General features: G+C 42.7%; 2 protein-coding genes across 2 annotated transcripts in view; both read right to left on the bottom strand.

The window, feature by feature from the left end:
* The window catches only part of LOC115144747 (receptor-type tyrosine-protein phosphatase T-like), a 184,927-nt gene extending 171,125 nt beyond the window's left edge, over nt 1-13,802 (bottom strand). Inside the window, exons 1-3 of the mRNA XM_065021624.1 lie at nt 13,682-13,802; nt 7,589-7,702; nt 4,086-4,221 (exon numbers count right to left, since the gene is read on the bottom strand). Of these exons, the coding sequence (XP_064877696.1) occupies nt 4,086-4,221; nt 7,589-7,702; nt 13,682-13,802 (371 nt within the window). The remainder of the gene's footprint in view (nt 1-4,085; nt 4,222-7,588; nt 7,703-13,681) is intronic.
* A 35,927-nt stretch (nt 13,803-49,729) lies between these two features.
* On the bottom strand, nt 49,730-251,006 carry LOC135572904 (receptor-type tyrosine-protein phosphatase T-like). The gene is made up of 12 exons (XM_065021620.1): nt 250,970-251,006; nt 250,448-250,573; nt 221,758-222,029; nt 192,469-192,525; nt 192,035-192,116; nt 191,086-191,201; nt 190,193-190,367; nt 147,066-147,359; nt 100,171-100,467; nt 85,910-86,019; nt 51,414-51,615; nt 49,730-49,896 (listed from the first exon to the last, which is right to left on the bottom strand). The coding sequence occupies exons 1-12, from the start codon at nt 251,004-251,006 to the stop codon at nt 49,730-49,732; spliced, it is 1,935 nt and encodes a 644-aa protein (XP_064877692.1).
* Nucleotides 251,007-288,358: the final 37,352 nt, after the last annotated feature.

Below are 288,358 nucleotides of genomic sequence, written 5' to 3'. Positions count from 1 at the left end.
TGACTATATCTTGCCATACCTAATGGCTATGATACATTGGTAGTCTAACATTAGGGATTTCAATTATCTCTGTCAGCCATGTCCACTGTGGTCCATTATCCTCCCCCATCACCCCACCATCCGTTTGTGCAAACACCCCAGCTCTCACATCTGTGTGTGGGAATGTCATTCTCTCTGCATGGCTATCCCAGCACACAGACTGGGGAGCAATGGTCAGGAACACATTACACGCACGTACACACACACACACACAAATGCACTCACACACACACAAATGCACGCACACACGCACACACACACACAGATAAGGCTGCCGAGACGCCCTGGAAGACAACAGCTGCTTGGCCTGAAGGCAGACAGTGTGTGTGTCATACATGTTTGTGTGTGTGTGTGTGTGTGTGTGTGTGTCCACTGACAACCAATAGCTGACACCACAGCCATGTGTGGACCATCATCAGATGTTTACCCTTCTGCCAGTCCATTATTTATAAAAAGGTCCACATGTCACAACTCAGGAAGGGGCTCAACCTTGTATCAGTAGACAAGGGCGAGATTCGCTGTTGCTACAAGAACACTGCATGAATGGGCAATGAGTGGCTAATGGACTGGGACTGGCTGCGACTGAATGGACACTTAACTCACTCAGCCCATGACTGGATGGACTTGCGGGGAGTTCAACATGTTAACAGCCTTTGCTGCACCAATAAATTACTAATTGTCTTTGGTTAACCGTTTTAATGTCTTCATGCTCTGAAAGGTACATTGTCTGAACTGAAGTGGTATTAAAGATAATTCGAAATCGGAACAAATGATTAATAGTAAAGCGATGGGATCTGCTAAAGGAAACGTGGCTGCTGAAGCTTGTTTTGGAAATGAGTTGGCATGGGGCTATTTTAAGATACATTTTGTTTATTGAGAGATATTACAGTAAGGAGCATTTTCTTACTTCTGTGATTTGGCAGGTGTTGCAAATGCTGTATATCATTTACTTTTTTGACATGATTCAATTGATAGCTTTAGATTATTAGAGGATAGACTCACTGTAACATACAGCTTCTAGTTGAACCACAAAGACACACACCATAGTTATGTGAATAGCATGTGTGTTTGTGTATAGCTTACAGTAATGAACACAACCCAATCAGCAAACAAACGTGCTGTGATGGTGAATGCTTAATTAATCTGAATTGGTGCACCACTCAAAAGAGGTAGTGGCATTTTTTGTGGAAAATAATGACTAATTTGACATGGAACTGAGTTTTAAGCCCTCCACTTGGTGGGTAAGTAGCAAAGAGTAGCTGTAAGAGCGGTTCATTGTTGCGCCAGGGGGATTTATGTAAATCAAACAATAAAAACCTTATTGAAAGGTGTACTTACAATGCAAGGCATACAATTCACTCTGATAATGAACATTTAATATGATAATGCAATCTCTAAGTTCATCCTATGGCTGGTCAATTTGATCCTTTTATGGAATATCTCATTGCAGATAATGTATCTAATACTCAACTGACAATGCATGAGGCAAGATACAAATAAATCAACGAATAAAACTGACATTAAGTGGTATTTTGTACAATCACAGTAACGCAGACAAAATATAGAAATCCCAAATGGTGCAACCGACAGTGACTGTTAGAGTATCCAAAAGTAATGGCCTCGTGAATTTTCGTGCATGTGTCGGAAATGAATTACATATCTGATCACAGATGGGTAAAAAAAACAATGGTGAGGCACGATCTTAAGATGCGTAGCTGAAAATAAACATACAATACCCCACACTCAGAGTTCTCCATGTGTGTATCTCTCTAGCAGGCGCAGGCCAAAAGAGGAAGAGGAAGAAGATAAGAGACATGGGCGTGAGACTAGTGTTAGAAAAAAGGGCAGACAACAGTGATGGATGTGAACATGTAGACTACTGGCACAGATTATGTTGAGACATTTTGTCATACGAACATTCAGTGGGGTCCGAAATTATTGACACCCTTGATAAAGATGAGCAAAAAATGACTGAAATCCTTGATATCCTTAGTCTTTACATTTACATTTATGTCATTTAGCAGACGCTCTTATCCAGAGCGACTTACAAATTGGTGCGTTCACCTTAAGACATCCAGTGGAACAGCCACTTTACAATAGTGCATCTAAATCTTTTAAGGGGGGTGAGAAGGATTACTTTATCCTATCCTAGGTATTCCTGAAAGAGGTGGGGTTTCAGGTGTCTCCGGAAGGTGGTGATTGACTGATTAGTCTTCGCTTATGGATTCCCTCTTCAATTCAAACCACAGTCCGGTGACTGAGATGATCGTTGCAAAATGTTTGTTTTGTGGATAATTAACCATTTCTTTGTCGATTTTGATATGTGCTTGGGGTTATTGTCTTGTTGAACGATCCACTTGCAGCAAAGTTTTAGCATCCTGGCAGAGGCAGACAGGTTTTTGACAAAAATGTACTGGGTCAACATGTGCACCTGTCCAAATGGAGATTAGGATTGTGCCCTAGCAGGGGTTGGTCTGGCTCTCAATCACTGATTGCACATGAAGGGTATCTGTATATGTGAGCATACACCATCACACCACTGCAATGTGCTGGTTTGATGGTGTATTTTATGATCCATCATTCTAATAAACCTCAACTTTATAATCCTAAATGCCTGATGTTCCTCAAGAAAAAAAGCTTGGGAGCAAAAAAACCCGCAATAAACGCCAAGAGAAAAAGCTTTCAGTTTCCATAATTCTCTGAAATACTGCTGAGAAGCACTGTGGAGTTCTCCAGCTCCAATCTTGTTACAGAACCAGTAGTCTTAGTCTGATAACAATTAAAATAGACAGTGACTCCCCCACTACCTTGCTAGTGGTATTCTCAGCTCAGATACAAAATGCTACAATTTTGTGAGTTTACCATGAATTATTTAAGGGTTTTTATCTGGGACTTTTTGAAAAGCACATTTGACAGTGCTGTAAGAGTCCTAAGGGCTGAAACTACAGGGCAGGAAAACATAAAATCACCATTAAGTATTTGCCTGTCCATTCAATTCATTCGTATGTTATTAGTAAAAAAAAACTAAGTCCATTTGGAAATCTCTAAAACATGTGTAACACAACTTTGGAAGATTAAATGGACAGTGTACTCGCTTCCAACAGGTTTTCTCCACAAATAATTGATAGTGGCTAAAAGCCATGTAAAACACTGCAATTTAAAAAACATTGCCCCCGAACTATCTAGGTTGCAAGAATGAAATATAGATGATCCAGCATGCCAGGCGTCTTAGGATATCGAAGCCTAGGCACTTCTTCTCCCTCTCCACAATCTATATCCTCCACGGGTGGCTTGGCTGCCTAGCGGTCTTAACTATTTATGGGAGTATTGGTTTCCAGTTGTCCATTTAGCATAGTTAGCCCAAGGCCCTGTAACACCCACGGTTTTGTCTCCAGATTGGTTGCCAATTCATATATGCCTTGTTTATAAATGTTAACAAATATTAAAATATGATGTATTTATGATTACATGTATTAATTGTTGATTGTTTATTCATTTTTATTCATGAAATTATCATAATTTATTTTCAAGAACAATGGTGATTGTGACATGCAATTTTGTCTCAACAGCATAGCCTACTCCTATATGACACAAATTAATGGTCATGAAGTACAGTAGTAAGATATTTCAAAGTTTAATTCCTCTCTGTATATGTGGAGTAATTAGGCGACACATTTTGGAATTATAGATTTTTTTTAACTGTGGGTCCTAGCATAGCAAAATGGCATGGGCAGTATGTGATTAGGGTAGTTTAGGAAAGCAAGAGACAGGAAGGAGACAGAGATGTGATGGAAGTAAGCCAGTGTGCATGTTAACAAGACATAGAAAGCTGTGTGTGTCCATAGCCCCCCTAAAAACATACCTTCCTCCTTCTGAGTTAGTCCCAATGGTACTTCAGCTCAACAGAGGCCTTAGAAGTATTCTAGTCATATTGCGGATGGGACATTGGGTCACACTATGGTGTGAGGCCACTAGTACTATAGTAGCTGACATATTTCCACTTGCAGCATCGGGGACACACTAGGAGTTTCTCGACCACTCTTTACCTGCGTTTAAAGGTGAGAACCACTCCTAGTAGGATGATGACGAACATGAGGATGCCTGCGATGACACCAGCCATCTTGACGTTGCTGTCCACCTGCTTTTCGGGCTCCACAGCGTCCGAGTCCTGGGTGGACGCGCCTACAAACAGGCACAGACACATCACAGAGAGGAGGGGGGAGTTTACCCTGGGGCAACCATCCTCCATACACACACAAACACATTCACAAAACGCACTCACACACACATATGCAATAATACACACACACATATGCACGTATACACACATCTGCACACACACATTTGCACACATGTTGTAGACAGTGCACACACACACGCGCACACTCTAACCACACACTTACACACATACACACTCACATATGTGTGTATGTGCACACAAAAACACTTATGCGAGTACACGCTTACACGCTCATACATACAGACGGACAAATAGATGCAAACACATAGAAACAAACATCCACAGTAAAGAGAGAACCTTTCTTTTGTTTAAATACAAGATCACAAAGTCATGCAAAGAAATGGCAGGGTCATTAATACTAATGCAAGGGAGACATTAATTTTCGTGAAAAGTGAAAAGATGATTAGGTATAGTGTTGCTGTTACGGGTATTGGCGGAAATGTTAGCTATATCCTGATCGATAAACTCCAAACGATTACAAGATAAATTAAGATTTAGCAAACTTGTGAAAGGGTGCTTCTCACACAGGACAGATGAATGGTGGAAATCAACGTGCAAATAAACGTCTGGAAATACACAAGTTAGAGTAAGGTCATTTTCTCTTGCATCAAAGTATTTGTGGTTGAGTTAATACGTATGAGTTGTTATTTTCAACAGGCTTTTCATCTTACAGAGCAGTTGCACCACACTAAAACACAGAGGACATACAGTGCACTAATGTTGAACAACCAATGATTTGAGAAAGACATGCAGGAAAATGGTAGCATGGGTTGTTGAAGTAGCTTGGACATACAGTGAACAGTGAGGGAGAGAATGGATAGGTTGAGCGAGTTTATAGTACTGCTAGCTATTCCCAGCTTCTTCCATAGCTTACAAAAGTAACCAGAACTCAAAATGCTTCCTTTGAACAATACAAAGACTACGGGAAGTACACGCTAGTATTGCTGTCTGTTTGGAGACATTGGGTACCACAACATGCTGCTTCTACTGTATGTTCAACCTCTATAGATGTTACTTTTACTCCAGGAAGTCTTTTCAGGAGGTGCATTGAGGTCTGATATAAATACATTTATTAGATTTTTTTTTAAACAAACAAACACCATAAATGAATGTTAAGGAGACCTAATTAATATACAGTACTAGTCAAAAGTTTGGACACACCTACTCATTCAAGGGATTTTCTTTATTTTTACTATTTTCCACATTGTAGAATAATATTGAAGACATCAAAACTATGAAATAACACATGGAAACATGTAGTAACCAAAAAAGTGTTAAACAATTCTAAATATATTTTAGATTCTTCAAAGTAGCCAACCTTTGCCTTGACAACAGCTTTGCACACTCTTGGCATTCTCTCAACGAGCTTACCAACAATGATGAGACGGCCTACAGGGAGGAGGTAAGGGCCCTCGGAGTGTGGTGTCAGGAAAATAACCTCTCACTCAAGATCAACAAAACAAAGAAGTGGTTGGGGACTTCAGGAAACAGCAGAGGGAGCACCCCCCTATTCACATCGACGGGACAGTAGTGGAGAAGGCGGAAAGTTTTAAGTTCCTCTGCGTACACATCACGGACAAACTGAAATGGTCCACCCACACAGACAGCGTGGTGAAGAAGGAGCAGCAGCGCCTCTTCAACCTCAGGAGGCTGAAGAAATTTGGCTTGTCGCCAAAAGCACTCACAAACTTTTACAGATGCACAATCGAGAGCATCCTGTCGGGCTGTATCACCGCCTGGTATGGCAACTGTTCCGCCCACAACCGTAAGGCTCTTCAGAGGGTAGTGAGGTCTGCACAACGCATCACCGGGGGCAAACTACCTGCCCTCCAGGACACCTACACCACCCGATGTCACAGGAAGGCCATAAAGATCATCAAGGACAACAACCACCCGAGCCACTGTCTGTTCACCCTGCTATCATCCAGAAGGTGAGGTCAGTACAGGTTCATCAAAGCTGGGACCAAGAGACTGAAAAACAGCTTATATCTCAAGACCATCAGACTGTTAAACAGCCATCACTAACATTGAGTGGCTGCGGCCAACATACCGACTCAAATCTCTAGCCAAAAAATTGGATGTAATAAATGTATCACTAGTCACTTTAAACAATGCCACTTTATATAATGTTTACATACCCTATATTACTCATCTCATATGTACAGTGGGGAGAACAAGTATTTGATACACTGCCGATTTTGCAAGTTTTTCTACTTACAAAGCATGTAGAGGTCTGTAATTTTTTTTATCATAGGTACACTTCAAATGTGAGAGACGGAATCTAAAACAAAAATCCAGAAAATCACATTGTATGATTTTTAAGTAATTAATTAGCATTTTATTGCATGACATAATAATTTGATACATCAGAAAAGCAAACTTAATATTTGGTACAGAAAGAAACCTTTGTTTGCAATTACGGAGATCATACGTTTCCTGTAGTTCTTGACCAGGTTTGCACACACTGCAGCAGGGATTTTGGCCCACACCTCCATACAGACCTTCTCCAGATCCTTCAGCTTTCGGGGCTGTCGCTGGGCAATACGGACTATCAGCTCCCTCCAAGATTTTCTATTGGGTTCAGGTCTGGAGACTGGCTAGGCCACTCCAGGACCTTGAGATGCTTCTTACGGAGCCACTCCTTAGTTGCCCTGGCTGTGTGTTTCGGGTCATTGTCATGCTGGAAGACCCAGCCACGACCTATCTTCAATGCTCTTACTGAGGGAAGGAGGTTGTTGGCCAAGATCTCACGATACATGGCCCAATACATCCTCCCCTCAATACGGTGCAGTCGTCCTGTCCCCTTTGCAGAAAAGCATCCCCAAAGAATGATGTTTCCACCTCCATGGTTCACGGTTTGGATGGTGTTCTTGGGGTTGTGCTCATCCTTCTTCTTCCTCCAAACACGGCGAGTGGAGTTTAGACCAAAAAGCTCTATTTTTGTCTCATCAGACCACATGACCTTCTCCCATTCCTCCTCTGGATCATCCAGATGGTCATTGGCAAACGTCAGATGGGCCTGGACATGCACTTGCTTGAGCAGGGGGACCTTGCGTGCGCTGCAGGATTTTAATCCATGACGGCGTAGTGTGTTACTAATGGTTTTCTTTGAGACTGTGGTCCCAGCTCTCTTCAGGTCATTGACCAGGTCCTGCTGTGTAGTTCTGGGCTGATCCCTCACCTTCCTCATGATCATTGATGCCCCACGAGCTGAGATCTTGCATGGAGCCCCAGACCGAGGGTGATTAACCGTCATCTTGAACTTCTTCCATTTTCTAATAATTGCGCCAACAGTTGTTGCCTTCTCACCAAGCTGCTTGCCTACTGTCCTGTAGCTCATCCCAGCCTTGTACAGGTCTACAATTTTATCCCTGATGTCCTTACACAGCTCTCTGGTCTTGGCCAGTGTGAAGAGGTTGGAGTCTGTTTGATTGAGTGTGTGGACAGGTGTCTTTTATACAGGTAATGAGTGGAGAACAGGAAGGATTCTTAAAGAAAAACTAACAGGTCTGTGAGAACTGGAATTCTTACTGGTTGGTAGGTGATCAAATATTTATGTCATGCAATAAATGCAAATTAATTATTTAAAGATCATACAATGTGATTTTCTGGATTTTGTTTTAGATTCCGTCTCTCACAGTTGAAGTGTACCTATGATAAAAATGACAGACCTCTACATGCTTTGTAAGTAGGAAAACTTGCAATTTGGGCAGTGTATCAAATACTTGTTCTCCTCACTGTATATATATCTTTTTTAAGTACATTGTTGGTTTGGGGCTCGTAGGTAAGCATTTCACTGTAAGGTCTGTAACCTGTTGTATTTGGCGAAAGGTGACTATTACAATATTATTTGATTTGAAAGGCTTTTGTAAACATGCCGAAATGAATTAGCAATCTTGATAAACAAATAAACAATTAAAGCACAGTAGTAGACTCATTCTAATGTGTGGGTGTCATATTTCTAGCCTCTCTTTTACATTATCCCTTTTTACAAAATATCCTTTGAACCAACAGATTAAGAATATAACCCTGGCATGTCTTGGACTTCAATTTACTGAACTATTGATTGAAAAAATGTCCGTTTGACACAAGTTTTAAACAGTTTGAGGTATATCTTTGCATATTTCTTTATTTCTACACACAGGTATACTGAACATTGTACTATCCAAAGATCAATGACTTACAGTAGCTCACATAAACCCTTAACTTTGCAGGATCTGGTGTTAGTAATTTAGGTTGTTCAGGTGTGGAAATGCTGGATTCAAAGGATAAAGCCAACCACGACTGTATTTTGAATGTTTATTAAAAACATTGTGCACACAAAGGGGTAGACAGCAACGTTCTCCACAGAGTCCGTAACACTCACCAAAGACTCAAGGTCTGAGGCCTCATTATATCGCCCAAACTCAGATCAGGCGTCACAGAGGTTGAGCATCCTTTTCTGACCGTTCTCTCAGTGCCAGGCCATAACATTACTCAAAGCTATAAACCATCTGTTTGGACTCTCTAAGCCCTACTGTAGCATTACCTTTCCGGACAAATATATTTACAGCCGGTGAACCTTAACCTCAGCAGAGTCACTTAAGTGGCTAAATTGTACATAAGGGGTACACTTACTAACATACATTTTAAATTACTTTGAATGTAAACTACATAGACTTAACCTAAAAATGGGAAAAGGGAAAAACACACAATTCAGTTTACTGTATACAATAAAGACACTATATTTGTGTGTATCGAACAGCTTTATGGCATATGGTATGCATCCTTCCTCAAGTGATTCTGTTAAAATGGCTATGTGTCTCTGTCATTTTACTCTGCAACCTGATTCGCCGTCAACCTGCCAAAAGCTGATTGGGTTCAAAAGGTCATAATGTAACATTAGTCCCCCTATCTGGCTGTTCTAGCCCAGTTTCTGATTAGATACCACCAGAGCTGTCCAACAATCAGACATACTTAACAGGGCTCTGACCGACCAATCATCTCCCTTATACTCATGGGAATATTATGTCATAGACATAGGTTGTATTTTTTCACATGAACAATATAAACAATATAAACAATATAGTGTATATCTAGGCCCATTATGCCTGCAGTTCCCAAGGACAAAACAAGAGATGCAGTGAAAATTATCACAACCTACAACGAAGCCCTTTTGATACCCATCTTGAGTTGTTTTTTTGAGGATATCTGTTGTTCTAAAGAATATTGCAAAACTGACTTCTTAATTGCAGGGTTCCCGTAAGACTTGAGTGATTTGGTACCTAATACAGAACCCCTTGATCCATCATCATCAAAATTGTAATCTTCCCCTGATTAAATTCTCCCTGTGCATTCCTGCACGCCCACAGACATGGATGTTTGGCTAAAAAGAAATATGTAAAGCTTTTTACTTTGGGCTGAGGTAAAAATTAGGTATCAAATAGGAATTATGACTAAAACCCATGATATTAAAACTTAAGCTCATCCATAGAGGGATAGATTGATTCCACAGCCTGCCACATTAATTGCTCACATTTCGTGAGATCCCCTGTAATGCATCAAAATGGAAAGAGGATATCAAACTTTATTAACAGCGCATCTGTGGGCTGATGGATTACGTAAGGGTGGCAGAGATGAGTGACACTGGTGGCAGCGGTGGGATTTCAGAGGAAACAGCACTGCATGGGGGGCTATTGTCTGGCAGAACATGCGGTAGCCCTGTGAGATTAGAGCAGCAATGCTGAGTGCCTCTAACGGAATTACAATCTGAGCACTACTGTGTTGTCAGATGGACTCAGATTAATGTGATTAATCGGCACTGTAAACAATGCACAATGCTATTGGTACCAAGACTAGGAGTCGGGAAACAAAATGTCAACACTAATGTTTAGGTCAGAAGGACACGCAGTAATTTAAAGGCTTTAAAAGCCATTATCTGACTTATTTATTTTCCAGTTTGGATAAAAAGAACATGCCCTACATTTATCTGCTTTGTTTACAATGTATACCACAAGTTATGATCAATGTTCCGTCCAGAACTGAGAACTTGTCCTCAACAAAGAGCATTTCAACTATGAAACAGGCTTCTTTAGGCATAAAACAGGATCATTTGAGTTGTCCTTGCCACGCATGTGTTGACAGAAACATGATATCTACTTGTTTTTTGATAAAAAATCTTTCACTTGCTACAGACCATACTAGACATAGGCCTGGTCAAATAGTGTGAAATAGACCAGATTATATCATTTTTTTGCGAATTCTGGAATTGTCAGGCCAAAATCTAACCCATTGCACCAAGAGGCTTGAGGCATTAAAATTCATAGTCAATCGATCAATAATATAATAATACTTTTAGCAAAAATATATATTTTTAATTTACAATCAATGACACTATGAGAACAGAAAAGTTCAGAACTTTTGTGAAACATCACAGCAAAGTTGAAAAATATATGGCAAGTAGAAATCCAATATGGAAGATGTTAAGAGATAGATGGGAGAGGTTGAGGGTAGAGGAAGGACAGGAGTAAAAACAAACAAAATATAACTATTGTAAAATAGGTTGTGTCCGTAAAATGCATATAGTATGTACTGTATAAGCTGGAAGTAGAAGCCTAACTATAGTCGTTCATTTAGTTTACTCCAATTAGGGGAAGGGTGGTAATGTTAGTGGAAAATAATAAAGGAAAATGTATATTTTTAAGAAATGTATATATACAGTTGTAGTCAGAAGTTTACATACTCACATGCTGACCAGAACGGACACTTCGCGTGTGCGAGCGTTGCAAAATACATTTAGAAATCCATGTTATTCAATTATTGCACCAACACTGCTCGCACGCGCCAACGAGCGTCTGTGACGCCAAGGGCTAAAATAGAACTCATTCCTATTTCTGACCCAAATCGCGCTGAAAATCCTGCCTCTCCCATCTCCTCATTGGTTTATAGAAGCAGGTACCCACGTGCCATCTCCTCATTGGTTATACCCAAGTGCGTGACTGAAAGACTAACTGTTTTGCCGGTAGTCGTGGTAATACATTGAAAGTTTAGATGCGATCATCATATAAGTTACGATGAAAAAGCCTGGAAGGAGGAGATATGACTAGAAACGATTCGGTTGGCCGTTTAATGTGTGGATTAATTGTCGGAGTAGAGGTCCTTGTGCATTTCAAAATAACAACTCAATGTTAATATCCCAGGGCAAATTAGCTAGCAACAGCAAGCTAGCTAAATCAGACAAATTAACGTTAGCTAGCAAGTGCAAGCTAACTAGCTAAATTGCCATACATGTTTAATGATTTTCGACCTGTCCCCAAAATGAATGTCAATGGTTCAGAGTTTGTTTTGACATTTTAACCTGCGTGTCGCGATCACGTTTGGTGTGGGTTGGGAAATAATGTCCGGGTAAATCTCAACCAAAATATCCGGTCGGATACCTGAAGAAATGGCTTGTCTCTTCTTCGTTTGACCAAGAAACAAATCGTAGGCAAATGACAAGACTGTTGACATCGTGTGGAAGCTGTAGGTATTGCAACCTCTACCTCATTTAATCTGGGTCACCTTTAACAATTGGTTGATGAGGCGCATGGATATTTTTTTTCCATTTTCAGTGATCAGATTTGCCTGCACTTTTCGATGAAACGCACGTTCTGTTATAGTCACAGCCGTGATTCAACCAGTTTTAGAAACGTCTGAGTGTTTCCTATCCACACATACTAATCATATGCATATACTATATTCCTGGCATGAGTAGCAGGGCGCTGAAATGTTGCGCGATTTTTAACAAAAAGCTGCGAAAATTCGCAGCCTCCCTAATTAACAAACTGTAGTTTTGACATGTGGGTTAGGGCATCTACTTTGTGCATGGCATAAGTAATTTATCCAACAATTGTTTACAGACAGATTATTATTATTTCACTTATAATTCACTGTATTACAATTCCAGTGTGTCAGATGTTTACACACACCAAGTTGACTGCCTTTAAACAGATTTGAAAGCTCCAGAAAATGTCATGGATTTAGACACTTCTGATAGGCTAATTGACATCATTTGTGTCAATTGGAGGTGTACCTGTGGATGTATTTCAAGGCCTACCTTCAAACTTAGTGCCTCTTCGCTTGACATCATGGGAAAAAATCCAAAGAAATCAGCCAAGACCTCAGAATTTTTTTTTAGACCTCCACAAGTCTGGTTCTTCCTTGGGAGCAATTTCCAAACGCCTGAAGGTACCACGCTCATCTGTACAAACAATAGTATGCAAGTAAAAACCATGGGACAACGTATCCGTTATACCGCTCAGGAAGGAGATGTGTTCTGTATCCTAGAGATGAACGTACTTTCGTGCGAAAAGTGTAAATCAATCCCAGAGCAACAGCAAAGGACCTTGTGAAGATGCTGGAGGAAACAGGTACAAAAGCATTTATATCCACAGTAAAAACAAGTCTTATATCGACATAACCTGAAAGGCTGCTCAGCAAGGAAGAAGTCACTGCTTCAAAACCGCCATATAAAAGCCAGACTACGGTTTGCAACTGCACATGGGGACAAAGATCGTACTTTTTGGAGAAATGTCCTCTGGTCTGATGAAAAAATTGAACTGTTTGGCCATTATGACATGGCATCATGAGGCAGGAAAATAACGTGGATATATTGAAGCAACATCTCAAGGCATCAGTCAGGAAGTTAAAGCTCAGTCGCAAATGGGTCTTCCAAATGGACAATGACCCCAAGCATACTTCCAAAGTTGTGGCAAAATGGCTTAAGAAGAACAAAGTCAAGGTATTGTAGTGGCCATCACAAAGCCCTGACCTCAATCCCATAGAAAATGTGTGGGCAGAACTGAAAAGGTGTGTACGAGCTAGGAGGCCTACAAACCTGACTCAGTTACACCAGCTCTGTCAGGAGGAATGGGCCTCACACAACTTATGTGGGAAGCTTGTGGAAGGCTACCCGAAATGTTTGACCCAAGTTTAAGAATTTAAAGGCAATGCTACCAAATACTAATTAAGTGTATGTAAACTTCTGACCCCCTGGGAATGTGATGAAAGAAAGAAAAGTTGAAATAAATCATTATCCATGTGGAAGACCCAGTGCACCAGTCCCTCCTGCAGCAAAGCACCCCCACAACATGATGCTGCCACCCCTGTGCTTCACGGTTGGGTATGGTTTTCTTCGGATTGCAAGCCTCCCCTTTTTCCTCCAAACATAACGATGTTCATTATGGCCAAACAGTTCTATTTTTGTTTCATCAGACCAGAGGACATTACTACAAAAAGTACAATCTTTGTCCCCATGTGTAGCTGCAAACCATAGTCTGGCTTTTTTATGGAGGTTTTGGAGCAGTGGCTTCTTCCTTGCTGAGTGGCCTTTCAGTTTATGTCAATATATAATATGTTTTACTGTGGATATAGATACTTTTGTACCTGTTTCCTTCAGCACCTTCACAGGGTCGTTTGCTGTTGTTTTGGGATTGATTTGCACCAAAGTACGTGCATCTTTAGGAGACAGAACGTGTCTCCTTCCTGAGCGGTATGACAGCTGCATGGTCCCATGGTGTTTATACTTACGTACTATTGTTTGTACAATAGATGAATGTGGTAGCTTCAGGCATTTAGAAATTCCTCCCAAGTAAGATCCCGACTTGTGGAGGTCTACAATTTTTTTTGGGGGGCTGATATCTTTTTTCTTTTTCTTGATTTTTCCATGATGTCAAGCAAAGAGGCACTGAGTTTGAAGGTTGGCCTTGAAATACATCCACAGGAACACCTCCCATTGACTCAAATGATGTTAATTAGCCTATCAGAAGCTTCTAAAGCCCTGACATCATTTTCTGGAATTTTCCAAGCTGTTTAAACCTGTTACGGTTAATTAAAGCTACACTTGTTGTTAATCCAGCCAACGTGTAAGATTTCAAAAAGGTTTTACGGCGAAAGCAAACCAATCGACTATCTGAGGATAGCACTCCACAAAACAAACACATGACATTCATATTTCAACCCGCCAGGCGCAACACAAAACGCAGAAATAACGATATAATTCATGCCTTACCTTTGAAGATCGTCTTTTGTTGGCACTCCAATACGTCCCATAAACTTCACAAATGGTCCATTTGTTCGATATATTCCGTCATTATTTCTCCAAAATGTCCATTTATTTGGCACGTTTGATCCAGAAAAACACTGGTTCCAACTCGCGCAACACGACTACAAAATATCTAATAAGTTACCTGTAAACTTATTCCAAACATTTCAAACAACTTTCCTAATACAACATTTGCTATTTTTTTACGTAAATAATCGATAAAGTTTAAGACGGGATAAACTGTGTTCAATACCGGACGAAAACAAAGTGGAGCAGGCTTTCAGTTCGCTCACCCCTAACAAACAGTACACTAGACTCGACCCTCGTTCTGAATAGCCCTACTTCTTCATTTCTCAAAGGAAAAACATCAACCAATTTCTAAAGACTGTTGACATCCAGTGGAAGCCATAGGAACTGCAAGCAAGTGCACTTAGAAATCTAGATCCACATAGAAATCCCATTGAAAACACTGTTACCTCTAACAAAAAAAATCCTGGATGGATTTTTCTCAGGTTTTCGCCTGCCATATCAGTTCTGTTATACTCACAGACATTATTCAAACCATTTTAGAAACGTTAGAGTGTTTTCTATCTACTCCACCATTTGCATGCATATCCTAGATTCTGGGCCTGAGTAGCAGGCAGTTTACTTTGGTCACGCTTTTCATCCGGATGTGAAAATACTGCCCCCTAGCCCGAAGAGGTTATTAAAGGCACAGTCAATTTAGTGCATGTAAACTTACTGTGAATTATAAGTGAAATAATCTGTCTATAAACAGTTGTTGGAAAAATTACTTCAACTGTATGTAGTTACGTCCTTGTGCTGTACTTCTCTATCAATGTTATGTATTATGTCATGCTTTATGTTTGTGTGGACCCCAGGAAGAGTAGCTGCTGCTTTAGCAGTAGCTAATAGGGATCCTAATAAAATACTAATGACTAGTAATATGAAAGTCCTGAGAACATCCTAAACAGGTCCTGACATGATGTCCTGATAACTTACATGGAACTAGCCAAATGTCCCCCAAGAACTTCCCTTGGGACCATCATGCGACTTCCCCTTGACCATCATGAAACATCCCCTTGTGGTCATTGAATGTCACATGGATGTCCCACATCTTATCAGAACCAAATAGGAACCTTTTCATAATGTTCCCTAATTGACATCAAAATACCTTATTATAATGTTATACTGCGACCAACTGGGACCTGTGCTGAACTTACTGTTATGGTCCCTAAGATAATGTAATTTCCCTAGAACATTCTTAGAATGTCAGTGGGATAACGTCTCGCCGAAACCCTTAAAGCGACCGAATGAGAACGTTGCCGAATGTCCTTAGGATGTCCCCTGTTTGCTGGGTGTGCTCAAAGGTAAATACCAAACAGATGTCAATAAAATGTATTCTGTACAATTAAAATTGTCTGTTCATTCTCCACACTGTCTTTATTGCCAACTTGTTCATCTAACCTGGATGTTCTTTTCCCTAGACACCAGAAAGTGATATCCAGCAACCGTTTTCGGATTTAAGTCACGGCCATTGAACATTTTGTCACTACACATTGAGGTAGATGGAAACTCATCGAAGTGTATAATGGCAAACTTAGCATAAGGCAACACCTCACAAAGTCTACCGACTAGATACCGGGTTGGGATGTCTGCATACACTATACACGGTCAGACTTTCCTGACCATGTTAAGTGTATGCAGTCAGATCTTCATGTACCAAAGCAAAGCTCCAATGCTAAGTAAAGCAACACCAAACACAGTGACACAAAGCAACACATATATACATGGGCACCAGCCCCATTGGAGAAAACAGCATTTCCTCTGAATCAAGAGCAAGCAAGCTGTACTCTGTGATAAGGTTTGGAGTTATGGAGAGGGGAGAGGTGGGGGAGGAGGTATTGTACCTCATCCTTTTGAAGTGCACACACATGGCAAGCAACTCATATTTCCTCACAACACAGCATGACACAAGAAGCAAAAACTCTACATACACAATCTCTATGTTAAATGTGTAAATCTGTATGGCACATCTAAATGGTAGTTGACATTCACAGACAATATATGGATGAACAAGGTTAGAACATGATTCCTTGTGGATTATGGCAAAGATGTGTAGAAATGGGGTGTATAGACATTGCAACCACAGGTCATTGGTCTATATCTAGCCAGACAGGAGAGTAGCTAACTGGTATGATTTTCCATTCAGGGAGCGCACCGGTGACAAACAGTGAGGGTGGAGCATAGGCAGATTGCACAACAGTTGTATGGAGGATGTTTGGGTGAGTAAATGCAGACTCAATTTGGAAAGGAAGGGAGGGGGTTGACATAATGTGTCAAGCTTTTGGATGTTTTGCTCAGAGACATACTAGAGCTTATCTTGACTCATCCCTATTGTAAACGCAATAATTACACTGTATGCGTTCCTTGTAGTAAGTCAGACCTAAATATTTGAAAATAAAGTTCAGACATTTGAGAATTTGGCATGATAACTGAATAACTTAATTTACCGTCTTGCTTTACAGTTATAGTGAACAATTTTTGCATATGGCACTTGGATGATAAAAAAGTACAAAATAATGTTCTTGCCACGAGAAAAGAAAAATGACAATCATAAAGAGATCGTGGTAGAAGCAAATAACCAAGTTTTTGTCAGATATTTGTGTTTAAGCCATGTCTATATCTGTTTTTCTACCAAATGTATAACGGAAAAATAGATACATATTCAAATCAGCCGAAAAGATTAATACATCCATGAGCAAAACTACAAGACAACTATGGGTCAAACAAATGTCAGGGATTTTTAAATAAACAAACAATGACAATAATAAGAGGGACGATAACCATACATACTTATGGCACCAATCTACATTAGTCTCAATGGAATCAATGACAGCCAGCTACACTTTTGTGGACCAGACATGCAAACAAATGCATTAAGATGAGGAAAGAGAGAAAATAAAAAATACAAACAGAAGAAGTAGGAGGGAACAACCAAAGTAATGTCTGTAAAATAACAGAAGAAAGAAATCTGTCTATCGAGCAATAATCACCTTCACTGGGGATGACAAGTATGTACGGCGTGGTATTTTGTCCCCTACCTATTACCACTAAGAACAAGGTTTATAATTCCCGGTCAGCATGCATGAGAGAAAAAAGAAACAAAGAAAAGGTTTCTAAAAAAGTCGCCTTCATCGTTTCAATTTCACATTTAGCACAGTAGTAGGAAAAAAATCAAGAAATATTGCTAAAACACCTTGAAGAAAACTATGGGCAGTATGATTATACAGTATATATAGATGGTTGAATATATTAATTTCAACAAACTTCTGATAGCTTCCATTAAAGGAAAAAGGCCAAGTAGTAGAAGTGCTTCTAATAGCATCTTCGGCTCTAAAAATCTACTTCAGAGGAATATTTTAGAGGTTTGATTCTCAGTGCATGTGAATGGGACATTGGAATGCAAACATTGGTATTAACTGTTGATTCTGACTGGAAGAAGGATAAAAGGAGATGGAGTAAAAAATGGAAAAGAACAAAAAATATGTTTGAACTTTAGTGGCAGTTTCGATCCAAAATTGGACCTCAACTTTTATGGTGTCCGTATTAGGACAGCCTCAATCTCAGCAACATTTCCTTGGTGTTAGCGAACAAGCAGCTCAAGAATCCCATGTTAACAATTATTATTATTCGATTCTATAAAGTATAAAACTATAAAATCCATTCATATTGAAATAATCAAGCCGTGTATTTGTACTTGAACAGATGAAGGGTCACAAGGTTTAAAATGCATGTATTTTCCAAAGCAGACACACAATCAGTGTGTCTACAAGTATAGACTCTAATCACTGTAAAGAGCTCAATTCATAACAGAAGGATGGTAAGAGAAAAGAAAGGAAAGAGCCCACTGATGAGGATAAATGTTTGACACAGACAAAAGAAAACAGGAAAATTGACAACTAAATAAGAAGATTATCGTCAATGCACAATTGTATGTATGTCTAAAAAAATAAGCAGCAACTTAAAAAGAAAATGGGAGGAAATCAAACATAATAATTAAATGGTGAAATGCGTGAACCCGTTTTTAGTTTTTGTCACCATCCATGACATTAATGGAGGTTGTCCTACGATACTACTGATCCTTAATGTGTTCTTTTATAAAGATGGTTCGGAGAAAAGAAAAGAAGTGGAATGGAGAGAAAAAGAAAAGCTGCACAGAATCTTGGACTGTATAGACCGAAACCATGCAGGTTCAACACTGAAAAGATTGTGGGGCTTGTGGTCACGTATGCCTTTAAAATAGGGAAAGTCTACCCCTATGCAGGTGTACATATACCACTCTCAATACAATTTGCATTCATTGGGCCGAGTCGTTGTTAAACATGTATATCTCTGATTTCATTGCATCAAGTAATTTACTTCCTACGCATGGAAAATATAAGAAGAGTTCTCATACCTTTAGTAGCCAGTCTCACACAGTTGATTTTGGTTTCCTGAGAAGACAGAGACAGACATAGTTGTTCAATTATATTGTCCAAAACAGTGATGTCCATCACTCTTGTCACGTTCCACTGGACTTGGGGCTGGAATACAACAAGACGGCACAAGAGAAGAATGGGAATGGGGAAAGGGTTCAGAAATACAGACATTTCAGTCATAATACTGTGTACACTTAAAAACTGCTGACCCCTAAAGCAGTAAAGGCATTTGTGCTCCAAATGGCATCCACAAGATCAGTTGAGGGTCTCAATCTTTTTGGGTTACCATACCCCGTAAGTACCCCCTCATGTGCATTTTACCAGTAGTCCTACTGTATGTTCTTATAGCACCATTATAGCATTTGATTAAATAAAGCTATTTCTCTCCATCAACTTTAAACTCGGATTTCACATGAAGTTAGGAAAACCTAGCCCTATATATAGGGTGGATGGATTTACGTCCCAGACTTCGTGTGGAGAAAAGCTATTAGCGAAACGCTAAACCAACCACTGAAACGACATCTATCATTGAGAGAAATAATTGTCCTATCTGTGTGTGTGCTGCACTCAGGGCTGGCTGTCAGTCTTTTATTAGCGAAAGGGTCCGTAAAAGGATCTTATACAGAGCCAACATGGTAGCTCAGGGCCTGTCACACAGCCACACAGATGCTGCAATCGTTCATCACCCTCTCTGCTTCTCTTGCTCCGTCCCTTTCTCTCTTTACCTGCCCTTATCTCAATATCCCCCCATCCCTTTATTTCCAGTCCTCAGCCATCTCTAAAATAGGTCCCCAAATGGACCTCAGAGTGAGGAGATTAGTTACCACGGCAACAACAATCTTGGTAAATAATTTTGAACTGCAAATGGTCATGTTAAATAAACTTTGATCAAACCATCCCAGCATACAGGGACGTCCTGAGGACATTCGGTGACGTTCCCATTAAGTCCCTTGAGAGTTTTGGCATGACATTATCCCTCTGACGTTCCGAGAACATCCAATAATGGTCCCAAGGGAACGTTCTCTAGGGGACCTTTGTCTAGTTCCCTGTAAGTTCCCAGGACGTCACTGAGGATCATGTCAGGACCTTTTTAGGACGTTCCAGGACTTTCATTTGACTAGTTCACAGGACGTCATGTGATGGTCCCTCTGGGAACGTTCTCAAAGGGACCTTGGAAGTTTTTGTCTAGTTCCCGGTTTGTCCCGGGGACGTCACGTGATGGTCTCAAAGAAACGTTCTCCCCAAGGCACGTGGTCCATCAAGGCCCTGATTGGTGAATCAATGATCAATTCACAGCTCTTGTCTTTTGGTAATGGTACAGTGGTTGCTCCACTAAAAGTTTTGCGATTATGCTGTGGTACTTTGTGGTTTAGTACGGTACCCTGCGTCAACACTTCAATGCTCCAGATCAGCACAGAGGGCGTTAGAGCACTGATTATGCTTTTGGGTCCTACTGTGTCTCTAACTGACAATGAGTGGGCGGCATAAACCTAAATATAATCTGATAATTGTGCACAACTTCAGTATTACTTACTAAAACTGTTGCTACACTAAGGTTTTTAGTATTTCATTTTGTTAGGATTATTTTGCTCTTACTGTAGTAGTGTAGCCCGCTCCAGACCGGTCACGTTGTACAGCGCCTGAGTTGCCCAATGTTCTGTTACTGCATAGCAGTGCAAGCTGTGTTGCTACAGATGCTGGTTCAATACCCATGCCCCCCTCAACTGGGCGACCCATGAGATGACTGTGGGTTTTTGGTTTATTGCCCTTTAAAAACAGAAATAAATCATTCTAAATAACAAATTGGCTTTTTTTACAAATTAGTAACAATGTCTCACCCCATGTTCAAGAATGGCCTTTTTCTCGCTCATTTTACGTTATTTGAAAACAAAATAATCGCCAAAATATTGTTATTTTTTAAACAAAGATATTATTATTATTATTCATTTAGAATTATATAAAAGCCCCTTGAATATTCTCACAGATATATTATTGACCCTGTTATTAGCAGGACAATATTTATTGGTCATATAGGTCATGGCTCCCGAGTGGCGCACATTGGGATTGCTTTGCAGTTCACCATCTGTATCCACTGAAATCGCACAAGGTTCAAGGCACGAGGGCAGAGGGCACAGGATGGGTCGCAGAGCCGTGCACAGAAGATGGCCCTAGCCCATGGGAAAGGGAGGAGGAGGAAGGGGGCAGCACTTTAAGGGACATTGCATTAATAATGGTGGTGACTAGGGAAACGTTCCCGTTGTTCTTAGTGCCAGTCTGCACATTCAAACTCAAACAATGTAACTAATAATGGCCTCTTTATGCTTTGTTAATAAAATAATAATAAAAATACTCTTTTAAAATGACAATGTTTATTTAGTTATGGATTCATGACGAATTACTATGGGAATAAATATCACTGAATTACAGAAATGTTGGAAACAAGTTGTCTAATGAAAGTAAACAAATTGTTGCTTACTGGAAAATACTCTTTCAAACACCGGTTTCAAACAATGATTACATTGTACAGCACTATTATGGCTATTAGCAGGTAGTTGGACAATGGGCTTGCCTAGAAGGAGGGCAGGGGGAGAATTCTATCGTCAAATGTATTTCTAATTTAGGTTGGCTGTATCATAACCGGCCCGTGATTGGTTGCAATTTCAGTTTAATCCACCAGAAAAGACAAAACAAGTAATACCCCAAAAAGTATTATTATGCATCACATCCGACCGTGGTTGGGAGTTCCACAGGGTGGCGCACAATTGGCCCAGTGTTTCTCTCCCTCGAAAACTTTATTCAGATTACAATCGCTCACTTATCGTTATATATTATCAAGTTGATGGCACAGTCATATAGCGGCACCTACACAAAGCTGAGTGACTCACTCATTCATGGCTTTGGATCCAAATAAATAAGTACCAACATTCTTTCTGATAGTCTTTAATAAAGAAATGTTTTGGTTATCCTCACCTGGACACCATATACAGTATTATAATAGCCCATTATGTGCAATTAGCAGGACAATATACCTTTACCAACACCTCTCTGTATTTTGATACAGGGCCTCCCCAGTGGCACAGCTGTCTAAGTCACGGCAATGCAAAATGCGTTGCTACAGATACCCATGCCGGCCGCCACCGGGAGACAAATGAGGCGGCTTTTGGTTTTCATTTAGAATCCTCCAACATGTAGTTATTGGCGGAGAATCACATCATATTTTTCGTTATATACTGTAGGCCTACCGTAGGTGGCATGAGTCTCACTAGAGTTGAGTAATGTGCTGTTAAAAGTGGTGTAGGTCTTATTTATTTAAAGAGCATATTGAAGATAGAAGCAATAGGATATGAAGCAATAGCCTACAATTATTTTAGCACCGTTTCGCACTGCTCTGAGACACTTCCGGCGCCGACAGAGATGGCCGCCTCGCTTCGCGTTCCTAGGAAACTATGCATTTTTTTTTTTGCGTGTTATTTCTTACATTGGTACCCCAGGTCATCTTAGGTTTCATTACATACAGCCGAGAAGAACTACTGAACATAAGAGCAGCGTCAACTCACCATCAGTACGACCAAGAATATGACTTTCGCGAAGCGGATCCTGCGTTCTGCCTTTCACACAGGACAACAGAATGGATCCCAGCCGGCGACCCCAAAAAACTACTTAGAAAAAGGGGAAAACGAAGCGGTCTTCTGGTCAGACTCCGGAGACGGGCACTCGTGCACCACTCCCTAGCATTCTCCTCGCCAATGTCCAGTCTCTTGATAACAAGGTTGATGAAATCCGAGCAAGGGTAGCATTCCAGAGGGACATCAGAGACTGTAACGTTCTTTGCTTCACGGAAACATGGCTCACTGGAGAGACGCTATCGGAGACGGTGCAGCCAGCTGATTTCTCCACGCATCGCGCCGACAGAAACAAACATCTTTCTGGTAAGAAGAGGGACGGGGGCGTATGCTTTATGGTTAACGTGACGTGGTGTGGCCACAACAACATACAGGAACTCAAGTCCTTCTGTTCACCTGATTTAGAATTCCTCACAATCAAATGTAGACCGCATTATCTACCAAGGGAATTCTCTTCGATTATAATCACAGCCGTATATATTACCCCCCAAGCAGACACATTGATGGCTCTGAACGAACTTTATTTGACTCTTTGCAAACTGGAATCCATATATCCGGAGGCTGCATTCATTGTAGCTGGGGATTTTAACAAGGCTAATCTGAAAACAAGACTCCCTAAATTTTATCAGCATATCGATTGCACAACCAGGGCTGGAAAAACCTTGGATCATTGCTATTCCAACTTCCGCGACGCATATAAGGCCCTGCCCCGCCCTCCTCTCGGAAAAGCTGACCACGACTCCATTTTGTTGATCCCTGCCTTCAGACAGAAACTAAAACAAGAAGCTCCCGCACTGAGGTCTGTTCAACGCTGGTCCGACCAATCTGATTCCACACTCCAAGACTGCTTCCATCACGTGGACTGGGATATGTTCCGTATTGCGTCAGACGACAACATTGACGAATACGCTGATTCGGTGTGCGAGTTCATTAGAACGTGTGTTGAAGATGTCGTTCCCATAGCAACGATTAAAACATTCCCAAACCAGAAACCGTGGATTGATGGCAGCATTCGCGTGAAACTGAAAGCGCGAACCACTGCTTTTAATCAGGGCAAGGTGACTGGAAACATGACCGAATACAAACAGTGTAACTATTCCCTCCGCAAGGCAATCAAACAAGCTAAGCGTCAGTATAGAGACAAAGTATAATCTCAATTCAACGGCTCAGACACAAGAGGTATGTGGCAGGGTCTACAGTCAATCACGGATTACAAAAAGAAAACCAGCACCATCACGGACCAGGATGTCTTGCTCCCTGGCAGACTAAATAACTTTTTTGCCCGCTTTGAGGACAATACAGTGCCACTGACACTGCCCGCAACTAAAACATGCGGAATCTCCTTCACTGCAGCCGACGTGAGGAAAACATTTAAACGTGTCAACCCTCGCAAGGCTGCAGGCCCAGACGGCTTCCCCAGCCGCGCCCTCAGAGCATGCGCAGACCAGCTGGCTGGTGTGTTTACGGACATATTCAATCAATCCCTATCCCAGTATGTTGTTCCCACATGCTTCAAGAGGGCCACCATTGTTCCTGTTCCCAAGAAAGCTAAGGTAACTGATAGGAGAGGGCCTAGAACAGAGCCCTGGGGGACACCAGTGGTGAGAGCTAGTACTCACTTCCGTCATCGACTAGTCAGGACCATCACCTCCACTACCTGACACCGTAGTACTCACTTCCACAGACAATGTCATCATGAAGTGCTTTGAGAATGCTGACTAGTCAAGGACCATATTCACCCACCTCCACCCTACCTGATACTAGGTATTCCTTAAAGACCCAGGTGTCTCCAATTTGTCTTCCACCATTGGGGGGCCCAAAGTTTTGACTGGGCTGAGCGGGGTCCACAGACAATGCAATCTCAACCACACTGCCCTAACCCATCTGGACAAGAGGAATACCTATGTCCAGACGGGAGAGTGCCTGGAGGATGCTGTTCATCGACTACAGCTCCGCATTTAACACCATAGTGCCCTCCAAAGCTGGCGAGTCATCAAGCTTCCCGAGACTCTGTGGTCTCGGACCCCACCTGGTCCTGTGCAACTGGGTACTGGACTTGGGGACACCAGTGGTGACGGGCCGCCCCCAGGTGGACCTGAGGTTAGGCAACAACATCTGATGGTTCCACCCCGCCGATCCTCAACACTGAATGGGCCCCACAATAGCGGGGGTGCGTTCTGAGCCCTCTCCTTGTACTCCCTGTTCAGCCAGCGGTCACGACTGCGTGGCCACGCACGCCTCCAACTCAATCATCAGTTTGTGGACGACACAACAGTGGTAACACCAAGTGCCCTCCAAGAGAGGGACTCTGGGTCTCGAGCCCGCCCTGTGCAACTGGGTACTGGACTTCCTGGAGCCGCCCCCAGGCTTGATTACCAACAACGACGAGGCGGCCTACAGGGAGGAGGTGAGGGGCCCTCGGAGTGTGGTGTCAGGAAAATAACCTCACACTCAACGTCAACAAAACTAAGGAGATGATTGTGGACTTCAGGAAACAGCAGAGAGGAACACCCCTATCCACATCGATGGAACAGTAGTGGAGAGGGTAGTAACTGGGTACTTTAAGTTCCTCGATCCTCAACACTGGGGTACACATCACAGACAAACTGAATTGGTCCACCCACACAGACAGCATTGTGAAGAAGGCGCAGCAGCGCCTCTTCAACCTCAGGATGCTGAAGAAATTCTGTTCACCCCGCTATCATCCAGAAGGCGAAGTCAGTACAGGTGCATCAAAGCTGGGACCGAGAGACTGAAAAACAGCTTCTATCTCAAGGCCATCAGACTGTTAAACAGCCACCACTAACATTGAGTGGCTGCTGCCAACACACTGACTCAACTCCAGCCACTTTAATAATGGTTTAATATAATGTTTACATACCCTACATTATTCATCTCATATGTATATGTATATACTGTACTCTATATCATCTACTGCATCCTTATGTAATACATGTATCACTAGCCACTTTAAACTATGCCACTTTGTTTACATACTCATCTCATATGTATATACTGCACTCAATACCATCTACTGTATCTTGCCTATGCCGCTCTGTACCATCACTCATTCATATATCTTTATGTACATATTCTTTATCCCCTTACACTTGTGTCTATAAGGTAGTAGTTTTGGAATTGTTAGCTAGATTACTTGTTGGTTATTACTGCATTGTCGGAACTAGAAGCACAAATATTTCGCTACACTCGCACTAACATCTGCTAACCATGTGTATGTGACAAATAAAATTTGATTTGATTTGATTTGAGCATGGGGACTGGTCTTGATAAATCAATGAGATTTTTTATTTTGACTGAATATCCGTTTGGGTATTGGTTAGACTACAATTATGGTGTAGAAATGTTATGCTCTTAGTATAACCTTTATTTAACTAGGCAAGTCAGTTTAAGAACAAATTCTTATTTACAAGGACAGCCTACTCCTTCCTCCCCATCGGGGAATTGAACCCTGTACTCCCGACTGTCATGTTGTACAGCACCATATTTTCCTACAGCGCCATAATTTCCTTTCCATCCTAACGAAACCCAGAGGGATTTTTGTTTTTCGTGGAATAGATACACCATAATATTTATCAAATTAATTAAGCAACATTTCTTAAAATCAGTCCCATATACTATGTTCTACAAAAAAAGGTTTTAAATTCTCTAGTACAGCCACTATTGAAGGCTATCAAATGCTTCTCAAAGATGCCCTTTGGTGGTCAAACTAGCACTAACTAGCATGGTACCAGAGGTTGGCACTTAAATAACATGCCATAGAATTCTGCGCACGACGTAAGCTGTGCTGCAGTAGGCTGCAACTTTTAAAGCATGAACCACTGTAGAGACACACACACAAACAAACAGAGCTTTTAACAATGTTTTCAACTTACATATTTGACACAATTTGCAGTGGTGTAAAATACTTAAGTAAACATAATTTAAAGTACAACTTAAGTCATTTTTTTGTTATCTGTACTTCACTGTACTATTTATATTTTTGACTACTTTTACTTCACTATATTCCTAAAGAATATAATGTACTTTTTGCTCCATAGATTAACTGATAATTAGTGCAGATTTAGTGCAGATGGCACTATTTTGTTAAGTGCAAATATGTATTATAGGTAATGAATGTGTAGTGGACTTCTGAAATTCTGCAGACTTTGTGGCACAGCAGAAAGAACAGAATACCCAAAATCCAGAGGTTGTACATTCAAATACCAGATGGGGTCATGTTGAAAAATGTGTACTAAGTGATCATGTCAAATATCATTGTCATTGTTTAGAGATTTTTACACTATTTTAGCTGAACAGTGTACCACTTACCTTAAAACCCCGATGCCACTTTACTTATAATGGTTTGGGACCTGGGACAATCAGGGGATCATGACGCAACGTCCAAATAACTTCCTAAATAAGTCCTTGGGGGAGTCCCTGGGACAAACTGGGAACTAGACAAAACCTCCAGGGTAATCATGACACTGACTGAGTATCCCAGGACAAGACACACCCAACATCAGACTGTCAATCATAACAATAACACTACTGAACTAACTTTTCCAAAGCTCATTTTCAATTTTTTACCTGTTTCTCATTTTCTTGCTCTGCAAAGAAAGCTCAACAGCGTCTTGGATAAACGAGCAGACAGACAGAAGAGTGGGGAGGTGACCAGTGCAAGGCTATATATATACTCCAAGCTTCATCAGGCAAGCTGACAAGGCTTAAATAACAGGAGTACATCACTTAAACAAAGTGACAGCTGAGCTTTGCCTTTTGCCCCTCTAGTACAATAAGGCAGTGACAAACTGTCAAGCACTTTTTTAGGATGATTCCGGGCTAGCAGAGGAGGAGGAAAAAATATGTCACTCCAGGCAGTAAAATCCATTATTTGACCAATTCACTGAGTTTGAGTGACAAGCCTTCGCTGGATTAGGGCAAATTATTAAACCAAATATGACAGGCATTAGACAATTTGCTTTTTCAAATAATCACATTGATTTAAAAAAAATCCTCTGTGAGTATTACATCTCGTTTTCACATTTTATCAGTCAGCTAAGGCTATGTGGAGTTGGAGGATTTATAAAAATATGTGTGAATTGAAAAGACTTTGTTATCCTTCATTACTACCAACATATTTTACATGCATGGATAACCAACTGGGGTCATATAAAACTATTGGAAAAAGCAACAATCATAGCAAAATATCAAATTAATTCTCATCAAAACATCATAAGACATTTAAACAATGTTATCTGAAAGACTTATTTTATCAAAATTACAGTTTATTACAGTTAAATAAAAATGTATGTCAAACCTACAAATCCCTTTGAAAACATTTATTCTAGTGTCAATTGACTACAAAGTGTAAATATGATAATTCTGGTACCTCAGTGCATCACAACGAGTAAATTAAGGTTGGGTTTGGATTAAAAATATGTCAACTATCCATGCCACCTTTTGCCCAAACACAGTATAAAGGCCAAGTTCCACATGCAAGTCTCTTTGAGACCGAGTGAACAGCCTTTTACGGATTTTCCATTAATTAGCATATTCAGTATCGTTTTAGTACTGGCATAGTATCCACTAGATTCGAGTTTGATTATTATTGGAGTTAGTGTAGTAGTAGTAGTAGCAGTAGCAGTATAATTAGTAGTAGTTGGCAGTGCATATCCTTTGCAAGGACCCTACCATATGCAATAGGTGATTGGAAATGTTCGGTCCCTGAGTCTGCACAAGTAACGCTAGCTTTGTTAGCTGTCTCCCAACTTCAACCTTGTGAAGATGTGCTCCATACTGCCAATGCAGTTCCCACAGTCTTGCTAGATGGTAAGATCGCATCCGACGCTACCACTTCTGCAGGCTGACAACGATCATACCCGCGACCAGTGGTTGTGAGTATAGCTAGAGACTGCTGATTATGTATCTGAGTATGTATATTTTGAAAGCTAATCATTATCACTATAATTCTAGCGAAGCAGGCTAGCTGAAGTTAGTTGGCTACCTCAATGCATCTTAGATTTGGCTTGAAAACACAGTAAGATTTCAAAATGAGGCAAATAATTAGTAGGAAAACCGTTTGTCATACGCTTCCAAGCCATAAGACTGCTGAACAACTAATAAACATGCCACCCTGACTATATACATTGACCCTCCTTGTTTTTACACTGCTGCTACTCGCTATTTATTATCTATGCAAAGTCACTTTACCCCTACCTACTGTACATGTACATATTACCTCGACTAACCTGTACCTCTGCACATTGACTCGGTACCAGTACCCCCTGTATATAGCCTCGTTATCGTTTTGATATTTTATTGTTATTTTATTTAGTAAACATTTTCTCAACTCTACTTCTTGAACTGCATTTTTGGTTACTTGGTTGTAAGTGTAACAGTTGTTAAAGTACCCTGTGAATTTCACCAGGTTCATATATGAATATGTCATGTTGATTTGTTATTATGCATGCCTGCATCCTGGGAGTAGGGGAGTGTGTACTTACGTTTTGCCCTGCGTGCTTGTGCTCAAATCATTTTGATGCACTATGAGAGGTAGGCACGCTTTTCTGTCATCTTCAGAAAAGTTTGATTATTTTAAGCACAAAGTCATACACACAGTGTTTTGTTCATGAATAATGTTGTATATTTAGAGGTTACTCATAAGTGGATGGTATTGTTAAGATGCACTTGTAATTGTACTTTTTAGGATGATATCAACATTCTGAATTCAACATGTGGTTATTAGCTAGCTAAGGTATTAGCAGGCTATTGTATGTGTGAACGATGGCTAGCTCCTCGAATGATCCCAGTCCCTCCTATTGTGCATCTGTTGTAGAAAGAGGAGACGATTCGTGGAACATATGTGCTCTACAAATGTTTCATTTCCTTTTGGATGCAGATGCAGGATCAGTAAAAAGTGAATAAGGAGAGGCTGATTTTTGTATTCAAAAATCATTTTGACACTCATTCCAAAGTCCACATGTTTTTATTTCCTTTTGGATGCAGATGCAGGATGCAGCCTAGTGGTTGATGAGCGTTGGATCTCCAAAGTCCACATCTAAAGGTTGCCTACCTCTCATAGTGCATCAAAAGTTTGAATCCCCGAGCTGACAAGGTACAAATTCTGCCCCTGAACAGGCAGTTAACCCACTGTTCCTAAGCCGTTATTGAAAATAAGAATTTGTTCTTAACTGACTTGCCTAGTAAAATAAAAAATCACACACAACACTGAGTTATAGCGGTGCAGCACCGGTTAAATAAGCATTTCACGAACACAAGCTTTTCACTAGACCCACAATAACATCTGTTAAATATGTGTATGCAATTCCCAGGCATTCTCCCATCCAAGTTCAGGGTGTTATGGCCACAAATCAAATTGTATTTGTCACATGCACCGAATACAACAAACTTGTGTATTCGGTGCATGTGACAAATACAATTTGATTTGTGGCCATAACACCCTGAACTTGGATGGGAGAATGCCTGGGAATTGCATACACATATTTAACAGATGTTATTGTGGGTCTAGTGAAAAGCTTGTGTTCCTAGCTCCAACAGTGCAGTAATATCTAACAATGCACAGGAATGAAGAAATATTAGGACAATCAATGTCGAAGTCCGGAGTATAATATATATATATATATAAGTTGCCTTGATGACAGCTTTGCACACTCTTGTCATTGTAAAGACTGTCCTGTGAGGATTCAGATGGGTCAGATCAGATCCTCTCTCACCCACAGAGGGGGTTGGGTTTGACAGTTCAAACCTTTTCAGCTATCTCCCTCTCCAAATTCACACAGGAATGTGCCTTTGTTTCACAGACGTTCTCCTGCCGAAACTCTAACACGTTCTAAAGCGAATACTGTAACAATGTTTCTAACGTAGTACGTGAGGAATGGTTAGAGCCGATCTAAAGAATAATAATGTAATTTCGGTTGTTATTTTGTTATGTCATTAAAAATGTTATAAAGGAAATACTGTAACTTGAAAAATATATATACTACATGTACGACATCTCCATCCTCTACGTTGTGTATGAAATATGAAAAATTATGAAAGTGTTTTTGTTAAGAGAGGCATGTGATTTTAGATACTATAAGATACATTTGTTTCTATAACTTTGTACAAGTGAGAAGTCACTGCCCCTTGAGTGAGATAAGAGAGCGTGTCAGCCTCACGAACCACCCCTTTTGAATGAGCTATATAAAACTGTGTGTTAAGAATTAACATATGAGACCAGGAAGGCGTGTAGCTACAGGTCATGTACAAAGTGGTTTGAATTCTGAAATCTCAACACAAGGTAGAGACGAGAAGCTCACCTCCCGGACAATCTAGAAAAGTGAATTGAAGTGGGACCATTCTACTACCCTGTTCTCCGGCCCATGTCTTTTCTTCACGCAAATGACAGGGATTTTATTCTTTTTTATTTATTTTACTAGGCAAGTCAGTTAAGAACAAATTCTTATTTTCAATGACGGCCTAGGAACAGTGGGTTTACTGCCTTGCACCGGGGCAGAACGACAGATTTTTACCTTGTCAGCTCGGGGATTCTATCTTGCAACCTTTCGATTACTAGTCCAACGCTCTAACCACTAGGTTAACCACGCTCTAACCAACTGCCACCGATTTGGACCACGTCTCGGAGAAAAGGTATATCCTTTGCGTCGGATTCATTAAAGAAAAAAACTTCAAGGTCGAGGTGAGTAATCGCTGTTCTGATATCTAGAAGCTCTTTTCGGGCATAAGAGACCGTAGCTACAACATTATGTACAAAATAAGTTACAAACAGTGGCGATTTCAGCATGTAAATAAATCTTGGTGGAGCAAACAAAATAGAAAACATGCCAGCAAAGCCAATACACAACACTAAACAATTCACGAATTGCACTATAATGGTGACAAATGGTGCCCACAAACTGTACATACTTATAAAGCCTACAAAAAGCTATCCCAACAGCAAAGTCCCAACAGCAGTACCAACACCTTACCACTGCTACATCTGGCTATCAGAGGCGCCTTGTCTGGCAGCGAAACAGTTGATTCAGCCTCATTTACTGCCTTTAAAAAAACATAGCTGATATGGCTGACTTGATTTAACAAATGTGGTTTCTACTGTAAATTGAGATGTACAAACTATAGCATAAGGGGACGATGAGCGGATCATACAAGTATATACGTTTAGCATCTCCTGGTCTTCCACACATAGCCTACAAGACACTGATGCTAACCTTTGTAACATCTACAATAACTACTTTTTGGGGGGAATACTCACCTACACAGCTTTCTGAGCATAGCTGAGTTCTGTATTGCAGTTTTATCAAGTATTTATACCCTTGGCAGATTTTAAAATGCACGAAAATAGGGTAATTTTGGTTTTGTACATAGCCATATGATACGTGATATAGAAAAGTACAATCTTAGGCGAGTACATGGAGAGCTATATCTCTGCTGGTGATCTGTCTATCTGTTCATAATTACTGGTACAGGTCCCCCTCCACCCTCTGGTAACGTGTCAGTATGTCTCCAGAGAAACCTAGATTCAAATAAAGGTCCTATTTAGGTGGAATTAGGTGTTTTTGGCTGGCATCCAAATTACCTCAAAGAACTAGATTTTTTTTTTAAGTCCATTTTGATACAGAAAAATTAAACAATGATTTAAATGTATTTGATTGACAAAGTCATGACACATTTGAAGAATTGAATTAACCACCCTTGGGCTATGATCAGAAATATGTCTCTAGGGTCAAAAGGACCCCAGTCAGTAGAATGAGGGGTTATTCAAAATACGTTGGATAGCCAAGTCTCAATAGTTTTTCTTTTCTTTTTTTCCCCCCATCAATCTGTTACAACGTTTACAGAGCTTACATCTGGTATTATCTGAGCACATAAATGGAATGAAAAATATGTTAAACACTGTAATGCCCTGACCTGAGTATTCTTTGTTATCTTTATTGTTTTTGTATTGTCTAGGGTTTTTTGTAGGTTTATGGGGTTGTTTATCAACTAGGTGTTTATATATGTTTATGGTTGCCTAGTTAGGTTCTCAATTAGAGGCAGGTGTTTATCGTTGTCTCTGATTGGGAACCATATTTAGGCAGCCATCTTCTTTGGGTATTTCGTGGGTTATTGTCTATGTCTAGTTGCCTGTGTCTGCACTGTTTATATATAGCGTCACGTTTGTTGTTTTGTAAGTTTGATTTAGTGTTCTTTCTTCATTAAATATAGAAGATGTATTCATATCACGCTGCGCCTTGGTCTCCTCTCTACGATGATCGTGACAGAATAACCCACCTTAGGGCGGCAGGGTAGCCTAGTGGTTAGAGTGTTGGACTAGTAACCGGAAGGTTGCAGGTTCAAACCCCCGAGCTGACAAGGTACAAATCTGTCGTTCTGCCCCTGAACAGGCAGTTAACCCACTGTTCCTAGGCTGTCATTGAAAATAAAAATTTGTTCTTAACTGACTTGCCTAGTTAAATAAAGGTCTGTTTTTTTTTTTTTTTTTTTTTAAAGGACCAAGCAGCGTGATTGGGAGGAACAGCTCTTAATGAAGAAATGGACCCGGGAGAAGGACGAATGGGTAACAACCTGGGAGGAGATTGAGAGTTGGTCGATCGAACCAGGGAGAGTGCCAGAGCCTGCATGGGATTCTTTGGAACAGTGCTAGGAGGGATACAGGAGAATGGAGGAACGGCAAACCTATAAGGGTACACGGCTAGCACGGAAGCCCGAGAGGCAGCCCCAATATTTTTTTGGGGGGGGAGGCACGAGGAGATAGGAGACCTGAGCCAACTCCTCGTGCTTACCGTGGGGAGCGTGTAACTGGTCAGGCACCATGTTATGCAGAGATGTGCACGGTGTCTCCAGTGAGCATAGAATGAGCATCCAGCCAGGACGGGTTGTGTCAGCTTTACACTCCAGACCTCCAGTACGCCTCCAAAGCCCAGTACGTCCTGTGTCTGCTCCCCGCACTCGCCCTGAGGTGTGTGTCCCCAGCCCAGTACAACAGTGCCAACACCACGCACAAGGCTTCCTGTGCGTCTCCAGAGCCCTGCATGCCCTGTTCCTCCTCCCCGCACTCACCCCGAGGTGCGTGTCTCCAGGCCGGTACCACCAGTGGCGGCACCACGTACCAGGCCACCAGTGCGCCTCCAGGATCCAGTACTCCCTGTTCCTGCTCCTCGCACGCCCTGAGGTGCGTGTCCCCAGCCCGGTACCTCCAGTGCCGGCACCACGCACCAGGCCTATAGTGCAACTCGGCAGTCCAGTACACACTGTTCCTCCTCCCCGCACTTGCCCTGAGGTGCGTGTCCTTGGCCCAGTACCACCAGTGCCGGCATCACACCCCAGGACTACAGTGTGCCTCGCCAGTCCAGAGCGTCCGGCAACAGTACCCAGTCCAGAGCGTCCGGCTACAGTACCCAGCCCAGAGCATCCGGCTACAGTACCCAGCCCAGAGCGTCCGGCTACAGTACCCAGCCCAGAGCGTCTGGCTACAGTACCCAGTCCAAAGCATCCGGCAACAGTACCCAGTCCAGAGCATCCGGCAACAGTCTACAGACCGGAACCTCCTACGACGGGCCGCAGATCGGAACCTCCTACAACGGGCCGCAGAACGGAACCTCCTACGACGGGTCGCAGTCCGGAACCTACCACGACTGGTCACAGTCTGGATCCGCCAGAGTCTCCCTCCAGTCCGGATCCGCCAGAGTCTCCCTCCAGTCCTGAGCCGCCAGAGTCTCCCTCCTGTCCTGAGTCGCCAGTCTCCCTCCTGTCCTGAGCCGCCAGAGTCTCCCTCCTGTCCGGAGCAATCAAAGCCGTCAGCCAGCCAGGAGCCGCCAGAGCTGTCAGCCAGCCAGGGGCCGCCAGAGCCGTCAGCCAGCCAGGAGCCACCAGAGCCGCTAGAGCCGTCAGTCAGCCAGGAGCCATCAGCCAGCCAGGAGCTGCCAGAGCCATCAGCCAACCAGGAGCTTGGCAATGCTGGAATCTCCCTCCTGTCCGGAGCTGCCAGAGCCGCTCCTCAGTCCAGTGACGCCCTCTACGATGATCTTCAGTCCGGGGTCCGCTGCGAGGGTCCCACTCCAGAGGCGCCACCTAAGTGGGCCATGACTGAGGTAGAGCGGGGTCCACGTCCTGCACCCGAACCACCGCCGTGAAAAAGGCCCACCCGGACCCTCCCCTTTATATTAGGTTTTGCGGCCGGAGTCCGCACCTTTTGTAGGGGGGTACTGTCACACCCTGACCTGAGTATTCTTTGTTTTCTTTATTGTTTTGGTTAGGTCAGGGTGTGACATGGGTGATGTATGTGTTATATGTACTGTCTAGGGGTTTTGTAGGTTTATGGGGTTGTTTATCATCGAGATGTTAATATATGTCTATGGTTGCCTAGATTTGTTCTCAATTAGAGGCAGGTGTTTATCGTTGTCTCTGTTTGGGAACCATATTTAGGCAGCCATCTTCTTTGGGTATTTCGTGGGTTATTGTCTATGTCTAGTTGCCTGTGTCTGCAATGTTTATATATTTATATATAGTGTCACATTTGTTGTTTTGTAAGTTTGTATTCATATCACGCTGCGCCTTGGTCTCCTCTCTACGAGGATCGTGACAAACACAGATACACTAAATGCTAAACTTGTCAATAAAGGGAATGAAACTGGTCAATATTAGTGCCAAATACAATTAACTACTGTAATCACCCTAGATTTTGAACCTACAAAATAATACAAAAAAAATATACCGTGACAGATTGATCAGGAGAAGGACATGGAGGTGAATTGGACACACACTCAAAAACACAATTAACGTAACAAAAAAGGCAAAGGACTACAACTCACAACGAAATAGAATGCAGGGAAGGCCAAAATACAACTGGAGATGTCCACTCTAAGAACTCAATGAAGTAAAAGCCCTTGCCCAGAGAAGAGTGTGGTGAAGAGCTATGGTGAACGCCCTAAACTCCAAAATAAACCAAAGGGACTAAGTCAAGTTAGTCAGTGACAGACGTCTGAGTGTAATAATGAGTGCACTTTAACATGTCTCTTTCTTGAGATAAAAGCATCTGCTGAGGTTCGAAGAGATTCACACTCCACACACAAGCACATACACTTCCAGCATATCATAGCCCAGACACATCCACTGAACTTCGGGGGGAATTGAAACCGCATATCAGCATCAGGCAAGCGTATAAAATAAAGGTGATAGAAATGAAAGAAACATGCAAAATAGAGGGTAATAATAATAGAGCTTGCCTATATCTCTGAGTTATTAGTACTCTTGTTCCATTTCTATGACCTGTACGTGAAAAGGGACAGGGTACAGAGAAAAAGAGAGTACATCTTTAAGATGATCCTGAGATAGAGCTCCTGATATGGCCTGTGTAAGAATCACTGTGAAATTAACTTTTTAAATAGGGATTGGAGAGTATTGAGGAGGAGCGGAGAGGAGGAAACAAGGATCGTCTAACTTCAATCGAGAGGCAAGTACTTCTACACCTGCATTGCTTGCTGTTTGGGGTTTTAGGCTGGGTTTCTGTACAGCACTTTGAGATATCAGCTGATGTACGAAGGGCTGTATAAATAAATTTGATTTGAAGTAGTCGTGGCACTACTGTAACCTATATAGAGTAACGTTGTAGTTGTGGCACTACTGTAATGTATATAGAGTAACGTTGTAGTTGTGGCACTACTGTAATGTATATAGAGTAACGTTGTAGTCGTGGCACTACTGTAATGTATATAAAGTAAAGTTGTAGTCGTGGCACTACTGTAATGTATATATAGTAAAGTTGTAGTCGTGGCACTACTGTAATGTATATAGAGTAACGTTGTAGTCGTGGCACTACTGTAATGTGTATAGAGTAAAGTTGTAGTCGTGGCACTACTGTAATGTATATAGAGTAAAGTTGTAGTCGTGGCACTACTGTAATGTATACAGAGTAACATTGTAGTCGTGGCACTACTGTAACGTATATAGAGTAACGATGTAGCCGTGGCACTACTGTAACGTATATTGAGTAAAGTTGTAGTCGTAGCACTACTGTAATGTATATAGAGTAATGTTGTAGTCGTGGCACTACTGTAATGTGTATAGAGTAACCTTGTAGTCGTGGAACTACTGTAACGTATATAGAGTAAAGTTGTAGTCGTGGCACTACTGTAATGTATATAGAGTAACGTTGTAGTCGTGGCACTACTGTAATGTATATAGAGTAACGTTGTAGTCGTGGCACTACTGTAACGTATATAGAGTAAAGTTGTAGTCGTGGCACTACTGTAATTTATATAGAGTGACGTTGTAGTCGTGGTACTACTGAAATGTATATAGAGTAAAGTTGTAGTCGTGGCACTACTGTAACGTATATAGAGTAACGTTGTAGTCGTGGCACTACTGTAACGTATATAGAGTAACGTTGTAGTCGTGGCACTACTGTAATATGTATTGAGTAAAGTTGTAGTCGTGGCACTACTGTAATGTATATAGAGTAAGGTGGCAGCTGTTTATGGAACACTATCATCCTCAAAAAAATAAAAGGTGCTTGTATCTTTCTTCCGTAACTTATTCCTACCCGTATTGAATATTTAACAGAGAGATGGGGCACGTTTTTCTCTTTTTACTATGACTCTCCATACACATCTACATTGATTCTGGTATCTTCTTGCTGTGTTTTTTTCCCTCTTTAATTTACAGTGGCTAATAAGTGCTCGTAAAAGTTTTTATGAACCACCTCCCTAGAGAGAGGGCTAGTTGGCCAAGGAACATGATAACTAGGGGCTTGATGAATGCAAACAAAGCATCACCGATGTCAACTGTGTTCATTGTTGATACACATGACCACTTCAAAGCACCTGGCATTCCATTGAAAAAACTTGTGAAAGCCAAAAGAGAATTCCCCATTCACCACCGCTCACCTGTTTCACAACACTGCTTATGCATGGACTCGACCTGAAAGGAGGTGGCCATTTGAAAAAGATTTTACAACAAGATGGTAATGAGCAAGCCTCAAAAGTATGAGCAGTAGACTTAATAAATGTAGGGTCAATTTATAGTCTTTCCGATAGTTAGAAAGTTATTTAAGGATTGTTGTTTATAAATCCTCTACGGGATCGCTGTCCCTATACCGGGACTGTTGAGCTAATGTGCGATAATATGATTAGCATGATGTTGTAAGTAACAGCAAACTTTCCAGGACATAGACATGTCTTCTATGGGCAGAAAGCTTAAATTCTTGTTAATTGAACTGCACTGTCCAATTTACAGTAGATATTACATTGAAAAAATACCATGCTATTGTTTGAGGAGAGTGTACAACAAAAAACATATATCACGGCAACTGGTTAGATACATTCATCTCTGAAGATAGATAATGTACTTACATTCAGTAATCTTGCTCTGATTTGTAATCCTGAGGGTCCCAGAGATAAAATGCAGCATAGTTTTGTTTGATAAAACCCATTTTTATATTCAAATGTAGGAACTGGGTTCTACAGTTTGAACCCCTCTGTCTCTGGCTCGACACCCACCCTGCCCAGCCATCTAGATGTGTGAAAGTTAGTGCATAAGCTAATGATCCATCATGTATGACAATCCTGGTAGTGTGTAAATGAAATGTTGTATTATCATATCATTTTGTATGTTCTCTATAGTTATGTACTTGAAAATGAATCAATTGACCAATTCGGCACATTTGGGCAGACTTGCAATATATTGTCCGGTATTGCAATGCCTCACTGGATCAATCTGAAACTTTGCACACACACTGTTGCCATCTAGTGGCCAACATCTAAATTGCGCATAAAATGTAATATTATTGTATGGCCTTTCTCTTGCATTTCAAAAATGATGAAACAAAAACAAAATAGAAAATGTATGTTTTATTGTTTGTATTATATTTCACCAGATTTAATGTGTTATATTCTCCTACATTAATTTCACATCTCCAGAAAATGGAAAGTGTTTCCTTTCAAATGGTATCAAGCATTTGCATATCCTTGCTGCAGGTTCTGAGCTACAGGCAGTTAGATTTGGGTTTGTCATTTTAGGCGAATTTAAAAAAAAAAAAAGTGTCTGATCCTTTAGAGGATTTATTAATGCTGCTTTTTTAAGGCTGAGTTGCAGATGCAGGTCTCTAGTTGGGAGTTGGTACACATCTTGTGGCTAACAGCGCTAGCCTGAGCTGAATACCAAGTCCCTGTGGTGCAGCTGGTGGAACCACTGTAGAAGACACAGACAGAGTCCTAACACGCTCACATCACCAGTCTAAACTGTGGTCTGACATGTCATGCGACTTTCCAGGAACTAACACTAAAGATAAGCATTGAAGCAAAATGTGGTACTTTTGTTCTTCTGAAATTATATGATAATTATGCCACTTAAGAACTGAACAAAAACAAGTAAAAGACAGAATAAAAGATACCTCCTTCTCCATCCCCCCCAAAACACTATGACTCAGAATATCTCATTAGTAAATAAATAAATAAACACGCAGACACGTTCACATAGCAAGAGACAATAATTTGGGCCTGACCCGAAAGGAAACGTACGTGACCGAAGAATTTGTAACAGGATCTTTGATAGGCTTGAAGGTGATTATCTTCAGATACAGTCAGAACTGAAACAGCCCAATACGTAAGTGTTAAAGAGGGGGCAAGGAGAGAAGAGCACATTTAATTTTGACTCACTTAAACTACCTTTGGTGACAGGCCAAAGCATTGACATCATTACTGAGTGTGAGAGTCTGGGTAGTCTCGGACGCAGTCTGTCTGTCTGCCACGGGACAATGGGGTAAGGCACTCTGGTTTTTACAGGGAGTGCTCCTTCTGATGGATGCGCTTCACGTTTTGTGCCGAGTACAGGGGAATCAAATCTGATTGACACCCACTGTCATACGAAAAATAACTCCTGCCCTCCACTTTGGGTGAACTGTGGTTAATTTGAGGCTGCATGGCCGACGTGAGCCTTTGTACCTGTCAAGGGGAAGGCTGCATTTGGAGGCCATTTTATCAAAGTGCCACCTGCTTTGTTCCATTTCTCTCCCATCTTTCTGTGTCACTGTTCAGGTTTAGCTCTTTGCTTTGTGCCACTTTGAAAGCACCTGAATACTGCTGCGTAAACGTATAGTTTCTCCATGTTCAAAATTCTAGATGTTGGGCAAAAGCACACGGAAAATGTTCTTAATTTGCTTCCGTCTGGTTGGTACTACAGGAAATGGAGAAGGTGTGTTGTGTCTTAATTGTCAAGCCTTAACATCATATCCTGGGGGGACCAAATCCTGACGCAAATATGACCAGTCTGTCAATATGGCCGCCCTCCTAGCCACTACTGTGTAGGACAAGCAGCCTGTACTCAAGAAAAAAGCCTGGGGGGACTTGAGAGGCCAGAGCGGGGGTTGTTTCGAGCGCAATTGGCAGTGCCAGGAGAGTTGGCGACTGTAGTTGGCACCCGCCCTGGCTGAGGAATCAGCAGACAGCTCGTCTGTATTGGGAGGAAAAGCCTCCCTCGACCCTCTTTTCTCTCACTATCTCTCTCTCTCTCTCCCTCCCTATTTCTCTTTCCAGACTTAAACTCTCCACCCTTAGGCAATGTATTGTCTTGTATTTTATGTCGGGGGACTTGGGTGGCATCGCATAGCTTCGGAAAAGCCTGCTCGGGCTCATTTGATGTGCATGCTTTCTAATTGGCACAATGAAAGGATGAAAGAATGGCATCTTAGGGATGCCACCCGTGAAAGGAGACTTGATGAGCAAACTAGGGATCCAAGCAGTGCTGCCATCATGAACAACTCAAATCACATGGTTATTTCATGCTGTAGTAGCGGGTAAGGGAATATGCACAGTACCGACAGTACGTACACTATGTAGTCTACTGAAAGATGGAGAGTATAAGTGAGTAGCGGCGGTTTACAATGAGCATTTACAAATCTGACAATAGCTAAATGGAAAAACCATTAGATTAAATAATAATGATGGGCTGGCATACTTTAAAGCCACGGAGAAATAGTTATGCCGCACATGATTTTACATTTCTGGTATCTAACCTGAATGTAATGGGGGACAATTTAAGTGAAAAGAGAAACAGATTAAGGAACGAGAGACGTGAAATAAATGCCTTATTCTTGATGGCAGGTCTAAACTACCAAGCTAAATCCATATTTTATGCAATAACTTTCTCAAAAAGACTCAAAAAGACTCACTGAGCCTAAAACTCACAGATTGAATTGACTGAGATACAATGAAATCATGAAGTCAATGTGACCACCGCTCAGGCACACTGAACCACATCATGGGAAAACTTGAGCGTTGGGAAGGCGCTGCTTATTACAGAGGTGGAAAATTATGGAACACCCTCTGGTTTTAAGCAATTTCGAAAAATATATTTTATAGTCTAACCTTTTACGAATAAGAAGAGCTAGACTGCCATACATTTGCATACTGTTTGCGATTTGGCAAACAAAGAAGAACAGGCAAATGCTAATGTACATCCTGTCACGTCTGCTCCCGCTCTACCTCCTCCTGGCGCTTGAGGGGGCCAGGCTGCCCTGCATCACATACTCCTGCCGTCTAATACGCACACCTGCGTTCCCTCGTCACACGCATCAGCGATATTGGACTCACCTAGACTCAATCATCACCTGTTTATTACCTCCCCTATATTTGTCAGTTCCCCAGCTCTGTTCCCTGCTCTGTTCCCCGCTGCTGCATTGATTGTTTACCAGTTTGCTGGCGCTGTTCCGGTCTCGTTCCATGTCCGTTCTTTATTAAATGTTTGACTCCCCGTACCTGCTTCGTCTCTCCAGCATGTGACACATCCCTTTTGCAATTTTACTGTACATTCAATTGGCTGATAGGTATGTATTACTAGATCATAAATCAACTTAGTTGTACTTCAAACCTGAAATAAGGGGAGCATGGACCCCGTAGTAAATTACACCTTCAAAAACTGAACTTGATATGATTCAAGATAGCGTGGGAAAAATGTGGTCTTTCATTATTCACTAAAAGGCTGAACAAAGACATTCCATTGCAAAAGAAAATCCCATCTGTATTAGGGTTGTCACAAAACCATTATCATGATACTACAATACTAAATGTGTTATGGCAAAGAGGATAACACAAAGCAGACTAAACTCTTTAGTCTTTTAAAAACCTGCTTTATGTAAATGTCTTATAGCTTGGAAAATGACTCCAAATGACAGTAAGGCTGTTTGTTCACAAAATGACTGTTTTTCTCTCAAAATTAAGTCTGCTTCATTTTGTTTGCTTGTCATGATACTTCTGAGTATGGTGATACTGGTAGCGTGACAACCGTAATCTGTATCTGGACAACATACAACAGCGATGGACATTGAACAGTGATGGATCTTAATTAAAAGGAGGTATGACAGCTCACCCCATTGGCTTTGCTCAGGGCTTGGAAGTAAATGCTGTAGCTCTTGGACGAAGAGAGGGGGGGGTTCCAGTAGCCGTTGTAGGTCTTGTTGTCGCCTACGGTGAAGGGCTGAACCACAGTCAGGTAGGTGGGCGGGAGCTCCGCCGCAAAGTAGTGGGGCGAATCCAAGATGGAGGCATTCTTGAAGCTGACGGGGACGGGGAAGCACTCCTGCGCGTCGGCTGCCCGCCGCACCTTCTGCTTGCGTTCCTCTTTCACCACCAGCTGGTAGACACTGGGGAGGAACATAGGGCAAAGGCCAAGGGTCATCATCAGAGGTCTGACCAGTGCCTTTAGAAAGTATTCACGCCGCTTGACTTTTTCCACATTTTGTTGTTTTACAAGGTGGGATTAACATTTATTTAATTGTAAATTTTTGACAACGATCTACACAAAATTCTATGTAATGTGAAAGTGGAAGCAAAATTCTAACATTTGAAAAAATGTAAGAAAAAAGAAAACAGTAATATATCTTGATTACATAGGTATTCAACCCCCTTAGCCAATACATGTTAGAATCACCTTGGCAGTGATTACAGCTGTGAGACTTTTTGGGGAAGTCTATAAGAGCTTTGCACACCTGAATTGTACAATATTTGCACATTATTCAGCCATTTTTAAGTCATGCCGTGGATTTTCAAGACATTTCTTTTTTTTTTTACAAAACTGTAGCTACGCCACTCAGGAACATTCAATGTCGTCTTGGTATGCAAGACCACCACATTCTTTTGGAGAGATTGGAAACCCAAATTGGTCTACACGGACAAGTTCTGGCCTGGTTTAGATCTTATCTGTCGGAAAGATATCAGTTTGTCTCTGAGAATGGTTTGTCCTCTGACAAATCAACTGTAAATTTCGGTGTTCCTCAAGGTTCCGTTTTAGGACCACTATTGTTTTCACTATATATTTTACCTCTTGGGATGTCATTCGAAAACATAATGTTAACTTTCACTGCTATGCGGATGACACACAGCTGTACATTTCAATGAAACATGGTGAAGCCCCAAAATTGCCCTTGCTAGAAGCATGTGTTTCAGACATAAGGAAGTGGATGGCTGCAAACTTTCTACTTTTAAACTCGGACAAAACAGAGATGCTTGTTCTAGGTCCCAAGAAACAAAGAGATCTTCTGTTGAATCTGACAATTAATCTTAATGGTTGTACAGTCGTCTCAAATAAAACTGTGTAGGACCTCGGCGTTACTCTGGACCCTGATCTCTCTTTTGAAGAACATATCAAGACCATTTCAAGGACAGCTTTTTTCCATCTACGTAACGTTGCAAAAATCAGAAACTTTCTGTCCAAAAATGATGCAGAAAAATTAATACATGCTTTTGTCACTTCTAGGTTAGACTACTGCAATGCTCTACTTTCCGGCTACCCGGATAAAGCACTAAATAAACTTCAGTTGGTGCTAAATACGGCTGCTAGAATCCTGACTAGAACCAAAACATTTGATCATATTACTCCAGTGCTAGCCTCTCTACACTGGCTTCCTGTCAAAGCAAGGGCTGATTTCAAGGTTTTACTGCTAACCTACAAAGCATTACATGGGCTTGCTCCTACCTATCTCTCTGATTTGGTCCTGCCGTACATACCTACACGTACGCTACGGTCACAAGACAATTTGTAAGTCGCTCTGGATAAGAGCGTCTGCTAAATGACTTAAATGTAAATGTAAGACGCAGGCCTCCTAATTGTCCCTAGAATTTCTAAGCAAACAGCTGGAGGCAGGGCTTTCTCCTATAGAGCTCCATTTTTATGGAACGGTCTGCCTACCCATGTCAGAGACGCAAACTCGGTCTCAACCTTTAAGTCTTTACTGAAGACTCATCTCTTCAGTGTGTCATATGATTGAGTGTAGTCTGGCCCAGGAGTGGGAAGGTGAACGGAAAGAATCTGGAGCAACGAACCACCCTTGCTGTCTCTGCCTGGCCGGTTCCCCTCTTTCCACTGTGATTCTCTGCCTCTAACCCTATTACAGGGGCTGAGTCACTGGCTTACTGGGGCTCTCATGCCGTCCCTGGAAGGGGTGCGTCACCTGAGTGGGTTGATTCACTGATGTGGTCATCCTGTCTGGGTTGGCGCCCCCCTTGGGTTGTGCCATGGCGGAGATCTTTGTGGGCTATACTCAGCCTTGTCTCAGGATGGTAAGTTGGTGGTTGAAGATATCCCTCTAGTGGTGTGGGGGCTGTGCTTTGGCAAAGTGGGTGGGGTTATATCCTTCCTGTTTGGCCCTGTCTGGGGGTGTCCTCGGATGGGGCCACAGTGTCTCCTGACCCCTCCTGTCTCAGCCTCCAGTATTTATGCTGCAGTAGTTTATGTGTCGGGGGGCTAGGGTCAGTTTGTTATATCTGGAGTACTTCTCCTGTCCTATTCGGTGTCCTGTGTGAATCTAAGTGTGCGTTCTCTAATTCTCTCCTTCTCTTTCTTTCTCTCTCTCGGAGGACCTGAGCCCTAGGACCATGCCCCAGGACTACCTGACATGATGACTCCTTGCTGTCCCCAGTCCACCTGGCCATGCTGCTGCTCCAGTTTCAACTGTTCTGCTTTATTATTATTCGACCATGCTGGTCATTTATGAACATTTGAACATCTTGGCCATGTTCTGTTATAATCTCCACCCGCCACAGCCAGAAGAGGACTGGCCACCCCACATAGCCTGGTTCCTCTCTAGGTTTCTTCCTAGGTTTGTGCCTTTCTAGGGAGTTTTTCCTAGCCAATGTGCTTCTACACCTGCATTGCTTGCTGTTTGGGGTTTTAGGCTGGGTTTCTGTACAGCACTTTGAGATATCAGCTGATGTACGAAGGGCTATATAAATAAATTTTATTTTATTTTATTTTATTTGCAACTCCAGTGTATATTTGGCATTGTGTTTCAGGTTATTGTCCTGCTGAAAGGGGAATTTCTCTCCCAGTGTCTGTTGGAAAGCAAACTGAACCAGGTTTTCTTCTGGGATTTTGCCTATGGTCTATTCCGTTTCTTTTTATCCTAAAAAAAACTAGTCCTTGCCGATGACGAGCATAGCAATATGATGCAGTCACAACCATGCTTGAAAATGTGAAGAGTGGTATTCAGTGATATGTGGTGTTGGATTTGCCCCAAATATAACACTTTGTATTCAGGACATAAAGTTAATTTCTTTGCCACATTTTTCCAGTGTTAATTTAGCGCCTTATTTCAAACATGATGAATTTTTTTGAATATTTAAAGGTTTAATTCTTTTCAGTATGTTATTTAGGTTAGTAATTGTGGAGTAACCACAATGTTTTTGATCCATTGTCTCCTATCACAGCCATTAAACTCTGAAACTGTTTTAAAGTGAAAACACTGAGCAGTTTCTGTCCTCTCCAGAAACTGAGTTAGGAAGGACATTTGTAGCTTTGTAGTAACTGGGTGTATTGATAGACCATCCAAAGTGTAATTAATAACTTCACCATAGCCTCATAGTGAAAACCCTGAGCGGTTTCCTTCCTCTCTGGTAACTGAGTTAGGAAGGACGCATGTAGCTTTGTAGTGATTGGGTGTATTGATACACCATCCAAAGTGTAATTGTCACCAAAGCCCCATATACTACCCACCATTGCGACCTGTACGCTCTCGTTGGCTGGCCCTCGCTTCATACTCGTCGCCATACCCACTGGCTCCATGTCATCTACAAGACCCTGCTAGGTAAAGTCCCCCCTTATCTCAGCTCGCTGGTCACCATAGCATCTCCCACCTGTTGCACACGCTCCAGCAGGTATATCTCTCTAGTCACCCCCAAAACCAATTCTTTCTTTGGCCGCCTCTCCTTCCAGTTCTCTGCTGCCAATGACTGGACCGAACTACAAAAATCTCTGAAACTGGAAACACTTATCTCCCTCACTAGCTTTAAGCACCAACTGTCAGAGCAGCTCACAGATTACTGCACCTGTACATAGCCCACCTATAATTTAGCCCAAACAACTACCTCTTTCCCAACTGTATTTAATTTATTTATTTATTTAGCTCCTTTGCACCCCATTATTTTTATTTCTACTTTGCACAATCTTCCATTGCAAAACTACCATTCCAGTGTTTTACTTGCTATATTGTATTTACTTTGCCACCATTGCCTTTTTCTGCCTTTACCTCCCTTCTCACCTCATTTGCTCACATTGTATATAGACTTGTTTATACTGTATTATTGACTGTATGTTTGTTTTACTCCATGTGTAACTCTGTGTCGTTGTATCTGTCGAACTGCTTTGCTTTATCTTGGCCAGGTCGCAATTGTAAATGAGAACTTGTTCTCAACTTGCCTACCTGGTTAAATAAAGGTGAAATAAAAAATAATAATAATAAAAATAACTTCACCATAGCCTCATAGTGAAAACCCTGAGCGGTTTCCTTCCTCTCTGGCAACTGAGTTAGGAAGGACGCTTGTAGCATTGTAGTGACTGGGTGTATTGATACTCCATCCAAAGTGTAATTAATAACTTCACCATGCTCAAACGGCTATTCAATGTCTGCTTTAAACATTTTTGTGAGGCATTGGAAAACCTCCCGGTTTTTTGTTGTTGAATCTGTGTTTGGAATTCACTGCTAGATTGAGGGACCTTAGAGCTAATTGTATGTGTGGGGTAGAGAGATGAGTCATTAAAAAACATCTTCTTAAACACTATTATTGCACACAGTGCACCATTCATCTTATCAAGGCTTGCAATAACAAAAGGCTTGAATACTTATTGACTCAAGACATTTCATCTTTTCATTTGAATTAATTTGTAAAAATTACAAAAAACATAATTCCAATTTGACATTGAAGGGTATTGTGTGTGTGTGACACAAAATCTCAATTTAATACATTTTAAATTCAGGCTGTAACACAACAAAATGTGGAAATGGTCAAGGGTGGTGGATACTTTCTGAAGGCACTGTATGAAGCGTCTCAGAGTAGTAGTGGTGATCTAGGATCAGTTTGGTCTTTTAGAACACAATGAGTAAGATTACATGGACATGGGGTACCTGATTCTGTGTTAGCACTCCTATCCTAAGACAATTGATACATACGGCCCTTAACTCGACCCCAGGTTCCATAAGAAATGAGTTAAATATTGATTTAAAAATTAATAAATAAAAACAATTGAATTTAATAAGGAACTACCTAATGTCTGAATATATACATAGTGTTTTACATTCAGAATGGGTTTGTTGTATGTGTCGGGTCAGTTTAAAACTATATACAAAGTTTATCTGAGCAGAGAGTCTTACTGCTGCTCTCTCTTAAGCTCCAATCAACTATTCATACCACTCCAAATTGACCACATTTCAAACTTTCAATTTGTTTTGCGATTAGTACGTTCATTTATCCAGTGTGAATTACATCACCTGCTGAAGATGTGGACTTTTAACCAAAAAATATATAATGTTTGGTGACCTTTTGGAAAATAAAGGTAACTCCGTGGAAAAGGATATGTTATTTACTTTAAATTTAGAATAGAAACCAACATATAAATACAGACTTGTCTGGGGGCAGCACTTCTATTGGGCAGTCATTTCTGTGAGGGACCAGTAGAGGGAAATCTACCCCTAATTAGAAGTGAGGAGCCAGAGGGAGTGGTCTTTAAACTGGCCTTTTTTGAAAGGCCCTGTCAATGGAGAGGAAGATAATGAGTGGAGGGTTTGTTTCTGCTCTGGGGTTCATGAATGGATAAGGACTTCTTTTGAGCCCTGGGGCGCTATAGTGGTTGTCCGCAATTATGTCCATCTATGCCAAGAACACACTTCACAATTATATGCAATTAGGGAAATGTATGTTTCAGTGAAGGACTAGGGCAAATTATCCTAGCCTCTAATTTGGCATCTTTCATATGGGATAATTGCTGATGACCAAAGGAGCGTGGACTTTTCTCTGACAGAAAATATCAATTTCAAACTAATGGCTTTCAGAGACCAAACAAGTGCATTAGAAAAAAGGCTTAGTTGCATCCGTATGTGCAGGATGGATGTAACAACAAGCCCGGCTGATCTTGTCATGAGCTTTTTTGGTAAACATTTTCATTAAAGCAAAGCTTTTATGTTCTAGAGACCATTATACTTTTTAAAGCATTATCTGTACAGTATGTGAAATGTAGGCTATCGTTATTTCCAAAGTAATGACTTGTTTTCAACATAAAACAACATTTATCTGCACTAACTCTATCTTGCACTGACTCTATGCACACTCACGAGACTATATATACACTCACTCACATACTCTTATTATTATTATTATTATCTATCCTGATGCCTAGTCACTTTACCCAGCCTTCATGTACATATCTACCTCAACTACCTTATTATTATCTATCCTGATGCCTAGTCACTTTACCCAGCCTTCATGTACATATCTACCTCAACTACCTTATTATTATCTATCCTGATGCCTAGTCACTTTACCCAGCCTTCATGTACATATCTACCTCAACTACCTTATTATTATCTATCCTGATGCCTAGTCACTTTACCCTGCCTTCATGTACATATCTACCTCAAATACCTTATTATTATCTATCCTGATGCCTTGTCACTTTACCCAGCCTTTATGTACATATCTACCTCAAATACCTTATTTTTATCTATCCTGATGCCTAGTCACTAACCTGCCTTCATGTACATATCTGCCTCAAATACCTCATACCTCTGCACATTGATCTGGTACTGGTACTCCCTGTATATAGCTCCATTCTTGTGTATTTTATTCCTCTTCTGTTACTATTTTTCTTTTAAGTATAATTTTTTTAACTCTGCATCGTTGTGAAGAGATCGTAAGCAAGTTAACACCCATTGAATTTGGTGTATGTGACAAATAAAATGTGATTTGAAATATGGCAATGAACCTTATGCACTTAGGGGCATATTTGAAGTGTTTTATGAAAGGATTTAGTAGTTGATGAATCAGAAAATGTAATATAGCATGTATATTATATTATAGAATACTGTAAATACCCACTTGGATTTAAGTTCCTATTTAGCAATTTCACAAGTGTATTATTCCCTTCAGATATTTCAATTCTATAATTCTACACAAGGCCTGAAAATATTGTTAGCCCAATAGCAAACATAAACATTTTCTTTCTGACCAAATGTTAGCCCGTAAGGGCAATTGAGGGATTCAGTTAACACTGGGAAATAGTTTCCTTCTTAGTTGTTAGGTTGAGCATAAAATGTCCTATTTCAATATGCACACACTAACCATATTTTCATGAATGTCAACAAACTGCTTGCGATTGATGTTCCTAAAGCGGTTAAGCTGTTGTTCCAAGCCAACGGCCAGTAGTGTTGAATTGGCATAAGTGAGGATGTCGTGTCTGTTTTGCCAAGGCTATGTTTTCAAAACTGGAACTAAATGCGATGAAACTTTTAAAAGAACTGTGTTGCTCTGCCAACTACAATACAAATTGAACTTGATCCCCTTAATGCATTTTGCATACAAATTGCACTTATATGAATGACTGCTTCTAATACCTCAAAACACCCACAGGAAGAACAATAATTCCGTTTTTAATTTAGGAGATTCTGTGGACTTCGGTGAACCATTTCAAGGTCGAGATAAATATGAATTGAATTCTGTGCTTATAACTTGTCTTTTTTGAGAAAGAAAGGGGTAACACTTTAGTAAAAACCTGTGCAATTAGGCCTAAGCGTTAACTGCACTGGCATGTGTTGTGTATGAACAAATTAATTTCTTAGTGTGCAGATAAGCAGTTAAAACAATCAATATATACTAGTTAATATAAATTCTTTCCACACACCATTATTTTGCAAATCTGACACCTCCATAATGCCATGCTAAAAAATGTGTGAGTTAGGCTTTATGCCAGAGTTTTCACATTTGAAGCAGACTAAGATGAAGTTAACACTTCAAAAATAGAGACACTTGGACATGTAACTTTTGACAGGAAGTGATGTCATAGTGTGGTACCTGACGGGAGCTCCTCTGGACTGGGCAGGCTTCAGCAGAACTGTGATGGTGGTGTCCGTCTCGTTCAGAGGGGGCGTGTCTGTCTCGTATTCCGGCATCGATGGGGCTGGTGGGGAAGGATTCAGAGGGGATGAGATCAAGTAAGTGTTCATTAGGGCAAGCCACGGAGCACTTTTTAAATGTTATGCCACAAAAGACTAATATGATTGAGTCTGTTTTAGTTACTCTTGTTTCTTAATGACAAAACCCTGTTGAATTCCTATCTTTAAAATGCACTTGGTCCCCTCACATCATGGCAATAATGGATTTAGCCCTGTGATTGCTGAAGCTAATCCAGAACGGAGTATGGCATACAGTAACAGTAAATAGACTATGGAATTGGCCTAAGTCAATATTGTCCATAAAGCCATTGCTAAAGATAGACCTTTTTAAAGATGTATCCTAACACATGCATGTTGGTGTGAAAGCCTTGCCCTATACACGTCACGATAGTGCCATCTCTTTAAAATGTCACGTCTTCATTATCTCCAAAACATTCATTGGACAACATTGATTAGATAAACCAAGTCTGGAATTAGAAATGCCAATTCGTTCAGGAATCAAAGAGAAAGGTGTTGATGCTCCAGGCCGTCAAGGCTCTAGTCTATTGGATGACTGACAACTGAGACAGGGAATGTTTACTTTCAGAGATAAGAAGACAAATCCTTCATGCTTGCGTTACACCATTTCTATCTATGAATGTCAGGAATGACATGGTTCAAATGAATGGTGCACAATGATGAACAATGTTTGATTGCTACATTCGGTTTACTGTATGTATGTGTACTGTATATCATTCCAGTGATATTTTGACTGTCAGCAACAGCATTAAATTGGTGTGTCAATAACATGCCAACCACGTGATTTTCTTCATCCCCAACTTTGTTTTATCTCAGCGTATAAATATATTATTCTACTCTAGTTTAATTTCTACAGTGAGACTCACACTACTTTATGAATCATTCCCAGCATGTAATCCCTATATAGACATTTGAAAGGTCACTGTTTTACTGAGGTGTAATCCATTTAAAAAAATGAACAATAATATACTGGCCTTACAAGTATTAGTCAGGTGTTCGAGCCTTGTTCTAAAAGTTTTTTTTTTTTAACTTAGCATTTTACAATGTCACAGCGTTTGTTTTTTACTTTCATACAACATACAAAAGGAAAAAGGAGAACAAAACTGCTACGGTACAATGGTGCACGTAATTTCTGTTGTAGTTGTCAACTGTGCTCCCTCTCCGGCCTCTAGGTCACCAGGCTGCTCGTTATGGCGCACACCTGGACTCCACCACCTCCTTGATTACCTGCCCTTTATATGTCACTCCCTTTTGTTTCCTCCCAAGTCATCATTGCTCCTGTTTCTGTTCCAGTGTCATGTCTGTGCATTGTTTGTGTTTCTTGTTTTGTATTTAGTTGCATTTATTTATGAAAACATTATTTATTTATTAAAACAAATTGAACTTGCTTCCCGGCTCTCAGCGTACATTGTTACAGTAGTGCTTGCTGTTGTATGTATGTGAACTCCTGATACCAACGTAACACCACTATTAAGACTATCTGCTCTGAACAGGTCTCACTCACCTGCTATCTTGGTGGCGATGCGGGTGGTAACAGGGGGTCCAAAACCTTTGTTGGTGCTGGCTTTGAGGGTGAAGAAGTAGGTGGTGCCTGGGTAGAGCCCCACAAACAGGTGATGGGTCTCGTTGCGTAGCTTGAACACCCTGCCGCGCTGGGTGGTCAGGTCTGCACTGGGGTCCAAGGAGCTCAGAGCCTTATAGGTGATCTGTAAGAGCAGAGAGAAAAAGGTAACACTATGGGTGCGTTGCAGCAACATGGAGTAACTCTTAAACTGGGTTAAATCAAGGGTTTATATATTAATCTTGTTGCACCAAATGTTAAACATAGTTTTAAATTAATCCTAGTTCAATTCAATTCAGTGGCGGAAAAAGTACCTCAATTTTCATACTTGAAAAAAGTAAAGATACCTTATTAGAAAATGACTCAAGTAAAAGTGAAAGTCACCCAGTAAAATACTACTTATGTAGAAGTTTAAAAGTATTTGGTTATAAATATACTTAAGTATCAAAAGTAAACGTAAAAGTACAAATAATTTAAAATAATTAAGCAAACCTGACGGTACAATTTTTGTTTTTTTTACGGATAGCCAGGGTCACACTCCAACACTCAGACACAATTTAAAAACAAAGCATTTGTGTTTAGTGAGTCCTCCAGATCAGAGGCAGTAGGGATGACCAGGGATGTTCTCTTTATAAGTGTGCGAATTAGACCATTTTCTGTCCTGCTAATCATTCAAAATGTAACAAGCACTTTTGTGGGTCAGGGAAAATGTATGGAGTAAAAAGCACATCATTTTCTTCAGGAATGTAGTGAAGTAAAAGTAGTCAAAAATATAAATAGTAAAGTACAGATACCCCTAAAAACAACTCCATTTAGGTTAGAGGATGGATTTAATCAGAGGTGTAAATTACTTAAGAAAAATACATTTATCTAAGTTTAGTTTTCACTTTAAACCTTTTTTATATAAACTTAGATTGGAGGTTAATTCTGAACTGCCACTTGAGGTGGTTTAACTGATAAATGGCAGCATATCTGTGGAGAAACCAAAACTACAGTTCCTCACAGAATAATTAGAGACTATTTGAATCCTAAGTTTTATGATAATGATGAGTTTTCAAGGAGATACCACTTCTCCAAAGACTCTGTAATGCAACTGGGAAGGAAGGTTGCACAAAACCATTAAGCTTTGGAGTGATAGGAACGTGGCTGTACCCCCACTACTTCAGCTCCTGTTGGCCCTACAGTTCTACGCAACTGGATGTTTCCAAATGGTGGATGGGGATCTTTTTGGACTCCACAAGTCAACCATCTGCAGGATTGTAGTCCGAGTGTCCAGTGGTATTGCTGGTCTGACGAATCAGTACATACGGTTGAATCCTACAGAGGAAACAGCAGCTGGATTTTACAGGAGAGCTAGATTCTTAGGTGTACAAGGGGCAATAGACTGCCTGCCTCTCCTCTGCCGCATCCTTTTTGGCTTTCTCTTTGAAATTTTTCCAGCACGCCTTCATCCGATTTGGGTCCCTCTTCTCTTAAATCCGTGTCAATCCATTAAATCTGTTGCATAATATGGCCATGGGGTCTTCCATCTTTTTGAAAGTCATGTTGAGTCTTTTTATCCTCTATCTTAGTAAATTCCCCCATCAGCTCCAACAAGATGTTTTTTTCATAAGCAGAGAAATTTGAACTTCTTTGACATGCAATGATCAGTTGGCTAGCGAACAAATAATAAAGGGCTAAATAACGTTAAATAATGACAATAACACATTATATTTTATGCTAACTAGCTTGGTTTATAAACTAGCTAGCTACAGTAGCTAACGTTAGCTAAAGAACGAGTTTTCTGTCTACTACTGGCAAATAACCGATTTTATTTCAAATCGGCCAACCCATAAGAACTTTTCACAATGGAGTTGCAGTAGTGCTACATTGCTATTATTTTATCAAGGAACAGCAACTTTGTGGCCTCATTTGTCAAATAGGCTAGCAACTTCGTTTCAACTCGTGAAATACCTCATATATTGGTGTAACATGTCACTAATCATAGTTTAAAACTGAAAATCATAGATTTACTGATCCAGATTCAAAATTAAGTGGTGCAACACATCTCTGATGAATTATAAACCTACATTTACAAAACCTAGATGAGCTCTAATCCTAGATTAATTTAAACCATGTTGGTGCAACCCACTCTATATCATATGAACAAAATGTATTTAAATGGCATTCTATCATGCAGTATAGTGCATTATAAAACATCCTATAAGCACTAATAACAGACCATTTCAATAATAGCCTTCAAAGGCATTAAACACAGTTGGTTCATACCAACGTTGTGTCCCTAGAATTTACATAAATGTTTCAGGCAGCTAGGCGTATGTCCCATGTCACAACTTCAAAAGGAGAGGCGTATTAATCAAAATGCATTTCTTGTCAGAAATGCCTTCTGGAGCATGTGAACTTTCATGTGCCTTAATAACAAACTTCTATTCCATCTGTAAATACGAATACAATTGTTCAATTTCGAGCCTAGTTGGTTTAGCCACGGAAAAAAACAGGAACTTTCTTGCTAGCCATGATTGGCTGAGATAATTGATGGACTGGACATGCCGAGAGATGAGTTCTGATTGGTTGGCCATGTACCACGCTTTTGTCTATAACATGAGCTGCTCAGTATGTGTAGATAATCCTTGCTACCGTGGCTTTTTTTTGAAAGATATAAGGTTAGCCATGAATAACTACAAAAGTGTTGCTACTGCTCTCAACAACATTGCTATCTTGAATTTAGCTGGCTCTATTGACAATCATCAGTGTGAAATAGTTCTGATGGACTACTTTATACACATGGTCAGTGTGAACCAGAGGGACTTGACACAACGGGCCAAACAAGCTGTAGCTACAAACAATGGAAAAAACATGCTGCCATGAAGCATTCACTCATGTAAGAGTCTAGCAAAATATTTAGACATGATATATTTCTAATTTTGTCAGAAATACATTTTCATTGCAAGTTAAAGCCTACTGTTCGCTAGCTAGTGAACGTTAGCTTGCTGGCTCGCTAGCTAACGTTACGTGTATGATTTGTCTAGTAATATTATTCATATCTCAGAAACCCATTTACATTGAACCTAGTTGGTTAGCTTTAGCTACTTGCATATGCATACTACATGACAATCAGTTTGTACTGTAGCTATGGGTTGGGATTATGGTTCATTGTTTAGCTGGCTAGCTACATGTCTAAACAAAAGACTCCACTTTGTCCGATGATTACATTACCCATCAAGTTAGCCAGATATGTCTGCAGTTGGTAATGGCCATCTATTGTAAACAACAGTAACCCATCCACTTTGCTAAATGTGGCTGGGGGGTAGCTATACTTTTAGACATACTTTTAGACATGTGTGTCTGGGTAAGCATCATCTAATAATTCTAAGATATTTAAATAATATTTTTTATCTGGACACATTCTTATTTTTGATATCGCTACTATGCAAATATGCAAGTAACCATTTCACTGTACCTGTGCATGTGACAAATAAACTTAGATTGTTTTTGATATGGTGTGGTTTTACCAGAGATGATAAAGTGAACAACAACATGACCTGGTTCCATGTTTGATTAGGATTTTGGCTAAGGTCTAGATAAAGTGTATTTCTACCTTCAGTTTTTCCATATAGTAGGCTATTACCTCTCCCATTTTTAGTCTTGAAATCTCTGGTTGTTTACTACACTACTTTACTCACTCTGTTTACCACATGGCCTGACATGTGAATCCTTAAATAGATGGGCGGGGATAAGGTTTTTGATTTGATTTGGTTTGATTTGAGGTTTAATAGGTTGTGAACTATGATGAATAGGTGTAGATAAACAAGAGCTCTCCAGTAGGTGTACCGAAAACATTCAAGGGCAATTTTCTCAAAAGTGGGGTTACAAGTTTATCAACTTTTAAAGCAGAATTACTTTCCCATTGTTCCTCAACAGCAGAGTATGATATACCATTTTGTAGCACTGACAATACTTTTATCCCACGTAAAAATCCCAATTTCAGAGTCACGACTTGCGAATGAATGCAAATGAATTACTTAAAAATCATACAATGTGATTTTCTGGATTTTTGTTTTAGATTCTGTCTCTCACGGTTGAAGTGCACCTATGATAAAAATGACAGACCTCTACATGCTTTGTAAGTAGGAAAACCTGCAAAATCGGCAGTGTATCAAATACTTGTTCTCCCCACTGTAATTTCTTCAGATGTCCCATCAATTTAGACAAGTTTATCTGGGTAAGCGTCATTTAATATTTATAAAATATTTTGAATCCTTAAAGAGATGGGTGCGGCTGGCTTAAGAGAGTGTGAACAATGCTGAAAGGGTGTAGACAAAGAAGAGCTCTCCAGTAGGTACCAAAATATTCAAAGGCCCTTTTCTAAAAAATGAGTTTATCAACTTTCAAAGCAGAATTACTTCACCATTGTTCCTCAAAAATGCAGTGTATGATATACCATTTGGTAGCTCTGAGTAATCAATGTAAAAAAAAAACATTTCAAATTTTGCTACATAAGACCAATTTGAGCCGGTCAGTCACAAATGTGGGCCTGCAAGCTTCTTTTTCCAATGCTTTCTGATACACCGTCATTCAGGATGACCAACATTGCAAACGTTATCTTAAATGGTTTGATAGTCCCTAGTGACAAGCTGTCCTACTGTAAGTAGAAAGGAAGAACAGAAATGCAGGATAGAAAGGTAAACATATTGCTATGTGTATGGGTTGTAAACACGGTGGTTGCCTAATTGGTACCAATCCCCAAAATAGTATGTGATTTAAGGAATTATTTCTATCAACAGCACACAATATTGTCATTTTCGGGCATATGCATTGTTTTGCAATAGTGAAGGAGAATATAATGGCAATGTCAGTTCTATTGGTCCTACCAGTGAGTTTCCGTTTCCATTTGAATTATCTCTACAGTGCTGTGTGTCACGGCAATGAAATACTGGCAATACATTACAACAGAAATATTGACGCCGTCAAAACAATCAGGCAGCGCTTCCATAACCACAAACATCCAAACACATGGCCTGTATTGTTTTTATTTTTTTACCGGTGGAGATTGATGTTTGTGTAAATTGATGTCTACAGGGTTGCGGGCAATAAAAACATTTTAGACTGATGTTTCACAGATCACAACTCCATTATACAATTCAAATCAAACCAATTGACAGCTCAGTGCCTGCTGGCAGCTAGGCCAGTCGCTGCTTGAAAGGCTTTCATGGTAAGTGCTGGATCCAGCGATGTCCCGAGACCGTGTTGCACTGACCACAGGCAAATAAGCAGTTGGGGCAAGACAAGCCCAGAAAGCAAAAACAGAAATGATAAGGAGTGTGTGTGTGTGTTTGTGTATGTGGGCGGGGTCATCCAGAGTTGTGTCCTATATAAGCCTTTTTGAAACATGTCATTGTGGACCTCCAGACAAAGCTGGGCCAAAAGTATGCAATATGAATATGGGTCTCTAGCCGTATAGACTTTGGGTGTGTGATTGGTGGTCCTTGGCTGTGTGAGACAGTGGGCTAGGGTGAGTCAGACTTCAGCATCTGTCAGACGTCATGGGGGTGTTTTAAAGGCTGCTGGCTAATCTAGACTGATTAGCATAAGTCCTCATCAAGCCACTAATGGCTTGCAGGATTTCCAAGCTCGATAAAGAGTCGTAAAGGAACTGAAACTGAAACAAATGGAGCCTTCCTGTAGACGTGGTTTCCTAATTCCTTTCCTAGCTATAATTTATGCAATAAAGTTTAGGTTAACTGGTTCACAACACTGAGCATTTATCTTCGCAAGGCATCCGTTTGAGTTGACAAGCATCCACTATTGAATGCATGGCAGCAATACATATTTCCTTGTTGTTGTGCTTCAATAGACTGTCCCCATTGCCATCAAGGTTCTATCTGCTGTCACCAGTCCTTGCATTAGATACAAATGTCAGTGAAAAATGTATATTTGTGATATACACTGCTCATAAAAATATAGGGAACACTAAAATAACACCTAGATCTGAATGAATGAAATATTCTTATTAAATACTTTTTTCTTTACATAGTTGAATGTGCTGACAACAAAATCACACAAAAATGATCAATGGAAATCAAATTTATCAACCCATGGAGGTCTGGATTTGGAGTCACACTCAAAATTAAACTTTGATGTAATGTCCTTAAAACAAGTCAAAATGAGGCTCAGTAGTGTGTGTGGCCACGTGCCTGTATGACCTCCCTACAATGCCTGGGCATGCTCCAGATGAGGTGGAGGATGGTCTCTTGAGGGATCTCCTCCCAGACCTGGACTAAAGCATCCTCCAACTCCTGGACAGTCTGTGGTGCAACGTGGCGTCGGGGGATGGAGTGAGACATGATGTCCCAGATGTGCTCAATTGGATTCAGGTCTGGGGAACGGGCGGGCCAGTCCATAGCATCAATGCCTTCCTCTTGCAGGAACTGCTGACACACTCAAGCCACATGAGGTCTTGCATTAGGAGGAACCCAGGGCCAACCGCACCAGCATATGGTCTCACATGGGTTCTGAGGATCTCATCTCGGTACCTAATGGCAGTCAGGCTATCTCTGGCGAGCACATGGAGGGCTGTGCGTCCCCCCAAAGAAATACCACCCCACACCATGACTGACTCACCGCCAAACCGGTCATGCTGGAGGATGTTGCAGGCAGCAGAACGTTCTCCACGGCGTCTCCAGACCGTCACGTCTGTCACATGTGCTCAGTGTGAACCTGCTTTCATCTGTGAAGAGCACAGGGCGCCAGTGGCGAATTTGCCAATCTTGGTGTTCTCTGACAAATGCCAAACGTCCTGCACAGTGTTGGGCTGTAAGCACAACCCCCACCTGTGGATGTCGGGCACTCATACCACCCTCGTGGAGTCTGTTTCTGACCGTTTGAGCAGACACATATACATTTGTGGCCTGCTGGAGGTAATTTTGCAGGACTCTGGCAGTGGTCCTCCTGCTCCTCCTTGCACAAAGGTGGAGGTAGCGGTCCTGCTTCTGGGTTGTTGCCCTCCTACGGCCTCCTCCACATCTCCTGATGTACTGGCCTGTTTCCTGGTCGCGCCTCCATGCTCTGGACACTACGCTGACAGACACAGCAAACCTTCTTGCCACATCTCGCATTGATGTTCCATCCTGGATGAGCTGCACTACCTGAGCCAGTTGTGTGGGTTGTAGACTCCGTCTCATGCTACCACTAGTGAAAGCACCGCCAGCATTCAAAAGTGACCAAAACATCAGCCAGGAAGCATAGGAACTGAGAAGTGGTCTGTGGTCCCAACCTGCAGAACCCCTCCTTTATTGGGGGTGTCTTGCTAAATGCCTATAATTTCCACCTGTTGTCTATTCCATTTGCACAACAGCATGTGAAATGTATTGTCAATCAGTGTTGCTTCCTACTGTAAGTGGACAGTTTGATTTCACAGAAGTGTGATTGACTTGGAGTTACATTGTGTTGTTTAAGTGTTCCCTTTATTTTTTTGAGCACTGTATTTATAGTGGAATTTCAGGTAGCAACGCAGCACATTGACTCAGGAAGTCCTGCTGCCATCAACACCCTTCCATTTTATACCCGCCAGGCCTGCAGTGAGACTGCATTGCTCATAATAAATACCTGAAATCAATATTTATTCATGGAGACTCTTACTCAGACCTGTAAAATATTATCCCCAAATATTTGTTGCTTTAGCTTGGGTGTGAATGCGTATTCCTCTGGCTCTCCTTCTCGTTGGTTGATATACTCAGCAGGGAGGCGTAATAAAGCAGAGGTAGTTTACTGCCCAATGAAACAGCAGAAGCCCACTGAGGCACTGCACTGTGGATAATGGAGAGACTACGTCTGTGGAATAACTCGTCGCCGATACGAGAGATGGATGCCAATAAATAAGGACGCTGTACCAAACAGCAGCACACATAAATAAAAGCAAAAGACACAGGGCAATGTGTCTTTTTGTTTAATGGCAGAGTTTGGGGAAAGTTTCCGTTACTGCTGTTGTTTGATGTTTGAGATTTCAATTGGTTCATAGTTCCTTACTCAACTTTAACTTTTGTTAGTGACAAGTTTGGTCTGAATAAAACATCTATATAATACAGTATGCCCTACAAATTGAAATGGGCTAAACCAAATAAATATTATTATTATTATTAATTTTTTAAAATAAGGACATTCAAGAACAGGATGGTTGCTTCAATTGTTGGGATATTAATATACTTGCTTCAAAACCCCCGCAATCAATGAAAAGCCTACAAAATGCCATAGCAACAATGGCCTCAATCGCAATATCAATCTATAAATGTTTCCACCTCGGGGACAAAGGAGAGGACAGTTTCAAAAGCTACAAGGCAATCAATGGTCTTCCATTATCCATTCATGTCCATTCAGTTATCTTGTATAGGAAGCCTTTTCAGTGTCACACTAGATACAAATCAAGAGGGAATGATGCTGATGCATTTGGCGAAAGAGAGGATACAATGTGGGGAGGAAATAATAGGTCTCTATAATATACAGATAATAAAATATACCATTTAAAAGACACATTTATCCAGAGTGACTCACAATACGTGAGTGCATACATTTTTAGGAAGTGTATGTGATCCCTGCAGGAATTTAACCTACGACCTTGGCGTTACCAGCACCATGGTCTAACCAACCACGCAGAACCACATTGTCTGCCTGGGCACGTTATCATTGGAGTTGGGGTGGCTGACTAGCTGCAGTAGGGGCAGGTGATACAGCTGCTATATGGCTACCAGCTCGGGGCAAGGTAGCAAATCCACTTCACTCAGGCCATTAGCGAACAGTTAAAAGGCAGGCCTGTAATTGAGTGGAGCAAGTGTGAAGTTGCTCAACTTGTCCATCCATCTCTCCGTTGTCACTAGGAAACAGGGGCAAATGGGGTGCTGTTTGTAGCATGCCATTTGTTGTGAAACAGATTAATTATGAGGCACAAACTGTTTACATTTTGTAGCATCTGTTACATAGCATTTAACATGTTACAAACGACATCCCATGAGGGTACAACTGGATGGTTGTGCTAACGAAATGCTTGTGCTTATAGTTCCGACAGTGCAGCAATATCTAACAAATACCTAATACACACAAAGTTATGTAAAGGAATTCAATTAAGAATATTTAAATATATGGACAAGCAACATCAGAGCGACATAGACTAATATACAGTAGATAGTATAGAATACAGTATACGTATACATATGAGATGAGTAATGCAAGATATGTAAACATTATTAAAGTGACATTATTAAGGTGACTAGTGTTCCATTTATTAAAGTGGCCAAAGATTTCAAGTAGGCAGCAGTCTCTCTGTGCTATTGATGGCTATTTAACAGTTTGATGGCCTTGAGATAGAAGCTGTTTTTCTGTTGCTCGGTATACTGGCCTCGCCTTCTGGATCATAACGGGGTGAACAAGCAGTGGCTCCGGTGGTTGTAGTCCTTGATGATCTTTTTGGCCTTCCTGTGACATTGGGTGCTGTAGGTGTCCTGGAGGGCTGTTGTGCCTTCTTCACCACACTGTCTGTGTGGGTGAACCATTTCAATTTGTCAGTGATATGTAAGTCGAAGAACTTAAAACATTCCACCTTCTCCACTTCGGTCCCGTTGATGTGGATAGGGGGGTGCTCCCTCTGCTGTTTCCTGAAGTCCACTATAATCTCCTTCACTTTGTTGACGTTGAGTGAGAGGTTATTTTCCGGATACCACACTCCCAGAGCCCTCACCTCCTCCCTGTAGGCTGTCTCGTCATTGTTAGTAATCAAGCCTACTACTGTTGTGTCATCTGCAAACTTGATGATTGAGTTGGAGGCGTGCATGGCCATGCAGTAATGGGTGAACAGGGAGTACAGGAGGGGGCTGAGCATGCACCCTTGTGGGGCCCCAGTGTTCAGGATCAGCGAAGTGGAGATGTTGTTTCCTACCTTCACCACCTGGGGGCAGCCCGTCAGGAAGTCCAGGACCCAGTTGCACAGGGCGGGGTCGAGACCCAGGGTCTCGATTTTAATGACGAGTTTGGAGGGTACTATGGTGTTGAATGCTATAGTCAATGAACAGCATTCTTACGTAGGTATTCCTCTTGTCCAGATGGGATAGGGCAAGTGTGCAGTGTGATGGCGATTTCATCGTCTTTTGACCAATTGGGGCGCTAAGCAAATTGAAGTGGGTCTAGGGTGACAGGTAAGGTAGAGGTGATATGATCCTTGACTAGTCTCTCAAAACACTTCATGATGACAGAAGTGAGTGCTACGTGGCTATAGTCATTTAGTTCAGTTACCTTTGCATTCTTGGGTAAAGGAACAATGGTGGCCATCTTGAAAGCATGTGGGGACAGCAGACTGGGATAGGGAGAGATTGAATATGTACGTAAACACACCATCTAGCTGGTCTGCGCATGCTCTGAGGATGCGGCTAGGGATGCCGTTTGGGCTGCCAGCCTTGCGAGGGTGAACACGTTTAAATGTCTTACCATGGAGAAGGAAAGCCCACAATCCTTGGTAGCTGGCCACCTCGGTGGCACTGTGTTATCCTCAAAGCAGGCAAATAACATGTTTAGCTTGTCCGGAAACAAGACGTCGGTGTCCGCGTTGTGGCTGGTTTTCCTTTTGTAGTCCATGATTGTCTGTAGATTGTCTGTAGTCATTGAATTACGACTCCACTTTGTCTCTATACTGATGTTTTTCCTGTTTAATTGCCTTGCAGAGGGAATGACTACTCTGTTTGTATTCTGCCATATTCCCAGTCACCTTGTCATGGTTAACTTCTTGGATATAGGGGGCGCTATTTTAATTTTTGGATGAAAAACGTTCCCGTTTTAAACAAGATATTTTGTCACGAAAAGATGCTCGACTATGCATATAATTGACAGCTTTGGAAAGAAAACACTCTGACGTTTCCAAAACTGCAAAGATATTGTCTGTGAGTGCCACAGAACTGATGCTACACGCGAAACCAAGATGAAATTTCAAACAGGATGTGCCCCAGATTTTGAAGGTGCTGTGTTCCAATGACTCCTGATATGGCTGTGAATGGCTCACGAATGAGCTTACACTTTCTGTCGTTTCCCCAAGGTGTCTGCAGCATTGTGACGTATTTGTAGGCATATCATTGGAAGATTGACCATAAGACACTACATTTACCAGGTGGTCGCTTGGTGTCCTCCGTCGCAATTATTGCGTAATCTCCAGCTGCAGTACTTTTTGGTTTGCTACTGAGGAGAAACCCAACTGCCACGAATGATTTATCATCGAATAGATATGTGAAAAACACCTTGAGGATTGATTCTAAACAACGTTTGCCATGTTTCTGTCGATATTATGGAGTTAATTTGGAAAATGTTTGGCGTTGTAATGACTGAATTTTCCGTTTTTTTTCTTAGCCAAACGTGATGAACAAAACGGAGCGATTTCTCCTACACAAATAATCTTTTGGGAAAAAATGAACATTTGCTATCTAACTGAGAGTCTCCTCATTGAAAACATCCAAAGTTCTTCAAAGGTAAATTATTTTATTTGAATGCTTTTCTTGTTTTTGTGAAAATGTTGCCTGCTGAATGCTAGGCTTAATGCTATGCTAGCTATCAATACTCTTACACAAATGCTTGTGTAGCTATGGTTGAAAAGCATATTTTGAAAATCTGAGATGTTGTTAACAAAAGGCTAAGCTTGTGAGTGAATATATTTCTTTCATTTCATTTGCGATTTTCATGAATAGTTAACGTTGCGTTATGGTAGTGAGCTTGAGGCTATGATTACGGTCCCGGATACGGGATTGCTCGACGCAAGAAGTTAAATGCAGTGGTTCGTGCTTTCAGTGTTGAGTAATTGCTGCCAACGGTTTCTGCACGGTTTCTGCTTAGGGTTTCTGCTTAGGGTAGGTTTTAATGGTCACAGTGGGTACAAAATCTCCTATACACTTCTTTATAAACTCAGTAACCATCTCAGTATATACATCAATATTATTTTCTGAAGCTCCCCGGAACATATCCCAGCCCACGTGATCAAAACAATCTTGAAACATGGATTCTGATTGGTCAGACCAGTGTTGAATAGTCCTTAGCACGGGTACATCCTGTTTGAGTTTCCGCCTATAGGAAGGGAGGAGCAAAAATTGAGTCGTGGTCAGATTTGCCAAAAGGAGGGCGGGGGAGGGCCTTGTATGCATGCCGGACGTTGGAATAACAATGGTTGAGTGTTGGGGGCAGTCAATATGCTGATCGAATTTAGGTAGCCTTTTCCTCAAACTTGCTTTGTTGAAGTCCCCAGATACAATAAATGCAGCCTCAGGATATATGGTTTCCAGTTGGCAAGTCCAGTGAAGTTCCTTGAGGGCAGTCGTGGTATTGGCTTTAGGGGGGATATACATGGCTGGGACAATAACCGAAGATAATTCTCTTGGGAGATAATACGGTCGGCATTTGATTGTGAGGTATTCTAGGTCGGGTGAACAAAAGAATTTGAGTTCCTGTATGTTATTAGAATTACACCATGAGTCGTTAGTCATGAAACATACACACCCCACCCTTCTTCTTCCCGGCGCGATGAACTGAGAATCCAGATGGCTGGACCAACTCCGACAGGGATATCCCGAGTGAACCATGTTCCCGTGAAACAGAGTATGTTACAATTCCTGATGTCTCTCGGGAAAGAAACCATTGCCCTGATCTCGCCAACTTTGTTACCCAGGGACTGAAAATTAGCGAGTAATATACTCAGAAGCGGTATTTGGTGTGTGCGCCTTCTAAGTCTGACCTGAAGACCGCTCAGAATCCCTCTACTTTGCCGGAGTTGTTTTGGGTCAGCCTCTGGAATAAGTTCAATTGCCCTGAGTACAAAGGATCCACTTCGGGAAAGTCATATTCCTGGTCGTAATGCTGGTAGTCTCGGTGAGTTGCCGCCGCTCTGATATTCAATAGTTCTTCCTGGCTGTATGTAATAACACATAAGATTTTTTGGGCTAATGATGTAAGAAATAATACAGAAAAAAAAACTAAATAATGCAATGTTTCCTAAGAATTACAAGAGAGGCAGCCCTCTCTGTCGATGCCATTTTTTTTCTTTTTAAAGACCACATAGACCAGACAAATTCTAATCTGGACATTGAAGCCATTTCCACTGGTGATTTTCATTCTACCCCTCTATCCAGGGAATGATTTAGACCATGGACACAAGGTGGGTGCAATTAGTTATCAAATAGAACAGAAAACCAGCAGTACTCCAGAACTCCAGGCTCAGATTTGAATAAACCTGATACAGGCTTGCCAGGGGTAAATTTACAGTACTGTTCTAAAAATGTACTTTTCACCAATACACACTACCATTCAAAAGTTTGAGGTCATATAGTAATGTCCTTGTTTTTGAAAGAAAAGCACATTTTTTGTCCTTTAAAATTACATCAAATTGATGAAAAATACATTGTAGATATTGTTAATGTTGTAAATGACTATTGTAGCTGGAAACGGCTGATTTTTTATGGAAAATCTACATAGGTGTACAGAGGCCCATTATCAGCAACCATCACTCCTGTGTTCCAATGGCACGTTGTGTTAGCTAATCCAAGATTATCATTTTAAAAGGCTAATTAATCATTAGAAAACTATTTTGCAATTATGTTAGCACAGCTGAAAACTGTTGTGCTGATTAAAGTAGTATCTGGAGTATCAGCATTTGTGGGATCGATTACAGGCTCAAAATGTCCAGAAACAAATAACTTTCTTCTGAAACTCTTCAATCTATTCTTGTTCAAAGAAATTAAGGCTATTCCATGTGATAAATTGCCAAGAAACTGAAGATCTCGTACAATGCTGTGTACTACTCCCTTCACAGAACAGCGCAAACAGGCTCTAACCAGAATAGAAAGAGGAGTGGGAGTACCCGGTGCAAAACTGAGCGAGAAGACAAGTACATTAGAGTGTCTAGTTTGAGAAACAGATGCCTCACAAATCCTGAACTGGCAGCTTCATTAAATAGTACCTGCAAAACACCATTCTCAACATCAAAAGTGAAGAGGCGACTCCGGGATGCTGGCCTTCTAGGCAGAGTTGCAAAGAAAAAGCCATATCTCAGACTGGCCAATAAAAATAAAAGGTTATATGGGCAAAAGAACACAGACACTGGACAGAGGAAGATTGGAAAAAAGTGTTATGGACAGACAAATCTAAATTTAAGCAGTTCGGATCCCAAAGAAGAACATCCGTGAGACGCAGAAAAAATTAAAATATGCTAGAGGAGTGCTTGACGCCATCTGTCATGGTGGAGGCAATGTGATGGTCTGGATGTGCTTTGGTGGTGGTAAAGTGGGAGCTATGTACAGGGAAAATGGAATCTTGAAGAAGGAAGGCTATCACTCCATTTTGCAACTCCATGCCATAGCCTGTGGACAGTGCTTAATTGGAACCAATTTCCTCCTACAACAGGACAATGACCCAAATCACAGCTCCAAACTATACAATAACTATTTAGGGAAGAAGCAGTCAGCTGGTATTCTGTCTATAATGGAGTGGCTAGCACAGTGACCGGATCTCAAACCTATTGACCTGTTGTGCTTGACCGTAGGGTACGTAAGAAGTGCCATCAAGCCAATCCAACTTGTGGGAGGTGCTTCAGGAAGCATGGGGTGAAATCTCTTCAGATTCACCTCAACAAATTGACAACTAGAATGCCAAAGGTCTGCAAGGCTGTAATTGCTGCAAATTGAAGATTATTTGACGAAAGCAAAGTTTGAAGGACACAATTATTATTTAAATTAAAAATCATTATTTATAACCTTGTGAATTTCTTGACTATATTTCCTATTAATTTTGCAACTCATTTCACGTTTGCTTTCATGGAAATAGAAAGGTATACTCACCTCCATATGTATTTGATAGTGAAGCTAACATTTTACATTTGTTTTTATACTCCAGCATTTTAGATTTCAGATAGAATGTTTCATATTAGGCGGCAGTACATCATTTCAGCTTTTATTTGAGTATATTTTCACACATATCTGTTACACTGTTTAGGAATTAAAGCATTTTATGTATTTGAAGAAACAAATATTTGGACAAATTCACTAAAGTGCTCAAAAGTGGATTACATCAAGTGTTTGACTTTATCAACTTGTTGGATGCATTTGCAGTTTATTTTGGTTGTGTTTTGGATTATGTTTTACCCAATAGGAACTGAATGGTGAATAATGACGGGAGTAATTTTCTTTCTAAGTGAGTAGATCAGATGTTTCTGAACATTTCAAAAATAATACTGACAATGCAATGGCTAAGAAATATCCTAAATGAATAATGAATTATGATTAGTGAGAAAGTTAGAGGCTACAACCAAACATGCTAACACCATTATCAATAGCAGGAGAGGTTAGCATTTTTAAGTTGTGTTTTGGATCATGTTTTGCACAATAGGAATTGAATGGTGAATAATGTGTTGTGCCACTTTGGAGTCACTTATATTGTAAGTAAGAATACAAAACGTTTCTGAACACTTCCACAGTACATCCATGTGGATGCTTCCATGATTATTGATAATCATGAATCAATGAATTAATGATGAATGAGAAGGTTACAGAGGCACAGTGATCATACACCCCCCAAACAAAAACTTCCCCCGTTAATGGTAATGTTGAGAAGTTAGCAAGTTTTGTTGTAGCCTCTAACTTTCTCACTCATCATTATTCATTAGGATAATTAATTAATTATTTAAAGTGTTCAGAAACATATTATCCACTTATAAATTACTCCAGTTAGCATTCACCATTCAGTTACTATTGGGTAAAACCTAACCCAAAACACAACCAAAATAAACTGCAAATGCATCCAACGAGTTTGTAGAGTAATAAGCTTGATGTAGTCACTGCAACCAAGGAATATGGGACTAAATACTAAACTTACTTTAATACTTTAATACCCTATAAGTGAAGTTGTCCTTTACATGGGGGGGACTACATACAAAAAGTGCTTTTGTTTCTAAATGGTAAAACAGATATCTATGAACACCCTCAAATAAAAGGGGAAACATTTGACCCCAAACAATACAAAAAGTGCTTTTGGAGAGTATGTTCTCCTATTCATCTGAATGGGAAAACAACTTTGGACTTCAAGCATCAGAGCAAAACCACATTCTCTGCCTCTGAATACAGGCTGTAACTTTGGTCCCTGGTTGTCAAAGGTAAGAAAAGGAGTTCTATTCACACAAAAACGACTTCTGCTTTCGTCAAATCCCTTCACACACCCAAAAGACTGACGAGGCTGACGAGGAGTGGGGACAGTGTCATCAAAACATTACAACAGTGTGTGCTACAAATTCAACAGAACAAAGATCAATGACTTACACAAAGCATTCAAGTGCTCAAGTATTTACACATCCCGCATTTGCATACAGATAATGTTAGGCAAAAAGTAAGGGGGTACACTACAGAAGAAAAGCCACCCCAAACAGACTCTTCAGCATTGATTAATGCAAAGTTATTATGTCTTCTTTGTTTCCCCTCAGTGCATCTTTCATATCTTCCCTTTCTCTTTTTTGTCAGCGAAGGCAATTCATTTCTGAAAACCCTTGATGACTCGATAGTACAAGAAAGGAGCTGTGATTGCGAAGTCTGTTTGTGTGTGTGTGTGTGTGTGTGTGTGTGTGTGTATGTGTGTGTGTGAGAGATCAAAAGGAACACATCCTCAACCTGACATCCGGTGACGGTCCTCTCAGTGGGGGGCCGTGTTTATGTACTCACACATTGATCTGTGTGTGTCCGTGTGTGTGTGTATGCACGTGAGTCTCTGTGTGTGTGTGTGTGTGTATGTGCGCAGGTGTGTTTGTGTGTGCAATTCAGAGCTTGAACCCTGCCATCACACTTTGCTTGAACCCGTCGTCACACCGCTGATGTTCTACCATTAACGTAGCTTAGAAGTCAATAGAGGTCACAGCAACTGATGGTTGCTTATTAATGAGGTTTTCGTCATGGTGCATGTATGTCTCTGTTTGACTACTAACCATGGTGAGCATGTCAGCTAGCTGGCTAACAATAGATCCCTCCTTGCTGAGAAAAGTCAGATGGTGTGTTTGTAAACTGAACTCAACATTGTATATGGTTCATTTGTCAATCAGCCACATGTTGCTGAATTTTTGGGGGGAGCACACAGCCATGCAATCTCCATAGACAAACATTGCAGTAGAATGGCCTTACTGAAGAGCTTGTTGACTTTCAACATGGTACCGTCATAGGATGCCACCTTTCCTACAAGTCAGTTTGACAAATGTCTGCCCTGCTAGAGCTGCCCCAGTCAACTGTAAGTGGAAACGTCTAGGAAGAAAAACATCTCAGCTGCAAAGTATTAGGCCACACAAGCTCACAGAACGGGACTGGCGAGTGCTGAAACGCATACAAATTGTCTGTCGACGGTTACAACACTCCATACCGAGTTCCAAACTGCCTTTGGAAGTAACGTCAGCACAAGAACTGTTTGACGGGAGCTTCAGGAAATTGGTTTCTATGGACGAGCAGTCACACACAAGCCTAAGATCAGCATGCGAAATGCCAAGAGTTGGCTGGAGTGCTGTAAAGCTCGACACCATTTGACTCTGGAGCAGTGGAAACGCATTTTCTGGAGTGATGAATCACGTTTCACCATCTGGCAGTCCGGTGGACAAATCTGGATTTGGCACCGCCAGGAGAATGCTAGTGTCAGCTGTAAAGTTTGGTGGAGGAGAAATAATGGTCTGGGGCTGTTTTTCATGGTTTGGCTAGGCCCCTTAGTTCCAGTGAAGGGAAATCTTAACTCTACAGCATACAATGATATTCTGTGCTTCCAACTTTGTGGCAACAGTTTGGGGAAGGCCCTTTCCTGTTTCAGCATGATAATTCCCCCGTGCACTTTGTGAGGATCATACAGAAATGGTTTGTCGAGATCGGTGTGGAAGAACTTGACTGACCTGCACAGAGCCCTGACCTCAAACCCATCGAACACCTTTGGGATGATCTGGATCGCCAACTGCGAGCCAGGCCTAATAGTCCAACATCAGTGCCGGACCTCACTAGTTCTCTTGTTGCTGAATGGAAAAAAGTTCCTGCAGCAATGTTCCAATGTACAGTGGAACACCTTCCCAGAAGAGTGGAGGCTGTTACTGCAGAAAAGGGGGGACCAAGTCCGTATTAATGTTGATGATTTTAGAATGAGATGTTCGACGAGCAGGTGTCCACATACTTTTGGTCATGAAGTGTATGTCACAACAGGTCTAAATATATGTGTCATGACAGTGTTATGGCCATATTAAGGCAGGTTATGACAAGATATGTCAGCTCTTATGACCATGTCATAAAGTCTTATGACGTTGGGCGTCAAGTAAAGTGTTATCAAAAGGGGTAAAAAAAAACAAAAAAACATGAGGGCCGGTTCCCCTCTGCCTGGCCGGTTCCCCTCTTTCCACTGGGATTCTCTGCCTCTAACCCTATTACAGGGGCTGAGTCACTGGCTTACTGGGGCTCTCTCGTGCCGTCCCTGGAGGGGGTGCGTCACCTGAGTGGGTTGATTCACTGATGTGGTCATCCTGTCTGGGTTGGCGCCCCCCCCTTGGGTTGTGCCATGGCGGAGATCTTTGTGGGCTATACTCAGCCTTGTCTCAGGATGGTAAGTTGGTGGTTGAAGATATCCCTCTAGTAGTGTGGGGGCTATGCTTTGGCAAAGTGGGTGGGGTTATATCCTTCCTGTTTGGCCCTGTCCGGGGGTGTCCTCGGATGGGGCCACAGTGTCTCCTGACCCCTCCTGTCTCAGCCTCCAGTATTTATGCTGCAGTAGTTTATGTGTCAGGGGGCTAGGGTCAGTTTGTTATATCTGGAGTGTCCTGTGTGAATCTTAGTGTGCGTTCTCTAATTCTCTCCTTCTCTCTTTCTCTCTCTCTCTCGGAGGACCTGAGCCCTAGGACCATGCCCCAGGACTACCTGACATGATGACTCCTTGCTGTCCCCAGTCCACCTGGCCGTGCTGCTGCTCCAGTTTCAACTGTTCTGCCTTATTATTATTATGACCATGCTGGTCATTTATGAACATTTGAACGTCTTGGCCATGTTCTGTTATAATCTCCACCCAGCACAGCCAGAAGAGGACTGGCCACCCCACATAGCCTGGTTCCTCTCTAGGTTTCATCCTAGGTTTTGGCCTTTCTAGGGAGTTTTTCCTAGCCACCGTGCTTCTACACCTGCATTGCTTGCTGTTTGGGGTTTTAGGCTGGGTTTCTGTACAGCACTTTGAGATATCAGCTGATGTACGAAGGGCTATATAAATACATTTGATTGGATTTGATTTGATTTGCTAATTGGCCGAGTTGAGATAGCACCTCCCTGTTTCACCCACTTTCAGAGCATTTGTTCCTGTTTCGTGCCTACTGAACACAAACCTGGTACTAGCATGGATTACAAACGTGTTGTGACCTCTCGGTGTGGCTGCTGTGCTTTGATTAAGTCAGAAGATATGTCTAGTGAGCAGGAATCAGAGCAAGAGGCAATGGTGCCGGAGGAGATGGCTGCCATTTGGGCTATTTTGTGTGTTTTTTTCACGTTGCTTTTAATGTATTTTGTACATAATGTTTCTGCCACCCTCACTTATGACTGAAAATAGCTTCTGGATATCATAACAGCAATTGTCAGCGAGTGGGTAACCCGCCTCTACCGTTCGTCCTATTGGCCAACGTGCAATCATTGGATCATAAACTGGATGAGCTCCGTTCAAGACTTACCTACCAACGAGACATTTAAAAACTGTAATATCTTATGTTTCACCGAGTCGGGGCTGAACGACGACATGGATAATAAACAGTTGGCAAGGGTTGGAGGACTGTGTCTATTTGTCAATAACAGCTGGTGAGCTTAATTTAATATCAAGGAAGTCTCAAGGCTTTGCTCGCCTGAGGTAGATGATCTCATAATAAGCTGTAGATCACACTATTTAGCAAGAGAGTTTTGATCTATATTTTTCGTATCTGTCTCTATAACACGACAAACCGATGCTAGCAGTAAGACAGCACTCAATGAGCTGTATAAGGCCATAAGCATACAAGAAAATGCTCATCCAGAGGCGGCACTCCTAGTGGCCGAGGACAAATTTGTTTACCTCATTTCTACCAGCATGTAGCAACCAGAAGAAAAAAATCTCTAGACCACTTTTACTCCTCACACAGAGATGAGTACAAAGCTCTCCCTCGCCTTCCATTTCGCAAATCTGACCATAATTCTCTCCTCCTGATTCCTGCTTACAAACAAAAACTAAAGGAGACTGAAAATATTTGGCATGGGTCCTCAGATCCTTAAAAAGGTCTACAGTTGCACCATCGAGAGTATGCTGACTGGTTGCATCACCACCTGTTATGGCAACTGCTTTGCCTCCGACCGTAAGGCGCTACAGAGCGTAATGCGTACGACCCAGTAAATCACTGAGGCAAAACTTCCTGCATCCAGGTTTCAGAGAAAGACCCTTAAAATTCACAAAGACTCCAGCCACGCTAGTCACAGACGGTTCTCTCTGCTACCGCACGGCAAGTCGTACCGGAGCTCTAGGTCCAAAAGGCTTCTTAACAGCTTCTACCCCCAAGCCCCCTCAATCAATCAAATGTATTTATAAAGCCCTTCTTACATAAGCTGATGTCACAAAGTGCAGTACAGAAATCCAGCCTAAAACCCCAAACAGCAAGCAATGCAGGTGTAGAAGCATAGTGGCTAGGAAAAACTCCCTAGAAAGGCCGGAATCTAGGATGAAACCTAGAGAGGAACCAGGCTATGAGGAGTGGCCAGTCCTCTTCTGGCTGTGCCGGGTGCAGATTATAACAGAACATGGCCAAGATGTTCAAATGTTCATCGATGACCAGCAGGGTCTGTTGAACAGCTAATCAAATGCTCCCTGGATTATTTGCATTGACCCCCCCCCCCCCCCCCCCCCGCATTGTTGGTTAACCTGTTGTATTCGGCGCATGTGATAAATAAAATGTGATTTGAAGGAGGGGGGATAATACTGCTGGAGATTGATATAGCGACGTGTGTTTTATTAATCAATTAGTAAGGGGCTGTCAAGGGCACAATCAGTGTCAGGTCTGTAAACCTCCCTTCATTAGTCTTTATTTCCTGTTAATATTAGAGGGCTGTGGGCTTACAGGAGCACTTTTTTGAGTACTTTTCACATCTTTATCAATGTCAATATCCAACCGTTGCGGACTTCCATGAGTAGTCTTTTGTTTTGTGCGCAGTTTAGTATAGTTACCGTTGCCTGTGACAGTAACCTTTAAGAACTTAGGGTTGTCGTGACCGTTGTGGAATCGTGTGAAGTCTGTCTGTTGGTTCATACTAGACTGCTACAGTACAGGCCTCTCTGAACAGTGTCACATCTCTATGCATATTAGTGTGTTTACCATCACCAAAGGGTTCCTCACCTGCGCCCTCCGCCCCTCGCCCACCTATCAACATCCTCCCCCGCCCCTCACTGCCTTCTCTATTCTCCCATTTTCGAGGATATTGTCCCTAGTCTAATTTGCCCAAGGCCTGAAAGCGAGAGAAGACTCTTCTGGATCCTCAGATCTCCCAGATGATGCCGTCGGAGGCTTTTAATCCAATCAATAGGGGTAATTATAGGCAATTACAGCAAATGGGAACGCATTGTACCAGACTCAATGTGTTTAACAAATTCTATCAATCCTGTTATGGATGAGATGGCGAGAGACTAATTTCATATTAATGATGTTGGCTCGGTAACAAAAGCTACCTGTAAATTGAAAGTCGCCCCCAGATTCAGACCCACTGAATAAAAGGTAGAACGGGGCTTTTGTTTGTCCTTCGCCGCTTCACCCACACAAACATGCATTTAAAGGACCAACATGGCCGATTATGTTAATTTAATTTTCAGATCTCATAAAGGAAAAATGTAAAGGCAGATCAATACCTCATTCACATGGACTGTCCATGGACTGCAGTCTACTTCAAGGTAAATACAGTCTACCTTTCAAAACAACGGTTCAGGAATGACTCCACTCAACCTAAGCCTTTATAGTGCTTCGATCCCTAAGCTTTTCCCTGCATATACTTAAAACCTTCTCAAGGCCTAGCTACTGTTACAGCACTGTGGTCCAGGGGAAAATACATGCAAATGTGCAAACCAATTATCTACCGCTCATCTCTGTCCGAAAGTAACTCTGGCTAGACCACAAGATTTACAAGTCTACCATTTTGGAGTCTTAATAACTGCCAGATTAATAATTATTGATTGGATTTATATAACGCTTTTTCTCCTAGGCGTTAAAAACTCTTTAAGTAAGGAGGGAAACTCCACTCTATGGACACCAATGTATAGCACCACCTTGGGTGATGCACAGCAACCATGTTTGTGCCAGAACACTCACCACACATCAGCTAGCATGGTGGAGAGGTGGGAGTGATATACAGTATGTCAATTAGAATTTAAGGGGGATGATTAGGTGGAAATGATGGAAATGGATGAGAATTTGTCCAGGACAACGGGGTTAACACACCTACCTAATGGATTTTATTGACCACAGAGAATCAGGAAATCTGTTTAACAATAGGAGAGCTGAGAGTTGACTCAAAACAAATGTACTTTTTACATTTTAGAGTGTGCAAAGCTGTCAAGGCAAAGGGTGGCTATTTGAAGAATCTCCGATATAAAATATATTTTGATTTGATTTGACTACATGATTCCATGTGTTATTTGATAGTTTTGATGTCTTCACTATTGTTCTACAATGTAGAAAACAGTCAAATAAAGAAAAACCCTTGAATGAGTAGGTGCTGTAAAACCTTTGGTAGCTGTGACTGTGTATAGCCCAAATCAAATCAAAATTTATTTGTCACATACACACTGTTAGCAGATGTTAATGGGAGTGTAGCGAAATGCTTGTGCTTCTAGTTCCGACAATGCAGTGATAACCAACAAGTAATCTAACTAACAATTCCAAAACTACTGTCTTATACACAGTGTAAGGGGATAAAGAATATGTACATAAGGATATATGAATGAGTGATGGTACAGAGCAGCATACAGTAGATGGTATCGAGTACAGTATATACATATGAGATGAGAATGTAGACAAAGTAACAAAGTGGCATAGTTAAAGTGGCTAGTGATACATGTATTACATAAGGATGCAGTCGATGATGTAGAGTACAGTATATACGTATGCATATGAGATGAATAATGTAGGGTAAGTAACATTATATAAGGTAGCATTGTTTAAAGTGGCTAGTGATATATTTACAACATTTCCCATCAATTCCCATTATTAAAGTGGCTGGAGTTGGGTCAGTGTCAATGACAGTGTGTTGGCAGCAGCCACTCAATGTTACTGGTGGCTGTTTAACAGTCTGATGGCCTTGAGATAGAAGCTGTTTTTCAGTCTCTCGGTCCCAGCTTTGATGCACCTGTACTGACCTCGCCTTCTGGATGATAGCGGGGTGAACAGGCAGTGGTTCGGGTGGTTGATGTCCTTGATGATCTTTATGGCCTTCCTGTAACATCGGGTGGTGTAGGTGTCCTGGAGGGCAGGTAGTTTGCCCCCGGTGATGCGTTGTGCAGACCTCACTACCCTCTGGAGAGCCTTACGGTTGAGGGCGGAGCAGTTGCTGTACCAGGCGGTGATACAGCCCGCCAGGATGCTCTCGATTGTGCATCTGTAGAAGTTTGTGAGTGCTTTTGGTGACAAGCCGAATTTCTTCAGCCTCCTGAGGTTGAAGAGGCGCTGCTGCGCCTTCTTCACGACGCTGTCAGTGTGAGTGGACCAATTCAGTTTGTCTGTGATGTGTATGCCGAGGAACTTAAAACTTGCTACCCTCTCCACTACTGTTCCATCGATGTGGATAGGGGGGGTGTTCCCTCTGCTGTTTCCTGAAGTCCACAATCATCTCCTTAGTTTTGTTGACGTTGAGTGTGAGGTTATTTTCCTGACACCACACTCCGAGGACCCTCACCTCCTCCCTGTAGGCCGTCTCGTCGTTGTTGGTAATCAAGCCTACCACTGTTGTGTCGTCCGCAAACTTGATGATTGAGTTGGAGGCGTGCGTGGCCACGCAGTCGTGGGTGGACAGGGAGTACAGGAGAGGGCTCAGAACGCACCCTTGTGGGGCCCCGTGTTGAGGATCAGCGGGAGGAGATGTTGTTGCCTACCCTCACCACCTGGGGGCGGCCCGTCAGGAAGTCAGTACCCAGTTGCACAGGGGGGGTCGAGACCCAGGGTCTCGAGCTTGATGACGAGCTTGGAGGGTACTATGGTGTTGAATGCCGAGCTGTAGTCGATGAACAGCATTCTCACATAGGTATTCCTCTTGTCCAGGTGGGTTAGGGCAGTGTGCAGTGTGGTTGAGATTGCATCGTCTGTGAACCTATTTGGGCGGTAAGCAAATTGGAGTGGGTCTAGGGTGTCAGGTAGGGTGGAGGTGATATGGTCCTTGACTAGTCTCTCAAAGCACTTCATGATGACGGAAGTGAGTGCTACAGGGCGGTAGTCGTTTAGCTCAGTTACCTTAGCTTTCTTGGGAACAGGAACAATGGTGGCCCTCTTGAAACATGTGGGAACAGCAGACTGGTATAGGGATTGATTGAATATGTCCGTAAACACACCGGCCAGCTGGTCTGCGCATGCTCTGAGGGCGCGGCTGGGGATGCCGTCTGGGCCTGCAGCCTTGCGAGGGTTAACACGTTTAAATGTCTTACTCACCTCGGCTGCAGTGAAGGAGAGACCGCATGTTTTCGTTGCAGGCCGTGTCAGTGGCACTGTATTGTCCTCAAAGCGGGCAAAAAAGTTATTTAGTCTGCCTGGGAGCAAGACATCCTGGTCCGTGACTGGGCTGGGTTTCTTCTTGTAGTCCGTGATTGACTGTACTCCCTGCCACATGCCTCTTGTGTCTGAGCCTTGAATTGAGATTCTACTTTGTCTCTGTACTGACGCTTAGCTTGTTTAATAGCCTTGCGGAGGGAATAGCTGCACTGTTTGTATTCGGTCATGTTGCCAGACACCTTGCCCTGATTAAAAGCAGTGGTTCGCGCTTTCAGTTTCACGCGAATGCTGCCATCAATCCACGGTTTCTGGTTAGGGAATGTTTTTATCGTTGCTATGGGAACGACATCTTCAACGCACGTTCTAATGAACTCGCACACCGAATCAGCATATTCGCCAATATTTTTATCTGACGCAATACGAAACATGTCCCAGTCCACAGGGATGGAAGCAGTCTTGGAGTGTGGAGTCAGCTTGGTCTGACCAGCGTTGGACAGACCTCAGTGTGGGAGCCTCTTGTTTAAGTTTCTGCCTGTAGGCAGGGATCAACAAAATGGAGTCTTGGTCAGCTTTTCCGAAAGGGGGGCGGGGCAGGGCCTTATATGCGTCGCGGGAAGTTAGAGTAACAATGATCCAAGGTTTTACCACCCCTGGTTGCGCAATCGATATGCTGATAAAATTTAGGGAGTCTTGTTTTCAGATTAGCTTTGTTAAAATCCCCAGCTACAATGAATGCAGTCTCCGGATAAATGGATTCCAGTTTGCAAAGAGTTAAATAAAGTTCGTTCAGAGCCATCAATGTGTCTGCTTGGGGGGGATATATACGGCTGTGATTATAATCGAAGAGAATTCTCTTGGAAGATAATGCGGTCTACATTTGATTGTGAGGAATTCTAAATCAGGTGAACAGAAGGATTTGAGTTCCTGTATGTTTCCTTCATCACACCATGTCTCGTTAGTCATGAGGCATACGCCCCCGCCACTCTTCTTACCAGAAAGATGTTTGTTTCTGTCGGCGCGATGCGTGGAGAAACCCGTTGGCTGCACCGCCCCGGATAGCGTCTTTCCAGTGAGCCATGTTTCCGTGAAGCAGAGAACGTTGCAGTCTCTGATGTCCCTCTGGAATGCTACCCTTGCTCGGATTTCATCAACCTTGTTGTCAAGAGACTGGACATTGGCAAGAAGAATGCTGGGGAGTGGTGCGCGATGTTACATTAACTAATTAAAATTATATTTTGTTCTTTGAAATACATTTTCTTTTCTATTCTAATGCTACTTAAGACCTTCATAAACACAACCAAATGATTATGTGTTGAGATAGCATATATGGGGGTGGCAGGTAGCCTAGTGGTTAGTATTGGACCAGTAACCGAAAGTTTGCTAGATCAAACCCCTGAGCTGACAAGGTAAAAATATGTCATTCTGCCCCTGAACAAGGCAGTTAAGCCACTGTTCCTAGCCTGTCATTGTAAATAAGAATTGTTTAATAAAAATTAAAAAATGAAATATATTTATTAGAATGTTGATGTCCAAAATAATCGTCACTGGCTCAAAGGTGGTTCCCTCGATGCCATGTGCTTCTAGTGTTAACATCCAATCCTAAGGACGGCATCCTACATCCCTGTGGAATTGGGATCTCCTTAGACCAGAGGCAAGTGCCATCTTCTGGCCCTCCAACACCACTTCCAGCAGTATGGTCTACAATCCAGGACCGACCCTGCTTCAGATGTAACCCAGCAGTTGGATGCAGGGTGGTATGCTGCAGATAAGGTGGGACTATAAATACCCTTGTTACACTTAGTTGTGAATTTGTGAAATTCATGAATTGAATTGAGAGCTGGCAAATATGAGTAAGACATGTAGTGTGAAATATGAGTAAAACCTGTAGTGTCGTGGGGGGTGAGGATAGAATTGTGAGCGTATTTGTGACCCGAAACAAGGTGTCAGCCGTTGGAACTTTAAAAAAATGTTTTAATCAAAATGCGTCTCGAACATGTGAACTTTCATGTGCACAATACAATGTTTTATGTCTTCTGTAAATACGAATAAAACTGTTAAATAACGAGCCTTGTTAGTTAAGCCACAGAAAAAGTGAGCAACCTTCCCACTATCCATGATTGGCTGAGATAATGAGTGGGTTGGACATGCCGGGAGATGAGTTCGGATTGGTCTGCCATATACAGTGGTTCCTTCTTTAAAGTTATACTGCGGCAGCAGCTTTCTGTGGCACGTCATTTAATTCTCAGCCATTTCTTCTGTTAGTGCTAGTTATTGCTAGTTTTATCACTAGAGGGCATCTTTGAGAAGCATTTGATAGTATTCCTTTTGGCATTACCAGAGAATTTGATTAAATTGTTTCCAGCAGTACATTTACAGTCACCACTCTGGTTAACACGAAAACTGCCTTACCAGCTCTGCTAGGGCGAGTAAAATGGTAAGAGTGGTCTCATTTGTGTCTGGAAGTAGGTGTTTCTACATCAGACCGTTTTGCTCTCGGAGGGCACACTGGACATTTGGGCCGAAGAGTAGGGTTGATTTGACTGTTCTGACCTTACAACGGTAGTCAAATACCCAAGCTAACGTTGGCTAGCTACTACCAGACACAAATGAGACCACTCTTACCATTTTACTCGCCCTAGCAGAGCTGGTAAGGCAGTTTTCATGTTAACCAGAGTGGTGACTGTAGATGTGCTGCTGGAAACAATTTAATTACGTTTTTTTCCTAACATTTACTGACACCAGACATATTCAACGGGTGTTGAGTGCTCGTAAAGTAATTATTCTGAGCTCTGGTACACTCAGACGAGATCCGTGTAGATAGTAGGCTGGACACATTACATTTTTAACAATGTTATTTTCTGATAAAAACTAGTTCATTGCATCCGCCGTGGAGCCCAGTTTCATAATATGACCATATTTCCCAGCTGCTTGCCGTTGTTTTGAAATAACTGGCCTTATTTTAGTGCATTTTTCACCCTGCCAGTTCCTATTGAGCACTCGCCTTCTGAATGTTCTATTCCCAGCTTATTGTTCAATGTCACAATGCCTGCTTCGCTATTGTTGGCAATGAGATCTGCTCATGTTGTTTTATAGTTAAAACATTTACAAAAATAATATTGGAACTCTGTGGTTTTCCCATTGTTTCCTATTGGGGAAAAATAGGCTGTCTATTTCGCCAAATACCTCACAATATGTATATTTAGATTGTTTTTCAAGTTTGGTGTAACCAGTGTGAAATGGCTAGCTAGTTAGCAGGGTGCCCGCTATTAGCGTTTCAATCGGTGACGTCACTCGCTCTGAGACCTTGAAGTAGTTGTTCCCCTTACTCTGCAAGGGCTTTCGTGGAGCGATGTGTAACGATGTCTATGTGTGCAGAGGGTCCCTGGTTCGAGCCTAGGTAGAGGAAAAGAGGAGACGGATGGAAGCAAGACTGTTACACGGGCACCATTTTAATATTTTGTAATTATGTAAGTCTGGGCAACAAACTTATTTGTCATCGATCACTAGACCAGAAATAGTCAGGAGTTTTTATTTGTTCCCTAGTTTTTCATTACGCAGACCTAAGCACAGTTGACACCATCGAGGTGCGGATGTTTACTTTCTACACAAGTTGTTTTTTTCAGTTTTGTCCGATGAACAGATAAATAAAAAGGGATACCTTTTTCATGGAGCATCAGTCCCGTCAAAACAGGCTCTGCGAACGTTCGATTCCATTAATTTGCTATGGTCTCGCACTAGTGTTCCAGTTTAGCCAACATTCTTAAGCCGTTTTTAAGCCTGTAGCTAGCTAGAACAAATTTACGAAGCACCTGAATGTCCATTGAGAAAGCACAATAACTATACCATTTAGCTAAGCTAAGAATGATGAGAATAATCAAGTCAATTAACGTTGGGTAGTTAGATAGCCTATAGTTAATATACTGTCAAGTTTGATGTATAACTACTAACGTTAGGTAGCTAGCTAACCGGTACATACTCCTGTAATGATATGCTATGTGGTTCGTAAGGACAGCGTAGCTTACTTATTTGAAAAGTAATTACTTTATTACATTGAGTAGCAAGCTACCCCTTGGTCATTAGGGCAAATCTGGTCTGTGATAGGAGGTGGGTTTTCACACCGAGCTCTGCTGCTTTAGATTGAACGGTCATATCTCCGTTATTGTTTTCATATCTATAAAAAATAAGCTGTTTTCTTCACTTTCAGAGAGCGAGCTGACCAAGGGGTCGAAAATGTCACATACAGTATCTTCTATTGTTTGTCCTCATGTGTCTGTTTTTCAGCATAAAGTACTCTGTAGCCACATAGTGTGGACACCAAGTGAGACCACACACACACAATAACAGTCTCTCTCCATCACTTCATCCCTCTCCCCCTTCTCCCCCTTCTCCCTAAATCCTCTAGGTTATATCAGCTGTTTTGGTGAACCCCTCCCCCATCTGATCTGGCTGACACAGAGGGCACAGCGTGATCAGATGTGAGATGTAGTATTATTAAATATTAATTATTAGGAAGTATTATTAAGAGATGCTTTGCATTGAAATACAGACAGAGATGTAGTAGTCCCAGAGGTAATGATCCAAGGTCAGTTTTACATTTGACCTCCTGATGATTATAATGACTGTTTTTTTTATTCGGACACAGTCAAAGGTTATTCATAATCTCTCTCTATCCATCTGTCTCTCGTCTGCAGGTATGTTTTGAAGTGAGAGAGGAAGCTAGTCCCATCATCGCCACCTCGCCCACTCTTAAGATAACCTTCAGGCCAACTGGGGGCCCAAGGCTAGTTAGGAGAAACCTCAATTGTGATGAACTGAGAGAATATTAGGGTAGCACTGTAATTCATGATTCATATGCTGTCTGCCACTGTACTCACCTCTTTCCCTTTCTGTCTTCTACACGTCTCTCCCCACCTCGTCTTTCTTCCTTGTTTTATAATGCACACCGTATGTGCACTGAAGTACAGATTGTACTTGTATTTATAATATTACAATTATCATAATTATAATGCATTTATGTATTTATAACACCTGGATAATGAACTTCTTTCAATAAAGCATTTCACTTCCTCCACTGGTTAAAATTAAGTATCTCATTGAAATACTATCCTGTGTCCACAGATTAATGCAGATGAAGGGAGTTAGATATGCATCGTTCTTTTTTCTGTATATATGAATTCTTATCAAATCAACCATGTTTCTAGTCTATTGCATAGTTATAATGTGTAATCATTGATGTCCCAGGAGCAGGAGTGGTAAACACTGTTGAAGTGTATAATTGTAATACAAACAGTTGAAGTTGTAAATTTACATACAGTGGGGCAAAAAACTATTTAGTCAGCAACCAATTGTGCAAGTTCTCCCACTTAAAAAGATGAGAGAGGCCTGTAATTTTCATCATAGGTACACTTCAACTATGACAGACAAAATGAGAGAAAAAATCTGTAAAATCACATCGTAGGATTTTTAATGAATTTATTTGCAAATTATGGTGGAAAATAAGTATTTGGTCAATAAATAAAAGTTTATCTCAGTACTTTGTTATATACCCTTTGTTGGCAATGACAGAGGTCAAACGTTTTCTGTAAGTCTTCACAAGGTTTTCACACACTGTTGTTGGTATTTTGGCTCATTCTGCCATGCAGATCTCCTCTAGAGCAGTGATGTTTTGGGGCTGTTACTGGGCAACACAGACTTTCAACTCCCTCCCAAAATTTTCTATGGGGTTGAGATCTGGAGACTGGCTAGGCCACTCCAGGACCTTGAAATGGTTTTTACGAAGCCACTCATTCACACTCAGTGTGTTTGGGATCATTGTCATGCTGAAAGACACAGCCACGTTTCATCTTCAATGCCCTTGCTGATGGAAGGAGGTTTTCACTCAAAATCTCACGATACAGTCATCCTGGTCCCTTTGCAGAAAAACAGTCCCAAAGCATGATGTTTCCACCCCCATGCTTCACAGTAGGTATGGTGTTCTTTGGATGCAACTCAGCATTCTTTGTCCTCCAAACACGACGAGTTGAGTTTTTACCAAATAGTTATATTTTGGTTCATCTGACCATATGACATTCTCCCAATCTTCTTCTGGATCATCCAAATGCTCTCTAGCAAACTTCAGACGGGCCTGGACATGTACTGGCTTAAGCAGGGGGACACGTCTGGCATTGCAGGATTTGAGTCCCTGGCGGCGTAGTGTGTTACTGATGGTAGGCTATGTTACTTTGGTCCCAGCTCTCTGCAGGTCATTCACTAGGTCCCCCCGTGTGGTTCTGGGATTTTTGCACACCGTTCTTGTGATAATTTTGACCCCACGGGGTGAGATCTTGCGTGGAGCCCCAGATCGAGGGAGATTATCAGTGGTCTTGTATGTCTTCCATTTCCTAATAATTGCTCCCACAGTTGATTTCTTCAAACCAAGTTGCTGACCTATTGCAGATTCAGTCTTCCCAGCCTGGTGCAGGTCTACAATTTTGTTTCTGGTGTCTTTGACAGCTCTTTGGTCTTGGCCATAGTGGAGTTTGGAGCGTGACTGTTTGAGGTTGTGGACAGGTGTGTTTTATACTGATAACAAGTTCAAACAGGTGCCATTAATACAGGTAACGAGTGGAGGACAGAGGAGCCTCTTAAAGAAGAAGTTACAGGTCTGTGAGAGCCAGAAATCTTGCTTGTTTGTAGGTGACCAAATACTTATTTTCCACCATAATTTGCAAATAAATAAATTAAAAATCCTACAATGTGATTTTTTTTCTTATTTTGTCTGTCATAGGTTGAAGTGTACCTATGATGAAAATTACAGGCCTCTCTCGTCTTTTTAAGTGGGAGAACTTGCACAATTGGTGGCTGATTAATACTTTTTTGCCCCACTGTACACACAGCCAAATACATTTAAAGTCAGTTTTTCACAATTCCTGGCATTTAATCCTAGTAAAAATTCCCTGTCTTAGGTCAGTTAGGATCACCACTTTATTTTAAGAATGTAAAATGTCAGAATAATAGTAGAGAAAATGATTTATTTCAGCTTTTATTTCTTTCACCGTATTCCCAGTGGGTCAGAGGGGTACATACACTCAATTAGTATTTTGTAGCTTTGCCTTTAAATTATTTAACTTGGGTCAAACGTTTTGGGCCTTCCACAAGTTTCCCACAATAAGTTGGGTGAATTTTGGCCAATTCTGCCTGACAGAGCTGATGTAACTGAATCAGGTTTGTAGGCCTCCTTGCTAGCACACGCTTTTTCAGTTCCGCCCACACATTTTCTATTGGAATGAGGTCAGGGATTTGTGATGGCCACTCCAATACGTTGACGTTGTTGTCCTTAAGCCATTTTGCCACAGCTTTGGAAGTATGCTTGGGGTCATTGTCCATTTGGAAGACCCATTTACTTCCTGACTGATGGCTTGAGATGTTGCTTCAATATATCCACATAATTGTCCTTCCTCATGAAGACATCTATTTTGTGAAGTGCACCAGTACCACTGGCAGAAAAGCACCCCCACAACATGATGCTGCCACCCCCGTGATTCACTGTTGGGATGGCGTTCTTTGGCTTGAAAGCCTCCCCCTTTTTCCTTCAAACACAACAATGGTCATTATGGCCAAACAGTTCTATTTTTGTTTCATCAGACCAGATGACATTTCTTCAAAAAGTACGATCTTTGTCCACGTGTGCAGTTGCAAACTGTATTCTGGCTTTTCTAATGGCGGTTTTGGAGCAGTGGCTTCTTCCTTGCTGAACGGCCTTTCAGGTTATGCCAATACAGGACTCGTTTTACTGTGGATATAGAAACTTTTGCACGTGATTCCTCCAGCATCTTCACAAGGTTCTTTGCTGTTGTTCTGGGATTGATTTGCACTTTTCACACCAGAAAGAAATTAATAAAAAATGTATAATTTTAGTGAATGATATCATAAATAGGACTGGTGGAGTTGTCACACATGCAGCTAACACAGACATGTGGAAATGCTCTACCCAAAATTACAACCATTTAATTGCAGCATTACCATATAAATGGAAGAGGCAAGTAGAAGGCGAAAAAAGTAAGGAACTTGTATGTCGGCCCTGTATTAAAGAACATAAATGCTTAAAGAAAAGTGTGATAAATAAAAACATACCAATTTCATTTAAGGACCAACAAACTGACAGCTGTGCCATATAAATTGCAAAATAGTTCTTTAGAGATTTTTGATGTACCCATTACATGGCACATGGTTTATGAATTGATACGCAAAACAACGCCGGATTCAAAGCTTCAAGTTTTTCAATTTAAATTACTATACAAATTCTTGCAACTAATAGAATAACAAGATAAAACTAATGGGATCTGTAAAATGTATATAGGACTTGCATCCTTGGCACAATAAAGTTATTATATTCTACTCAATTCATAGGCTTCATTAATGCCATTCAGACTTGAAGTTGATACAACAACTGTAACATCTTACATCTGGTTCCACCGTAATGTTTTGTCAGCCATCTTTGTTGAAGAACGCCACAAGGCATTGGAACCACTCGATATGATTGGTCATATAAAAACCTTGGGACCCAAATGCATAATGAGTGCTCTAACTCCCCCTCGTGGTGGTCTGGAGCAATGAAGCCGTGACGCTGGGTACCTTTAAGTCGCACCGTGCAAATTTTAAAGGAGGAACAACTGTCGAAGGCTTCTGTCTATTTCAGCTCGTCAGTCTGTTGGTAATCCTGTTGAACGTGGCTTTTTTATGTATTGTGTAGTGGAGCTCCAAAAGTGTTGATGTCCACTTTCTGCAGGATCAAGTTTTGAAATCAGTGGAATTAGAGTATGATAGCTAAAGAGATGGAGCAACCGTGGCATGGCATTCCTGACAGGGACATGCGTCCATCATACATGATAATCTATACAGGTAAGATAGCTAGTTACATTTTCAGATATTACACATTTCTATTTTGACAGAAAGGCATTTCATTTCAAGCTAAAGTGTACTGTTAGCTAGCTAGCTAATGTTAGCTTGCTGGCTCCCTAGCTGACGTTATTATTCGTATTCCAGGACCCAGAACAGAGTTTGCAATTCTAATTAGAGCCTAATGTTAGCTAGCTGACATTGAATCTGGTTGGTTAGCTCCCAGCACTGTGGCATCATTGGCAGTTTGTTCATTGTTGTTTAACTAGCTAACATTAGCTGGTTAGCTAATGTTACATGACGTGTGTACAACACCCATTGAATATGGCCAGTATCAGTAAACGTCTACAAAAAAGAGTACTGAAATTTTTGCCAACAGAGCTGGTTAGGCTGTTTTCATGTTATCCAGAGGTAAACAAATCATCGGCCAGAGCGTCAGGTGTGCGCCCCGAGGGCAGGGCTAAAGCATAAGAGGGTGTGAACGATGCTGAATGGGTGTAGACAAAGAAGAGCTCTTCACTAGATACCAAAACATTCAAAGACCATATTCTCAAAACTGAGTTTACAAGTTGATCAACTTTCAAAGCAGATTTACTTTCCCATTTCCCATTCTCAAATGCAGTGTCTGATGTACCATTTTGTAGCTCTGAGTCGTTCATTTTATCCTATGTAAAAAAAAAACTTTTCAAATGTTGCTACATAAGACCGAATCCAGGTGGTGAGTCACAATGTGTGTGTGCTGAGGAAGTGAGAAAATAACTCTGTTAGCAGCTGCCATGATAACACAGGTGACTGTGTTGATGTCACTCACCTCGTATAGCGTGATGACACCATTGGTCTCGTTAGGTGCCTTCCACTGCATGAAGATCTTCTCCTCGTATGGTCCGGTCTGGGTGGACTCCATTGGAACAGAGCCGGGAACTGGAGAAATGTAAAGACACAAAGGAGTGACGGCATGTTCAAGCAAAGCAGGCAAGCAGGTTTGAGCACTAAAGAACACACACACACATTGATTAGGCAGTACAGTTTCACAATGCCACGGTCTGATTGAGAACAATTGAACCATTCAACAACGTTGTATCTCAGACATTACAGCACACAACGGCCCACTCAAAATCATCAAAACAAAACACTTTGTTCCTTCTCAATCAAACTTATGATAACTGTACATATTATAAATATATCGACACATATACCGATACAGTGAATGAGTTTATCAGGAAGTGCACAGGAGATGTTGTACCCACTGTGACTATTAAAACCTACCCCGACCAGAAACCGTGGATAGATGGGAGCATTCGTGCCATATTGAAAGCGCGAACCACCACATTTAACCAGGACAAGAAGACTGGGAATATGGAAGAATACTAAGTGTATTTATTCCCTCTGCAAAGCAATCAAGCAGGCTAAACATCAGTATAGGGACAAAGTTGAGTCCCAGTTCAATGGCTCAGGGTCTACAGACAATCACTGAATATAAAAGGAAAAGCAGCCACGTCGCAGACACCGACGTCTTGCTTCCAGACAGACTGAACACCTTCTTCGCTCGCTTTGAAGATAATACAGTGCCACCAACGCAGCCCGATATCAAGGACTGAGGGCTCTCCTTTTCCGTGGCCGACATGATTAAGACATTATAGCGTGTTAACCCTCAAAAGGCTGCCGGCCCAGATGGTATTCCTAGCCGCATTCTCAGAGCATGCACAGACCAGCTGGCTGGTGTGATCACAGATATATTCAATCTCTCCCTATCCCAGTCTGTTGTCCCCACATGCTTCAAGATGGCCACCATTGTCCCTGTACCTGTTCGTAAGCATTTCACTGTAAGGTCTACACCTGTTGTATTCAGCGCACGTGACAAATAAACTTTGATTTGACCTAGGAAAGCAAAGGTAACCGAACTAAATGACTATCGCCACATAGCACTCACCTCGGTCATCATGAAGTGTTTTGAGAGACTAGTCAAGGATCATATCACCTCCACCTTACCTGCCACCCTAGACCCACTTCAATTTGCCTAACGCTCCAATAGATCGACAGATTATGCAATCGCCATCCAACTGCATACAAGAGGCATACCTATGTAAGAATGCTGTTCAATGCCTATAGCTCAGCATTCAACACCATAGTATCCTCCAAGCTCATCATTAAGCTTGGGGCCCTGGGTCTGAACCCCGCCCTGTGCAATTGGGCCCTGGACTTCCCAACGGGTCGCACCCAGGTGGTGAAGGTAGGAAACACAATTGAGAGCATCCTGTCAAGCTGTGTCACCGCCTGGTACGGCAACTGCACCGCTGCCCACAACCGCAATGCTTTCCAGAGGGTGGTGCGGTCTGCCCAACGCAATACTTGGGGCAAACTTCCCGCCCCCCTGGAAACCTACAGCACCGATTCCATAGGAAGGCCAAAAAGATCATCAAGGACATCAACCATCCGAGCTACTTCCTGTTCACCCCACTATCATCCAGAAGGCGAGGTCAGTACATGTTCATCAAAGCTGGGACCGAGAGACTGAAAAACAGCTTCTAGCTCAAGGCCATCAAACTGCTAAACAGCCATCATTAGCACATCAGAGGCGGCTGCTTACAGACATAGATTAGGAGTCACTGGCCACTTTTAGAAATGGATACAGACATAGATTAGCAATCACTGGAACTGCACTCCCACACTTCTACGGTATCTTGGTCAAATTTAAATGAAACACCAGCCACTTTAATAATGTATCCGTATCTTGCATTAATCATCTCATATGTGTAAAATGTACTCTATACCATGCCACTATCTAAGTTCAATGCCGCTCTGCAATACACAACCGTTCAAAAGTTTGGGGTCACTTGTTTTTGAAAGAAAAAAGCATTTTTTTCCCCATTAAAATTACATCAAATTGATCAGAAATACAGTGTAGACATTGTTAATGTTGTAAACTACTTTTGTAGCTGGAAATGGCAGATTTTTTATGGAATATCTACATAGGCGTACAGAGGCCCATTATCAGCAACCATCACTCCTGTGTTCCAATGGCACGTTGTGTTAGCTAAATACAAGTTTATCATTTTAAAAGGCTAACTGATCATTAGAGAACCCATTTGCAATGGGCTGATGTGTTGTGCTGATTAAAGAAGCAATAAAACTGTCCTTCTTTAGACCAGTTGAGTATCTGGAGCATCAACATTTTGTGGGTTCGATTACAGGCTCAAAATGGCCAGAAACAAATAACTTTCTTCTGAAACATGTCAGTCTATTCTTGTTTTGAGAAATGAAGGCTATTCAATGCGAAAAACTGCCAAGAAATTGAAGATCTCATACAATGCTGTGTACTACTCCCTTCACAGAACAGAGCAAACAGGCTCTAACCAGAATAGAAAAAGGAGTGGGAGGCCCCGGTGCACAACTGAGCAAGAGGACAAGTACATTAGAGTGTCTAGTTTGAGAAACAGACGCCTCACAAGTCCTCAACTGGCAGCTTCATTAAATAGTACCCGCAAAACACCAGTCTCAATGTCAACAGTGAAGAGGCGACTCCGGGATGCTGGTCTTCTAGGCAGAGTTGCAAAGAAAAAGCCAAAAAGAAAATATTAAGATTGGTAAAAGAACACAGACACTGGACAGAGGAAGATTGGAAAAAAGTGTTATGGACAGACATATCACATTTTCAGGTGTTCGGATCACAAGAAGAACATTTGTGAGACGCAGAAAAAAAAATATGCTGGAGGAGTGCTTGACGCCATCTGTCAAGCATGTTGGAGGCAATATGATGGTCTGGGAGTGCTTTGGTGGTGGTAAAGTGATTTGTACAGGGTAAAGGGGATCTTGAAGAAGGAAGGCTATCACTCCATTTTGCAACGCCATGCCATACTCTGTGGACAGCACTTAATTGGAGACAATTTCCTCCTTCAACAGGACAATGATCAAAAGCACAGCTCCAAACTATGCAAGAACTATTTAGGGAAGAAGCAGTCAGCTGGTATTCTGTCTATAATTGGGTGGCCAGCACAGTCATCTCAACCCTATTGAGCTGTTGTGGGAGCAGCTTGACCGTATGGTACGTAAGAAGTGCCCATCAAGCCAATACAACTTGTGGGAGGTGTTTCAGCAAACATGGGATGAAATCTTTGATTACCTAAACAAAATGACAACTAGAATGCCAAAGGTCGACAACAAGGCTGTAATTGCTGCAAACTGAGGATTCTTTGACTAAAGCATGGTTTGAAGGATACAATTATTATTTAAATTAAATATCATTATTCCTAACCTTGCCAATGTCTTGACTATATTTCCTATTAATTTTGCAACTCATTTCATGTATGTTTTCATGGAAAACAAGGACATTTCTAAGTGACCCCACATTTTTGAACGGTACTAAATATGTATATTCTTAATGCATTCCTTACTTAGATTTACATGTATTTTAGGTATATGTTGTGAAACTGTTAGATATCACTTCTTAGATATTACTGCACTTTCGGAGCTAGAAGCACAAGCATTTCACTACATCCGCAATAACATCTGCTGGACACTTGTATGTGATAAATACATTTGTTTTGATATAAACAATGTTACAATTACTTTTCAAGCATTAACTCATCTAAATGGGGGAAGTGGGAAGACAGCGCTGGTGGCTTAACCCCAGGACTAATGGAATGAGCAGCTGAGGTCAAGGGAAACATCCTCAGTGCTCAACCCTGACTCTTTGATTTGATATTAATTTATGCAGTCTGATGACTGGACGAAAGTCCTGATAATACCTTTGTTAAAAGGCCATTTAGTCCAACTTCACACTACCTTAATAATTGGCATGGCAGACGAGAAGAATGTGGCTGGTGTAATGTACACGATGGGAAATAGAAAGCTGGTTTCAAGTGCAGGGCGCAGCAGCTGTTTAATTGTAAAGGACCACCAGAGGAGGCAGGTAGCTGGGTCCAGGGGCAGGCAGAAGGTCATACACCGGTAGTCCATAAAGGCAACAGTACAGGCAGGGAAAAGGCTAGTAACGATCAGGCAATAGGTAGATAACTGCGCTGAAAGGTGTGTCACAGAACCAACAATACCTCACAAAGTGTGCAAAGAAGTGAACTAAATAGTGTGTGATAATGACATACAGGTGTGTGAACAGGTGATCAGAATTCAGGTTATTGGGATCTGGAGAGTGAGCTGCGTTCAGGGGATCTGTGTGTTTGAGAGTGTGAGCTGGAAAGTGAGCTGCGTTCATGGGATCTACGTGTTTGAGAGTGTGAGCTGGAAAGTGAGCTGCGTTCATGGGATCTACGTGTTTGAGAGTGTGAGTTGGAAGCAGATGTTACAGCTGGTCTTGAACAGTGTTGGCATTAGCTCCCTCAACAGGGCAGATGGAGGGATAGAGGAAGGGGAACTGGACTATTTTTGCACATTGCCAAGCTTTAAGGTAGAAAGAACAGTGAATCTCATTATCTTAAACTCCCTGCTAACAAGAAGCATATTAGATTTGGGAGTTTAGTGGTAAGATTTGAGTCACCCAGTTCATGCGAATTGTTTCCATTTACTTTAGATCACACATGTACACTTAGCCAAATGTATTTTACTGTAATGTTTTTTTGGTTTATTGTTGTCGACAATGATCAAGGCATTTATCGTTGATCCTAGTCTTAGATCAATATAGGATTATTCATGCAATAGAGTGCTTACTAGTTTGTTTAGTAATGTTCCATTTATAACCAGATTAGACAGCAGCGACGCCAGGGTTTAGTATTGTGTTGTCAACGATACATCGAATGTACTTGGCTGAAAGATATTTGTCATGTCCAGTCAGCATCCCAACCCAACACACAACCAAATAACCATGGTGATTCCACCAAAGAGACATTTTTACATGTTAGAAATCTTTGTTAGCTCTAATTATTCAAAAACAGAAGAGGGAGGAGAGCTCTCAATATATGTTGTTCCACATTTGACATAGTCAAATGATTTCATTCAATTCAGTTAACTGGATGGTTAAATAATATATTATTAGAAAATAAATTATGTCCTTGAGTAGTTTTAAAACAGTCATGATTATTAAACAATTATTTTACTGGCGATTTATCTTACTTTAGAGAGAGAGCTTTTATTTCAATCTTAAAAAATAACTATGAAACAAATGCTTTTTTCAGAGGTATTGTTGATTTCTGTTTGTAGACTTGCTACAATGGACATAAATAGCATTCCAATTTACACTTGGTAGCTAACCCTGCGTTACTGTAAACAATAGGCAACCAAGGTCAAACACATCAAGAAATTAATCTTAACATTTTGATTACACACAATGTAAGCATAAAATGACAAATTTTGTTAACAACAAACATAAAGTGAAAAACAAGCCCTGGAACAAAATAACAAAAATAGTAATCTCCATCTAATCTTAAAATCCCATTTGCGGTATTTTAGTTAAACTAAATCCAATTTAACATTATTGCTTGTCCACCCCAGCAAAATATAGTTTTTTCAGATCAGGGTATGATTGAATGCAAACTTTAATTCGATATTATACCCTCTAGGGTCTCTGAAATATACAAGATCCATCTACAATTAATTTCTTCCTGTTTTAATGCCTGATAAAAAGTGAAATTAACGCCTTACAAGGTTGACACCAATCGGTGTGCTCTAAGTGCTAACAAGCTATACGTAACCTCAAAACATAAGCTGAACAAAAATATAAACATAACATGTAAAGTGTTGGTCCCATGTTTCATGAGCTGAAATAAAAGATCCCAGAAATGTTCCATACACACAAAATGTGTATTTTTCTCAAAAGGTGAGCACACACTTGTTTACATCCTTGTTAGTGAGCATTTTTCATTTGCCAAGATAATCCATCCACCTGACAGGTGTGGCATGATCATTACATCTTGTGCTGGGGACAATAAAAGGACTCTAAAATGTGCAGTTTTGTCACACAACACAATACCACATATTTCTCAAGTTTTGAAGGAGTGTGCCATTGGCATTCTGACCGCAGGAAAGTCCACCAGAGCTGTTGGCAGATAATGAAATGTTAATTTATCTTACATAAGCCGCCTCTAACGTTGTCTTAGAGAATTTGGCAGTATGTCTAACCGGCCTCACAACCGCAGACCACGTGTAAGCAAGCCAGCTCAGGACCTCCACATCTGGCCCCAGTGATGTACTGGGCTGTACACTCTGAAGCGCTTTACGGGAGGATGTCGAGCAGTTGCCATACCAGGAGGTGATGCAACTGGTCAGGATGCTCTAGATGGTGCAGCTGTAGAACATTTTGAGGATAAGATATTTTCAGTCTCCTGAGGGGGAAAAGGCGTGGTTGTGCCCTCTTCATAACTTTCTTGGTGTGTTTGGGCCATGGTAGTTTGTTGGTACTGTCATGACTGGCCTGTGAGGATCAGGTTACAGTGGATCACAGTTCAACAGAGATATCTCTCCCTCCCGCAGAGGGGGAGAGGTATAGAGTGATTGATGGGGGGTTTATCACCTCACGCCCATTGTAAATTATAAGGCAGCATCCCAAGTCCATTCTGTTCTCTAATGTGAGGGATCGGAATGTCTGTGTGCCTTAGGAAGAGTTTACAGCCAAAAACTACAAAACATCAAATAAATGGACTTTGCGACAATATATTTCATCAGCCAAAATGGTGGTAACAATGATGGATGGAATATGACAATTAATGTCTATTTTATGAATTAAAGTTAAATGAGGATGTTATAATGAAAAAAATGTAACTTTAGGAGTTTTCATAATGGGTATGTGATGTTTACATACTTTATGTTGTGTAGGACCATGCCTCAGGATGATGACTCCTTGCCTGGCATGATGACTCCTTGCTGTCCCCAGTCCACCTGGCCGTGCTGACCTGTTGCACCCTCAACGACCACTGTGATTACTATTATTTGATCATGCTGGTCATTTATGATCATTGCAACATCTTGGCCATGTTCTGTTATAATCTCCACCCGCCCGGCACAGCCAGAAGAGGACTGGCCACCCCTCACAGGCTGTTTCCTCTCTAGGTTTCGGCCTTTCTGGGGTGTTTTTCCTAGCCACTGTGGTTCTACACCTGCATTGCTTGCTGTTTGGGGTTTTAGGCTGGGTTTCTGTACATTACTTTGAGATATCAGCTGATGTCAGAAGGGCTATATAAATACATTTGATTTGATTTTGATTTAGAGAATATCCAGATGAAAAATAATGTTTTGGTGATGATAAGAATGTGATTTTAGTTGTCCATAAGAGATCATAGTTAATTCTAATACATTGCCTTGTGACTAGCTTCGCCCCACGGAATCCAGAGAGTATGTCATAAAGACGGACACACCCTTTCTACTCTGGGGTATAAAACATGTGAGTTAAGAATTTACATACTTGACTAGAGGACCGCGAGCTGCAGCAAAGGTCCACAATTAGTCTCGACCCCAAAACAATGAGGTTCATGGTTGAGTAGTTCTTCTCAGTACTGTATCTAGGAAGGTGAATTTAAACAGGACCCTCTGGCATATCTTTTCAAGTCATCGATTGTCTACACGGCCCTCATACCCATGCTGGGTTCGTCGACATGGCTGATTAGCCTACTCAGAAGCTCACTCACAGAACGAGTGCAAGGAAACATACAACTAAGCGAAAGGACATTGTGACATCGTGTGGGCAATCAGAGACTTACACCTGAAGACGAAAGAACAAGGCGTCTGCCAAATATTTCCCACTAAGCAGAACTCAGCCCACAAAAAGATACCCAACGGAGACCTTCAACACGTAAATACATGCATTACACTTTTTAGCCATAAGAGCGGCAGTTCGGGGCAAGGTGTTAGGGCTGAAACTATAGTTTACAAATGTATCCAAGTGTTGAATTTTTCTATTGTACTTTCTCTCTCTCTCTCTGTAAATCTCCATCTTGTGTAACATGTGTCATATTGTGTTGGTCCGCTAGGGACCTGTTGCCATTGTATTAAGTTCTAACCAATAACCGAGAAGGTTTGTGTATGTGCATCTTATGTTGTCATTTAGCTTGTTAGTAAATAAATAATCAACTCATTTTGTGTGGCACGGAATGATTAGTGAGACACGGGTAGTGCAGATTTACGAATTATGCGACATTCAGAATGAGACTGATGAGGAAATGAATGAATTATGAAATTGCTATGAAATTGATTCTGATATTATTTGAGTGAATTTGGGAAACGGTAACTCATTAACAAACTTTCCCATGGTGCACCAGGTTACTGAGTTAATGGTTACAGGATTCATTTAATCACGTATAAACATAGTTAATTATTTAATAAATAGCATGTCATCACATTAACAACATCATGACAGTGATATGGATACCAAGGAACTTGAAACTTTCCACCCGCTCCACTACAGCCCCGTCGATGTGAATGGGGCTGTGTTCGACCCTATTTTTTTTAAATATATTTTTTTAACCTTTATTTAACCAGGCAAGTCAGTTAAGAACAAATTCTTATTTTCAATGATGGCCTAGGAACAGTAGGTTAACTGCCTGTTCAGGGGCAGAACGACAGATATGTACCTTGTCAGCTCGGGGGTTTGAACTTGCAACCTTCAAATCAAATCAAATCAAATTTATTTATATAGCCCTTCGTACACCAGCTGATATCTCAAAGTGCTGTACAGAAACCTAGCCTAAAACCCCAAACAGCAAGCAATGCAGGTGTAAAAGCATGGTGGCTAGGAAAAACTCCCTAGAAAGGCCAAAACCTAGGAAGAAACCTAGAGAGGAACCAGGCTATGTGGGGTGGCCAGTCCTCTTCTGGCTGTGCCGGGTAGAGATTATAACAGAACATGGCCAAGATGTTCAAATGTTCATAAATGACCAGCATGGTCGAATAATAATAAGGCAGAACAGTTGAAACTGGAGCAGCAGCACAGTCAGGTGGACTGGGGACAGCAGGGAGTCATCATGTCAGGTAGTCCTGGGGCACGGTCCTAGGGCTCAGGTCAGTTGAAACTGGAGCAACCTTCCGGTTACTAGTCCAACGCTCTAACCACTAGGCTACCCTGCCACCCCAATTTACCTGTAGTACATGATCATATGCTTTGTCTTGCTCACGTCCTTATCATTGTCGTTGATCAGATCTACCATCGTTGTGTCATTAGAAAACTTAATGATGGTATTGGAGCCATGCTTGGCCACGCAGTTGTGGGTGAATAGGGACCACACACCTTCATGGCTACCGACATGAGTGCTATGGGGCGGTAGTCAATTAGGGAGGTAGTCATTCTTTGGACACAGAGACTATGGTGGTCTGCTTGAAACATGTAGGTATTACAGACTCAGTCAGGGAGAGGTTGAAAATGTCAGTGAAGACACTTGACCGTTGGTCCAAGCATGATCTGGGTACACGTCCTGGTAATCCATCTGCCCTGCGGCCTTGTGAATGTTGACCTGTTTAACTTCTTGGTGACAGGGGGCAGTATTTTCACGTCCAGATGAAATGCATGCCCAAATTCAACTGCCTGCTAATCATCCCCAGAAGATAAAATATGCATATTATTAGTAGATTTGGATAGAAACCACTCTGCAGTTTCTAAAACTGTTTGAAATATGTCTGTGAGTATAACATAACTTATTTAGCAGGCCAAACCCCGAGGACAAACCATTCAGATTTTTGTATTTGAGGTCACTCTTTTCAATGGGTTTTCATTGGGAATCCAGATTTCTAAGGAACCTTCTTGCAGTTCCTATCGCTTCCACTGGATATCAGTCTTTAGAAATTGGTTCAGGTTATTCTTTGTGTAATGAAGAAGTACGGCCATCTTGAACGAGGGTCACTTGAAGTGTACTGTTAGATAGAGGCGCGTGACCAGAAAGCTTGTTTCAGTTTTATCGATTATTTACGTAAAAAAATACCTAAAGTTATATTACAAAAGTAGTTTGAAATGTTTTGGCAAAGTTTACAGGAAAATTTTGAGATATTTTGTAGTCACGTTGAGCAAGTTGGAACCGGTGTTTTTCTGGATCAAACGCGCCAAATAAATGGACATTTCGGATATATATCGACGGAATTAATTGAACAAAAGCACCATTTGTGATGTTTATGGGACATATTAGAGTGCCAACAAAAGAAGCTCATCAAAGGTAAGGCATTAATTATATTTTTATTTCTGCATTTCTGCAGGGTTGAAATATGTTTTCTCTTTGTTTACGGAGGTGCTATTCTCAGATAATAGCATCGTTTGCTTTCGCCGAAAAGCCTTTTTGAAATCTGACATTTTGGCTGGATTCACAACAAGTGAAGCTTTAATTTGCTATCTTGCATGTGTGATTTAATGAAAGTTTGATGTTTATTTATAATAATTTATTTGAATTTGGCTCTCTGCATTTTCCCTGGCTTTTGGTCAGGTGGGATGCTAGCGTCCCAGAGAGGTTAAAGGTCTTGCTCACATCGGTTACGGAGACCGTGATCACACAGTGGTCCGGAACAGCTGGTGCTCTCATGTATGTTTCATTGTTGATTGCCTCAAAGCGAGCATAAAATGCCTTTAGATCATCTGGTAGGCTCGTGTCACTGGGCAGCTCGTGGCTGGGTTTCCCTTTGTAGTCTGTAATAGTTTGGAAGCCCTGTCACATCCAACAAGAGTCAGAGCCGATGTAGTAGGATTCCATTTGAATCCTGTATTGATACTTTGCCTGTTTGTTTGATGGTTCATCTGAGGGCATAGCGAGATTTCTTATACATTTACGGATTAGTGTCCTGCTCCTTGAAAGTGGTAGCTTTAGCTCGGTACGGATGTTAACTGTAATCCATGGCTTCTGGTTGGGATATGTACATGTACATTAATGCCATTGGATGAATCCCGGAACATATTTCAGTCTGTGCTAGCAAAACAGTCCTGTAGGGTAGCATCCGCCTTATCTGACCACTGTATTGAACGAGTCACTGGTATTTTCTGCTTTAGTTTTTGCTTGTAAGCAGGAATCAGTACGATATAATTACGGTCAGATTTGCCAAATGGAGGGCGAGGGAGATCTTGTAGATATATCTGTGTGTGGAGTAAAGGTGGTCTAGAGTTTTATTCCCATCTGACATGCTGGTAGAAATGAGGTAAAATGGATTTAAGTTTGCCTGCAATAAAGTCTCCGGGCACTAGGAGTACCACTTCTGGATGAACATTTTCTTGTTTGCTTATGGCCTTATACAGTTTGTTGAGTGCGGTCTTAGAGCCAGCGTTCGTTTGTGGTGGCAATACCTCAAGACTACCTTAATATCAGACATTGCGCACCAGCTTTTATTGACAAATAGACACAGACTCCCAACCCTCGTCTTACCAGACGTAGCTGTTTTGTCCTGCCGTTGCACAGAAAACCCAGCCAACTGTTTAGCTCGAACGGAGCTCAACAACCAGTTTATTCTCCAGTGATTTGCACTTTGGCCAATAGAACGGAGGGTAGAGGCCGGTTACACACTCGCCGACAAATTTTCACAAAGCACCCCGACCTGCGCCCCCTGTATTTCCTTCTTTTATTCATGCGAATGATGGGAATTTGGGCCTTGTCTGGGAGCAATATTATATCCTTATAATATTATATTATTATATCTTCATCCAGTTTGAGGTGAGTAATCGCTGTTCTGATATCCAGAAGCTCTTTTCGGGCCAAAAGAGACGGTAGCATCAACATTATGCACAAAATAAGTTACAAACAATGTGAAAAAAATAGTACAATTGGTTAGGAGCCCATAGAACGGTAGCCATCCCCTCCGGCTCCATTCTCATCTGCGGGTGTTTCTGAAATAGCATAATCCACAAATTTGAAGGTGTGCCCACATACTTTTGTGCATGTAGTGTACTTCAGTTTCATCAGCGACGGGAAAGAGGAACCTTTTAAAAGGCCCAGTACAGTCGAACGGGATTTTCCTGTGTTTTATATAATGAACAAAAATATAAACGCAACATGCAACAATGTAAAAGATTTGACTGAGTTACAGTTCACATAAGGAAATCAGTCAATAGAAATTTGACATTTATTAGGCCTTAATCTATGGATGTCACATAACTGGGCAAGGGTGCAGCCATGGGTGGTCCTCCCCGCCCCATCCAGCCAATCAGAATTAGTTTTTCCCTGCAAAAAAAGGCTTTAATACACCTCAGCACCCCCTCAGATGAAGAACCAAATGTGGAGGTCCTGGGCTGGCATGGTTACATATGGTCTGCGGTTGTGAGGCCAGTTGGACATACTGTCAAATTCTCTAAAACTCCGTTGGAGGCGGTTTATGGTAGAGCAATGAACGTTAAATTCTCTGCCAATAGCTCTGGTGGACATTCCTGCTCTCAGCATGCCAATTGCACGCTACATCAAATTGGGACATCTGTGGCATTGTGTTGTGTGACAAAACGGCATATTTTAGAGTGGACCTTTATTGCCCCCAGCACAAGGTGCACCTGTGTAATGATAATAATTTTTAATCAGCTTCTTGATATGCCACACCTGTCAGATGGATGGATTATCTTTAAAAAAAATGCTTTCTAACAAATTTTGTAAACAAATGTGTGCTCTAAATTTGAGAGAAATAAGCTTTTTGTGCACATGTACAATTTCTGGGATATTTTATTTCAGCTCTTGAAACATGGGACAAACACTTTACCTGTTCTATTTATGTTTTTGTTCAGTATATATATTTCCACATTATGAGGTTGGAATAATACTGTGACATTGTGGAAATTAGAATAATGCCCTTTTAGTGTAAGATCTGTTTGAAAAGATCACCTGAAATATCAGCCTGTTTTGGTGGGATGGAGTTTTGGAATGCATGGTGACATCAGCAGGCAGTAAATATGTTTATAGACCAATAAGAAAGAGTTCTAAACCATCTCTGCCAGTAACAGCTAGTATTCAGTTTCCCCCTCCCCACTCAGACCACTTACAGACAGTCCTAGCAAAATACTTGCTTGAGACTTACAGACAGTCCTAGCAAAATACTTGCTTGAGAAGCTATTTTTGTAAATTGTTGAACATTTCGATTGGAAATAATTACAGTAAGGTACTTAATTGTTACCCAGAAATGATTTGATATTGAGATAAAAACGGCTACATTGGGCCTTTTAAAATTGAAATCATATTTGTGAGACGGTGCATAGCTCTATAAAACTTCAGTAATTTCCATAGAAGTGCAATTAGCACCGCTAAGAACAAAAATTACAACCCAGAGATGAAATATTATTAGCTAAAAACAATGAACACAGTGTTGCTACTCTCAACTAGTTTGGGACCCCGTTGGAGGTTGGGGCTGTTTTGATTAAAAAACATAATGCGCCCTCAATGATAAATGAAAAGATACCAAAGTCTTTATGGAATGAGGACATCATAGTGCATTGAAAATAGCAAGGTCTGCTGAGTTGTAGTTTATACATTACATCCAGTCATACACATACAATGTATTCATTTGTGCTCATTAATACATGCTGTGGTCATATTGGATTTTTAATAGTTGGATAACAGTGCTATAATCAGCGCTCATTATACAGTTATTACAAGTGTAACCAATCATAATTGTGGTATTAATTAGTGGAACAATTGAGGTCTTACTATATTTCCATTAGCATGCAGTTCTATCAAGCTAGTGCCTTTACTGCAAAACATTGTCTGCTTGAATACATGTAAATGGATTGAACAACATTAATATGGCAGCTATTTTTAAGCCATCTCATGATCTAGCCTAGTTTTAAAAATCAAAAACATGTATTTTGACATTTTGGCCTTGCTCAGAACAGGATGACAGTTTACTGAAATGAAAAGTGCCATATTTTTGGCATGTGCAGGGATGGAATTTGGGTGCTGGCTAGCCAGGCTAGTAGACCTCCATTTATAATATTAGCCCAGGTAACATTTGGGTCAACAATCTATGACATATGATACAATTTCAGTGGCCTGGCGGGCTAGTTTGGCACATGTTCAACTAGCTTGGTCAAAAAAGTACTAGCCTTGGGCTAGCAGACTAGTGTAATTTCCATCCCTATGTGTACAGGCAGCATGTCTACAGTACACCCCATGCATGTATTTGAACTAGGAACAGGACAAGACAGTGGAACCAGGACAATACCACTCTAAAGACAGAAACACTGACACTCACCATCCTCCTCCGTCTGCTTGACAATCTCCTCGCTCTCCTTGCTGCCCTCAGGATTGGCAAGGACCAGGCGAAGGCGAACGGTGACAAAGGGCCTCAGACCCCGCAGGGTGTAGTGGGACGACGTCTGGATCAGTTCCTCGGCCGCAAACTCCTGCTGGTTGAACACGTACTGGTACTGCACGGTCAGGTTGTAGCTGTGGCAGCGCGTCACGGCATAGCCAAACGTCTCCCACTGCAGGGTGAGCTGGCGGGCCCGGATGTCCACCACATTGACATTCTGAGGCCCGTTGACTGGGTCTGAAGGGAGAAGGCGAAAGAGAGGAACAGGGGTTAGAGTTTGTGAATCCAACCATTGGCAAACAAAGAAGAACTGCCTTAGTAATGGTATTAGTATTTGTCTTAGTATTCTTGGGATCCTGTAACTGATTGAACAGGAAGTTCAAGACTTGACACATGGATTTCACATGATGAGCCGATGTTGGGCAGCATTGAGTCACATGAAGAAAAAAACTTGAACTGCTGTTGATGTATTATAGAGTTAGTTATTTAGCAGTGATGATCAGAAACAGACACAATATATCATACACTTTGTTCAAGTTGTCTGCCTTCCGTAAATCTCCACTAACCACTAACCCCCACATGGGTGATCGTTGGGCTATCACAGCAGAATCTTCCATATGTTGCGAGTATCATGGTGAAGTCGATACTGTACATCATGCCTGAAAGCATGACAAAGCTCTTTAGCCTCAAGGTCAATCTAATTCCCTTAGATTGGCTAATAACAATCGCTAAATCACATAAGATGGTGGGAGACGAGTCTGCCTTTCCATTTGTGTTCTGTTTCAGTGCGTCTGGGTGGGAGTTGATATTTAAAGGCTTTGTCTAATTTTACAAGATGAAATCTGGTCGTTTAATCTGGACAAGCCAAAGCTAAGTGCACAAACAAATGGCATTTGGCTGCTGAGCACTTGAACCTTTTGAAGTGGTTGTTTAAAAACTATTAAAATCGATGTCAGCGCTCCTGCGGAAATCTAATCAGCATAATAAATAAATAAACATCTGTCAGTTTAAGCTAGAGATACGTGATTTCGCAAATGCTTCCTGATCTTTCTTATGTCACTCAGATATAGGATAGACACTTCAGAACAAACTTCCTTCAAAAAATGGGGGACTACTATATTCAATGTGTATGGTCTAATAGCAGTAAGGCCCCCCAAAAAGTTAATCAAATATTATACACTTTTTCTTTTTTGGATACTTCAAGGGGTCTTAAAATTCAAAATCAAATAGCAAAATGATCCTTGGTATGACCTTAAAACATTTCCATATAGCTTAGTAGACACGCCCCGGCTTAGACAGGGCTTAGACTCTTATGGGTTAAAAACCCCTTGAATCTTATCAATAGCATCATCCAAAGAAGCAACTATGCATAAACTATGCAACAGCTTATTGTTTTGTGATCCAATACAATGTTACTTACTTTTTGATGGAGTCTGAAGAAAGGAGACCAGCAGGCTCCATGCATTGCAGTTGTGGTAAACTAAGACAGCGATCAAAATAACTACCGGTAGATTTACTTTTTCATGCATTACATAATGCACAGAACTCAAAATACAAAACACAGTACTAGACGGCTTTCTCGTGCTAACAAAGTCCTTGAAATAGACTTATGCATGCAAGACATGCACAACAAGGCCTCACAGTAGATTTACAATGGGCTATAGCCCAATTTCTGGAACTGATAGAGCAGGGCCGGCCCCAGGCATATATCGGGGTCTCAACTTACTTTTGAGAGTAACCAATTTTGACATTTGGTTGTGCATTAGCAGTTTTTCTCTTGTTGTCAGTCACTGAAAGTCACTCAATTAGCCATGTCAGTTAACAATTTTTAGATTGGTAGCTAGTCTAACCAGCTCTAGTCTAACCAATTTGAAGAAAGAAATCAAATTTACCCAGGGGCCCTGACCTGCAGGGGAGCCCCATTGATTGTGTTAGTCATTCTCACTGTGTTAGTCATTCTCACGTTCCACAAGGGTGCGTTCTGAGCCCTCTCCTGTACTCCCTGTTCACCCACGACTGCGTGGCCACGCACGCCTCCAACTCAATCATCAAGTTTGCGGACGACACAACAGTGGTAGGCTTGATTACCAACAACGACGAGACGGCCTACAGGGAGGAGGTGAGGGCCCTCGGAGTGTGGTGTCAGGAAAATAACCTCACACTCAACATAAACAAAATTAAGGAGATGATTGTGGACTTCAGGAAACAGCAGAGGGAACACCCCCCTATCCACATCGATGGAACAGTAGTGAAGAGGGTAGTAAGTTTTAAGTTCCTCGGCGTACACATCACAGACAAACTGAATTGGTCCACCCACACAGACAGCATCGTGAAGAAGGCGCAGCAGCGCCTCTTCAACCTCAGGAGGCTGAAGAAATTTGGCTTGTCACCAAAAGCACTCACAAACTTCTACAGATGCACAATCGAGAGCATCCTGTCGGGCTGTATCACCGCCTGGTACGGCAACTGCTCCACCCACAACCGTAAGGCTCTCCAGAGGGTAGTGAGGTCTGCACAACGCATCACCGGGGGCAAACTACCTGCCCTCCGGGACACCTACACCACCCGATGTCACAGGAAGGCCATAAAGATCATCAAGGACAGCAACCACCCGAGCCACTGCCTGTTCACCCCGCTATCATCCAGAAGGCGAGGTCAGTACAGGTGCATCAAAGCTGGGACCGAGAGACTGAAAAACAGCTTCTATCTCAAGGCCATCAGACTGTTAAACAGCCACCACTAACATTGAGTGGCTGCTGCCAACACACTGACTCAACTCCAGCCACTTTAATAATGGGAATTGATGGGAAATGATGTAAAATATATCACTAGCCACTTTAAACAATGCTACCTAATATAATGTTTACATACCCTACATTATTCATCTCATATGTATACGTATATACTGTACTCTATATCATCTACTGCATCCTTATGTAATACATGTATCACTAGCCACTTTAACTATGCCACTTTTTTTACATACTCATCTCATATGTATATACTGCACTCAATACCATCTACTGTATCTTGCCTATGCCTCTCTGTACCATCACTCATTCATATATCTTTGTGTACATATTCTTTATCCCTTTACACTTGTGTCTATAAGGTAGTAGTTTTGGAATTGTTAGCTAGATTACTTGTTGGTTATTACTGCATTGTCGGAACTAGAAGCACAAGCATTTCACTACACTCGCACTAACATCTGCTAACTATGTGTATGTGACAAATAAAATGTGATTTGATTTGATATTAACATGGCATAAATTACAGTAAAATGTGTTGAATTGCAGGAAATTAGCTTTAAAACTGAAAAAATCAAATCTTTACCCATGACAAAATGGGTAGAATTAAAGGACATTAGCTGTAAAACAGAAGAAAAAAATATCTCTGCCCTTGGCAAAATGAATACAATTGCATGAAATGTGTAATAAAATTGCTAATCTTTCTCTCTGGCCCATGGCAAAATGTGCAGAATTGAGGGAAATAAAATTTCTCTCTGACATCAAGAAGGGGTCCAAGGTGGGGGGGCCCAACCAAATCTTGCTTAGGGCCCCCAAAAGGCTAGGGACAGCCCTGTGATAGAGAATAATGCTGAACAACAAAAACCCAGATTAAGGCTAATCTAAGGCTAATCCGGATTCATTTCGGAAAGCAGCTCCAAGAACATTGCTAATTTCAGACTGGAAAATCCAATAGGGGGATCTTCCCAAATCGGCGAAGCCTGAGTTATAACTTTGCTTTTGTCGTTAATTAAGTCAATGAAGGCATCTCCTGAGTTGGTCTAGATCTTGACAAATAATGGATTGTTTTAATTAATTATCTTACATCTTCCTCCTCCTCCAGCTCTTCTCAGCCATCTACCCCAATCCGAGCGAAGGAGGGAGGGAGGGATGGAGAGAAGACGGCTAGCATTACACATGACTCAAATCTCATTTATCAGGGTGTATGGCAGTCGCAGTGGTTGGCACACACTGAGAAGGGGCACCGGGGAGGTTTGCTATGCCATGGGTGGGCCGACTCCACCACAGATAGGGGTGCGGGGCTCAGGGTAGCAGCACCGGTGATCGCTAAACGGGGAATTATTAATCACAGACGTTGGGGAGCTCCGTCAAGAAGAAAAGGTGGGGATGGAAATCAATCTTAATGCCGGCCCCGGTTCTCCCTGCTGACACTCCGCCACATTCATCATACGGCCGCTCCTCAAAAGAGCAAAGTGGAAATTGCTAACAATAAACATATCAATGGGTGCCCACAATAGCAACTGTGAGGGTACTGTAAACAGCGCAAGGAGAGAGAAAAAGACAGAAACATAAAAATAGGATCAGTCAATGTCATTGGCTAGGATACCACTGGCTTTTATCCTTAGGGACTGGAGGGACAAATGCAACCCACAAAGCACAGCAGTGAAGTAGTAGGCCCGAAAGTGCTTCTGGACTCTAAAGCCGTTTCAAACCACCTTAACACTATGTCCACAGTCATTTTGCAGAGGTAGCTCTTTTAACCCACAGCCCTGGATCAACAAACAACAAATAATCACAACCCCAAGACACAAATGGAAGATGGAAATGTTATCTGATGTGGCTGTATTTGAAACAGCTTACTGTCGGAAATGGCACCGAACCAAAAACCAAACAATTGTGATTATTCATTATCTACATTCTAAAGTATAACAGTGCACGCTAATTAAATTATTAACGCAATGATTATGAAGGGAATCTGAATGCTCCATAATGGCCTCAGTGCCCCCAATATTCAGTAGCAAAAGCCTCCTAAAGACAAGATCAGACCCCAACAGATGCAGTGCATTTGGAAAGAATTCAGACCCCTTGACTTTCTCCACATTTGTTACGTTACAGCCTTATTCTAAAATGGATAAAATCGTTTTCCCCCTAACCAATCTAAACACAATACCCCATAATAACAAAGTAAAAATAGGTTTTTAGAAATGTTTGCAAATGTATTCCAATTTAAAATTTAAATATCACATTTACATACAGTTGAAGTCGGAAGTTTACATACACCTTAGCCAAATACGGTTGAAGTTGGAAGTTTACATACACCTTAGCCAAATACGGTTGAAGTTGGAAGTTTACATACACCTTAGCCAAATACGGTTGAAGTTGGAAGTTTACATACACCTTAGCCAAATACGGTTGAAGTTGGAAGTTTACATACACTTAGGTTGGAGTAATTAAAACTAGTTTTTCACTGGGAATGTGATGAAAGAAATAAAAGCTTAAATAAATAATTCTCTTTACTATTATTCTGATATTTCACAAACTGACCTAAGACAGGGAATGTTTAAATGTCAGGAACTGTGAAAAACAGAGTTTAAATCTATTTGGCTGAGGCGTATGTAAACTTCAGACATCAACTGTACATTTAAATTCAGTTTTTCACAATTCCTGACATTTCATCCGAGTACAAATTCCCTGTCTTAGGTCATATCATCTCTTCAATTGCTAACGCTTCGAGAATTCCCCTCTTTATTTTTTCACGACAGCTATTGTACCTCAGCAGGTACTGCAATGTTCAACAATTCCCCCTCACTTAAAACCAATAGTCAAACAACAAAATGTATGTGGTGGTGGGACTTTGTCCATCTTTGTTTGAGAAACCGAGAGATTGATGCCTGCTAGCTAATTATAACTGAGGATACACTCAGGACAAGGTCGAATGGCGTTTACATGTAAGGGCCGGTGAAAGCACATGGAATCCAATGTTTTTGTGTCGTGTTGAGTGAGAGGTATTGAGTGAGAGGTATTGACAAGGGTTGCAACCTTGGTGCAATACCAGAACACACAAGTGCACTGTGTTTTCCAGTGGAGCATGGAACCTAGATTTGTTTGAGTAACATTGAGTCACGTTATAGACTAGGCTACAGTACATGCTCTTAACAACTCAATAGATCTCTGTAGCCTACACTTTCATCAAGCCCTTATGGAAAGCTAATATTGCAATGCGTGGGTCTATGCATGAGTGCACATAGCATGCAGGAAAAATCCAGCCCCACTTATTTGAGGAATCACAAATGAGTTTTTTGACCTTTATTACAGTAGCCCAGCACTTCCACCCCATGACAAAAAAGCCTCCATCCACAACCTGTGCCATTCTAAACCCCCATCATTTGAAGTTTGCTATCTCAGTTTAATGAGGGCATATGAGTGCAACTCTAACAAACACACATGCGTAAGCATACACACATACATTACTCTAACATGCACGCACACAAGCACGCACACACAAACAGACAACCTCCTGGTGGTTTGTTAGGGCTGGAGAGGCTGAAGGGCATCTGTCAAAAATGATGTGCACTTCCTGACTGCTAAAGTGACTGTGTTGGCTGGACTGTCCATTTCCCGGCCACAGGTCACCCTTTAGAGTAGAGAACAATTAGGGAGGAAGAGTAGTGGAGAGGAGCATGCATTTGACCTTAGTTACCTGCTGGGCTCTACGCCGGTGGCTCCCTGACACTCTTTCACTACTCCAGCAGACTCCTTTCACAGCCCTGCCAATCAATACAGCCATTGATTAATTTGCCTGAACTGGGGGTTTATTTATTTATTTGTCAGGGACCATGTCCAAATGCATTGCACCTGATTTAGCTAGATAGCTCATTTTGATCTGTAGTTCAAATCCCCGAGCTGACAAGGTGCATATCTGTTGTTCTGCCCCTGAACAGGCAGTTAACCCACTGTTCCTAGGCCGTCATTGAAAATAAGAATTTGTTCTTAACTGACTTGTCTAGTTAAATAAAGGTAAAATTAAAAATTACAATGCTACAACATAACATTCTCTATATAATAAAATATAAATATAAAACAACAGAAAATATAAAGATAATATTGCACCAGAGTTTAAATGTCCCTTGGTCCTACAGTATCTGACATCTTAAGAGTCAGAATATCTTAATGTCACATGACTGATAGCAAAGGTACTGCACTCTCTCACACTGACTGGCAGGGTGTCCCATAATCCAAACGCTCTGATTGAAAAAGCTGTCTGGACAAATTTAGTGGACCTAACCTGAGATGAGTGGTTCCCTCTGGTTAAAGCTCTTGTCATCCTGGTATTGTCCTTGCAATATGTAACCAGTTGCTTAAGAGGTGGTGTGGCAAGGTCAGTGATCTTAAACAGCAGAGCAATGTCAGCAAGGTATAAGAAGCTCAGTAGGTTGTATTTCTTTATGATATTGCAGTGGTGATAGGTGTTTGGTTTTTTGACCAACACATTCAGAGTTTGCTTATTCAGTTTTTGAAGTTGCTTCATTGCTTTGAGACTAGTTTGGAACCAGATTGTGATACAGTATGAGAGATGGGACAAAATCATTGAGTGCAGGTACAGCTTAGCAGCATCTATTGAAATTTGGTTTCTGATAAATTAGAAATTTACCAGGTTGGGTTTGACTGTTCCATATACTTTTCTTATTTGTTTTGTGACAGACATGTTAGAGTCAAAAATGATTCCTAGGTATTTAAAATGTAACACTTTGTCCTTTAACAGTTACCCCAGGCTCATGAGTCTCACTGCAGACATTTTTTAATGGTATTTATGTCTGTGGCATGTGCAGGGCGTTTGGAAAGTATTCAGACCCCTTGACTTTTACCACATTTTGTTACATTACAGCCATATTCTAAAATTGATTCAATATATTTCTTCCCTCATCAATCTACACACAATAAACCATAATGACAAAGCGAAAACAGGTTTTTAGACATTTTTGCAAAATTCAAAACAATGTAAAACAGAAATACCTTATTTACATAAATATTCAGACCCTTTGCTATGAGAGTCAAAATTGAGATCAGGTGCATCCAGTTTCCATTGATCATCATTGAGATGTTTCTACAACTTGGAGTCCACCTGGGGTAAATTCAATTGAATGGACATGATTTGGAAAGGCACACACTTGTCTATATACAGTCCCACAGATGACAGTGCTTGTCAGAGCAAAAACCAAGCCATGAGGTCTCAAGAATTCTCTGTAGATCTCAGAGACGGGATTGTGTCAAGGCACAGATCTGAGGAAGGGTAATTTCTGCAGCATTGAAGGTCCCCAAGAACACAGTGGCCTCCATCATTCTTAAATGGAAGAAGCTTGGAACCACCAACACTCTTACTAGAGCTGTCCGCACGGCCAAACTGAGCAATCTAGGGAGAAGGGCCTTGGTCAGGGAGGTGACCAAGAACCCAATGGTCACCCTGATAGAACCTGATGGGTACCCTGATAGAACCCCGAGTTCCTCTGTTGAGATGGGAGAACTTTCCAGAAGGACAAACAATTCTGCAGCACTTCACCAATCAGTCCTTTATGGTAGAGTGGCCAGACCGAAGCCACTCCTCAGTAAAAGGCACAGGACAGCCCACTTGGAGTTTGCCAAAAGGCACCTAAAGATTCACTGACCATGAGAAACAAGACTCTCTGGTCTGATGAAATAAAGTTTGAACTCTTTGGCCTGAATGCCTAGATTCACATCTGGAGGAAACCTCGCACCAAACCTATTGTGAAGCATGGTGGTGGCAGCATCTTGCTGTGGGGATTTTTAGCGGCAGGGACTGGGAGGCTAGTCAGGATCGAGGGAAAGATGAACGGACCAAAGAACAGAGAAATACTTCATTAAAACCTGCTCCAGAGCACTCAGGACCTCAGACTGGGGCGTAGGTTCACCTTCCAACACGAAAATGACCCTGGGGATTTTTAGCAGCACAACATGGAAGGAGCACAAAACTTTGTTCAAACATTATTGGTCACAGACAACAGCACAAAGGGCAAGAAGGTAGAGACGACAATACATCACACAAAGCAGCCACAACTGTCAGTAAGAGTATCCAGTCTTTGAATGAAGAGATTGAGATAAAACTGACCAGTTTCAGGGTTTGTTACAGCTCGTTCCAGTTGCTAGCTGCAGCAAAACAGAGAAGATGAGCGACCCAGGGATGTGTATGCTTTGGGGACCTTTAACAGAATGTGACTGGCAGAACGGGTGTTGTATGAGGAGGATGAGGGCTGCAGTAGATATCTCAGATAGGGGGGAGTGAGGCCTAAGAGGGTTTTATAAATAAGCATAAACCAGTGGGTCTTGCAACAGGTATACAGAGATGACCAGTTTACCGAGTTTAGAGTGCAGTGATGTGTCTCTAAGGAGCATTGGTGGAAAATCTGATGGCCGAATGGTAAAGAACATATAGCCGCTCGAGAGCACCCTTGCCTGCCGATCTATAAATTAAGTCTCTGTAATCTAGCATGGGTAGGATGGTCATCTGAATCAGGGTTAGTTTGGCAGCTGGGGTGAAAGAGGAGCAATTACAGTAGAGGAAACCAAGTCTAGATCTAGCCTGCAGCTTTGATATGTGCTGAGAGAAGGACAGTGTACGTCTAACCAGACTCACAAGTGACTACCTCAAGCTCTAAACCCTCAGAGGTAGTAATCACACCTGCAGGGAGAGGGGAATTGTTCAAACCAAACCACATGACCTTTGTTTTGGAGGTTTTCAGAACAAGGTTAAGGGCAGAGAAAGCTTGTTGGAACCTAAGAAAGATTTGTTGTAGATCGTTTAACACAAAATCCAGGAAGAGGCCAGCTGAGTATAAGACTGTATCACCTGCATATAAATTGATGAGAGAGCTTCCTACTGCCTGAACAATGTTGATGTAAATTGAGAGGATCTAGGACCTAGGATCAAGCCTTGGGGTACTCCCTTGGTGACAGGCAGTAGCTGAGACAGAATATGTTATGACTTTATACACTGCACTCTTTGAGAGAGGTAGTTAGCAAAACAGGCCAAAGGCCCGTCAGAGACACCAGTACTCATTAGCCGGCCCTCAAGAATGGAATGGTCTACCATATAAAAAGCTTTGGCTAAGTCAATAAAAATAGCAGCACAACATTGCTTAGAATCAAGAGCAATGGTGACATCCTTGAGGACATTTAAGGTTGCGGTGACACATCCATAACTTGAGCAGAAACCAGATTGCATACATAGACATCGTGTAAGCTAGTCAACTGATTATTGATAAATTTATCCAACACTTTTGTTGGGGCAAAATATAACTAACAATTAGGATCAGCTTGATCTCCCCTTTAAATACATTTCCCATTGCTTGGAAAATTGCCATCCAAACAATGGGAACCTCTCAAGAGAGGAGAGACAGGTTAAAAAGGTCTGAGATAGGCTTGGCGATGATAGGGACAGCAACCTTATTAAAGAAGAAAGGGTCTAAACCATCTGATCCAGATGTTTACTTTGGGGTCAAGTTTAAGGATCTCCTTTATCACCTTGGACTCAGTGACCGACTGCAGGGAGAAACTTTGTAGCTGGGCAGGGGAAAAAGAGGGAGGATCATCGGAGCTCGTCGCAATAGAAGGAGTGGGAGTTGAGGAAATGTTGGATGGGCAAGGAGGCATGGCTGAGTCAAATTGGAATCCTGACTTAATGAAGTGGTGATTAAAGAGCTCAGCCATGTGCTTCTGGTCAGTAACAACCACATCATCAACATTAAGGGACATGGGAAGCTGTGAGGAAGGTTTATTCTCCAGGTCATAAAACGTTTTCCAGAACTTCTTGGGGTTAGAACCACAGAGAGAACTTTTCCTTAAAGTAATTAACTTTGGCATTCTGGATAGCCTGAGTGCACTTATTTCTCATTTGCCTGAATGAGGGCCAGTCAGCCTGAGTATACGTATGCCAAGGCTTTCGCGAAATGCAATTCTTGAGGTAGAGTAACTCTGCAAGATCACAGTCGAACCAGGGGCTGAACCTGTTTTTAATTCTTTATTTTTTTTTATGGGGGACGTGTTTGTTAACAATACCACTGAAAATATAAGGTTCAAGTGCCTTCGACAGAGGGGATTCAGCTGATTCTATACCATTTTACAGAGGCCAGTTCATTAAGTTTATGACAAATCAGGACAGGTCGTTTCACTGAGCAGCCATTACGAACACAGGCTGTAAAACAGTGATCACTAAGGGCATTACAGAAAACATCAGACTGATACCTCTCAAGATTATTTGTGAGGATAACAGGATTCCCTTTCTGGGTGTTTGGAGTCATACCTTGTGAGATTGATAGTAATCGGAGAAAGATTTAGGGAGTCCCATTTCTTTAGGACTTGGTCAGATGGTTTAAGCATGTCCCAGTTTAGGTCACCTAGCGGGACAAATTCAGACTCAGTGTAAGGGCAGGAAATAGCTTAGGGCAGGTAGGGTACAGGCCGGTGCTGATAGAGGACGATAAGCACCCAGCAACAGTCAACAAAGAGCTACTTGAAAGGTTAAGGCTTAAAACCAGCAAATCAAATTGTTTGTCAACAGGCTTGGTGGAGACAACCGACCACTGAAGGTGATCCTTGGTAAAGATTGCCACTCCCCCAACTTTGGAAGATCTGACTTGCTGAAAAAGATTATAACCAGAAAGGTTAACATCAATGTTCAAAACACTCTTCCTTAACCATGTCTCAGTAATGAACAACACATCTAGATTGGAGCTGTGAACCCACACTTTCAATTGACCCATTATCGGTAATAAGCTTCTAGTGTTAACGTGCAGAAAACCCAGGCTTTTACGAGAGTAGAAATCAGTGAAGCAGATGTCAGAGCACAAATCAGATTTGGGTCTAGCAACAGTAGATGGGCCAGGATGTACATGCACATTTCCAGATATCATCAGCAGTAATACAATCAAGGCACGGCAGAGGACAGAGAGAGCTCTGCAGTGTTGATTTATGACATTTGAATGTGCATTAGATGGCAACAAGATCATATTGTAGAGCAATTTCATCAGGTAACATGAATACAAAGCCTCGAGGTGTAGTTAGAATAGGATGGGAGGCCAAAAGGCTGTGTAACCAATAGAGAGTCAGAGTCCTGAGTGTGGGAACAAACATAGTTTGTCCCACAGTTGGGTTAACAAGAAAGTTCATAGTCAACAAAGCATGCAGGAGTCATGAGGCACATAGCAAAATGCACAAGAAAAAATTAAATTGGGGCTAGCCATTGTAAGTTCAGAGTCACTTGCCCCAACAGTGCATGTGTGCTGGAGGCAAGGGAATCTCAGGAGAGAAGGGGGGGTGGGGTAGGTACCTGTACCAGATGGGGAGACAGGCCAGGGAAGACAGTGAACAGATTGCCAGGTGGAATCCAAGCAGCAGTGCAGCAGGCAATGGGAGTAGGTGTCACACCAACTTGGGAGAAGCTTTTATTTATTGTAGAAAATGCCAGTAGACGGTCTCTGAACAGTGGGAGGGGGCTTCAAAGGCCTCTGGATTTGGGTGGGGCAGGCTGCCAGAGACTCCTTCCTGCCACTTGTTGGGCGCAAAGGCCTCGATGCCTCTCACTTCACACCTCAGTGCTAATTGAAGTTGGATCTGGTCTGTCCTAGCAAGCCTGGCAGCCTTTAACTCAGCATTCCGTCCCCATAGAGTAAAATATATCATTGTAATGTACTTTATCTTTCATTTATTTCATTTTTTCCCTTCTTTTTAGCTTTCAAAATAGCATCAGACCAAACACTACTCACTCAGTTCCAGGTTGGATGGTGTCCTCAGGTCTCTGCTGTTTGTTTGCCAGAGCACCCCCTGTATATCTTGGAAAAAGGAGTCCTTGGGCGCAGTAATCCCTCCAAGTAATTTTGTCCAAAATGATATTGTAGTTATTTTTTAGTTTTGATATGGAACGAAGGCCATGCTGTGGAGGGTAGCATCCTGCATAAGTCCCTCCCAAGAAATCCAAGTTGATCTAACTTCAAATCTATCCTTTTTTTAAAACATGTTTCAAAATGTGAGAGCTCACATGCAGCTGTCTCTCTCTCCCCGCCTCCCTTGAATTCTCTCCCTTGAACTCTCTCTCCCAAATACAGGTATGCCAAGCTTGTAGTGTCATATCCAAGAAGACTCAAGGCTGTAATCATTGCCAAAGGTAGTGAGTAAAGGGTCTGAATATGTATGCAAATGTGATATCTTTTTTTTTCATAAATCTAAAAAAATCTTTAAAAACCTGTTTTTGCTTTGTCATTATGGGTTATTGTGTGTAGATTTATGAAGAAATAGACAACAATTTAATCAATTTTAGAATAAGGCTGTAACTTAACACAATTTCAAAAAAGTAATGGGATCTGAATACTTTTCAAATGAACTGTACTTGTATAGAGATAAGATTATGTTAAGATTTGACTGACACGCATCAAAAGTGCCGTTTTATTGAGATTCCAAGATAATTAAATATTGAAGGTGAGGACTAGATAGTATTCAAGTTCTTTGTGCTCCTTTTATGCCATATATTGGCAATATCATTCTCAGGGCTGGATTTCTCCGTTAAGCATTGCTACAGCGTTTAGAAACAGCTGTGAGGTCCTAAGGAAAAAGGTTGGTTTCTCATAATTAAAAGTGCACCGCTCTATTCAGTGGCTGCTCAATAACCCTCAATTGCTCTCTTTTTTTACGAGATCCATATAGCACACGGGCTCAGAGCCCTGCCCAAGTGTGCAGCACCAACAACATTTGGTAGAAAAGAGAGATGTGGAAACAAAGTTTTTTTTTTCGGGGGGGACAACCGAAACACGGCGGAAGAGGACGATAATATAATTTTTTTTTTAGAAACGGTGTGTATTCTTCTTCCAAAATGAACAACTTCAAAACAAAAGAATGGTGGTGGTGGGGGGAGGGAGGGAGGGATAGAGAGAGGCAATCTAAATTGGGGTGGAAGCAGAGTATAGACTGATGGGACAGAGACTACACAGCTAGCATTGTATCACCTTACCTCCACCAGCACTGCTGCTGCCTTCCTTCTGCCCAACCCTTCCCCAAAAAGGTCTGTATTGAGAGATCCTTCTGGATATTATTACGCTTTCCCTCCAGTAGAGTCGGCGAGCTGAGAAAGCAATCCCCCTTCCCCTCAGAATCAATCAAACTGGAACTCTTTCCAATAATTTAGCCTTGCTGGAGGAAAACAACACTTCACTTGCTGCTTCCCCCAGTAATGACTTCTCACAATGAAGATCATGATACATCAAATGTCCACAGATAGATTCTCAGGTACCCTCACTCTCTCAGTTAGAGTGTGGGGGAACAAACAAATGTGTATATTGTATGTATGAACCTGGGAAGACTTTGAACATTAGTATACCCTGTGTGCCCTTGTAAACTAATCTGTTATCGGAAGAAGTGGATGCTGGGTGCTTGATGGCGAGGCTCTGTAGAAGCAGTCTTTATTTCAGTAATGAAGTAAAAACACTGGTTCAAAGAAATGGAGGATTAGCGGCGACCCCTCATTCAGGGCAGGTGGGGCAGAGCTTTTTTTGTGTGCCTGTTTTGCATGTTATGTTGGCATTAATACGTGTCACATATCAGTTTGCAAATACAGTTTTACAAAATGTAGTTAATAAAGCAGCAAGGCAGCTCCAAAATGCAGGTGTTTCAGTCTAGCTCAGTGCTTTCTGTGGTGGTGGGGCAGCCAGCGGAAAATAGGGAGCGTAGGGGTTGGTAATGTTTTCTAGTTGCGCCGTGATTGGTTCAGTGTTCTGTCACTCATGGGGACACTACGTTGCTGCAAAATCTACGGGGAGATCTTGACAATTGAAGCCCCTTGGGTGCTGCCATAGGGTTACATTAGAAGTGCCCATCCAAGAAGGCTCGAGGTCATTGGCCATAGATAAAATTAAGTCAAATCACGTTATATTTACCATATCTTTGATTTGAATAATCATGTCAACATTATACTTTAATAATCTTAGCTAGCAAGCAGTCATCATCAAGAATTACATCAACAATCTACTGGCAAATTCTTTTCCATCCTTGACATATGAAGAAAAAATTATAGATAAAACGTATCGGTGCTCATGGACATAAACATCACACAACAAGTGCAAATTCAACAACGAGTGGTTAGGAAGGAATCAGAGGCCAAGTGCAAGCATTGCAAAGCCATCACTAGCCTGCTATTTAGTGGAGTGGGTGTGTGGTCCAAATCTGGGTTTAAGGGTCTTTTTTCCAAGCTTAAAAGGACAAACATTTATGCGGTCAATCCAGCATGACTGCTTCCACATTCAGAACAACTGGAAACTCGGAACTGGGAAATCTCAGACTTCAGTGAGTTCAAAACAACTGGGAACTAAATGTTTTATTTTATTTTGAATGGTCATCCAATTCGGAATTGCAAGTCGGAAACTCAGGCCTCTTTCTAGAGCTCCGACCTGAAGATCACTGACGTCATGATTCAACATTGTTTTTTCCTGAGTTCCCAGCTGTCTTGAAAGCACCATACTTCCAGAGAATGCCAGACTTTCATGACAAAATTTGCCCACGAGGATCACCACACCACTTTCCTGTTCAAGTGAGCACAGCACAACAAGTCCAAAAATGTAATGTATGCTGCTGCATAAATTATTCCAGGGAGATATGTATACTGTAGCTAAGAAAGTAATACTAAGTGTATGTTGTGTAGTAAGCTGTTAGTAGCCCATGTGCCTCTCAGCCTAATCATTTGGTACCTTTCCCCCTCCTAATTTAGAATACTGTTTAGCCTAATGACTTGGTGGTGCACATATAGCCTGTTTTAGAGAAATATAATAATTAAATATTGTAAGAGCTTTCACTATCTGCTTATACTGTAAGAATGACCCATGTTCTGAATTATGTGTGTGGGGGGGGTTGTCCCACCAAGATTTACATGCTAAAATCGCCACTGTGGAGCAGACCCGTGGCCTGTGTTGTGTTACATCTGAACTTACATCTGAACCTTCGTCTAAACTTATTTCAAAGCTCAAACAAGACACACTACAGGCAATTGAGGAAATATGGAGTGACTTTTGTCTACCACAGGGGATCTGTTCATCAAACCACTAGGAGACAGTGTGTGAGTGTGCGGGGGGGGGGGGGGAGATGGACAGCTGGAGGCAAACATGTGTGTTCACATTAAGGTTTAATAGTGGGAACCGAGAAACCGAGATTTCCCGCCAAAACCCATTCTCATTTCCCAGGATAAATAATGTTGAGAAACCTGTAAATTAGAATACATTATTTCTATGAACAGCGTCACGTGAAATGGAACTGTTCAATTATATGCAATGTCTAAATGTGGTTTCTCTGCGACCTGCTCTGCTATCTGCATGATCAATCATCAACGCTCACTGTGTATGTGTGAATGTGTGTGCTGTTGTAGCCTGCCATAGGCCTTTTTCCCATTTTTATATAACCTTTATTTAACTAATTCTTATTTACAATGATGGCCTACCGGAAGGAAAAAGGCCTATAAAAATATAGGACAAAACACACATCACAACAAGACACAACAACACTACATAAACAGAGGCCTAAGACAACAACATCAAAAGGCTGCAAAACATGAAAGCACAGCATGGTAGCAACACAACATGACAACAACATGGTAGCAACACAACACCTGGTTCAAACATTATTGGGCAGAGACAACAGCACAAAGGGCAAGAAGGTAGAGACAATACATAATGCGAAGAAGCCACAACTGTCAGTAAGAGTGCCCTTGATTGAGTCTATGAATGAAGAGATGGCGATAAAACTGTCCAGTTTGAGTGTTTGTTGCAGCTCGTTCCAGTCCGCGAGCTGCAGCGAACTGAAAAGATGAGCGACCCAGGGATGTGTGTGCTTTGGAGACCTTTAACAGCATGTGACTGGCAGAACGGGTGTTGTATGTGGAGCTGCAGTAGATATCTCAGATAGAAGGGAGTGAGGCCTAAGACCATTTTATAAATGAGCATAAACCAGTGCATCTTGCGACGGGTACACAGAGATAACAAGCTTACAGAGTAGTATAGAGTGCAGTGAAGGAGCATTGGTGGCATATATGATGGCCAAATGGTAAAGAACACCTAATTGCAAAGTTGTCATAAATTCAAAGCCCTGCGTGCAACGGGTTCTCCTACCATGCCATTGCAAACAGCAAGTAGAGGCAAGTAGTAGGTTAGTTAGGTTATACAAGTAGGTTATACAGATCAGCGCTAAAAGAAGGCCATAGCCTACTCTCCCCAAGCATCCCTCAAACATATCACAACTGGTGAATGGATAATTAGAAGGGTCAATTAACCAAGATGCAACAATACTAAATATGCATGTGAGACGCATCAACTTTCTGGCATTATTCATACATTAGACCATACACAACCCTAGCAGCCTACCATATTTCCTCAACATAAAGTCCCCAATAGAGAAATCCCTTGGCCTGCATGCATGGCTTCTATAAATCCAATTTCTTACTATATGTGCAGGTAAAAATGTGTTTTATTGCCACATTCACCAGATAGGTGCAGGGAAATGTGTTGTTTTACAGGGTCAGCCATAGTATGTACAGCATCCCTGGAGCAAATTAGGGTTAAGTGCCTTACTCAAGCCTACATTGACAGATATTTCACCTTGCCAGCTCGGTTATTCGACCACTCTGACCACTAAGCTACCTATCGCCACAAAACGCAACCTCTCTACGCAGTTACCGTAGACAATGTCTGATCTCAATGTCCACCTCACATTCAAATCTCCACTAACGTTTGGCACAGGCAGAGGCTCAAATATAAACTGTTGTTAATCACAAAACAGCTGATACACTGTGTCCACAAAAGCGATCGATGAAATAGACATTTGTAACATTGTTTCATGATGTTACACTGACAAAAGCGGAGCAGGGTGGGCTGCTGGTCCGATGTGCTGGCAATTGATCAAGCCTAGGCCAAGTGAGAGAAAAGGGCCAACAAGCTGCCTGACATCTTCCGGTCGAAGGTAGGCTAAAACAAATGTAATTTTCACTAGACCTCTTAATATTTTACCAGTCGGCCAATAGTGCTTCATAGGCCTATGCTACCTTAATTCTAGGCTACATCAACAAAATAGTGTGGTGAAAGAAATTTGAGTTTAATAAATTGCAACAAACACAAAAATAAAACATTAGTGGTTATTTTCTCAATTAATAAAGTGTCCGATTTTTTTCACATGTATTATATGCTTTTAAATAGCTTTTCTGGTTTGAACAGGAATTTCTTGCAATTTTGGTGTGTGTGTGAGGGTCCGTGTGTGTGTGTTAGTGTGTGGGTGTAGGCATGCAGGCATGCATGTCAATTACATTAGGCTCATCTCTTCACAAAAAAGTACATTTGGTTTGAGATTTAGTACCACACACTCTCAAGCTTGTCAAGATACCTATAATAACTTGCAGTTTATCACACAACCTCCAACACAGAATCATGGATAACACCATTTCAGGACAAAATATCCTTTCTAAACCATGACTGCATCATGTTCATTGTCATTTTAAATTTCTCTGCTAATGAGATGATCTAACTGAGAGTGGAGGACAGTGGCTTGTGGAAGTCAGTGGAAAGTGCTGACAGAACAGTATGGAGGAGTGACATGACTGTTAATAATTTTGGGGGGGAGAGTGTAGCAAAGCACAGGCTCCTGCCACACTGGCTCCCTCCTGGCAGTGCGTGGCGCCAACATACATTTTAATTGACGTTTTAATAAAATACTGCAAAGGTTACCATGTTGTTATTCCTCCCCCACATAATTTCGTCAGTCCTTTCTTTACCCAGTGACCTCACCTCAAAGGCCAATGGGACTCTTATTATGCGCTAATCAAAAAGTAGTCCGCATTTGACATTGCCATGGCAACGGTCATTACTTTGTCCTCCGCTGCAAATATCTGCCATTATTTTCAAAGTTATTTGTGGAAGTGCTAACAAATTGGACTCGAAGCAACATAATTACCCAAAAACAGCATTATTCAGTTGTTTAAAATAATACCTCACATACTAGAATGAGTTGCACAATGTTGAAAATGTGGAGCTTGTTTGGAAGGTTCGCGGATGCCCCCAAATCGAGAGGATGTAGGGAGCACAAGCAGCGTCAGGTCAACATGGTAAGGTCAATTAATTTGACCCTTTTGTGAATAACATTTGAGAAACACGTCAAGTAGCCCATGTTTTTTCCAACCTTTAACTCAAGGAAATAATGGTCAGATATGGAGAATATTTCCACCCAACAATAGGTGTCTGTCACATCATTCCAAGAGAGGCTAATCCTACGCTTTGGTTGAGAAGTACCCTATTGTTTGTTCTCCCCTCAATAACTAGAGACATGTTGGAAGGTGTCAGGAATGCACGCTGAATTGAACTTTGATCACACAATGAAAGGGGCATCTGCATGTCAGCCATTTCTGACCAACCTTTTATCTTTAGAGTTATAAATAAAGAGAAGTGACACCGTTGGTGGAAAAAATATTCTGGGCTTCAAAGTGCTTTTCAATGACCATGTGCTGTAGCTGGCTGCCTACTCTGAGTGCTGGCTAGATGGGTCGAGAACAGTGCTGTGTATAAACCCTTGGTACTCCTCCTACATTGTCCCCATACTTTTTAATTATACATATTATGTGAGCTAATGTTACTGTCCCGACTACAACAACAAAATACTTAAATAAATGTTATTTTGTCCTTGAAACATTTTTGTGAAATAATGTAGAATTCCATTCATTCCTATGGAGGAATGCTGCTACTGATGAGTGAAAATATGTTTGACCAGTGGCTTTCTCTCAATGGCCAATACATAGCACCAGAAATTCTGGGTTTATATACATCATTGGTCAAGAACAGGCTGTGCTTTGACGCACACAAATTACCGGGAGAAAATAAAGTACAGTACTTGTCGGATCTGGACTGGGATTTGTTGTCATTTCCATCAAGCTCCATACAAGCTATATGCTAATTAATGAGTAAAACATATGGTACAAATCAGTGGCGGACGGTGCCGTTTAAAATTAGGGAGGATGGTTATTTTTCTAATGAGCATAGCCTTATTTCTATTACAGCATGTTGGATGACTTCATTCATATTCCATTAACTCAGCTCAATGTAACATCGATAGGTTTAGGTTACTACAGTACATGATCCTCAAAATGTGTCATCATGAGGTTGCTACAACCTAGCCTATGAATGAAAGTTTACAACGTAGGTGCACAGGTCGAGATAACATTTTTAGTAATCAAGGTGACAGACAATGACACATTCTATACCACCTTGCAGACTCTTGACTGCATCTAGCTGATCTAGGGTGTAATTATTTGTCCAACAGTTGCAAACGAGAGTTTCTATTGGACAAATTCAGGTATGTTTATCCCCGTTTCGTTTATCCCGGGCTTTCGTTTAAGGAAAGTTTTCAACAGAATCGGTGGAAGGAATACACCCCTAATCACATGCAAATACAGTGGCAATAAATGAATAAAATCAAAAGCTTACGTTGACTTGGAATAGCTCCAGTGTTGCATAGCCACAGCCAGCTAGCTAAAATGGCATCCCACTCTGTTTGAGTGTGTCTGAGTAGGCTGAAGCAGCTAGCTGCTTTTGCTAGCTAAGTAACTGAAGGTGAAAGTGGAAAAAAAGCACAATGAAATATAGCTAGCTCTCTAGCTTCTCCTTCATTTTTGGAGAAAATAACTTGTTGAAAACGGTTCAACTATTGTCTTTCTCTCTCTTTCAGTAAACTACTCACTACATTTTATGCACTGCATTGCTAGCTAGCTGTAGCTTTCAGTACTAGTTTCATTCTCTGAGCCTTTGATTGGGTGGACAACATGCAAGTTCATGCTGCAAGAGCTCTGATAGGTTGGAGGACATCCTCCGGAATCTGTCATAATTACTGTGTAAGACAATAATTTGTTGAAAACTGTTCAACTATTGTCTTTCTCTCTCTTTCAGTCAACTACTCACTACATTTTATGCACTGCAGTACTAGCTAGCTTTAGCTTTCAGTACTAGCTTCATTCTCTGATCCTTTGATTGGGTGGACAACATGCAAGTTCATGCTGCAAGAGCTCGGATAGGTTGGAGGACATCCTCCGGAAGCTGTCATAATTTTCTGTGTAAGTCTATGGAAAGGGGTGAGAAACATGAGCCTCCTAGGTTTTGTATTGAAATAATTGTACCCAGAGGAGGACTGAAAATTCCAGAAAATTATGTCATGGCTTTAGAAGCTTCTGATAGGCTAATTGGCATCATTTGAGTCAATTGGAGGTGTACCTGTGGATGTATTTAAAGGTCTACCTTCAAACTCAGTGCCTCTTTGCTTGATATCATGGGAAAATCAAAAGAAATCAGCCAAAACCTAAAATTGTACACCTCCACAAGTCTGGTCCATCCTTGGGAACAATTTCTGAACACCTGAAGGTACCATGTTCATCTGTACAAACAATAGTACGCAAGTATAAACACCATGGGACCACGAAGCTGTCATACCGCTCAGGAAGGAGACGCCTTCTGTCTCCAAGAGATGAAGGAACTTTTGTGCGAAAAGTGCAAATCAATCCCAGAACAACAGCAAAGGACCTTGTGAAGATGCTGGAAGAAACAGGTACAAAAGTATCCATATCCACAGTAAAACAAGTCCTATGTCGACATAACCTGAAAGGCCTCTCAGCAAGGAAGAAGCCACTGTTCCAAAACCGCCATAATAAAGCCAGACTACGGTTTGCAACTCCACATGGGGACAAAGATTGTACTTTTTGGAGAAATGTCATCTGGTCTGATGAAACAAAAATAGAACTGTTTGGCCATAATGACCATCATTATGTTTGGAGGAAAAAGGGGGAGGCTTGCAAGCCGAAGAACACCATCCCAACCGTGAAGCACGGGGGTGGCAGCATCATGTTGTGGGGGTGCTTTGGTGCAGGAGGGACTGATGCACTTCACAAAATAGATGGCATCATGAGGAAGGTCAATAATGTGTATATATTGAAAGCAAAATCTCAAGACATCATTCAGGAAGTTAAAGTTTGGTCGCAAATGGGTCTTCCCAATGGACAATGACCCCAAGCATACTTCCAAAGTTGTGGCAAAATGGCTTAAGGACAACAAAGTCAAGGTATTGCAGTGGCCATCACAAAGCCCTGACCTCAATACTATAGAACATTTGTGGGAAGAACTGAAAAAGTGTGTGTGAGCAGTTACACCAGCTCTGTCAGGAGGGCCAACATTCACCCAACTTATTGTGGGAAGCTTGTGGAATGATAAACTGGTCATCTCTGTAAACCCGATGCAAGAACCACTGATTTATGATTATTTATAAAACTCTCTTAGGCCCCACTCCCCCTATCTGAGATATCTACTGCAGCCCTCATCCTCCACATACAACACCCCTTCTGCCAGTCACATTCTGTTCATGGTCCCCAAAGCACACATATCCCTGGGACGCTCCTCTTTTCAGTTCGCTGTAGCTAGCAACTGGAACGAGCTGCAAAAAACACTCAAACCGGACAGTTTTATCTCCATATCTTCATTGAAAGAATCAATCATGGACACTCTTACCGACACTTGTTGCTGCTTCGTGGGATGTATTGTTGTCTCTACCTTTTTGCCCTTTGTGCTGTTGTCTCTGCCCAATAATGTTTGTACCATGTTGTGCTGCAGCCATGTTGTGTTGCAACCGTGTTGTTGTCATGTTGTGCTGCTACCATGCTGTGTTGTCATGTGTGTTGTGTTGTCTTAGGTCTATCTTTATGTAATGTTGAGGTGTCTCTCTTGTCATGATTTGTGTTTTGTCCTACTTTTTTATCCGAAGCCCCCAACCCCACAGGAGGTCTTTTGCCTTTTGGTAGGCCGTCATTGTAAATAAAAATGTGTTCTTAACTGGCTTGCCTAGTTAAATAAGGGTTAAATAACACTATACTAAATATATTCACTTGTCACCAAATAATTGATTAAAACGCACTGTTCTGCAATTGTATTTCATTTTATTTATCTAAGAATCATAACTAAATATTTTGAGTATGACAAAAAAAGCTCTTGAATGACATTTTCTGACTGACAGGCGCAGCTCATATTTTCTTTCAAACCCCATTTATTTCCTGTCCATCATTCAGGTCAAAGTTCTCTCCTCTCCAAGCTCACATTGAGATGATGATGTTGAAGGGAGGTTGCCTAGGAACAATTCACCCAGGGCAATTACGAGATCTCGTAATTATGTACGAGTTATTGCCTTAATGCGGGCCCCCGTGTTTGATGGGCAATTCTTACTGCCCAAAACGCCGCGCCATGGCTACATTAAACTTATTAAAGCAGTGTCCTGCTGGGTGCTAGCGCTGTTTTGTATACAGAACTGATCTCATTCTGATGGACCCTATTCAATGATCAGCTTGTTTTGATAGACCCCAGAGACATCAAACAAGGCAGAGTGCCATGTTCTTGCACAACAAAAAAAGAGGAACGATCACTAATCTTGTCCGTGATGGAAAGAAGAAAAGAGTGTCCAGATGCGAAAGACACAATATGGATTCCCTATTTCTTAGATATACCCAAATATGCGTGAATGATACATTTTCAATGCACAGTTACCTATTGTGTCTAACAGGGGCATCGTAATGTTTCAGTTGAAGGGACTGAGAAAAGGAAAGAGCTATTAGATTGTGTTATTGATGTTGCTGATTTTAGGGGGAAATGAGACCATTTAACATGGCGAGACCTCAGCCTCAGACGAAACACAGGTCTTTAATGAACAAGAAATTGTTTGTTTCAGAACAAAGAACCAGAGCAGGATGACATATGTGACCAACATTTTATCAAATGCTCTCTAATAAAAAAGCATTTCTTTGTTGGTGCCATTGTCACTGTGTCATTGTAAAAGCTTTCTCATCGTATCTTCATCATTCTCAGAGATGCTCCTTACCAGACTTCGCCTTGTGTAAACAGTTGAGGGTTGAGACAGGTGAAGTACATAAGAGGAGAGGGAAATCCCCTATATAATAAAGCCTTGCATGCATCTATAATCACATTTGTGTAAGGGAATACAGTTGAGAAGAGGCGTTTTTAGATTATTTTTAGTTTTTTTCTAGACGTAATTTACATGATAGCAGACATTAACAGAATATTTTGTAATAACGCAGAAATGACCGAAATGAGTGGCTACTCTGACAGTAACAAATTGAGAGCAATAAAAAACGACCTTGTCTTGAGCGCAAACAATAGCCCAGTCCAAAGAAGAGACATACGGATTGCGCAATATTAGGAGGACCATTGATGGTACAGTACAGTGAGTGTATAAAACATTAAGAACACCTTCCTAATATTGAGATGCACCCCGTTTTGCCTTCAGAACAGCTTCAATTCGTCGGGGCATGGACTCTACAAGGTGTCGAAAACATTCCACAGGGATGCTGGTCCATGACTCAAATGGTTGTCAAATCAAATTGTATTGCTCACATACACGTGTTTAGCAGACATTATTGTAGGTGTAGTGAAATGTTTGTGCTACTAGCTCTGACAGTGCAGTAGAATCTAACAATTTCACAACATATACCAAATACACACAAATCTAAAGAAAAGGAATGGAATGAAGAATATATAAATACATGGATGAGCAATTTCAGAGTGGCATAGACTAAGATACAGTAGAATAGAATACAGTATATACATATGAGATGAGTAATGCAAAATATGTAAACATTATTAAAGTGACGAGTGTTCCATTTATTAAAGTGGCCTGTGAATTTAAGTCTATGTATATAGGCAGCAGCCTCTAATGTGCTATTGATGGCTATTTAACAGTCTGATTGTATTGAGATAAAAGCTGTTTTTCAGTCTCTCGTTCCCCGCTTTGATGCACTTGTACTGACCTTGCCTTCTGGACAACAGCAGGGTGAACAGGCAGTGACTCAGGTGGTTGTTGTCCTTGATTATCGTTTATGGCATTCCTGTGACATTGGGTGCTGTAGGTGTCTTGGAAGGCAGGTAGTTTGCCCCCGGTGATGAGGTGGGCAGACCGCACCACCCTCTGGAGAGCTTTGCGGTTTCGGTGGTTCAGTTGCCATACCAGGTGGTGATACAGCCCGACAGGATGCTCTCAAGTGTGCATCTGTAAAGGTTTGTGAGGGTTTTAGATGCCATGCCAAATTTCTTCAGCCTCCTGAGGTTGAAGAGGCGCTGTTGCACCTTTAATTTCAGATTGTCAGTGATGTGTATGCCGAGGAAGCTTTCCATCTTCTCCACTGCGGTCCCGTTGATGTTTATAGGGGGGTGCTCACTCTGCTGTTTCCTGTTTGTTTTGTTGAGTGAGAGGTTATTTTCCTGGCACCACACTCCAAGAAATTCTAGTATACTGATATTCTAGTTTTTCTTGTTAGGGCACCTTGCTTATGTAAATTGAAATGCTTGGAATGTTTTGGCCTGTGAAACACATTAACCAATGCCCACTTTAGTTTCTACTCCCGTTATTGACAACCACTTTTCTGGTTTAGCTGGAGGACAGAAATTCAGTAAGATAGACAGGCCTATCTACAGATGCATGTGGACCAAGAGTCACTGTTGTCCATAGTGACTCCCAAAGGACAGTACAGGTACCAGACGGTACCAGACGATTCCTTTTGGAATAACCTCAGCTCCAGGCCTTGTTTCAGAGAGCTATGGACCAGATACTGAGCGGGCACACCGGGTCCAATGTTACCTCGATGTTCAACTATTCACTGGCAATGACAAGCAGGAGCACCTGAGAAACCTGGACACTACACTAAAGTACAGTCTGAGGGTCCGGAAGGAAAAATGCATGTTTTTTCGGCATTCTGTAGAGTACCTGGGCCGACAGGATGCAGTTCGGGGCTCCACAAGGCACCATTAAAAGTGAAGGCTCCATCCCTACAGAATGTGAGTCAGCTGACATCATTCTTGGGTATTGTCGGGAAGGGGCCACAGTGTCTCCCAACCCCTCCTTTCTCAGCCTCCAGTATTTATGCTGCCGTAATTTATGTGTCGGGGGGCTAGGGTCAGTCTGTTATATCTGGGGTATTTTTCCTGTCTTATCCGGTCTCCTGTGTGAATTTATGTATGCTCTCTCTATTTTTCTCTCTTTCTTTCTTTCTCTCCGTCTTTCTCTCTCTCTGAGGACCCGAGCCCTAGGACCATGCCTCAGGACTACCTGGCCTGATGACTCCTTGCTGTCCCCAGTCCACCTGGCCGTGCTGCTGCTCCAGTTTCAACTGTTCTGCCTGCGGCTATGGAACCCTGACCTGTTCACCGGACGTGCTACCTGTCTCAGAACTGCTGTTTTCAACTCTCTAGAGGCAGCAGGAGCGGTAGAGATACTCTGAATGATTGGCTATGAAAAGCCAATTGACATTTACTCCTGAGGTGCTGACCTGTTGCACCCTCGACAACCACTGTGATTATTATTATTCGACCCTGCTGGTCATCTATGAACATTTTAACATTTTGGCCGTGTTCTGTTATAATCTCCACCTGGCATAGCCAGAAGAGGACTGGCCACCCCTAATAGCCTGGTTCCTTTTTAGGTTTCTTCCTAGGTGCTGGCCTTTCTAGGTAGTTTTTCCTAGCCACCGTGCTTCTACACCTGCATTGCTTGCTGTTTGGGGTTTTAGGCTGGGTTTCTGTACAGCACTTTGTTACATCAGCTGATGTAAGAAGGGCTTTATAAATACATTTTGATTGATTGATTTGACTACTGACGTACTTCGCAAAGTTTGTGCCGATCCTAGCTAACATTTTAAAGCCACTGCATGAATTTATGAACAAACCAAACAGTGGAAGTGAACAGACAGATGTGAGGAGGACTTCAAGAAAGTGAAAACAACCTTAGCTCAGTCAGAGGCCTTCACGCACTTCAACGCCAACTTGCCATTACAGTTGGCATGTGATGCATCGCCTTATGGCAGGGGTGTCAAACTCAAATACCCAGTGGGCCAAAATGTAAAACCTGAACAAAGTCACGGGCCAACATTGAACAAATTAACCTTTTAATATGGACCCAAACAAGTTTTGCTTTAACATTGAATATGGAACAAGCATCGCTTATTACCATACAATATATAATGTAATAGTGGAGACATGCAAAATCGAATTTCAAATGAAAAAACACATCAATGGCATTCATTAATTAAATAAATAAAATTTAAATAAAAATTGTATGCCTCTTTTCTATTTGCAGCCTTCTGATTTAAATACCAAAATAAACTTTTTCCACTGGCTAATAATTTTACAAATAAAATGATAATAAATCAATCAACCATTCAAGCCCATGCCTTGTAGCAAGAAAAAGTGCATAAAGAAAACGTTAATTATTGCACACTGGTCTAATCTGATGTGCCCAAGCCAGATACCTGGCATCTCTTCTTGGATGCTAGTTCATCAATGTCTGGGCTCAAGCTCTGAGCTGAAGAAATCCTCAGTATCGAGCGAAGATGTTCATCAGTCAGACGTCTCCTGTGAGTTGTTTTGGTCATCTTCATCGAGGAGAAAAGTTGCTCGCATAGATAAGTGCTGCCGAACATGGAGAGCATCTGAGCAGCTTGGGTGCGGAGCTGAGGCATTGTGTCAGGGATGAACCGTGGAAACTGTGCGGCGCCCACAGCATCATACTTTGACTTCAGTGTGTCGTTGCACTGGAGTTCAATCAGCTCCATTTGGATGTTGGTTGGTGCATTTTCCACATCAACTGCGAAGGGATTACTAAGCAGTTCAAACTTGCATTTCTGGGCATCGAAGTCGGCAAATCGCCGGCTAAACTCAGCGGCGAGAACACTGAGTTTTTCAGCAAACTGTGCGCATGGGAACACGGCAGTAGAGATCTGCGCTTTTATGGATTGGCAGCAGGGAAAATGGCAAGGGTTTCCTTGCAGCATCTGATTCTCCCACAGGCACAGTTTAGTTTTGAAGGCCCTCACTGCAGCGTACATGTCTGTGATGATGCGCCCCCGCCCCTGAAGCTGCAGGTTCAGCGCATCGAGATGGCTCGATGTTCCATCTTTAGGGCTTTGGCACACAGTGCTTCCTGATGTATGATGCAGTGGTAAACAGTTAGCTCACCTGCACAGTTCTCTTCCCGCATCTTCTCCCGAACCATGCCCACCAGTCCACTGTTTTTACCGCACATCGCTGGCCATCTGTCGTTAATCCAACGAGTTTATCCCACGGCAGCTTTATTTCAGTTACACATTTGGAAACCTCCTCAAAGATTTCCTTTCCTGTGGTTGTGCCATGCATTGATTTGAATCCTAATAGCTCCTCCGTAACACACAGATTTGAGTCCACTCCACGGATGAAGACTGACAGCTGAGCAGTATCAGATGTGTCGCAGCTCTCATCCACAGCGAGGGAGAACGCAACAAAATCTTTTCCCTTTTCCATCAGCTGGTCATACAGATTGGTGGCAAGATCACATGTGCGATCAGCTACTGTGTTCCTGCTCAGGCTCACGTTTGAAAATGCTTGTTTTTTCTCTGGGCATACGAGGTCACAAACCTTCATCATGCACTTTTTCATGAACTCTCCCTCATTAAAGGGCCGGGCTGATTTTGCGATCTCTGCTGCCACTATATAACTAGCCTTTACAGCAGCCTCGCTTTGTGATGTGGATTTTTTAAACATATTCTGTTGTGAAACCAAACTTCTTTTCATCTCCTCTACTTTCTGGCTCCTTTGAGTCATGTCCAGGTCCTTGTATTTGTCATGGTGTTTCGTTTCATAGTGTCGTCTAATGTTGTACTCCTTACTTACAGCCACGTTGACTCCACAAACAAGACAAACAGGTTTGTCTTTTACATATGTAAACAGATATTCTGCCTCCCACTTGTCCAGAAAGCTCCTGTTTTCTGCCTTTCTTTTCGCCATTTTTGGGAAGGGTTAGCTCGCTGACAGTTGTAGCGTCTATGTTGCTATGACTACTGTCACAGAGGAGAGAGCGTTTTGGGTCCTGTCCTGATTGGCGCGCGAAAACAGCAGAGCATTATGGGATTCGTAGTATTAGTGGTGAATGCGCTGTATAATACCGGCGGGCCAGCACTAGTAGTAATTTGGTATTGTCTCGCGGGCCAAATATAATTACCCCGCGGGCCAAATTTGCCTTATGGCGTTAGCGCTGTTGTCTCACACATCATGCCATCAGGTTAAGAAGGGCCAATCGCTTTCACATCACAGACCTTAAGTAAAGCCGAGAGCAATTATGCACAGCGTGAAGCACTGGCCATCGTGTTCAGAGTTAAGAAATAAAATGTTCAGTTTCTGTTTGACCGAAGATTCACACTTCTGACGGACCATAGACCCCTCACCTCCATCTTTGGTCCCCACATCGGCATTCCGTCGCTTGCAGCCTAATATTACGATATCAAGTACAGAAGGTCTCAGCAGCATTGCAATGCAGACGGCCTCTCAAGGCTTCCCTTACATGTCGCACACATTGAGGATAACGCAACTCGTTAGCGATAATGGCCCCCAACCGGTGTCTGAAGAGTTCCGGTCATTCATGAAATTAAATGGAATTCAGCACACCAAGTCAGCGCCGTATCACCCTGCAACAAACGGCTTGCTGGAAGATTTGTCCAGACAATGAAGCAAGCTTTAAAATCATCACAAGGGAACGGGTCCCTCAATAGATGCATAAACACCTTCCTGTTGACCTACAGAAACGCTCCCCATGCTACAACCTTGACCTCCAAAGACTAAACAGGTCGTATAGACACAACCGAGAGCACAGGTGGAGAGACGGAGCAAAGCAAAATACAAAAGCTTCAGAGATGGAGAGAGAGTTTTTGCTTGGAACTACTGTAAAGGTCCAAAGTGGATACCAGCCACAGTGGTTACACAAACAGGCCATTCACACACCAGAGAACATCATCTGGAGAAGACACGCGGCTCAACTGATGCCAGGAACAGAGAGGACAGAAATGACTAATGTCAAGTGACAAACAAAAAAGATCAGCTACTGGAGACCTACTATGACTAAGAGCCATTACCTGAACCTACACATTTGGAAAGTGCTCCAGACTCACCTGAACCAGCCAGAGTGCTTACTCATGGTACTGTTGCACCCCAGTCTGGGCATACACCATCACCACTCAGACTCAGAGACAATGTGACTGTAGACTCACCTCTACATCGCCAATTACCCTGCAAGAGAAAGACGACCCCTTGACAGGTTGACTATTTAGTTCAAACTAACCTCCGACATTGGGGCAGAATACACCCCAGGGTTAAGTCTGGGAACTGAGGCAGTCTACCCTATTTCCATAGTTCAGAAAAGGTTATTCTGAAAAGTTAATTTATTTACATTAAGAGAACTGTTATGTTAAAAAGATAATAATATATAAAACAGTGAATATTTACTTTTTCCGTATGAGGCATCAAAATTAAAGTGGAGGAATATGTTGTGTATATGTTGTGTATAAGTTTGTCGCTTTAGGGCACCAGTAACGCCCCCCTGTTTACATACATTGGAATGCTTGGAATGTTTTGTCCTGTGAAACGCATTAAACAATGCCCACATTAGTTTCTACTCCCGTCTCATGTTCTGTCCTTATATTAGTTGTATACATGTAAGTAATACAGTGTGCTATACAACACCAATGCTTCCCACAGTTGTATCAGGGTGGCTGGTTGTCATTTGGGTGGTGGACCAGTCTTGAAACTATTGAGCATACCCCGTTCAAAGGCACTTACATATTTTGTCTTTCCCATTCGCCCTCTGAATGGCACACATACACAATCCATGTCTCAATTGTCTCAAGGCTTAAAAATCCTTATTTTACATGTCTCCTCCCCTTCATATACACTGATTGAAGTGGATTTAACCCTCCTGTTGTGTTCGTTTCATGTTAATTAATTATGTGTCCCCGGTCCAAAATGACCGCCCCCATTATATCGGATTATAAATCCATAATAATACATATATTATCACTTAATGTTGTGTTGGATCTTTTTATCAACTTAAGTTCTTGTGAAGATTACAAGTTTTGAACTTCTATTTGCTGTTCATGGCCTGTAGGCCTCATTGACCTGAGCTCATTCAACTCATTTTTGAGTAACAAAAGCATAATGTATCGATTATTTTGACTATAACAAATAATCAGATGAAACATATTGTGCTATTTATCACAGACTACTTTGTGTTAATGTCTAACAAGGACGTTTGTTTTGAAACCATTTAAAATGTTCAAATAGTGGCAGGATTTTATGTCATCAACCCGGGATATAACGTATCTCGTTGGCAATGGGGTCATCCTGATAACATTTTCAGCTGACAGCCGACCTCTCCTCTCAGGTGGGAATGAAGACCCGGACAAATTCCCATTTTTGACCCAGAATGTAACAACAACCTCAGCAGGGCCCTCTTCCTCATCACTGGAATGTAACAACAACCTCAGCAGGGCCCTCTTCCTCATCACTGGAATGTAACAACAACCTCAGCAGGGCCCTCTTCCTCATCACTGGAATGTAACAACAACCTCAGCAGGGCCCTCTTCCTCATCACTGCAATGTAACAACAACCTCAGCAGGGCCCTCTTCCTCATCACTGGAATGTAACAACAACCTCAGCAGGGCCCTCTTCCTCATCACTGGAATGTAACAACAACCTCAGCAGGGCCCTCTTCCTCATCACTGCAATGTAGTAACAACAACCTCAGCAGGGCCCTCTTCCTCATCACTGCAATGTAACAACAACCTCAGCAGGGCCCTCTTCCTCATCACTGGAATGTAACAACAACCTCAGCAGGGCCCTCTTCCTCATCACTGCAATGTAACAACAACCTCAGCAGGGCCCTCTTCCTCATCACTGGAATGTAACAACAACCTCAGCAGGGCCCTCTTCCTCATCACTGCAATGTAACAACAACCTCAGCAGGGCCCTCTTCCTCATCACTGGAATGTAACAACATCCTCAGCAGGGCCCTCTTCCTCATCACTGCAATGTAACAACAACCTCAGCAGGGCCCTCTTCCTCATCACAGGAATGTAACAACAACCTCAGCAGGGCCCTCTTCCTCATCACTGCAATGTAACAACAACCTCAGCAGGGCCCTCTTCCTCATCACTGGAATGTAACAACAACCTCAGCAGGGCCCTCTTCCTCATCACTGGAATGTAACAACAACCTCAGCAGGGCCCTCTTCCTCATCACTGGAATGTAACAACAACCTCAGCAGGGCCCTCTTCCTCATCACTGCAATGTAACAACAACCTCAGCAGGGCCCTCTTCCTCATCACTGGAATGTAACAACAACCTCAGCAGGGCCCTCTTCCTCATCACTGGAATGTAACAACAACCTCAGCAGGGCCCTCTTCCTCATCACTGCAATGTAGTAACAACAACCTCAGCAGGGCCCTCTTCCTCATCACTGCAATGTAACAACAACCTCAGCAGGGCCCTCTTCCTCATCACTGGAATGTAACAACAACCTCAGCAGGGCCCTCTTCCTCATCACTGCAATGTAACAACAACCTCAGCAGGGCCCTCTTCCTCATCACTGGAATGTAACAACAACCTCAGCAGGGCCCTCTTCCTCATCACTGCAATGTAACAACAACCTCAGCAGGGCCCTCTTCCTCATCACTGGAATGTAACAACATCCTCAGCAGGGCCCTCTTCCTCATCACTGCAATGTAACAACAACCTCAGCAGGGCCCTCTTCCTCATCACAGGAATGTAACAACAACCTCAGCAGGGCCCTCTTCCTCATCACTGCAATGTAACAACAACCTCAGCAGGGCCCTCTTCCTCATCACTGCAATGTAACAACAACCTCAGCAGGGCCCTCTTCCTCATCACTGCAATCTAACAACAACCTCAGCAGGGCCCTCTTCCTCATCACTGGAATGTAACAACATCCTCAGCAGGGCCCTCTTCCTCATCACTGGATTGTAACAACAACCTCAGCAGGGCCCTCTTCCTCATCACTGCAATGTAACAACAACCTCAGCAGGGCCCTCTTCCTCATCACTGGAATGTAACAACAACCTCAGCAGGGCCCTCTTCCTCATCACTGGAATGTAACAACAACCTCAGCAGGGCCCTCTTCCTCATCACTGCAATGTAGTAACAACAACCTCAGCAGGGCCCTCTTCCTCATCACTGCAATGTAACAACAACCTCAGCAGGGCCCTCTTCCTCATCACTGGAATGTAACAACAACCTCAGCAGGGCCCTCTTCCTCATCACTGGAATGTAACAACAACCTCAGCAGGGCCCTCTTCCTCATCACTGCAATGTAGTAACAACAACCTCAGCAGGGCCCTCTTCCTCATCACTGCAATGTAACAACAACCTCAGCAGGGCCCTCTTCCTCATCACAGGAATGTAACAACAACCTCAGCAGGGCCCTCTTCCTCATCACTGCAATGTAACAACAACCTCAGCAGGGCCCTCTTCCTCATCACTGGAATGTAACAACATCCTCAGCAGGGCCCTCTTCCTCATCACTGCAATGTAACAACAACCTCAGCAGGGCCCTCTTCCTCATCACAGGAATGTAACAACAACCTCAGCAGGGCCCTCTTCCTCATCACTGCAATGTAACAACAACCTCAGCAGGGCCCTCTTCCTCATCACTGCAATGTAACAACAACCTCAGCAGGGCCCTCTTCCTCATCACTGGAATGTAACAACATCCTCAGCAGGGCCCTCTTCCTCATCACTGGATTGTAACAACAACCTCAGCAGGGCCCTCTTCCTCATCACTGGATTGTTCCACATCGGTTGTCTCTTGGTCTGGATCATAATCTGTGTTGTCTTCAACTTACATTTACATTTACATTTAAGTCATTTAGCAGACGCTCTTATCCAGTGCGACTTACAAATTGGTGCGTTCACCTTAAGACATCCAGTGGAACAGCCACTTTACAATAGTGCATCTAAATCTTTTAAGGGGGGTGAGAAGGATTACTTTATCCTATCCTAGGTATTCCTGAAAGAGGTGGGGTTTCAGGTGTCTCCGGAAGGTGGTGATTGACTCCGCTGTCCTGGCGTCGTGAGGGAGTTTGTTCCACCATTGGGGGGCCAGAGCAGCGAACAGTTTTGACTGGGCTGCGCGGGAACTGTACTTCCTCAGTGGTAGGGAGGCGAGCAGGCCAGAGGTGGATGAACGCAGTGCCCTTGTTTGGGTGTAGGGCCTGATCAGAGCCTGGAGGTACTGAGGTGCCGTTCCCCTCACAGCTCCGTAGGCAAGCACCATGGTCTTGTAGCGGATGCGAGCTTCAACTGGAAGCCAGTGGAGAGAGCGGAGGAGCGGGGTGACGTGAGAGAACTTGGGAAGGTTGAACACCAGACGGGCTGCGGCGTTCTGGATGAGTTGTAGGGTTTAATGGCACAGGCAGGGAGCCCAGCCAACAGCGAGTTGCAGTAATCCAGACGGGAGATGACAAGTGCCTGGATTAGGACCTGCGCTGCTTCCTGTGTGAGGCAGGGTCGTACTCTGCGGATGTTGTAGAGCATGAACCTACAAGAACGGGCCACCGCCATGATGTTAGTTGAGAACGACAGGGTGTTGTCCAGGATCACGCCAAGGTTCTTAGCGCTCTGGGAGGAGGACACAATGGAGTTGTCAACCGTGATGGCGAGATCATGGAACGGGCAGTCCTTCCCCGGGAGGAAGAGCAGCTCCGTCTTGCCGAGGTTCAGCTTGAGGTGGTGATCCGTCATCCACACTGATATGTCTGCCAGACATGCAGAGATGCGATTCGCCACCTGGTCATCAGAAGGGGGAAAGGAGAAGATTAATTGTGTGTCGTCTGCATAGCAATGATAGGAGAGACCATGTGAGGTTATGACAGAGCCAAGTGACTTGGTGTATAGCGAGAATAGGAGAGGGCCTAGAACAGAGCCCTGGGGGACGCCAGTGGTGAGAGCGCGTGGTGAGGAGACAGATTCTCGCCACGCCACCTGGTAGGAGCAACCTGTCAGGTAGGACGCAATCCAAGCGTGGGCCGCGCCGGAGATGCCCAACTCGGAGAGGGTGGAGAGGAGGATCTGATGGTTCACAGTTCTTCTGACACTTCCTCCTCTAATGCATCTTCACTGTCAGTTTCCTGGCCTTTGTCCTCCTCACCAGTGTCATGATCAAAGATATGATCAAGAGCCTCACATACAGTATATCGTTTGGTCATTGTGCTGCCACAGAATGAATTGTGAGCAAGGCCTCAAAAAGGCTTTATACACCAGAGATGCGAGAAAAGTTCTATATATTATTGAAACAATGTAGCGATTGTTTGTGAGAATGCCAACAGGTGTGGTTCCCATGGGGGAAATATTATATTGGGGAAAGGTTCCCGTGGGGGTTGCCATGGAAGCCAAGAAGGGGAGTGAGGTGTGTGTGTGTGCTCAAACAAACATGCATGTGGGGGTCTGGGAGAGGAAGTGTGTCCATTTGATGAATGGGCATGTGCCTGAACTCAATTGTATACACTAATTATCGTCTCACCCATTAATTTCTAATGACTGGTCATTTTTGACCGGGAACACTACAGGTGTAGTGTTTGATGCTTTGCATCAATATATTTTATTAAAGGAAATAAAAAAAGGCCTCTCCACACGTTTTCCGGCGGCCCTGCCTCCAGCACCCCTACTTCCTGTGGCTATGTCTGCACTTAGCAGCTGAGGGATGTGTTGATTACAACTGTTACACTATGGTACGTGTGATGCATTTTTAAATTATTATTTGAGGAAGGGTTTCAGTCGTATAGCCATTTGCAACGATTATATTCACTGTCCCTACTCTCATAAATGTTTTAATAGAACACCCACATACTTCCAGGCAGAAAGACAGAATGTGGTATCAGAAAAACAACTAATTATTGAAAATGAGACCATTTTAAGTACAATTGCATAGCAGGAGCTGTAATCCTATCCGTTATTCATTTTTAATAAAGGTTCTTACACAGGGACAGATACTTGTATTTATGATAAAAAGCTTTGGATTTGTCTGTAGTGGTTAATATATTGATTTGTTTTATTCATATTTTTATTTATTTATAAGCCCTGTTACAAAACAAAACAATTTTATAACCTATAGACCCAGATTACAACATTGACCCCCCATGAGATATAAATAGAAATAGAAAAAGGTGTTTATGTTCAATAAAAAGGAACAGGATACAAAAGGCTTTCAAAGGAAATGGATTGTACAGACAATCTGATTGGACATTTAATTAGTCTTCAGGATAAATATAGGAGTATTACTTTTTTGCTCTTTATCTTAGTCTCAGATTGCACTCAAAACTTATTCTCAATGACATTCATCTCTATTTGGGTGAGTCTTTGACAATGCCCAAAAAACTATACCAAGCTATGATTGTAATTCTTCCAAAAGGAATCAATGTAACGTATCTGTCATAGAGGAAATTTGACTGCCCTTGCTGCTTCTGAAGAGCTTAGTTTCATATCAACTTAATCTTTGCGTCTCAATTGATGGCAGACATCAAATTCAATCAGCCTATGTCAAATCTTATATAACATTTCCAGGATGTAAGACATACATTTTAAAGCGATTAGAGATTAGGGATATACTGTATATTTTGGTTAGGGTACAGTATTACCGCCACACTGGTAGTCACGACTCATGACTGCAGTCAAATTCCACGTGACTGTTTAGTCACGGTAATTAGACTTCTCCAAGCTCTGATGCTGCTTATGGTCATTAGTAGCCTACCAAACTGGCTAACTGCCTGGTACTCAGCACTCTATTGTCCCTCTAATCATACTGATATCAATGCAAATGTGATCGAAAATCAAATCAAACACTTCATGAGAACCCATGAGCTCATGTTGAGCAACATTTCTATAGGCTATGCAATTGCGTGAGAAAACATAGTTTTGATGGCCTGTATTAAAAAGAGGGTCCCATCCCATCAGCTTTCTATAGGCTAGGCCTACTATATTTATTTCTCAACATTCCTAATATTAAGCACATTGCTTCGCTTTACAACAGGAGTATAGCCTATCTGGTTGGCATGAAAATGAACTACGGGAAAATAGTCGTCCATTCAATATTTAAGTGCATAGATGACATGTACAGTATTTATCCCTCTGCCCCTGTTCCAAGAAAGGTGCATGATAATTGTCAAATCTAAATCAAAAACAAAATTCACACATATATTATTTAGTATACACTACCGTTCAAACGTTTGGGGTCACTTATAAATGTCCTTGTTTTTGAAAGAAAAGCAATTTTTTTTGTCCCTTAAAATAACATCAAATCGATCAGAAATACAGCGTAGACATGGTTAATGTTGTAAATGACTATTGTAGCTGAATACTTCATATTTGTTCATGGAATAACTACATAGGCGTGCAGAGGGCCATTATCAGCAACCATCACTCCTGTGTTCCAATGTCACATTGTGTTAGCTAATCCAAGGTTATCATTTTAAAAGGCTAATTGATCATTAGAAAACCCTTTTGCAATTAGGTTAGCACAGCTGAAAACGGTTGTGCTTTCTTTACACTAGTTGAGTATCTGGAGCATCAGCATTTGTGGGTTTGATTACAGACTCAAAATGGCCAGAAACAAAGACATTTCTTCTGAAACCCATCTGTCTATTCTTGTTCTGAGAAATGAAGGCTATTCCATGCGAGAAATTGCCAAGAAACTGAAGATCTCATACAGCGCTGTGTACTACTCCCTTCACAGAACAGCTCAAACTGTCTCTAACCAGAATAGAAAGAGGAGTGGGACTGAGCAATGCACAACTGAGCAAGAGGACAAGTACATTAGAGTGTCTAGTTTGAGAAACAGACACCTCACAAGTCCACAACGGGCAGCAATGTCAACAGTGATGAGGTGAGTCCGGGACGCTGGCCTTCTAGGCAGAGTTGCAAAGAATATATCAGACTGGCCAATAAAAATAAAAGATTAAGATGGGCAAAATAACACAGACACGGGACAGAGGAACTCTGCCTAGAAGGCCAGCACGCCGGAGTTGCCTCTTCACTGTTGACATTGAGACTGGACAGAGGAACTCTGCCTAGAAGGCCAGCACCCCGGAGTTGCCTCTTCACTGTTGACAATGAGACTGAACCCTTTTGAATCTTTTGGAGAAATATATTTCTATTTTAGTGTTTTACATTTTATTTTATTCAGCTATGTTCAATTGTATTATTCATACTATAAAATAAATGTACATTCGAAGCAAATCCTGTCTGCTACATTAACTAGTGTAGCCCACAGCCTCAAGGCATAGGCAGATCAGGGCCAAACATAAGGACAACTCAGAGTATGTAATTCTGTTCTTCTGAAATACACATTTTCTTCGTAATCATGTTCCTTTAGACCTGTCTAAAATAAATAAGGAATTTATTGTAATGGTGTAGGCTATATTAAATAGATTTATTAGACTTTTAAAAAATGTAGTTGTTCCAAAGGTCTGTGTCAGTGGCTTGTAGGCTATGCGTGGAAGCCAGGAGATGCTAAATGTGTTTATGTTAATTAACGGTCAATTACCGTGAGACCAACAGCCCTAATTGTGGTATATAATATTATAAAGGGTGAAAGGTTATAGACCTACTACAGTCAGTGTCCATATTTCAGATATTATTCTATTTAACCGATCTGAACAATACAGTTCCCTTGTGACTGTCGAAATTGTATAGTGCCAAACACTACGCTACTGTTCTGGCCCTGCTACCTTCTCTTTATTTTCAACTCTCCATTTTGCAGCTTTCCTCTTGTTGAAATATACTCCAACATTGTCCTTTTCACCTCAGTGGATTGACGTAAACGTTTTCTGCACAACCTCCCAATTGCATTTGGCAATTGCGTGTATTTGGCGCTTGTAGAGGTAGGCCCTAAAACTTAGACTTGACAAAAGAATGAAAGAAAAATCTCAACGTAGCCACTTTAGACAAGAATTGCACAATAATTATACATGTATACATTTTTTTACACATTGTTTTCTCTTTATTCAACCTGTCCAGCACCCTTCATCCATACAATATTTCATGACCCTAAACCTGATCGCCCTGTGGATATAACTGTGGGGACTGTGGATTATGAGTCAACCTGCGCATCAGTAGCGTACAGTACAGCAAAAACTCAGCAAAAAAAGAAACATCCCGTTTTCAGGACCCTGTCCTTCAAAGATAATTTGTAAAAATCCAAATAACTTCACAGATCTTCAATGTAAAGGGTTTAAGCACTGTTTCCCATGCTTGGTTATGGTTCAATGAACCATAAACAATTAATTAAACATGCACCTGTCAAACGGTCGTTAAGACACTAACAGTTTACACTAACAGACGGTGGGCAATGAAGGTCACAGTTATGAAAACTTAGGACAATAAAGAGGCCTTTCTACTGACTCTGAATAACACCAGAAGAAAGGTGTCCAGGGTCCCTGCTCATCTGCATGAACGTACCTTAGGCATACTGCAAGAAGGCATGAGGACTGCAGATGTGGCCAGGGCAATAAATTGCAATGTACTGTGAGACGCCTAAAACAGCGCTACAGGGAGACAGAATGGACAGCTGACCGTCCTCGCAGTGGCAGACCACGTGTAACAACACCTGCACAGGATTGGTACATCCGAACATCACACCAGCGGGACAGGTACAGGATGGCAACAACAACGGCCCGATTTACACCAGGAACGCACAATCCCTCCATCAGTGCTCAGACTGTCCGCAATAGACTGAGAGAGGCTGGACTGAGTGCTTGTAGGCCTGTAGTAAGGCAGGTCCTCACCAGACATCACTGGCAACAACGTCGCCTATAAGCACAAACCCACCACCGCTGGACCAGACAGGACTGGAAAAAGTGCTCTTCACTGACAAGTTGCGGTTTTGTCTCACCAGGGGTGATGGTCGGATTCACGTTTATCGTGGAAGGAATTAGCTTTACACCAAGGCCTGTACTCTGGAGCAGGATTGATTTGGAGGTGGAGGGTCCATCATGGTCTGATGTGTTGTGTCACAGCATCATCGGACTGAGCTTGTTGTCATTGCAGGCAATCTCATCGCTGTGCGTTACAGGGAACACATCCTCCTCCCTCATGTGGTACCCTTCCTGCAGGCATGACATGACCCTCCAGCATGACAATGCCACCAGCCATACTTTTCATTCTGTGTGTGATTTCTTGCAAGACAGTGTTCTGCCATGGCCAGCAAAGAGCCCGGATCTCAATCCCATTGAGCACATCTGGGAACTGTTGGATTGGAGGGTGAGGGCTAGGGCCATTCCCCCCAGAAATGTCTGGGAACTTGCAGGTGCCTTGGTGGGAGAGTGGGGTAACATCTCACAGTAAGAACTGGCAAATCTGGTGCAGTCAATGAACTTTGCAGCAGAGTTATTTCTGGGTCTTCCTATCCTGTGGTGGTCCTCATGAAAGCCAATTTCATCATAGTGCTTGATGGATTTTGAGACAGGCACTTGAAGAAACTTTCAAAGTTCTTGAAATTTTCCGGATTGACTGACCTTCATGTCTTAAAGTAATGATGGACTGTCGTATATCTTTGCTTATTTGAGTTGTTCTTGACATGATATGGCCTTGGTCTTTTACCAAATAGGGCTATCTTCTGTATACCAACCCTACCTTGTCACAACAAAAGTCATTGGATCAAATGCATTAAGAAGGAAAGATATTCCACAAATGAACTTTTAACAAGGCACGCCTGTTGATTGAAATGCATTCCAGGTGACTACATCATGAAACTGGTTGAGAGAATGCCAAGCGTGTCCAATACTGTCATCAAGGGAATGGGTGGTTACTTTGAATAATACCAAATATAAAATATATTTTGATTTGTTTAACACTATTTTGGATACTACATTATTCCATATGTGTAATTTCATAGTTTTGATGTCTTTACTATTATTCTACCATGTAGAAAAAAAACTTGAATGAGTAGGTTTGTCCAAATTTGACTGGTACTGTACATGCTCATGCATACACATATGAGCATCCCCCAATTCCCCCTGTACCATCATCACAATCACACATACGCATTACATACATGCACACATTAACCACACACTTGGAATTCAACATATTGGCGTGCTGTGTGTGTGTCTGTGAGACGTGCTGTGAAAGGAAATGTGAAACATGCTTTGTCAGGCATCAGCTCTCTCTGAAGAGCTTTCCCTTACCCTCTTCATTACCACACGCACACGTGTACAGACACACACACACAAACACAGCCTTTATTACCAAGCTGTACCAGTGGGGTTTATCCTCAGGCCTGTCATTATAAGCCCCATAGAGAGAGAGAGGGGAGAGCAGAGGGGAAGGTGAAAGTAGAAATAGAGGCCTTTCAGCATGTGAAGAGCCTTTCTGATTAACTTGGGCCCAGTTTGAGTGGCCGATCAGTGTTGACTGGTGCGTCAGTGTTTTAAAAAAAAGCCTATGTTGTTTATATGGTGCCTTAAATCCCTTAACGTTCCATGTTAAGAAGAAAAAGCAAGGATTAGCTGTTCTCAACGGGCCTCCCTGGTCGAGTCCTTGAAGACACTTGGCGTATTGTCTTTCTTGCATTATAAGGATATTTGACATGGCTTTTGATAGTCTTGAAGTTCTTGACAAGGCCCACAAGCACATCTTGAGTGCTAGGTTAGACATAAAACAATGTCATTGGTGAAAAGACTCTATGCTGTGTGAGTAGCTTTATTTCATGTTTCTTTCACTACAACAGCACATTGTCCCCTTGTCCTCATCACAATTTGATGAGAATTGCAGTATGTTAACTCATTTTGATTCAAACATTTTTTAGTTTAAAATATCCCTGTCCCTTCCCCGGTACAAAAGGTTGTTTTTAAAGCTTGAGTCTTTTAAATCAAAAAGCTGCAGTTGGCAAGGAAGTAAAGGAAAGTCATATATCCTGCTGGTAAATCAAATACCCATCTCTTAGTAGTGTGAGGATATAAGCCAGGAGACACATTAGATCCTGCCTCATAAATATTCAGTCAGTTAACAGAAGAGGGAAGGTGTTTTAAAGAGTGATCAATCCAGGAGAGGCTGCGTCCCCCAGATCATCAGAGCGTTCCTCCATGTCTTCCTCACTACTCCCTGAAGGGAGATGAGTGACCTGTGAAGAAAGTGTGTCCGTGTATGTGCGAGCGTGCACGTGTCTGTGTGTGCATGTGTGGCAGGACAACCCCTCTGTGGCAGTAGCAGCGGCGACTTAGGAGAGAAAGAACTGTTGGAGATAAATGTTATATTGCAAAGTCCTCTTCTCAGATCATGGCGAGCGGAAAGATTAATGCTGGCCCAGGAGACCAGCCTTGGAGGTCGAGCAAAGTCATCTTCTCCTTGCCCAGAAATAATGCAAACAAATTAACAGTAGCGTTGTCCTTTAAAACCATGCATTTGGGCTCGGCATGAATTCTAGGCCAGACAACGGTCCACTGCCCATCATCTATGAAAAGCTTATGAAGGGCAATGGTAATAGAAAGCACTAAAGCATGGTAGTCTAAAGAGAGAGCCATATAAATCATTAAATGTGCCTGAACTCTAAGAAACCCAGAAACTTCAAACTTAACACTAGAGTTTAGGAAGCTACGAGGCCATTTTTTCATCAGAATATTAAAAATTATCCAATGTCAATTTGAACATTTTCCAAAACTTCTTCATGGTTGGGATTTACCTAATAAAACAGAAAATCCGGTTATTGGAGAGTGTCCATTTGATCCTCCAGGAGGGGGGAACATGTGTAGGTGGGTATTTTCGGGGCAACCAGCCAAGGACAGAGAGAGAGACTGCAGGATGAGTAAGATGAACTCTTGCCACCACAGCTCTCACAAGCACATTATCACCTTCATCTTCCAACGCACAGGGGGGAGATTTATCGTAACGTGAGGGGAAAGACAATAAGAATAAATCCTGTTTGGTTGACAGTCAAGCGGAGGTCTATAGTTTATAGATCATTCACGCTCAGTGCAAAATGGATTAAAGGCATCTTCAGTCCACCTCCTAACGAGTCAAACACACTTCGCCACCGCGGGTGTTAGGGCCGAGTGGAAGAATGTGTGCCAGTCGGCGGGATGACACATGAGATGAAGCGACACGCTGGGAGCCAAAGATGTCACGTTCCTCATCGTCACCTGGTGGCAGTGGTGTAAAGTCCTTTAGTAGTTTTTGGGCTATCTGTACTTTACTATTTATATTTTTGACAACTTTTACTCCACTACATTCCTAATGAAAATAATGTAATTTTTACTCCATACATTTTCGCTGACAGCCAAAAGTAGTCATAAAATGTTGAATGCTCAACAGGACAGGAAACTGGTCCAATTATATTGTTTATAAATATTTTTAGAAATTACATTTACTTTTAAAACTTAAGTGCATTTAAAACCAAATACTTTTAGGCGACTTTTACTCAAGTAATATTTTACAGGGTGACTTTCACTTTTACTTGAGTCATTTTCTATTAACGTAACTTTACTCTTACTCAAGTATGAAAATGTGGTACTTACTCCACAACTGCCTGGCGGAGAGTAGTAAATGGGTCTTGAATTTGACCTGAATGTAATAAGATAACAGTACATCCACTGTAATGGCCATACACCCAGGTGTTGGAGGATGTAGACGTGAATAGCAATGTGTGCTTTGTATTTCCCCCTCGGCCCTGCTGTGCCACGACAAAGCCCACTCAAGCGCTGCAGGCTGCCAACACTCAAATCAGCCAGGCAGACAAGCGAGCGGGCCCCTGAGCATTTATGAGGCCCTTCTCCTCTCTACACCCCCCATCCCGGCACGAGATCTCTCTGACAGGTAAACACGGCGGCCGACACTTCAGAAAACATATGTTTCTTTCTGCTGCACTTCACACAGCCAAGCTAGCCCAGTACACAGAGGAGTTACAGTACAGAGCTATTGAGCCGCGGCCAGCAGCACCTTTGTTCCACATCACCTCCACTCTGCCCCCGCTGTCTCCCCTCCCTCCCTCCTTCCTCACCCTTCCCTCTTCATCCTCTCTCTCTCCCTCCTGGTTGACTCTGATATGATGAAAACAGGCAGCCTCTTCCATATTGATCTGGGCCGCAGGTAGACACACACACACACACACACACACACACACACACACACACACACACACACACACACACACACACACACACACACACACACACACACACACACACACAGACTTGTGCACAAACGCAAATGCCCAAGCAGCGTAAATTGTCTATTGGTTCTGACTCATCTTCGTGCACTCGGACATCTCGAACAGTGTCCGATCTTCAGCTTACATGAAACACACCAGAATTGTGTGGTAGTTCGACACTGTCAAGCGGGGTTTGTTCTGATTCATGTAACTTAGGCTGAGGACCAACACCTTCTGGATGGAACACATTAACACAGCCTGAACCGAGTTGAGATGCAGCACTGCGTAGCTTACTGTAACAGAAAGATCTACCCCCTTGTCAACACTGTTCTCAGGTTAGCTTCTACAGCCCAATCAAAGTGACTGGGCAATCTGTAACTGGTCCGAGAGTGGTCGGCTCACAACCCAAGAAAGGTCCTCTTCTTGTTTTTTAGCCTGTTTGGGGATGTATTACAAACTCCTCTTCATGCGGACCGTATCGATTTCTGCGTGTTCCGTTCAGCCTCCATTCCGGCTCCATTCGGAGCTGACATCTTCTACAGTTTCCTCCAGGGGGCTCTATTCATTGCCTTTGCCTTTGACAGTGATAATGTGTGGTGCAGCGTCTACTCCACACATGCCTGATGAATGTCACAGTGAATGCCACCGCCCGTAGCTGTACATTAGCGAGAAAGCACTTTTTACATGGGCCTGGATTAGCATAATGCAAACGGCTGCGGCTGGCGGTGGCACAGATCAGATAGTGTCTGTCAGCTGGAATTGGGAGCATTTCATCAGGCAAGAAGTGCTGTGGAAGCCCGCTGAGAGGGAGTGGGGCTTCTGAGACAGGGAGCCCAGGAGTGTGTGTTGGGGGGGGGGCGGTGGCGGTGTGGTGGATACCTGCAGAGCCGGTGGCAGGGAACCACTATAGCACATCATTTTCACCTAGCTAAATTGTTTACTGGTACAGAGAGCGATGGTGGCTGCCAAAGGACCACACAAAGACACGCGCACACAAATGTGAGCTCATAAACACAGACGCATACACACACACAGAGGAACTTAGAGTAGCGCAAAGTACCTTGAACACACATAGTCACAGCACCAACATACAAAAAGACAAAGGCCGAAGATTGGAGACAGACATTCATTGGCAGATTCACACACAGACACACTCCCAGACATATTCACCCTGCATAAACTTCAAAAGGTTTGAGAAGGCAGCAACTGTCCCACTGGACCCAGACGTCAGTTCAACATCAAGTTTTGATTTACATTTGGTTGAGTTGTCAACTAATGGGAATTCAACGTAGAATCAACCCAAGAATATCACCCTGTCATTGAATAAAGATTAAACGTTGTGTAAAAAAAAAAAAAATCCCTTACATTGATGAGTTTTTGCAAATCCAACATCACGCCCTGATCTGTTTCACCTGTTCTTGTGATTGTCTCCACCCCCTCCAGGTGTCTCTTATTTTCCCTAGTGTATTTATCCCTGTGTTTCCTGTCTCTCTGTGCCAATTCGTCTAGTATGCTTTCAAGTCAACCAGCGTGTTTTTCCCATACTCCTGTTCTCCATTCTCTTTTTCTAGTCTTCCCGGTTTTGACCCTTGCCTGTTTTTTCTGGACTCCGTACCGGCCTCCCTGACCCTTCTGCCTGCTCTGACATCCAGCCTGTCTGCCACTCTTCACCTCTTGGACTCTGGTTTTGACCTTTTGCCTGTCCACGGCCATTCCCTTACCTACTCATTTTGGATGAAATAAACAACAAAGACTCTAACCATCTGCCTCCTTTGTCTGCATCTGGGTCTCGCCTTCTGCCCTTATATCCAATCAGTTTTCCAGACGGAGAACAAGAATGAGATGTTGAGTAAAGCAGCGGGTAATGAGAGGGAAAGAACAGGGGGAAATAGATAAGAGAGAGAGATTAAGAAATACAGACTCAATGGAGAGAGAGAGAATTCAAAGCAAAGTAGACAAAGAGAATAAGAGAAAGAGAGAAAAGGATTATAGAAATACAGAGAAGAAAACTGCCAGAAAGTATAGAGACTAAATTGAAGGAGAGAGAATTCAACAGAAAAAGAAGAAAGAGCGAAAGAACAGGAGAAAGAGAAAGGTGCAGAGAGAAAGAGAAAGAAAAGGGAAAAAGAGAGAGGGGACACTAACAGTGCTTCATTTTCTCCAGATCATTGGTGCTTCCCCACTGTGTTGGCGCTGCCACACGCAGCTCCTTCATCATGTCTCTCACCTGGAGAACAGAGACTTCCCACGGCTGCTCATCTGCTCACCTCAATTACCATTCTCCATCAGAGCCCCACAGGAGCCATTGCACGCACACACACATGCAAACAGTCACATACAGACACAGTTGCACACACACAGTCTCTCTCATACACACGCACACACAGGGTTGATCTGATTAGCAGTCACTTTATTAAATGAAGTGTGTCTTTCTGCAAGCTGCATACGCTACCCACTGGGCCAATAATTACAACAACAAAAATGTCTACCACCTACCCTATGCGTCCTGGTCAAAAGTAGTGCACTATAAAGGGAAAAGGGTGCCATTTGGGATGCAAACGGAGTGTCTCGGATGATTCAGGAAGTGTGAACTTCAGAAGCCGAAGGTGGGGTGGACCTTATGGAGGCAGGTGGTGCACAGTGAAGTCATTGATTCACTGTTGCAAGGAAAAATCTATTTGGTTCTCGTTTTCCAAGTCTCACTTGTGATGAATTCGATAACCTTCAATTAGATAATGGAATATAGCTCCCATCATCAAAGAGGAAATAGCTGGTAATAGGAGCCCAATGTATACAGCACTGAAAGATGAGCAGTAGAAATCCACACACTATCCCTCAAACTAGGAGTAAAGCCTATCTACAGATTGTTAATTATTCTCTAGTTAGAAGGAACCCAGGAAGACCAGCAGTCGCTAAGGCATCAGCTAATGGGGACCTAAATAAAAACGAGCACTTGAACATAATAGAACACAGACAGAAACACAACACCGACAAAGAAACCACATTGTTCCACTCACCAGCACACTTGGTCCGGGTGATGAGTGGAGGTCCCGGGGGCCCCGTGCCTCCCTCGCCTGGCCGGGTCAGCAGAACCTTGATCTCGTACTCCACGTCGGGGTCCAAATGCCAAAGCTTGTAGGTGGGGGCATCCACGATGTGGGTCTCGGCCCAGTTGCCCGTGGTGGTGCGGTACTCCACCTCCTTCAGGATGATAGGTCCGTCCCCGATGATGGAGTTGGCGTTGGGCTTGATCCACAGGTAGGTGGCCCCCACCGCCAAGAGCTCCGGAGGGGCAATGGGCGTGGGGGGAGCTGAGGGGGCAGAGAGAGAGAGGACAATGGAGATTAGAATATAGGCCTAGGTCAGTGGTTCCCAAATGTATGTGGATAAATGATTGAGGTCACTGCAATTTCCTGATGTCAATTTGGGATTGTGTGTGAGAACATTTTGGGAACCCCTGTGATAGATAATGGTGGTTTTAAGGGAGCATGAATTGGCAGCATGATATGGACAGTTATGAATGAGTGCCATGGAGCATGTAAACTGTGTCATAACAATGTATGTAAACTGGTTATTATCAAACACTTTCACAAAGTGAAATCAAAACCAAACTTGAGTGGTACCCTTCTGCCAGAGGTAAATTGTATCCGAACTAAACTGAATGCCAGCGAGAGCATTGCATCTAATGAGGTGAAGTGCCTCACTCTTTCCCATATTCCCCTTCGCTGCATGCTACCCTGCTCTCCACTCAACTAGAGCAGCCCTGATACCCTGTGACATTATCCACAAGAGACAGCACAGGGCTTCCAGTGCATTGAACGGCTCCGTATCTCTCCTTCCTTCCTCTCGACAGGGGGTTACGGGATAAGAGAGACAGACAGTGAGAAAGATAATACCCGAGCTCTGAAGCAAGCTTCCAGAAAATTGGAACGGAAATGGCGCCACACCAAACTGGAAGTCTTCCGACTAGCTTGGAAAGACAGTACCGTGCAGTACCGAAGAGCCCTTACTGCTGCTGGATCATCCTATTTTTCTAACTTAATTGAGGAAAATAAGAACAATCCGAAATTCCTTTTTGATACTGTCGCAAAGCTAACTAAAAAGCAACATTCCCCAAGAGAGGATGACTTTCACTTTAGCAGTGATAAATTCATGAACTTCTTTGAGGAAAAGATTATGATTTATTAGAAAGCAAATTACGGACTCCTCTTTAAATCTGAGTCTTGACACAATGATGAAAATAATCATGGCCTCTAAACCTTCAACCTGCATACTGGACCCTATTCCAACTAAACTACTGAAAGAGCTGCTTCCTGTGCTTGGCCCTCCTATGTTGAACATAATAAACGTCTCTCTATCCACAGGATTGTGTACCAAACTCACTAAAAGTGGCAGTAATAAAGCCTCTCTTGAAAAAGCCAAACCTTGACCCAGAAAATATAAAAAACTATCGGCCTATATCGAATCTTCCATTCCTCTCAAAATTTTTAGAAAAGGCTGTTGCGCAGCAACTCACTGCCTTCCTGAAGACAAACAATGTATACGAAATGCTTCAGTCTGGTTTTAGACCCCATCATAGCACTGAGACGACACTTGTCAATTACATTTTAATGGCATCGGACCGAGGCTCTGCATCTGTCCTCGAGCTCCTAGACCTTAGTGCTGCTTTTGATACCATCAATCACCACATTCTTTTGGAGAGATTGGAAACCCAAATTGGTCTACACGGACAAGTTCTGGCCTGGTTTGGATCTAATCTGTCGGAAAGATATCAGTTTGTCTCTGTGAATGGTTTGTCCTCTGACAAATCAACTGTAAATTTCGGTGTTCCTCAAGGTTCCGTTTTAGGACCACTATTGTTTTCATTATATATTTTACCTCTTGGGGATGTTATTCGAAAACATAATGTTAACTTTCACTGCTATGCGGATGACACACAGCTGTACATTTCAATGAAACATGGTGAAGCCCCAAAATTGCCCTTGCTAGAAGCATGTGTTTCAGACATAAGGAAGTGGATGGCTGCAAACGTTCTACTTTTAAACTCGGACAAAACAGAGATGCTTGTTCTAGGTCCCAAGAAACAAAGAGATATTCTGTTGAATCTGACAATTAATCTTAATGGTTGTACAGTCGTCTCAAATAAAACTGTGAAGGACCTCGGCGTTACTCTGGACCCTGATCTCTCTTTTGAAGAACATATCAAGACCAATTCAAGGACAGCTTTTTTCCATCTACGTAACATTGCAAAAATCTAAAACTTTCTGTCCAAAAATGATGCAGAAAAATTAATCCATGCTTTTGTCACTTCTAGGTTAGACTAATGCAATGCTCTACTTTCCAGCTACCCGGATAAAGCACTAAATAAACTTCAGTTAGTGCTAAATACGGCTGCTAGAATCCTGACTAGAACCAAAAAATTTGATCATATTACTCCAGTGCTAGCCTCTCTACACTGGCTTCCTGTCAAATCAAGGGCTGATTTCAAGGTTTTACTGCTAACCTACAAAGCATTACATGGGCTTGCTCCTACCTATCTCTCTGATTTGGTCCTGCCGTACATACCTACACGTACGCTACGGTCACAAGACGCAGGCCTCCTAATTGTCCCTATAATTTCTAAGCAAACAGCTGGAGGCAGGGCTTTCTCCTATAGAGCTCCATTTTTATGGAACGGTCTGCCTACCCATGTCAGAGACGCAAACTCGGTCTCAACCTTTAAGTCTTTACTGAAGACTCATTTCTTCAGTGGGTCATATGATTGAGTGTAGTCTGGCCCAGGAGTGGGAAGGTGAACGGAAAGGCTCTGGAGCAACGAACCGCCCTTGCTGTCTCTGCCTGGCCGGTTCCCCTCTTTCCACTGGGATTCTCTGCCTCTAACCCTATTACAGGGGCTGAGTCACTGGCTTACTGGGGCTCTCTCATGCCGTCCCTGGAAGGGGTGCGTCACCTGAGTGGGTTGATTCACTGATGTGGTCATCCTGTCTGGGTTGGCGCTCCCCCTTGGGTTGTGCCATTGCAGAGATCTTTGTGGGCTATACTCAGCCTTGTCTCAGGATGGTAAGTTGGTGGTTGAAGATATCCCTCTAGTGGTGTGGGAGCTGTGCTTTGGCAAAGTGGGTGGGGTTATATCCTTCCTGTTTGGCCCTGTCCGGGGTGTCCTCGGATGGGGCCACAGTGTCTACTGACCCCTCCTGTCTCAGCGTCCAGTATTTATGCTGCAGTAGTTTATGTGTTGGGGGGCTAGGGTCAGTTTGTTATATCTGGAATAACTTTCTTGTCCTATTCGGTGTCCTGTGTGAATCTAAGTGTGCGTACTCTAATTCTCTCCTTCTCTCTTTCTTTCTCTCTCTCGGAGGACCTGAGCCCTAGGAACATGCCCCATGACTACCTGACATGATGACTCCTTGCTGTCCCCAGTCCACCTGGCCGTGCTGCTGCTCCAGTTTCAACTGTTCTGCCTTATTATTATTCGACCATACTGGTCATTTATGAACATTTGAACATCTTGGCCATGTTCTGTTATAATCTCCACCCGGCACAGCCAGAAGAGGACTGGCCACCCCACATATGCTCTCTCTAATTCTCTCTTTCTTTCTCTCTCTCGGAGGACCTGAGCCCTAGGACCATGCCCTATGACTACCTGACATGATGACTCCTTGCTGTCCCCAGTCCACCTGACCGTGCTGCTGCTCCAGTTTCAACTGTTCTGCCTTATTATTATTCGACCATGCTGGTCATTTATGAACATTTGAACATCTTGGCCATGTTCTGTTATAATCTCCACCTGGCACAGCCAGAAGAGGACTGGCCACCCCACATAGCCTGGTTCCTCTCTAGGTTTCTTCCTAGGTTTTGGCCTTTCTAGGGAGTTTTCCTAGCCACCGTGCTTCTACACCTGCATTGCTTGCTGTTTGGGGTTTTAGGCTGGGTTTCTGTACAGCACTTTGAGATATCAGCTGATGTACGAAGGGCTATATAAATAAATTTGATTTGATTTGATTTGATAAAAGAGCGAGAGAGGGAGAGTGGGAGGCTAACAAAAAGAAAGACAGGGAGAGAGAGAGAGGCGGAAGAGGAGTAAAGCAGAGGAGTGGGTAGTAATCCTCGTCTGAGCATGGGAGACCACCCGTGAAGGTACCCAGCCATGCGTAGCAGCAGCGGACCCAGTCCCCCATTAGAGGGTGTTGCTCAGTGTGTGTTCCCATGTAATCAACTAAGACAGATTACCAGGCTACATTTAGCTCCTCCATGGTTGGAAAGACTGCAGACTGTGGACAGAAACTGAAGAAGTTACAGATGCATTGAGTTCATACTCAGGGAGAGTTTACTCTATGACTAACGAGAAATTAGGTAATAGTTGACTTGTATGGTGTCCATAATAAGCCAGTCTCAGAAGGAGTTGCTACGGCTGTCCTAATATGGACACTGTAATACTGCAGGTTAAGAACGTCCACGTAACGGTTTAGAGCTAAGGCCAGGAATTTTGGCCTGACTATGTGACCCGCGGGAAAAACTGGACCCAAGTTATAATGATGAAATTAACGTTAATACCACCGGTAGGGTGACATGGAGAGCGTTCAAACGTCCTAACTATGCTATCATCATGGGGTTTAAATCTGCTGTTCTAATCCATCATAACGTTTTTGGGAAAAGTATTTTGTCAATCTTTGCCAGTTCCTTATGGAAGAATAATGGTCTGCTCTCTAAAGCAAAGTATTGTCTCTCAAACTTTTTCGGGGGGCCATTACAATATGCATTGTGCTTGCATTCTTGGGAGTAAATGCCTCATCTATCATCGGGCTCCTATTCATCTCAGGGACATGGTATCTCGGGAAGGTGCAGGATGATCATAAAGCATTGCTTTTCCTCCCTTCCATTATTAAAGGTGCACTACTTCATTTCTTTTGGTACGTGCAAAGGCCTGTGTCAGCACAACCCTATCAGCAGCATGTTCTCACCGCCACTCCTCATTGGCTGGGGCCATTTGAACTATGCCGCGGCACCGCCCATCAGAAAGATGCACAGATGTTGGAGTCTGAGTGATTTCTGGCACAGTGCGTAATTATGAAAATATGCCATCCAGGTAAGTCATCATTACAAATGGTACAGTGAACATGTGCTAACAGGGAACAGGTGATACAATGTTTACAGGGTTGGTGAGAGCAAAGACGGCACATGGTGTCGTTTTGCTTTGGTTGTGCATGGCGAATGTATCTGGTGTGATAAAAGTAGCCAGATAGGTACATGAATAAAAGGCAAAAATTCCCACTTAAGAGGACAAGAGAGAGGAAAGGGCCAAGTGACTGTTGTCGTCTACCACCACTGTTGTCGGGTGTTGCATCCTTGCATCCTCTCTGGGAGGTATCCGGCCAACTGTGGCCCTTATTGAAAGCTCTCCGCTAAATGGGGTTAACTTCCATTTCACTTCCGTTTTGATATTTTTGCAGCATGGGCAAACCACACAACAGCTATCAGTGCGTGTTTCGGGTGCATTCAGGGGAAAAATCAGGGGAGACCAAGGTCCTGTTTGCCCTCATCTTTATCACCTGGCACACTGTGGGGAGTTTCTGACAACACGGTCATAAACATTTCATAATAATAAAAGCTGACATAACTTGTCATAACCTGTCATAATATGGTCATAACACTGTCATGACCCATATATTTACACCTGTTGTGACATATATTGCATTATTTTAAAGCTGGTTATGACATAATAGTTTTTTCCCTGCCAAGAAGTTTCCTTTTCGTTTGAAATGTTGTCTCTTAAAACCTTTGTTTTGTTGTAATGAAAAGTATATTACATAAACATACTGTAGACACGTAGGCTATGGTGTAATGGAATGTTTTGCCTTGTGTGGTAGGTTTTGTGAGTTTTGACACTTATGTAGGTGTCATAACCAGCCATAAAATAAAATAATTATGTTTTAAAAACAACAGGTCTAAATATATGTGCCATGACAGTGTTATGACCATATTATAACTTGTCATATTATAATATAACCATAGCCAGATAACGTGTAAAGTGTTACTGAGTTGGTAAATTGGCGATATTCCGTAAAGCTTTAACAATCTCAAGGTTTCAGATCAAGCCCCAGTTGGCACAGGAAGGAAGATAGAGTTAAAAGGGGAGGAAAACATATACCAGAAAAAGGAATTGTTAGCTGTGAGACAACAATGACCTAAATCTGGTTTTCCCCTTGCACTTGCAAAAAAAGAAGAGAGTGATCGAGAAAATTGAGGAGATGCACGTTGAAACGTCATTAGACAAGACTACCAGCTTCCCAGTATCATTATCACCACAAGCCTATTTTCAGCTCTCTGAATTCTGCGGAGGCATACCGATAGACCCCACTGCTTTCATGTGCAGCACACTGAAGGGAGCGCCTCGCCACCCAGGAGTGGGCCCTCGGAGTGCTCTGCTGATTAAATCAATTTATTTTATGATTTTTCCAGGGACTGTCTCCCTCCATCTTTAATGAGAGCTGATAACAGCTTGAGGATCTGAGAGGGGGTAATTTAAGGTAGTGGAACAACATGCCACCAGGAATTGTACTATCTCTGGTATATCTCTCTAATAGCAGCATGTTCTGAATTGGTATCATAGCATACCTTGAGCCCCACTTTTTGAATGTGCTGGAATCAGTATTAGATAGGCTATGCATTGTTATTTATATCGGTAGTGCTATGATTTGACCTTTGTGGAGGAAACATGGAGTCTTATCTGCATTATATGGTGATTGGATATGTATTTGTGGGAACGGATTGTATTGTATTCAGTATATGCGCCCCTCGGCTAATGCCTTTGTTGCCTGTGATGTTACTTTCCAGTGCATGCCCACAAAGAATGCTTTAATCAAAAGGCAAGGCAACACAAAGGCCAGGGAGAAAAATATATCTGAGTGAGGTTATACAATGATATACTGAAAGAGAGGTAGAGAAAGTAGAGAAAAAAGCATCCACTTGTATTCAAAAGGAGTAAGGTCCAGGTAGAGAGGCAATGAAATGTTTATCCCAGGGGGGATGACTCCCCCACAGGAACCATGGGAATGAATCCTCCATTCCTACTGCTCAAAGGAAACACACCGCTGTGAACACCTGACCTGCAATCCCACAAACACACACGTGCTTGCACACATGTGTGCACGCACACATTCACATGAAAAAATACTACAGTTTACTATAGAATACAACAGTACTTACTATAGCATTCTGTAGTAAACTGTAGCATACTGTATAATACTATACTGCACACTGTAGTATCCCTTGATCATGTTTAGTATTTACTATAACATTTTGTTGTATACTGTAGAATACTACAGTAATGTCTGCATAAACTCTGCAGTTCGCAAAAACACTACAGTTTTTAACTTTAGTAATATCCACTCTCTTTACCTCTCTCTCTCACTATGTCATTGTATAACCTCACTCAGATATATTTCCCCCCCCCTGGCCTTCGTGATGCCTTGCCTTTTGATTAAAGCAAGGGCTTGTCAGTAGCATTTCACGGTAAGGTATACACTTGTATTCAGCGCATGTGACAAATAAAGTTTGATTTGATTATTTAATTTGCATATACCCTGCCTATTCCCCTCCCCATATCCCAATTTGTAAGGGAGGAATCTGCATGCCAAATATATGCTGTGTGCATTATTGTGTTCCCTACAGGTTATAGAAAACAATAGAGGATCTGTTCAGATCCCAGTCCTACCCACCCACAGGTTATGGAAAATGTGTAGTTTTCCTCAAGGAGAAAGCCACCGCTTCTATGTCAAAGATAATCAAACAAAGAACTACAGTAAATACTACAGTAATGTCTGCAAAAACACTACAGTAAATACTACAGTATACTACAGTCTGTAAAAACACTACAGTAAATACTACAGTCCGCAAAAATACTAAAGTAAATATTACCAGTGGGGAACCATCAGTACCTTCTAGGCCAGAAAAGGCCTAAGGATTTATAAAACATATACATTTCTGTAATTAAATGTATATTTAATATCTATATAATCTGTACAATAATTGTAATAATTTTCAGATTTCATGTCTAAATTTTGTGTTGGAAAGAAAAGGGTTAATACTGGGCAGAAAAATCTAGCTTGCTCAGCCAGCCAATGGCTAGGCCTTAAGAAGCTGGCCAGAAGGCCTCTGCCATTCAACTGTATTAGAGCAGAATTTTGGAGTAACAGTGGAATGAACCAATCACCTTTTGACTTGCAATGGGTGGGACCATTTAAAGAAAACTGATGGGTCTTCTCGAAGAGCGCAAGAGGTAATGAATTCATAACACAGAATAACAAAGCTGATAAACAGCCAATACAGTAGGTGGCGTCAATACACTAATAGCTTGTAGTCTTCCATAACACTTTGAAGAAGAAGAAGAAGAGAGCGGAAGAGGAAATAATCAGTGGTTTTCAACGTGAATGCTAGTAACTTTAGCTAGCATGTGTTGTAGTAGTGTGGCAATGTTAGCTAGCGTGTGTTGTAGTAGTGTGGCAATGTTAGCTAGCGTGTGTTGTAGTGGTGTGGCAATGTTAGCTAGCGTGTGTTGTAGTAGTGTGGCAATGTTAGCTAGCGTGTGTTGTAGTAGTGTGGCAATGTTAGCTAGCGTGGGTTGTAGTAGTGTGGTAATGTTAGCTAGCGTGTGTTGTAGTAGAGTGGCAATGTTGGCTAGCGTGTGTTGTAGTAGTGTGAAATTGGCAATGGCGGCTGCAGCAGCTGTTTCAACTTCAAGGTGAATGTTGTTGCTAATTTGTTAGCATCACCCTTTTCAAGATTAACTTTCAAACTTTGTTTACAAATGATCATAATCTGGTGAGTGACTGCTTTTTGTTGCAGCGTTTAGCTATCTCTTTGAAAATAATGACTGTGAAACATTGTTGCATTTCAACATTATAAAATATATTTGCAATAGGAAATAATAGCTGGTTTGTTCATTTCATTTTGGACACGAAATGGTTATGCTTAAGTATTGGTATGATTTCATGGAGTCTACTGGAGTGAATGGGCTGCTTATTCTTTAACATAATTTGTTGCTGTGTGTGTGACTGCTGTCGCCTGTCAATCAACCGTCTCTATGTGTTTGACCACAATTTTCTCTCCTTCAGCACCATGGAGTGCACAGGTATTACAGTCACTGTCCTTTCAGCACCATGAGCCTGTCACCTTTGATGTGACACGGTTGTTGTTGCCATTGGTGATAGTGGGATAATTGTGTTGGCTACCATAAGTTGTGTAAACGGTGCAATATTTTATGCTGTGTGTCTGCCATGTTGTAGCCATGCAGGTTCTGTCTCTGTGTGTGCGGCAGCCAGAAGCGTGGCTAGGCCTGTTTGATTCTGTCACGCCCTGACCATAGAGAGCTGTTTATTCTCTATGTTGGATGGGTCGGGGTGTGATTTAGGGTGGGTTATCTAGGGGAATTGTATATCTATGGTGGCCTGATATGGTTCCCAATCAGAGGCAGCTGTTTATCGTTGCCTCTAAGTGGGGATCATATTTAGGTAGCCATTTTCCCATTGTGCTTTGTGGGATCATGTCTAGATATAGTTGCCAGTCAGCAGCATTATTATTAGCCTCACGGTTCGTTTTGTTCTTTGAAGTTTTAATTTCCAAAATAAAGGATGGAAATATACCACGCTGCATCTTGGTCCAATCATTATGACGTGCGTGACAGATTCATTCATGATGTCATCAAAAGAACTAGAACTAGAATGGTCTGAATACAGAAGATCTAATGTCTGGCACATTAAGTGATGTTATGTTTTCTGTTATCTTCTTGATTTTATTGTTTGATACAATGTATTGGAAGATTTTTGGTCCCGCTGAAGGCCTAGGTCCTATATGAATACTACAATGTATTACAGTCTGCAAAAACACTACTGTAATTACTATAGTAATTGTTAGAGCATTAGGCCGGTAACCAAAAGATTGCTAGTTCGATTCCCTGAGCTGACAAGGTGAAAAATCTGACGCTCTGCCCTTGAGCATGGCAGTTAACCCCCCACAACAACAGCTCCCCGGGTGCCCAAAGTGGCAGCCCCCCGTATCTCTCTGATTCAGAGGGGTTGGATTAAAAGCAGAAGTGTTTCATTTGGACCTTGTGTGCAATTGACGATAAAAATAAATGTAATCCTTTAATCCTTTTTAATAAAAGATTTCACCGATAGACATGGTCGCTTGGTTCCTGGCTCCTAATTTTCACAAATATTTCGCTACACCCATAATAACATCTGATAAATTTGTGTATGTGACCAATAACATTTTATTTGAATATAGTATTTTTTTACTACAGTATTTAAACTATAGCAAACTCAAAATACTACAGTATACTACAGCAATGTCCGCAAAAACACTACAGTGAATACGATAGTATTTATTCATGTGGGGTACATACGTGCACACGCACACTCCCACACACGCCAAACACTCCCACACACGCCAAACCCATCTCTGTCCACACATCCAAACACATCCGCACACAGTCACTCTCTACTCCCAGAAGACAAATAAGATAGACCTACTCTCTCTTGGCACAATGGTGAAAACATACAGGCTGAAAAATATATGAGCTGTTTTGAAGTAGTTACTGTGTGGTCAGGACTGCTGCAGGGGGAAAATACCCCCCCCCCCACCCCACACACACACACACACACAAATAAATAAACTGGCACACACTGTTTGAAGTGCTAACTCTTGGGCTGGCTGCTTATCTCCCCTGAAGTATTTTGGCTCTCTAATCCATCTCTGTAACTCAGCCTCTTCACAGGCTGCTTCCTGCCTCAGCGCGCCGCAGCACAGCCCCAAATCCTCTGGTAATGCGGTCTTCCTGGGCTGTCTCCTTGGAGATAACGTAGGCCTCCCCATTTCGCCATCACACCATGACAGCTTCACTCTTTCTCTTTTGCTTCCCTAGCCACCCCCACCATCACAGTTTTAGTGGGGGCACACCTCTGGCCCCACCTCTAGTGGCCTTCTACTTCTCTGTAGGGGCCCCCATATACTCAGACTGATGATCTGGTCAGCTGCACCAGATAAGCAATGGTGGACTCACAGGGAGGTACTGAGTGCACGAACCAAGGGAGGAATTATATTCTGTGTTTTTTACTTACTTCACAGAGAGAGAGATAGAGAGAAGGCAAGAAGCGGGGGAGTGTGAGATACAAAGTGAGTGAGAGAGAGTGAGATGGATAGAGAGAGAATTTACTGAGCTTCTTACTGTCAGCTAAATGAGCGCCCATCAAGCCGCAGTCCAAGTGAATTTGGTTCATGGCATTTATATATTTGCTGAAAGTCAACTAAAGCAACTTTAAATGGCTTGTGGAAAGGAGATGTGCAAACCACTTACAGTTACAAGTAGAGCATCAACATTTACCTGAAAAGAACCAAGCTCTTCCTCAACATAAACGGTTTCAGCAGACTATCATCTCTGTGACTTGATCTAACAAGTACGGAAATTAAAATATAATTAATGAAGATTTCTATCCAGGATGTATATTTCGAAAAAGGTATACTTGGAAATGGAATTGTGGATATATGTGACCCATTTCAGGAAACTAGGCATATGTCGCAAGTCACAACTTCACAGGAGAGCCATTTGAACATTTTTTTTTTTTTTAAAGCAAAATGCGTTTTTGGGCAGAAATGCCTTCTGGAACATGTGAACTTTCATGTGCCTTAATAACAAACTTGTATGCCATCTGTAAATACGAATACAATTGTTAAATTACGAGCCTTGTTAGTTAAGCCACAGACAAAGTGTGCAACCTTCCCACAAGCCATAATTGGTTGAGATAATGAGTGGGCAGTACATGCCGAGAGAGGAGTTCGGATTGGTCTGCCATATAGAGGCTTCTGTCTATTTGAACTGGTCAGTCAGAGTTGGTAATCCTGTCGAACGCAGCTTTAAAAAAAAGCTGCATAAGTGTTGCTCTCCACTTTCTGGAGGATCGAGATTTGTAATCAGTGGAATTAGATTATGAGAGCTAAAGAGATAGGGAAAACACCTTTCTCTAGATCACATCTTCAAACTAAAGGCAACCGTGGGATGTCATCTGTGACAGGGAGACGCGTCCATCATGCATGATGATGCATACAGGTAATATTGTCTAGCCTTTTGTGACTAGGGGGCAGTATTTTCATTTTTGGAAAAATAACGTTCCCGTAATAATAGGGATATTTTGTCAGGACAATATTCTAGAATATGCATATAATTGACAGCTTATGATAGAAAACACTCTAAAGTTTCCAAAACTGTAAAAATATTGTCTGTGAGTATAACAGAACTGATGTTGCAGGCAAAAGCCTGAGAAAAATCCAATCAGGAAGGGACTCTTAATTATAAAGCTCTGCGTTCCTATGCGTCCCTATTGAGCAGTGAATGAGATATCAACCAGATTCCTTTCTATGGCTTCCCTAATGTGTCTAGTGTCACAATACATAGTTTCAGGCTTTTATTTTGAAAAATGAGCCTGAACGTCAACATTACGTCAGTGGTCAGCTGAAGTGTATCAGAGTGTTTGGTGCGTAAAGGACAAATGCGGGCATTGTTTCTCTCTATCCTACTAAGAAGCCACCAGACCCGGTTGATTTTTTATCGAATAGATATTTGAAAAACACCTTGAGGATTGATTATAAACAACGTTTGCCATGTTTCTGTCGATATTATGGAGCTAATTTGGAATATTTTTCGGCATTTTCGTGACTGCAATTTCCGGGCAATTTCTCAGCCAAACGTGAAGAACAAACGGAGCTATTTCGCCGACAAAAGTAATATTTTTGGAAAAAAGAAACATTGGCTATCTAACTGGGAGTCTCGTGAGTAAAAACATCCGAAGCTCATCAAAGGTAAACGATTTAAATTGATTGCTTTTCTGATTTCCGTGACCAAGTTACCTGCTGCAAGCTGGACAAAATGCTATCGATAAACTTACACAAATGCTTGTCTAGCTTTGGCTGTAAAGCATATTTTGAAAATCTGAGATGACAGGGTGATTAACAAAAGGCTAAGCTGTGTCTCAATATATTTCACTTGTGATTTTCATGAATAGGAATATTTTCTAGGAATATTTATGTCCGTTGCGTTATGCTAATTAGTGTCAGTCGATGATTACGCTCCCTCATGTGGGATGGGGAGTCACTAGAGGCTAGCTAGCTACATTTTCAGATATTACACGTTTCTAATTTTGACAGAAAGTGGTTTCATTTCAAGCTAAAGTGTACTGTTAGCTAGCTAGCTAACATTAGCTGGCTGGCTCCCTAGCTAACATTACTTGTATGACATTAGTCGTATCCCAGAACCGTTTGCTTTGCTAGTTACAGCCTAATGTTAGCTAGCTAACATTGAACCTGCTTGGTTAGCTCCCAGCAGATTCATGCAGGGTAGTAACGACATGATTTGGCACTATGTTCATTGTTGTTTAGGCTGGCTCGTTAGCTAACGTTACCTGTGTGATCTCACACGTTGTTTACCTAGCTAGTTAGCTACATGTTATGTCTATGATGTTATTATTCATATCCCAGAGCCGTTTGCTTTGCCGGTTAGAGCCTAATGTTAGCAAGCTAACAATGAACCTGATAGATTAGCTCCCAACAGATTCATGCAGGGTAGTAACGACATGATTTGGCACTATGTTCATTGTTGTTTAACCTGTTGCTTCTACTCGGGACGCTTGCGTCCCAACTAGAGCTCTGGAAATGCAAATGCGCTACGCTAAATGCTAATAGTATTAGTTAAAACTCAAAAGTTCATTAAAATACACATGCAGGGTATCGAATTAAAGCTACACTCGTTGTGAATCCAGGCAACAAGTCAGATTTTTAAAATGCTTTTCGGCGAAAGCATGAGAAGCTATTATCTGATAGCATGCAACACCCCAAAAGACCCACAGGGGACGTAAACAAAATAATTAGCATTTCGGCGTTACACAAACCGCACAATAAAATAGAAAACATTCATTACCTTTCACCATCTTCTTTGTTGGCACTCCTAGATGTCCCATAAACACAATTTGGGTCTTTATTTCGATTAAATCGGTCCATATAAAGCCTAGATATCGTTATATGTAGACTGTGTGATAAATGAAAAAAACATTGTTTCAAAACGTAACGTCATTTTTTAAAATTCAAAAGTCGACGATAAACTTTCACAAAACACTTCGAAATACGTTTGTAATGCAACTTTAGGTATTAGTAAACGTTAATAAGCGATACAATTCATCAGGAGGCGATGTAAAGATCATTAGCTGTCCGTCTGGAAAAATGTCCGGCTAGAAACTCAACGAAAATATCCGGTCCTAGACCGGATTAGATACGGTGTCCTGCATGTGTTTGACCAAGAAAAAACTCGAAGGGAAATGACAAGACTCTAGACACCGTGTGGAAGCTGTAGGTACTGCAACCTCAGTCAATTAATTGTGGTTCACCTTTATCAATGGGATCAAGTAGCACATGGATATATTTTCCCATTTTCAGTGATCAGTTTGTCCTGTGCTTTTCGATGTAAATGCCGTTCTGGTAAAGCCACAGCAGTGATTTAACCAGTTTTTTAAACGTCTGAGTGTTTTCTATCCACACAGACTAAGCAAATGCATATACTATATTCCTGGCATGAGTAGCAGGGCGCTGAAATGTTGCGCGATTTTTAACAGAATGTTCAAAAAAGTAGAGGGTCGACTGAAGAGGTTAACAAGCTAACGCTAGCTGGCTGGCTCATTAGTGTTCCAACAGGTATATTTCACTGGTGATCCCCAAAGCAAACACCTCCTTGGGCCGCCTTTCCTTCCAGTTCTCTGCTGCCAATGACTGGTATGAATTGCAAAAGCACTGAAGTTGGAGACTTATATCTCCCTCACTAACTTTAAGCGTCAGCTGTCAGAGCAGCTTACAAATCGCTGCAGCTCACCTGTAAATAGCCCATCCAACCAACCAACCAACCAACCAACTACATACCTCATCCCCATATTTGTTTTTGTTTATCTGCTCTTTTGCACACCAGTATTTCTACTTGCTCATCCTCATCTGCACATCTATCACTCCAGTGTTAATTGCTAAATTGTAATTACTTCGACACTATTGGCCTATTTACTGCCTTACCTCCTTACTTGAGTTGCAACACACTGTATACATATTTTTCTATTGTGTTATTGACTGTACGTTTGTTTATTCGATGTGTAACTCTTATTGTTTTTGTCACACTGCTTTGCTTTATCTTGGCCAGGTCGCAGTTGTAAATGAGAACTTGTTCTCAAATGGCCTACCTGGTTAAATAAAGGTGCTAACGTTACGTGATGTGTGTGATCTTACACATTGTTTACCTAGCTAGGTTAATTTTTTACCTAGCTAGCTACATGTCTTAAGCTAAAGTGTACAGTCAGTAAACGTCGGCAAAAAAGCGTAATGAAATTGTTGCCAGCAGGGCTGGTTAGGCTGTTTTCATGTTATCCAGAGGTAAACAAATCATTGGCCAGAGCGTCAAGTGTGCGCTCTGAACGTGCCGAGAGCGAAACGAGATGGGTGGAGCTAAAGCTTTAGAGGGCGTGAACGCTGTTGAATGGGTGTAGACAAAGAAGAGCTCTTCACTCGATACCAAGATATTCAAAGGCCATTTTCTCAAAAGTGAGTTTACAAGTTGATCAACTTTCAAAGCAGAATTACTTCCCCATTGCTCATCAAAAATGCAGTGTCTGATATACCATTTTGTAGCTCTGAGTCTCTACTTTTATCTAATGTAAAACAAAAATATATTTCAAAGTTTGCTACATAAGACCATATGCAGGTGGTGAGTCACATATTTTAAACAAATATCTACAGCTACTATGGAATGCAGCACCAGAAAAGTATCTAGTGTACAAGAGGAGTATGTTGGAGTCATAGAATTAGGAATTAGAATACTCATAGTAATAATTAGTAATGTACAGTAATAGGATCTCTATGGTTGGAGTACTGAAAGGTTACGATGTCATAGTGTCTTGACATATCACATGCTGTAGATCTCTACCATCACTTCTCTGCAGATGGGGGGAGGTAACTGTCAAGGTCTGCAACAAACCCTTCTCTTCCTCTCCTTGCCTGCGTCTCACATGGCACCCTATTCCCTTTAAAGTGCAATGCTTTTGACGAGGGCCAATAGGGACTTCCCCACCACCTATTAATAAATGAGTCATGGCTCCACTGAATTATTCTCTCTTATGCCTCCACTGCCCTCTTCACATGAAAGATGACTTAACTGACTGACCTGGTGCTGGATATTCAACTACAGGAGAGCGCCTTGGGGGAGCCCAGAGGACATGGTTAGGGAGACAGGTGGAACGTGTCACGTACAGTGCCTGACACACGCACACATATGAAAGAACGACACATACACACACGTGCATGCAAACACGGCACACACAGATGTGCAAAGACACACACACACAGGTCATTATGATTGTGCTGAGCATTGGTGTGAAAGGACGATAGCTCGGCACTTCAAGTGGTTGTCATACAGCCCATAATTGCAGTGTCCATATTATGACAGCATCTGTCAAGAGAATGGCTCAGTAGCTGTCATTACTAGTAAGTAAACGTTAGCATCATAGATATCACTGTCTCACACTTCACAGAAGTCATTCATGTTTGTCAGTTCATATGAGTTCAAGACTGATAATATGTTATTCCAATGTGATGACAGGTTCTTAATTAAGACTCCATTGATTAAAAAAAAAGTATTCTTTCAACCCTCTTGAATTGTTTTTAAATAGTAAATCCACAGAGGATACATTTTTACTTTAAAATACAATTTTTTTTAGTGTGACAGTTCCATGTATAGCCATGGAAAGGTGTAGCTTATATTGCAAAAAAATATTTGAAATGCATGTATTGCATTAAATTGTGTTGCAATGTCATTTAAACATATTTTAACCAAGTATGTGCAGGTTCAAAAGCTGGTTTGAAATGCATTTACAGGTTACAATCTAACACATTTGAATGAACCCGGAACATATTAAATGTTCATTAGGGCTTGCCATGAGGCTGAGAGAAAAGGTCGCTGGCTTAGAACAAATCTCCTGCTATTATACACATTTTGCCATGAGGTTGAGAGAAAAAGTGGCAGTTTTAAAGCTAATGCCCTGTCATATTCTTTTTAAATGCATGGCTTATTGGTTCCCGACCACTGGAGGAAACCCAACCCCTCAAAATTAAAAAAATTAAATTAAAATTGTCAGCCCCAATCACACTGGGGTTTATATTTTCCAATCGGAAAATAAATCACTTTTCTCCTGGTTACCCAGTATTTACCAGCAAAACCAGAAGGGTCATTCTAAAGCATATAAAACCATCGGACAGAATCATGTGCTGTTCTAAGGTGTATTATATATAAAATTGTACATTTTCTTATTGCATTCGTTATCATTCATTAGCCTAAAAATCTATACTTACAATAAAGTCAATGATCATCTCTCAAGCTAGGTCTTGTTTTAAATGGTTTTTATGTCGTTGGGGTTTTGAAAGAACCTGAATCACCTGATTCCTGCTGATTTCTGCTTTCAAGCAAAAATGTAAGCAGGAAGCACCAGTCTATAAAAAAGTGGTCAGATAAAGTAGATGCTAAACTACAGGACTGTTTTGCTATCACAGACTGGAACATGTTCCGGGATTCTTCCGATGACATTGAGGAGTACACCACATCAGTCACTGGCTTTATCAATAAGTCCATCGAGGACGTCATCCCCACAGTGACTGTGCGTACATACCCCAACCAGAATCAATGGATTTACAGGCAACATTCGCACTGAGCTAAAGGGATAATACTTCCGGCGCCGACAGAGATGGCCGCCTCGCTTCGCGTTCCTAGGAAACTATGCAGTTTTTTGTTTTTTTACGTGTTATTTCTTACATTAGTACCCCAGGTCATCTTAGGTTTCATTACATACAGTCGAGAAGAACTACTGAATATAAGATCAGCGTCAACTCACCATCAGTACGACCAAGAATATGTTTTCCGCGACGCGGATCCTGTGTTCTGCCTTACAAACAGGACAACGGAATGGATCGCATGCAGCGACCCAAGAAAACGACTCCGAAAAAGAGGGAAACGTAGCGGTCTTCTGGTCAGACTCCGGACAAGGGCACATCGCGCACCACTCCCCAGCATTCTTCTTGCCAATGTCCAGTCTCTTGACAACAAGGTTGATGAAATCCGAGCAAGGGTAGCATTCCAGAGGGACATCAGAGACTGCAATGTTCTCTGCTTCACGGAAACATGGCTTACTGGGAAGACGCTATCCGATGCGGTGCAGCCAACGGGTTTCTCCACGCATCGCGCCGACAGAAACAAACATCTTTCTGGTAAGAAGAGCGGCGGGGGCGTATGCCTCATGACTAACGAGACATGGTGTGATGAAGGAAACATACAGGAACTCAAATCCTTCTGTTCACCTGATTTAGAATTCCTCACAATCAAATGTAGACCGCATTATCTTCCAAGAGAATTCTCTTCGATTATAATCACAGCCGTATATATCCCCCCCAAGCAGACACATCGATGGCTCTGAACAAACTTTATTTAACTCTTTGCAAACTGGAAACCATTTATCCGGAGGCTGCATTCATTGTAGCTGGGGATTTTAACAAAGCTAATCTGAAAACAAGACTCCCTAAATTTTATCAGCATATCGATTGCGCAACCAGGGGTGGTAAAACCTTGGATCATTGTTACTCTAACTTCCGCGACGCATATAAGGCCCTGCCCCGCCCCCCCTTTCGGAAAAGCTGACCACGACTCCATTTTGTTGATCCCTGCCTACAGGCAGAAACTTAAACAAGAGGCTCCCACGCTGAGGTCTGTCCAACGCTGGTCAGACCAAGCTGACTCCACACTCCAAGACTGCTTCCATCACGTGGACTGGGACATGTTTCGTATTGCGTCAGATGAAAATATTGACGAATACGCTGATTCGGTGTGCGAGTTCATTAGAACGTGCGTCGAAGATGTCGTTCCCATAGCAACGATAAAAACATTCCCAAACCAGAAACCGTGGATTGATGGCAGCATTCGCGTGAAACTGAAAGCGCGAACCACTGCTTTTAATCAGGGCAAGGTGTCTGGTAACATGTCCGAATATAAACAATGCAGCTATTCCCTCCGCAAGGCTATTACAAGCTAGTCACGGACCAGGATGTCTTGCTCCCAGGCAGACTAAATAACTTTTTTTGCCCGCTTTGAGGACAATACAGTGCCACTGACACGGCCTGCAACGAAAACATGCGGTCTCTCCTTCACTGCAGCCGAGGTGAGTAAGACATTTAAACGTGTTAACCCTCGCAAGGCTGCAGGCCCAGACGGCATCCCCAGCCGCGCCCTCAGAGCATGCGCAGACCAGCTGGCCGGTGTGTTTACGGACATATTCAATCAATCCCTATACCAGTCTGCTGTTCCCACATGCTTCAAGAGGGCCACCATTGTTCCTGTTCCCAAGAAAGCTAAGGTAACTGAGCTAAACGACTACCGCCCGTAGCACTCACTTCCGTCATCATGAAGTGCTTTGAGAGACTAGTCAAGGACCATATCACCTCCACCCTACCTGACACCCTAGACCCACTCCAATTTGCTTACCGCCCAAATAGGTCCACAGACGATGCAATCTCAACCACACTGCACACTGCCCTAACCCACCTGGACAAGAGGAATACCTATGTGAGAATGCTGTTCATCGACTACAGCTCGGCATTCAACACCATAGTACCCTCCAAGCTCGTCATCAAGCTCGAGACCCTGGGTCTCGACCCCGCCCTGTGCAACTGGTACTGGACTTCCTGACGGGCCGCCCCCAGGTGGTGAGGGTAGGCAACAACATCTCCTCCCCGCTGATCCTCAACACGGGGGCCCCACAAGGGTGCGTTCTGAGCCCTCTCCTGTACTCCCTGTTCACCCACGACTGCGTGGCCACGCACGCCTCCAACTCAATCATCAAGTTTGCGGACGACACAACAGTGATAGGCTTGATTACCAACAACGACGAGACGGCCTACAGGGAGGAGGTGAGGGCCCTCGGAGTGTGGTGTCAGGAAAATAACCTCACACTCAACGTCAACAAAACTAAGGAGATGATTGTGGACTTCAGGAAACAGCAGAGGGAACACCCCTATCCACATCGATGGAACAGTAGTGGAGAGGGTAGCAAGTTTTAAGTTCCTCGGCATACACATCACAGACAAACTGAATTGGTCCACTCACACTGACAGCGTCGTGAAGAAGGCGCAGCAGCACCTCTTCAACCTCAGGAGGCTGAAGAAATTCGGCTTGTCACCAAAAGCACTCACAAACTTCTACAGATGCACAATCGAGAGCATCCTGGCGGGCTGTATCACCGCCTGGTACGGCAACTGCTCCGCCTCAACCGTAAGGCTCTCCAGAGGGTAGTGAGGTCTGCACAACGCATCACCGGGGGCAAACTACCTGCCCTCCAGGACACCTACACCACCCGATGTTACAGGAAGGCCATAAAGATCATCAAGGACATCAACCACCCGAACCACTGCCTGTTCACCCCGCTATCATCCAGAAGGCGAGGTCAGTACAGGTGCATCAAAGCTGGGACTGAGAGACTGAAAAACAGCTTCTATCTCAAGGCTATCAGACTGTTAAACAGCCACCATTGAGTGGCTGCTGCCTACACACTGTCATTGGCACTGACCCAACTCCAGCCACTTTAATAATGGGAATTGATGGGAAATGATGTAAATATATCACTAGCCACTTTAAACAATGCTACCTTATATAATGTTACTTACCCTACATTATTCATCTCATATGCATACGTATATACTGTCCTCTACATCATCGACTGCATCCTTATGTAATACATGTATCACTAGCCACTTTAACTATGCCACTTTGTTTACTTTGTCTACATACTCATCTCATATGTATACACTGTACTCGATACCATCTACTTTTTGCTGCTCTGTACCATCACTCACTCATATATCCTTATGTACATATTCTTTATCCCCTTACACTGTGTATAAGACAGTAGTTTTAGAATTGTTAGTTAGATTACTTGTTGGTTATCACTGCATTGTCGGAACTAGAAGCACAAGCATTTCGCTACACTCGCATTAACATCTGCTAACCATGTGTATGTGACAAATAAAATTTGATTTGATTTGATTTGATTTTAGAGGTGCCGCTTTCAAGGTGCGGGACTCTAACCCGGAAGCTTACAAGAAATCACGCTATGCCCTGCGACGAACCATCAAACAGGCAAAGCGTCAATACAGGGCTAAGATTGAATCATACTACACCGGCTACGACGCTCGTCGGATGTGGCAGGGCTTGCAAACTATTACAGACTACAAAAGGAAGCACAGCCGCGAGCTGCCCGGTGACACGAGCCTACCAGACGAGCTAAATCACTTCTATGCTCGCTTCGAGGCAAGCAACACTGAGGCATGCATGAGAGCATCAGCTGTTCCGGACGACTGTGTGATCACGCTCTCCGTAGCCGATGTGAGTAAGACCTTTAAACAGGTCAACATAAACAAGGCTGCGGGGCCAGACGGATTACCAGGATGTGTGCTTCGGGCATGTGCTGACCTCGCAGGTGTCTTCACTGACAACCTCTCCCTGATTGAGTCTGTAATACTTACATGTTTCAAGCAGACCACCATAGTCCCTGTGCCCAAGAACACAAAGGCAACCTGCCTAAATGACTACAGACCCATAGCACTCACGTCCGTAGCCATGAAGTGCTTTGAAAGGCTGGTAATGGCTCACATCAACAGCATTATCCCAGAAACCCTAGACCCACTACAATTTGCATACCACCCAAACAGATCCACAGATGATGCCATCTCTATTGCACTCCACACTGCCCTTTCCCACCTGGACAAAAGGAACACCTATGTGAGAATGCTATTCATTGACTACAGCTCAGCGTTCAACACCATAGTACCCTCAAAGCTCATCACTAAGCTAAGGATCCCGGGACTAAACACCTCCCTCTGCAACTGGATCCTGGACTTCCTGACGGGCCGCCCCCAGGTGGTGAGGGTAGGTAGCAACAAATCTGCCATGCTGATCCTCAACACTGGAGCTCCCCAGGGGTGCGTGCTCAGTCCCCTCCTGTACCCCCTGTTCACCCACGACTGCATGGCCAGGCACGACTCCAACACCATAATTAAGTTTGCAGACGACACAACAGTGGTAGGCCTGATCACCGACAACGACGAGACAGCCTATAGGGAGAAGGTCAGAGACCTGGCCGAGTGGTGCCAGAATAACAACCTATCCCTCAACGTAACCAAGACTAAGGAGATGATTGTGGACTACAGGAAAAGCAGCACCGAGCACGCCCCCATTCTCATCGACGGGGTTGTAGTGGAGCAGGTTGAGAGCTTCAAGATCCTTGGTGCTCCCATCAACAACAAACTAGAATGGTCCAAACACACCAAGACAGTCGTGAAGAGGGCACAACAATGCCTATTCAACCTTCAGTAAACTAAAAAGATTTGGCATGGGTCCTGAGATCCTCAAAAGGTTATACAGCTGCAGCATTGGTTGCATCACTGCCTGGTATGGTAATTGCTCGGCCTCCGACCGCAAGGCACTTCAGAAAGTAGTGCGTACGGCGCAGTACATCACTGGGGCAAAGCTGCCTGACAACCAGGACCTCTACATCAGGTGGTGTCAGAGGAAGGCCCTAATAATTGTCAAAGACCCCAGCCATAGACTGTTCTCTCTACTATGGCAAGCTGTACCGGAGTGCCAAGTCTAGGATAAAAAGGCTTCTCAACAGTTTTTACCCCCAAGCCATAAGACTCCTGAACAGGTAACCAAATGGTTACCCAGACTATCTGCATTGTGTCCCACCACCCGCCAACCCTCCTTTACGCTACTGCTACTCTCTGTTCATCATTTAAGCATAGTCACTTTAACCATACGTACATGTACATACTACCTCAATAAGCCTGACTAACCGGTGTCAGTACTGTATATAGCCTTGCTACTGATATTTTCAAATGTCTTTTTACTGTTGTTTTATGTCTTTACTTACCTACACACACACACACACACACACACACACACACACACACACACACACACACACACACACACACATATACCGGCGCACGTGACAAATAAACTTTGATTTGATTTGAAAAATAGAACAGGTTCAAATTAACAAAACACTTCATAAAACAAATGTAGGACCTTCTTCTGGGCCTTCTTCATTAACGCAGGCCTATTCATAGGAATGCTAGGCTATGATAAATAAATCAACACCTGACATACAGTAGGCCAAAAATAAATCAGGATTTTCACAAATTGGTCAAAACACTTAGGCTAGCCTACATCGTATCCAAATGTAGCCAGCGTGATAAAAACAATTAAACTTGAGCCTTCTGGTTACACAAACGTGGCGTTGATGCTGAAGAGGAAGATGGAGAACGAGGAAACATAGGCCTACACCCAGTAGACCAGTGCAAGCTGAGAGGGTAGCTGTGCAGCACAGTAGAGAAAATGAGGAAGATTGTAAGTCAGGGGTCAGTGATTACAAGCTACAGGGGTAAGCTACATGAAGGAAGGGTTTGGGATAAGGCTCAATATGAAATTGGACTGCTTTTATTCATTTTTGAATAAATAAAAGTATAAGCCTATCCTACCGGTAGCTCAAAAGTAGGAGCCAATTTTGTTTGCGTTGGCTACAAACTGCATTTCAAGGTCATGTGTACAGTTTCTGGATAAACAAGGTGTGCGATTTTAATTCATGGTGACTTTGTGTAGCCTACTGTAAGTAAACAACACACACACTCACAAACACAGAGTTGATGATTGATCATGCACACAGCAGAGCAGAGAAGGCCACAGAGAACTCAGAATTAGACATAGCATATCATTTAACAGATCACATCATGCTGTTCATAGAAATAATTTATTATGATTTACCAGCTTCTTGCAATTATTTATCTCGGGAAACAGGAGTGGGTTTGTGCGATAAACCTCAGTAACCCATCTCGAGACAAATGTGTATAGGTTAAGGTGGGTTAAGAAGCAAGGCATTACCGTGAGCGAAAGGACAAATAACTGTCATTGTATATATTACATAGCGTGTACTTGTAATGTCTGCTTCCAACTCACACCCTCAAACACGTAGATCCCCTGAACGCAGATCACTTTCCAGCCCACTTCCCAGCTCACACTCTCAATCACCTAGATTCCCTGATCGCGGCTCACTCTGCAGATCCCAATCACCTTCATTCTAATCACCTGTTCACACACCATTTAGTTCAGTTCTTTGCACCCCATCACTATGAGGTATTGTTTGTTTTGTGACACGTCTTTCAGAGCGCTGGGTTTCATGTGATTTACTCCTCCCGGATATGATAGCTTTTGCCTGCCTCACTAACGTCCCCTTTTGCCTATTCCTTGCCTGTAGTTTAGCCTATCGCATTTCCTGTTATCGACCTATTGCCTGATATCCTGGACTACGTTACTAGCCTTTTCCCTGCCTGTACTGTTGCCCTTTTGGAAGCCCTATGTATGACCTTCCGCCTGCCCCTGGACCCAGTTACCTGCCTCCTCCTGTGGTCCTTTGCAACACCTGCTGCGCCCTGCTCTTGTAACCAGCTCTCTGTCTCCCCTCAAGTTCATTACAGTACTACCATTTATGAGGTGTGTCTAGGGTGTGAAAGTGGAGAAAGAGAAGGAGGGACAGGAGGAATTGGAGAAAGGCACAGAAGGCAAAACAGGAAAAAGTTACAAAAGATGAGAGAGAACAGGGAGAGGTTGTTAATGGGTCGGGACTCTGGCAGTTTTATTTATAAACCTCATTGTTTTAATCTCTATCAATACCTGTAATTCCCTGCTTTTCCTCAGCCTTAAGTGACACGTAGATCCAGGAAATGACATGTTGATGGGGAATTGAGAATGCACTATTGAACATATAAGGTTGTAGATTAGGGCACCTGCCCAAAAGGCCCCTATTTCGTCGCTCAGTCATAGTTCCACTAGGGCTTAGCTTTAGTTTGACCAATTAGTCAATAAACAAGTCATCAATGCTTTTCCACCTATATATATATATATATATATATATATATATATATATATATATATATATATACACATACAGTTGAAGTTGGAAGTTTACATACACTTTAGCCAAATACTTTTAAACTCAGTTTTTCACAATTCCTGACAGTTAATCCTAGTAAAAAATTCCCTGTCTTAGCTCAGTTAGGATCACCACTTTATATTAAGAATGTGAAATGTCAGAATAATAGTAGAGAGAATGATTTATTTCAGTTTTTGTTTCTTTCATCAGGCCGCTCTGCAAGGATGAAACCACTGCTCCGCCATCAAAATGCCAGACTACGGTTTGCAACTGCACATGGGGACAAAAGATCGTACTTTTTGGAGAAATGTCCTCCGGTCTGATGAAACAAAAATAGAACTGTTCGGCCATAATGACCATTGTTATTTCTGGACGAAAAAGGGGGAGGCCTGCAAGCCGAACAACACCATCCCAACCGTGAAGCAAGGGGGTGGCAGCATCATGTTGTGGGAGTGTTTTTCTGCAGGAGGTGCACTTCACAAAATAGATGGCATCATGAGGTAGGACAATTATGTGGATATATTGAAGCAATATCTCAAGACATCAGTCAGGAAGATAAAGCTTGCATGCAAATGGGTCTTCCAAATGGACAATGACCCCAAGCATACTTCCAAAGTTGTGGCAAAATGGCTTAAGGACAACAAAGTCAAGGTATTGGAGTGGCCATCACAAAGACCTGACTTCAATAGTAAAGAAAATGTGTGGGCAGAACTGAAAAAGCGTGTGTGATCAAGGAGGCCTACAAACCTGACTCAGTTACACCAGCTCTGTCAGTAGGAATGGGCAAAAATTCACACAATTTATTGTGGGAAGCTTGTGGACGGCTACCCGAAACGTTTGACCCAAGTTAAACAATTTAAAGGCAATGCTACCAAATACTAACTGAGTGTATGTAAACTTCTGACCCACTGGAAATGTGATGAAAGAAACAAAAGCTGAAACAAATAATTATCTCTGCTATTATTCTGACATTACATTTACATTTAAGTCATTTAGCAGACGCTCTTATCCAGAGCGACTTACAAATTGGTGCATTCACCTTATGACCTCCAGTGGAACAGTAGTGCATCTAAATCTTTTCAGGGGGAGGGGGGGTGAGAGGGATTACTTTATCCTATCCTAGGTATTCCTTAAAGAGGTGGGGTTTCAGGTGTCTCCGGAAGGTGGTGATTGACTCCGCTGTCCTGGCGTCGTGAGGGAGTTTGTTCCACCATTGGGGGGCCAGAGCAGCGAACAGTTTTGACTGGGCTGAGCGGGAACTGTACTTCCTCAGTGGTAGGGAGGCGAGCAGGCCAGAGGTGGATGAACGCAGTGCCCTTGTTTGGGTGTAGGGCCTGATCAGAGCCTGGAGGTACTGAGGTGCCGTTCCCTCACAGCTCCGTAGGCAAGCACCATGGTCTTGTAGCGGATGCGAGCTTCAACTGGAAGCCAGTGGAGGGAGCGGAGGAGCGGGGTGACGTGAGAGAACTTGGGAAGGTTGAACACCAGACGGGCTGCGGCGTTCTGGATGAGTTGTAGGGGTTTAATGGCACAGGCAGGGAGCCCAGCCAACAGCGAGTTGCAGTAATCCAGACGGGAGATGACAAGTGCCTGGATTAGGACCTGCGCCGCTTCCTGTGTGAGGCAGGGTCGTACTCTGCGGATGTTGTAGAGCATGAACCTACAGGAACGGGCCACCGCCTTGATGTTAGTTGAGAACGACAGGGTGTTGTCCAGGATCACGCCAAGGTTCTTAGCGCTCTGGGAGGAGGACACAATGGAGTTGTCAACCGTGATGGCGAGATCATGGAACGGGCAGTCCTTCCCCGGGAGGAAGAGCAGCTCCGTCTTGCCGAGGTTCAGCTTGAGGTGGTGATCCGTCATCCACACGGATATGTCTGCCAGACATGCAGAGATGCGATTCGCCACCTGGTCATCAGAAGGGGGAAAGGAGAAGATTAATTGTGTGTCGTCTGCATAGCAATGATAGGAGAGACCATGTGAGGTTATGACAGAGCCAAGTGACTTGGTGTATAGCGAGAATAGGAGAGGGCCTAGAACAGAGCCCTGGGGGACACCAGTGGTGAGAGCACGTGGTGTGGAGACGGATTCTCGCCACGCCACCTGGTAGGAGCGACCTGTCAGGTAGGACGCAATCCAAGCGTGGGCCGCGCCGGAGATGCCCAACTCGGAGAGGGTGGAGAGGAGGATCTGATGGTTCACAGTATCGAAGGCAGCCGATAGGTCTAGAAGGATGAGAGCAGAGGAGAGAGAGTTAGCTTTAGCAGTGCGGAGCGCCTCCGTGATACAGAGAAGAGCAGTCTCAGTTGAATGACTAGTCTTGAAACCTGACTGATTTGGATCAAGAAGGTCATTCTGAGAGAGATAGCGGGAGAGCTGGCCAAGGACGGCACGTTCAAGAGTTTTGGAGAGAAAAGAAAGAAGGGATACTGGTCTGTAGTTGTTGACATCGGAGGGATCGAGTGTAGGTTTTTTCAGAAGGGGTGCAACACTCGCTCTCTTGAAGACGGAAGGGACGTAGCCAGCGGTCAGGGATGAGTTGATGAGCGAGGTGAGGTAAGGGAGAAGGTCTCCGGAAATGGTCTGGAGAAGAGAGGAGGGGATAGGGTCAAGCGGGCAGGTTGTTGGGCGACCGGCCGTCACAAGACGCGAGATTTCATCTGGAGAGAGAGGGGAGAAAGAGGTCAGAGCACAGGGTAGGGCAGTGTGAGCAGAACCAGCGGTGTCGTTTGACTTAGCAAACGAGGATCGGATGTCGTCGACCTTCTTTTCAAAATGGTTGACGAAGTCATCTGCAGAGAGGGAGGAGGGGGGAGGGGGAGGAGGATTCAGGAGGGAGGAGAAGGTTGCAAAGAGCTTCCTAGGGTTAGAGGCAGATGCTTGGAATTTAGAGTGGTAGAAAGTGGCTTTAGCAGCAGAGAGAGAAGAGGAAAATGTAGAGAGGAGGGAGTGAAAGGATGTCAGGTCCGCAGGGAGGCGAGTTTTCCTCCATTTCCGCTCGGCTGCCCGGAGCCCTGTTCTGTGAGCTCGCAATGAGTCGTCGAGCCACGGAGCGGGAGGGGAGGACCGAGCCGGCCTGGAGGATAGGGGACATAGAGAGTCAAAGGATGCAGAAAGGGAGGAGAGGAGGGTTGAGGAGGCAGAATCAGGAGATAGGTTGGAGAAGGTTTGAGCAGAGGGAAGAGATGATAGGATGGAAGAGGAGAGAGTAGCGGGGGAGAGAGAGCGAAGGTTGGGACGGCGCGATACCATCCGAGTAGGGGCAGTGTGGGAAGTGTTGGATGAGAGCGAGAGGGAAAAGGATACAAGGTAGTGGTCGGAGACTTGGAGGGAGTTGCAACGAGGTTAGTTGAAGAACAGCATCTAGTAAAGATGAGGTCGAGCGTATTTCCTGCCTTGTGAGTAGGGGGAAGGTGAGAGGGTGAGGTCAAAAGAGGAGAGGAGTGGAAAGAAGGAGGCAGAGAGGAATGAGTCAAAGGTAGGCGTGGGGAGGTTAAAGTCTCCCAGAACTGTGAGAGGTGAGCCGTCCTCAGGAAAGGAGCTTATCAAGGCATCAAGCTCATTGATGAACTCTCCGAGGGAACCTGGAGGGCGATAAATGATAAGGATGTTAAGCTTGAAAGGGCTGGTAACTGTGACAGCATGGAATTCAAAGGAGGCGATAGACAGATGGGTAAGGGGAGAAAGAGAGAATGACCACTTGGGAGAGATGAGGATCCCGGTGCCACCACCCCGCTGACCAGAAGCTCTCGGGGTGTGCGAGAACACGTGGGCAGACGAAGAGAGAGCAGTAGGAGTAGCAGTGTTGTCTGTGGTGATCCATGTTTCCGTCAGTGCCAAGAAGTCGAGGGACTGGAGGGAGACATAGGCGGAGATGAACTCTGCCTTGTTGGCCGCAGATCGGCAGTTCCAGAGGCTACCGGAGACCTGGAACTCCACGTGGGTCGTGCGCGCTGGGACCACCAGATTAGGTGGCCGCGGCCACGCGGTGTGGAGCGTTTGTATGGTCTGTGCAGAGAGGAGAGAACAGGGATAGACAGACACATAGTTGACAGGCTACACAAGAGGCTACGCTAATGCAAAGGAGATTGGAATGACAAGTGGACTACACGTCACGAGTGTTCAGAAAGTTAAGCTTACGTAGCAAGAATCTTATTGACTAAAATGATTAAAATGATACAGTACTGCTGAAGTAGGCTAGCTGGCAGAGGCTGCGTTGTTGACTATGTAGGCTAGCTGGCATTGGCTGCGTTGTTGACACTACACTAATCAAGTCGTTCCGTTGAGTGTAATAGTTTCTACTGTGCTGCTATTCGGGGCTAGCTGGCTAGCTAGCAGTGTTGATTACGTTACGTTGCGTTAAAAGAACGACAATAGCTGGCTAGCTAACCTAGGAAATCGCTCTAGACTACACAATTATCTTTGATACAAAGACGGCTATGTAGCTAGCTATGTAGCTAGCTACGATCAAACAAATCAAGCCGTTGTACTGTAATGAAATGAAATGAAAAATGTGATACTACCTGTGGAGCGAAGCGAAATGCGACCGGATTGTTGAGTGCAGAAGTTCTGTTCGGTAGACGTTGGCTAGTTGTTGGCTAGCTAGCAGAGTCTCCTATGTTAAGGACGACATAAAACTACACACTCTAAACTACACAATTATCTTGGGTACGAAGACAGCAAAGACAACTATGTAGCTAGCTCACACTACACTAATCAAGTCGTTCAGTTGAGTGTAATAGTTGTGCTGCTAATCGGTAGACGGTGGACTAGCTAACGGTGGACGTTAGCTAGCTGGCTAGCTGCAGGGCAGTGTAGATTGCGTTAGGACGACGAAATACGATAATTACGCAATTATCTATGATACAAAGACGGCTATGTAGCTAGCTAAGAAGAAATTGCTAAGATTAGACAAATCAAACAGTTGTACTATAATGAAATGTAATGAAATGTAATACTACCTGCGGACCGAGTGCAGATGCGACCGCTCGCTCCAACCCATATTCTTGCATGTCATACTGTATGTTATTCTGAATTTCTGAGGTGATGATACAATAATTTTACAGCATAGATACATTGATACATTGATTATTATACAGGGTTATAGTGACATTTCACATTCTCAAAATAAAATAAAGTAGTGATCCTAACTGACCTAAAACAGGTCATTTTTACTAGGATTAAATGTCAGGAATTGTGAAAAACTGAGTTTAAATGCATTTGGCTAAAGTGCATGTAAACTTCCGACATCAACTGTATATACATTTACATTTACATTTAAGTCATTTAGCAGACGCTCTTATCCAGAGCGACTTACAAATTATAATGTAGGCACTAATATGTTCACTATAACCCTGTATAATCAATGTATCTATGCTGTAAAATTATTGTATCATCACCTCAGAAATTCAGAATAACATACAGTATGAACAGTTTAACTTAACTTCTTGGATATAAGGGGGCGCTATTTTAATTTATGGATAAAAAAACGTTCCCGTTTTAAACAAGATATTTTGTTACGAAAAGATGCTCGACTATGCATATAATTGACAGCTTTGGAAGGAAAACACTCTGACGTTTCCAAAACTGCAAAGATATTGTCTGTGAGTACCACAGAACTAATGCTACAGGCGAAACCAAGATGACATTTCATACAGGAAGTGCCCCAGATTTTGAATGTGCTGTGTTCCAATGTCTCCTTATATGGCTGTGTATGGGTCACGAATGAGCTTAGACTTTCTGTCGTTTCCCCAAGGTGTCGACAGCATTGTGACCTATTTGTAGGCAAATCATTGGAAGATTGACCTTAAGAGACTACATCTACCAGGTGGCCGCTTGGTGTCCTCCGTTGCAATTATTGCGTAATCTCCAGCTGCGTGTATTTTTTGTTTGCTTCGAGGAGAAACACAGCTGCCACGAATGATTTATCATCGAATAGATATGTGAAAAACACCTTGAGGATTGATTCTAAACAACGTTTGCCATGTTTCTGTCGATATTATGGAGTTAATTTGGTAAAAAGTTTGGCGTTGTAGAGACTGCATTTTGATTATTTTCTTAACCAAACGTGATGAACAAAACGGAGCGATTTCTCCTACACAAGCAATCTTTTTGGAAAAACTGAACATTTGCTATCTAACTGAGTCTCCTCATTGAAAACATCCGAAGTTCTTCAAAGGTAAATTATTTTATTTGAATGCTTTTCTTGTTTTTGTGAAAATGTTGCCTGCTGAATGCTAGGCTTAATGCTATGCTAGCTATCAATACTCTTACACAAATGCTTGTGTAGCTATGGTTGAGAAGCATATTTTGAAAATCTGAGATGACAGTGTTGTTAACAAAAGGCTAAGCTTGTGAGCCAATATATTTATTTCATTTCATTTGCGATTTTCATGAATAGATAACGTTGCGTTATGGTAATGAGCTTGAGGCTATGATTACGCTCCCGGATACGGGATTGCTCGACGCTAGAGGTTAAACTGCAAACTGCCCCAACCCTATGACTCAGAGCACAGTGTCATGATTGTCATGTTATCATTCAAATCAGGACACGTAAACTAATACAGCTGACTAATAAAGCTTTGCAATATCATAACAGGTCCAGATTTCCTGTCGTCTCAACTGGCTGCACAATATATTAATTAATCCATGTTCCACTTAGCACATTAAGCGATGAGGCATATTGTGTGGCAGCCCCTCCTACATCGCTTTTTGGACACACGCAGGTCTCTCTTGTTGTACATCAGCGCTGCGTTGGCACCCTAGAATTCCCTTGGCTGATGCCAGTTTCATTGAACACCTGAGCTGCCAGCACAGAGAGCACAGAAACACCCACTCCCTGGCACACACCCAAACACATGCACGCGTGCAAGCACACACAGAGTGCATGCTGGGGAGAGACAGATGATGCCGATAGCTCCTGTTCTCAGCTCAACATCCAATAAAAAACAGCCAACACCACCCCAAACACTGAGCCCAGTTTGACTTTCACCATCTACCTTTATCATTTTACAGACGACAGAGTCAAAAAGACTTCTGAGTGTCACACCCTGACCATAGTTTGCTTTGTATGTTTCTATGTTTTGTTTGGTCAGGGTGTGATCTGAGTGGGGATTCTATGTTGTGTGTCTAGTTTGTCCGTTTCTGTGTTTGGCCTGATATGGTTCTCAATCAGAGGCAGGTGTTAGTCATTGTCTCTGATTGGGAACCATATTTAGGTAGCCTGTTTGGTGTTGGATTTTGTGTCTGATTGTCTCCTGTGTCAGTGTTTGTACCACACGGGACTGGTTTCGGGTTTTCACATTTATTGTTTTGTAGTTTGTTCATGTATAGTTTTTCTTATTAAAAAACCATGAACTTCAACCACGCTGCGTATTGGTCCGCCTCTCCTTCAACAACAGGATCCCGTGACAGAATCACCCACCACAACAGGACCAAGCGGCGTGGTGACAGGCAGCGGCAGCAGGAGCAGCGAAGTATGGACTATACTACTTGGGAGGAAATAGACAGGTGGGCGGTAGACCCAGGGAGAGTGCCGGAGCCCACCTGGGATTCGCTGGAGCAGTGCGAGGAGGATTATAGGAGAATGGAGTTGGAGACACGAGCACGGCGACGCGGACGGAAGCCCGAGAGTCAGCCCCAAAAATGTCTTGGGGGGGAGGAACACAGGGAGTATGGCGAAGCCAGGTAGGATACCTGCGCCAACTTCCTGTGCTTACCGGGGGGCTAGAGAGACCGGGCAGGCACCGTGTTATGCTTTGGAGCGCACGGTGTCCCCAGTGCGGGTGCATAGCCCGGTGCGGTACATTCCAGCTCCCCATATCGGCCGGGCTAGAGTGGGCATTGAACCAAGTGCCATGAAGCCGGCTCTACGCATCTGGTCTCCAGTGCGTCTCCTTGGGCCGGCTTACATGGCACCAACCTTGCGCATGGTGTGGCCTGCATAGCCCACGGGTTATTCCACCTCGCCGCACTGGCAGGGCGACCGGGAGCATTCAACCAGGTGTCCTCGGTGCTCAAGAGCTCCAGTGCGCCTGCACGGTCTGGCTATCCAGTACCACCTCCACGCACCAGCCCTCCGGTGGCAGCTCCCCGCACCAGGCTTCCTGTGCGTGTCCTCGGCTCAGTACCACCAGTGCCAGCACCACGCATCAGGCCTACAGTGCGCCTCACCTGTCCAGCGCTGCCAGAACCTTCCTCCTCTCCAGCGCTGCCGGAGTCTCCCGCCTGTCCAGCGCTGCCAGAGCTGCCAGTCTGCAAGGAGCTGCCAGAGCTGCCAGTCTGCAAGGAGCTGCCAGTCCTGCCAGTCTGCATGGAGCTGCCAGTCTGCATGGAGCAGCCAGAGCCGCCAGTCTGCATGGAGCAGCCAGAGCCGCCAGTCTGCATGGAGCAGCCAGAGCCGCCAGTCTGCATGGAGCAGCCAGAGCCGCCAGTCTGCGTGGAGCAGCCAGAGCCGCCAGTCAGCATAGAGCAGCCAGAGCCGCCAGTCAGCATAGAGCAGCCAGAGCCGCCAGTCTGCATGGAGCAGCCAGAGCCGCCAGTCTGCATGGAGCAGCCATGGAGCAGCCAGAGCGCCAGTCTGCCAGATGGAGCAGCCAGAGCCGCCAGTCTGCGTGGAGCAGCCAGAGCCGCCAGTCTGCGTGGAGCAGCCAGAGAGCCGCCAGTCTGCATGGAGCCAGAGCCGCCAGTCTGCATGGAGCAGCCAGAGCCGCCAGTCTGCATGGAGCAGCCAGAGCCGCCAGTCAGCATGGAGCAGCCAGAGCCGCCAGTCTGCATGGAGCAGCCAGAGCTGCATGGAGCAGTCTGCCAGAGCCGCCAGTCTGCATGGAGCAGCCAGAGCTGCCAGTCTGCATGGAGCAGTCAGAGCCGCCAGTCTGCATGGAGCAGCCAGACGCCAGTCCAGCAGCCAGAGCCGCCAGTCTGCATGGAGCATGGAGCTGCCAGAGCTGCCAGTCTGCATGGAGCAGCCAGAGCTGCCAGTCTGCATGGAGTTGCCAGTCTACATGGAGCAGCCAGAGCCGCCAGTCTGCATGGAGCAGCCAGAGCCGCCAGTCTGCATGGAGCAGCCAGAGCCGCCAGTCTGCGTGGAGCAGCCAGAGCCGCCAGTCTGCGTGGAGCAGCCAGAGCCGCCAGTCTGCATGGAGCAGCCAGAGCTGCCAGTCTGCATGGAGCAGCCAGAGCCGCCAGTCAGCATGGATCTGCCAGAACCGCCATTCAGCCAGGATCTGCCAGAGCAGCCAGTCAGCCAGGATCTGCCCCTCTGTCAGCCAGTAGGGAGCTGCCCCTCTGTCCCGAGCTGCCCCTCAGTCCAGTGGGGTCATTTAGAAGGGTCGCCATGGTTAGGAGGCCACGGAAGCGGACAATGTGGCAGACTAAGACTATAGTGAAGTGGGGGCCACGTCCAGCACCAGAGCCGCCACCGCGGACAGATGCCCACCCAGACCCTCCCCATTAGGTTCAGGTTTTGCGGCCGGAGTCCGCACCTTGGGTGGGGGTACTGTCACACCCTGACCATAGTTTGCTTTGTATGTTTCTATGTTTTGTTTGGTCAGGGTGTGATCTGAGTAGGCATTCTATGTTGTGTGTCTAGTTTGTCTGTTTCTGTGTTTGGCCTGATATGGTTCTCAATCAGAGGCAGGTGTTAGTCATTGTCTCTGATTGGCAACCATATTTAGGTAGCCTGTTTGGTGTTGGGTTTTGAGGGTGATTGTCTCCTGTGTCAGTGTTTGTACCACACGGGACTGGTTTCGGGTTTTCACATTTATTGTTTTGTAGTTTGTTCATGTATAGTTTTTCTTATAAAAAAAACATGAACTTAAACCACCCTGCGTATTGGTCCGCCTCTCCTTCAACAATAGGATCCCGTGACACTGAGTGAATTCAATATTCCCTCATTTTATTTTATTTTTTATTTTTTAAATGTTCACCTTTATTTAACCAGGTAGGGCAGTTGAGAACAAGTACTTATTTACAACTGGCCAAGATCAAGCAAAGCAGTGGGACAAAAACAACAACACAGAGTTGCACATGGCATAAACAAACGTACAGTCAATAACGATAGAAATATATATATACAGTGTGTGCAAATGAAGTAAGGAGGTAAGGCAATAAATAGGCCTATAGTGGTGAAGTAATTACAATTTAGCAATTTACACTGAAGTGATACATGTGCAGATGAGGATGTGCAAGTAGAAATACTGGTCTGCAAAAAAGCAGAAAAACAAAAACAAATATAGGGATGAGGTAGGTAGTTGGTTAGATGGGCTATTTCCAGATGGGCTGTGTACAGCTGCAGCAATCGGTAAGCTGCTCTGACAGCTGATGCTAAAGTTAGTGAGGGAAATACAAGTCTCCAACTTCAGTGATTTTTGAAATTCATTCCAGTCATTGGCAGCAGAGAACTGGAATGAAAGGCGGCCAAAGGAGTTGTTGGCTTTGGGGATGACCAGTGAATTATACCTGCTGGAGCCTGTGCTATGGGTGGGTGTTGCTATGGTGACCAGTGAGCTGTCCATTCTTAGCCTGTAATTTTGGTAATTTGTGTGTATTATGAAAGATTGTGCTTATGTGTAAAAATTACGTAGAATTGCATGAAGTGTTTATAAAAGGCAGATTTTTTCTCGGACTTGCAAACACCATGATAGATTCATGCAATGTTTTTTGTATAAAGGAGATTTTTCCACCCCTACTGTTGTCCACGGTGGTCTGCGAACCCACAACCTTCTGGCCCGCAGCCCTGTGCACTATAAAACTGATTTTGTTGACAGCTAATGCTTACAGGATGAAGAACCATTTCTAAAAAGAAGTACATTAATGGGGGGTTTAGGTCAAATATATTTCTCTGAAGGGAGGCACATCCATTTTTATTTCAGAGATTTTCTCCATGTAACCGTTATTATGAATAAGTCAAATAAAATCGTCATTTGTCACGTTCCGAATAAAACTGGTAGACCTTACAGAGAAATGCTTACTTTACAAGCCCTTAACCAACAATGCAGTTTGTGGAAAAATAAGTGTTAAGAAAGTATTTACTAAATAAACTGAAGTATGAAAATAAAATAAAATATATATATATAAAAAAAGGAGAAAAGAAAAAAAAGAAAAGGCAATTAAAGAGAAACAAAATAACAGTAACGAGTCTATATACAGGGGGTACCGGTACAGAGTACAGAGGGTACTGGTACAGAATACTGTTCACTCCATAAGCTAGCTTTGCTATGGAGAGACATTTTAAAGTGGAAGACTTGATTTGCTCATTTATTTATAGGTGTTGGCTAAAGCCTGTGTTGACCTTGTGTTTAACCAACCTGACAGCAGCTAGCTAGCTTAGCTTGGCAATAGCTGCAGCTGGCTAAACTATCTAGCTAGCTGATATTTCTCTGTCACTTCACAGTTATGCCAAGATAGCAAGATGTACCCGTGTCTGGAATGTGTTTCATGAGACACTCGTTCTACAACACCGTGCTACGAAAGAAGCTTGCAACTAAGTTTAATCAGCTCATGTAAAGACATGTTACCGCTGAAACAATGTCAACAACTGTGAGTTGAATGCGAGCTTAGCTGTCAACACAATATTCTATAACGGTCTAGTTTTGTTTCTCTCCGTATGTCTGCTGTTAGATCTTTCCTGGGGGACAAATCCCCAAATAAAATGCCTACATGTGTAGCTACAGTGCCTTCAGAAAGTATTCATACCCCTTGACTTTCACATTTTCACCCCATTTATACACAATAATGACAAAGTTAAAACATGTTTTTAGAGACATTTGCTAATTTATTGAACATAAAAAAAAAAAAAAATTTACATAACTATTCACACCACTGGGGCAGTGCATGTACAGCTGTGAGTCTTTCTGTGTATGCCTCTATGAGCTACCTGGATTGTACAATATTTGCACATTATTATTGCACATGATTTAAGTTGGTTGATGCTAGACAGCCATTTTCTAATCTTGCCATAGATGTTCAAGCCGATTTAAGTCAAAACTGTAACTAGGCCACTCAGGAACATTTCATGTTGTCTTGGTAAGCAACTCCAGTGTATATTTGGCCTGGTGTTTTAGGCTAGTGTCCTGCTGAAAGGTACATTAATCTCCCAGTGTCTGTTGGAAAGCAGACTGAACCAGGTTTTCCCATACGATTTTGCCTGTGCTTAGCTCTATTCCATTTATCTTTAACCTTAAAAACTCCCTAGTTCTTGCTGATGACAAGCATAACCATAACATGATGCAGCCACCACCATGCTTGAAAATATGATGAGTGGTACTTAGTGATGTGATGGATTTGCCCCAAACAAAGCACTTTGTATACAGGACATAGGGTACAATTCTTTGCCACATTTTTTGCAGTTTTACTTTAGTACCTTCTTGCAAATAGGATGCATGTTCTTGAATAAGTTTACTCTGTATGGGCTTCCATCTTTTCACTCTGTCATTTAGGTTAGTATTGTGGGGTAACTACAATGTTGTTAATCTATCACAGTCATTACACTCTGTCACTGTTTTAAAGTCACCATTGGCCTTCATGGTGAAATCCCTGAATGTTTTCATTCCTCTACGGCAACTGAGTTAGGAAGAACGCCTGTATCTTTGTAGTGACTGGCTGTATTGATACACCATCCAACATGTCATTAATAACTTCACCATGCTCAAAGGGATATTTAATGTCTGCTTTTATTTTTACCCATCTACCAATAGGTGCCCTTCTTTGTGAGGCATTGTAAACCTCCCTGGTCTTTGAGATTGAATCTGTGTTTGAAATCCACTGCACACTGCTCATGTGGGGTACAGAGATAAGGTAGTCATTCAAAAAATCATGTTAAACACTATTATTGCACCCAGAGTGAGTCCATGCAACTTATGATGTAACTTGATCAGCAAATTGTTACTCCTGAACTTATTTAGGCTTGTCATTACAAAGAGGTTAAATACTTACTGACATTTCAGCGTTTCATTTTAATTCTTTTCTAAAAACATAATTCCACTTTGACATTATGGCCAGTGATACAAAATCCCAATTTAATCCATTTAAAGTTAAGGGGTGTGAATACTTTCTGCAAGACACTGTACATGTGGACATTGCACATACATGACCAGCTTAAGATATATTTGTGTTGCAATTCCCGACCCTGGTCCTCCAGTACCCCTAACATAACACATTTTCCTTGTAGCCCTGGATAAACACACCTCATTCAACTCATTGAGGGCTTGGTGATTGGTTGACAAGTTGAATCAGGTGACTCGTCTGTTCTCTCTGATACGGCAAGCGGTACCGGAGCGCCAGGTCTAGGTCCAAAAGGCGCCTTAAACAGCTTCTACCCCCAAGCTATAAGACTGCTGAACAATTAATCAAATGGCCACTGGACTATTTACATTGACCTTTGTTTTTACACTGCTGCTACTCGCTGTTTATTATCTACAGTATATGCATAGTCACTTTACCCCAACCTACATGTACAAACTACCTCGACTAACCTGTACATTGACTCGATACCGGTACCCCCTGCATATAGCCTTGTTATTGATATGTAATTTTATTGTGTTACTTTGATTTGATCTTTCAACATCCACTATAGCTTGTTGAATAGATTTGGTCACATGAGAGACATTCCTTCCCCTCTTCCATCATCAGCATAGGGAAGCCCCAATACCCCTACTACATTCGAAGACACATCGTTAATCATAATATTGAACAAAATAGGACTGATAGCACTGCCTTCAGGAATACCATAGGCATCAGATAAAATCAGATAAATCTCAACATCAACTGTTCAGAGGAGTCTGTGTGATACAGGCCTTCATGGCTGAATTGGTGCAAAGAAACCACTACTAACGGACACCAATAAGAAGAAAGGGCTTGCTAGGGCCAAGAACCATGAGCAATGGACATTAGACCGGTGGAAATTTGTCCTTTGGTCAGGAGTCCAAATTGGAGATTTTTGGTTCTAACCGCCGTGTCTGTGTAAGATGCGTTGTGGGTGAACGGATGATCTCAACATGTGTATTTCCCACCGTAAAGTATGGAGGAGGAGGTGTTATGGTGTGAGGGTGCTTCGCTGGTGACACTGTCTGTGATTTATTTACAATTCAAGCATTCTGCAGTGATACACCATCCCATCTGGTTTGCGCTTAGTAGGACTATCATTTGTTTTTCAACAGGACAATGACCCAACACACCTCCTGGCTGTGTAAGGGCTATTTTACCAAGGAGAGTTATGGAGTGCTGCATCAGATGACCTGGCCTCCACCATCACCTGACCTCAACCCAATTGAGATGGTTTGGGATGAGTTGGACCGCAGCGTGAAGGATAAGCAGCCAGCAAGTGCTCAGCATATGTGGCATATACTCCTTCAAGACTGCTGGAAAAGCATTTCGTATGAAGCTGGTTGCCAAGAGTGTGCAAAGTTGTCAACAAGGCAAAGGGTATCTACTTTGAATAATCTAATATATATATATATTGATTTGTTTAACACTTTTTTGCTTACTACATGATTCCATATGTGTTATTTTGTAGTTTTGATGTCTTCAATATTATTCTACAAGGAGAAAACAGTAAAAATAAAGAAAAACCCTTGAACGAGTAAGTGTTCTAAAATTATTGACCGATAGTGTACTTTAAGATGGTAGGTGACACAATTACTGAACGGAAACACCTGTGTCAATTAACCACTTCCATTTGCTGTACCAATAGAAACAAGGAACACTTAACACTATTATTATTTTCACCTGCTGGTCATCTATGAACTTTTGCACATCTTGAAGAACAATCTGGCCTTAATGGCCAAGTATTATTAGAATCTCCACCCAGCACAGCCAGAAGAAGACTGGCCACCCGTCAGAGCCTGTTTCCTCTCTAGGTTTCTTCCTAGGTTGCACTGAGTGTGCTGTTCCACAAGTAATTTAGTCAATGTACTGTATGTATGATGAGGCTGAGTAATACATTGTTCACGCCATTCCACAGACCTTTTAACCCAGGACCAAATTTGGGAAACTCTGAGCTAATCAACTCTCAAACACCAAGGATGCTAATCAAACACCAAGGATGAGAACAGTGGACACAGTAGCCACACGGCCTGGATTTTAACCTCTTAGAGCCCACTCTCCCGGATCCGGGATCGTGACTACGGCTCAAGCTCATTAGCATAACGCACAATGCGAAGAAATATTCCTAAAAATATTTAACCTCCACACATTAACAAGTAAAATAGCTCAAATGAAAGATAAACAAGTTGTTTATCTACCCAGCAAGTCAGATTTCTAAAATGTTTTACGGCGAAAACATAGCACATATTTATGTCAAACCACCACCACAGACATAGCTCATTTGCATAGCCAAGTAGGAAAAAATATGCAATCAACAAACGCAGGATTAAAAGAAAAATCATTTCACTAACCTTTTGAAATCTTCATCAGATGACAGTAATATAACATGTTACACAGTACATTCATTTTTTTTCTCAATAATCTGCAATATATATCCATAAATCTCTGTTTACAATGACGCATCGTTCAAAAAATGCTACTAAAATGTCAGGAGAAATGCCGATAGCTCCGGCAGATAACGTCAGCTAACAAGGAATACACATCATAAACTTTGACTAAATATTCATGTTTTACATATGTATAGGAAGATACACTTCTTCTAAATGCAATCGCTGTGTTACATTTATTTTTAACGTTACAGGTTGCGTTCACTAGGCTATACTAGGAGTCGGCGCTCCAAAGGTAGCATTATGGCTCCTCTATCTTGGAGTCGACAGAAACCCAAAATTACCACATAAATATTCCCTTACCTTTGCTGTTCTTCCATCAGAAGACCTGGAAGGGATTATACTTACCAAAACAGCGTTTAGTTTTCAAGTCTGTGTCTTTGGTTCTCAAAACGACACATTTCGGTCCAAATGTAGGCAAAATTCAAGTGGATGCGCACCAAAACGTCGAAATTACATATCATATGTCGAGTAAACTTGTCAAACTATGTTCATAATTAAGCTTTAACATGTTATAAAGGTGCACAGAAATCGTGAGGACGAACAGAAACACACACGTCGTTTAACCGATCCTGAGGAAAAGACATCACCCGGCCAGAGCGCGCGTAACAGTCACCTGCTGAACACGTACAGACTGTTCCCAGAGCGGTAGCTGTTTGGGAAGTGCGTGTGCGATGACGTCAAAGTTGGGCCAACTTTTTCCATGACAAGAGAGCATTTGGGAGAATGCATGCCCTGGGAGTTCTGCTTTACATAGAGACAAAATTTAAACGGTTTTAGAAGCTTTAGAGTGTTTTCTATTCGATAATATTTTTTATATGCATATATTAGCAATTTTGGGGAAAAATATTTTCAGTTTACTATGGGCACGCACTTTCTCCAACGGGGGCAGTATAGAGGGGGAGCTCTATTATTAATAGCCTCCAGTCCAGCTGAGGTGCACCGATCCAGTTCTGATGCACTACAAAGGCCCCTGGCTATAGGCCCACAGGTCTGAGCCAAGAAACCAGGTGCACAAACAACTCAAGGTTAGGCAGTCTACTCTTGCTTCCAGGTGCATCACAGGAGTGATTTAGTGCCAGCTTCTGCTAAGCAGGGCCATCTTGCCCCTGTTCCCCACACATATAGGCACTGAGCGGGAATCAAAGTACCAGATTAGCGGTTAAATATCAGCATTAAAGGTTTGTTTGGCTAGGCAAACCACCCGGGGTAGGAACAATGGCTGGCTGAATCTGGACAGGATGGGAGGAGGGAGGGAGGAAAAGAGCGAGAGAGGAGGGGGAAGCATGTTTTTCTGAGCCATATATCAAGAAGTGCTCCTTTCTGAGGGGAGAAGTAATAGAACAAATATATAGGCTATTTCAGATTATTTACAGTGCACTGTCAATTAATCCACTCTTTCTCAGAAGAAAGCGGAGAGTGTGCCCACCCGCCCATCCTACAATACCCAACGACTGGGTTGGCGCCCCCCCTTGGGTTGTGCCGTGGCGGAGATCTTTGTGGGCTATACTCAGCCTTGTCTCAGGATGGTAAGTTGGTGGTTGAAGATATCCCTCTAGTGGTGTGGGGGCTGTGCTTTGGCAAAGTGGGTGGGGTTATATCCTTCCTGTTTGGCCCTGTCCGGGGGTGTCCTCGGATGGGGCCACAGTGTCTCCTGACCCCTCCTGTCTCAGCCTCCAGTATTTATGCTGCAGTAGTTTATGCGTCGGGGGGCTAGGGTCAGTTTGTTATATCTGGAGTACTTCTCCTGTCCTATTCGGTGTCCTGTGTGAATTTAAGTGTGCTCTCTCTAATTCTCCCTTTCTCTCTTTCTTTCTCTCTCTCGGAGGACCTGAGCCCTAGGACCATGCCCCAGGACTACCTGACGACTCCTTGCTGTCCCCAGTCCACCTGGCCGTGCTGCTGCTCCAGTTTCAACTGTTCTGCCTTATTATTATTGGACCATGCTGGTCATTTATGAACATTTGAACATCTTGGCCATGTTCTGTTATAATCTCCACCCGGCACAGCCAGAAGAGGATTGGCCACCCCACATAGCCTGGTTCCTCTCTAGGTTTCTTCCTAGGTTTTGGCCTTTCTAGGGAGTTTTTCCTAGCCACTGTGCTTCTACACCTGCATTGCTTGCTGTTTGGGGTTTTAGGCTGGGTTTCTGTACAGCACTTTGAGATATCAGCTAATGTACGAAGGGCTATATAAATACATTTGATTTGATTTTGATTTGATTTGACCACCCAGCAGTCTACGCTATCTGTGAAGAAACACTTGTTTTCCACTCCCTTAACCAAAATGTTCTCTTTGTTTCTGTTCAAGGCGAAGTTAGTATGCATTAGTAAATGGGAGAAGGGGGAAATAGTGGAATGGAATGCACACTGCTGATGGTGGCTGAAATAATGAGGGGTTTGCTGCTCAGATGACTGTGGAGGAACCCAGCGGAGTTCTGACTGACTGGTAATAGCCTGGTATTTGGGTAGCCTAGCGTTAGCCTAGCCGGTAGTCTAGCCGTTAGCCTTTACCTGCTCGCTTTTAGCAGGTAAGCCGTTAGTACGTTAGCCGTACCTTTGACGATTAGCTCTGCGTAGTTGGAGACCCCAGAGCCACCATCGGAGCGGATGACACAGCGATAGCGGCTGGTGCTTCTCTGAGACGTGTCCCCGACGCTGACGGTGGCTGAGAAACGCCGGTGGTTCACCACCCGCGTCACCATGAGGGCTGTGTCTTTACCATTCCACTGCTGTAGAGAGAGAGAGAGACAGACACTTTGTTACTAACACATTAGTCACATTATCACGTCGGTATGGTAAAAAAGGACAAACTCCACATATGGACATTCAAATCTGTTAACCAAAGAAACCAGCAGTATGGTTAATGTCAGAAACTGCAACTTTTTCACAACACTTTTTTCTTACGATATCAACTCGACTATAACAACCTCCCAAAAGTAATTTATTCTAGCATGTACCTGATACTTTTATTCTGCCCTGGATACTACTCCATTGCAAATTCCATTACTATAAGATGAAAACATGCTAGTGCAGTACATTGGTGGCTGATAGAGAGGCAGTCGTCCATATCAAAACAACACTTTATACTCAGGGCACAGATTGTATGGATATCCCCACAGAGTTTATACCATTACAGTGTTTGAGCAAGTACAGCAAGGAACTGGACCATGCTGTAAGTGTCATTTCACAAGGATGGGGTCATAACATTGCAACAGAAATCAACTCAAATGCCCTGTGTATTCTACTTAATTGAAAAAGCTACAGAAGCTAGTCACTAAAGGTGGATGCATCCACAGCTACATCTATGAATTTGAGATTGGTTACTTCTCCAGCCCCATCCCTCAGGCATGGCTGCCATCTGTTATTTTTCTAATTAAAGATTGCAGATTTAAGGTGAGAGGGATAAGATGGATGACATCTATAATGGACCGAAGGGAAGCAACTCGCCTGTAGCCACAGTTGGTCGTGTTGTGACCACTTCCCCCCGGCGGTACACTGGAAGGTGGCGTTCTGGCCCACATTCACCTCCACATTCTGCAGCCGCAGGAAGTGAGGCGCTTTCCCTGCAAAGGGGCGGGAAACACACTCAATACAATGACTAGGCATGCATAAGCACAAACACATACTGTATCAACTGTTTGACATGCATTGAGTAATTGAGAAAGCTGAGTTATGTGAGGAATAAAGAAAACAAATGCACACAACATTAAATTACCATCAAAACAGTGTTTTGTAGATCAGTGTGCTTTTTCTTTTCGTTCTAAAATCTAAAGTTAAGATTTCAGGTCACCTTTCCTTCCCTTCCGTAGAATTCTCTCCCCTGGTGTGCTCAATGCACATTAATGTCCAGCTGAAAAGCAAATGAACCGAGACTGCTCTGTATGGCATTGAAACGGCATTGAAACGGCATCTCCTAATCTCATTTTCACCGTGCCTAGAAATGTAGGCCTAATAGTGTATTCATTGATCATTTCAATACGAGAATTTATCTTGACGTTAATTTCCCCCATTGAAGAAAAAGCAGACTGGATTCCTTTACTCTGCAATTTATTTACCTTTACTTCCTAATCTTATTTGAATTCAGCACTGAGTGCTCTGTCCTAATTCCCAGGGAAAGCTCTAAGTCTAAGTACAGAAAGAGAAAGAAAGAAAGAGAACACATCTAGGACACTGAGTGCCTTGGAGGAGTCCAAAGATGTGAGGCAAAGACATTCTGTCAGCTTTGAATGATGAAGGCCCTGAGTTTGTTCCTTCTTCTGTGCTCCACTATTTACCTCATCCTCCCTCTACTCCCCTTGGTCTGTGTGTCCCCCACTCCCAAAAACACATACGCACACACAGCCTGCTAGACAGGAGTGTGAGACCAGATGATGCTCCATGGGGTAGTGTCACTTACGGCATGGGTGGGCCAACACTCGGACCTCGTCCACCGCGATGAACCCTGGATGGCCCTGTACGGATACAGACTCGAATATCACCTACCGCAAAGGTGGAGAGGAAGAGAGATGGGGAGAGATGGGAGTGGAGAGAGTGAGAAACAATTTGTACAGGCATTTTTCGTTACCCCTGCAAAACTCAACTGGACACCCTGTAAGAATGGCATCCACAATGCTGTCAACAACATTCACCATCTCTAACTACACACCCTTCAAAATGAAAGCTTGTTGCCACATTGACAGCAGCTCTTTCCATTGGGACAGCTGCAGCAATATATTCAAGTAATAATTAACAAACAATACAGGCGGATTGCTGCTGCTGTTCACATATGGGCCTGGCAGAATGTGCAGGCCAGTAGAGCAGTGCCATGTGCTCGGGACATGTGGGGCTCACACAGGGCTCTCGGTGAAGGCTGCCAGACTGGGAAGAGGGACTCAGGCCTTCAGGTCTCTGTGGCCAGATAGAGACAAATACGTATTTCACATTATAGGGCCAACCCAAACCCGACTCTGATATTTTATTTTCACATTGTCCTTTCCAGCACATTACTACAACTATGTTTGATGTGTAACCAGGCCAGCCCAGTACAGCTTGGCTTGGCTCAGCTCAGCTTGCTCATCAAGCTGAGCTGACAAAGGTAAAAATCTGTTGTTCTGCCCCTGAACAAGGACGTTAACCCACTGTTCCTAGGCCGTCATTGTAAATACGAATGTGTCTTAACTTACTTGCCTAGGTTAAATAAATAAATAGGACAAGAGAGAGGGTTGGAGGGGGAGAGGAGCCTCCCTACACAGGTATAGTCAGGTGTTTTAGTCATTGCTCATAATAGGTTAGGTTTGCTGGAAATAACTAAATGAGAAGCATTTTATACAGAATGTTAAACACCAGTCACAACGTCAACAGTGTAGAGGCGACTCCAGGATGCTGGCATTCTAGGCAGAGTTGCAAAGAAAAATCCATATCTCTGACAGGCCAATAGACACTGGACAGAGGGACTCTGCCTAGAAGGCCAGCATCCCGGAGTCGCCTATTCACTGTTGCCGTTGAGACTGGTGTTTTGCGGGTACTATTTAATGAAGCTGCCAGTTGAGGACTTGTGAGGCATCTGTTTCTCAAACTAGACACTCTAATGTACATGTCCTCTTGCTCAGTTGTGCACCAGGGCCTCCCACTTCTCTTTCTATTCTGGTTAGAGCCAGTTTGAGCTGTTCTGTGACGGGAATAGTACACAGTGTTGTACGAGATCTTCAGATTCTTGGCAATTTCTCACATGGAATAGCCTTCATTTCTCAGAACAAGAACAGACTGACGAGTTTCAGAAGAAATTCTTTGTTCCTGGCAATTTGAGCCTGTAATCGAACCCACAAATGTTGATACTACAGATACTCAACTGGTCTAAAGAAGGCAAATTCTATTGGTTCTTTAATCAGCACAACAATTTTCAGCTGTGCTAACATAATTTCAAAATAATCTTCTAATGCTCAATTGGCCTTTTAAAATGATAAACTTAGATTAGCTAACACAACGTGCCATTGGAACACAGGAGTGATGGTCGCTGAAAACGCCTATGTAGATATTCCAGCTACAATAGTTATTTACAACATTAAAAGTTGCCTACCCTGTATTTCTGGTCAATTTGATGTAATTTTAATGGACAAAAATGTGCTTTTCTTTCAAAAACAAGGACATTTCTAAGTGACCCCAAACTTTTGACCACTAGTGTATATGCATTTTTGTATTAATGGAAAATTAAACATTAATATTATTTGATAAGATAACCCCCTGAGTCAATACATGTTAGAATCATATTTGGCAGTTATTACAGCTGTGAGCCTTTCTGGGTAAGTCTCTAAACGCTTTCCACACCTGGATTGTACAATATTTGCCTATTATTCTTAAATAAATTCTTCAAGCCCTGTCAAATTGGTTGCTGATCATTGCTAGACAGCTATTTTCAAGTCTTGCTATATATTTTCAAGACCATTTAAGTCAAAACTGTAACTAGGCCACTCAGGACAATTCCATGTTGTCTTGGTAAGTAACTCCAGTGTATACTTGGCCTTGTGTTTTCCATTATTGTCCTGCTGAAAGACGTATTGGTGTCTGTTGGAAAGCAGACTGAACCAGGTTTTTCTCTAGGACTTAGCCTGTGCTTAGTTCTATGCATTTGATTTTATCACCTCAAAAATGATTTAGTCCTTGCAAATGACAAGCATACCCATAACATGATACAGCCACCACCATACTTGAAAATATGAAGAGTGGTACTCAGTGATGTGTTGTGTTGGATTTGATTCCAACCATAATGCTTTGCACAGTATTCAGGACAAAAAAGTAATTTCTTTGCCATTTTATTTGCAGTTTTACTTTAGTACCTTATTGCAAACAAGATGCATTGTTTTCACTCATTTAGGTTGATATTATGGCATATCTCAAATGTTGTTGATCCATCCTCAGTTCTCTCCTATCACAGCCATTTAACTCTGTAACTGGTTTAAAATCACCATTGCCCTCATGATGAAATCCTCTCCATCAACTGAGTTAGGTTGGACACCTTTATCTTTGTAGTGTCTGAGTGTCTTGATACACCATCCAAAATGTAATTAATTACTTCACCTTACAGATAATTGTATGTGTGTGGTACTGAGATGCGGTAGTCATTCAAAATTCATGTTAAACACCACTATTGCACACTGAGTTAGTCCATGCAACTTAGTGTCTGACTTGTTAAGCACATTTTTACTCCTGAAGTTTTTTAGGCTTTCCAAGTCAAACAGGTTGAATACTTATTGAATCAAGACATTTCAGCTTTTACTTTTCCAATAATTTATTAAAATTTCTCAAAACACAATTTCACTGACATTATGGGGTGTTGTACAGAAGAGTATTAGCACCAAGTGAAAAGAAATAATAAATACATGTTGATGGGTGGTGGTACTTTGATCGTTTCCGTTCTTGTATGGATTGTACTTTTTGTACTATTTCGAGAATTATCTCAATTACATTTTGAGAATCAAGTCAAAATTTAGAGAATAAAGTTACAGTTATACTTAAAGATTAAAGTAGTGGATTTGGTTAACTCCCTGGCTTCCTGTTGCTGTGTGTGCCACTGTTGAAATGTCGACAGTTAGATAACCTGGTGAAATTATACTTTAAAATTGGCTTTAGTAACAAGGAAATCCTTTCTCTTTTAGCACATGATAACCACATTATTATAAGTAGGCCTATTAGGACCTGGAAGAAGTTGTGCCATAGATTATTTTCAGAAGGAGGAAACACATTCGGATTAGGTATTTTGTGTGGTTGGTTACATACATAGGAAGAGACAGGTGGGTTGTGTGTGTATACAGGTGTGTGTGTGTGTGTGTGTGTGTGTGTGTGTGTGTGTGTGTGTGTGTGGGGTGGGAGTCTAATACACTTGTTCAAACAGGCATCACACACAAACAAACACACACACACACACGGTATCCCCAAAGCAATACCATTCTAACGGCCATGGTGCATTGTCAGACTACGATGGGGTTGAAGTCAGGGCTCTATGCAGCCCAGTCAAGTTCTTCCACCCCAATCTCGACAAACAATTTCTGTACGGACCTCGCTATCTGCAAAGGGGCATTGTCATGCTGAAACCGGAAAGGGCCGACCCCAAACTGTTGCCACAAAGTTGGAAGCACAGAATTGTCTAAAATGTCATTGTATGCTGTAGCGTTAACACTTCCCTTCACTGGAACTAAGGGGCATAGAAAACCATGAAAAATAGCCCAAGACCATTATTTCTTCTCCACCAAAAATTAGAGTTGGCACTATGCATTGCATGGGGCAGGTAGCATTCTTTTGGCATCCACCAAATCCAGATTTGTCTGTCGGGATGCCAGATGGTGAAGTGTGATTTTTCACTCCAGAGAATGCGTTTCCACTAGTCCAGAGTCCAATAGCGGCGTGCATTACAAATCAAATCAAATTGTTATTGCGGGTGTAGTGTTCCTAGCTCAAACAGTGCAGAGGTATTTAACAATTCAAAAGAATACACAAATATCAAAGTAAAATAATGGAATTAAGAAATATAAAAATACTAGGATGAGCAATGTTGGAATGACATTTACTAAAATACAGTATACAGTCGTGGCCAAAAGTTTTGAGAATGACACAAATATTAATTTTCACAAAGTCTGCTGCCTCAGTATGTATGATGACAATTTGCATATAGTCCAGAATGGTATGAAGAGTGATCAGATGAATTGCAATTAATTGCAAAGTCCCTCTTTGCCATGCAAATGAACTGAATCCCCCAAAACATTTCCACTGCATTTCAGCCCTGCCACAAAAGGACCAGCTGACATCATGTCAGTGATTCTCTCGTTAACACAGGCATGAGTGTTGACGAGGACAAGGCTGGAGATCACTCTGTCATGCTGATGGAGTTCAAATAACAGACTGGAAGCTTCAAAAGGAGGGTGGTGCTTGGAATCATTGTTCTTCCTTGGTCAACCATGGTTACCTGCAAGGAAACACGTGCCGACATCATTGCTTTGCACAAAAAGGGTTTCACAGGCAAAGATATTGCTGCCAGTAAGATTGCACCTAAATCAACCATTTATGGACGCCAGCCCAATGACTCCAGCCCTGGGACTCCAGTTCTCCAGGGACTCCAGCCCTGGGACTCCAGCCCTGGGACTCCAGCCCTGGGACTCCAGTTCTCCAGGGACTCCAGCCCTGGGACTCCAGCCCTGGGACTCCAGCCCTGGGACTCCAGCCCCAGTTATTTTAGCAATCAGTGAAAGTGCCAAGAAAGCAAGTGCATCGGCGATGTCATACCCAGAGCAACTATTAAGACATTCCCAAACCAGAAACCGTGGATTGATGGCAGCATTCGCGTGAAACTGAAAGGGCGAACCACTGCTTTTACCAGGGCAAGGTGACCGGAAACATGACATAATACTAACAGTGTAGCTATTCCCTCCGCAAGGCAATCAAAAGCTAAGCGTCAGTGTAGAGACAAGGTAGAGTCGCAATTCAACGGCTCAGACACAAGAGGTACTTGGCAGGGTCTACAGTCAATCACGGAATACAAAAAGAAAACCAGCCATGTCGCGGAACAGGATGTCTTGCTCACAGACAGACTAAACAACTTCTTTGCTCGCTTTGCATGCTGACATGGCCCGCTACCAAAACCTGTGGACTCTCCTTCACTGCAGCCGACGTTAGTAAAACATTTAAACGTGTTAAACCTCGCAAGGCTGCAAGCCCAGACGGCATCCCCAGCCGCGTCCTCAGAGCATGCGCAGACCAGCTTGCTGGTGTGTTTACGGACATATTCAATCAATCCTTATCCCAGTCTGCTGTTACCACATGCTTCAAGAGGGCGCTGATCCTCAACACTGGGGCCCCACAAGGGTGCGTTCTGAGCCCTCTCCTGTACTCCCTGTTCACCCATGACTGCGTGGCCATGCACGCCTCCAACTCAATCATCAAGTTTGCAGACGACACTACAGTGGTAGGCTTGATTACCAACAACGACGAGATGGCCTACAGGGAGGAGGTGAGGGCCCTCGGAGTGTGGTATTAGGAAAATAACCTCACACTCAACGTCAACAAAACAAAGGAGATGATAATGGACTTCAGGAAACAGCAGAGGGAGCACCCCCCTATCCACATTGACGGGACAGTAGCGGAGAGGGTAGTAAGTTTTAAGTTTCTTGGTGTACACATCATGGACAAACTGAATTGGTCCACCGACATAGACAGCGTGGTGAAGAAGGGGCAGCAGAGCCTCTTCAACCCCAGGAGGTTGAAGAAATTCGGCTTGTCACCAAAAGCACTCACAAACGTTTACAGATGCACAATCGAGAGCATCCTGTCAGGCTGTATCACTGCTCCGCTCACAACAGTAAGGCTCTCCAGAGGGTAGTGAGGTCTGCACAACGCATCACCGGGGGCAAACTACCTGCCCTCCAGGACACCTACACCACCCGATGTCACAGGAAGGCCATAAAGATCATCAAGAACAACAACCACGAGCCACTGCCTGTTCACCTCGCTATCATCCAGAAGGCGAGGTCAGTACAGGTGCATCAAAGCAGGGACCGAGAGACTGAAAAACAGCTTCTATCTCAAGGCCATCAGACTGTTTAACAGCCACCACTAACATTGAGTGACTGCTGCCAACATACTGACTCAACTCCAGCCACTTTAATAATGGAAAAATTGATGTAAAAATGCATGAGCCACTTTAAACAATGCCACTTAATTTAATGTTTACATTCCCTAAATTACTCATCTCATATGTGTATACTGTACTCTATACCATCTACTGCATCTTCCCTTTGCCGTTCTGTACCATCACTCATTCATATATTTTAATGTACACATTCTTCATACCTTTACACTTGTGTGTATAAGGTATTAGTTGTGGAATTGTTAGGTTAGATTACTCGTTGGTTATTACTGCATTGTCGGAACTAGAAGCACAAGCATTTGGCTACACTCGCATTAACATCTGCCAACCACGTGTGTGACAAAAAATGTTTTATTGGTTTTGATTTATTGCCTTAACTCCCTTATCTTACCTCATTTGCACTCACTGTATATATACTCTTTGTTTTGTTTTTTCCACTGTATTATTGACTGTGTTTTGTTTATTCCATGTGTAACTCTGTGTTGTTGTATGTGTCGAATTTCTATGCTTTATCTTGGCCAGGTTGCAGTTGCAAATGAGAACTTGTTCTCAACTAGCCTACCTGGTTAAATAAAGGTGAAAAAACAGGGAGCCAAGGAGACATGCAATTAACCAAATCCCCTACATTAATGTTGAAATATAGCTGCAACTTTATATTCAATATGTCGACTTTATTCTCAAAATGTTGACTTTATTCATGAAATACCTATTTTTGAGTTTATTCTGGAAATATTGCCACTTTATTCACGAAATATTGCCACTCCTTGCTTGCACACGCTTTTTCAGATCTGCCCACAAATGTTCCATTGGATTGAGGTCAGGGCATTGTGATGGCCACTCCAACACCCTGACTTTGTTGTCCTTAAGCTTGTTTGCCCCACTTTGGAAGTATGCTTGGGGTCATAGTTAATTTGGAAGACCCATTTGCGACCAAGCTTTAACTTCCTGACTGATGTCTTGAGATGTTGCTTCAATATATCCACATAATTGTCCTCCTCATGAAGCCATCTATTTTGTGAAGTGCACCAGTCCCTCCTGCAGCAAAGCATCCCCACAACATGATGCTGCCACCCACGTGCTTCACGGTTGGGATGGTGCTCTTCGGCTTACAAGCCTCCCCCTTTTTCCTCCAAACATAACGATGGTCATTATGGCAAACCAGTTCTATTTTTGTTTCATCAGACCAGAGGACATTTCTCCAAAAAGTACAATCTTTGTCCCCATGTGCAGTTGCAAACTGTAGTCTTATGGCAGTTTTGGAGCAGTGGCTTCTTCCTTGCTGAGCGACCTTTCAGGTTATAGGACTTGTTTTACTGTGGATATAGATACTTTTGTACCTGTTTCCTCCAGCTGCTTCACAATGTCCTTTGCTGTTGTTCTGGGAATGATTTGCACTTTTCACACCAAAGTGCGTTCACCTCTAGGAGACAGAATGCGTCTCCTTCCTGAGTGGTATGACGGTTTAGTGGTCCCATGGTGTTTATATTTACGTACTATTGTTTGTACAGATGAACATGATACTTTCAGGCATTTGGAAATTGCTCCCAGGATGAACCAGACTTGTGGAGGTATACAATTTTTTTCTGAGGTCTTGGAAGATTTCTTTTGATTTTCCCATGATGTCAAGCAAAGAGGCACTGAGTTTGAAGGTAGACCTTGAAATACATCCACAGGTACCAATTAACTCAAATTATGTCAATTAGCCCATCAGAAGCTTCTAAAGCCATGACATCATGTTCTGTAATTTTCCAAGCTGTTTAAAGGCGCAGTCAACTTAGTGTATGTAAACGTCTGACCCACTGGAAATGTGATACAGTGAAATAGTCTGTCTGTAAACAATTGTTGGGAAAATGACTTGTGTCATGCACAAAGTAGATGTCTTAACCGACTTGCCAAAACTATCGCTTGTTAACAAGAAATTTGTAAAGTGGTTGAAAAACGAGTTTGAATGACTCCAACCTAAGTCTATGTAAACTTCTGACTTCAACTGTATGTCACACATGCATATTTTGTATTGTTGCATCTAGGCTACTTTACCCTTCTCTCTCTCGGCCATTCCTCTCACCAGTTCTATTTGGTATTTATTAGGATCCCCATTAGCCGCTACAAAAGCATGACCTACACTTACTGGGTTCCACATTAAACATGACATAATCAGGGTTGGGGCGTAACGGGAGTAACGGATTACATGTAATCCGTTACATGTAAGGGATTACAAAAAAATGGTGATTGTAATATGTTATGTTACCTGCAAAAATATTGTAATCAGATTACAAATACTTTTTAAAAACTAGATGATTACTTTTAAATTCAGAAAGAATGTTTGCGGAAAAAAATATTTGACACTTCTCTGTTTTCTCAATGACATTCAAATCAGCATTGAAAAAAGGCGCAAGTCAGAGACCACTATGATGACGCACCAAATTGGTTTGATGAATCGCGGGAAAAGAGCACGAATAGACTTTTGTAGGTTACAGTCCAAGCTGTGTCTTCCAATGGTGCGACTGCTGTCGGCATTCAAACACTATATAACTTGAATAAATCAAATCAAATTGAATTTGTCATGAATACAACAGTGAAATGCTGCTATGGTGACCAGTGAGCTGAGATAAGGCGGGGCTTTACCTAGCAGAGACTTGTAGATAACCTGTAGCCAGTGGGTTTGGCGTTGAGTATGAAGCGAGGGCCAACCAACAAGAGCGTACAATTCGCAATGGTGGGTAGTGTATGGGACTTTGGTGACAAAACGGATGGCACTGTGATAGACTGCATCCAGTTTGTTGAGTAGAGTGCTGGAGGCTATTTTATAGATGACATTCCAAAAGTCGAGGATCGGTAGGATGGTCAGTTTTACGAGGGCATGTTTGGCAGCATGAGTGAAGGATGCTTTGTTGCGATATAGGAAGCCGATTCTAGATTTAATTTTGGATTGGAGATGCTTAATGTGAGTCTGGAAGGAGAGTTTACAGTCTAACCAGGCACCTAGTTATTTGTAGTTGTCCACATATTCTAAGTCAGAGCCGTCCAGAGTAGTGATGCTGGATGGGTTAGCAGGTGAGGGCAGGCATCGGTTGAATGGCATGCATTTAGTTTTCCCTGCGTTTAAGAGCAGTTGGAGGCCACGGCAGGAGAGTTGTATGGCATTGAAGCTCGTCTGGAGGTTAGTTAACACAGTGTCCAAAGAGGGGCCAGAAGTATACAGAATGGTGTCGTCTGCGTAGAGGTGTACCAGAGAATCACCAGCAGAAAGAGCAACATCATTGATGTTTACAGAGAAGAGAGTCGGCCCGAGGTTGAACCCTGCGGCACCCTCATAGAGACTGCCAGAGGCCCGGACAACAGGCCCTCCGATTTGACACACTGAACTCTATCAGAGAAGCAGTTGGTAAACTAGGCGAGGCAATCATTTGAGAAAACAAGGCTGTCGAGTCTGCCATTAAGAATGTGGTGATTGACAGAGTCGAAAGCCTTGGCCAGGTCGATGAATACGGCTGCACAGTAAGGTCTCTTATCGATGGCGGTTATGATGTCATTTAGGACCTTGAGCGTGGCTGAGGTGCACCCATGACCGGCTCTGAAACCAGATTGCATAGTGGAAAAGGTACGGTGGGATTCGAAATGGTCGGTAATCTGTTTGTTAACTTGGCTTTCGAAGACCTTAGAAAGGCAGGGTAGGATAGATATAGGTATGTAGCAGTTTGGGTCTAGAGTGGCACCCCCTTTGAAGAGGGGGATGACCATGGCAGCTTTCCAATCTTTGGGAATCTCAGACGATATGAAAGAGAGGTTGAACAGGCTAGTAATAGGGCTTGCAACAATTCCAGCATATAATTTTAGAAAGAGAGGGACCAGATTGTCTAGCTCGGCTGATTTGTAGGGGTCCAGATTTTGCAGCTCTTTCAGAACATCAGCTATCTGGATTTGAGTAAAGGAGAAATGGTGGGGGCTTTGGCGGGTTGCTGTGGAGGGTGCCGGGCAGTTGACTGGGGTAGGGGTAGCCAGGTTCAAAGCATGGCCAGCCGTAGAGAAATGCTTCGTGAAATTCTCAATTATAGTGGATTTATCGGTGGTGACAGTTTTCCTAGCCTCAGAGCAGTGGGCAGCTGGGAGGAGGTGCTCTTATTCTCCTTGGACTTTACAGTGTCCTAGAACTTTTTTGAGTTAGTACTACAGGATGCAAATTTCTGTTTGAAAAAGCTAGCCTTAGCTTTCCTAACTGCCTGTGTATATTTGTTCCTAACTTCCCTGAAAAGTTGCATATCACGGGGGCTATTCCATGCTAATGCAGAACGCCACAGGATGTTTTTGTGCTGGTCAATGGCAGACAGTTCTGGAGTGAACCAAGAACTATATCTATTCCTAGTTCAACATTTTTTGAATGGGGCATGCTTATTTAAGATGGTGAGGAAGGCACTTTTAAAGAATACGAGGTCAATGTCATTCCAGGATACCCCGGCCAGGTCAATTAGAAAGGCCTGCTCGCAGAAGTGTTTTAGGGAGATTTTGACAGTGAAGAGGGGTGGTCGTTTGGTCGCAGACCCATTACGGATGCAGGCAATGAGGCAGTGATCATTGAGATCTTGATTGAAAACAGCAGAGGTGTATTTGGAGGGCGAGTTAGTTAGGATGACATCTATGATGGTGCCCGTGTTTACGGATTTGGAGTTGTACCTGGTATGTTCATTGATCATTTGTATGAGATTGAGGGCATCAAGCTTGGATTGTATGATGACTGGGGTGTTAAGCATGTCCCAGTTTAGGTCACCTAATAGCACAAGCTCAGAAGATAGATGGGGGGCAATCAATTCACATATGGTATTGAGGGCACAGCTGGGGTCAGAGGGAGGTCTATAGTGAGAGACAGTGAGAGACTTGTTTCTTGAAAGGTGCATTTTTAGAAGTAGAAGCTCGAATTGTTTGGGTACAGACTTGGATAGTAATACAGAACTCTGCAGGTTATCTTTGCAGTAGATTGCAACACCGCCCCCAGTTCTATCTTGGCGGAAAATGTTATAGTTAGCAATGGAGATTTCAAGGTTTTTGGTGGTTTTCCTAAGCCAGGATTCAGACACGGCTAAGACAGTGAGCAGTGAGTAAAACAAACTAAGGGAGTAGGCTTCTTAATGTTACCATGAAACCAAGTCTTTTACGGTTACAGAAGTAAAAAAAATGAGAGCACCTGGGGAGTGGGAGTGGAGCTAGGCACTGCAGGGCCTGGATTAACCTCTACATCACCAGAGGAACAGAGGAGAAGTAGGATAAGGGTACGGCTAAAGGCTTTACGAACTGGCCGTCTAGCACGTTCGGAACAGAGAGTAAAAGGAGCAGGTTTCTGGGCACGATAGCATAGATTCAAGGCGTAGTGTACAGATAAAGGTAAGGTAGGATGTGAGTACATTGGAGTTAAGCCTAGGCATTGAGTAATGATGAGAGAGATATAGTCTCTAGAGACGTTTAAACCAGGTGATGTCATCGCATATGTAGGAGGTGGGATAATATGTTTGGTTAAGGCATATCGAGCAGGGCTAGAGGCTCTACAGTGAAATAAGACAGTAATCACTAACCAGGACAGTAATGGACGAGGCATATTGATATTAGAGAGAGGCATGCATAGCCAATCGAACATATGGGTCCACGGCGATTCAGACAGTTAGCATCCCGATGCTAACAGTTAGTAGGCCGGGGCTAAACAAGCTAGCAGTTAGCAGACCGGGTTAGCAAGCAAGCAGTTAGCAGACCGTTTTAGCAAGCAAGCAGTTACCAGGGGCTAGCAGTTAACAGACTGGGGCAGGCAAGCTTGCAGTTAGTAGACCAGGGCTAGCAAGTTAGCCTTTGGGGGACGTCGCGATGGGGGTAAGTCTGTTTTTGCCTCTTCGTGCGGTGAAGTCGATAGACCAGCCCTGGAGGTAGGGTTCCAAGTAGCTAGCAGGCCTAGCAGGTTATCAGAATGGGCCTTCAGCGGGCGTCGCGCCTGAGGGGCCTGTTGGAATCCTCGGGCAGGTTATGTCTGCATTCCAGTCGTAGAGGATCGGCGGGGTTCCGTGCCCCGTACCGGCAGTAGAAGGGGTCCGGATATTGTAGCCCAGGAGTGAGCCGGGAGATGGGTCTAGCATGGGCTAGCCCCAGGCTAGTTGGTGCTAGCTCCAGGACAGAAACAATAGCCAGGAGTAGTTAACCCGGGTTGCGGTTAGTTAGCTGTGATGATCCAGATGAAAACGTTTAGAGTTTGTGGTAGGAATTCGGGGATATGGAGAGAAAAATAGGTCCATTATTCTCTGGTTTGAAACGCGTTGTACGAACTGGCGAGAGCTTTCCGAGCTAAAGGTTAGCTGATGACCGCTAAGTAGTGGTTATCTGACTGATAGCTGGTAGCTAGTTCGGGTAGACATTTGATTACCTGTTCAGGAGTCTTATGGCTTGGGTAAAAACTGTTGAGAAGCCTTTTTGTCCTAGACTTGGCACTCCGGTTCCGCTTGCCATGCGGCAGTAGAGAGAACAGTCTATGACTTGGGTGGCTGGGGTCTTTGACAATTTTTAGGGCCCTCCTCTGACACCTCCTGGTGTAGAGGTCCTGGATGGCAGGCAGCTTTGCCCCAGTGATGTACTGGGCCGTACGCACTACCCTCTGTAGTGCCTTGCGGTCGGAGGCCGAGCAATTGCCGTACCAGGCAGTGATGCAACCATGCTCTCGATGTTGCAGCTGTAGAACCTTCTGAGGATCTCAGGACCCATGCCAAATCTTTTTAGTTTCCTGAGGGGGAATAGGCTTTGTTGTGCCCTCTTCACAACTGTTTTGGTGTGTTTGGACCATTCTAGTTTGTTGGTGATGTGGAGACCAAGGAACTTGAAGCTCTCAACCTGCTCCACAACAGCCCCGTCGATGAGAATGGCCGTAGACTATTCGCTTGGAGGTAATGATGCCAGCAGTGGTATAGTCTACGGCCATACGGATATCACTTATTATTGATATCTACATAGGCCGTTGAAGTGAACCACACTGCTGCGCTCTCATGTCGTTATTGGCACCTTACGGATTGTGGTTGTTGTGGAAGGCTGTGCACAAATCTAAACCCAATCAATGTTTTTGAAACCAGTGGACAGCCAGTGAAAAATGTGCTCTTGCAAAAGCTGCATAGTGCGGATCCAAGCCTATGGAATAAAAATTAAGCTTTTATTGCTCAATATAATTCATGCTAATTTTAAAAAATCCATAGTCCTAATGGACATGCTCAAACGTTCACACTTTTGATAGACAAAAGCAATCTGTAGTTACTACATAAGCAACCCATAAGAAAAATTTGACATCCATATATGGCCAGCTATGTAAACCTTAACATTGATTTATCCTGTGTCTTCTTCTAATGCCTCTTAAGGGGAAAGTAATCTAAAAGTAACTGAATGTAATCATATATAATATTGAGTTTGGGTTATCCAAATGTTACATCACTGATTATAATTTTGGACAGGTATCTAGTAACTGTAATGAATTACATTTTAGAAAGTAACCTATCCAACCCTGGACATAGTAAAGAACATTATTAGTCAAGGACTGAAATACAGACATAAAATATCAGACATACATATCAGTACATACACACAATATCTAGGTCTAATATATAGTGCAGTGCAAAATACTATTCAAGATATATAAAATGGCTGTCTCTTCACAGTCCTCTTTGTGCAGTAAAGTGTTTTTTTATCTTTTTTGAAACTGGTTTTATTGCTAGCTTGATTTACCTGGGGTGGCAGAGAGTTCCATGTAGTCATGGCTCTATTTAATACTGTGCATTTCCAAGCCTCTGTTCTGGACAAGGGGGACTGTGAAGAGACCACTGCTTGCATGTCTTGTATTGTACAGATGAGTGTCCAAAATGTGTGCAAACTACTTGAACAGACAGTTTGGTACCTTCAACACATCAATACTTCACACAAAAGACCAATAATGATGCAATCAATCTCTACTCAACTTTCAGCAAGGAGAGTGTGACATGCATGATACTGACACGTTCCCTCCGTATACATCTAAGTGTGATACGTGCTGATTTGTTCTGGACAAACTGCAATTTACAGTGCCCACATTTTTCTACATAATAGCAATTTTCTAAAACGGATTAAATAATCCCCCCTCATCGGCAGGCAGCCTAGTTGTTAGAGAGTTGGGCCAGTAACTGAAAGGCTGCTGGATCAAATCCCAAAGCGGACAAGGTAAATATTAGTTGTTCTGAACAAGGCAGTTAACCCGCTCTTCCCCAGTAGGCTATCATTGTAAATAAGAATTTGTTCTTAACTGACTTGCTTAGTCAATTTAAAAAAAAAAAAAAATCAATCAACACACAAGACCTCATAATGGCAAAGTGAAAACAGGTTTTTAGACATTTTTGCAGATGCATTACAATTAAAGAACATAAATACCTTATTTACATAATTATTCAGACCCTTTGCTGTGAGACTCAAAATTGAGCTCAGGTGCATCCTGTTTCCATTGATCATCCTTGAGATGTTTCTACAACTTTATTGGAGTCCACCTGTGTTAAATTCAATCGATTAGACATGATTTGAAAAGGCACACATCTGTCTATGTAAGGTCCCACAGTTTACAACGTATGTCAGGGCAAAAACCAAGCCATGAGGTCGAAGGAATTGTCCGTAGAGCTATGAGACAGGATTGTGTCGAGGCACAGATCTGGGGATGGGTGCCAAAAAATGTATGTTGATGGAGGTAATCCTGGAACCCCTGCGGTTAGGGTGAATCCCTTCTATTTTAAAGAGTCTTGGTTGCTCTCACAGCAAGTCAAAATTGTCACCAAGGAGACATTCCTGTCTTTGCAGAGTTTCTTCAAGAACTTGTTTGGGGCAGCAAGGCAGCTGTAACATTCCGAACCCCTTGTCAACATGATAAAAAATGTATTAAACAAAAACAACAGACCGTGTGGACAGTACACTGATCTGTTGCGTGTATGATACAGATGTGATATGTTCGATGGATTCTTGGGAAGGTTAGGCTACGGCCATATTTTTTCAGCGCTATCATACCCTGATGTGAACACACAAATTTGCCTCCAGCTGTCCATCCAAAGCTGACTGATAACTACATTACACCTAAACCTGACTGATCACTCCATTACACCTGATAGTCAAACTATAGTCAAACTAAAATAAACGTACCCTCACTGTCAACTGCATTTATTTTCAGCAAACTTACCATGTGTAAATATTTGTATGAACACAACAAGATTCAACAACTGAGACATAAACTGAACAAGTTCCACATAAATGGAATAATGTGTCCCTGAACAAGGGGGGGATCAAAATCAAAAGTAACAGTCAGTATCTGGTGTAGCCACCAGCTGCATTAAGTACTGCAGCGCATCTCCTCCTCATAGACTGCACCCGATTTTCCAGTTATTGCTGTGAGATGTTACCCCACTCTTCCACCAAGGCACCTGCAAGTTCCCGGACAGTTCTGTGAGGAATGGCCCTAGCCCTCACCCTCCGATTTAACAGGTCCCAGACGTGCTAAATGGGATTCAGATACGGTCTCTTCGCTGGTCATGGCAGAACACTGACATTCCTGTCTTGCAGGAAATCACGCACAGAACGAGCAGTATGGCTGGTGGCATTGTCATGCTGGAGGGTCATGTCAGGATGAGCCTGCAAGAAAGGTACCACATGAGGTAGGAGGATGTCTTCCCGGTAATGCACAGTGTTGAGATTGACTGCAATGACAACAAGCTCAGTCCGATGATGCTGTGACACAATGCCCCAGAACATGACGGACCCTCCACCTCCAAATCGATCCCGCTCCAGAGTACAGGCCTCGGTGTAACGCTCATTCCTACCACGATAAACCCGAATCCGACCATCACCCCTGGTTAGACAAAACCGCGACTCGTCAGTGAAGAGCACTTTTTGCCAGTCCTGTCTGGTCCAGCGACAGTGGGTTTGCGCCCATATGCGACATTGTTGCCAGTGATGTCTGGTGAGGACCTGCCTTACAACAGGCCTACAAGCCCTCAGTCCAACCTCTCCCATACTATTGCGGACAGTCTGAGCACTGATGGCGGGATTGTGCGTTCCTGGTGTAACTCGGGCAGTTGTTGTTGACATCCGTGATATGCAGCTGTTCAGGGAAGCTAGAAACCGTTATACACAGGCAGTTAGAAAAGCCAAGGCTAGCTTTTTCAAGCAGAAATTTGCTTCCTGCAACACTAACTCAAAAAAGTTCTGGGACACTGTAAAGTCCATGGAGAATAAGAACACCTCCTCCCAGCTGCCCACTGCACTGAAGATAGGAAACACTGTCACCACTGATAAATCCACCATAATTGAGAATTTCAAGAAGCATTTTTCTACGGCTGGCCATGCTTTCCACCTGGCTACTCCTACCCCGGTCAACAGCACTGCACCCCCAACAGCAACTCGCCCAAGCCTTCCCCATTTCTCCTTCTCCCAAATCCATTCAGCTGAAGTTCTGAAAGAGCTGAAAAATCTGGACCCCTACAAATCAGCCGGGCTAGACAATCTGGACCCTTTCTTTCTAAAATTATCTGCCGAAATTGTTGCCACCCCTATTACTAACCTGTTCAACCTCTCTTTCGTGTCGTCTGAGATTCCCAAAGATTGGAAAGCAGCTGCGGTCATCCCCCTCTTCAAAGGGGGACACTCTTGACCCAAACTGCTACAGACCTATATCTATCCTACCATGCCTTTCTAAGGTCTTGAAAGCCAAGTCAACAAACAGATTACCGACCATTTCGAATCTCACCATACCTTCTCTGCTATGCAATCTGGTTTCAGAGCTGGTCATGGGTGCACCTCAGCCACGCTCAAGGTCCTAAACGATATCTTAACCGCCATCGATAAGAAACATTACTGTGCAGCCGTATTCATTGATCTGGCCAAGGCTTTCGACTCTGTCAACCACCACATCCTCATCGGCAGACTCGACAGCCTTGGTTTCTCAAATGATTGCCTCGCCTGGTTCACCAACTACTTCTCTGATAGAGTTCAGTGTGTCAAATCGGAGGGTCTGCTGTCCGGACCTCTGGCAGTCTCTATGGGGGTGCCACAGGGTTAAATTCTTGGACCGACTCTCTTCTCTGTATACATCAATGAGGTCGCTCTTGCTGCTGGTGAGTCTCTGATCCACCTCTACGCAGACGACACCATTCTGTATACTTCCGGCCCTTCTTTGGACACTGTGTTAACAACCCTCCAGGCAAGCTTCAATGCCATACAACTCTCCTTCCGTGGCCTCCAATTGCTCTGAAATACAAGTAAAACTAAATGCATGCTCTTCAACCGATCGCTACCTGCACCTACCCGCCTGTCCAACATCACTACTCTGGACGGCTCTGACTTAGAATACGTGGACAACTACAAATACTTAGGTGTCTGGTTAGACTGTAAACTCTACTTCCAGACCCATATCAAACATCTCCAATCCAAAGTTAAATCTAGAATTGGCTTCCTATTTCGCAACAAAGCATCCTTCACTCATGCTGCCAAACATACCCTTGTAAAACTGACCATCCTACCAATCCTCGACTTTGGCGATGTCATTTACAAAATAGCCTCCAATACCCTACTCAACAAATTGGATGCAGTCTATCACAGTGCAATCCGTTTTGTCACCAAAGCCCCATATACTACCCACCATTGCGACCTGTACGCTCTCGTTGGCTGGCCCTCGCTTCATACTCGTCGCCAAACCCACTGGCTCCATGTCATCTACAAGACCCTGCTAGGTAAAGTCCCCCTTATCTCAGCTCGCTGGTCACCATAGCATCTCCCACCTGTAGCACACGCTCCAGCAGGTATATCTCTCTAGTCACCCCCAAAACCAATTCTTTCTTTGGCCGCCTCTCCTTCCAGTTCACTGCTGCCAATGACTGGAACGAACTACAAAAATCTCTGAAACTGGAAACACTTATCTCCCTCACTAGCTTTAAGCACCAACTGTCAGAGCATCTTACAGATTACTGCACCTGTACATAGCCCACCTATAATTTAGCCCAAACAACTACCTCTTTCCCAACTGTATTTAATTTATTTATTTATTTAGCTCCTTTGCACCCCATTATTTTTATTTCTACTTTGCACATTCTTCCATTGCAAAACTACCATTCCAGTGTTTTACTTGCTATATTGTATTTACTTTGCCACCATGGCCTTTTTTGCCTTTACCTCCCTTCTCACCTAATTTGCTCACATTGTATATAGACTTGTTTATACTGTATTATTGACTGTATGTTTGTTTTACTCCATGTGTAACTCTGTGTCGTTGTATGTGTCGAACTGCTTTGCTTTATCTTGGCCAGGTCGCAATTGTAAATGAGAACTTGTTCTCAACTTGCCTACCTGGTTAAATAAAGGTGAAATAAAAAAAATAAAAAAAATACTGTACCTGTCCCGTAGGTGTGCTGTTCGGATGTACCAATCCTGTGCAGGTGTTGTTACACGTGGTCTGTCACCTCGAGGATGATCAGCTGTCCGTTTTGTAGCGCTGTCTTTGGCACCTCACAGTACGGACATTGCAATTTATTGCCCTGGCCACATCTGCAGTCCTCATGCATCCTTGCAGCATGCCTAAGGCATGTTCACGCAGAAGAGCAGGAACCCCGGGCATCTTTATTTTTGGTGTTTTTCCGAGTTAGTAGAAAGGCCTCTTTAGTGTCCTAAGTTTTCATAACTGTGACCTTAATTGCCTACCATCTGTAAACTGTTAGTGTCTTAACTACCGTTCCACAGGTGCATGTTCATTAATTGTTTATGGTTCATTGAACAAGCATGGAAACAGTGCTTAACACCTTTACAATGTGGTTATTTGGATTTTTACGAATTATCTTTGAAAGACAGGGTCCTGAAAAAGGGACGTTTCTTTTTTTTTGCTGAGTTTCCAACTCAGTCAAACCTAGGATAATTACTATTTCTCACATGCTGAGCATGTCTAAATTCACAACTAAATGACCAGACTTTTACAGATGTAATTTGCTCAGTCACTCAGCCTGCTGCATTCTCTATCAAATCCCTTCCTCTCCTCCCTCTCCTACACCTGTCCAGCTGTCATTGGTCTGGCCTGGCTGCCTCAGCCTATGCCACAGCCTTTGTCAAACTGACTGGGTACCTCCACCTCTTTCTCTGTCAGTCTGGCCTTGTTGCCTCTGCCAGGCTGGCTGCTGGAGAAAAGCAGTTTTGGACCAAGGAGACCACTGGGTGCAGATGGGTCATTGGCCCTGTGACAAGTGCCGTGCTCCCGTGACCGTGGGGAACATTGTGCCACACAGTAAGAGGGAGGCCACGGCTCTCACTCAAGGTGTCATAATTTTCCAAATGACTTGTCCACCATGGCAGTAGGTACGCCCCTACATTTCCAACGAAGGCTGGTCACTTACTCACCTAAATTCCGCCTTCTCTTCCTTCAAGAAAAGTGTTCAGCACATTCTCTTCTCCTTTTCAGTGTTCTCTGACATTAGGTATTCAGTCCCGTCTTTCTGCAGTCTCTGACATTACATTTTCAGTTCTGTGTCTGCTCCTTTCAGCATTCAATGGCTTTAAGTTATCAGATTCCCAGCTCTCACAAAACAAATACATGCTAAACCAGTTATAATTGTAAAAGATGCCGATACAAAAACATAAAGATACTATTGTAAAAGTGTCTATGAAATTGTATATAAATCAGAATTAAACAATAGCCTTCTTAGACTCAACAACTCTGAAGCCACCAGCAGTGGACAAAAATAATAATTAAAAACAGAGATAGACCAAGAATAAATATCCGATATTGTTAAAACATGTGCACAGAAAAAAGCACCAGGAATGGATGGCTTTCCCATAGAATTATATTCAACATTTTGGGACAATGTAGCCCCCCTATTGACACAAATGACAACACACGTCACTTAATTAAGTACTTCCCAATTCAATGTTGCAAACCATTATTTAAGTTATATTAAAAACTGGAAAAACTGGAGAGTCCCCTGCTGATTATAGACCCATTAGTTTAATAAATTGTGACAAAATAATAACACATCTTGTAAGCAATAGAATGGGCAAAAATATTAGCAGACTTGATGCATATCAATATAACAGGGTTTCAATTTAATACAATACGCAAAAAAAACAAGATACAGATTTATCAATAATGGCTGTTGGTGCGAAAATGCTTTTGATCGTCTGGAATGACCTTTTCTATTCAAAACTGGAAGCTTTCAACTATCTAGCTGAAATAATACAGTTAATAAAATATTGTATAAATATCCTAAAGCAAAAATGTACACAAATAATACATAATATAATGAAATTGCTTTAGAAAGGGGCAGAAGACAGGGATGTCCTCTCTCTCCCCTCCTGTTTGCACTGGCAATTGATCCAATTGCACAAATAATTAGACAGGCCTCAAATGTAACAGTATTGGTAAACGTCAATATAAAATACATGTATTTGCTTGCAGATGATCTCCTGATATGCCTAACCAATACTTAAAACTCAATGCCCCCTTTGCTAAAAATCTTTTCATAATACTCAGGTTCTCAGGTTCTAAAATTAACCTGTTGCCTCTACTTGGGACGCTTGCGTCCCAACTAGAGCTCTGGAAATGCAAATGCGCTACGCTAAATGCTAATAGTATTAGTTAAAACTCAAAAGTTCATTAAAATACACATGCAGGGTATCAAATTAAAGCTACACTCGTTGTGAATCCAGGCAACAAGTCAGATTTTTAAAATGCTTTTCGGCGACAGCATGAGAAGCTATTATCTGATAGCATGCACCAATACACTACAACAGAAAAGCACAGCAGGGGACGTAAACAAAATAATTAGCATTTCGGCGTTACACAAACCGCACAATAAAATAGAAAACAGTCATTACCTTTCACCATCTTCTTTGTTGGCACTCCTAGATGTCCCATAAACACTATTGGGTCTTTATTTCGATTAAATCGGGCCATATAAAGCCAAGATATCGTAATATGTAGACTGTGTGATAAACGAAAAAAACAGCGATTTCACAACGTAACGTCATTTTTTTTAAATTCAAAAAGTAGACGATAAACTTTCACAAAACACTTCGAAATACGTTTGTAATGCTACTTTAGGTATTAGTAAACGTTAATAAGCGATAAAAATCATCCGTAGGCGATGTAAATATCATTAGCTGTCGTCTTGGAAAAAAATTCAGGAGAGAGCTCTTCCGGAATGATCTGGGCGGAGACCGGAGGTAAGCGGTGCCCCTCTTTCGGTTCAACCAAGAATCAAAGATGATTAAATTCACAAGATACTCGACAACATGGGGATGCTGTGGGAGTTGAATGCTCGGTCTTATCTAATTCGGCTCACTGTTAACAATTGCTGGAAGTGGCGCAAGGATATTTATTTCCATTTTCTGTGATCAGGTTTTCCTGCGCTTTCCGATGTAACGCACGTTATGTAATAGCCACAGTCGTGATTTAACCAGTTTTAAAAACGTCCGAGGGTTTCCTATCCACACATTCTAACCATATGAACGTACTATATTCCTGGCATGAGTAGCAGGGCGCTGAAATGTTGCGCGATTTTTAACAAAATGTTCAAAAAAGTAGAGGGTCGACTGAAGAGGTTAATGAGGAAAACACTGAGAAAATGGCAATAGGAAAAAGAATAACTCACGATTTACAGAATTCCTTTAAGTGGACCATGAAAAATATGAAATACTTAGGATGCTTAATAAGTCACAACAAATATTTAAAGATCACTTTATTCCATTACTCAACAATATGAAAGCTGATTTAATTAAATATAGTAATCTTCCCATAAATCTTACAGGTAGAATAAAACTCTTTAGAATGGCATGGCTGCCAAAGTTTTTGTATTTATTTTCAGTAATACCAATTACCCCTTCGAAGACATTCTTTAAAAAAAAGTATACTCGGTCATAAGCATTTATATGGGCAAATAAAATTAATAGAATAAAAAGGAAAGTTTTACATCTTTCTATATCTGAGGGTGGTTTTATTTAACCTCCCAGACTTGGAATTGTATCTCCTCAGTACCCGAGGCTTATACTTACAACATTGAATGCACTAAAGAGGAACAGTGGGTACATACTGAAGATGTGCAGAGAGCATATCCAACTGACAATCTCTTAAAAAATATATAAATTATTGGAACCAAGATTTTTAAAAGAACTGATGCTGGCATAAAATGGAGAGAAAATTGGAGCATAACTAACAATGTTACAGTTAATGAACATGTACTCTTAATCCAGTATAAACTAATTTGCAATTTATTATACAGGAGACAGAGTTCCCAAATTCTACAGCACAATGACAGAGTCATGACTCATACGTAAAATGAATAATGACGCAATAATTCATGCTTTTTAGGAGTTCTATAAAGTTTGGAAATTGTGGGAGGAGCTAGAAAGTTGGCTATCAGAGGTATTACAATATAAACTTACTTTTAATCTATCTGTCTGCATACTTTTGTGAGTTTTAATCTATCTGTCTGGATACTTTTGTGAGTTGCGCAAGACGTGAAAAGCAGTGCTGGTTTCTTTTTGTTCCTGTATTGAATACAGATTGCCGCGTCTACAATTTGATCGATTATTAACGTTTAAAAATATCTAACGTTGTATTACAAAAGTAGTTTGAAATATTTTGGCAAAGTTGATAGGCAACTTTTGAAATATTTTGTAATGACGTTGGGATTTTGTAAACTGTTTTTTTTGTCTGGATCAAATGCGCTTTATAAATGGACATTTTCGATATATATGGACGGAATTAATCGAAAAAAAGGACCAATTGTGATGTTTATGGGACATATTGGAGTGCCAACGAAAGAAGCTCGTCAAAGGTAATGCATGTTTTATATTTTATTTCTGTGTTTTGTGTAGCGCCTGCTATGCTAGCTCCTTTGTTTACTGCTGGTGCTGATGGGTGCAGGCTATCAGATAATAGCTTCTTATGCTTTCGCCAAATTTACATTCTGAAATAGATATTTAAAATAATATCCAAATTGATGAGATTTCTAAATAAGACCTTGTAAACTTTTTCCAAACTAACCTAGATGAAGCAACTTCTCAGGTTAATTAAAGTTTAATTCCCAAATAACCTATACAGGTCTGATTTATAATTTAATTGATAAATCAGTAACATTTAGTTTTTGCAAAACCATTCAGTAATCCAGTACTGACAGAAGCCCCGCCCCAGTGTGAATTCCATGTGGTTTCGGCCTTAGGGAGAAGTGCACCAGTGTTGAATGTTTCCAACATTTGATTTACTGTTTACACTTATTATATCCAATCAATGGAGATTGTATGGATTATCGTCTCATTCAATTTAATAAGTTAAATTGTTGAACATACCTTAATGTTCTTCCAATCAAATAAGACACTTTTAAACTTCTCATATTAACCTAGATGAAGCAACTTCTCAGGTTAATTAAAGTTTAATACCCAGATAGCCTACCCAGGTAGGATTAATCATTGGCATTGATTAATGAATTCAATTAGCTTTTGCAAATTCATTCACGTCCAACTTCCACATTACTGGTACGGTACTGATGGTTCGTCTTTGCAGCTTCCAATGAATTCCAAACCCAAACTTTGAAAAAAATAGGAACATTTTTCCTCTAAATTGTTATAATATTGCGCAAGCTATCAAAGGAGGTGGTCACCACTCCTCCGCTAATTAGTGAACCTCCACCCATAAAAGGATTGATCTCTGAACTCAGCAGCGATATCAACCCTAATTATGCCATTAGCAAAAAAACAGCCGAAATTTCGAACGCTCTCCAAAATCATTACATTACATTTACATTTAAGTCATTTAGCAGACGCTCTTATCCAGAGCGACTTACAAATTGGTGCATTCACCTTATGACATCCAGTGGAACATCCACTTTAAAATAGTGCATCTAAATCTTTTAAGGGGGGTGAGAGGGATTACTTTATCCTATCCTAGGTATTCCTTAAAGAGGTGGGGTTTCATGTGTCTCCGGAAGGTGGTGATTGACTCCTCATCAACCATCAAACACAGGCTTTGTGACGGTTCTCCCCACTCTTGCACTGATGTATCGCCATAAAAATGTGGCATCGGTCCTAAACCACAGTGCACAGCTGAAGCACGTGCCAGACATGACTAACATGAGGGGACAGGTGGAGAGAACTCAGCAACTATTGACTAAAGCAGGAAATGAATACATTCTGCTAGTCGAGGAACTGCGTTTGAAATCTTAACAATTAAAAGTAATTGCAAATACTTATGACGATGAACGAGCACAAACTCTTCAACAAAACCTTTGTCTCCAGGAACAACTCGATTTAGCCAAAACTAAATACGATGTAGTCCACTCCAAACTAGATAAATCTGTTGAGTTATCTACAAATAGGAGCGTGCAATTTGATAACATGCAGGCAGTTTTGTTGAACGTTACTCAAAGTAACACGGTTCTACTCAAAATTCTGCAGACCAAAGACAATCAATTGATGAACGCAATGACTAAGTTGGATGACAAATCAGCAGAACTAATTGAAGTTGCTGACCAAATGAATGATGAGAGAACTCGGGTGATGAAGATGGAAATCCTGATTTCTAAGCAAGCCGGAAGAAATCTCATCACTGAATCTCTCGCTTCGTACTCAAGACCTCTATCTGCAAACCACGACCGATAAGTTTGAGACCGAAAGGAGTAAGTGCGACACTCATGTGTCCAAAATCAGTACTCTAAGCGCTCAAGTGGACTCTGCAATGCAGCAGAATACCACCCATAGGTACCATCTGGAGGAACTCCAGAATGGTCACATTCTTCAGAATGACTACCCATCCAAGCAACCGGAGCCCTGTACTCAAAGGAGTGAAGACGATAGGTTTCAGACATTGCCTCCATCATGTGTCCCTCAGTCTTCTCCTCTCGGCCATTTGGCACTCTGTAATATGGCGCCTCTTGGCCAACAAAGCCAAAGCTTGGCTTCTTCTCTTGGCCTTTCGGCCCCACTTTCCCCACAGGATGAAGCCAACCCTCTCCGCCCGCTTGACGCGGAATACCTTGACAATCCCGTGAAGAATTTCCCACCTTTGACCCCGTTCCAGGTCAGCCAAACGATACTGAGACGTTCCTAGCTGACATAGAAGACGCGTTGGATGGCTTCCCGAACGCTACGGGTTCTGACAGAGTTTACCTGTTGAAGCGAACGTCGAATAGACACGTGACAAGGTTCATTCGTCTACAACAGCAACATGTGCTAAATGACTACGCTAAACTTGCCACAGCTTTGAAATTAGAATTCAGTGGTTCTGTGACTCGCAAACACGATAGCTCACTGGCTAACATGGTCAAACAAGCTCGGAATGAACACTCAAAAGTTTACTATCATACGCTTCCTTCAGCTTACTTTGGCCTACTCACTGAAACAGGCATGGAAGACCTGTTACCATTTAAACAAATGTTCCTGTCGAACATGTATCCCACCTTCATTACCTACTTGGGCCCTGCAGCCTACGTTGGCTTGCCTATCTTACAACTCAGAGAGCTTGCAAGCACAGCTTTTGAGGAATCAAAAGTTCGCAACGCTAAAAGCCCTGACCACTCGGTTTTGAAGTTTGACCAGGAGCACCATAATCAGGTATTGGAGCATTAAGAGATGACGCACAACAACAGTTTCTAGCATGAAACTATGATTCCAATAACCTCCGCGGTCAAAATAACTGTAAAATACGTCGCCATCAAAATGACTACCACTACAATCGACCTGTTCACTACATTCCTGCACCCAACCCACACAAAGTGTCAGAGCACAAGGGTAATAAAGGGTTGAAGGATGACCAAAACGTACCAATAATTAACTTTTTATTGGTTGCAGGGGCAGTATTTAGTAGCTTGGACGAAAGGTGCCCATATCAAACGGCCTGCTCCTGAGTCATAGTTGCTAATATTTGCATGTTATTATTAGTACTGGATAGAAAACACTCTGAAGTTTCTAAAACTGTTTGAATTATGTCTGTGATTTGATCAGAAGTCATATAGCAGGCAAACTTCCAGATTTTTTTTTCTGGAGGTGGGAGATTTTCAACCAAGGTCTCATTGAAATTACAGCGAGATATGGATGAGTTTTCACTTCCTACACATTCCACTAGATGTCAGCAGTCAATAGAACTTTGTCTGATGACTCTAATGTGAAGGGGGGGTCGATTGACACAGGAAATAGTCACCACAGCCATGAGTGGACCATGCTTTCACCAGGCACGTTCACAGATGAAGGACCTACATTCCATCGCTCATCTGAAGTCATTCTAATTCTCCGGTTGGAACGTTATTCAAGATACAGTGGGGCAAAAGAGTATTTAGTCAGCCACCAATTGTGCAAGTTCTCCCACTTAAAAAGATGAGAGAGGCCTGTAATTTTCATCATAGGTACACTTCAACTATGACAGACAAAATTAGGAAAGAAAATCCAGAAAATCACATTGTAGGATTTTCAATGAAATTATTTGCAAATGATGGTGGAAAATAAGTATTGGACCAAATTAAAATAGTTTTTCACCAGAAAATAATCATAATCCGTTGGATAATTTGTACATTTTTACTTATTTTGGAACTAGTCTGTTTTAAAAATATATATCTGACCATTTTATAAATGCTATAAATAAGTGCGTGACATTATTGCAATTTTTGCCCGGTTCTTTTGTGACAGAAACAAAACGTTTGGAGAGCATAGTGCCACACTGTGTGAATTGGAGTGGTACATGGTGTGAATTCTCAACCACCCCAACTGCTTTAGAGGGAGGAAAGCAGACAGAGAGGCTTTGAACAAAGGACGAGTGAGGTTTTTAATTTCTTGGATGGCAATTGTCTGGAATAGAAAACGTGCGAGAAATTCCAATGTCACACACAGTGTGTTTGCGTATCACTTTTATGTAGAAACAATGATATTTTCAGCGCTTTGTTGAAATACATCCTTATTAAAACGCTAAGACAGAATTTTCTAAATGGCCCATCGCGCTTCAAATAACTTGGGCAGGGGAGCGCAAAACTAAAAGGAAACATTAATTTGTGCCACTTATCTTTTGTGCCAAACCTACTTGTCTAATCAAACATAGAGTGGGGTCTTAGCTGTCCCTTTAAGACCACACAGTCAGATTCTTAAGGAGATACCCAAGCCCAATATTTAACAAGCAATCAATTAAAGTCAATGAACTCCATTTTAAGACTGTTCAATAAAACAGCTAAGAACAAACGGTCAACTCTTTCAAGCAGTGTCATGAAATATGAAAAGCAGAAAAGGTTATTCGATTTACCGTCACACCTAATGTGTGCTTTAGCCTAGGGGTTTTCAAACTCTTCTTTCCCAGGAACCCCCACCCAGGCAAACCGGCGACACAGGGACCCCCATCATATGATAGCAAAAAATAAGTTGCATCTTGTCTTAGCATCAGGTGAAAGATAATGGTATACTTAATCAAAATTAATAGATTTGGTAGACAGTTTCATTATTTTGACCTCCCCACAGTTCATTGGAAGAGGAAGTGTAGAAAGGTATCTTGGCGGCGGAGAGAACATGTTTCTGTTGTAAATGTAATAATTCTACACAGTTTGGCATGGAGCTGAGAGACAACTTGGCAGTTTTCTGCAACTCTATGCACTGTATATACTGTAGTTCAATATCTTTTTTTATGCTTACTATCTGGCTTTGGTCATTTAAGTAGACACTGAAACAGTTTTTCCATCTTGAAAACTACCACAGAAATTTCTATACAGACAAAATCCTGTAATTAGCTCAAATGACTGTAATTTTCTCCATATTAAAGGGACAGTTAGAGCTTTTGGCAATGAAGCCATTTATCTACTTCCCCAGAGTCAGATGAACAGGAACAGCTAGCATGCAAACTGTTCCTGTTGACTTCCAGTCATTGCACTAATGCTAGTTAGCATTGGCTCGTGAAACTATGTCTAACTTCCTTCATACTGGACGCAGAGACATGAACATGGTATCCATGATGGTATTCTGTTGTAGCTAGCGGTGTTCATAAAAATAATATTTTTCACATAAAAATATCCCTATAAGTATTTTTCGAAATTGTATGAATTAATTGTGGACCCCCTGCAGTATCTCGCTGTGAACCCAACTTTGAAAATCCCTGCCTTAGCCTACGGACTAAGTCAATATTTAGCTAGAGCTAAAACAAAATATTCACAATATTAGTCTTTCCGCCTCACCAAGGTAATTAAGTTATGCAATACCCTGTGCAAGTGACGTGTTCCTATATCATACTTCCCTGTTCATTTCCCTGCTCTTTTGAATGGTCTTAATGATTATATCCTCAAGTTCATGAAAAGTGTGGTCATATAAGATATGAATTCTACTTCTCCCAGAGGCCTTTCATTAAGTTTTGCACTGAAGACCATTGCGCTACGTTTTTGCCCATTAAGACCATTCAAAAAGCTTACAAAATTCAAAAACTACAAGGTTACTTTCTACATCAAAGAACTGAATTCCGTTAACTGAAAAATGTATCTATTGACATTTTATTTAATTTGCACAGAGAAAGAGAAAGAGATGAAGGGGCGACAGAGAGAGACAGTAAGAGAGAGTCAGAGAGTGAAAGAGATAGAGGGAGAGAGAAAGTGTTCGTGAAAGTGGATTGCATAAGAGAGAGAGAGGTGTGTGGGGACCTAAAATAATTTCCCCTCAAAGGTTATTTAACTTGGCCATTTGCAGTGAGATGGTTTGCCAAGATAATTGTCGCCGGGGTGACTAAACTCCCCACTGAAGTCATTTTTGGCGACCCATTTCAGCGAGAGTTGAGGACTGAAAATAGAATGAAATAGACTCATTGAGGGCCATTTCAGTCAAATTGGATGAAAGTTGCGGTGCACAAAGGTTGCCTCTGCGTGTAAAGCTCCAGCAGATGAAAATTAGCATACTGATCATATTCTAGAGAGAGAACTAATTACCATTGCAGTGTTTCAGCTTTGCCTTTAAAACTTGGATTGAGTCTCCAATGCCATGGGCCCTGGTCAAAAGTAGTGCACTAAATAAGGAATAAGGTGCCATTGGGGATGCAATCTTGTTCATGAAGTGAACAACTGTTTTAAAAAGGTCGGCAAATAAGCAGTAATGAACGCGAGGACTTTCAGGGCGAGAAATAGATGGCAGGGCATGAGTATTCCTGTTAGTCAAAAATAATTTATATTCAAGTTCTTAACCCTATTGGCTAGCTAAGAAGGCTGCAAATAAATTAATTGGGTTACATTAGGAAATAACTCAGTTGTCGAACCTCATCAGGTAAGACAGGCAATATCAATCTCAACGAAAATATTATTAAGAAATCACATTTCCAGCAATAGGCCTACCACACACCGGTTCTGAACAGTGGATTGAGTATGCCTATGGTTGGTGTGATCACAGTGTCATGAACATATTAAACATATTGCAAACGGAAGAATACAGTCTTTATGTTAAAAAATGCATTGTGGCCCCTAATGAGCACCTCACAGATGTATGTGTGAACACTGAAGCTCTCCCCTCACCTGATAGGAGTTGGGCCAGAAGGTACTGATGGCCAGCTCGGTCTTGACCCAACCCTCGGTCACCGAGCCGGAGGCGTTCCACACAGGGTTACCCTGGGCGCCGCCATTCACCTTAATGTAGACATTGAGTGCCCCGGGACTGGAGCCTTCGCGGCTGGATAGAGAATAGTGGAAGTCGATGCAGTGGGTGTCGTTCTCCTTCAGGGTAGGCAGGAGCAGGTGGGCCTTCTGTCCCGATGCCCGGCCGGAGCCGTTCACCACCATAAAAGAACCTATCAGGGACGAGAAAGAACCAAGACGTGAGCTGAGACGAGGAGGAGTATTTCCTGCCTAGAACAGACCGATTTGTTTTCTACCAGACCTGGGTTCAAATATTATTTGTATTCTTTCAAATACTTGAGCTGCACTTGACAGAGTGCAGCTCAAAGTGAAAGCCCCACCCCTCTGGCACTATAGGCAGGCTCAATCAAACGCTCAAAAGTATTTGAAAGAAAACACATACTATTTTAACTCACTATTTGAACCCAGACCCATGAAGTATGAGGAATGTCTGAGGAACAACTACTGCTACAGTGAACTATTGTACTTGTACTGTAAAATATTATTGAAATCTGCAGGGAGAGAAGAAAGAGAAAGCAAGAGAGCAGAGAGATAAAAAGTAGTGTAAAATGGGTGAGATTCAGACAGGAAGAGGGATGAATAGGTGTGAGAAGACGTGCTGCTGGAATAACAAAGAATATATTGGGGTGATATATTCTCAGGGATGTTGTTTGATAACTGAACATCAAGCCAGGCAAATGTCCACCCTGGCAATATTCTGGCTTGTGTGCCTTACAATATATCCACTATGTAAAACAACATACACCCACATACATACAGAGCGTATGTGGTTTTATAGCTTGACTCACATTTGGCAGTAGGCTATTCTACAGTGGGCAAAAAGTGCTGGGAGAGTTCTGGCATAAGGCATGTGGCCTGAATCATAAAGACTTTTCTTCCCGAGTGTGACAATTAGACGATTAGGATGAGTTATTACAAAAATTGTCTCCGGACACTTTGAAATCATAATCGCTGTAGATCAACTCGGGAGACCATTCCATGAAAGGAATTATGTAATTTATCTTGAATACTTGACCCAGATGATTACCTGATTCTAACTGATACACTTATCAAGGGTCGCCCCTTGGCTTCCATTCAAATCCAGGCTGTATCACAACAGGCCGTGATTGGGGCTCCCATAGGGTGGAGCACAATTGGCCCAGCTTCGTCCGGGTTTGGTCAGTGTAGGCCGTCATTGTAAATAAGAACTGGTTCTCAACTGACTTGCCTAGTTAAAGAAAGGTAAAAAATATATCTAATAATAATAATTACTAGAACATTAGCACATTAGCAGCAAGGGCAGCTCCCCTTGAAACCATAATGAATTCCCTGACACAAATGAGAACTTAAATGTGTCAGTGGAGAGTAAATGACAGGGTTGAAATAACGACAGCCTCTTCCTAGGCAAATTTAGTCAGAAACCTTTTAACTCGCCAATGATAAATGCCGTCTCCTAAATCTGTGGCCATAGGATGGCATGCAGAATCAGACGATTCATCACCAAAAGTATCTGAAGCACATCAATGGGTTATGCACAGAGGAGATACAGTATCAATCATCCCAACCTTGGGTCCGGAATCTAGGCTGATAAAATGTCTTATTTGCCTCAGCCACCACCGTTTTACATCAGCACTCTTGCCAACCCCATCTTGCCAACACACTGACTCACACACACATGCACACAAATATACTCACAGATTCACACACACCGGCTCAAGTGTACACACACATATAGTACGTCCATGTTCATATATTTGATTATTTCTTATTGCTGTTGCATTGTCGTGAAATGAACCTGCAAATAAACATTTCATTGGACGCTGTATACCATGTGTATCCCGTATATACAACTAATAAAACTTTAAATTTGAAACACAAAAACTCACACAAACACAAACGTGCACACACACAGAACACAGCCTCCCTCCAGCATCAACACACAGCCAATGTGATGAATGTAAACCAGGGCACCTTTTAACCTCTAGAAGTGTCTACCTGAAATACTGGGGGTGTTAAATGTCATCACAAGTTTCACATGGTAGAAGAACCATGGGATCATATGGAGAGAATTTCAAAATGAACATGAGAGACATGAAAATCTATGAAAGGGACATATTTTGTTGATATGAAAATGTTAGCAAACCATGGCCAGAGGTAAACAAGTTTCAGGGATCTGAACATTGTTTAAAATACATTTTATGTAATTTTCATGGAAATTGTATTTAATATAATGATTTGAACTTTTGGACTTTTATTCCCTGCACCCCGTGTACAGTGAGCTCCAAAAGTATTGGGACAGTGATAACTTAGTTGTTGTTTTGGCTCTGTACTCCAGCACTTTGGATTTGAAATTATACAATGACTATGAGGTTAAAGTGCAGACTGTCAGCTTTAATTTGAGGGTATTTTCATCCATATCAGGTCAACCGTTTCACTTTATTGTAAATAAGAATATCATATATTTCTAATAGTAGGTTTGAGGCCCACCTACTCCCATACACACGGATATAAGTGCAATAAAGTACATATTTATTCCCCAGGTGTGCTGTTAAATCTGTGGAGAATGGGCAGAGTAAAAATAAAAGGCCTATCGGTCACGGGGTATTCAGATCAATAGTAATATGGGCAGCCATTAAGCCAATCAACCGGTGAGTAAAAAGAGCGAAATCGCTCCTGACCAGCTCCACACTGGCTATGCAAGGGGAGAGGCCCTCGAGCAACTACAGTACCAACCACCACCAGCTCAGAAATATCGTACCAAACATCATGCCTGTTTTAAACAGCTTCTTTCTCAATGTCCATGCTCCTTTTGCTGCAATATAAAGACAAGGAATAAGAATTGGCGCTGGTAAGACAATAGCCATAGGTGGGCCGAGTGGCAATCATGTTCTCTAACTGTCACTATCCCCAAAATGTTTTAGTGTTTGTTTGTAGCAGGGATTTACCATCCCCCTTCTGTACTGGTGGATGCTGTTGAAACAATTTCAAAGTACTTAGAACCTTTAACCTGGTTTGGTTTTACCGCAGCCTCTGATAATTTGAAGAATATTTGACTCAAATTTGGCTTTCATAGAGTCGATGGACTCTATGAAAGCCAAGTTTATTCACCCCAAAGGATCGAACAACTGAAATGACAAAAACACATTTCCAATAGTGGTAATATTTATACCCCAATTTGGGTAGAATCTCCTCCTTCTCGCTAAACTAATCTCCAAACCTACACAGATTAATGTAAGAAACCCATCAAACGTCTCTCTAATTTTTACAAATAGCCCCCCACAAGTACTTAATCGAGTGGTGTTTTGGTGTCACTTTCCTAATGCAAGTATTAGAGATACAAAACAGAAAAACATTGATCCTCATTAATTAGGATATTTATTCATTTTGATTCTCCACAGGAGTCGTCCCTTCAGGATATGATTTCCTCTATAAGCTGAATTGGCTCTAGATATTTGTATATCTCTGGCAGACAAACACGCCATAGAGTTTAAAATATAACTAATCCGTGGTTCTCTGTAAAACTTTCCGATCTCATTATGGTGAGAAATCAGGCCTGGAAAAACTGATTCAGTAAATGATTGGCAGCTTTTAGGCAATCGAGAAATAGATGCACTTCCTCATTTAAGAAAGCTAAATCAAGCTACATTCTATGTTCTATCTCAGACTCTGCTGATCCGTCTATATTTTGGAAAACAGTAAATGCACTGAAGTGTGGAAATTCCTCTCCTTCCCTGCTTAAGCAAATTGTGTCAGACTTTGGCTCAATGGAAGATCAGTCAACTCCTAGTGAATATATATTTTTAATGTATTTGTGATGTGCTAGATGCCTTTCTTAAGATTTGTGCGAAAAAAAAGTTCACTAGGGCAGATTTGCTTGATCCTTTCTTGATACAGCTTGTTGTTCCACTGATAGCAGAAACTGAAACACATATTTATTACCTGACGGTGGTTTCTGGATCCATCCCCAGGGTCTGGAAGGTGGCCCCTATACTGTACTTCCCCTTCATAAATGTGGTGACCCGTGTGACCTAAATAATTATCGCCCCATTTCCAAACTCTCTTGCCTACCTAGAATCTTAGAATCCTTGATAAATACTTATCTTAGATCTTTTTTAACTATGAAATGTATTCTAAATTAACATTACTCAAGTTTCCGACCTGGTCAAAGCACCATCTCTAATGCTACTATAGTTTTAAATTATGTTATTAATTGTATGAATAGGAAGAAACCTGTCTAAGGCTTTTAACACTGTGGATCACTCATGACTAATTCAGAGGATTTATATAATTGGCCTGAACCAGCTGCGTGTAGCTGGTTAGAAAATTATTTAACGGACAGAACACAGTGTGTATTTACAGATGGTGTTAAATCTGGTTCTGGACATTACAAAAAAAATCCTGACAATTAAAGCCTCCTATTTACCCTGGTTCTAGATTAGTTGAATAATCGGCAGTGTCCCTCGGAAGGCCAGTGCACTGGAAACATAGAAAAAAGGGTTCAACAGCGAAGCTGTAAATCTGAGACAGAGTGGGGACAGTCAGCTGCCACCCAGCAGCCCAGCCGTGGAGCAGCTGGGGTTTAAACAGTGCACCTCCTCCTCTTTCTCCTCTTCTGTTTTAAAGGATTTCAGACCACTCTCCCGTAGAACTGCTCTACTACACCCTGGCTACACCCCCACTCAGGGGCTTGTCCAGGGTCCCAGGGAAAGGAGAGTGCATTCCCAGCCCATGCCAATGGGCCTCAGCCCATTTCACACATTTAACATGCCCAATTCCCCGGTCCCTTCACACTCCGCCTCCACGGCAAAGGCAGCCGTGGCGGGCTGACGCCACAGAGCCACGCAGGGTGGACCCCATATGTTCCCTGTCCTCGATGTGTAATGGTCCTGCATGATTCGCTTCCTCTCCCCTCGCCATGCCCTAATTATTGCCATCCAGCTTCATCTGGGGCAATGCCAACACACATTCGTTCACAGTTTCCCGCTGCTTGTCACTACATTCCTTTCTTCATCACAGCAATAGGGCATCATCCACTATGTTTTACACATATCCCATAGTAACAGGAGGAAAACGAAGGGCGCGAGACAACAAGCCCAAAGGCTTAGTGTAGGAATTTCACTTGGCCTTTTCAATAGCACGCCAGCCAGCCTCGTTGACCTTCTCTTATTGGAAGCTGGATACTATGATGCTGTTAGACAGGGGTGAGGATCAACACCCCGGGGGTCCTCGGCTAATCTGATAAGTGGGAAATCAATAATTGGTACAGCAATGCGCCTGAATGCAAATAGCTTGATCGAGTCGCCAACACCAGTGCCTCCCTCTTGCAGTTAAGCTCTGCCTGTTTCTAAACCTCAATTTACCTCTTGATTAATACAGTAATGTATTGCTTGTAAACACAACAACTTTGGTATTAAGGAGAAATTGACTTCCAGTTCAACTGGGAGGAAAAGCTTTTAAAAGCATAAAAGGTCATTCATTTAGTCACATATAATTATAGAGAAGGGGGGGGGGTCTTTTGTTTGGCCCTGGGTATTGATATTGTGTACATTTTTCTGGAAGGTGTGTACAATGTGTTCTATTCATGTATTTGTTTACAACTAATGTCAAATGTTGACAGGTAATGGTTACCTTCATTAATGGGATATTTAAATAGCTAATAATTGCAACAATGATTTTAGATCTGCATGGTCATGGACACCAATTCCATTAAGAGATGTAATTCAACTCTTAGCTCTGTTACATTAAATTGAGTTTCTAGACATTTGCACAAAAGAAAGGCAAATACACAAGTTCAATTTTGGTGAGTGTTTATTTTCAAATAGTTACTTATTCTTATTGATGTTCTTTTCATAATTGTTTCATAAAATACAAGTCTAGAATTCCTTTACGTCTTGTCAGTTTTTAAAAACAACAAAATTCTTGTGAAAGCTTGTCAAGAAGTACATTTTTACCTGTTGATATCAGCCGGCATAGAAATAGGTTTTTATCACTATGTTTGAGAAAAGGAAAATAGATCTTGGTTCTGAAACCACACCGAGACTGCATTATTTTCTCTTTCTCCAGGAACAAAGCACAGCCTTAATCGGTTCAATGGTGAGGCATCACTCGGTGGCAACTGCTCCAATCAGGGCCAGGCTTCTGCAAATTGAACACTTCACAACCAAATCTGCTACACAGCACTACTCAAAGGTGAGTGTTTTTTAATTTAAAAACAGCCAAATCACCAGGGAAGATCATAGCAGCCTCTAATCAGTTTTTTAAATTTAACTAGGCAAGTCAGTTAAGAACAAATTCTTATTTTCAGTGACGGCCTAGGAACAGTGGCATAACTGCCTGTTCAGGGGCAGAACGACAGATTTGTATCTTGTCAGCTCGGGGATTTGAACTTGCAACCTTCCGGTTACTAGGCTCTAACCACTAGGCTACCCTGCCGCCGCAAAGTGTGAAAGGAAGAGGCAAACTAATAACACCCTCAAATAAATTATAAGCAAAGCTCATCTGATAACAATTTACATTTACATTTTACATTTAAGTCATTTAGCAGACGCTCTTATCCAGAGCGACTTACAAATTGGTGCATTCACCTTACATGAAAGCTGTCTCAACAATGAAATTGCAATCAATGTATAATCCTGCCGTCCTGGAGTTCATTCGCCCATTAATAAAAAAGTGAAAGGCATTGTCCATTGTTTCCATTCCGCTGACCTGGGCCAGGTTTCCCAAAAGCATCTTGGAACCTAAGTTCATTGTTAGAACCTTCGTAGGTGCATCGATAAATCTCCAAGCTGTTTCCCAAAACCATTGTTACTAAAGTTGCTCTGGAAAATACTTTTTATTTAATGACTGCCTCAGAACACCCGCTAAGTGTGTAGTTAGATACAATGCCTTTGGAATTTATTCAGACCCCTTGACTTTTTGGTCACCTCACTGACCAAGGCTCTAATGTACTTGTCCTCTTGCTCAGTTTTGCTCAGTTGTGCACCGGGGCCTCACACTCCTCTTTCTATTCTGCTTAGAGACAGTTTGCGCTCTTCTGTGAAGAGAGTAGTACACAGCGTTGTACATCTTCAGTTTCTTGGCAATTTCTCGCATGGAATAGCCTTCATTTCTCAGAACAAGAATAGACTGATGATTTCAGAAGAAAGTTTTGTTTCTGGCCATTTTGAGCCTGTAATCGAACCCACAAATGCTGATGCTTCAGATACTCAACTAGTCGAAAGAAGGACAGTTTTATTGCTTCTTTAATCAGCACAACAGTTTAAAGCTGTGCTAACATAATTGCAAAATGATTTTCTAATGATCAATTAGTCTTTTAAAATGATCAACTTGGATTAGCTAACACAGCGTGCCATTGGAACACAGGAGTGATGGTTGCTGATAATGGGCCTGTGTATACCTACGTATATATTCCATAACAAATCAGCTGTTTCCAGCTACAATAGTAATTTACAATATTAACAATGTCTACACTGTATTTCTGATCAATTTGATGTTATTTCAATGGACAACAAATGTGCTTTTCTTTCAAAAACAAGGACATTTCTAAGTGACACCAAACCTTATTTTTTTTTACATAGAATTAAGCATAATTATTATGGCTCTAGATTGCAGGAAAAATCTGTGTCAGGTGTTTGAAAAATGCAAAATTCTCCAAATATTAAAATCATTGTTTCTTGAAATGATCGGTTTCCGTAGTCTTGTACTGTTTTTGTCTCACTGCGAAGCAGACAGCGACTTCCCGTCTCATTCAGCTCTCATTACTAAACAGAACATCAACAAAGATCCATTGGTCAAACCTCAATGAGGAAATTGAGTCTGGGGCTGAAAACTCTGACAACAATATTGGTAAGGACAAGAGGAACACACTTCATCCTCATTGACAGTTAGCCAATGCAGCGTCGATAATCCTCTGTTTAAGCCACAGAGAAAGACATCCCCAACCCACGCCTGGGACTACAACTCCCCAAGGTTCAAGCATATAAAATTAGCACCTTCTTCGATGTTATCTACCCAATAGGCTTGAACTATAGGAGATCAACGACCAATCAAAGTATCAATGGCACCTACACAATGGTTGAGAAGTTTCTTCCATACATTTGTTCGCCAAAACCAATCTATCATTGAACACTACTGGGTATGAAAATATATTGTGGCAATGATACTGTCTGAATGCCTGCATGGCAACATTTATCACCACGATCCCAGTTGCTGTGGAGCCTAGAGTGGGAAGAAGGGAATGCTGAGATACATTTATCCTGTTTTAGGACTTGGTGCTTTTTCCCAGTCAGTGGGATAATACAAATTCTCATCCATGTTGTTATCTGGAGTGGGAATTACAGTCGCAGGGAGGCGAAAATTACCTTTGTGGCTCCCAGTACACGGCTGAAGAGCGATGCGGTACGCCCGTGGCGCGACATTGGCTCCAATCCCAACACAGAGGTCAGCCATCATGATGATGGTCTCAGATAGCAGAACACACAGGGCCTCCTCTGTCCACATCCACTAACTACAGTACTCTCAATCTTTTTCCTCTCAACCATTACTAGGATGAGTCCCAAATGGCACCCTATTCCTTGTACAGTATATCTTTTCAAATGTACAGTATAGTGCACTACTTTTGACCAGGATCCATAGAACTCTGGTCAAAAGTACTGCACTGTATAGGGAATAGGGTGCCATTTGGGACACATCCATAGTCTGATACAACCTTTAGAATATCAGTTAAAACCTCCATACCTTATTCATCAAGTCAAAATGGATTGGTCACATACACGTGATTAGCAAATGTTATTGTGGGTGTAGCAAAATGATTGTGCTGCTAGCGCCGATAGTGCAGTAATATCAAACAAATAATATCTAACAAATTACACAACGTATACCCAATACACACCAATCTAAGCAGGAATAAATTAAGACTATATACATATGGACGAGCGGTGTCAGAGTGGAATGGACTAAGATACAGTAGAATAGTATAGAATACAGTGTATACATATGAGATGAGTAATGCAAGATATGTAAACATTATTAAGTGAATGAGATACAGTAGAATAGGATAGAAAACAGTATATACATATGACATGAGTAATGCCAGATATGTAAACATTACGTGACTAAGATACCGTAGAATACTATAGAAAATAGTATATACAAATTAAATGAGTAATGAAAGATATGTAACCATTATTAAGTGACTAAGATACAGTAGAATAATATAGAATACAGTATATACAGTGGGGAGAGCAAGTATTTGATACACTGCCGATTTTGCAGGTTTTCCTACTTACAAAGCATGTAGAGGTCTGCAATTTTTTATCATAGGTACACTTCAACTGTGAGAGACGGAACCTAAAACAAAAATCCAGAAAATCACATTGTATGATTTTTAAGTAAATAATTAGCATTTTATTGCATGACATAAGTATTTGATCACCTACCAACCAGTAAGAATTCCGGCTCTCACAGACCTGTTAGTTTTTCTTTAAGAATCCTTCCTGTTCTCCACTCATTACCTGTATTAACTGCACCTGTTTGAACTCATTACCTAAAAGAAACCTGTCCACACACTCAATCAAACAGACTCCAACCTCTCCACAGTGGCCAAGACGAGAGAGCTGTGTAAGGACATCAGGGATAAAATTGTAGACCTGCACAAGGCTGGGATGGGCTACAGGACAATAGGCAAGCAGCTTGGTGAGTAGGCAACAACTGTTGCCGCAATTATTAGAAAATGGAAGAAGTTCAAGATGACGGTCAATCACCCTCGGTCTGGGGCTCCATGCAAGATCTCACCTCGTGGGGCATCAATGATCATGAGGAAGGTGAGGGATCAGCCCAGAACTACACGGCAGGACCTGGTCAATGACCTGAAGAGAGCTAGGACCACAGTCTCAAAGAAAACCATTAGTAACACACTACGCCGTCATGGATTAAAATCCTGCAGCGCACGCAAGGTCCCTCTGCTCCAAGCCAGCACATGTCCAGGCCCATCTGAAGTTTGCCAAAGACCATCTGGATGATCCAGAGGAGGAATGGGAGAAGGACATGTGGTCTGATGAGACAAAAATAGAGCTTTTTGGTCTAAACTCCACTCGCCGTGTTTGGAGGAAGAAGAAGGATGAGCACAACCCCAAGAACACCATCCCAACCATGAAGCATGGAGGTGGAAACATCATTCTTTGGGGATGCTTTTCTGCAAAGGGGACAGGACGACTGCACCGTATTGAGGGGAGGATGGATGGGGCCATGTATCACGAGATCTTGGCCAACAACCTCCTTCCCTAAGTAAGAGCATTGAAGATGGGTCGTTGCTGGGTCTTCCAGCATGACAACGACCCGAAACACACAGCCAGGGCAACTAAGGAGTGGCTCCATAAGAAGCATCTCAATGTCCTGGAGTGGCCTAGCCAGTCTCCAGACCTGAACCCAATAGAAAATCTTTGGAGGGAGCTGAAAATCCGTATTGCCCAGCGACAGCCCCAAAACCTGAAGGATCTGGAGAAGGTCTGTTTGGTGGAATGGGCCAAAATCCCTGCTGCAGTGTGTGCAAACCTGACCAAGAACTACAGGAAACGTATGATCTCTGTAATTGCAAACAAAGGTTTCTGTACCAAATATTAAGTTCTGCTTTTCTGATGTATCAAATACTTATGTCATGCAATAAAATGCAAATGAATTACTTAAAAATCATACAATGGGATTTTCTGGATTTTTGTTTTAGATTCCGTCTCTCACAGTTGAAGTGTACCTATGATAAAAATGACAGACCTCTACATGCTTTGTAAGTAGGAAAACCTGCAAAATCGGCAGTGTATCAAATACTTGCTCTCCCCACTGTATATACTGTATTCTATATTATTCTACTGTACATATGAGATGAGTAATGCCAAATATGTAAACATTATTAAAGTGACTAGTGTTCCATTCCTTAAAGTGGCCAGTGATTTCTAGTCTATGCCAATAGGCAGCAGCCTCTAATGTGCTAGTGACAGCTGTTTAACAGTCTGACGGCCTTGAGATAGAAGCTGTTTTTCAGTCTCTCAGTCCCAGCTTTGATGCACCTGTACTGACCTCGCCTTCTGGATGATCGCAGGGTGAACAAGCAGTGGCTTGGGTGGTTGATGTCCTTGCTGATCTTTTTGAGCATCCTGTGACATCGGGTGCTGTAGGTGTCCTGGAGGGCAGGTAGTTTGCCCCCGGTAATGCGTTGGGCAAACTGCACCACTCAATGGAGAGCCTTGCAGTTGCGGGCGGTGCAGTTACTGTACCGTGATACAGCCCGACAGGATGCTTTCAATTGTGCATCTGTAAAGGTTTGTGAGGGTTTTAGGTGACAAGCCAAATTTCTTCAGACTCGTGAGGTTGAAGAGGCTCTATTGCGCCTTCTTCACCACACTGTCTGTGTGGGTGGTTCATTTAAGTTTGTCAGAGATGTGTATGGCAAGGAACTTGAAGCTTTCCTCCTTCTCCACTGCGGTCCCGTGGGTGATCAGGGACTACAGGAGGGGGCTGAGCATGCACCCTTGTGGTGCCCCAGTGTTGAGGATTAGCGGGGTTGAGGTGATGTTTCCTACAATCACCACCTGGGGACGGCCTTTCAGGAAGTCCAGTACACAGTTGCACAGGGCGGGGTTCAGACCCAGGTCCTCGAGCTTACTGATGAGCTTGGAGGGTAGTATGTTGTTGAATAAACAGAATTCTTACATAGGTATTCGTCTTGTCCAGATGGGATAGAGCTAGAGCAGTGTGCAGAGTGATGGAAATTGCATCATCTGTGGATCTATTGGGGCGGTAAGCAAATTGAAGTGGGTCTAGGGTGCCAGGTAATATAGAGCTGATATTATCCTTGTCTCTCAAAGCACTTCATGATGAGGTGAGTGCTACGGGGCGATAGTCATTAAGTTCAGTTACCTTTGCCTTCTTGGGTACAGGAACAATGATGGCCATCTTGAAGCATGTGGGGACAGCAGACTGGATTAGGGAAAGATTGAATATTCCCTTAAACACACCAGCCAGCTGGTCTGTGCATGCTCTGAGGACACAGCTAGGGATGCCGTCTGGGCCGGCAGCCTTGCGAGGGTTAACACGTTTAAATGTTTTACTCACGTCGTGTTTAGCCTGTCCAGAAGCAAGACGTCGGTCTCGACGACTTGGCTGGTTTTCCTTTTGTAGTCCGTGATTGTCTGTAATCCCTGCCACATACGTCTTGTGTTTGAGCCGTTGAATTGGGACTCCTGTTTATCTCTATCAGTTTCTCAGTCACTCTATGCGCCTAGATTATTTTCCCAAGTTTCCCGGAACATATCCCAGTCCACGTGATCAAAACAATCCTGAAGCGTGGATTAGTCAGAACAGCATTGAATAGTTCGAAGCACGGGTACTTCCCACAGTTACAGGAAATGCAGCCTCAGGATATGTGGTTTCCAGTTTGCATAAAGTCCAGTGAAGTTCTTTGAGGACCGTTGAGGTATCGGCTTCAGGTGGGATGTAAACGGCTGTGGTAATGGGAGATACAATGGTAGGGATTTAATTGTGAGGTATTCTAGGTCGGGTGAACAAAGGGACTTGAGTTACTGTATTTTTGTAGAATTACACCATGAGTCGTTAATCATGAAACACACCCCTCCGCCCTTCTGAGATATTTATTCCTGTCTGTGCAATGTACTGAGAATCTTGCTGGCTTTACCGACTCCGAGAGCCATGTTTCCGTGAAACAAAGTATGTTACAGGCCCCGGTGTCTCTCTGGAAAGAAATCCTTGCTCTAAGCTCATCAACTTATCCAAAGACTGAACATTAGTGAGTAATATACTCGGAAGCGGTGGATGGTGTGCGCACCTCCTAAGTCGAACCAGCAGGCCGCCTCAAGTGCCTCTGCTCTGCCGGAAATGTTTTGGATTGGCCTCTGGAATAAGTTAAATTGCTCTGGGGAGAGTGAACAAAGGATCTGCTCCAGGGAAGTCAAATTCCTGGTTGTAATGCTGGTAGTTCTGGTGAGTTACCGCCGCTCTAATTATTCAATAGTTCTTCCTGGCTGAATGTATAACACATAACATTTGCTGAGCTAATAATGTAAATAGTACATAAAACGTTTCCTAAAAGGTAGTTGCGATGTTGCCATCTCTGCCAGCTCTCCTGGATATACAGAGATAATAACAAGAGGCTAACGATGTAAACATGTTTTTGTCGATGCTTTATATCCATAAAGGCATGGCCACAGAGACACAAGGGAGAGGTGAGGATATGGAAAGTGTTGTGTGCAATCACCACTCCCTGTAAAATTAATGTATAGTGAACGCAACATGCAACAATCACAAAGATTTTATTGAGTTACAGTTCATAGAAGAAAATCAGTCTATTGAAAAAAAACAAATTAGTCCATAATCTATGGATTTCACATGACTTGGTCGGGGCGCAGCCATGGGTGGGCCTGGAGGGCATAGGCACACCCACTTGGGAGCCAGGTCCACCCACTGGAATTAGCCAGGCCCATCCAATCAGAACTAGTTTTTCACCACAAAAGGGCTCAATTACAGACAGAAATATTCCTGAGCATGTGCACAACATGTATAAGCTTTTTGTGCATGTAGAACATTTCTGGGATCTTTTATTTCAGTTCATGACAAATGAGACCAACACTTCACATGTATATATTTGTTCAGTATAAAAGTATAATAAAGCTTAATATTGTTTCTACATTGGTGATTTATGTCGCTGTGAATTAAACATTAGCTTTCACACACGCCAGGCGTTGATTAATGACAGAACTGAGGTGCTATTTTGTTTTCATATTGACTCTTTACGATTACGCTCCCCTTTCTGCAGCCCTGTGTAATAAAACAAGTACAGGGTAATTGGCTTTTTAATGGGTTTGCGTATCAATACCATTTGAAGAGTTGTCTCCTCGAGGCTCATTCCCTAAGTCATGCCGCTCTGCAATTCAAAAAAATAAAGCCCGGGACTTAAGCACTGAGCAGTCCTGAGGATCATTCCGGAAGTAACGCTTGAGCTCCCGCTGAAATTGTCTTGTCAAAGATTAACTTTGGAATGCAGAGCAGTGATATGGCACCTCCTTGCCAGGCTCCCACTTTTTAGCGCTGGTGGGGAGATTGGACTGATGGAGAGGGGAAGAGGACAGCAAATGCTTCTTACCACCATGCTTGTCAGAAGATGGAAGAATTGGATCCCTTGATCCATATTGCAGTATAAAGTCTACACTCTTAGAAAAAAATGTGCTATCTAGAACCTAAAAGTGTTATACGACTGTCCCCATAGGAGAACCCTTGAAGAACTGTTTTTGGCTCCAGGTAAAGCACTTTTGAAGTTCAGAAACCTTTCCACAGAGGGTTCTACATGGAACCCAAAAGGGTTATCCTATGGGGACAACCAAAGAACACTCACATTTTATTTAATTAACTAGGCAAGTCAGTTAACTTCTTATGGCTGGGGGCAGTATTGAGTATCTTGGATGAATAAGGTGCCCAGAGTAAACTGCCTGCTACTCAGTCACAGAAGCTAAGATATGCATATTATTAGTCTATTCTGATAGAAAACACTCTGAAGTTTCTAAAACTGTTTAGTTCTGCCACTAGGCTACCTGCTGTCCCTACTTCATTCTGATTAAACTGCGATTGTTCTCAAATGGGCGATTGCAGTAATAACCCCAACTATCTCCTTTTTTTCAGTTCTGTCAATTGTACGAGCAGAGTGGGGGCTGTAGGTGGAGTAGGAAATAATGGACGTTATCTAGCATGAACTTTCTATCTTGAAAATGGATATAATGACTCATATATACATTTGTGTATTACTCATTTAAATGCAAATGACTTCTCAGCAGTTAATGGTGCTTCTTCATATCTAATTGGACTTTATCTGATGAACACATAGAAGACTGTTTAGGCCTATTTTGTATGTTTCTAGAACTGGTCTTGATGTTGGTAAAAGACACTGAACAATGATGAAAGGCCATTTCATGGTGGGCTGCTTTCAACAATGGCTTTGACGTGTGTGTTTCACATACTGTCAAACAGCAGAGAACAGAGGAAAGAGAGGCTTTTTGATTGGTCTAATTTGAACAGTCCTCTACATGTGTCACTTACTGGCAATAAAAACAAATTCAGAAACACATAGCAGCTGAGCATGTGCAAATTAATGGATGTTTGACGTCTCTTCTAATATGTGACCCACCACCACAATTCGGTCTTATGTAGCAACATTTGAAATTGTGTTTTTGTACATTGGTTAAAAGTACAGACTCAGAGCTACAAAATAGTACATCATACACTGCAGTTGAGGAACAATAGGAAAGTAATTCTGCTTTGAAAGTTGATAAACTTGTAACGCCACTTTTGAGAAAATGGCCCTTGAGTATTTTTGGTACACCTACTGGAGAGCTCTACTTTGTCTACACCCATTCAGCATCTTTCACACCTCCTTCAGGTTTAACCCCACCAATCTCTTTAAAGATTCACATGTGAGGTCATGTGCTAAACAGAGTGAGTAAGGTAGTGCAGTAAATATTATTGCATGAGGTTTTCTCAGAAAGTGAATATTTTACTAGATTATTAACTAGGCTATAGGCCACCTCAAGTATGATGTTTTTTAAATTTAACTAGGCAAGCCAGTTAAAAACAACATTTTATTTACAATGATGGCCTACCCCGGCCAAACCCTAACCAGGATGACGCTGGGCCAATTGTGTGCCACCCTATGGGACTCCCAATCACGGCCAGTTATGATACAGCCTGGAACCAAACCAGGGTCTGTAGTGACCCCTCTAGAACTGAGATACAGTGCCTTAGAACGCTGCGCCACTCGGGTTTTGACGCCAGCTTGGGTTCAATATGCAAGGAACACATAATATATGAATTATAAGGAATTCTGGTGTAGCATTGGGGCCAAAACTACAGACCTTGCCTTCTGTCTACTGGCTAAGAAAGGTCACTGAACTTCATGAGGCCTATTCAATATCATCCACACAGAGAGCAAAGCCTCAGCTCCAGCTCCAGCCCTAGACCAACAACAGAATATCTGAGGCAAAAGGTAACTCTCAAATGGGCTTTCAGATAAGCTGCTAGTCATTGTTCCCCAAGGCTCATAAGGTAAATGCATACAGAGGCTAACATTCAACAAAGGGCATCGATGGCTTGAATTACAGGCCAGACAAAAGAGCACTCAGGTGGAATCACAATGTTATTTCGGCAGATAAGCACAGGTCCCTGTGGACTGCGGAAAGGCAAACAACTGAACAAAAGTATGAGAGCCTCCGTTTCGTTATGCCACACAATTACTATTAGAGAGGAGCACTTGAACATCTCGTTGGCTCCCATATCGTATTGATGTAGTATAGCATCTACTGATACTGCGTCTGTTGTGTAACATCTTGGAGCTGGGAGCATCTGTAGTAATTAAATATTTTAAAAAATGTTTAGACAATTTTAGTAGAAAAAAGCCTGTCCTGTTGCCCCTAAGGTTTGGAACTTTAGATCCCTGATAAGTCATAAGGGAGCCAGCCAAGCATTTTATTTTGATGGGTTTCCTTTTCAGGGCTGCTTTGACTTCATTCAAGTGTCCCTTTATTCATCCAAAACACACCACTGTCTCAACAAATATATTGTGGGAATGGAGGGATGGCACACAATGGTGTCAATGGAGTCATGCTGATGACTGATGACGCAGTAGTCCCTGTGGTGTGGTGCACAATTTAGGGAGTACTGTGGTACAGTTTAAGGTAAAAGGCATGGAGAGACAAAGTGGTGAGCTCCTGGTGTCCATTAGCATTGCCTGGAATATTTCCCTCTCACAGAAATAGGCTACTTCCCAACACTATTCCCGAATCCTCCACCCGCCATCTCCTCTCCGTCATGTTAATCTTCCGGAGAGAACGGAGAAGCTCCCTTTAATAACTCTGTGCCGAAGCGTCACCTTTATTGCAGAGAGCGATAGCCTGCGCTACAAAGACTTGTTTCATTAAGCATGCTTTAAGTCCCACACGTTACTGTGCATTTATTTCACTACCCTGGATTGATTCAGTGAAACAGAGGAACTGTGTTGTAATATGTTTTCATCTGCTACTGCTCTACTCGAGATTAAATGAATAAATACATGGTGGGAGACTCTACCTCGGGCAAAAATGTGAAAGCACATTTCTTAATACTATTGTGAACTGGTGAAATGGGTTCGGGTTGGAGATAAATTATTCTAAAGAGACATATGACATGAAAAGACCGCTGTCATCCATAATCAATGTGTCAGTTTGAGTGACGTCAATGAGCTGTTTGTTCTCATTACCAAATGACACATTTCCTACGCCATAGAGTATATCAAACAGATTGCTTGTTTAATAATAACAATATTTTATTCAACAAAGCCATGCATGAATAACAACTAGAATGTATATAAGGTCATATTTGCACAGTTATAAATCATATTCTGTTCATCCCCAAACAGTGGCTGAAGTATACTGTAAATCCAAGCTGAGTGTGTGTGTGTTTGTGTGTGTGTGCATGCTTCTGTACGTTTGAAGGTCTACACTAAGAAATTAAGTGTTGAAATTAATTAAACAATTGTGTGCTTGTTCACCTGGGGGGAGATGCAGACCTCTTTAAAACAAGGGCACTGCAAGACAGCCAGTCTGTTACTTAGAACAGCACAGAATTTGGCACAGCCGCTACTCTCCATAGAGGCCAGTGATGGAGACAGCTAAGGCACAGCCATCTGTCTATAACAGCATAACTATATCTAGAAACGAATCCTGCTTACTAACATTCATTACTTTTCTGTTTAATTACTTAATGTGGGGCTGTAACTTCAAGAACTGTAATTATGTATAATTAGAGCTATCAAGCATTTACGCTAGCACTGTATCACTCAGGGTTGCTACTACTAACTCGTTTGGCACTTATTCTGATGCAGTGGGTTAGCGTTAGCGCAGGCTATGGGGAACACACTTGTATTAATGTAAGTAGGCATGGCTAAGTAGGGTATCTGCTTTGCCATTTTGACTGTGTCTCTATGGCTGGTTCAGATTGGCTTCCAAGTCAAATGAAAACAATTGTTGCGGCCAACTAATGGCCATGAGAAAATCTATTTAGACATATCCTTTGGTTGGGGTTCTACCACTGATGAAGACACTCTAAATATTCAATGTATATTGCAACATATGTATAAGTAGATAGCAACAAAAGACTATCTAAGGCAATGAGATGGTCAACTCAGGATACATTACACCAGAGGAGACATTTCTTTCAACCATACTTCCATTGGCTTCCTGCAAGGAGAAAATAATCCTTGAGATATGGCTTTTTATATCGCCCCATAATACTATGTTATTTAATAATAGAAAACATATCATCAGTATAATATACAAGTACTCTACCTCTATAAACCAATGGGGGAACACATAAAGGATCCAATTCAATCTAGATAGCCCATATAGATAAACATCCGTATAGGTTTTTTCTCACATCCTTTCCTCAACGTAAAACATATTACACTCTCGCTGGTGGCCCATTACTTCCATATGCGGTGCCTTTTTAAATGTTTTGTTTGTCTAACAATGGTGGCCTAGTAAGTTATGCTGCCCATTCTTCCCAGGCAACTTGAGATTTCCGAGGCTCTTTAGCCTCGTGCCAAATAAGAGATATGTTGGGATATAGCCGCGGGGCAGTCGGAGCGAGGTGCATACTAATGCTGGCATCTCATTGCTTGTCATGCAGTGAGCTCCTAAGGTCCCCAGCAGAGCCGAAGAGTCTCTGGAGTGGACATGCTTTGAGTTAGAGCCCCTCATTGAAGTAGTGCTCAGGGTCTGGTGGTTGCAAAGCCTAATATAGGCCTGATAAAATGGGCTGACGGTGATGGGGAAACAACAGGATCTCTCTGTGTCATGAGAAGGGGGTTGTCAATTGACCACACCAGCTTAATATCACACATCAGAAGTGAGCCTACATTAATTAATGAAATATTTTCTAACAGTGATTCCATAACTACAACCATAGAATGATAGACATGGGTTCAAATAGTGTTTGTTTAGCTTTCAAATACTTTGAGAGTTCAATTGAGAAAATATATCTATTATTTTATTTTAATTGCGTTTACTGACACCAAGACCTCTTTTACAAGGTAGCCTTGCAAACAATCATACACATTCACAATATTTACAATTGCAATGCAATAAAAGCATACAAAATGTACAAGCAATTTAAGAAAAGTAACTTACAAAACACGATAATGAAAAACAAACATTCCTCAGTACTGCCCTAGCGACACCAAAACATCCAACTTTAGAGACGTGACGGCACGTGAGTTTCAAGTTCGGGAAAGCTCAAATAAAATCCTAAAATAAATCACCTTGATAATAAAGTATTGCATGCATCTATCATCGCCTTTGCAAACTAATGTAAGATCACTGTTCCTAATGTGATGAGTAGATTCAATAGTCATAAGTTAGGCTAATAATCAGTGTCGTAAAACTCGATACCGGTCCTGGTCTCGAATCCGGACTCAAGACCACATATTTAGTGTCTCAGTCTTGTCTCGGTGTCAGATACATTTGAAGCTTTTTGTAAAATAACATATACCAATTTCAGTTGAACAAAGGCTTTCTGTAAAGCAAAAAAAATGCAGATTGTTGTTCTGAAATAGCCTTGTTAACAGAAGGGGCAACAGAATACACAACATAAGTGGAGGTTATCATTTATTACAGAAGAAACAATATTGTTTATGTAGATAGTAAAAAGTACAGGACCAACTATCATTATCTTATTTTGACTAGTATTTCAACCCAATGGAAATTATTATTATAATAAAATTAAAAAATCTAATCTCACCATCAACATCCATCTGGAATTCATCTGTTGTGAAACTCATCTATTCAATTCCAATGAATTGAATCACGACTACAGGCCACCCTTCACAACACAAAGTCGCCAATGGAAATAAGGAACTCAGAATGAATAGATGGAGGTTTGATCAAGCTATCAGTTCATCTCCAGGGGTAGGACGTGGAAAAATGAATGCCTGTATTTACTGTCATCTTGAATATTATAACCATAGTCTGTCAGAGATAGATTTGCTTATGAGCAGATGTTAGATCAAGATATTCAACAACTATCCCTCCAACCAGGCTGAACTGTGGGTGTGCTTGCTGTGACGAAGTGTAACTAATATGTTAAGTAATACATCAAACATTGCTAAAGTATCACATTTGTCCACTTGGAGAGATTGAAAAGGCAATCATTCCAATATAGCTGAATAGTGTCCCATGCTCTCGATTCATAACTGAGTCTTCTGTCTTGACACCCTCAGGAAGTGAGGCAAGAGTTCACGCGTGGCTGAAGAAAGGGGCTTAACTAAATTAGAAATGGAGGTGTTGCCACAAGAGACGGGAACGATTGACTGACATCTAGCTGATGCCAACACTTCAATGTTGTGCATCACTCATAACTACACATTAGTCAAGCCATGTAAAATAAACCAACTTAGTGTACAGTACAGTAAGTAAGTCAGCTGAGGAGTCACACATCGAACATTCTCGAGTGAAAACCACATGTCAACATCGAGTGTGATGAAATAAGGGATAGTGGAGAAGGGAGAGAGAGAAAGAGAGATAGAGAGAGAGAGAGAGAGAGAGAGAGAGAGAGAGAGAGAAGGAAAGAAAGAGCAATAGAGAGAGAGAGGGAGTGAGAGAGGAAAAAAGGGAAGGGGAGAGATGGAGAAAAAGAGAGAAATTATAGGGAGGGGGGATTCTCTGAGGTGTGAGGTCCCTAGAGTGATGACATGAAAGGGGAAAGTAAATGAGTGCTCTGAGCCCAGCAGCAGATAGCTGCAAACAGAGGTTTCTCCACAGGGTTCTACTTGGCAGTGAGTCCATCCTCTGAGGATGGGCCCACTTTGCTTTAGTAGTGCCTGAGAATGTGTAAACAACACTGATGCATGTTATGATTCCCTCCTCCCTGTCGAATTTCATAAAAATATAAATACTGAAACGTTACAGAAATATATATTTTTAGATACAACTATACAAAATATATTCACGTCTTCAAACAATTGATTAAAACACACTGTTTTGCAATAGTCTACAGTTGCCTCAACAGCACTCTGTAGGGTAGCACCATGGTGTAGCCGAAGCTTCCGTCCTCATCTGGGTACATTGAATTCAGTAGAAAACCTACTTATGTCACCTTCCGGAGGATGTCCTCCAACCTATCAGAGCTCTTGCAGCATGAACTGATGTTGTCCACCCAATCAAAGGATCAGAGAAGGAATATAGTACTGAAAGCATAAGCTACAGCTAGTGCATAAAGTGTGGTGAGTAGTTGACTCAAAGAGAGAGAAAGACAATAGTCAAACAGTTTTGAACAAATACATTTCCTCAAAAATGAAGAAGAAGCAAGAGAGAGAAAGAGAAAGAGAGCTAGCTATTTGTGACCTGATTCAGGAAACTAGGCGTATGTCGCAAGTCACGACTTCACAGGAGAGTTGTTTGAACTTTAAAAAAAACATTTTTAATCAAAAGGTGTTTCTTGGCAGAAATGCCTTCTCAAACATGTGAACTTTCATGTGACTTAATATCAACTTGTATGCTATCTGTAAATATGAATAAAATTGTTAAATTGCGAGGCTAGTTGGTTTCGCCACAGAAAAAGTCAGCAACCTTCCCGCTAGCCATGATTGGCTGAGATAATGAGTAGGCTGGACATGCCGAGAGATGAGCTTGTATTGGACAGCCATATAGTACGCGTCTGTCTATTGGAGCTGGTGAGTATGTCTAGGTAATCGTGGCAAACAAGGCTTTTTAAAAAAAATGTATCGCCTAGTAAAATTGCATAAACCTAATATCAAGTTAAAGTGTACTGTTATCTAGCTAACGTTAGCTGGTGGGTCGCTAACTAACGTTGTGTATGATCTTATTCTTTGTATCTCAGACACATTTGTTTGACTCGTTATAGCCATAGACCCTGGCTGGTTAGCTACCTGCAGATTCATGCAGAGGGGCTCTCCAATAGTAGTGCCAAAACATTGAAAGACAGTTTTCTCAAAAGTGAGTGTACAAGTTGATCAACTTTCAAAGCATAATTACTTTCCCATTGTTCCTCAGCTGTAGTGTATAATATACCATTTTGTAGCTCTGAGTCTCTACGTTTATCCAATGTAGAAACAGAAATTCAAATGTTGCTACATAAGACCGAATCCAGGTGGTGAATCACACATTTTTAAACTTGAACTTAGTTAGCTAGCAAATGCAGCTAGCTAGTTTAGCCTACTCAAACATCCAGCTCAAACAGAGAGGGATGCTATGTTAGCTAGCTGGCAATGGCTATCCAACATTGGAACTTTTCCAAGACTAGGTAAGCTTTTGGTTTATTAATTTATTGCCACGGGGCCAGCCGGTGTAACTGCTAAATTGCATGCTGACTGTACACTGTACTGCATGATTGTTTGCGTGTGATCGAGGTGTATTTATTCCACAGATTCTGTTAAAAAACATTTCTTAAACGGAAGCAAACGGAACAAAACGGGGATAAACATATCTGAATTTGTCCAATAGAAACTCTCGTTTGCAATTGTTGGAGAACATTTCAGAACATTTCCCTGTCACAGCCAAGAAAGCCTTACACAATCAGACATTACCTTTGGATTTAACCTGGCCCAGGTAAGATTTTTTAAATTTATAATCCTCTTTTTCATTAGTAAACCAAACGGCATCAGCTGTTCCAGGGCACCCAAGTCTAATTTGTTTGTGCCTTTTTACTTGCAGAGGTCGAGTCTTAATGTCATCAATCAGTGTCCAAATAAAATGGTATTGCTCTCTCAGACAAACCCCAAAAGGCGTAGTGACTGTGAGCTCTCTCTCGTGTAGGTGACCTAAGACTGACATTCAAAGAAAAACGGGGCGGAGGGAATTATCCCAGGAAACTGCCTAGGAACCCGACGGTAGGTACATCCCTCTCTTACAATGACAGCTACCTCTGGATTTACTCAGGAGGTGATGATCCATTTATCTGCATAAAAAAATGTGCTCGTTGGGGAGAGTGACACTTAATCCAGCTGGGATGAGGCCCTGTGGATCTGCGGCTTCCCAACTTCGGTGGTGATGAACAACCCATTCGATTTGACCTTTGACTGTATCTCCACCTCCATTATGTTAAAGAAGCAGGGATCAGTTGTGAACTGTCCTGCCTATCTGATCAGCTTTACTACCGTGTCTGGTTGAGACATGTGAGTGTGGTGAACAGTCATTTTCCCTCCATTTAAAAGGAGTGGTCACTTTTGTCTAGGAGAGAGAAAGTGAGAGAGTGCCTGGGGCTCAATTCCCTGTCAATTTCCTACCAATGCGGCCCCCTCTCCACTTCCACCATCAGCCCGCCTGCCACCCTCAAATCAGAAATGCAATCAAGTCTGTGAGCCACACAAGAGCACTCAAATCATCACCAAGAACAAAAAAAATAGACAAGCCATTTAACCCCTTTACCCTCATCAGCCTTGCACAGACCAATAACACATGGCATTAATGCAACTGGGCTGTTGACAACCTATAATTCAAAAGTCCATTACTAATCCCAGGGCCCTTTGGCATTGGAGAGAAGGCTTCAAACTTTGGTTTCCCCCGAGGAGTAAACATATGTCACATCAAAATGACAGGCCTCAGCCATGCTTCTGGTGATTGGTTTTGATTTGTCTTCAGCCAGAGCTCAACTTGAAGAGGTAATAATGGAGACAGATTTGGGAGCAGATTTCCAAGAGACGCGCAAAGGGGCGGAGAATGCAACAGTTCAGAAACTCCCTGTCCACTCTCACTCGACAGTCAATCTCTGACAACAGCAAAAAAAAACGTCACATCACAGTGGTGTTTACCTGTACCTCTTCCACTAGATACTGCTTTTGTAGCGGGAGGGAGAGAGATATTTAAAAATGAGTCTAACCATAGCTGCTACGGTGCAGAGGCGAGAGCCTATACCAAAAGCGATGGCCAGCAAGTAGAGGCAGTACAACGCTCACGTACACTGGTTACAGTATCTCCCTCCCTTGAGTAGTCTCGGAAACCCGACCCTAGGCAACACAGTGACTATAGGACTATTTTGGCATAGAGGAACTAGGTCACTGCCTTCGCTGATAACAAGAAAAATCTGGGGTCTCTCCCAACAAATCACGAGGTAGACATGCCGAAACATCCCGATTCAAAACCAAAGATTGCAGGCAAAACCTTTGCAGTGGCTTTAGTTAAGGTAGTTGATGCAAACTAGCCACTTACGAAATGCACTCATTAAAAATAACCTCCATGATCTCCATCTTGATAGCTACTATTTTGTATTTTATTCAAGTGGATAAAGTATGGGTGTGAAGTTGGGATTCTTAACTTTAAGAAAAACAGTGTTGTTTCGTTTTTTTTCCCCCCACTTAATTAAAATCACAGTGCAGTTATCAAAAAACATATTATTTTCTGTGTTATAGTCAATAGGCTATAAAGGCCTGGGAAAGTTGTGTAATTCAAATATAGCAGGAGAGGAAGAAGAGAACTTTAAGATACTTTGGTGAATTGGCAAAAGGCATGCAAGACAAGAGATTGTATATACTTTCGGCCCGTCATTGGACACTGTGCTATCTAACCTCCAAACGAGCTTCAATGCCATACAGCACTCCTTCCGTGGCCTCCAACTGCTCTTAAACGCGAGTAAAACCAAATGCATGCTTTTCAACCGATCGCTGCCTGCACCCGCATGCCCGACTAGCATCACCACCCTGGATGGTTCCGACCTTGAATATGTGGACATCTATAAGTACCTAGGTGTCTGGCTAGACTGCAAACTCTCCTTCCAGACTCACATCAAACATCTCCAATCGAAAATCAAATCAAGAGTCGGCTTTCTATTCCGCAACAAAGCCTCCTTCACCCACGCCGCCAAGCTTACCCTAGTAAAACTGACTATCCTACCGATCCTCGACTTCGGCGATGTCATCTACAAAATGGCTTCCAACACTCTACTCAGCAAACTGGATGCAGTCTATCACAGTGCCATCCGTTTTGTCACCAAAGCTCCTTATACCACCCACCACTGCGACTTGTATGCTCTAGTCGGCTGGCCCTCGCTACATATTCGTCGCCAGACCCACTGGCTCCAGGTCATCTACAAGTCCATGCTAGGTATAGCTCCGCCTTATCTCAGTTCACTGGTCACGATGGCAACACCCATCCGTAGCACGCGCTCCAGCAGGTGTATCTCACTGATCATCCCTAAAGCCAACACCTCATTTGGCCGCCTTTCGTTCCAGTACTCTGCTGCCTGTGACTGGAACGAACTGCAAAAATCGCTGAAGTTGGAGACTTTTATCTCCCTCACCAACTTCAAACATCAGCTATCCGAGCAGCTAACCGATCGCTGCAGCTGTACATAGTCTATTGGTAAATAGCCCACCCATTTTCACCTACCTCATTCCCATACTGTTTTTATACTGTTTAAAAAAAAAAATGTTTTACTTTTCTGCTCTTTTGCACACCAATATCTCTACCTGTACATGACCATCTGATCATATATCACTCCAGTGTTAATCTGCAAAATTGTATTATTTGCCTACCTCCTCATGCCTTTTGCACACATTGTATATAGACTGCCCATTTTTTTTTCTACTGTGTTATTGACTTGTTAATTGTTTACTCCATGTGTAACTCTGTGTTGTCTGTTCACACTGCTATGCTTTATCTTGGCCAGGTCGCAGTTGCAAATGAGAACTTGTTCTCAACTAGCCTACCTGGTTAAATAAAGGTGAAATAAATTGTGAGATGCAGATGACTAAAACAAATGAGCATGTGTCTGCCTGCCCCTCCTCTCTCTCCCTTGTGCTGGCCTGCCTGCCTGCCCTGTCTGTTCAGTCTTCGGTCTGTTGCCAGGAGAATATCTTAGCCTATTCATGGCACCGATGTTGCCGGGGATACAGAGGTATCTACGGCCAGTCTTGCGAGCACAGGGTAGCCTACTCTTTGTTTTTGCCCCATAATATGAAATTACGGAAGGCTACCGGTATCCTTTCTCGACTACCCTTTTAAGACATAATGGAATGCGGCCCCTTAAAAGAGCCTTGGCTATGGCATGTTTGTTTGTCGGTCTGTTAGGGTAGGCTACACAATGGATTTTAAATGCCGACAGGAAACCTTCTCTGGAGATATGAACAGGCAAAAGAATGAGGCTTCTGAAGATGGACTAACGTCCATCACTCGGCAACCAGAACTGTCAATAAATAATTTTGAGCTTCTGCGCAGCAGCACATAAATCAGCGACGTTAATTGTTGTTAGGGAAAAAATACATAATATTTTATACCGAAGCAGAAGTTACTGAAGCTGCGTTCTATGTCTGTAAAGGGTTGCGGTAGATATAACTTCATTGCCCGGCCCTAGCAGGCAAATGTAATAGGACCATTATTCTGCATTTGTATATTGATGTTTCTTATCGTTTTAACAGAAAACAGATGTTTTCGAGAACTTCCATTGAAAGCTCTTTTTTGTCTAGGACTAGGTGTAATATCTGTACAGCAAACTGGTCCTTACATTTTCAGTAGTTAAAAAGACAGAAACCCCTTGAGTTGACAGGTCCCCTCTATTCTAACTGACCATAAAATGCTGGAGTATTAGTGGGAAAGTTTAGTTGAAAACCGCGGGAGAAGGGCTTAGACCTGATAAGGCTTTTATACTCAGCGTGTCATCCGTGGCTTTCAAGAAATATGCCGATGAGTTTGTTCAGTCTGAGAGACTTTGCGTGACTGCTCAGCCTCTTCTTAACTCCACCAACAGATCTCCCATTCCAGGTAATATCCTGGGGCCCAACATGAGAAGAACCCCGTGACATTACAAAAGGAAGGAGAAGAAAACAAACACACAAAAATCCACAGCTGAACCCATCCCCTCGGAATAGCACTCCTTTTGAAGCGGTGAAAGAGCTTTGGTTACAAGGAGGATGGCTCGCACTGATGGGGATGACCAATGAGCCTCAGAGGGAAAAAGGAATGAGTTCAGAGTTTCCTCCTTCATTATCCCTCCTGTGAGAAATAATCAACATCGCTCCATTTCCACCTGAGCCCCTCCTGAGTCTCTGAGCCTCACTGCTCTCTCTCTCTCCCTTTTTTTGAAGAGCCCACTGTGTCCGGCATTGTTCAACAGGACATTATATGAAATGCCATGCACAATCAGTGAAGATGCTTGTCCCCCTTGCATCTCAGCTTGTTGTGGTTGACACACAGAGAGGGGCACAGACACATGGTACGCACTAACACACGTGCACACTCACACATACGCACACACAGCTTTGTTTTCATGAATTTTCTGGACTTTTTGGGGAGTAAAAATGTATTCCCATACAAAATCCTATTTCAGCTAACCTAACCCTTAACCTAACCGTAACCTTAACCCTAACTCCAAGGTTAAAGTTAGTCATCAGTCTCAAGTCAAAGTCAAGTCCCGAGTCCTGAAGTCTCAAGTTATTTTATTACAAGTTGAGTCACATGACATGTGACCCAAGTCCACACCTCTGGAAAACATGCGCACACACACACACACACACACACACACACACACACACACACACACACACACACACACACACACACAAACAAAAACACACATACACACACACAGAGACACACACACACACACACACACACAGTGATGCCCCAATTTCCTTTGATTAGACGCTCCTACCCTGATGACATGGATAAGAAGGCAGATGGCGTTTCCTGTTGTTTGTTGATTTATTCATACCGTCCTTTAAAAAAATATATATATATGTCTGAAGTGTCCTGTTTTGCTAGTCTCGTACGAACCATCCTGATCTACGCCATGCTGAAAACACAATACTTTGATCATGTTGTTCTCTACACTTTGATTTGTACACAACCTAAATTTGCACCAAAGGCTCAGAAAAGTTTTTTTTGTGTGGAATCTGCTATTTGCTTTGCTCAGCAGTCGGCACAGAACAAGATACTTTCTTTACAGTGATACATATATCACATTGACCAGGGCCCATAGGGAGACCCATACAGCTACGGTCAAAAGTGGGGCACTATGTAGGGAATAGGGGGGCATTTGGGACGTAGCCGCAGTATGTTCAACTCCTAACTGGATTAATGTCAGTCAGTGGCGTAACCCTAGCTGGCACCCCGTGGAGCCAGGGAGCTGACACTGACATCCCTACCATAGGTGATCAGTGAGGCGGACTGACAGGCGGCCAGATTGCCATCTGTGTTTGACAGTATCACTTTGGAGTGGCTGAGATTGTGTCACAATGCATATCGGTCTACTCAGACATGAGCTGAGCAATGGATATGTGGGGAAAGAGAGCGAGATGGGGGGGGGGGTAGAGTGAAAGAAAGGGAGTGAAAGAAGAAAAGAGAGCCAAAATACAGATATAATCGTCCAGGTGATAAGTGAGAGAACAAGAAAGAAATATGAGCTGACGAAAGCGAGTCAATGATACACCATTTTTACACACACACACACACACACACACACACACACACACACACACACACACACACACACACACACACACACATACGGGTGACAGAGCAACACAGGATAGGAGGGAGGAGGAAGCCCCGTTGTGTACCTGTGGGAACAGCTGCGTCCATGGTGGGCCTCTCCCAAGTGTTGACTTGCTCCCAAGCGAAGCCATTGGTCCCGAGGGCCACACTGTAGCCACAGCTGCTGTAGGGGTCTTCAAATGAACAGCTGCCTGTAGGACACAACGAGAAGAGAGAAGAGTAGGGTTGCATATGTCAACACGATTAAGCCATATACTCACATCATTATTTCATCCCCGCTAAATAATTATTTTCCAGCGCATTAGGCTTTATGCTAGCCAGAAGCCATGGATTGAGAAAGCAAGATGAAACTCGGTCTAATTAAATGTACTCTTTGAGATGCGTGGTTTAATTGCAATGAGAGGATTCAAAGGGAATTCTTGGGGGTTTTGTGCATTATCTATTTTGTCAATTACACAAATGTTTTGTGTTTTTGAGCTGCTTTTATGCGTGGATCGTTTGATGCAAAGCTCGCTTTCAGATTTGAATCAAATTTGTAAAATTGCATAAGCCAAGTACTAAACACTCATTGGCGGCTAATGACTTGCCTGTGTACTGAATGGGGAAAATAAGAGCACATTCCATTCAAATGAGAGGGGAGTTTGTGTCAGTGGCCTTTTGTTAGACATATTTTTCATTTTGTTCCATTCTGAAAGGTCCCAAACATTTATCTCTTTGTGGTCAATAAATCCAAGTCTCACTGCTGAGATTGAGGCTGTCCTAATATGGACACCATACAAAACAAATAACTTTTCACTCTCCATATCAATAGTGTCAAACAACCATTCGCTGCACCATGTCTCTCTCGGTTCTGATATTTTCCGACACAGAGGGGGAGAGAAAAACATGCCGAAGCCCTTCATCTCCTCTAATTAATGTTGCCTACCAATTTGATACATTATTGATAAGTTGCCCACAACAGATAAGTAACAGTTTGGATGATCAGTTAAAGCTCCTGCTTACAACCTGCACCCACATCTGCTCCTAGGGGAGGAGCTAGCGTAAAAACGGGGGCTTTTCATCTCCAAGGCTAGTTAGACAGTGAGTTGTAATGGGAAGGTTTTTCAGCAGCTGCGTTTCTTTAGGCTCTCTGTGGAGACGTTGTTTATAAAATTAAGTTTCACATGTAGCACTTTCATCAGTAAGGTTTGAATGAACTGAGAGGCATGGTAGAGTGTGTTCACAGTCTCTACATTCAAAGAGGACATTGTTTACACCCATAAAATTGACAGAAAAGATAAGTGTTCGCACCTCAGGATTTAATTTGGGAATCTGTGAGCTGCAATTAATATTTCTGTCAGATTACGATTGTACTGTAAATAATTAAATTAATATTTTTGCAATTTCGGGAGGCTACATAGTGAGGTTGCTAGCTTATGACAACACGATCAGCAACGAGGTCTTTCGACATATCTGTTTTGAAATGTTATTGTGGTAGAAAAGGTAAAGAGAATGGAAAGTAGGCAACTGTACAGTACATTTGAAGGTGAGTGATGATCGAATGTTGAATTTCTTACTGTAACCTTTACATATCTCTTTTTAAAATAAGCTTTTTGGACAGATTTTCTTCCGGGCTAATTTGGTGAAGTGTTTTCTGTATAAATGAAGTATTAGTGTTGATAAACACAAACATACACATCCATCTTGTGATTATACTCAACCAATTCAGGGCCCAAGACCCTCTACCAATTCTAAAACATTCCAGTCTTTAATCCATTTTGAAGCCCCAATTGGACCCTTTGATCATTATAACCTTACATTTAAGACCACTGTAATCCAAACTGACAGGACCTACCATGTCATACACCAATGGGGGATAACTCAGCTAAAGCGTCTGTTTTCTGTTCACTTAGACAAGATCTTAGTTAGCTCCCATTAAATTTACTGTCATCATCTAAGATTTAATTACAGCGTTTACTAACATGTGCATTTTTTCAGTATTTTCCCTCCCTGGCGGCATTTCCAAGCTAGGCAGGCTAGTATACGGCTCTGATGCTAAAGCTATTATTTCCACACCAGTAAGCATGCATAATAGCCAAATATAGCTGTCATTAATTTAGCAATAAACTGAGATACAGAATATCAGGACAGTGTCTTGTCGTGTAAAATGTGTCTCTCAATTTAGGACAAATGTGACCTAACAAATGCCATGCAGCCATATTCTTAGTTTCACTAGAGAATGCATGACTCAATAGGACCACTGTTTTGTGGTCTTTTTTCCGCTTGAGTGGAAACAACAAACAACTTGCCAATGACCCCTCTCTAGTTGTCACTGTGTACCTGGAATGGCTCAGGAAAACACACACACACACAAGTCAATGGATTCAATCCGTTCGGACAGGATTGAGAACACAAGAGGGAGCAGGCTGATTGAATGCGTGAGATACATATATTGTACACACACTCAACACACACATAGGCAGACTCGCTTTCACTCACACACACATCCCATTTGAAATAAATCCAGCTTCGCCAATAGCACTGAATTAGACGAGAGAAGAAAGATGACAAGGCAGACAAAAGGCACAGAGCGCTTCTAATAACACACATGACTCATTCAATTTAGATGCTCCCCTCAACCCCTACTAATTCTACATTTTTCAATTTGCATACACATTTTAACCTTGGCAGCTCACTCCACACAATCCATTTCCCTAAGCCAATCTATCCCCATCCATCACCTTGCGGAGAGGGGGAGAAAAAGGCTGTAGGTAGGATAGGTAGCCAGGCATCGGACAGAGGCTCTCCAAGCTCAATCAGGTCAGAGCTGGGTCATGTTTGGTGTTCATGCACCAAAGGGAAGAAGATGGGGAGAAACTACCTGGACTTGTCCAATAAGAAATGCTAGAGGATACAGTTGCCTGGAAATGGAATCTGTCAACATCTCTACAAGGAGCATGCTGGGTTGATGAGCGGTCAGTAACAGGCTTCGGGGACGGTAAGTAAATCTCTGGATACATACATACAATATTGGCAGAACATAATGAACTGTTAATGAGACAATGCTTCCTGGTTTTACATCTCTCTTCAGGCTTTGAAAGGCTCCCTTTTCAAAGACAATAACAGTTCATGTGAATGAAACATACTCTTTTGGAGATACATCTCAGTTCACAGTGTATCAATAAATAATTGTCACTTTCTGAACCATAACCTGGCTTAACTGGCCTCTAGGCAACATGGCTAGTGAACACAATCCTGGAAAGGGTTAATCCTGTATTGATCCAGTTCAATGATCTGAATGTATGACCTGTACTGTAAATATGCTAACATGACTCTCTGCCTCATCCATACAACTAACAAAGTCAACTGGTGTCAGAAGTTGGATCCGAACTCACTAACGTAACAAACACTACACAATGTCTAACCATTTAAGAAGTTGTGTGGAATGTACGAGCCCAGTAAAAATACTCTTCCTCCAAGATTTATGCAGGTTGTCAGTCGTTTTTTATCCCTTCTCTGATTTTAGTATTTGCATACTAATCCCACTTCTCGACTAAAATGGCAGCTTTGCATTAATGACTCTCTTTTCCTCTCCTGTGTGAGTCAGGTGGTGTGTCCTCATAGGAGGCCAGTCCTGATCCCCTAATTCCAGGGATTGGAAGAACAGACGATACGGAAAACCACAAGAAATCTGCCTGAAAAGCAAGCTTCTTTCTGCCTTTAATACACAACAAGGAAACCAGTCATTCTTTCAAACAAGAAATCCCTTCGATGGCACTAGGCACAGGGATTATGCTTTTCTATGAATTTCCAATGTTGCGGGGCCACAGGAGGGCAAAGGAAAATATGTGAAGGCAGAAATGGATACAGTGTGTTTGTGTGTGTACCTGTATGACACTTCCCCACTGTCCTTGGGTCTGGCTGTGCTTGTAGGGGGGAGAAGAACAGTGTGTGTCCTTGGATGCTCGTTATTGGGCCTTCTGCGTAACACAGTGGGGGTTTTATAAAGCCAAGCCAGCAGAAAACACAGGCACAGGGTCCAGAGAGCTTCCCACCAGGTCACTCACCCACAGCCAATCAGAGCACAGGCTAAAGGATGTGGAAAAGCAGATGTTGTCTCTGTCTCTCTCAGTGTCTTTTCCACCTTTTTCACTATCCCTCTTTTCATTTCTGTTTAGTCCCCCCCCAATGAAGGCTGTCTGTTCTTGCTCAGGCTGGTTAGAATTGACAAATGTTTCACCACAGCACCCCAGATCATAAAATGCACTAATAAAAATAATGAGTTTATACAAAATGCCATTTTCTCCTCTTAGAAAAATGATTACCTAAGTGTAGTAAAGCACACTCTAGTATGTAACTATAAACGTCTGTTTCTTGTGCTTTCATAGGGTGATAGATTTAAATAAATGTAGTCACACATACACTATGTAATACAACAGCATGTGGGCAACACTCAATTTAGTGGATTTGGCTATTTCAGCCACACCCATTGCTGACAGGTGTAAAGAAATCGAGCACACAGCCATGCAATTTCCATAGACAACCATTGGCAGTAGAATGGCCTTAATGGCCTCAACAAGTCAGTTCGTCAAATTTCTACCCTGCTAGAGCTGTGAAGTAGAAACGTCTAGCAGCGACAACGGCTCAGCCTCAAAGTGGTAGGCCACACAAGCTCACAGAACAGGACAACCGAGTGCTGAAGCGTGTAGCGTGTGTAAAACTGCCTCTGGAAGCAACATCATCACAAGAACTATTTGTCTGGAGCTTCATGAAATGGGTTTCCATGGCCGAGCAGTCATTTGACTCTGGAGCAGTGGAAACGCGTTCTCTGGAGTGAGGAATCAAGCCTTTACCATCTGGCAGTTCGACAGGATAATCTGGGTTTGGCGAATGCCAGGAGTTGACTACCTGCCCCAATGCATAGCGCCAACTGTAACGTTCGGAGGAGGAATAATGGAGGGGAGCTGTTGTTCATGGTTCAAGCTAGGTCCTTTAGTTCCAGTGAAGGGAAATCTTAACGTTACAGCAGAGAATGACATTCTAGACAATTCTGTGCTTCCAAATGTGTGGCAACAGTTTGGGGAAGGCCCTTTCCTGTTTCAGCATGACAATTCCCCATGCACAAAGCAAGGTCCCAAACAAAAACGTTTTTGGAGATCGGTGTGGAATAACTTGACTGGCCTGCACAGAGCCCTGACCTAAACCCCATTGAACAGCAATGGTCCAACATCTAGTGGAAAGTCTTTGCAGAAGAGTGGAGGCTGTTAAAGCAGCAAAGTTGGGACCAACTCCACAATAATGCCCATGATTTTATCAGGAGATGTTCAATGAGCAGGTGTCCACTTACTTTTGGTAATGTAGTGTATCACTACTATGCAAATACACACACCATGCAACAATTTGCACACTCTATGAAAAATATTATTCACCATCATTTTCTCCTCCAAGTATGAGTCCTTAAAAATAACACCAATGTTGATTCTTTAAGCCCACCTTCTGTTACAGTAATGAGCTACAGTGTCTCTTTGTCACACTCTAAATGTTAGCGTCTGACTCCTCTTCACCCTGCGCCCTCAGAGATGAGCTGTCACTCAGCAAATTAGCTGCAGTAAATGCCCGTCACACCATGCCTGCCCATATCTCCTCAGCCACTTAAAAACTCTGTTCACAGCCCCACTACCACCACCCCCCATACCCCCTTTTACCCACTGCCACCACCCTGTCACCCACGAGCTTGAAGAAGACGCGTGGTGGCATCAGAGGGATGCTAAAGCCTTGTTTAAGAGCTCAGAGCCCCAGCGGGTGAAGGGGTTAGCCCTGGGCTCATTACAGACCTCACACTCAGTCAATAAGATTTTGGCGCAGCAGAGTGACTAACCTTGCCTCACCCAGGGCCCTCGCTAATGTGAATATATTGAATGCTAGGGCAATGTGGCTCCCGAGTGGCGAAGCAGTCCAAGGCATTGTATCTCAGTGCTAGGGGTATCACTACAGACCCTGGTTTGATTCCAGGCTGTATCACATTCCATAGGGCGGCGCACAATTGGCCCAGCGTCGTTAGGGTTTGACCGGGGTAGACCGTCATTGTAAATAATAATTTGTTCTCAAATGACTTGCCGAGTTAAATAAAGATCAAATAAAATGTATCAGCCTCAGCTTTGCTGCAGTAGAGCCACTTATTAGCATTAGATTTGAATTTGTGATTCATTAACTTCAAAAGAAAGTATGCTGACTTTACTATGAACTTTGACTGAGAGCCCCTGGAGGCTTTATTCATTTTTCACCTTCTCTGTGGGTGATTTTTGGAGGACTTACCTCAACTTTTCATTCTTTTTGGCTAGCTCCCTTTTGGGGACTTCTTTGAGCGCCATAGCCCAGCTCTTATTTGTCTCTAGCAGGATGAGGTGTGATTCTCAAATGTCTCTGCACAGTCAAGGTACCCCTGGAATAAGCTGTGTCCCAGTGTAGTCCACTATGTCCCCTGTGTCACCCCCTCCCCCTCTCATTCATCCATCTCTGGGGTTGTGGAGGCAGCTGAAAAGGGAGAGTCGCTTGGCGGATCTATCCGGATGAATATGAATGAGAGCTCAGCTCCTTGGCAGCACACACACACAGTCTCGGGGTCGCTTGAAACTGCCTGAGCTGTCTCCAGCTCTACAGTGTCAGTGGGAGGAAAAACCTGCCACCGTATCAGCTTGCTGTCTCCAAAGACAGGCCCTCGAATCCCCTTTCAGACTCGCCAAGACTAGGGGGAGAGAGAGGGCGAGTGGGAGAAAGGGAGAGAGAGAGAGTGAAAGAGAGAGAAAAAAAGGACTAGCTGAGCGAGAGAGAGTGAGTGAGGGAAAGGGGACTAGCTGAAAGAGAGAGAGAGAGAGAGAGAGAGAGAGAGAGGGAGATGGCTCAGTTAGAAGTTGTGAGTGGCTATGATCGACCAGTCTGAAAAAAGCCATGTTTAAGACTCGGAAACGAACGTCTTAATTTAAACGCCTTAATATCCGGCAGCGATGGCTCTTTCTTTGCCAAGATGAAACTTTAGTCTTAAAGAGAAAATAAAAAAGGGACCTGGAGAATGTCAGTGGTGGTAGAGGATGTGTGTGTGTTCTTGTGTGTCTTTAGTGTGTGTATATGTATTTGAACACGTCCAGCTAGGGTTCAGTCAGTGGTGCTACAGCCCCTAAGCAGGACTTGGTTTCAGCAACCTCCTTAATAATTGAGCTTTGTTGGCCTGCTAATCAATTAGCTAAATAATTCAGTATTCAGTGTGCAAGAGAGGAGAGTTATAGCAAATAACAGCCATGGATCACCTCGCTTAGAGGCAGTTTTCTGATTAATATGGTACATATGGCACTGGTGTGGTCACTGCGGTATTGAATGTAAACATCCATCTCTTTTAGCGATGGAGCTACTGCATAGCATCTTACTCCACAGCACTAAAGCAGGAGTCCTCTCCTGAAAAGTCCACAGCATTTTATAGTTCTATTAGCAGCACTGAAGTCAGCAACTTCCAACAAGGTAGTAGTCATACCTAGCAACCTACACAACACTACAAGTGTAATTTCTAGCTCTCACGTGTCCTATGTTGTTGCTTTCCAGATATGTGAATGCACAGACATATCGTGACGCAATCCTGAGGCCCATTGTCATGCTATTCATTCACCACAGAAGCCCTAGCATTAAATATATTCACATTTTACTCTGACACTACCGCCTAGCATCTTTTTTTTTAAACATTAATTTAACTAGGCAAGTCGATTAAGAACAAAGTCTTATTTACAATGACGGCCTACACCGGCCAAACCCTGACCCGGACGACACAGGGCCAATTGTGCGCCACCCTATGGGACTCCCAATCACAGCCGGTTGTGATACAGCCTGGAATCAAACCAGGGTCTGTAGTGACACCTCTAGCACCTCTTTGCCACTCGGGAGGCCAATGTGCATTCCCAACCTATCACAGAGTCACTGGGCACAAAGTCTTTCCAGAACGTGTAATACGTTTCGCTCAATGTCTCTTAGAAAGAGGTAGAAATTGGGAATCCATTGTTTTTAAAAATAAGACCCTAAACGGTAAACACTGGGATAAGAAGGAAACAAAACGATAGGTTATTGTACTGTTTGTTGATTTCGATCCTCATGCCCCATTTGTCCTGTGATTGGCGGGATTACGGTGGTAATTGGGTCTCTAAGTAGCCGTCCTACCACTTACGGACTCCATACGGACTAAATAATTAAATAAACAGAGTCAAAGGGAACTAGTCCGATGGAGGTAGTGGGGCTGAGGCTGGGGGGATGAGGTGGCTGAGGCGGGGAGATCTTGACAGGGACTGGCCCTGGGTGGCTGACCCCGGAGCAAGCTGAGGCTTGGGGAGGAGGGTGAAGAGCCTTGACTGGCCACGCTTTCAGGTCCTCATTAGAGCAGGCAGCAGGTACACCCCCTCTTCTATGGGATTTGTTCTTGGCTGTCACACTCTCTCTTTCTCTCTCTCACTGTCTTTCTTTATCTCTCTCTTCTCCACGGGTCTAATTTGATTATCTGTCTCCTGCTATCTTTCTCCTCTCCCTCCTACTCAGTATCCTCTCTTTTGTCAATATCTCTCTTTCCCTCCCTCTCTTTCTTCCTTATTTATTTTTCTCTCTTATTTTCTTTCTTATTTGACTCTTTCTCTACTTCCTCATCTGCTTTTCTTTTCTTTTTCTGCACTTTTCATCCTCAATATCTGAGTACTTGTAATATTTAAATACTGTCTAAACTATACGTTCATAACAACACTATTGTACAGATTTTAATTTGATCACTCTTTTGTTGCTGAGAATTTTCCTGCCCAGCAGGAAATGCAAACTTGTAGTGTATTCAAGGTTTAAAAAGGCTTTTAATGTATGTAATTTCCCCTTTAAAATGTCAGACTTGATTTTCCCGAACAAAAAATGTAGCAACATTTTGTTTCAATGAAATGTAATCCACATAATAATTCACAATTCCTGAAGCTGCAGGAACATTTTCCTGCTGTAGCAAAAATGGCTCAAATTCAGATCCTACATCTGTATGCTCTAAGTATACTTGGTATCCATGAGTTCATCTGACTCAGGGAAAGTAGATAAAGGGCTTCATTAGCAAAATCCCAAAGTATACCTTTAAAGATTGTTTGCAATTAATTTTGCCTTCACCTCTCCTGCAGCAACAGCAATTGCACAATGATCCATGTAATTATTATCTACGATCGATGGCAGGTGGGGAAGGAGCAGTGCTTACACAAATACTAACACACACACACACACTTATTCATAGTCATGTTCAATGTCACCCTCTGCAAATGCTTGCCTGAAAGACCATGAACTGGGAGACTCCCAAAAGGATTGGTGTAAAATTTTAAATCAGAGGATGTTGTGTTCCAATATGGCAGCTGGTGTCACTTGACTCCAAATTCTGCCCTCTCTGCTACTCTGCTCAAAGTGTGTATGTGTGTGTGATAGTATGCAAGCAGGTTTGTGAGTGTGTACATTTATTTGCGCATAGAGTATTTACAGTTGAAGGCGGACATTTACATTCACTTAGGTTGGAGTCATTAAAACTCGTTTTTCAACCACTCCACAAATTTATTGTTAACAAACTATAGTTTTGGCAAGTCGGTTAAGACATCTACTTTGTGCATGACACAAGTAATTTTTCCAACAATTGTTTACAGACAATTTATTTCACTTATAATTCACTGTATCACAATTCTAGTGGGTCAGAAGATTACATACACTAAATTGACTGTGCCTTTAAACTGTTTGGAAAATTCCAGATAATTATGTCATGGCTTTAGAAGCTTCTGATAGGCTATTTGACATAATGTGAGTCAACTGGAGGTGTACTTGTGGATGTATTTCAAGGCCTACCTTCAAACTCAGTGCCTCTTTGCTTGACATCATGGGGAAATCAAAATAAAACAACCAAGACCTCAGAAAAAAATTGTAAACATCCACAAGTCTGGTTCATACTTGGGAGCAAACGCCTGAAGGTACCACGTCCATCTGTACAAACAATAGTACACAAGTATAAACACCATGGGACCACGCAGCCGTCATACCGCTCAGGAAGGAGACGTTGTCTCTGTCTCCTAGAGATGAACATACTTTGGTGGGAAAAGTGCAAATCAATCCCAGAACAACAGCAATCCTTTGCTTGTGAAGATGCTGGAGGGAAACAGGTACAAGAGTATTTATATCCACAGTAAAACGAGTCCGATATTGACATAACCTGAAAGGACGCTCAGCAAGGAAGAAGCCACTGCTCCAAAACTGCCATAAGACTACAGTTTGCAACTGCACATGGGGACAAAGCTTGTACTTTTTGGAGAAATGTCCTCTGGTCTGATGAAACAAAAATAGAACTGTTCGGCCCTAATGACCATCGTTATGTTTGGAGGAAAAAGGGGGAGGCTTGCAAGCGAAGAACATAATCCAACCGTGAAGCATGGGGGTGGTAGCATCATGTTGTGGGGATGCTATGCTGCAGGAGGGACTGGTGCACGCCACAAAATAGATGGCATCATGAGGCATGACAATTATGTGGATATATTGAAGCAACATCTCAAGACATCAGTCAGGAAGTTAAAGCTTGGTCGCAAATGGGTCTTCCAAATGGACAATGACCCCAAGCATACTTCCAAATTTGTGGCAAAATGCCTTAAGGACAGTGTGAGTGGCCATCACAAAGCCCTGACCTCAATCCTATAGAACATTTGTGGGCAGAACTGAAAAGGCATGTGTGAGCAAGGACACCTACAAACCTGACTCAGTTACACCAGCTCTGTCAGGAGGAATGGGCCAAAATTCACCCAACTTATTGTGGGAAGCTTGTGAAAGGCTATCCGAAACATTTGACCCAAGTTAACCAATTTAAAGGCAATGCTACCAAATACTAATTGAGTGTATGTAAACTTCTGACCCACTGGGAATGTGATGAAAGGAATAAAAGCTGAAATAAATCATTCTCTCTACTATTATTCTGACATTTAACATTCTTAAAATAAAGTGGTGATCCTAACTGACCTAAGACAGGGTATTATTACTAGGATTAAATGTCAGGAATTAATTATATAGTATTTGGCTAAGGTGCATGTAAACGTCTGACTTCAACTGTGTATTATGCGGCTTTCACAAGGGCCAGTGGACAGTAGTTAAGACACCCAGATATATCAGGGTCAGAGAGGGACTCAACGGGGGTCCAGCAGTGCGATTAGTATGCAAGCTAGTACACCTCCCCTGGGTCTCGGCAGAGTGTGTGTGTTTGTTTGTGTGTGTGTTAGTATGCCTCTCCATGCCTGTGTGTGTGTGACCTTCATGTAGAACCGTATCTACAAACACTTAATTATCCTCCTACTACTCAGGTTGCCCATCTCGCCGTGAGACAAATATGTCATGTGTTAGTCATGTAGCTGTGGAATAAACAAGCACTCGCTCTCTCTCGCTGGAACTAGCTAATACATATTTAGCAGATTTTTAGGGGCGTTTGTGATGCTTTACTGTTTACCATTGACCCAGCTGTGCTGATATTACATTTTATTGGCTAGGATGAAAGCAATTAAACCTGCCGCTAAGGCATCACTGTATGTTCCATATGCTCCATTCCCTATGTAACAACTTTTAGAGAGGGGGAGAGTACGAACTCTGACACGCCTCTTCAAACCATAGTATATTACAAATTGGTGTGTGTGTGTTTTTATTATTTTACTAGGCAAGTCAGTTAAGAACAAATTCTTATTTACAATGACGGCCTACACTGGCCAAACCCAGGCAACGCTGGGCCAATTGTGCGCCGCCCTGTGATACAGCCTGGAATTGAACCAGGGTGTCAGCAGTGCAGTGTGTGTGTGTGTGTGTGTGTGTGTGTGTGTGTGTGTGTGTGTGTGTGTGTGGCGTAGGCAGAAATCCATTCATGGCAGGGCCAGCAAAAATGTAGGAACTCAAATCACCACTAAATTATAATAAAAGTATTGTCTACCTACAGGATAACCCAGGGTTTCCCAAACTCGCTCCTGGGGCCAGCCCTGGGTGGACAATTAGTTTTTTGCATTAGCACTACACAACGGATTCAAATAACAATCAAAGTATAAGAATTTGTTCTTAACTGACTTGCCTAGTTAAATAAAGGTACATTTTTTTAAGAGGGCATGTTTTTAGTTTTTTATAACGATCAGGCCTGCACAGCGGATGATGGCCAATTGAAATTACACCTAAACTACAGTATATCGAAACTAATTTCACACATATAATAGAGTTAGCCTAAAGACAATAATACATTTACAATAGTCTGATGGGTGAGAACATTATCAATTGTTAAATTGTTTATGAAGAGGAATCTGATGAACAGTGCAGCTTGGAATTGACACAGGCAGGGAAATGAGTGCCAAAAGTTTAGTGGGTGGAATAGTTGAGAACAATAGGAGGTTAACTTAGTAGCAATGCAAATATCATGGTACAGCTATATGGCCACTGAAATACTAAGGCAATTTTTAACGGTAAGTTTACAATATTAAACTGTCAGGAGTACAACAAGGTTGTCCACTATTGGCATAACAATTTATTGTGGCCATTGAAATGTTAGCTATTAAAAAATTGTATTTTATTTTTTTTATTTCACCTTTATTTAACCAGGTAGGCTAGTTGAGAACAAGTTCTCATTTGCAACTGCGACCTGGCCAAGATAAAGCATAGCAGTGTGAACAGACAACACAGAGTTACACATGGAGTAAACAATTAACAAGTCAATAACACAGTAGAAAAAAAAAATGGGCAGTCTATATACAATGTGTGCAAAAGGCATGAGGAGGTAGGCGAATAATACAATTTTGCAGATTAACACTGGGGTGATAAATGATCAGATGGTCATGTACAGGTAGAGATATTGGTGTGCAAAAGAGCAGAAAAGTAAATAAATAAATAAATAAAAAAACAGTATAAAAACAGTATGGGAATGAGGTAGGTGAAAATGGGTGGGCTATTTACCAATAGACTATGTACAGCTGCAGCGATCGGTTAGCTGCTCGGATAGCTGATGTTTGAAGTTGGTGAGGGAGATAAAAGTCTCCAACTTCAGCGATTTTTTGCAGTTCGTTCCAGTCACAGGCAGCAGAGTACTGGAACGAAAGGCGGCCAAATGAGGTGTTGGCTTTAGGGATGATCAGTGAGATACACCTGCTGGAGCGTGTGCTACGGATGGGTGTTGCCATCGTGACCAGTGAACTGAGATAAGGCGGAGCTTTACCTAGCATGGTTTGTAGATGACCTGGAGCCAGTGGGTCTGGCGACGAATATGTAGCGAGGGCCAGCCGACTAGAGCATACAAGTCGCAGTGGTGGGTGGTATAAGGTGCTTTGGTGACAAAACGGATGGCACTATGATAGACTGCATCCAGTTTGCTGAGTAGAGTGTTGGAAGCCATTTTGTAGATGACATCGCCGAAATCGAGGATCGGTAGGATAGTCAGTTTTACTAGGGTAAGCTTGGCGGCGTGAGTGAAGGAGGCTTTGTTGCGGAATAGAAAGCCGACTCTTGATTTGATTTTCGATTGGAGATGTTTGATGTGAGTCTGGAAGGAGAGTTTGCAGTCTAGCCAGACACCTAGGTACTTATAGATGTCCACATATTCAAGGTCGGAACCATCCAGGGTGGTGATGCTAGTCGGGCATGCGGGTGCAGGCAGCGATCGGTTGAAAAGCATGCATTTGGTTTTACTCGCGTTTAAGAGCAGTTGGAGGCCACGGAAGGAGTGCTGTATGGCATTGAAGCTCGTTTGGAGGTTAGATAGCACAGTGTCCAATGACGGGCCAAAAGTATATAGAATGGTGTCGTCTGCGTAGAGGTGGATCAGGGAATCGCCCGCAGCAAGAGCAACATCATTGATATATACAGAGAAAAGAGTCGGCCCGAGAATTGAACCCTGTGGCACCCCCATAGAGACTGCCAGAGGACCGGACAGCATGCCCTCCGATTTGACACACTGAACTCTGTCTGCAAAGTAATTGGTGAACCAGGCAAGGCAGTCATCCGAGAAACCGAGGCTATTGAGTCTGCCGATAAGAATATGGTGATTGACAGAGTCGAAAGCCTTGGCGAGGTCGATGAAGACGGCTGCACAGTACTGGCAGGCAGGATGGATATAGGTCTATAGCAGTTTGGGTCCAGGGTGTCTCCCCCTTTGAAGAGGGGGATGACTGCGGCAGCTTTCCAATCCTTGGGGATCTCAGACGATATGAAAGAGAGGTTGAACAGGCTGGTAATAGGGGTTGCGACAATGGCAGCAGATAGTTTCAGAAATAGAGGGTCCAGATTGTCAAGCCCAGCTGATTTGTACGGGTCTAGGTTTTGCAGCTCTTTCAGAACATCTGCTATCTGGATTTGGGTAAAGGAGAACCTGGGAGGCTTGGGCGAGGAGCTGCGGGGCGGAGCTGTTGGCCGAGGTTGGAGTAGCCAGGCGGAAGGCATGGCCAGCCGTTGAGAAGTGCTTATTGAAGCTTTCGATAATCGTGGATTTATCGGTGGAGACCGTGTTACCTAGCCTCAGTGCAGTGGGCAGCTGGGAGGAGGTGCTCTTGTTCTCCATGGACTTCACAGTGTCCCAGAACTTTTTGGAGTTGGAGCTACAGGATGCAAACTTCTGCCTGAAGAAGCTGGCCTTAGCTTTCCTGACTGACTGCGTGTATTGGTTCCTGACTTCCCTGAACAGTTGCATATCACGGGGCTATTCGATGCTATTGCAGTCCGCCACAGGATGTTTTTGTGCTGGTCGAGGGCAGTCAGGTCTGGAGTGAACCAAGGGCTGTATCTGTTCTTGGTTCTGCATTTTTGAACGGAGCATGCTTATCTAAAATGGTGAGGAAGTTACTTTTAAAGAATGACCAGGCATCCTCAACTGACGGGATGAGGTCAATGTCCTTCCAGGATACCCGGGCCAGGTCGATTAGAAAGGCCTGCTCACAGAAGTGTTTTAGGGAGCGTTTGACAGTGATGAGGGGTGGTCGTTTGACTGCGGCTCCGTGGCGGATACAGGCAATGAGGCAGTGATCGCTGAGATCCTGGTTGAAGACAGCGGAGGTGTATTTGGAGGGCCAGTTGGTCAGGATGACGTCTATGAGGGTGCCCTTGTTTACAGAGTTAGGGTTGTACCTGGTGGGTTCCTTGATGATTTGAGTGAGATTGAGGGCATCTAGCTTACATTGTAGGACTGCCGGGGTGTTAAGCATATCCCAGTTTAGGTCACCTAACAGAACAAACTCTGAAGCTAGATGGGGGCGATCAATTCACAAATGGTGTCCAGGGCACAGCTGGGAGCTGAGGGTGGCCGGTAGCAGGCGGCAACAGTGAGAGACTTATTTCTGGAGAGGGTAATTTTCAAAATTAGTAGTTCGAACTGTTTGGGTATGGACCTGGAAAGTATGACATTACTTTGCAGGCTATCTCTGCAGTAGACTGCAACTCCGCCCCCTTTGGTAGTTCTATCTTGACGGAAGATGTTATAGTTGGGTATGGAAATCTCTGAATTTTTGGTGGCCTTCCTGAGCCAGGATTCAGACACGGCAAGGACATCAGGGTTAGCAGAGTGTGCTAAAGCAGTGAGTAAAACAAACTTAGGGAGGAGGCTTCTGATGTTGACATGCATAAAACCAAGGCTTTTCGATCACAGAAGTCAACAAATGAGGGTACCTGGGGACATGCAGGGCCTGGGTTTACCTCCACATCACCCGCGGAACAGAGAAGGAGTAGTATGAGGGTGCGGCTAAAGGCTATCAAAACTGGTCGCCTAGAGCGTTGGGGGCAGAGGATAAGAGGAGCAGGTTTCTGGGCATGGTAGAATATATTCAGGGCATAATGCGCAGACAGGGGTATGGTGGGGTGCGGGTACAGCGGAGGTAAGCCCAGGCACTGGGTGATGATGAGACAGGTTGTATCTCTGGACATGCTGGTTGTAATGGGTGAGGTCACCGCATGTGTGGGAGGTGGGACAAAGGAGGTAACAGGGGTATGCAGAGTGGGTCTAGGGGCTCCATTGTAAACTAAAACAATTATAACTAACCTGAACAACAGTATACAAGGCATATTGACATCTGAGAGAGACATACAGCGAGGCATACAGTAATCACAGGTGTTGAATTTGGAAAGCTAGCTAAAAACAGTAGGCGAGGCTAATCCGCTAGCACAACAAACAGCAGGTAAAATGGCGTTGACTAGGCAACGGGGCCGACAGGTAAGACAAACAAGCAGAAAGGAGTACCGTGATTAATGGACAGTCCAAAATCAGATCCAACAATAATGCAAAGGAGTTAGAAATCAAGGGATTAAAAACAAAGGTGTCATTTTACACTGATGATTCATGCTTTCTTTTATATCCACAATTTGGATCGGTCCACAGCCTCATAGAGGATCTAGATACTTGTTCTAACCTCTCTGGGTTACAACTAAATTAATTACTATATTACGTTTTGGATTACAAAAAAATACTACTTTTACATTACCGTGTAGTTTACCAATAAAATGGTCTGACGGTGATGTGGACATACTCGGTATACATATCCCGATAGAAAGTTAGCCAAATTAGATACATATTTTCATTACCATGGTAGTAAAATCATGTATATTTGTGGAAAAATCTTCCTGATTAACTCTTTAGTCATATCCCAGATTACCTATTTGAGGCAAGTGGAAGAGGGAAAAACTAAAGAACTTCTCTGTTGGCCCTGCATTAATTAAAGACCAAAGATTGCTAAATAGTTGGGAAGAGATTTTCAATGTACCGATTCCATGGCACATGGTTTATGAACAGATACGCAAAACAACGCCTGATTCAAAACGTAGAATTTTTCAATTTAAATTATACAAAATTCTTGCAACCAATAGAACATTATATATATGAGGGATACAAAAAATTCCCAGCTCTACAGATTTTGCTGTGAAGACACCGAATCTGTAGATCATTTGTTTTGCTACTGTCCATATGTAGCTTGTTTTTGGTTGCAGGTTCATGAATGGTTGAATAAGTGCAACATTTACCTGGAGCTAACCCTGCAGATAGAACTACCAGGTGATACTTTTAGCAAAAATATGTATCTTTAATTTACAATCTGTAGAAACTACGAGAATAGAAAGGTTCAGAACGTTTGTAAAACATCACAGCCCAGTTGAAAAATACATGGCAAATAAAAAATAAAAAATGGATGGTGTTAAGAGATAGATGGGGGGGGGGTTGAGTGGAGCTGAAGGGTGGGATTAAAAACAAAATGATAACTTGTAAAATACATTGCGTCCATGAAATATATATAGTATGTACAAGCTGTAAGTAGAAGCCTAAGTGTTGTTGTCCATTAGTTTACTCCAATTAGGGGAGGGGTAGTAGGGTTAGGGGAAAATTATATATTTTCACACGTGTGTGTGAATACCTCTAACAGTCATCCCCAGCGTTAGTTGTTTTATGCATGTGATGTCAGAATGCACTATATGACAGTTACATAAGTATTCAGACCCTTTACTCAGTACTTTGTTGAAACAAAGTGATTACAGCATTGAGTCTTCTTATGTATGATGGTACAAGCTTGGCACACTTCTCTGCAAATCCTCTCAAGCTCTGTCTGTTTGGATGGGGAGAGTTGCTAGACAGCTATTTTCAGATCTCTACAGAGATTTTTAGATCGGATTCAAGTCCGGGCTCTGGCTGGGCCACTCAAAGACATTCAGAGACTTGTCCCGAAGCCTCTTCTGCATTGTCTTGGCTGTGTGCTTAGGGTTACTGTCCTGTTGGAGGGTGAAACTTCACCCCAGTCTGAGGTCCTGAGTGCTCTGGAGCAGGTTTTCATGAAGGATCTCTCTGTACTTTGCTCCGTGCATCTTTTCCTCGATCCTGACTAGTCTCCCAGTCCCTGCTGCTGAAAAACATCCCCACAGCATGATGCTGCCACTACCATGCTTCACCTTAGGGATGGTGCCAGGTTTCCTCCAAACGTGACGCTTGGCACTCAGCCAAACAGTTCAATCTTGGTTTCATCAGACCAGAGAATCTTGTTTCTCATGGTCTGATAGTCTTAAGGTGCCTTTTCGCAAACTCGAAGCGGGCTGTCATGTGCCTTTTACTGAGGAGTGGCTTCTGTCTGGCCACTCTACCGTAAAGGCGTGATTGGTGGAGTGATGCAGAGATGGTTGTCCTTCTGGAAGGTTCTCCCATCTCCACAGAGGAACTCTAGAGTGCTGTCAGAGTGACCATCGGGTCTTGGTCACCTGCCTGGATAGCTCAGTTTGGACGGGGGTCCAGCTCTAGGAAGAATCTTGATGGTTCCAAACTCCATTTAAGAATGACAGAGGCCACCGTGTTCTTGGTGACCTTCAATGCCGCAGACATGTTTTGGTACCCTTCCTCAGATCTGTGCCTCGACACGGAGTTCTACGGACAAATTCTTCGACCTGGTTTTTGCTCTGACATGCAGTGTCAACTGTGGGACCTTATATAGACAGGTGTGTCCCCTTTCAAATCATGTCCAATCAATTTAATTTAACGCAGGTGGACTCAAATCATGTTGTAGAAACATCTCAAGGATGATCAATGGAAACAGGATGCAACTGACCTCAACTTCGAGTCTCATAGAAAAGGGACTGAATATTTATGTAAATAAGGTATCTGTTTTTTATTTTTAATACATTTGCAAACAACGCTTTGTTGTTATGGGGTAATCTTTGTAGATTGCAGAAGATTTAAAAAAATCTATTTTAGTATAAGGCTGTAACGTAACAAAATATGGAAAAAGTCAAGGGGTCTGAATCCCTTCCCACTGTATTCGGAAAGTATTATTGCCACATTTTGTTACGTTACAGCTTTATTCTAAGATGTATTAAAGGATTTGTTTTCCTCACCGATCTACACACAACATCCCATAATGAGAAAGTGAAACAAGGTTTTTATATTGGCAATACGTCAGTTGCTGTAGCCTATTATTTGCAAGGCACATTGGGGCATAAATAGAATATCTTGTTAGTTTCCTTTTACTGGACTCATGGTCAGTCACAGTGGAGGGAGGAAGAGAGTGTGAGTCAAAGTGGAGAAGTGTTGTAGTGCTAAATAAAACAATATATAAAACTCACTCTATAAAACTTATTTTACCAGGTAAGTTGACTGAGAACACGTTCTCATTTACAGCAACGACCTGGGGAACAGTCACAGGGGAGAGGAGGGGGATGAATGAGCCAATTGTAAGCTGGGGATGATTAGGTGACCATGATGGTATGAGGGACAGCTTGGGAATTTAGCCAGGACACTAGGGTTAACACCCCTACTCTTACAATAAGTGCCATTGGATCTTTAATGACCTCAGAGAGTCAAGACACCCATTTAACTTCCCATCCAAAAGACGGCACCCTACACAGGGCAGTGCCAGTCACTGCCCTGGGGAATTGGGATAGTTTTTAGACCAGAGGAAAGAGTGCCTCCTACTGGCCCTCCAACACCACTTCCAGCAGAATCTGGTCTCCCATCCAGGATCAACCCTTAGCTTCAGAAGCAAGCCAGAAAGTGGGATGCAAGGTGGTATTTGCTATTTTCCTCTTGTTATGTCGGTCATTGCAGACCTTAGAGAGCTCTTTATAACTTGTCATAAATCTCCAGATCAACTAGCTGATGTCAGCTAATGTTTTTTAGCTGATTGGTCTTTGTTTGAGTCACTCAAATATCACATGAAAACACACAAGACATGGCAAAATGTGGAGAATTGCAGGAAATTAGCTTAAAAGTTGCACTATGCAGAAATAGTTCACCTCATTTTAGTTTGTGACAAAATAACCTAGTATAGTGAAGAAAATCATTGTACCATCTAAACCACAGTGAAACATATTTTCCATAACCAAAAATATTGTTCTTTCAAGTTTTTGAAGCTGTGTGTATGTGTAATGTGTAAAACTGAAAGTAAAAGACGTAGAAATACAACTTAAAAACTGGAAGCATATCAATAGCACATATAGAACAGATCTACCGCTTCTTAGATTTGCTGGTATTCTACAAACGGGACATAAAAGATTGTAATATCTTATGTTCCACCGAGTCGTGGCTGAACGACGACATGGATAATATACAATTGGCTGGGTTTTCCATGCATCGGCAGGACAGAACAGCTACGGCGGCAAGATGACGGGTGGTGGTGCGTGTCTATTTGTCAATAACAGCTGGTGAGCAATGTCTAAAATTAAGGAAGTATCGCGGTAATGCTCGCCAGAGGTAGAGTACCTCATGATAAGTTGTAGACCACACTATCTACCAAGAGAGATTTCATCTATATTTTTCGTAGCCGTCTATTTACTACCACAAACCGATGCTGACACTAAGACCACACTCAACAAGCTTTATGAGGCCTTAAGCAAACAAGAAAATGCTACATATTCCAACCAGAAGCCATGGATAACAGCAACATCCGCACCGAGCTAAAGGCTAGAGCTGGCGCTTTCAAGTAGTGTGGCACCAATCTGGACGCAATAAGAAATCCTGCTATACCCTCAGACGAAGCATCAAACAGGCAAAGCGTCAATACAGGACTAAGATTGAATAGTCGGATGTGGCAGGGCAGGGCTTGCAAACTATTACCGACTACAAAGAGTAACCCAGCCGCGAGCTACCCAGTGACGCAAGCCTACCAGATGGGCTAAATGCCTTTTAAGCTCGCTTCGAGGCAAGCAACACTGAAGCATGCATGTGTTATCACGCTCTCTGTAACCGATGTGAGCAAGACCTTTAAAACAGGTCAACAATTACCAGGACATGTACTCAGAGCATGCGCGGACCAACTGTCAAGTGTCTTCACTGACATCTGATGATAGCACAACAGTAAACAAAGAGGGTAGCATCAGATAATAGCGTCTTATGCTTTTGCCGAAAAGCCTTTTTAAAATCTGACATGTTGGCTGGATTCACAACGAGTGTAGCTTTAATTTAGTATCTTACATGTGTGATTTAATGTAAGTTTGAAAGCATTTTATTTGAATTTGCCGCGCTGCATTTTCCTTGGCTTTTGGCCAAGTGGGACGCAAGCGTCCTCTATACCATAAGAAGTTAACTACCTGCAGATACCTGCATGGTGTTATGAGTTGGGATTATGGTTCATTGTTTAGCTAGCTAGCTACATGTCTAAACGAAAGAGTCCACTATGCAAGTAACCATTTCACTGTGCCGTTTACACCTTCTGTATCCTGTGCATGTGACAAATAAACATTTTATTTGATATAGGGCGTTTTTTACTAGAGACAGTAATGTGGAGAACAACATGACCTTTGTAACGGTGAAATTAAGTTGTTAATTTCCAGCATAAAATGGGTATTATGCCACCTCCTGGTAGATTTGTGTGTTAACAATGTCTAATACACTCAGTGATAAAGGTATGGGATTCTGGGTAATCCACAGCTGATTTATGGTGAATTCTGTGGGTGAGTTGAAAATGGAATGATCCCGGGGTAGAAATGTATAAAGTTGACATTACATCATAAAATCTACCTTTTACATCGTACATTAGCAATGTATGTTGTTACTAACGGCCGTTGCTGGTTTGGCGTCAAATAAGCCACTCTTTTTATATGTTATTTGCTGAATCTCAGTTTTCCATGTGTGGTTTTATGTTAGCTCCCAACTTTAAAGAGAGCTAGCTAATTTGAAAATGCATCTGACTACTGACCATTCATCTATACTGTGTGTGTCCCATCATTGCAGCTTTGGAAATAATGAACTCTCCATCCATGGCTCCTTCCTGTGTTGACTTACTCACTTGAGGGACGGGACCAGGAAGGTCACACCTGCACCAAAGTCAGATTTGGGATATAGGCCAAGGACTAGATAAAGTGTATTTTGCCTACTACATTCACAAATTTTAGTCTTGAAATCTTTAGTTGTTTACTACACTACCATATTCACTCTGTTTAGATGGCCTCACATGTGAATCCTTAAAGAGATGGGTGGGACTAAGGCTTAAGATGGTGTCAATGATGCTGAATGTGTGTAGACAAAGAACAGCTGAGCTCCTGCCCAAGTCAAGTACTGTGTTTAGCTAAGAAAACAGATAATTTCCTGTTTGGAACATTGACAAGTAGAACATTACTTTAACGTGTGTGTGTGTGTTCGTGGGTGTGTGTATATATGTGTGCATACTTGTCTGTCTGTCTATGACTGTGATATGTGGTTGTCCCACACTTAAGTTGAATGCACTAACTTTCTATTCACTCTGTCGGTGAAAAGCCAGACAGAACATTCAGGTTACAATATCCACCACCCCACACTTCTATCCATCCCTAGCTAAAGTATCCAGCACTGAGAGAGGGAAAGCAAGAGGGAGAGAGGGAGAGAGAGAGAGAGTGAGAATAGTAGAGAACACCGAACCCGTATGGCTACAGCTCTGACTTGATATTCCTCCCATGTATGTGACAGCCTTGCCTTCATATGCAACAGCAGCAGCAGCTCCACAGATGGAGAGGGATGCTGCAGGTCGCTGCTGGGATATTTATGGTTACAGGCCGTCATTAGGTTCCATCGGTTACAGAAACAAACAACAGCCTATTAGCAGTGCCAATATCAATGTAGCGTCAATCAATGTAATGCGCTGTAGTGTACAGGCTACATTGCTTTGAAACAAAAAACAAAAAAATTCATTCAACGTAGCATAGCACTAAGTGAGCATTGTCACAGCCCAGGCCTTGACTTTTGTTTGGCTTGCCTACTTCGCAAAAACAATGCTTCTTCACTCTGTATGCTAGGGACTCTCTCGTAGCCCTGATTGAACCGGGTTAACCTCACCTGTTGAGGCGCATAAACCTCACAGCCCAGTTAATCCATGACTTATCTTCTCATCAAAATGAGATTAGCTATCTATTCCCACAGCTAGGGTATCGATTCGCCCTGACTCGGGTCGGAATTGGAAACGCAACACAAGTCCCTACGGTCTTGCTCACTTTCCTCAGAGTTTCCCTCTGACAATGATTGATCGCTGTCCTATTGGACAGCTCAGTCAGGCATCAGATGAGTGTCAGGTGAACATTTGTCAGGGGGTTGGCACTTGAGATCTTGCCTCCCCTAGGTTTCGCATCATTGTAGAGGGGTAATGAACGAAACCTCCCTAATGTGAGAACATGTATGGGAGACAGAGGGACGAAAAGCAGTGACAGATTTGTCTGTAATTGAACAGAATAGGTTCAGGGAAGGTTGGACTGACTTGAACAGACAGCAAGGGCGCTTGCATTAATTCCAGATGTGTGTGTGTGTGTGTGGGGGGGGGGGGTCCGTCCGTGTCTGCATAGGTGTCCGTATGTGATTCTATGTGTGTGTGTGTGTGTTAGAAGGGGGAGGGGAGAGGTGTGTGTGGGAGGCACACCTGGGGTCATTCTGTTGACTGCAGTACGTTGTGAAAGCAGGTCAGCGTTTTGCCTGGAACACAAGAAGAACACAAGGGCAAGCATTCCTCTGGGCACCAGTGAACCAATGAGACCCAGTGTGTGTGTTTATGGGTTTAGACCGGTGCACCTCTCCCCCAGCAATCATGCATTACTGCCCTGATTTATTTGTGTCAGTTCCAACCCCTTCTACGGCTCCAGAGTTTCCTATTAACCTACATAAGACCTACAGGGCCTTCAGAAAGTATTAACACCCCTTGAATTTTTCCACATGTTATTGTGTTACAGCCTGAAATTAAAAGTGATTAAATGTAGAATTTATTATGTCACTGGCCTACACACAATACCCCATAATGTCAAAGTGGAATTAAAAATGAAAAGCTGAAATGTCTTTGGTCAATAAGTATTTAACCCCTTTGTTATGGCAAGCCTAAATATGTTCAGGTGTAAAAATGTGCTTAACAAGTCACATAATTGCATGGACTCATTGTGTGCACTAATAGAGTTTAACATGATTTTTGAATGGCTACCTATTTTCTGTACCCCACACATCCAGATAATTAAAAGGTCCCTTAGTCGAGCAGTGAATTTCAAACACAGATTCAACCACAAAGACCAGGGAGGATTTTCAATGCCTCGCAAAGCATGACACCTATTAGTAGATTGTTTTTAAAAAATCATACATTGACTATCCATTAAGCATGGGGTTTATTAATTACACATTGGATGGTGTATCAATAAACCCAGTCACTACAAAGATACAGGCGTAATTCCTAACTCAGTTGCTGGAGAGGAAGGAAACCACGAGGCCAATGGTGCCTTTAAAACAGTTAAAGAGTTTAAAGGCTGTGATAGTTTTATCCTAAGGATGGATCAAGAAATGTGTAGTTACTCCACAATACTAACCTAATTGACAGAGTGAAAAGAAGGAAGCCTGTACAGAATACAAATATTCCAAAACATGCATCCTATTAGCAATAAGGCACTAAAGTGAAACAACAAAAAATGTGCCAAATCATTTTACTTTATGTCCTGTATACAAAGTGTTATTTTATGGGCAAATCCAACACAACACATCACTGGGTACCATATTTTCAAGCATGGTGGGGGCTCCATCACTATGTGTATGTTTTGTCATCAGCAAGGACAATACAGATTTTAAGGATAAAAAGCAATGCAATAGAGCTAAGCACAAAATCCTAGAGGAAAACCCTGGTTCAGTCTGCTTTCCACCAGACACTGGGAGACAAATGACCTTTCAGCAGGACAAGAACCTAAAACACACAGCTTACCAAGAGTTGCTTACCAAGACAATATTGAATTTTCCCGCGTGGACTAGTTAGTTTTGACTTAAATCGTCTTGAAAATCTAGTGCAATACTGGAAAATGTCTGTCTAGGAATGATCAACAACCATAATTGAGGTGTATAGCCCTTAGAGATTTTCCCAGAAAGACTCACACCTGTAATCATGCCAAAGGTGATTATAGCATGTATTGACTCAGTGGGGTGAATACTTATCTAATCAAGATACACTGAATGTATAAAACACGAAGAACACCTTCCTAATATTGAGTTGCATTCAGAACAACGTCAAGTCATCAGAGCATGGTGGCAAGGTGTCAAAAACGTTCTACAGGGATTCTGGCCCAAGTTGACTTTCTACAGTTGTGTTAAATTGGCTGGATGTCCTTTGGGTGGTGGACCATTCTTGAAACACAAGGGGAAACTGTTGAGCGTGAAAAACCCAGCAGCGTTGCAGATGTTGAGACAAATCAGTGTATCAACTAACATACCCCGTTCAAAGGCTCTTCCATCTTTTGTCTTGCCCATTCACCCTCTGAATGGCACAAATACACAATCCATGTCTCAATTGTCTCCTCCCCTTAATCTAAACAGATTGAAGTGGAATTAACAAGTGACATCAATAAGGGATCATAGCTTTTACCTGGACTCACCTGGTAACTTTGACTTGGATTCACCCAGACCTATGCCAGGTCTGGGCAATTATTTTTCATGGAGGGCCACATTAGAATATATTTTTGACATCGCGGGCCAGAATCATATTACAGGATTATACATAATGTGTATGACTGTGTTGACAGATATTTCTACTGTAAATCCCATCCAGATATGCTACTTATTTTACATTTTTAACTTCTTGATGCACCCATCCCGTTAGCGGGATCATTTTCGTCAACCACCGCTGAATTGCAAAGCGCCAAATTCAAATGAAATCACCAAAAATATTGAATTTTCATGAAATCACAAGTGCATTATAGCAAAACACAGCGTAGTTTGTTGTTATTCCACCTGGCGTGTCAGATTTCAATAAAGCTTTTCGGCGAAAGCACACCAAGTGTTTATGTAAGCACATCTCTCTCAGTAGACAAAATATTACAAACAGCTAGCAGCCAAGTAGATTGGTCACGAAAGTCAGAAAAGCAATAAATTAAATCGCTTACCTTTGCTGATCTTCGGATGTTTGCACTCAAAAGACTCCCAGTTACACAATAAATGTTGCTTTGGTTCCATAAAGATTATTTTTATAAAATACCTCCATTTGGTTGGCGCGTTATGTTCAGAAATCAACAGGCTCGAGCGGTCACGACGTCGCAGACGAAAATTCCAAATAGTATCCGTAATGTTCGTAGAAACATGTCAAACATTTTTTATAATCACTCCTCAGGTTGTTTCTACAATATATAATCGATAATATATCAACCGGGAATGTAGCTTCTTCAGAGAGAGAAAATGGTTGCTCCAAGCTGTTGCGCATACAAAACGCTGCTGGCACCCAGCCATACAATGACGCGATGTGATCTTTCTCGCACATTTTTCAAATTAAAAGCCTTAACTTAAAGTATAGGGGGCAGCATTTTCACTTTTGGATAAATAGCGTGCCCAATTATAACTTCCTGCTACTCATGCCAAGAATATAAGATATGCATATTATTAGTAGATTTGGATAGAAAACACTCTGACGTTTCTAAAACTGTTTGAATCATGTCTGTGAGTATAACAGAACTTATGTAGCAAGGCAAAACCCAGAGGACTAACCGCTCAGAATTATTATTTTTTTAGGTTCAGTAAATTCTCATTGGCAAACGATATTTCTTAGGAACTTGTTTTCAGTTCCTACCGCTTCCACTGGATGTCCCCAGCCTTTGGAATTTGGTTGAGGTTATTCATTTGTGCAATGAAGAAGTACGGCCATCTAGGAACTGCGTAACACTGTTGAGAGTTGCGCAAGACTTGAAAAGTAGCTTGGTTTGTTGTCTTCCTGTATTGAACACAGATAGACTCCCTTCAATTTGATCGATTATTAACGTTTAAAAATACCTAAAGTTGTATTACAAGAGTAGTTTGAAAGATTTTGGTAAAGTTTATAGGCAACTTTTGAAATATTTTGTAGAGACGTTGCGCATTTTGGAAGCTGTTTTTTTCTGGATCAAACACGCCAAATAAATGGACATTTTGTATATATATGGATGAAAGGAACAAAAGGACCAATTGTGATGTTTATGGGACATATCGGAGTGCCAACAAAAGAAGCGCGTCATATTTTATATTTTATTTCTGCGTTTTGTGTAGCGCCTGCAGGGTTGAAATAGCTTCTTATGCTTTCGCCGAAAAGCCTTTTTAAAATCTGACATGTTGGCTGGATTCACAACAAGTGTAGGTTTAATTGAGTATCCCTACATGTGTGATTTGATGAAAGTTAGATTTTTATATACATTTATTTGAATTTGCCGCGCTGCATTTTCCCTGGCTTTAGGCCAAGTGGGACGCAAGCTTCCCCGATACCATAAGACGTTAAACTATGTTTAAAGACTGTTCACACCATGGGGAAGCCATAGGAAAAGGAATCTGGTTAAATGGAGCGAAGGCAGGTTATGGAACATGGAGCTTTCAAAATAGAAGCCACTTCCTGGTTTGATTTTCCTCAGGTTTTCACATGAAATAGCAGTTATGTTATACTCACAGACAATATTTTGACAGTTTTGGAAACTTTAGAGTGTTTTCTATCCTAATCTGACAATTAAGTGCACATTCTAGATTCTGAGCATGAGAAATAGGCAGTTTAATTTGGGAACGTTTTTCATCTAAACATCAAACTACTGCCCCCTACACTCAAGAGGTTTTAACATGCACAGAAATAAACCACATCCATGTGCTCCTTTTGACTAGTAGTGTCGGAAGGTGGATGAGACTGTTGGTTTCTACTTGGAGGGTCAGGAGGAGTAATTTTTACTTGAAGGCTTTGACAAGGCTGTACATCTGATTAGCAAAAAGGCCCTTCTCTTGTAGTTTGAAATTCAGTTCATTCATGAGGGCCATGATGTCCACTGTGAAGGCCAAATCAGCCAACCATTCTTTATCTTGTAGTTGAGGGAAATCCACATATTTTCCTTTAATTTGCAAAAACTCAACAAACTTCGATTTCAGGTCCATTTACAGAGCACCTTCTGATGAATAATGCAACGCAGTGGAAAAAAAATCTGATCTGGGTTCAGCTCAGCTACTTGATCATGTATCCTTTTCAAAAAGCCAACGTTTTTTCCTGTCAAGTTTGGGCACCCATCAGTGGTCACACTGGATAACTTTTCAAAACTCTGTCCCAGCTTTGCCACACACTTATTAACCTCCTCCAATAAATATTTCCCTGTGGTTGTGCTCTTCATTGACTACACTGAAGCAAGCTCCTCTGTAATTTCAAAGTCTGGGGTTATGCCTCGTAAGAATATCAAAACTGTGTCGTGTTACGTGCATCACTGCTCTCATCCAGGGGCAAGAAATAGATGAACTCCTTTACCTTGTCTTTCAACTGTTATTCCATTTTCTCTGCGATGTCCTCAACATGCAGTGTCACAGTTCGTCTTGACAGGACGAGAAAGAAACAGCTATTTCTTGTCGGTGAAAAGTATTGCTGCGGAGTCAATTAAACATCCTTTAATGAATTCGCCCTCAGCGAATGGCTTGCTATGTTTAGCAATTTGGTGGGACAGTACATACTAGCTAGCTCTCACAATTCCGTCGTTTGCTGAATGCAGTTTTGTGAAAAGTCCTTGCTGCTTTTGCAACTGAGAAAACAACTCTTTTGATGCACTTGCCCTCTGCCCAGAAGACATATTCCTATATCTCTCTTTATGCTTCGTCTGGAAGTGTCGGGACATGTTGTAGTCTTTCAAGACAGCGAAGCTCTCTTTGCACACAGCTTTCCCTGATACATCAACACCCTACATTCATTGTCTACTTTACTTTTCTTTGAAATCTTTGAAAAATGTGTTTTCCCCCCTAGCTAGCTACTATTTGTAGCTGTGACGTGTGTCAGCCAGTCAGTCATTGTCTGTCCTCGTGCATTACTTATTGTCACGACTTCCACCAAAGGCGGCTCCTCTTCCTGTTCGACCGGCGTTTGGCGGTCGTCGTCACCGGTCTACTAGCTGCTGCCTATTCCCTTTTCCTTTTCTGCTGGTTATGTCTTTATTGGTTTCACCTGTTTCTCGTTTGGGGGTTTTGTTCAGGGCTATTTAAGCCGTTTATGCCCGCCTGCTTTTGTGCGGGCTTATTTTCTGTTCTGTGTGTGGATGGTTGCGTTTGTTTATTTGTTGGACTGATTAGGTGTCCTGTTTTGGTTAGGTCAGTATTTATCGCCTATTGTTATTTGGCGTGACCTTGTTCTGTCCGGAATAAATTACGGAAACCCAAAACCCTCTGCTCTCTGCGCCTGACTCCGCACCCACCACTCCTAGCTCCGTGACAGAAGCCCGCACCAAAGCATGGAGGCAGCAGGAGCAGCTGCAACCCTTCTCCCATCTATGGAGGAGCGTCCTTCATCACACGGCCATCCTCTACCGCATCGGGTCAGCGTTGGACCAGATGATGGAGATAATGGACTAATGGGAGAGGAGTGGTCTCCCTACCTCGCCTCCAGCGCTCTTCGTCTCGCGCCCCCGAGGGAGTACGATGGAGCAGTGGCTGGGTGCAAGGGATTTTTGCTATACCTGGCTACCGTTCGCCCGACTCCCTCTGGTGAGGAGAACCTGAGCGTCCTCGTCTCCTGTCTGACGGGTTGAGCCCTGGAGTGGGCCAACATGGTCTGGAACAGTCCGGACTCTGCAAGGGACCACTACCCAAAGTTCGCCCGCCGGTTCCGGGCCGTGTTCGACCACTCACCAGAGGGCCTAGCGGCGGGAGAATGGCTGTTCCACCTTAGGCAGGAGACGAGGAGCGCGCAGGACTTCACGCTGGAGTTCCGGACCTTGGCCGCTAGAGCGGGGTGGAACGACAGGGCCCTGATGGATCACTACCGGTGTAGCCTCCGGGAGGACGTCCGCAGGGAGCTAGCTTGTCGGGACGCCACCCTCTCCCTCGACGAGCTCATAAACATGTCAATACGACTGAACAACCTGCTAGCTGCCTGCGGGCTTCCAGAACGGGTCCTGTTAGTTCCACCTCCCGGCCCTCCCGCTCCAACACCTATGGAGTTAGGGGGGGCCACATCGAGGGTAACCGGAGGAGGAGGTTCCTCCTGCACCAACTGTGGTCGGAGAGGACACACTGCCGATCGGTGCTGGAGGAGCTCGTATGGGAGTCGAGAGGGCAGGCAGAGCACTTCTCGGTCACCCCCGGTGAGTCAGCACCAGACTCACCCAGAGCTCCCTGTTAGTCACATGTTTTTACTAATCTCTTTCCCTGAGTTTTCTCCCTCTCTTCAGCATAAAGCGCTAGTCGATTCAGGCGCAGCTGGGAACTTTAAGGATCGCGGACTCGCGCGTAGGCTAGGGATTCCGCTGGTGCCGTTAGATCAACCCTTCCCCGTGCACTCCCTAGATAGCCGACCGTTAGGGTCAGGGCTGGTCAGGGAGGCTACGGTTCCACTGGACATGGTAACGCAGGGAGTGCGCTTTTTCACAAAACTGGACCTCAGGAGCGAGTATAATCTGGTGCGTATCCGGGGGGGAGATGAGTGGAAGACCACGTTTAGTACCACATCTGGCCATTATAAGTACCTCGTCATGCCGTATGGGTTGAAGAATGCTCCAGCCGTCTTACAATCCTTCGTAGACGAGATTCTCAGGGACCTGCACGGGCAGGGTGTGGTGGTATATGGCGATGATATCCTGATCTATTCCGCCGTGCGCGCCGCGCATGTGTCTCTGATGCGCAAGGTACTTGAGCGACTGCTGGAGCATGACCTGTACGTCAAGGCTGAGAAACAAGCCGTTTCCTTCCTGGGTTATCAAATTTCCACCTCTGGGGTGGTGATGGAGTGCGACCGCGTTACAGCCGTGCGTAATTTTCCGACTCCGACTACGGTAAAGGAGGTGCAGTGGTTTTTAGGGTTTTCCAATTACTACCGGAGGTTTATCCGGGGTTTTGGCCAGGTGGCGGCTTCCATTACCTCACTGCTGAAAAGGGGGCCGGTGCGGTTAAGGTAGTTCGCGAAGGCGAACAGAGCCTTTTGTCGTCTGAAGGCGCCATTTACCGACGGTCCCGTGGTGGCTCTTCCGGTCCCCTCTTTGGCATTCATAGTAGAGGTTGACACGTCCGAGGCTGGGGTTGGAGCCGTGCTATCATAGCGCTCGGGCACGCCACCGAAGCTCCGCCCCTGCGCTTTCTTTTCGAGGAAGCTCGGTCCGGCACAGCGAAACTATGACGCGGGGGACCGGGAGTTGTTAGCTGTGGTCATGGATCTGAAGGTGTGGAGACACTGGCTTGAGGGGGCCAAGCACCCTTTCCTCATCTGGACTGACCACCATAATCTGGAGTATATCCGGGCAGCAAGGAGACTGAATCCTCGTCAGGCAAGGTGGGCCATGTTTTTTTTAAAACCAGATTTAGGTTCACTATCTCCTATAGACCAGGTTCCCTTAACACTAAGGCCGACGCACTGTCCCATCTCTATGACACCGAGGAGCGGTCCATCGACCTTACTCCCATCCTTCCAGCTTAGAATCTGGTGGCACAGGTGGTATGGGAGGTGGACGCGGACATCGAGCAGGCGTTACGGTCAGAACCTGCGCCCCCACATTGTCCAGCGGGTCTTCAGTACGTGCCGCTTGGTGTTCGTGACCAATTGATTCGGTGGGCCCGTACGCTACAATCTTCGGGTATTAAGAGGACAGTGCGGGGGCTTTGGGGGAAGTACTGTTGGCCCACCTTAGCTAAGAACGTGAGGTTTTATGTTTCCTCCTGTTTGGTGTGCGCTCAGAGTAAGGCTCCTAGACACCTGCCTAGAGGGATACAGCCCCTCCCCGTTCCACAACGGCCGTGGTCTCATCTGTCGGTTGATTTTCTCACCGACCTACCTCAGTTTCAGGGCAACACTACGATCCTGGTCGTTGTGGATCGGTTTTTCCTGCCGTCTCCTCCCGTTGCCCGGTCTCCCTACGGCTCTACAGACTGCGGAGGCCCTGTTTACCCACGTCTTCCGGCACTCCAGGGTGCCTGAAGACATCGTTTCTGATCTGGGTCCCCAGTTCACATCCTGAGTTTGGAGGGCGTTTATGGAGCGTCTGGGGGTCTCTTGTCAGCCTGACCTCGGGTTTCCACCCCGAGAGTAAAGGGCAGGTGGAGAGAGTGAACCAGGATGTGGGTAGGTTTCTGCGGTCGTATTGCCAGGACCGGCCAGGTAATGGGCGAGGTATGTCCCATGGGCGGTGATGGCTCAGAACTCACTCCGCCATGAACATGTCACTTTTCCAGTGCGTGTTGGGCTACCAGCTGGTCCTGGCACCGTGGCATCAGAGCCAGACTGAAGCTCCTGCTGTGGAGGAGTGGGTGCAGCGCTCAAAGGAGACCTGGAGAGTCGTCAAGGAATCTCTCAAACAAGCTGGTGGGCGGCAGAAGAGGAGCGCTGTCCGCCACCGCAGTGAGGCCCCCGTGTTCGCACCGGGGGATCGGGTCTGGCTCTCAACCCGAAACTTGCCCCTCCGCCTGCCCTGCCGGAAGCTGGGGCCACAGTGTGTGGGGCCATTTAAAGACCTGAGGAGGATAAACGAGGTTACAGCTCCCTTCTTACTACCGTATTAACCCCTCGTTTCATGTGTCTCTCCTCAGGGTGGTGGTAGCTGGTCCCCTGCAGGAAGGTGAGGTGCCGGAGGTCCCTCCGCCCCCCTCTGGACATCGAGGGGCCCCCGGCGTACACGGTACGTTCCATTCTGGACTGGGCCTACAGTACCTCGTGGATAGGGAGGGGTTCGGTCCGGAGGAGAGGTGCTGGGTACCGGTGGAGGACATATTGGATCCATCACTGCTGAGGGATTTCCATCGCCTCCATCCGGATCGCCCTGTGCCTCGTCCTCCGGATCGCCCTCGAGGCTGGTGTCGGCGCGCTGCAGGAGCCGCGCGTCAGGGGGGGGTTTACTGTCACGACTTCCACCGAAGGTGGCTCCTCTTCCTGTTCGGGCAGCGCTCGGCGCTCGTCATCACCGGTCTACTAGCTGCCACCGATTCCCTTTTCCTTTTCTGCTGTCTTTATTGTCAGGGGGGGGGGGGGGGTTACTGTCACGACTTCCACCGAAGGTAGCTCCTAGCTCCATCACTCCTAGCTCCGTGACACAGTGGGAGTTAAATCATTCCGCATTCATTGGGCTTTTAATTTGAATAACAAATATGTTTTTCTAAACTTTACCATCGCAAATTCTTTATGTGATCTGAGCATGATTCCACGGACTGTACTGAATCAGGTTGGGCCGCCAGTCCGGCCTTTACCAAGGCCTGGTCTATGCCATGGAAAGAGTAGGTGTTCTTAATGTTTTCAACACAGTGTATATTTAAGCAATAAGGCCTGAGGTGGTGTGGTATATGGGCTCTCGAGTGGCACAGCAGTCTAAGGCACTGCATTTCAGTGCTAGAGGCATCACTACAGACCCTGGTTCGACTACAGGCTGTTTCACAACCAGCTGTGATTGGGAGTCCCATAGGGTGGTGCACAATTGGCCCAGTGTCATCCGGGTTTGTCCGTGGTAGGCCGTCATTGTAAATAAGAATAAGTTCTTAACGGACTAGTTAAATAAATAAACAATATGGCCAATATACCACTAAGGGCCTATGCACAACACAATGCGGAGTTGTTGAAAAGGAGAGCTTTTATGTTTGAGGTTACACAAATCAATAGCCTAATCTCATACACGAGCTTAAGCCTCATTTCAGGTCTGCCAAAGCTGCAGCTGTAGGTAACGCTAGCCGACACTCCCGACAGAGCAACATTTGTGTACACGCATGGCTTGAAAAAGAACTCAAGACAGAGGGGGGAGACACTACAATATCGAAGAGGGGGTTTGGTGTGCTCGAAGGCTGGCTCTTAGAGAATGACTAAGTCTCAGTTCCATGGTCATCCATAATGCAGGCTTTAGTGGGGGCTTGAAGGCGGGTAATAAATGGAATATTCAGGAGGAGATGCTAATCAGGAATTGCAAGGGCAGACAGCTATGATCAGAGTCCAGCCTTCACTCACAGACTCCAGTCTCTCTCTTTCTATCTCTCATTGTATCTGTGTCTCAGTCTATCTCTCGCTTGCTTTTCTGTTCCACAGACCACTTCCTTTCTCTCTGTCTCTCTATACCTCCCCCCTCTCTCTCTTCCCCCTTTCTCTCTATCACTCTCCTCTCGCTTATACTAAGTCATGCTATTACACAGTAAATACAGCTAGCTAGCTTCCTCTAATAGAAAGATAGATGGACATCAGTTGAAGTTATTTGCAAATAGCAGAATAGCATACATTCATGACAATTTGAATCAACAACCCTCTGGAAAGTTACTTAATGTTGTCAATGCTATCTAGAGAGCTAACGTTCCACAAAGTTGTTGCAATAGGAAGTTCTCACAGAACTTATGTATGAAAGGCCATTTCGACACTATCTATTGCAAAGTTCTGACACATCTGTTGTTGTTGCTGATGATGAAGTTAGCTAAAGATAGACATAAAACCCAAGTGTAGTCTCTAAATTCATCTAAAGGTTTTCAAACAATATTGCCTCCAGAACATTTTGTGTTTGTGTTCCTCTGTATGAAAGGTAGGTTCTGTAGTAGACATCGCAAAGGTTTGGCACATCTGTTGTTGATGCCGCTACAATATCTAACAATTTTACACTTTAAAAAGTGATCTATTACAGTACATTCACCTTTGAAGTCTCTGAATGCATCTCGGAGTATTCAAACAATATTCACCTCCAGAACTTTGTGTGTTTGTATTTAGGAGCATGATATTCCTTGTGTGTGTGTATGTGTGTGCATGTTGTGAGTGCTTTATTCACTTATTGGATTTGCCCATTTTTCTCACATTTCTCCTTAACACCTACATTTCCAATTCCACTTTGGGGAAGTTAGCGTGACATCTCGGAATGGAGGAAGAGCACTAGGAAGAGCCAGGAAACATATTCTTCACGCACAACAAGCCAAGCCTTAAATGGGCTGGATATTTCTGTGTCGTAGCTGATATCTGGAGAGCATGTCAGCCTCCTTCAACCGTTTAACTGCTACACCTAAGGAGCCGCACGGTGGGTAAGCGATTAGCGGTCCATCCCAACTCCCAAACGGAGCCGGGGAAGAAGTGCATCTCCTGTCTCCCTGGGACCGCAACACAGTGGCAGCCTTCCCCTCAAATCAATGTGCTTCGCGGGGACTGATTCAAGTGCATTTAAAATGAACAAATTGAAACCGCTATTTCCTCACAGGTAGACTTTTACTGTGTTATTGTTTAACTCTCTATCACTTGGCTTGCTCTTGTTTTTTCATCTGTATCCAGATCCTGAAGTATTTATTATGCCTCATTACTCAAGTCAGACGGCTGGATATTTATATTATGCGGCTGTCACAAGGGCCAGTAGACGGACGGTAGTTAAGATACCCAGATATATCAGAGACAGAGAGGGACTCAACAGGGGGCCAGCTCTACGGATTAGTATGCAGGCTAGTATACCTCCCCTGGGTCTCGGCAGAGTGTGTGTGCGTACAAACGTTTGTATGGCTGCATGTACAGACCTCTCAAGGTGCTCTGTTGTTTTGTCTATGAGAGAACGTAATGAAAGTAATTTTACTCTTTGAGAGACTAGCACTTGATAACTAATCTTTCTCAGTTTGAGTTTTAATAGAATTAATAATATAGGGGTCAGGGGGGGATTTTAGTTTTGGGTAAAAAAAAAAGACGATACAAAACATGTGTTTAATTTAGGAAATCTTGTTCCCAAGTATTCCCACATCTAGTCTCAATGTAATCAAGGTATGAAATTATGGTTATTTTCAACTACATTTTATTTCGGGTCTTAGTTGTGGTCAATTTGCAGTTTACAAATTATTTTAATTATGTTCCAGCCCTCCGACCATCCATTCCGACAAAATATTGTTGATTACCCGTTATATAGATAATGGCAAAAATGGTGTCCCTCTCTTTTAGTTGAACTTACCTAGTTGAATCTACCTCAAGATGATAATTTTTGTACTTCTCCAGCCCAAGCCTGCATATAATCAATATCCGACTCCTGAGTCTATCACATTCAGCTGAACAACTATGAAAAACAGACAATGGAGATGAAGTTGCACCACGGGGGACAAAAAGGGAAAGAAAGAATGTGTAATTTTCTCCTTGGGCAGGTAGATATCTGTCTTGATTGAGAGACGAGAGAATACCTGGGAATACCAGTGAATTACCTCCACTGTTATCTCTGTTTAATGATCTCTAATCTCTTCCTATTATCTGGCAGAATTTGCAGCGGTAATCACTCCACACCAGAAAATCGGTGTGCTCTTCCAGACTGATCAGGAGGTTATGTGGGGGTGTAAGAGATGAGCTTTGCAGGAAAAGATTTTAAATTGGACTTGGGAAGGGAAAAAAATGGGGAAGAAATCAGGCTACTTGTCTTGGAATTCTCCTCTTAGAACTCAGGGTTGGAACTGTTCAAAGGCAGAGGACAAAGAGTCAGGGAGAGAGAGAGAAACAGTCTAATTTACTTTGAACCCACAAAAGGTTCTGATAGGAGCAGCAGTAGTACTAAATGAAAAATAGTCCTGTGATTGTTTGGGGGAGGTTGTTTGGGAGAGGATGCCCCCCCACCCAGAAGAGCAGGGCCTCAGTGGTGTGTGGTGGGTCGGGATGGGATGGGAGTGATTGATGGCTGGGTCTGCCGGGGCTGCAGACTCAGGCACTCTAGTGGAACGGAGCAGAGGCCTCCGGTTCAGCTGGCTGCCCACGGCCCGTATCCCTATGACAGCCATCACTGGCATGTTGGCCTGACATGGGCCTGAACTTAGCATGCCCACGTCCACCTTAGCTTGTAGAGTGGAGAGGACAAGCACACTGTGAATATCCATCACACGCTACATCCCACAATCCCACTGCTGCTAACAATAAACTATGTCTCTTCTCATGGAGGCTTCCCTGTTCAGAGGAAAAGTAGAGCATTTCATGCGCTGCAGGAGATGTATTTGTGACCTACCGGCTTGATTCGGTATTATGTAGCAAAACTACTAATAGTGTTTTTTACATTGGATAAAAGTAGAGACTCAGAGCTAGAAAATTGTATATTATACACTACAGTTGAGGAACAAGGGGAAAGTAATTCTGCTTTGAAAGTTGATAAACTTGTAACCTCACTTTTGAGAAAATGGTACCTACTGGTGAGCTCTTCTTTGTCTACACCCATTCAGCATTGTTCACACCCTTTTAAGATTTAGCCCCGCCCATCTCTTTAAGGATTCACATGTAAGGCCATGTACTAAACAGCTAAAAATGTCAAGACTAAAGGCTGGTTGATACTATGGGTTTGTTCATGAATTGAGTCTAGAGTGCCAGAGTGTGCTCTGGGCATTCATAAATTCACAGTGTTGTCAGATTGGCTGTTACGTCAGTAAATTCAGAGCGTTTCGCACTCGGAGCGCACACTGACACTCTGGCCGAGGAATAGGGTTCATCGGAGCGTTCTGGCCTAACAACAGCAGTTAAGCACCCAAGTTAACTGGTTAACGTTGGCTAGCATTCTAGCTATTTCCAGACACAAATGACAGAACAGCTCACTGACTATATTACACACACTAGCAGTGCTGGTTAGGCTGTTTTTATTTTATCCAGAGTGTTGGTTACTGCAACTGTGCTGCTGTCGACAATTTAATTACGCTTTTATTTGCTAACGTTTACTGACACTGGCCATATTCAATGGGTGTTGAGCGTTTTTATATTTGTCAGTTATTCTGCGCTCCTGCACACTCAGACAGAGTGCTCTGAAATCGGAGTAGATAGCCAGAGCACAGTGACATCATAAACATTCCATTGAAATAGTTACTTGCATAGTGGAGTCTTATCTTTAGACATGTAGCTAGCTAGCTAAACAATTAACCATAATCCCAACTCATAATGCCAGGGTAAACCTACATGAAATACAGCCCTTATTTTAAGTGTTTCTAAAATTCCCTATGGGAAACATTTATGGTAGAAAAATAATTGGAACCATTTCCCTGTTTGTCCGCTATGTTTTATGGGTGGCCTCCCGAGTGGCGCAGTGGTCTAAGGCACTGTGGTCACTAGAGATTCTGGGTTCGAGTCCAGGCTCTGTCACACCTGGCCCAGCGTTAGTGGAGGGTTTGGCCGGCAGGGATTTCCTTGTCCCATCGCACA

Source organism: Oncorhynchus nerka, linkage group LG2, assembly GCF_034236695.1.
Source record: "Oncorhynchus nerka isolate Pitt River linkage group LG2, Oner_Uvic_2.0, whole genome shotgun sequence".
NCBI lineage: Eukaryota > Metazoa > Chordata > Actinopteri > Salmoniformes > Salmonidae > Oncorhynchus > Oncorhynchus nerka.
The sequence above is the reverse complement of the archived record's forward strand: the minus strand, read 5'-3'. Positions and strand labels throughout refer to the sequence as shown.

Coding starts and splice junctions, on each gene's coding strand:
- LOC135572904 (XM_065021620.1), bottom strand. CDS start 251,006: ATGGAATGTGCTCTTATTTTCCCCATTCAGTACACAG. Junction 147,360..190,192: donor CGCAGAGCTAATCGTCAAAG/GTACGGCTAACG, acceptor CTGCCCCCTCAG/CTCCCCCCACGCCCATTGCC. Junction 51,616..85,909: donor GTGTCATCACGCTATACGAG/GTGAGTGACATC, acceptor CTGCTCTTACAG/ATCACCTATAAGGCTCTGAG.